The sequence below is a fragment of the Pseudorca crassidens genome, chromosome 15 (assembly GCF_039906515.1).
Source record: "Pseudorca crassidens isolate mPseCra1 chromosome 15, mPseCra1.hap1, whole genome shotgun sequence".
Taxonomy (NCBI): Eukaryota; Metazoa; Chordata; class Mammalia; order Artiodactyla; family Delphinidae; genus Pseudorca; species Pseudorca crassidens.
The window spans coordinates 38,308,382-38,525,759 of NC_090310.1; the positions used below are offsets into that span (position 1 = coordinate 38,308,382).

General features: G+C 54.8%; 5 protein-coding genes, 2 long non-coding RNA genes and 3 other non-coding genes across 23 annotated transcripts; 5 read left to right on the plus strand and 5 right to left on the minus strand.

The window, feature by feature from the left end:
• Positions 1–21,019: 21,019 nt before the first annotated feature.
• On the plus strand, positions 21,020–21,092 carry TRNAR-CCU (transfer RNA arginine (anticodon CCU)). The gene has a single exon. It is a non-coding gene; the product is annotated as a tRNA-Arg (tRNA).
• A 25,775-nt stretch (positions 21,093–46,867) lies between these two features.
• On the minus strand, positions 46,868–51,991 carry SOX8 (SRY-box transcription factor 8). The gene is made up of 3 exons (XM_067707159.1): positions 51,369–51,991; positions 49,815–50,044; positions 46,868–49,107 (listed from the first exon to the last, which is right to left on the minus strand). Exons 1-3 carry the CDS (start codon positions 51,788–51,790, stop codon positions 48,368–48,370), a joined length of 1,392 nt encoding a protein of 463 aa, XP_067563260.1. The 5' UTR covers positions 51,791–51,991; the 3' UTR covers positions 46,868–48,367.
• Positions 51,992–52,148: 157 nt separating this feature from the next.
• Positions 52,149–60,702, plus strand: LOC137207366 (uncharacterized). Of its 3 annotated transcripts, XR_010935056.1 has the most exons (4): positions 52,149–52,284; positions 52,472–52,598; positions 58,573–58,711; positions 59,192–60,702. It is a non-coding gene; the product is annotated as an uncharacterized lncRNA (long non-coding RNA). The 3 variants fall into 3 exon arrangements; XR_010935055.1 differs by having other exon boundaries at positions 52,158–52,598; positions 58,573–58,726; XR_010935053.1 differs by having other exon boundaries at positions 52,158–52,598.
• Positions 60,703–63,325: 2,623 nt separating this feature from the next.
• Positions 63,326–155,491, plus strand: LMF1 (lipase maturation factor 1). 3 transcript variants are annotated; one of them, XM_067707161.1, is made up of 11 exons: positions 63,326–63,524; positions 84,501–84,810; positions 96,869–96,879; positions 119,171–119,319; positions 137,379–137,444; positions 140,240–140,407; positions 153,118–153,301; positions 153,622–153,775; positions 153,928–154,111; positions 154,757–154,869; positions 155,272–155,491. In XM_067707161.1, exons 1-11 carry the CDS (start codon positions 63,332–63,334, stop codon positions 155,444–155,446), a joined length of 1,707 nt encoding a protein of 568 aa, XP_067563262.1. In that variant the 5' UTR covers positions 63,326–63,331; the 3' UTR covers positions 155,447–155,491. The 3 variants fall into 3 exon arrangements, with proteins under 3 accessions (XP_067563262.1, XP_067563261.1, XP_067563263.1); XM_067707160.1 differs by lacking the exon at positions 96,869–96,879 and having other exon boundaries at positions 137,335–137,444; XM_067707162.1 differs by lacking the exons at positions 63,326–63,524; positions 96,869–96,879 and having other exon boundaries at positions 84,505–84,810.
• On the minus strand, positions 148,674–196,269 carry LOC137207368 (uncharacterized). The gene is made up of 4 exons (XR_010935057.1): positions 195,493–196,269; positions 170,224–170,521; positions 157,379–157,488; positions 148,674–154,520 (listed from the first exon to the last, which is right to left on the minus strand). It is a non-coding gene; the product is annotated as an uncharacterized lncRNA (long non-coding RNA).
• Positions 167,016–167,088, minus strand: TRNAD-GUC (transfer RNA aspartic acid (anticodon GUC)). The gene has a single exon. It is a non-coding gene; the product is annotated as a tRNA-Asp (tRNA).
• Positions 185,842–185,945, minus strand: LOC137208280 (U6 spliceosomal RNA). Its single transcript, XR_010935592.1, has one exon. It is a non-coding gene; the product is annotated as a U6 spliceosomal RNA (small nuclear RNA).
• Positions 196,270–200,469: 4,200 nt separating the features above from the next.
• GNG13 (G protein subunit gamma 13) lies at positions 200,470–202,651 on the plus strand. Of its 2 annotated transcripts, none has more exons than XM_067707210.1 (3): positions 200,470–200,624; positions 202,143–202,274; positions 202,460–202,651. In XM_067707210.1, exons 2-3 carry the CDS (start codon positions 202,177–202,179, stop codon positions 202,563–202,565), a joined length of 204 nt encoding a protein of 67 aa, XP_067563311.1. In that variant the 5' UTR covers positions 200,470–200,624; positions 202,143–202,176; the 3' UTR covers positions 202,566–202,651. The 2 variants fall into 2 exon arrangements, with proteins under 2 accessions (XP_067563311.1, XP_067563312.1); XM_067707211.1 differs by lacking the exon at positions 200,470–200,624 and adding an exon at positions 200,871–200,955.
• CHTF18 (chromosome transmission fidelity factor 18) lies at positions 202,614–211,427 on the minus strand. 6 transcript variants are annotated; one of them, XM_067707164.1, is made up of 23 exons: positions 211,287–211,427; positions 211,024–211,161; positions 210,611–210,805; positions 210,378–210,528; positions 210,044–210,212; positions 209,581–209,673; positions 209,434–209,486; positions 209,157–209,301; positions 208,626–208,835; positions 208,026–208,123; positions 207,602–207,725; positions 207,371–207,522; positions 207,153–207,246; positions 206,808–206,906; positions 206,535–206,665; positions 206,121–206,292; positions 205,057–205,281; positions 204,826–204,975; positions 204,603–204,733; positions 203,810–203,954; positions 203,593–203,706; positions 203,125–203,182; positions 202,614–203,049 (listed from the first exon to the last, which is right to left on the minus strand). In XM_067707164.1, the coding sequence occupies exons 1-23, from the start codon at positions 211,321–211,323 to the stop codon at positions 202,913–202,915; spliced, it is 3,021 nt and encodes a 1,006-aa protein (XP_067563265.1). In that variant the 5' UTR covers positions 211,324–211,427; the 3' UTR covers positions 202,614–202,912. The 6 variants fall into 6 exon arrangements, with proteins under 6 accessions (XP_067563265.1, XP_067563264.1, XP_067563266.1 ...); XM_067707163.1 differs by having other exon boundaries at positions 204,826–205,281; XM_067707165.1 differs by lacking the exon at positions 208,626–208,835 and having other exon boundaries at positions 204,826–205,281.
• RPUSD1 (RNA pseudouridine synthase domain containing 1) lies at positions 211,394–214,570 on the plus strand. 4 transcript variants are annotated; one of them, XM_067707195.1, is made up of 6 exons: positions 211,394–211,532; positions 212,066–212,252; positions 212,326–212,449; positions 212,581–212,683; positions 212,837–212,938; positions 213,372–214,570. In XM_067707195.1, exons 2-6 carry the CDS (start codon positions 212,071–212,073, stop codon positions 213,797–213,799), a joined length of 939 nt encoding a protein of 312 aa, XP_067563296.1. In that variant the 5' UTR covers positions 211,394–211,532; positions 212,066–212,070; the 3' UTR covers positions 213,800–214,570. The 4 variants fall into 4 exon arrangements, with proteins under 4 accessions (XP_067563296.1, XP_067563295.1, XP_067563297.1 ...); XM_067707194.1 differs by lacking the exon at positions 211,394–211,532 and having other exon boundaries at positions 212,044–212,252; XM_067707196.1 differs by lacking the exon at positions 211,394–211,532 and having other exon boundaries at positions 212,044–212,252; positions 212,837–212,899.
• Positions 214,571–217,378: the final 2,808 nt, after the last annotated feature.

The window sequence follows — 217,378 nt, forward strand, 5'->3', positions numbered from 1 at the left end:
CAGCCAGAGCCCAATTACCCGCTCCCTCCCGTCACGCCCTGTGGCTCCGGGCAGGGGGCAGGCTCCGGGCAGGGGGCAGCCTGACGCTCCCAGAGGCCCCAGTGTGCCCCGCCTCCCACTCAGCTCCGTCTGCCCACTGCCCCCCCACCCCCACCCTGGCCAAGAGAGGAGGGAGCTGGGCCAGGTGGGGCCCGTGCTGTCCCACTGAGGACCCGGCTTGGCCCCTGCCCCTAGCGGGGCTGCTGCCAGCTGCCCAGAGCTGCCCCAGCCCATCAGCTCCAGGTGGACGGTGTGGCTGTCTGGACACTGTAAGTGTCCCCTGAAACGTGGGCTTCGTGGCTGCAGAGTGACACCAAATGGCCTGTCCCCAGTTCTTCCCACATTTTAAAATATGCTAACAAGTTCGGCTTTTGAATGAGTTGAATGAGTTGGGTGTCCCCGGCCAGGAGGGCAGCATGGGGAAACTGCATGTTGGCAGTTGGCAGACATGCAGTGGGTGGGCTGGGATTCGACCCAGGGGCCCAAGGACTGGGCTCAGGTGTTTGGGCTTCACAGGGCCACTGAGGGGGGTCACTGGAGGCATCTGTGCAAGGCAGTGGCTCAGCCTCCTTCCACTTGGGCCCCGTCTGTGAGGAGGGTGCTCTGGGTTACTGTGGCCACACGCAGGAAGGACCTGGTGACCAGGATGTCTCAGCAGCTTTGCTGCCCTCTCACTGCTCATGGGCCTCCTGCTTCCCAGGATCAACGCCTCTTGCTTCTCCGACAGCCCCTCCCTGCCTCCCTCCCTGCTTGATACACTGACCAGGTGATGTGAAGCCCCAGGGCCTTTGCACTTGCTCTTCCTGTAACGTCTCCACCCCAGAGCTTTGTACATGCACTCCATCTTGTCCATCAGATCCAGGCAAAGAGGCCATGTCTTAGTCCACTCAGGCTGCTATAACAAACAGCGCCAGCCTGGGTGCTTTAAACAGCAAAGCTTGATTTCTCACAGTCCCAAAGGCTGGAAGTCCCAGGTCAAGGTGCCGGCAGATTCTGTGTCTGGTGAGGACCTGCTCCCTGGTTCATAGATGGCCGACCTCTTGCTGTGTCCTCCTCAAGGAAGGGGCAAGGGCACCTTGGGGGTCTCTTTTAGAAGGACACTAGTCACCTCCTAGAGTCCTTACCTCATGACACCATGACCTAGGGGATAGGATTTAACACAAGAGTTTGGGGGACACGAGTATTTGGTCTAGAGCATCCCCTGAGAAGCCCTTCCTGACCAGCCACTGTGCCCACACTGTGTTGTCCTCTCCCAGCACTGACCCTCAGTGACCTCATGTGTCTGCCTCCCTGGTCATCTGTCTCCTCCTTTCAGACTGTCTGGACCTGAGCTCCATTCACTGCCACGGCCCCACAGCCTAGTCCAGCCCTGACCCTCGGGAGGCATTCAGCCCGTGATACTCCATGAATTGTTAATGAGTGACCATCAGAATCCCCGGCTAAACTGAAAATAGTGACCTAGCCATTTGGTTACATGATCTGCCTACATCTGGCATGTGATTCTTTTCACTGAATTAACCAGCTGTTTCGGAGTCACACATAACCAGGCTGATTAAATTCATTTTTGCGGGTTGATTTGAGTTGACGGATTGGAACAGAGGGTTCAGCAACAGATCTCACACACAGGGAACTTAGCCCATTGGGAATTGGTGAAGGAAGCATGGATTCTACAGCGACTGGTGTGGGGACAACTGTCTACCCATAAATACCCGTACACTCAGATCCCTACCTCACACCACACACAAAGTGAATGCCAAGGGGATGCAGGCTCTTAATACGGACAAGAAAATGAGCACTGACGTTGCAGTCAAGTTGCGGTGCCTGACGCCAAGGCCAGAACTCATGGAGGAGACTGACATAGGTGCTTCACTGACACGTCAAATACCTCGGGAGCAACCTGGCAACCTGCACAGGACAAGGTTTAAAATTAGTGACAGATGGTGGCCTGCCTCAGTTACGGAGAAGCCACCGGGAGAGGGGAGACAGTCTGAGCTCGGAAGATTCAGGGACAGGTGGTCCTGGGAGGTTGGCCCTTAGTGGGAACGTGAAAGGATGGGATTTCTTAGCTGTCACTGCTTTTGGGGAGCACAGGGCTCAGGAATGTTGATGGAGGGAAGCCTCTCTCAGGCCGGGATGTGGGAGCTCCTGGCAGTCACACGGGCACAGGACCCCTCAGAGCACGCAGGACCTCCGCAGCAGCCAGGCAGCCCCTCACACTGAGTCCAGCTCACGGGCCCCGGGGACCGTATTGTGGGGGGACCCAGGTGGTCAGGTGGGAGTTCATGGTGATGCTGGGTGATCGGGAAGGAGACAAATCAGGAACTTCGGTTGGGAGGATCGTAGCCACACAGTGAAGAGAATAGGAAGCAGCTTTAAGGTTGACAACTTGGGAGAGTTGACAGGATCCTGTCTGATGTACAGGTAGGCGCCCAACTGGTGCTCACACAGTGAGTCAGTGAGCTCGCCACCAGGCAAGACAGAGTTTACATGCCCTTCAATTCCTGGACTTACAAAGAGAAGTGGGGAGTGGGAGGGAGGGAGGGAGCCAGGAAGGAGGGGGAGAAGGAGGGAGCCAGGGGGAATGTGGGGGATGGGGGTCCTCAGGGACAAGGTGCAGGATGGGGGTCCTCGGGGAGAAGGTGGGGGGCAGTGGTTCTCAGGGGGCAGGTGGGGGCAGGGGTTCTCAGGGGGCAGGTGGGGGCGGGGTCCCCAGGACAGAGGAGGCTTCCCTAACCTGGGCAGGAGGCTCTGGCGTCACCCGCTGGCGGCCCCTGGGGGCCCCATCCTCAGGCACCCTGGCCGGAGCGGCCGCACACCCCCTCGCAGCACAGGGTGTCGGGTGGAAACACCCTCCGGGCTTGGCAGGCAGCTGCTGACTCGGCTTCGGCCTCGGACGCCAGGCTGGGGCTTCTGGCTGTTTGTCTCACCAGGGCTCCGCGGCCCCCCGCTGGAAGCCCACTTCCCTAATTACACGTTGGGGCCGCGGTGGGCCAGCCTGGCGGCAGTCTCGGGCTGGCTGTCATCTCAGAGGGAAATTTCCAGCCTCTGGGCCCCAGGGGACCCCAGACCCTGCTGGCTCCTGGCTGCCATGGAGCGGGACACATCCGCACCCTATGGAGTGGGAACGGCTATGCCCCAAGGTCCCACGCTGGCTCCCACGGCCGGGCCAGGCCTCCTCTCCCAAGAGCTGTTTCCTTACAGCCCAAAGACAGAGGCTCCTCCTTTTGCGGCTGCAGCTGGGCTTGGACGGGGGTCAACGTCCAGCGTAGCCACCAGCTGTGTGACATTGCCCAGGTTGCTTTACCTCTCTGAGCCCTGTCTTTGCATGTGAGGCAGGAATGATAATACTCGTAACTCCCGGGGTCTCTGTGGGGCTTGAGGGTGCATGTGCAGTCTTGGCCACAGCAGGTGTGGCTGCCCTGAGGCCCGTCCTACCCGAGCTGGGGAAGGAGCGGGGGTCTCTCCGGTCAGAAGGCCCTGATTCCACGTCGAGCAGCAGAGCTGCCGAGGGAGGTCCCTCCTCTGGACTCTCTTCAGCCTTTCCATAATCTGAGGGTAAAGTCAGGGACGGTGTAGGGAACCCAGCATTCTGTCACCTGTCCTACGGAGGGAGCCGAGGCCTCAGGCCCAGGAAACCAGGAGCTTAAGACCCCAGACTTGCCAGCGGCCTGGTTTGAATCCAGCTCTGCAGCTTCCTGGTTCTGATACCAGGCTCGTCACTGGGCCCCTCTGCCTCAGTTTCCCCACCTGGAAAGGGAGAGGCCAACAGTACAAGCCGTAGCGGGCTGTTGTGAGGAAACCTGGGCCAGGCCATGGGCTCCTTGGAGCTTTAGGTATCTGGAGCAGGCTGTCTGGAGAGTTCTGATAAGTTCAGGGACCCAGGGGAGCCAGAGTGTGGGCAGGAGGCGGGCAGGCAGGAGGACCAGATCAGGCCACACGTGAAGCAAGCTCTGGGAATGTTCACGGCGTGTCCCCAGGACTTGGGGCTGGGCTGGGCACACAGTGAGGACTCAGCAGGAGCTCTGCGAATGAGTGAACGACCTTGTGAGTGAATGAATGAATGTGTGAATGAACGACTGTGTGAATGAGGGAAGGAATGTGCCAGTGAGTCAGTGTGACTTATGCTGGCAGCCCTTCCAGCCCCAAGCGCCACAGGAGCTCCCTCTGGGAGGACAGCACTTCTCCAGAAAGTCCGCCGGCAGCCAATGCTTCTGTTGGACACCTGAGCAGGGGCGGGAGGGGCAGGGGATTCTACCAAGGGGCATGACCTCCAACCTCACCGGAAAACGGTCATCAAGTGACCAGTGACAAAAGAGGGATGTGAGAATAAGGCCTCCCTCCTACTCCCAGGAAGGCCATGTGGTGCAGCTTTGGAGCGAAAACCCAGAGATGCCCTCGCCCATTGCCAGAGCTCCCGCATTCCCAGGGACCGATTTGAAACAAGTCAAAAGAGGACAGGGGTGCAGGGATGTGGCCCGCCACCCAACAGTGGTCACAGTGCAGAAAAATAACCCAAATACCTATAGAGGGGAGGTACACCTCATCGGGCAAAATAACGTCTCAATAAGGCAAAGACCAGAATCAGGGCCAAAAAGTGTAGCGTGGTGTATTATCCACTGCTGTTGCTGTGGGCCGAGTGTGCCCCCCAGATTCCTATGTTGAAATACTAACCCCCACTTCCTCATGATGTGACCGTATTTGGAGATGAGGTCTTTGAAGAGGTGATGAAGGTAAAATGACGCCATATGGGTGGACCCTAATCCAATGTGACTGGTGCTCTTATACAAAGAAATCAGGACACACACACGCACAGAGGGACACCATGTGGGGACATGGGGAGAAAACAGTCGTCTGCAACCCAAGGAGAGAAGCTGCGGGAGGCATCAGCCCTGCTGACGCGTTGATCTCTGTCACTCGGGACTTCTGTGTTCTCTGGGACTGTGCGAGATACATTTCTGCTGTTTAAGCCACCTTGTCTGTGGGATTTTGTTAGGGAGGCCTTAGTGCACTAGGGCAGCTGTGTAAAAAATCGTCCCCAAACTTACCTGCTTAAAATAACTACAAACACTTGCTGTCCACGCAGGTTCTGAGTCTAGGATCTTGGGAGCAGCTTAGCTGGTGGGTTCTGGCTCGGGGTCCTCGTGAAGATGCGGTCAAGCTGTCGGCTGGGCTGTATCATCTGAGACGGGGCTGGAGGGTCCACTTCTAAGGGGGCCCACCTCTCGCTTCTGGGACTGGCAGGTCAGTGCTGCAGGCGGGCTGGAGGGTGAGCACCCCACGAGCATCCTTCCGGCACGGCGGCCGGCATCTCTCTGGGTGAGTACTCTAGAGAGGTTTTTAGGACCTGGCTTCAGAAGTCACGCTCTGTCACTCTGCAGTATCCCACCAGATACGCAGCCCAGCCCTCCTCAGTGCACGGGGACCACACTGAGTGGGAACGCCGGCGTCTGAGAACCATTGGGACCACCTTGGATGCTGGCTGTGCACACAGGATTACAGAGGCTGGATTCCATGCTGCTCTGCAAGATTTTACAACTAGTAAATGAATACATTCCACATGCATTTATAGGAAAGTCATCTGGAGAGACATGCACCCCAAAGTTCCCCAGAGTTATACTTGTGTGTTTGGGACTGCAGTAGAAATTTGGGGCTTCTCTCTGTTGTACTTGAGTTTTGTGATGAGCATGTCTTATTTGCATAATAATGTTTAAAGCTTTATGCAAAAGATAAAGAACGTGAGCAAGACCAGAAATTTCCAAGTCCCAACCTTAAAGCTGAAGGTTGTGCAGCGGGTCAGACCACCCTTCCCGGAGTCCAGCCTCCTGAGAAGGCAGGAAACAATTCAGTGCTCCGGTGCAAATGTTTTCATCACAAATGGTCATCGCTGCAGTCCGGCGCCCGGCCACTTCTTCCTTCATTGTTGAAGCATCAGGGTGTGTTTCTTCGGTGGGTTCTGCTGTCACCTGGGCTGAGTCGATACACGGAAGTACTGAAAGTCACGAACAGAAGGAAGGAGCTCTCAAGCCAGCCTCTTGGCTAAGATTCGACGTCTCCCACTGTGGGGACGTTGGTCTCCTCCCTGTGGCACAGAGCCACCCGGGGCTGCAGTGCGGGCGGGAAGGGAAGTCTGTCTCACTCAGGGGACCCTGGTGGGGTCAGATCCTCTGGTGACCACAACGGCAGCTCCAGAAAGAGGGCTGAGCACACTGGACACCCAGGACACATGCAGGGCGCCACTTCTCGTGGCTTAGCACCTATACTCCCCAGCGCCCCAACCTGACCCTGAACCCCAACACAGTGGCCAAGTTATGAGACGTGTCGCTACTGCTGCTGCCCCAGGGGCTCCCAGAACCTCCACCGGCTGATGGAGGACACATGACCCCATGGAGGTGCAGGGGCATGTTGGGGTCACCTGGCTGACCGGATGGGATGGGAGACCCAGCTCGCAGCAGAAACCACCTGTTGGGGGGGAAGCCCAGCCTGCACTGGGACCCTCCTGGCACCACCGGCCAGGTGCCGCCAGCCTCCAGCCCTCTGGCCTCAGTCCCTCTCAGTCACGGGCTGTAACCAGCAATTACCAGAGAAAACCACAAACGACTGCACAAAATTGTCCCAAATCCCCAAAGCAGTGAACACACAAACCTCCCAGGGACGAGGGGCGCCTTCAGGCAGATCCCGCCTCTCAGCAGTCCCCTCGGGGCCCCCAGGGTGGGCTACAGCGGCAGCCCCTCCCAAGGCGTCCTCCGGGCTGGCGCCCCTTCTGCCCCCTCCTCATTTCGGCGCCTCCGGGATTCCGGGCTCTCCCGCAGGAAGCCACGCGGTCCCCGCAGACGGCCAGGGCTTCCTTCGGAAGTTGTTCGGCTGGAGCCTGAGGTTGGCGCGGTGAGGGGAATGAGTCCTCCTAATTACAAGTGTGCAGAAATCGCCGGCCGTCGGAAACGGGGCGATTACATGCTCAGGGCTGGCAATGCTGCAGACGGCGATCTGAAATGAATTATGGCCACTGGGCGACTCCCCCTGGAAACTCAGCTCCAGGGGTCCCCTCTGTAGGGCAGCTGCTGGACATACAGCCCCCTTCCTGGCTGGGACCGTCTCCCTCAGCTTTAAGGTTCCCAGAGGTAGGGGGACACCCTGACAGAGCCCTGGGCTGTCAGGGGTGGTCTCTCACACCCCTCCCTGAACTTGGGGACCCACGGAAGGCAAAGCTTTCCAGCCCCCCTCCCACTCTGAGATCCCATGCAAACCAGCCACGTGCACGCGGGGGACTGTGGAGACCCCAGCTAGGCCCTGTGAGCCCCCGGGCGGGAGTCCCAGAGGTGGGCCTCATCCCCCACCCAGAGTCAGACCCCAGGCAAGGCCCCAGCTCCCGGAGCTGTGCAGGGCTGTGAGGAGGTGGAGAGGGAGCAGCAGCCAGCGAGGGGGCTCCTGGCTCCGTCTGCAGGGTGGGAACCCGGGATGTTTATGTGCCAACTCCTGGGGTCCTTCCAGTGTCCAGAGGGTCCCCAGACTGGCTGGCTGCGGAAGGAGTGGAGGGAAGCACCGCAGTGGGCCTGGCTGTGTCCTCTCTTGGTCCCCTGTGCAGGGCAGAGACCAGGGCTAGGGGACAATTCCTGAGCACCCAGGCATACAGGAGGTGCTTAATAAATGCAGATGCCCTCCTGGGAGGGAGAGGCAAAGCGAATGAGGGAACCCTGCTCCCTTTCCAGCCCCAGCACAGGCCTGCACTGCACACAGTAGGTGCTGAGCTAAGATCTGCCCCGGGAACCACTGTGTGCCCAGGAACTGGCCCACCCTTCCCTGGCTCGCAGCCAGGCCTTAAGGGGTTAATGGCGGGCTGGCAGGCAGCCTCCCCAATGCTGGTCCATCTCCGCCCTTTGGTCTCTTCCTCTCCCCCCATGCCCACTCATCCAGCTCCAAACAGGGCTCTGTTGTCCACCAAGGCACACGCCTGGAGGCGGGGGACATCAGGCCACTGCCCCGAGCACACATGGGCTTGGCAGGACCACAGGAGAGGCCGTTGCCCCACTCACCGAGCTCCTGGGGCTGGTGGCCGGCTTGACGGCCTCCAGGATGGAGCTCTTGATGGGACCCTGCCCCCTCACTGGCCTCTGTCCGCAGTGGCAACACAGGCGGCCGAGATGTGGGCCCTGCCACTTCCCACTTGCGTGGACCTGAGCCTTGGTTTCCACCCCTGCATCTCCCAGGGAAGTATGAAGAGGCCATGTGGGTGGCAAACGTCCTCTCCTCATGTCCCTCCAGAAACCAGTGTCTCATCTGAAGCCAAGGCACCGGACTCCTTGCAGCTGCCTGTAGCCAACCCTCCTCCCGAAGTTCCAGACCAGCCCTCCGGGCACCCCGAGGGTCACCTCCAAGGCCGGCAACCTTGGCTCATCCCTGCTGGCTTCAGGAGGCTGGTGGAGATGGTGTCAAGTCGGGGTCAGAGAGTGTCAGTCACTGCACCCCAGGCGGCGTCCACTCGGGTCCAGGCCCCTCCAGGCCTCTGTCCAGTCGCACTGGTGATGGATCCACACCGTGAAGCCAGCCCCATGCTGGGCCCAGCATCCCCCTCGCTGGGTTCCCAGGGCCCTGGCAGCCTGGCCACCCTGGCCAGCAGCTCCCCTCCCCAGCCAAGCCCACCCCCCCAGGCTGGCACTGCGCCCGCAGGCCCCAGCCAAGTCTAGACTGAAGGATGCTGGGAGCATGCAGGAGCCTCTCCCACCTGGAGCCCCTGCCCTTTCCCAGCCACCTCTTCACGCCCTTGCACTCCTGCCCAAAGCACCCTCGTCCAGCCTTTCTGTCCTCTCCTTGGTCTGAATCAGCTTGGCCCAGCAGACACATCTTCCCACCCTGAGTTTTCCTCAGTCCAAAGGAGGGTGAGTAATTACACTGCTATAAACTGGAAACAGTTCTCAGCTGCAGTGGCCGGGGCCAGCAGGTCCAGACTCCCACCCAGAGCCCGCAGCTGTGGCTGGGCTGTCTGCCTGGTGGCCGGTGGGAAAGCCAAGGCCCTGGGAGGAGGGTGGACTGCGAGACCTGTCTGGGGCTCCCCCCGCTGCCCATTCATCAGTCACCCAAGGTCAGACACACAGAGGGATGGACAGACAGAAAAACAGATGATTGGATGGGTTAATAGATGGACAGACGGATGGATGGATCGATGGATGGGTGAACAGGTAGACAGATGTATATTTGGATGGATGGATGAATGGATAAATGAGTAAAGTTAACTGGGCCTGGGAGGGCAAACAGAGCCTTCAGCTCCTTTCTCAGGGGCTCATAGAGGCAAAGCCACCAGCCTGGGGGCTGAGCCCAGGCTTGGCCCTCCCCTGAGGGACTCACGCACACCCCGAGTCATCCTTTCCCCGCCCTCTGAATCTGGTGGATGGTTCTGCAGGTGGGCACATTCCCAAAGTCTTGCCTGGGCTATTTCTTGCAAGGACTTAGATGTCAGGCAGCCACCTCTGTCCGGCAATGCTGAGGGGCACCAGGGACAGGAAGGGCGTGGGTGGATTCCAATCCCCATCCTCTCTGGACCCGTCTGTGCGCCTGGCTGCAGAGGGCTGAATGGTACCCACCCCCCAAAAAAATTTATGTCCACCAGAATCTGTGAATAGGATCATATTTGGAAAAAGGGTCTTTGCAGATGCAATTAGGATGCGGTTCTCTAGATGAGGTCAGCCTGGATTAGCCGGGTTGGCCCTAAACCCAATGCCGAGTCTTTATAAGAGACAGAAAAGACACATTGAAGAAGAGGCACAGATTGGAGTGATTTGGCCACTCGCCAAGGAACACCAAGGATTGCCAGCCACCACCCCAGGGAGCCACCTCCCTCCACGTGGGTGGGCTGTTCGTTTCCTGCCCACCAAGCCGGGGGTCCCCCAGCAACGGAGGCTAGGCACCTGGGTCACCTGGCTGCACGTCCGGCACCTGCCCAGCGCGTCTCCCCAGACTCTCTGAGCCCCAGGCCCATAGTGCAGAAGCTCCCTCCCTTCCCATCTCAGCACCCCAGTCCCTGGGGAGGTGGGCCTGGAGGGAGGCTGTGGGCTCCCCACCGTCTCTGCATACACTGTCTCACCAGCAGCACAGCCCTGGCCCCCTCTCCGTCCCTCCAGCCGAGGTGTGGCCATGGCGGCTGCTGCCCATCCCTGCATGCTTCACCCCTCCTCCACGCTCCCATCAAGAGTCACTCAGCTCCCTCTGGTGTAAAGGTCTTAGGAGGGGGTTCTCTTCCTTGGCAGGCCCCTGACTGAGGGACCATCCTGCTGTGAAGCCATGTGCTCCCACCCACAGCCCAGAGCTGCAACTTCTGACCTCCTCCCCACCTAGGTGGCCGCAGACAGCCCTGCTGGACACCCGAGCCCCGACTGAGCCCTCTCGCTCCGTGTGGCCAGCGCTCTGGTGTCCAGGTCATGGGAGTGCCGCCCACTTCAGCCCCCTTCCCACCTCCTCCCAGACAAGCCCTGGGTACAGGCTGACACGAACCAGGCTGAATGGCAAGGGGTCTTCTCAGGGGCTGTGAATGCAAGAGTCCCGCTTTACTGCAGAGCCCTGGGCTGCCGGTATGGTGCTCAGGGCAGGGCTCCTGCTGGGGGACCCCCAGCCCAGCCCCCAGGATGCCCTCTGAGCTCCACAGGCCTCCCCGGCCTCCCCACCCTCTGAGGTCATTTTCCGCTTGGCCCACACCCGCTGGAAAAAGAGACCAGGGCATCTCGTTGCCAAGCCAGGGGGGCCGCTGGGGAGCAGCGGGAACCCGACCAGGCAGCAATTTAAACCAGGAGGCGCAGCCCGTCAGCCGCCAAGGGAGGGGGCTGTCAGGGCCAGGCGGGGCACCCCTCAAGGAGAGGCCTCCTCTGGCACCGACGTCGGGTGACACCACACCCTCGGCCCCACATTCACCCCATCTTACAGATGCTCACAGGGCCCGGGGCAGCATGGCCATACTCAAACCCAGTGGCCCAGATCCGGGCTGGGTCTGGGAGCCCCGCCAGCCGCATGGACAGAACAGGGGTGAGTGGGGCAGCCACTCAGTCCTGGGGCATCGTAACAAAGGACCACAGGCTGGATGGCCTGAAACAACGAAAATTAATCTCAAAGTCTGGAGCCAGAAGTCTGAAATCAAGGTGTCGCAGGGCCCGGCCCCCTCTGAGGCTCCTGGGAGGCTCCCTCCGGCCTCGTCCAGCTTCTGGGGCTGCCAGTGTCCCTGGGTTTGTGGCCACGTCCCTCCTGTCTCTGCCTCGTCGTCACACAGCCGTCCTTCTGCGTCTGTGTTTAGGTTTTCTTTTCCGGCATGGACACCAGCCACCCTGCCTCCACCATGCCAGTCTGACCTCATCGTAACTCGATTAATCTGCAAAGACCCTATTTCCAAATAAAGTCACTTTCTGAGGTTGTGGGTGGACATGAATTTTGAGGGGACCTGTGGAGTGTCCCGGGATGTGAGCAGAGACCTTGCGTCAGGAAACCGTGTCTGACGAATGAGGAGCCGCTTACAGAGCATGGGCCATGCGGCATCAGGGCAGGCAGTACCGGGGTCCTGCAGCCAAAATGCAGCCGGGTGTCAGAGGAGCAGCTGGAGGCTTTGGGGCGGGCCTGGCTGGGGCGAGGGGAGCAGGGGAGGGAGAGGCACGGGACCCCGGGGCTGGGAGCCCTCCCGGGCCCTGCAGCTGGCTCACTGTGCATGCTGGCGGATGCAGTGGTCAGCAGATGCCCGTGGAGTGACCAGGAGTGAGGGGGCAGCAGGATTGTGGAAGGAAGAAGGCCCCGAGTCAGAGAAAATGAGTCGTCGGGGCCCAGGCAGTTTGGGGGGCATGTCGGGCCCCGGAGGGGAGGTGGAGAGAGTCTGAGGGAGAGACGGCTGTCCTCGGGGCAGACATGTGTCTGGGGCTTGGTGGCCACAGTCGGCCTTCCCAGGTGACAGACGTCCATGGTGCTGAGCAGAGAAGAGCTCGTACACCTCCCGGCAGCCAGTGAGGGGCGGGTGGGCTGTGGCTTCCCTGGGGGCAGGGTGAGGGTGCCGAGGCCTCTGGGGGCCTTGGCAGGGGTGGGGTAGGGGGTGGCTCACAGGGACAGTCAGCTGATAAGGTAGCTGTTGGCCACGGGGCGGCGGCTTGGCTGGCGGGAAGGCGTAAGGAGGCCAAGGAGCACGCAGACTTCCTTCCTGGGGCGGAAACTCCGCGCATCGGCCGTGATAGGAAGCAGTTGTGAGTCTTGGAATTTGGAGAGGGGGTCCCGGCCTCCCCGGACCTGCGCCAAGCATCTCCTGGGGCTCCTGGTCTGCAGGCTCCAGAGGAAGAGGGGCCATCTGCTTTGTGTCTGGCAGACAGTCTGGGGCTGCCCCTCTCCGGCCTGGGGGCCGCCTTCCCAGGTGGGGGCATCCTGCAAACCTGCCCCCACCCTCCACGTGTGGAAATAGGAGAATGATCACAGCAGCTGGGCCGCCTGTGCTGTGCGTAACGTGGGCTGTCCCTGTTGTCTTCGTTAAACCCCACTGGGCAAGGAGGCCGAGACTTCCAGAAGGTTCCAGGGTTCCCCCACCCCCATAACAGTCCACTGGCCCCTTGGCCCCTCGTCAGACCAGCCGGCTCATCCCTGGCCAGGGTCTTGCACGTGGGGCCTGGGGTCTCTCTCAGGGCCCCACGTGGTGGGGAGAGGGCGCCCCACGGAGCCTGAGAGGCTGGGCTTCCATCCAGGCAGGAGCCGCTGTGCCGCATACAGGGGTCCCTGCCCCCACCAGGGGAGCCCCTCGGCACGACACTTCCGGGTCACTGAGCTTCCAACCCCTAGGAAGGGGGCTGCCCTTCAGCCGGCAGTTGTCACTCAGATTCATCCTGAAGGCAGCGGGTGGAGGAACGTGGGCCCAGCTCCCTGTGTCACTGCAGGAGACCGGGCCCCCGGTGGGCCGAGAAAACAGGTAAGGACTTGTTCAGAGACATGACACCTGCGTGAGAACCTGGGGACAGAGAGCTGCGTGACTGGGTTTTTTCCACTTTCTTGTGGTAAAATACACATAACATAAAATTTACTGTTTTAACCATTTTTACATGCACAGTTCAGTGGTGTTAGGCACATTCACGTTGTTGTGCGACCGTCACCACCATCCATCTCAGAACGTCCTCATCTTCCCAAACTGAGATGACATCACCCAGTGTATCCAGAATATTATCATTGCCCCATGTAATTAATATCAAAATTATTAATGAGGTGGTTTACAGCTTTTTAAATTTTATTTTCATTTATTTATTTCTGGCTGTGTTGGGTCTTCGTTGCGGTGCACAGGCTTCTCATTGCAGTGGCTTCTCTTGTTGCAGAGCACGGGCTCTAGGCACACGGGCTTCGGTAGTTGTGGCATGCCATCTCAGTAGTTGTGGCTCGGAGGCTCTAGAGCACAGGCTCAGTAGTTGTGGCGCACGGGGTTAGTTGCTCCGCAGCATGTGGGCTCTTCCCGGACCAGAGCTCAAACCCATGTCCCCTGCATTGGCAGGCGGATTCTTAGCCACTGTGCCACCAGGGAAGCCCGGTTTACATTTTTAAAACCAGTTTTATTGACATATAATTCACACACCGTACAATTCACCCACTTAAAGTCTACACTTCAATGGCTTTTAATATATTCAGAGCTGTGCAGCCATCTCCACAGTCAATTTTAGAACATATTCATCCCCACAAAGAGAAGTCATTCCCAGTGTCCCCCTCCCCTCCCAGCCCCTGGCAACCACGGATCCACTCTCTGTCTGTGGATTTGCCTGTTCTTGATGCTTCACATAAATGGAATCACACACGATGTGGTCTTCTGTGTCTGGCTTCTCTCACTGAGCATCACATTTTTTTTTTTTTTTTTTTTTTGCGGTACGCGGGCCTCTCACTGCTGTGGCCTCTCCCGTTGCGGAGCACAGGCTCCGGACGTGCAGGCTCAGCGGCCATGGCTCATGAGCCCAGCCGCTCTGCGGCATGTGGTATCTTCCCGGACCGGGGCACGAACCCGCGTCCCCTGCATCGGCAGGCGGACTCTCAACCACTGCGCCACCAGGGAAGCCCCATGAGCATCACATTTTTAAGGTTCATCATGTGGTGGCCTGTGTCAGTGCTTCATTCTCTTTTATGGCTGCATATTATTCTGTTACATAGATCTACCGTGTACGTTCTTTTTTTAGGTCTTGGAAATCTGGCCAGTATTTTACACTGACGGCTCATCTCTACTTGGACTGGCCACATTTACGGTCAGCAGACTCAAGTAGCCCCTCTGAGCCCCGGTTGTCCGACAGCCGACCATGCTATACCTTAGGAAGGTCGCACCAAAACGAGGAAAAAGTTAATGGCTCTGACATTTCAGAAAGAAAGAAAAGGAGACTGTCCTCTGAAGATGTTTTCCAACTGGCTCCTTGCATTTGGTTTTCTATCGGAACAAGCTTGAATGTTTGGGGGAATGTAGGTGGGAAACCTGCCAAATCCTTTTGGGTGACGCGTCCTGACCACATTGTGCTGCTGCTCAAAGGGGTTGGGGCACAGAGACGGGCTCACCCTTGCCCAGCAGCCACCATCCTGCTCCCTGAGCGACACAGACACCCTGCCTGCACCGCTCCTCAGAGGGCGCCTCCTGGGCCCTCAGCCGTGTCCATGGCAACCCTGGCCTTCAATGCCCCAGGAAAGGTGGCCTTCTCAGGGGTGCCGGGCATCCCAGCCGGTGAGCTGCGCCCAGCCGAGCCCTCACCCATGGGATCAGTTTACCTGCCGATGCCATCGTGTCCTCCTGCTCCCTGCCTGGAAGCCAGGCCATGGGAGCTTCTGCATCTTTCTGTGACCTAGGGGTGGGCACAGAGGCCCTTTCTCCCACCAGGCCCCACGCCATCCCAGCACTCCAGTCTCCACTGAGTCTGGATCCCACGTCAACTGGGATGCTGGGTGCTGCCGCCCCCTTTTACAGATGGGGAAACAGGTTTCGTGTCAGGTCAGGGTCACCCCCGCTTGGTGGGGTGGGGCTGCAACTCAAACCCAGTGTTTCTGACTCCTGTCTCTTTTGCCTCCTAATTAATATTCATAGTGACCACTCCTCACGCACGGGGCACGGCGCTCTTTCTACACGGGATGCAGAGCCAAGCTCAGCAAGGCCGGAAGTAGGTGAGGCCACTTCACACATGTGAAGACTGAGGCTCCGAGACAGCCGGGATCGGCTGGGGGCACCAGCTGGGAGGCAGGTCCTGCCCACCTCCCCAGTGGCCTTCCTGGTCAGGGAGTGGAATCCCCGCACTGTGGTGGGGCAGGTCCGACAGGGAGGAAACCTGGGGAGGGCCCTGCAGCGCCCAGCCAGCCAGCCTGCCCGCTGCGTTGACTGAGCTGCTGCTCAGGACCATCCCCGCAGCTTCTCCACCAGGCTGGGTCCTCCGCAGCTGGGCCTCAACTTTGCCAGTCAACGTTCAGGGTCAGTAGCCTCCAGCCCCAGCTGCAGTCTCAGGGCTGAGGGACAAAAAGTGGTCTAATCTGAGCCACCTGCCCAACCCAGATGCCCTGAGGTAGGACTCGGGGTTCCCCAGCTGCACTGCGTCCCCCCAGGAAGCAGGAACCAGCGTCACTGGCCCAGTACGTCCTGATGAAGGGCCCTTGCCCACTGCGGGAAGCTGCCTGGCCACCAGCTCTGCATCCCTACCCCTAGCCCCGCAGAGCTGAGAGTTGCGCCATCACTTTGGGAGCCAGGCACCCATGATTCACCCCAGGGAATTCCACCCACACATCCAGCAGGGTGGGGCCCCCGGGCCCAGTTGCTCTCGCTAGAAGTGGAAGGAACGTCCTGCAGAGGTGCCTCGGCTGCTTGCCAAGTGGACTCCAGGGTGTTTTCCAGGCAGATCAGGAAGTGAAATCGCTCCTCATCCAGCCCTGGGGGCAGGGACCCTGGCTGGTCCCCAGGGAGGGAGAGCAGACCCTTCCCCATGGGCTCACCTTCACCAGGGCCCCTACAGCTGCACTCCCTGGACACCATCCCCATCATCCTGTGGCCAGGCGCCCTGCACTGGGCAGGCAGGAAGCCCGCCACGCCCGCTCCTGGGGGTGGTGGAGGGTGGGGGAGAAAGGACGCCTTCGAGGGCGTGGCCTGTCCCTGTGGAGCTAGCTGAGGCTGGAGTGAGGGCTGGGCAGGGTGAGTGGTAAGTCAGACCCCGAGGGACATGTGGAGACCCTGATTCTGGGGTTCTGACCAGCAAGCTCAGTCTGGGATGGAGGACCATACTGGAGCTTGAGCCCCTTGATCAGAGTCAGGGGGCTGGATGCAGTTCAACACAACGCCCGCTGCCCGTACCCCATTGCCAGTCAGCCACTCAGGGTGGCCTCGGCCACCAGAACCCCTGTCTGCACCCCGCATTCCAGCCAGGAAAACCCCGCTTCCCTCACTTTGCTAGGGATTCGCCCAGAAGCAGAAGTGTGTTCAGATCACCTGAAACCCCGGTGAGGGTCACTGCAGGGTGAGGGACATGCAACTTTCTGTGCCACGCCCCTAAACAGGCCTCTGGGCACAGAAGCCACTGGTGGAAGTTCGGAAAACCTCCAACAACGCGGCTTGGAAGCAAAACGTGGAGGTCTCGATGGTGTAGCCGTTTTCCTTCTGGATGGAGGGAACACTGGGTCACAGATGGAGTATTCCAGCCTGTGATCGAGGCCTCCGTGCCGTCCCCCCCCACCCCCCCGCTCCCACGTCAGCCGGCCCGCAAACCCCAGCTAACTGGGTACCTCTCCCAGCTTGCGGGCAACGTCTGCTGGGTCCGCCCTCTGCCCCCCTGGCGCCAGGCCGGCCTGCCGGGGAGGGGCTGCTGGCCACGTTAATCTATCAGTTCCTGGTGTGCCCTGGCTCCAAACAGCAGAGGGACCAGTAGACGCTCGCTTGGAGCCCCCGGGACTGCTGATAATGCAGCCCCTCCCAGCACGACCCCACCAGCAGGCTGGAGCCAGGGCCAGAGTTCAAACTCATTAGCACATGCAAAACGCAAAACGGGAGTCCAAGGATGTCCTCCTGCCCTGACCTCCCAACCTCCCATCTCTCACTGGTGAAGGATCCCTCCTCACCCGCCTCCAGTTGCTGTGATGTCACCAGGCCCTGGTCCCCTGCCACCAGGAGCAGCGTCCCCCGCTGGCTTTGTGTGGCCTCTGGAGGTGAGGCAAGAACCCGGCACCACAGGGTGCCCCGGGTCCCCCACTGCTCATTCCCCCTCCAGAGCACCCCCAGCCTTCATCCACCATGCCTGGAAAGCCCCCCGGAGATGGTGCCTTCAAGTCCCCGAGGGGGAGGGAGACATCTGCGTACAGATCCTCGGCCCACTGGCCCCCGACTCGGCGGCTCACGCATTCACACGCTCACAAACACGTGCACACGCCCTGCTCTGAGCACAGGGCGAGAGCAGAGCTGCAAAAGCCCTTAGACAAATGTACTTGCATCCGCCTTGCTAGTCCTGGTGCAGAGGCTGTTTTTCTGGCCAGGGGTTGCCCAGGACACAGTGGAGAGCCTGAGGGAACAGAGAAGCCATGGGCGGGCAGGCGTTTTCCTGGGAGGAGGGTCTGTGCTTTCAGAGGGTTTCTACCCCAGTCAGGACCCCTTCGGCAGGGTGGACACACGGCTGCCTGGGGTTCTCATACACGGAGCAGAATGATTTCCACACACCCGTGATGTGTCCAAGTGCAGTGCAGGGCAGGTGCCGACCACACCTTGGAGAGGGCCACTGCCCCCATTGACTTCCAGGACATGGGGAATAGTTGCCATGGCCCCCAGAGTCTGCCAGGAGGGCTGGTCCAGGACAGCTGCTCCGGCATCCCTTTGGCTGTGTCTGCACGGTGGTCCGGCCCCAACCTCACACACCTGGGTGACAGGTGACCTGAGGACCCACCCGACACGCCCTTGGGAAAGTGCTGGGCTCTGCTGCATCTCAGCCAAACCCTGGCCCCTCCAGACACCAGCCAAACAACCGTGAACATCTCAGTGGCCCAACAAAGAGTGACAGGGTCCCCGCAAACCCCAAAAATGCAGTTAAAGAGAAAGCAACAGACCAGCCAGTGCGTGATGTACTCCAGCAAAGCACAGCTGCAAAAGCCAGACCCAGTGCCGGGCAGTCTGCAGTGACCTCAGCCCCTCCTGCCCCTTCTGCCTGGGACTCAGATGGCTTTGCCATCCGTTTACACGGGTGCTAATGGCCAAGGGTTGTGGGCTGGGCAGCGGGAGAACCGAGGGGCCAGGCAGTGCCTGTGGGCACAGCCGTCTGCGCGGCCAGGGCTGGAGACGCCAGCCCAGTCGGGCCGTTGCCCTGTCTGTCGCCGGCCCTGCACGGCGTGCCTCGCTGGGTTTCAGCTGCCTTCCGAGAGCGGTCCCCTGCTTGCTGATTTGTGGCCGACTTAATCCCACACTAATTAGATTTCTGCGTTGGTGGCGAAAGGGCCCCGTGCCGTGCGTGCCAACCCCCTGGCAGCCCAGCCTGTGGCTTGTTTTGCACAGAATTTTAATTGTTTCCAAATTAATCCTCGGACTTGAGTGAGCTCAGCACAGATAAGCCGGTCGCCGGGAGGGGAGCAGCCGCGTTCCCATCTCCCCGGGCCGGGGCTGGCAGCCCTCCGGTGGGGCGGCGCGGGGAGGCCGAGCCTCGGACATGACGCGATCGCCCAGAAATGTCCAGGCCATCTCCCACCTCCTGCCTCTGAGAGCGCTGCTGGGCTGCCCGGCCCTGGGAGTTTTCCTTCTGTTTGCTCTTGGCTCAGCTTCCCTCCTAATCCTATTTTCGCCAGTTTCTATCCAATTTAATACAGCTTCTGTAAGTCAGAATTAATTACCCTGTGTGCTTCCAGCCCCGCGTCCTCTGCTCACTGTTCGAGGGCTGGGCTCAGAAAGGTGGGGCTCGGAAGGCAGGCAGGTGGAGGAGAGGAAGACAGCACCACACGTGGAGGAGGGTTTGGTGTCCCACTTCCACACCAGGGAACCCTGCCAGGCTGAAGAGGCTGGGTCCCAACACTGCAGCATGAAGGACCAGCCTCTTCCACCAGGAAGCCTTCCCTGATTGCCTCGGCCTCCCCGGGTTCTGCTGACAACCACAACGTGTACCCAACGCCAAGCCCGCCGTCCCCACCACCCTCAGGGAAAGACCCACGAAGGACTCGAGCACCTTGCAAAATGTGTCCAATACCTTCGGATAAAAAACCGAGAAAGATACCGTAGGCTACAGAAGAAACAAATAGATAAATGACTTCACCAAATTAAAAACTTTTGTGCTGCAAAGGCACCATCAGGAAAAGGAAAAGACAACCTACAGATCGAGAGATGTTTGCAAGTCATGTATCTGATAAAGGAGTAGTGTCTAGAATATAGGGAAAACTCGAACAACTCAGCAATAAGAAGACAAATCACCTACTTTAAAAAATGGGTAAAGGATTTTTTTTTTTTATGGCTGTGTTGGGTCTTCACTGCTGCATGAGGGCTTTCTCTAGTTGCAGCGAGCGAGGGCTACTCTTCGTTGCAGTGTGCAGGCTTCTCATTGCGGTGGCTTCTCTTGCTGCAGAGCACGGGCTCTAGGAGTGTGGGCTTCAGTAGTTGTGGCACGCGGACTCAGTAGTTGTGACTCATGGGCTCTAGAGCACAGGCTCAGTAGTTGTGGTGCACAGGCTTAGTTGCTCCGTGGCATGTGGGATCCTCCCGGACCAGGGCTCAAACCCATGTCCCCTGCATTGGCAGGTGGATTCTTAACCACTGCATCACCAGGGAAGTGCTGGGTAAAGGATTTGCATAGACATTTCTCCAAAGGAGATACACAAATGGCCAGTTAGTACATGAAAAGATGCTCGACATCATCACTCATCTGGGAAATGCAAACTAAAACCACTATGACATACCACCTCACGCCCACTAGGATGGCCAGGATCAAAAAACAAAACAAACAGGCTTCCCTGGTGTTGCAGTGGTTGAGAGTCCGCCTGCCGATGCAGGGGACACGGGTTCGTGCCCCGGTCCGGGAAGATCCCACATGCCACGGAGCGGCTGGGCCCGTGAGCCATGGCCGCTGAGCCCGCACGTCTGGAGCCTGTGCTCCGCAATGGGAGAGGCCACAACAGTGAGAGGCCCGCGTACCGCAAAAAACAAAACAAAACAAAACAAAAAAACCCCAGAAAATGACGAGTGTTGGGGAGAATGTGGTCATGGAAGCTTGTGCACTGCTGGTGGGAATGGAAATGGTGCAGCCACCAGGGAAAATAGTACGGCACTTCCTCCAAAGGTTAAACACAGGATTACCATGAGATCCAGCAATTCCACTTCCAGGTAGTCACCTGAGGTAATTGAAAACATATGTTCACACAAGAACTTGTGCACAAATGTTCATAGCGTGATTCACAGCAGCCCAAAGTGGAAACAACCCAAATGTCCAACAGAGGAATGGATGAGCATAATGTGGTCTATCCACACAATGGAATACGATTCAGCCATAAAAAGGAAGTACTGACGCACACTACAACACGGATGAACCTCAAAAACATCACGCTCAGTAAAATAAGTCAGATACAGAAAGACACACACCGTACGATTGTCCCTTTATGAAATGTCCGGAACAGGGAAATCCACTGGGACAGAAAGTAGATTAGTGGTTGTCTAGGGATGGGGGCTGAGGAGGCGATGGCCGAGGGGTTTGGGGTTTCCTTTAGGGTGTTTCAAAACGGATTGTGATCCTGGTTGCCCAACTCCAGTATCTGTAGTGAGTATCCTAAGAACAATTGAATCCTACACTTTATTTTTATTTTTTTGCGGTACACGGGCTTCTCACTGTTGTGGCCTCTCCCGTTGCGGAGCACAGGCTCCGGACACGCAGGCTCAGCGGCCATGGCTCACGGGCCCAGCCGCTCCGTGGCATGTGGGATCTTCCCGGACTGGGACACGAACCCGTGTCCCCTGCATCGGCAGGTGGACTCTCAACCACTGCACCACCAGGGAAGCCCATGAATCCTACACTTTAAAATGGCAAATCTTGGGACTTCCCTGGTGGTGCAGTGGATAAGACTCTGCACTCCTGATGCAGGGGGCCCGGGTTCGATCCCTGGTCAGGGACTAGATCCCACATGCATGACACAACTAGAGTTCACATGCCACAGCTAAGAAGCCTGCTTGCCGCAACTAAGGAGCCCACCAGCCACAACTAAGACCCGGAGCAGCCAAACAAACAAACAAATAAATGTTTCAAAAAATAATAAAGAAATTGTAAATATTACTGCAGGTTAAGTAATCTAAGAAAAGTGATTATAAAAAAATGAATAATGAGTGAAGAAAGGAAGAGGAAGTACCAAAAGAAACCAAGAAGTCCAGAGAGTTCCCAGAGCCCCCAAGGCAGTTGAGGTGGGTCACACCCTCTGCTTCGAGCTTCCCGGTAGGCAGAGCAAAGATGGAAATGCACTCACAATGATGCCCTTTGCCTCCGTGATCACATTCCAGGAACTTCTCACCTGTCAGCCAAGTTCATCCCCAGCAGAAACAGGCAGGAGGCTGGCTTTACAGATGAGAGCACCGAGGCAAGGCCAAGGTCACGAGCTGGTAAATGGCAGAGACCAGATAGGCACCCGGGCACTCCGCACACCCCACTGCCTCCCCACCTGCCCGTTTGTGTCCACAGAGATGTGAGCGGTCACCACCAGCAAGAGTGGCCTTTCCAAAGGAGGTTCTGTAACCTGTTCTTGAAGACGGGGGGGGGGTCACCGCCACAGGGTAACACACACCAGGACCAGCCAGGTGTCCCTTGCAGACAGAGGGCAGGATTGGGGGCAGCCGCAGGGAGCACATCCAGGGCTCATCACAGAAGGATGCTGGCCAGAGAGGCGGATCCTGGCCACCACCATGACTAAAGTTTAAAGAATGTTTGAAGCCTTGAGGATTTTATGAAAGGGCCCATTCCTGAGGGCATTTGGGAGCGTCTTGGTCCCTGGGCAGGGAGACCCTGCTTCCCGAGGTTGTCGGCCCGGCCCCCCACCCGATGCGCACACAGAAGCACGCACGCCCGTGGATTTGAGCAACGCTCCAGACATGCCTGTCTCTCCAAGGCCCCAGGCCCTGGGGGTTCCAGGCTTGTGGTCTCGGTGGTGTCTTCCTCTTCACCACTTTTCCCTGGGGCGACATTGGGCGGGGAGCAGGCGCCACAAGAACACAGTTCCCACGGCCAGCGGCCCCTCAGAAGCCCTGGCTGGGGCCCCAACAGAGGGGGAGGCCCGGGGGTCCCTGCAGCCTGCGCCTTGCTTGCTCTTTCCTGGGACCCTCCGCACTGGGCTCTGCCCGATTCTCAAGTGCCCAGCGTTGCAGTCCTGGGAGCGATGCACCAGTCTCGGGTCTCCTGCAGAGTTCGGCTCGGGGGCTGGGAGTCTCAACCCCTGCAAATCCTGAGGCCCTTTGCCAAAGAGAACCATGTCGCTGCCTGTGCCTCACTTCCCTCTACTGGACCTGGGGAAGAGGGGGCGCCCGGCCCCACAGTGACCCTGCCTGGAGTTTAGACAGGTGGTCGGGCCCTGCCTCGGATGTCAGAGTTCCAAAAGTGGCCCCTGGGGCGGACAGGAGTGCAGGGGCCTCCCCTGGGGGCACTGCAGGATCTGTCCCGGCCTCTATCCAGCTGCTGGCGGTTCCTGGGCGCCGGGCAATGAGTTGACAGTCTTCACAGGCGCTCTCCCTGAGTGCGCTGTGTCCACAACCTTCTCTGAAGGATTCCAGTCCCATTGGGTTAGGGTCCGCCCCACTTGGGAATGACCACATCTTACCTTCACTAACTATAGCTGCAATGACCCTGTTTCCAAATGAGGTCCCCCTTGGAGGTACTGGGGGTCAGCACTTCAACACAGGAATTTTAGAGGGTCACAATTCAACCCTTAACATCCCCAACAGAATTCCACCATCAATACGACTCGTGTGAGGCTGAAATGTGTGCTGGGGGGTGGACCGCACCCGACGACACTGTTGGCCTGGGTGCAGGTTCTGGGCGTGGGGACAGCTCTGCAGGGCCTGGTTGGGGGAAGGGTTGGTGGTTCCGAGGGGTGCCAAGGCCCAATGGGCTGCACTGGGAACAGAGAGCACAGAGGGTGGGGTCCCTGGGGTCCTGCCACGTGGGGCCCGGGGCCGTGTTACGAATTTGCCCACCAGCTGACCTGAGACGGGATTACCCTGGGTTATCTGGGTGGGCCCAGTGTCATCCCAGAGGTCTTCAGAAGTGGACGAGGAGGCCAAGGAGACGTGAGTGAACATGGAGGAGGGAGCTGAGCCAGGGACGTGGCACCTCCAGAAGCTGGAAAAGGCAGGAAACCATTCTGCCCTGGAGCCTCTGAGGAGCCGGCCCAGCAGACCCCGTGATTTCAGCCTGTGTGGGACTCCTGACCACCAGACTGCGAGAGAATAAAATGTCACTGTCTTAAGGCACTGAGTTCGTGCGATCTGTTACAGCAACCACAGGACACCAGTACGCCCCGTCCCCTCCCCCTCCTGGAACGGGGGCTCCAGGAATGAGGCCCAGAGCCCTGTGCTACCAGGTGGATCCAGCTAACCAGCCACAGAGGGTTTTGACTGAATGCTGGGCTAGTGCCACGGAGAGTCCCCCAGAAGGACGGGAAGGAACACAGTACGGCCACACCTGTGACGGACACTGCACACCTGATGCCACGAAAGGCCACGCCCTGTGAGCTCCACCTCGATGAAGGACAACTCACTTTGATGGGTGACCAGAGCTCTGAATGTGCCTGTCCTCGTGACCTAAGGCCTGGGGCATCCTTGGGGGTCCTGGAGCTCATGGGAGGCCTGAGGGACCCCGATAGGGCTATGTGCCCCCCTGTCCCACCCCAGGCCCAGGAGACCTCTGTCCTCTGCCAACCCGGCCCAAGCGGCCGGCCTGCCCAGCTGCTCCGAGCAGACGCAGCCACAGAGAGTGGGCCCAGCCCCAATACACACAGCCCAGAGCCCTGGCCGAGAGCAGCCTCCCCGTGGGAGCGGTCGCCAGCTGTCCAGAGCGCCGTCTCCGTCGCTGAGACTGGTGGGGTTGTGCCACCCCCAAACACTGTCCCTAAACTTGGACAGTGTGTACAGTGCTCCGTGCCACCCCACTGCTCAGACAGGGAGACTGAGGCTGAGAGGGCCAGGGGCCACCAGCTCTGAAGCCCACACCCAGATCCCCACCCTAAAGGGACAGCTCACCCATCCTATTCTGTGGACCGACCTGGGGAGGGGCCAGGAGGGGAATAAACACCCACTGGAGCTCAGGCTGCCACTGGGGTGGGGCATCTAGACCTCGGTCCCCACCTCTCCCGGAGCTGGGAATGGTAGCCCACGAGAACTGTCAGGCCCAGAGGAATCCCAAGCCCCTGGCCCATCTCTGCCCTCGGGCCACTGCATCCCCCTCCAAGAAGTGCAGCCTGGGTGGGTCTCCAGGACCCACACCTCATCAAGTAAGAAGGAGCTCCCTTGGGGGCCCTGCAGTGTGGGTGGGGTCCCTCAAGCCAGCCACTGGCCGTCCCTGCAGCCCTTGCCCATCTTGCTCACCCCAGGGTCCTCCGGGGTCACGGCACCTAGGACCTCACAGGTGCTCAGAGACAGAGCTTCACCCCAGACCCAGGGCCCCGCCTCTTGGCACAGCTGCTCAGAGCCCAGCGCACAGTAGAGTCTCCCTAAACACCCGTCAGATGCAGGTGGAGTAAGGGACTCCTGGCCAGCAGCATCTCCCCCTGCCCCCGGCCACTAGGACTCCAGTTACAGTTAGACCGCTGCCCTGGGCCAGGCTCAGCTCACCAGCCTCCACTCCCCAAGCATCCGGCCAGCTCCTCCTGCAGCTCTGTGTCCTCAGCGCAGTCAGGACTGCACTGGAGCCAGTGGAGGTTGGAACAGCCCACGAGGAGCCACTAGGGGTCCGGACACAGAGTGGATTCAGGAGAGGTGGGGCTTCCGAGCAGGAAGACCCCAGCACCTGCTTCACAGGCAGATGAGCGGGCAAAGAGGACATGTATGAACCTGTGCCTTCAACCTACATGTGTATGAGCACCACACATGTCCACGTGCACGTCCCTGTGTGTGTACGAGCACGACAGTTTGTGCACGTGTGTGCACGTCTGTACGTGTGCATCTACCTTGTGCGGTGCTCCTGTGAGCTTTGGGAGCCGTGAAGAGCCCAGCCCAGCCCCAGGATCCCTGTGGGCCACAGCCATCTGTCCTCCCTGGACACTGTTGGAGCTGGGCCCTGGGCCTGGGGTGGAGCTGAGCAGGCCCCTCGGCCCTTCCCACCTCAGATACCCACCCTCCACCCCCCACGCCCCACTCTGTGACTGTGGGGAGGGCCTGTCGGGCAGGACAACGGCATGGACAAAGGCAGGGAGGTGGGACTCCGCACAGCCTGTTCCCAGGACTGGGCAACATCGGTGGGACACCCCAAGGCCGAACGGCCAGGACCAGAACGGTGGCCTGAGCGCATGCGTCCCAGGACCCAGGGCAGCCCCTCCCAGCGCTCTGCAGTGACCCTGGGCTGCCTTCCCAAAAGTATGGATTCCAGAGCAGCTGTTCGGCTATCCAATCACCTTGGGAAATACAGACACACACTGCCTGGCAGTGCCGAGGTAATCCACGCCTTCCTGGGGACACGGTGACCACCGGGGAGCCCTGAAGACTGATTTTCCACCCGATTTAGCCAGCTCCCCTGTCCCTCCCAGCATGGCCCCCACCGTGCTCTGGGTGAGCTGAAGGGTGTGGCTCCCCCATCGCCCCCCAATGGGCCCCACACTGAGGATTCAGGGGCCTTGGGTGAGAACCCTTCTTGCCGGCAGGTCTGTGCTTCTTCCAGTGTGTGTGGACCGGAAAGAGAACTCCACCAGCATCACAGACCTGCCTCAGGAAACCTCCTTTCAAACAGGCTTGAAGCTCAAGTGGATTTATTTTGAAGAAAAGTAGGTCACTAGTGGCACAGGTGGCCATGGGTCCAGCAAGACAAACAGTGTTGACAACATCCTCCTTGAGTGCGCACACGTCTGAACAAGTATTGGGGAGATAAGTTGGGTTAACAGGTGTCTTTCAGCACCTACTATGCACCCAGCTCCACGCTACCCGCCAGTTGGTATATTTAAGCAGAGAGAAGTGCGTCATCCCTGAGGCCCAGGAGCTGTGATCCCCGCGGAGAGTGGGCCAGGGGCAGGGGCAGGACAAGCCCTGGGGTTTCCTGACCCACGGTGGGAGGAGAGTAAGGCCACTGGCCGGAGGGGGAAGGAGCCGTGTCCCTGGCCTCATGGACACCCAGCTGGTCAATCATGGAGATGGTTTCTTCCAGCTCCCCAGGCCCGCCAGGCACCACACTCCTGCTCTCTCCATTCACCAGCTTCTCTCTCCTCCCCAGGGGGTTGTGGTCCATCAGAATCAGGACAGAGTCAACCCCTACGGGAACCTCCTCTACTATGTGGGACAGTCAGGTAGCCGGTCATGGATGGAGAGACCAAAGGGATGCGGCCACTAGCCAGGAACACCACAGATTGCCGGCAACCAGGAGGCCGCAGGAAACCAGTGCAGACAAGGGTCCAGGAACCCAGGACCACAAATGGGTTAAAACAACAGGAACTTAATCTCTCACAGCTCTGGAGGCCAGGTCAAAAATCAATGTGTCAACAGGGTTGAATTCTTCCTGAGGCTCCAGGGGAGGATCCTTCCTGCCTCATCCAGCTCCTGGTGACTCTGGGCCGTCCTGGGCTCCTGGCCACGTGCCCCAGCCTCTGCCTCCGTCCTAACACAGCCGTCCTCTCCCCATGTCTTTTTTTTTTTTTTTTTTCTTTTTTAATGCAGTACGCGGGCCTCTCACTGTTGTGGCCTCTCCCGTTGCGGAGCACAGGCTCCGGATGCGCAGGCTCAGCGGCCATGGCTCACGGGCCCAGCCGCTCCGCGGCATGTGGGATCTTCCCGGACTGGGGCACGAACCCGTGCCCCCTGCATCGGCAGGCGGACTCTCAACCACTGCGCCACCAGGGAAGCCCACCCCATGTCTTCTTAATGTCTGCCAGGGTAGGGCAACTCCGGGCCATGCCCAGTCCTGCCCACGGGACGGAGCCCGGTGCCCATGGCGCTAACCTGCTTGCTTCCCAGCATTCCTGGAATCATGTCCTCCTGGAACCCTTGTCTGCGGACACGCTGGGCTCAGGCCATCTCCCTTGATACCCGGAGATCACTGAGGGGAAATGCTGGCTGCAAGACGCTTGCACAGAGAACACCTGCCCCACCTTTCTGCGTTTCTCCTCCTGTGGAAGTGAGGGTCTCCTGCCTGTGGATGGGCCACATGGACGCATAGCCGGTCACCCCGAGCAGAAGCAGCCTCGGCCTAGCAGTGTCATGGAAACCACCGCGCTCGCCCCCACATGCCTGGAGCCCCGTCCGTCCGCGGCACTGCCGAAGGCCCTCTGGTTTCCGTATCGTGGCTCAGGCTGCCCTGCTTGTTAACAGGCAGGTTTTAAATTCAGCGTTAATACCACGGTCCAGTACTCGGCACCTCAAATTTACAGCAGGAAGTCCTCCGAGGTCTCTCTGCACCCAGCCTTATTTATGGCCTCACACTCGAGATGCCGGACGCCCCCGTCCACCCCACCCCAGGGAGCCTGGACCTGGGCACAGGATGGGGTGCAGGATGGGGCGGCGGTCACCTAGAGAAGCGTGACTCGGGCCAGGCCTTGCCGGCCAGCAGCTGTGCCTGAAGCAGCTGCTGGCCAAGGCAGCCCGGTCGGGCCTGGAACAGGCAGGCCAGCCAGGTGCCCTGCAGCCAGGCCAGGGCCCCCACCTGTGCAGCCCCCACGTTCCTCTCTCCTGATGGACGAGGAGACCAGCTTGGTGGATGCTGTGCCCGCCTGTCCCTCTGTGGGTGCCCCCCAGGCTGGGTCCTTAATGTCCCAGCAGTAGGCACATAACCTGCAGGGTGTGCTAGGAGGACGGAGGCTCAGACAGCGGCCTCAAGTCTCCCTCTGCCAGCATCAAGATGGCATTTCTGCAAAGCGCTTTCCGTGGACGTTGTCTGAACACCTACTGTGCGTTCAGCCCACAGACCAGCCTCTGTGTTTAGCCTCGGCCCCAGAATGCCTCTGTGCTGCCCGCCGGTCTCCCGTCCCCAACAAGACCTGTGACCTCCCACCCTCATCCCCAGGGAAGCTCTGTTCTCAACTACCCCCCTTCCTCTATTAAAATCACAGGCCAAATCACACCTCAGAATGGGCTCTGGGGTTGCCTTTCTGCGTGGTCCATCAGGACCCACCAGCCGCCCCACCTCCCAGACCCCCCATTCCCCCAGGAGGCAGGTCCCTGGACGCCTCTTTCCCTGTCTGGCAGCTCCCTAGGCATCCATCTCCAACCAGCTCATTCCCCTCAGCGCCTGGGTGTTCCCCTCCCATCCACAGGCCCCTGTGCTCCCCAGAGCAGTCTCCCCACCACAGGAGTTGGCCTGGATCTGGGGGCTCCCCCACCTCTCTGGGCATCAACTGCTTGAGCTAAAGTAGGCGCTGCCCTGGGCGGGTAGCATCCCCAAAATTCACATCCGTCAGAACCTCAGAATGAGACCTTATTTGGAAATAGAGTCTTCACAGATGTAATTAAGTCAGAAGAGGTGGTCCTGGATTAGGGTGAGAGTTAATGCTCTGACACGTGCCCTTCTAAGCGGAGAGGACAGACAGAGGGAAGAGGGAGTCACACTGGGGTGAGGGGCTCTGACCTCAGGCTCTGGCCTCCAGAACCTGCAGGCAGTGTTTGCTGCTCTTCTAAGCTGCCCAGTTTGTGGGGGGTGGTTCCCATGCCCAGGACACTGACACAGGCACCTCATCCCTGCCCCTTCTCCCATGGGTATCAAGAGCCCATCAGCCCCATGGTCCCACCCTGAAGGACAGTCTGTGAGCAACGAGGTCCTGCCTTCCCTCGGGCGGGCTGGGTCGGGGGCAAGGACAGGACGCCAGCCATGAGGTCCCAGCCGTGGGTGGACACGGGAGCCCTGGGTGACGGGGTCTGCGGGAGCCAGGCTGGATGTCCCTGCCGAGAGTCTGCAGGCCCAAGTGGGGTGGCCTGGGAGACCCTTGGGCCTTTGGGGACCTGCAGGGCCTCAAGGATCCCAGGGCCCCGGGGAAGGGGGCAGTAGGGAGTTACAGGAAGTCCGGCAGAAGCTGGTCAGGTTCCCCGCCAGGGCCTGGCAGAGCCCGCAGGGGTGGGAGGAAGACGTGGAGCCTTATGGGGAGGAGTGGGGACAGCCAACCGCCCCCTGATGTTTGCACAGGGCCAGAGGGCTGTCCCAGGCCAGGCTCTGGTTACCTGGCCTGGCAGAGCCGCCCGAAGCTCTGGGCACATTCATCTTGCTGGGTATCCACACTCTCCTCCCTTGCTGGACGCCTCTAGGGCTATTTCAGGCGCCTGGTGAAGACACGATCCGTCTGGCCAGACAGGGGTATGGCCCCCGCCCACTGGGCCCTCCCTGCCCAGGCAGCCTGGCCCTGCATGCTGTGGTGACTCATGCCCACCATCAGGCCACCAGCCATCTCAGGGAAGGGTGGCCCGCAAGGATTCTGCTCTCCCAGCCTCCACTGCAGGGAGACCCCCATGTCGGGGACCACTGTGCTGGGGCCACCGGGCCTCTCCTTCCAGGTCCCAAGCCAGCCTTCTGCCAGCTACTTCCCCACCCGGAAGGGGGAAATCAGAGTTACACTGCCATCCTCACACTCCCTCGGGGTCCACACCACCCCCCGGCCTCACGCCGCACCATCCTGCTCTGGGCCACGTCTCAGAGCCCCACATTGCCAGGTGATTGAGCTGAGGGCCCACCACTGAGGTCCAAGGGGCGGGACAACCGTGGGTGACAGTTTCCCTGTGGATGGCAGCAGGAGTGACCAGCTCCCGGGCTGTGGCCACAGTGGGAGGGTCAGACGCTGAGACTGGCCTCAGTGCCGTGCCACAGGGGATGAGACCAAAGACTGTCTGAGTCTACGCCCACTGGGGCCAGGGTGAGTTCACACTGGTGGTACCAAGACCCCAGCCCTCACGGGCACCTGACTGGGTGCAGGGAGTGGGTTCTTGTCCTGAATCCAAAATGCCACTCCACATGCCAAGCCCTTCACACCGCATGTGCCTGCTCCCTGCAGAGCGACCCCAAACCTAACAGAAGCCCCATACATCATGTGCTGTGAGCACCAGCACCCCTGTTCCCGACAAGGGGGTTCAGCACACGGGGCAGAGCTGAACTTGGACCCCCCACTGCCACCTCCCCTTCATCCCCATCACATTTTCCAAAAATTCAAATATGCACAGAACCCAGAAAATGAAATTGCTTCTGTCCATTTCACGCTGCAGTTCCCATTCTACTCCCTATGTACCGGTTACTGGAAAGCAAGTTTCACAAACGGCTTTCTGTAAAGGACTTGTTTTTGGCGAGTTTATACAGCTACCTTTGTTCATATAAAAATCTGGAAGCTGCCTTCTGTGAGCTGGGCCCCTCCCCCTTGGACACTTAGGGAGGTATTTCTGCATGGAATATGGTCCCTGCTCTGAGGGAAATAACGAGCAGGCACAGTAAATTCTGAAGTGGAATTTGTTTAACCTATCACCCCCACCCCTACCCCCCCCCCGGCAGTAAGTGTGACACTGGGCGGCCTAGAGCACTGAGGTATTTTTATGACGCTTGGCAAGTCCGCTTGGGAGGCTGGAGGAGATCCGCCAATCGGAGCTGCTGCCGGGGTGGGCTCACTCCCCGGCTGACTCCTCTCTCAGCAAAGGTTCTGAAGCCTCACGGGTCTCTGCAGCAAACCATTTAATCGTAAGTTCATTCGTTCATTCGTTCATCCATTCACGGCCAACTTTGCTCTCTAGCCAGGCTGACTGCTGCTGGACAGGACCATGAAGATACTGCCCCCGGCCCCGGTCTGCCCTGACACGGTGGGACAGGCCATGGGGAGCGGGGAGTTTTGTAACACTCCCAGAAGGAAGGGCTGAAGGAAGAAGGAGGGTCCCAAGAAGCTTTGCTGCCCCTTGAGCAGCACATGCGGGTGGCCTTCACAGAGGGTGAGCCTCCCGGCTCTGGTCGTAAGCAAGGAGAGGCTGGGGAACCCCAGAGAGTGCGCTGGGCATCTCCAGGAACGCCCTATCTCCCTGCTCGCTCACACACAGCGTGCTCCATGGGCCTCGGTCTGCAGCCACAGGGCAGAGCTGCTTCTTCCTGCCGATGGCAAGGATTTGGAAGGAGGTGATGGGCAGACCAGGAAGGTGAGAACTTGATCCGATACACACGTCCACACTGGAGACACAGCCCCTCACCGAGAGAGGCCCAGCTCATCACCTCATGGCCCTGGGTTTTGTGAGACTCTGACTTTTCGGCCCCAAAGCGCGATTAGGGCCCCATGACCATCCCATGGAGAGACTGTCCCTCCATGGCCATCAGCCTCCAGGGGCTGCTATAGTGTCTGGGATCAGCAGGGCATTCAGGGAAATGGGGACAGTTTCACTGCTAGAACGCCCTCCTGAAATTGACGTTTTATCATTTGAGTCTTAATTGAAATAAGTTAGGAAAATTCTCCCCCACTTGGCTTTGCAAAGCAAAGGAATCGACCTATGTGAAATGGCGGGTGCCCATGCAGTTGCTGCAGCCCCAGCCCAGCTCACAGCCCCCATCTCTCCCCTCAGCCCCCACCTCTGCCCACAGTCCCCATCTCTGCCCACAGCCCCCTTCTCTGCCCAGCCTGAGGGCTCTGTCCAGCTCAGGCCCTGGGGCCTCGGGCAGCATCCCCACAGTCACCCTGCAGTCTCCCTCCACCCTGGAGGCGTGGCGGGTGCCACCTCTGCTCTGCATCAATATTGACCCAGCCTGGTGGGAGTGGGGGGCCCAGCGGCCCGCAGGGGGCTTGCAGAGTCATTCACGCCTGCCGTGCTTCCCAGGCCCCTGAAATGTTTGTGGAAAGTTGGAAACCACCCTGGGCTCCACATTTACATTGGGAAAAATAACAGGGTGTTTTGGGGTTTTTTTTCATGAAAAGTTCGTTAATGGCTTCTGGAGGGGAAAGAAACCTTGAAACCTTGGTATCAAACTTACCAGGAGTGTGAACCTCAGTGTTGTGCCTGCCACAAGGCCCGGCAGGCGTGGAGCCAGGGCGGAACATTCCGGGGCGGCTTCTCCTCAGAGCACTGATGCCAAGGTTTGGTTTGGGGGAGGGCCAGTGCGAGACTGGGCACTGTGTGTGTCCAGGCTGTGCTTCCTGCAAAGGGGGACCTGCACAGGTAGCATGGAACCCTGATGAGTAGACAAGATCACAGAAGCTTCTGGAACCTCTCCCAGGGTGTGGACACAGCTGCCTAAGTCACACTGCACTTGACCTGCAAGTATTTCAGTGGCTTTTGTCTGCTCAGGTGGCCAGAGAACAGAGCCCCACTGACAGGGGGGCTTAATAGCAGGAATGTGTCTCCTCCCAGTCCCGGTGCTGGACATGGAGATCAGGGTGTGGGCAGGGCTGGGTCCTCCGGAGGCCTCTGTCCTCGGCATGCACACGACTGCCTTCTCCCTGTGTCCTCCATGGTCTCCCCTGTGCGCGTCGTGTCCTGATCTCCTAAGGACACCAGGCATGTTGATTAGGACCCATCCTAACAACCCCATTTTTACCTTCACCACGTCTGTAAAGACCCCCTCTCCAAATACAGTCACATCCTGAGGAACTGGGGGCTGGGGCTTCAACACAGGAACTTGGGGGACACATTCTGCCCATGAGAACTTCAGTCTCTGACAATCGCCCTGGGGTGATGGTGAAAATAAAAATCACTGCCCGGACGCTCAGAGTTTTGTAGGTGCATCATCCCCCTTCAGCCCCACAGACAGGGGCATCGTGATCTCCCCATTCCCAGGCCCAGGGGTGGGGCATGGAGATGGGGACACACTCGCTGTCCAGGGGTCCCAGGCCTCTGCCATGGGAACCCCAAGGGACATGCAGGACCACAGGATTGGTGGAGAGGATGGAGATGACTTGTAACTCACTCTGAGCAGTCCCCAGGAGTCCTGAAGCCACACCTGCACTAGGCGCACCAACTCTCTGAGCCTCAGTATCCCCATCTATAAAGTGGGTACAACCAGAGTCCCCACCTGGAGGTCACGTGTGTCAGCACTTTGGCTGGCGCTGGAGGAGAAGATTTCCTTTCCGTGGCCACTCTCATTATCATCAACGACGCCACAGATTGGGAAATCACATCCAGGTGCAAAGGTGGGCAGAGGGCACACAGCTCCTGCCAGAGGCAGCACCCAGATGGGCCTGAGCGACCAGTGCCCTGGAAAGTTTCTCCTCCCCACCTCCCCCAGGAAGGCTGCTGCCTGTGCGTACCCCTGACACACGGGCCCGGCCCCCACACGCCCGCCCTAGCAAAGGTGGGGCCTGGCCATGGAGGAGCACGGCCTCCTGAGATGCCACGGCCTCTGGGGGCACCAGGGGCCACTGCCTGTGGCCAGCACTTCCTGGGGGACCAAGGCCTTCCCGCTCCCCATGGAGATGCACCAGCCTTCCACCTGACCGTTAATGGGGCCTGATAGCTAACAAATAATGAGAGGGGACAGTATGCAGGTGGATTTTCACTGGGGGGTTTGCCTCATGTGGATTTTCACTGGGGGGTTTGCCTCATGTGCTCTCTGGGGAGCAGGGTGAGTGGGACCCTGGGTGACCAACGGCCACTCCAGCCCCTTCTGGGGCGTGTCTGGGGTTCTAGCCCAGCTGGGCTGTGTGAGGGGCCCATCCCTGACTCCAGCCATGGGCAGCACTTTCCAGGAAGCCTGGAGAATCTCCTTGGGACCCGCCCCTTCCTCAGAGAGTGGTGGGTGACTTGGGGAGGCGGGTGAGCCCCTGGGCCCCACGGGGCCACGTGGACGGGTACAGGGTATGTGTGCATGCAACCTGTGGGGCCCGGACGAGGAGCACCAGCTCCTCACTCTGAGCCACGGTCCTTGGCTCTGGGTAGACCCCGTCCACACCCCCAGGGAGACCACATCCCCTCCTGCACCTCTGTAGTGTCTTCTCCATGCCAGCTTCTCCCAGGAATGCCAAAGGCTGTCCGGGATCCTGGGCCCACACCCCCGGCCTGGCCCAGGCCCCCCACCCCTCCTGCTGGGCCCAGCCCTGACAAGGACTTTCATTTCTCCAAACTCAAAGCCACTCCCCGACCTGGGAGGGCCAAGCCTGCATCCACTGCTTGTATGACATGGCACCTGAGCTTCAGTCCCCTCTTGCCTAGGAGGAAACCCAGCCACCTGGCCGGTGAAGCCTCTGCTCAGCCAGTGCGCCTCCGCCCTCCCTGGCCCGAGCGACCTCACTTTGGTCTTTCAGTTTTTGGAAAAGTTCAGATTTGTCTTTAAATGACCACAATACAAATGGTCTGGATGAGTCACCCCCAAACCTGGGTCATCTTGGCTGCCATGAATCTTTCTATTTTAATTTATTGAGTTGAGATTCACATAACATAAAATTAACCATTTTAAATGAACATTCTCAATTCGGTGCAGCCACCACTTCTCTGGAGTTCTGGAAATTTTCTACCCCCCGGAAGGAAACCCCGGCCCCATCGGTCACTCCCCATGCCCCTCCCCCAGCCCCTGGTGATCAGTGATCCATTTTCTGTCTCTGTGGATTTGCCCGTTCTGGACATTTCGCATACATGGAGTTACACATTATGTGGCCTTCTGTGTCTGGCTTCTCTCGCTAAGCATCGTGTTTTCAAGGTGCATCCATGTTGTAGCAAGTGTCCGTGCTTCATTTCTTTTCATGGCTGAGTGATACTCCGAGTGTGGACGGACCACACTTGGTTATCCCTTGGCCTGGCCCTTGTCACCAGTTGTCCCAGGGCCACGGGAGCAAGCACTGCCGAGCCTCCACACTTGGTCCCAGCCCACGTAGCTGGCCACCACGCACCAGGTTTCGGCTTTGCAGCGGTTTATTCTGGGGACAGGCTCTCCAAGGACAGGTTGGATTTCACTAATTTTTTTTTAAGTGAGCTTTTTTTTGGGGGGCTGCACCACATGACATATGGGATCTTAGTTTTTCCTGACCAGGGATCGAAACTGTGCCCCCTGCAGTGGAAGCACAGAGTCTTAACCACTGGACCATCAGGGAAGTCCCTGGATTTCACTCATTTTAATCAGCCCCGGTGTGGCGTATCAGGGCCTCAGGGCCGTCCCAGCTGCCCCTCTGTGCAGAGACACTAATTCCCTGTTCACAGAGGTCACTCACGTCTGCCGTCCCCACCAAAGGGCAGCCCCCATCATTTCAGAAGCAGGCTCTGAGGCTGGTGTAAAGGGGCCACCTGTGTTCAGTCACCTGATCACTGCAGAGCCCCCCACGTGAGGAGCAGTGCCCAGACAGGCTAAGAAGCATATCTCAGGCTGTGTGGCCATGGGCAGAGCGGGAGGCCAAGCCCCGCAGCCTGCCCAGGGTCCAGACCTTCCCTCTCCGCTCTCCTGAGCTCAGCTTCCAGCTGACTTTCCTGCTGGCATTCCGAGGAAAATCCAATCCTCCTGGGTGGAAACGGCATCTGTCCAAATGAGTTTTCCGAGTCTGGTTGAAAACACTCTGGGAAGCTCCAGGAGAGAAAATGTGGTTTTGATTTTCTGGGGCAGCCAGGCCCCCAAACTCAGCCCACGTGGCCCAAGCACGAGTCTCTCCGATTCTCAGCCAGATGCAGCGCATCACTGAGCAGGAGCTTGCTGACAGGTGGCCTCTCCCCAGGGCCTGGGGCTCCTGTCCTAGGGTGCTGCTCCCTCCGGCCTCACCTTGGACAAAGCCCGCGTCTGAGCTCTGACTGGTCACTTCTCAAGGTCACTAAGAAACTTGGGCAGGGAAAGAGCTGACCCCATGGGGCTTCCGGGACATCCCGACCAAGCCTGGGTTCACAGCTGCTGCCTCCTACCTGGGACTGTCCAGCTAGGTAGTGAGCTCCTCTGCACAAGAAGGTTGCCAGAGCAGCTGGGCACGTGGACAGAGGCGAGGTCCTCCCAAGCGCCCATGCCCATTCTTGTCTGAAGTCAGAGGTGTTGGTTGTGTCCACCTCTGGCTGGAGGATCCCAAGCCCGTAGGCAGCAGGGAGGGTCCGGCCACCCAGAGTCCATGGAGGGGGTCTGTGGGCGGCTCCTGCTTCCTCTCCCAGGCCAGACTCTTGGGAGCCCACAGGAGCACTTTGGGGGAAACCCGTGGCCTCTGGGGGCTGAGGTCATGGGGAAAAGGTCCTCCTGCTCCCAGGGGTCCCTGGGGTTCTACTCACTTCCCTGCACCCCACATCAGCTAGAGAGCAACTCAAGAGGCCTTACCAGTCTCTGATGCCTTGTAACACGGAGACCCCAGTTCCCCATCGGCAGAGCGGGGAGACCCCCGCCCAGGCAGGGAGTCTGAGCAGTATCATGAGGGGTGTCGGCAAGTTCCAGGGCTCAGCTGGGGGATGGGACTGGGAGGTACCCGAGCGCCCCCCACCCACCCAGACTCTGCCTCCGGAGCCCCTGTCCACCCCTGATGGTCAGCTCATGTGCCTGACATGAGGCGCTGGGGTCAGCAGTGACCACAGTGGGCCCGCCGCTGCCCTCTTGGGGCTCATGATGTGTGGGCAGGAGTCCCACCTGTTGCAATGACAGCTGACGGTGACCTGGGCTACTAGGGAAATAATCAGATAGGCTCACTATGTGGGGTAGTGCAGAAGGCTTCTCGGAGGAGGAGGCATCTGGGCCGAGGGTGACGGGGCCAGCAGGGGAGAGGCAGGGCAGGCACGTTTAGCGCTGAGGACACCACTCCCCACTTCTCCCAGGAGGGGAGATGTCCCCTTATGGCAGCAACTTGTAGGACGGTCTGGCTGGTGCGCCTTCCCCTTCCTCCCGACAGTGGAAGCAAACAGGTAACCCACTCAGTTCCCGTCAAGTCTCCTGGGAAGCAGCAATGCCCGTTCCGGCCTCTCTTTCTTCCCCCATCTCTCTCTCTTTAAGTCTGGTGCAGGGACGTTCTGGCCAGCCAGCCCGGCTCCCCTCGTTGAACCCTCCCTCCCTGCCCATCTCCTCCACCTCCCCTGCAGCCCCCACCCAGGGGCGGCTCCTTGGAGTACTCACCAGGCCAGGCTATTTGTATCCCCTCTTGACACCCACCCAGGAGCCAGGCGCTATACCTGGTTAATTGTTTCCTACCGCTGTTGGGAGCCCCCACCCACACACCTCCCACAGGCTGCCCCCTGCCTGCTCCAGAGCTCTCAGAGTCTGTGTGCACCCCTGATGACCCAAGGGCAAGGTCTCTGGGGCCGCTGGGCACGCATGTCTCCGTTTCGTGGGCCTCCTCCCCAGGGACCACCCAGCCTCGCAGCCTGGCCCCAGCACTCATGGTTCTGGCTTATCCACCCCATGGCTGCATAGGAATCTCCCAATTTAGTCCATTGCTCAGGTTCCGTGGGGCTCAAGCCTCTGCTCACTCAGGCTGACCTCCTGGCTGCCCATGGGGGAAGCTGTTCCTCTCTTTCCCCGTTGGCTCCCTCGCCGCTCTGAGGTGCCCAGGCAGGCGGACTTGGGTGCCCATTTCCCAGATGGGTAAACCAGATCTGAGCCTTCCCAATATGCCCAGCCCAGGGGAACCAGCAGGGACCGTGAAGCGGCGTCTTGCTGGGGTCCCAGCATCCATCTGGGTGGCAGGGGTAGGAGGGCATTTTGCAGACTGGAGCTTCAGGGGCTCAGTATCAAGGAGGATTTGGGTGGGGCCTCTCCGGGGCTTCATGCAAATGAGCCTGCGCTGGGGCTGTTTTGTAACAGCCTCGCCCACACTCCGGATCTGCCGCGCCCGCTGCCGCCCACGGACCCTGCGGAATTAGCTCGCAAATGGGAGGAACAGGTGACAGGGAGCCCGCGTGAGGGGAGTCAGCCCCGCCAATCTCACACCCGGGTGTGCGGAGCGGGAGGCAGGCGGGGGCGAGGGCCCGCGACCCCATCAACCCATCACAATCAAGATGTAGTTTGTCTCCTTTCCAAAGGCACCGAGCTGGCTGTGTCCCTGCTTTGCAAGAAAATGACTTTCCTGTCAGCTGGGAGCAGGACGCCCACCTCCCCAAAGCTCCAGCTCTGTCTTCCTCCACGACAGCGCCTGCTCCATCCACACTGCGGGCATTCCCTTCCCGAGGCGATGAAAACCCCCGCTCAGCCTGGCCTGTGACATCCATCTGCCCGGGGTGGGGCTGGGGCTGGTGTTTCATGGAAGGAAACACTCCAGCCAGCGCTTCCTGCTCAGGTTGCCTTCTGTCCCTGCCGCTCCCTCTGGGCCTGGCGGTCAGGTCAAGGAGGCAGGGCCGGGCCAGGCTCCGCGTCCAGCAGCCCCCAGTGTGCACCCCACCCCCACCCACCACTCAAGCCAGCTCCCAAGGGTGCCTGCGGGGCCTCCCTGGCCTCAGGGCCAGCCTGAACATCCAAATGTGCTGGCCGCCCTCCCGGGGTGTCCAGAGGGGTCCAGAACATTTTCTCAGCCTTAGATCGTCCTCTAACTAGGACACCCAAGAATGCTTCCCTCTGTGGGTGATGCCAGCGCATTCGGGTCCCCTGGCAGGCCAGCTTGGGGGCTGATGGGGCAGAGGCACCTCTGGCATGACCCACCGAGGCAGAGCCCAGGAGGAGCATCTGAGCCCACAAGCCCCTTCCATCCAGCTGACAGAGTGAAGGCCCTTCCCCTTCCCAGAGAGGAAGCCCACAGTGCTCAGAGGACAGACAGGTGTAGGGTGTCCTTTAGGGCAGCAGATCCTGGCACGTCCTGCCGCTGGGGCCTTGCCCCACTTTGCTTTTCTGCCCAGGGCTTGGCCTGCAGCCCTGGCCAGCAGAGTGACCACGGGGGAATCACAGACCCTTCAGGCCTTTGCTGAGATCACACTGGCTGAGCACAGGCCAGCCCAGTGCCCAGCACATACTGTACGGTCGCCACTGTCCTCACGCCCCCTACCCTCTTCTGCACACCCGCCTGCCCCCCCCAACCCCTTACGAATAGATGCCTCCCCAGGTCCTCACAGAGCATGTAGGTTTCCTCTTTTAACAGGACCATGCTCCCCACCCAGACATTCCTCTCCGGGGACCTGGGCAGCTGTGAGGGGCTCCCGCCTGCCTTGCCCTCCTCACCCTCAGCAGGAGAAAGGCGTTCTGGACTCCCTTTCACCATCGCTCTCTTCACCATCACTTACCTGTTTCAGGATATTTTCTTTCTGTCTGCTGAATAGAGTGGAACATTCCACAATGTGGAAACGTGGGGACATGGGTCCCCTGACTCTGGGAAGAAAAGTTCCAGAGACCCCACTTTCCATAGAGTGATCAGAAGAACTTTGGGTTGATTTTGGAAGAAATCCTCCTACATGTTTTTCTCACTGCCCTGCCTTAAAAAAACAACAACAAAACAAAACACAAAAACCCTTATCCTGGATGTGAATGGAATCTCCCGGGTGAATGGAATCTCACGGTGATCCCTGCCTTGGAAGGCTCCGTGATGCCTGGCTCCTTCTCCCAGCCGTGTTGGACCCCAATGTGTGTAAAGATCATAATTCACTTACTTACTCAAAGGGCACTTGGGAGGCTCCCAGTTTGCAGCCTACAGAGAACCTTCTAGTCCTGTGAGCACAAGAGCTTTTGGCTGTGTGTGCACACCCAGGAGCAGGACTGTGGGGTTGTAGGGCACCTATGTGTCACCTGCAGGTAGGACTAAAACCGTTTTGAGGGATGAGGCCCTGGTTCCCCACATCCTCTCCAGCACTTGGTGTTTTCCCTCCTCTTAATTTTGGCCTTTCTGGCAGGTGCCACCCCTTCTGGAGAAGGGAGTTCACACACGCTTCAGCTGTTTCTTGATAATTCAAGGTCTCAATCATCAGTGTTACTCACAGTTCCAGATTAAATAGCTCAGAGCAGACCAGCCCTCCCCATGTTGTGTGCTTAGCACCCCTCTCACAACAACTCACCATGCATAGACCACCAGACTGCCAACCAGAGTGCCCGGGGCTCCCAAGACCTCCTTTGTGCCCTGTCAGCCACCCCTTTTCACTCCCTGCCACTCCTGTACAAATATTGTCACTATCTGAGACATATTGGAAGAGAAAACAGTGAGTCCCTGGGCATCCTGCCATGCTGCTGCCCTGCCCTTCTGTGACCACTGGGCCTTCGTCCGACTTCAGGCTTTGGAAGAACTGAGACTCGCCTCATCTTCCTCTGTTCATTCATAGATTCATAGTCAGCAAATACTCCCTGAGCATCTGGTCTGTGTCCAGAACAGCCTATGTCATGGATGAAGCTCAAGCACAGCCACAGACCTGACCCTGTTGAGCTCGTAAGGCCACCCAGGGGCACACTACCCATGCTGGGATGGGGTTGCCCCCCCAACACTGCCCCCACCCACAACCCAAAGTGCATGTTTTCCACAGAGGGGCGTGGGCAGTGTGGGACCTCCCACACTTGTTTATTGGGTGACCACCGTCCTGGTTCTCCAGGGACAGAGGGCCTCCCAGGATACATGACAGTCAGTGCCAAAGCTGGAAATGTCTGGAGAAATTGGGGTGAGTATGGACCCAGAGTTGTGGGGGGCTGCACCTGGGTCCTGGCCCAGATACTCTGCCTGCCTTGGGCATGGCTCAGGTCTGCCCCTGTGTCTTCTCAGTGCTGTTGCCCACTCAGGTCCAGTGAGAAAAGAGCCAGCCAGGGCTGCCTAAATGGGCTTCTGAGGCTGAGTGAAGGAGCGAAGGATGATGCCATTTACCAGGATCTGTACTAGGCAAGGCTGAGGTCACAGATCCCTGCTCAGAGGCAAGACTCTGTGGAGGGGATTTCCCTGGTGGTGCAGTAGTTAAGACTCTGAACTCCCAATGCAGGGGGCCCAGGTTCTATCCTGGTCAAGGAACTAGGTCCCACAAGCATGCAGCAACTAGCAGTTTACATGCCACAACTGAGGAGTCCATGTGCCGCAACTAAGGAGCCTGCGAGCCGCAACTAAGGAGCCCACCTGCCGCAACTAAGACCTGGCGTAACCAAATAAATAAATAAATATTTTTAAAAAAAGACTCAGTGGAAACATCTCAGGGAGACGTTTCCATGACAACCCGCAGAGGAGGCTGGTCCCTGTGTAGGTTCCTACAGTCCCCTCCACTTGTCCTGTGTGACCCTTTCTTGATGCACTGAGAAGGGGGCAGGGCTAGGTTAGTCTCCTTCTCCTTTAAAGTCCTATACCTGGTGTCTGATGGTCATTGGATGGATGGAGGGATGGATGGGGAGAATGTCGGCCCTGTCCAGCAAGCAGGCCGACTCCTTGCTGAGGTGTGAGTCCTAACTTCAGCTCAATGACAACTTTGGGTGATGTGTATTTAGTGGCTGCTCCTAACCAAATCCTGTGCTAAGGACTCATCTCCCATGCTTCTGATCACCGTTCCTGGGGAGGTACACACCATCCTTCCCATTTTACAGAGGGACCTCAGAAGCCAGAGAGGCCTACCAGATGCCAGGCACCGTGACCCTGTCTTGATAACCCCCTCCTGTTTGGAAAAATGTAGAAGACTCAGGTTTCTAGAGCTAGGGTCATCCAGGCCCTCTGGCCACCTTCATCCCACCCCTCCCTCTCCCTTTAGTGAACAAGCTCCTCAGAAGACCCATGTGACCCCAGGAAATTGGGCAGAAGGAAGGGGAGACCCCCCTTTGGGGGTGATGCCCAGAGTGTCCAGGCCCATCTTAGTCCCACACTTGGGTGTGAGCGGGGACGCACACACAACCATCGGGGGTACAGGGTACAGAAGCGTAGACGATACTTCCCAGTGGTGTCCAGACGCCCTGCCACCGATGAGACACTTGTTATCTGGAAATGGATGTGGCCTCTCCTCCATGCAGCCCTGGCTTGATGGAGTTCCCTCCACCCAGGGACACCCAGCACTTGCCCTCTGCCTGCACTAGGGGCTGTCCTCTGGACAGAGCAGCCCCTCATCCTCCATCAGCCAGGATCTGGAGCTGGTCCAAGTGTCCCAGTGGTGGTGTCACCTGTCCCTTAACATCCAGCCCAGGAAGGGACATTGACTGCCTGGTCAGGTCACACACCCTGCTTATTCTCCCACATCCCCTGCTTATTCTCCCACATCCTCATCGCCCCACGGCAGGGGGACCCCTCTCCCAACTTGTCTGGCATTTCAGTCCCCTCCCTTCCACCCCCAAGATGACACCCAGGAGGCACAAGACATGCCGTGAAGGAGCAGGAAACCAGGGAGCCGGCACCAGATCCTCTAGGCAGTTTCCAAATCCAGCCCCCCAGGGGGTCGCAGGGAGGAGCCGGCTGATCCTCCCCCGCGATGCACTCCTAAGTCACAGGCTCAATTTTTCTGGTGGGAGAGCTAGATCTGTGGGTGGCACTTTTTTTCCTGGTGACGTCTAAATAACCATGACAGCAGCAGCAAAGGATGGCAGAGCCTGGCTCTCGGAAGAGTTTCTTCTGGGTCTTCCAGGCTCCCTCTACCCTCACCCCTCTCTTCCCCTCTTCTCTCTTTTTTTCTACCCTCCTCACCTCACCTGTCTCCTCTTTCCTCTCCTCTCAGTCTCTCTCCTCCCCCCTCCCCATCCCTGCCTTCTGCTTCTCACAATGCAGGGAGCACAGCCGCTGCTGGCCTCTGTCCCCTGAGCCAGGAAGTAGAGTCCAGGGGCCAGGATGCCCACCCGCCAAAGTCCCCTCTGTATCCAAATATTTACACTGTGTCTGCACACAAAAATTAATACATCGATTTTGTCAGCCGATTCCCACTGCCCGCTTGGCCTCTGGAGAGTCAGGCCGGTACTGGCCCGTCCTGCCCGCCACAACGGCAGCACCCACAATGCTGCCCAGAGGCCGGCTGGTAGCGCATACAAAGCACCCGTCCGGCCATTATCATTCCGGAGCCGAAATCCACCCCGGCGTGCATCTCATCGGTCATTCAGCAGCCCTTAATGACTTGTCAGTTCCTTGCCCTGCCATTTTCTGTCTAATTAATTCTTTTATTGTGCACCGGATAAAGCAAGACAAAGGCCTCCCCGGCAATAATGATTCATTAAAATGCAGCGCCTTCGCTGGCGCTCTTGGCCCTGCACCAGCCCGGCTGCTCTGCTCAGCCGCCTGCACTCCCGCCAGGCCTCCAGCACCTTAACCCTTTGCGGGGTCCTGCGGGTGGCACCCTGGCCCAGGGAGCCAGCGAGCAGGGCCGACCTGACCCGGTTAGGGACCTCTTGGAAAGGCCCAGCAGCAGCCTCAGCAGACCGAGCCCTGCATTCTGGCCCCAGCCCCCTGGGGACGGCAGGGGTTATGGAGAGCTTGGGGGGGCGGGGGCGAGGTATCCGCTGCACACAGGACCTTGCTGGGGACAGCCCAGCCTGGGCAGGGGAAGCAGGAAGGCTGTGCAGGCCTCCACCACCGGCCATTCTGGGGCTGAGCTGAGGAAGTCACTATGAGGCTGGGGGAGATGAGGGGAGGGAAGACCCCAGGGGTCCAGGGACAAGTCTGCCAGCAGGATGGGGCAGGAAGGTTCCTGTCCCATGTGTCCAAGTGCTGGCCTCAGGCTCACCAAGTAAATCCTCAAGGCACCTCAGTGAGACCATCATCACCCCATGGTCATGGGGGGAAACTGAGGCACAGAGGGGTTGACAGGAAAGTGGCAGAGCTTCTATCCACCGGCCCAGACTGCCTTACTGCAGGGAAGCTTGGAGGACACCTCGGTGCAGCAGGAGGGGTCCCAGAGGCAGAGGCTGGGACGGGGGCATCCCAGGCCCCTGGCCTTTGAGTGCACATTCTCTGCCCATTTCACTTTTACTTAATTTTCTTACCAGCAAATCCACCTTATTCTGCAGATGAGCAAGAAGCAGCATCATGTGATTGAAGGTGGTAATAATAGAACCAAGAGTTCTCTCAGGTATCTGTGCAAACGCTCCATCGCGGGCAGGTCCTATTCTCACTGAGTCCCCCCAGTATGTCAGGGGGTCTTTTCCATCTTTCCTCCCTCCCAGAGGGAGGCCAGGTATCCCAAAGCCAGCCTGAAGAAGCAGAAGACAGGACACCTCTCACAGCCTGGTTGCCCAGGCACGCAGCCAGGGGTGGGCAGTGCTGGGCTCTCAGGGCCAGTCCTCGGCCCCACTCTCTGCTCCAGGACGTTCCTCACATGAAGGGGGGGCTGGAGCCCCATGTGCATCTCCCTCTTTTGCTCCTTCCCTCCCTGACTTCCCCTTTGTAGCCTCCTGCAGCCCCATCCTTGGAGATATCTGTACAGCTGCTCCCTCCTGGAGGAGAAGTGCCCGGGCCAGGGGGCCCGAGTTTGGGGGCCGAGTGCGGCTACAAGTCTCCTTCCTCGAGAATGATTCCTTACCCCCAGTGCCTGGCAGAACAGCCCATCTCCCTTGTCTTGGGGTCTACACTGGCTCTGGGGTGAGACTGGGGGATTTGGCATCACGGGCTTTGTGGCCTCCAGACTAGGTCCTGGTCAGCACAGGTTTTCCATGAAGCCTGTTGGAATGTGTCCAAGGAGGCCGTCCACACAGGGTGTGAGGGCTTGCCTAGTGTCTGGTGGCCATCGAGTCATCACCTGGAAACACATCCTCCCAGCCCCACCTGATGCCATGGACCGCAGCCGCTGCAAACCTGATCAGCCAGAGATGGCATCCACAGAGACCCTAGAGCCCTCTGTCCTGGGCTGGACTGGAGACCCCAGCTACACACTGGGGAGGAAAGAGTTGGTTCCACACCAGGCCAGGACTCTAAGTCTGTGATGCCCATCCTGAGTGCTGTCCCCCTAAATGTGGGCCAAAGTTGCAGCAGGCTGGGTGGGTCCTGAATCTGACCCTTGGGATCGGCCGGGTGAGCAGGACTTTGGGCCTCTCCCAGGCAGCTGCTCAGAGGACACGGGCATTCCCTGAAGCTGACAGCCACACTGGCCATGAACTCCCATCCAAACAGAAAATCCACTTCTGAAAGCCGATATCATCCCAGGAAGAGTGATTGTGAACCAGAAGGGGCCTTTCCAACACATCAGAGCAGGGCTGGATCATAAATGCCATTTCCCCTTTCTCCCTGAACAGGGCACTCTGTTCATCTGAGATCAGAGAGGCAATGCTCTCTGTTCTGCATGAGGAAATGAAAAATGAGGAACTTTTCCTGCCAGCCTGGCCCTGGGATGGGCCAATGGAACAGTCTAAATGAGAACAGGAATCCGGACCAGCTTGAGCAGACACTCTCTTAGACTTGGGGCGAGGCGGGGCGAGGCCGACCTTGGGAGTAACCTCGTCAGCTGGGCTTTCCTCAAAAATCCTTCACCAGCCTGAGGACCAGGGTAGCCCAGGGAGCCCTCTCAGCAGCCCTGACCCCCAGGGGGCCGCCCCAGCTGGCTTCTCAGAGTGTCACTGAGGGATCCAGCATTTGGGGAGACAGAGACCCCACCACTTCTAGGGTCCTTGGCTGTGGGCTCGGCCTGCGATGTCTGCCTGAGAATGCTCCCAGCAGGGAAGCCACCAGCCCAGGCCCCAAAGACAGGAGGGGGCCCTGGAGGGGCAGGGACAAGGTGCAGGGCACTGGGTCTCCATGCCCTGGGCCAGGCAGGGTGTGGTTGCGCCAGGACCACATGGCTGTCCTTCCTCTCCCTGGAGCGTCACGAGCTCAAATGTAGGAAACCCATGGGAACCCTGCCCAGAACCCAGGGCCATGGGGGCTGTCACACAGGGTGGGTCAGCGGGAAAAGACCGGGACCTGGGGAGTTAATACGCAGGAGCCCCTCCAACTCCAAACAAAACTGGCAGAGCCTCCAGCCCTCGGGAACCTGGCAAGGCCTGAGCGATCCCAGAACAGCAAAGGGGAGGCCTTGCTCCCTCTGTCAGCAAGCTGGACGCTGGGGGCTTTCCTTGGTTTGGGGTGTCAATGCGAGGGCTTAGAGGGCCATATGGACCTGGACAGCCCTTCGCTGGATGCAGGGCAGGCTGGGCTGGCTCCTCGCAGGCGGCCGGCTGTGAAGGCAGCGGGCCTCTGTGAGCCTGGATGTCTACATCCCCCCACCTCAGACCCGCCTCACCCGGGAAGCTTGGCAAACACTGGTCTCACGAACCCTCATAAATCCGGGCAGCTCTTCCCAAACACTGCTCTTGGCAGGCCCTGGATGTGGCTCCCCAGCGCGGGGTGAGGGACGCGCCCTGGACTGCAGCCACGCGAGCGGCTGGGCAGGCGAGGGGAAGGGTGCGTGGCCCTATACCCAGGCCATCCATTAAAATTGCATAGGTTAACTGCCTTGCGTATCTGGGTTCTCTTGAGAAGCATAATCTTCCTCTCACCCCCAGATGCATCTGCACAGCTCAGAGGTGGGTGCCTCCAGGCCCGCGTGCTGGGGAGGCCCGGCCGGGGAGCGAGGCTGCCCCTCGCTTGCTGTTGCTCCCACAACCGTTTCTTCCTAGAAACCCTTTCTGCCAACCAGACAGTCCTGTCCGGGGCCTGCAGGGCAGCTTTTATCCAGCTCCCAGCCTGGCTCTGAGCCAGTGCCCGAAAAATGTCGTCAGCCACCCAGAAACCAGCTCTGGGATTCGCCTGGGAGGAAACCACGGCCCAAATCTGGCCCATCTGGACCCATTTTGCCTACTGAGAAGGTTCCCCCCACAACACACACCAGGAGGAAGATGCATCCCCCGCTTCCTGGAGGCTTCTGAGATCTATTCTTTTCAAATTCAGATGCAGCACCCAAGAGGGAGGGTGGTCTGGCCAGCCGGCCCCTCCCCCCGGGGAGCCTGGGGTTAACCCTCACAGAGCCCACTCCTGCCTTGGCCAAACTCCTTCAAAACAGGACCCCCATGGTCTCGGAGACCCACAGCCCCCACGCTTATGGAAAGCAACACACAAAATGCAGCCCACGTAGATAAAAAGCATTTTTTAATTTTATCAAATTGATCTGTACAAAAGTTAGCGTTGCTTGGTCAGAAAGTAGCGAAACACAGCAGGTAAGTGACAGCGAAAATCCAAACTTGACACCGAAAAATATATTGCATAAAAATGAGTTTGCTGTAGTTCCCTGCCCCCACCCCCAGGAAGAGATATGCAAAACAAAAAATTTTTTTCTAGAAAATGGTAGGAAAAAGTAGAAAAAGTAAAAAGAAGCAACATCTCAGATGTACTTAAATTTACAAAGTTTTAAAGGCACAATTTTCCATGAAGTAGGCGGTTATCATCGCTCAGCACACAGCAGAAGCAGGACAGGGAAATCAGGTATTATTCTTCTAAAACTAAGAATCTAAAAGCGCTTAGTGGAGAAGGTTTTAGTTTCACAGCTTGTAGGTGGCGCCTGGTTCCTAAGAGCCGAGATTAATGCATTTCTGGAGCCACCACGTCCCAGGAAATTCCCGCCTCCACCACTTGGCACGGTTGTGAGCAGGAATGAAATTCAGCGACACCCTGCCTTCTAAACCTTGACTTAATGCCAGGTGCCAGGGGCACCTCAACCTGATCAGAGACACCACAAGACAAATCCCTTCTCCTGCCTCGGGGTTCCGGCCACCTCTGGGGGCCCTGGAGCTGGGGCTCTGCCTGATGCCTCCCAAACAGCCAGGCTCGCAAATGCCTGGAGCAAGGGCCCCAGCCCATCTGCCCCCACCCCCAGCCCTCACCCTCAGCTCTGCGGCTTCCGTTTTGTCTTAAATTCTGCTCTCTGCACAGATTACTTCATTAATTAAAGATAAAATAATACAGAACATAAATACATTTTAACAGCTTTCAAAACAAATCAAACACATTGAAGCTTCAAAAATAAAAATTAAAAAAATAAAATAAAAAGAGAGAAGTGTTAATCACAGCCAAACCTTGCTCGGAAGAACCCTAACTACAAGGAACACCTCAGGTCTAATGAGCTGGTCCCAAGAGGTGCTCCCGCGGACACATCCCCGCCAGGCTGTGGGTGACGGGTGATGACCAGCCTCAGGAACGTCATCCATTGGTCTCGGGGAGTTCTCAGCGCCAAGGGTGGCCAGGACCTTGGAACACGGGCGGCCTGGAGACCCCACACCTCTTCCCTCCTTTTGTCCTTTGTGCTGTGGCTGCTGCTTTGCAGACACTGAGGTGCAAAACCCAGACGCTGGCGTCTGCTCGGAAGAGGGACCCAGTGACTGTCCGTCAGAGTCGCAGTCCCCGCAAAAAGAGAGCAAGAAGGGAAGGAGGGCTTTGTCCATGGACAGGAGTTTGGAAGTCTGGAAGCAGAGGGGACTCGTTTACAAAGCCTGGCTTCCCGCGGACCTCAGCAGGCACTTGACGGAGCCGCGGCTCCTCCCCACGTCACACACCTTCTGGAAGCCCTCGGAGGTCTATCTATCTTTGCCGAGATCAAGGTTGTCCTCGGCCGCAGCCCGTCCACGCGGCCGCACCCTCAGGGTCTGGTCAGGGTGGTGTACACGGGCTGCTCCCAGTTACTGGGGGGGCTGTGGGCGGGCGGCACGGAGAGGCCACCGAGCAGGGGCGAGGCGTAGGGTCGGCGGGGCGAGTGGAAGTAGGGGTACTGGTAGAGGCCGGACGGGTAGCCAGGGTATGGGCCATAGTAGTTGGGGGCCTGCAGGTCGGTGTAGTCGCACTGTGAGCTGGTGAAGGAGCTGGCGGCCGCGGCGGAGGCGGCCGTGGTGACACTGGCCTGAGCGCTATAGGAGCTGTAGTCGGTGTGCCCCGGAGAGCCGTGCGACTGGTCGCTGTAGTGGCCGGGGCTCAGCTGCTCCGTCTTGATGTGCGGCCTCGGGGGCCCTGCCTCAGTGGGCGACGCAGAGGCCGATGGGGCTCCCTTGTGGGCCCACACAGGGGACGCCCCGATGCCAGCCGCCCCGGAGTGCGAGTAGGTGGTGCCTCCGTAGGAGCTGGCGGCCGCGGGCTGGCCTGGCTCTGTGGGCAAGGCCGAGTGGCCGTTGAGGGGCAGGTACTGGTCGAACTCGTGGACGTCAAAGGTGTCCATGTTTCCGATGACCTCACTGCTCAGCTCAGAGATGTCCACGTTGCTGAAGTCGATGTTCTGGCGCCCGCTGTCCACCAGGCGGCGGCCTTCCAGCTTCAGCTCCTGCTTGCCCCCGTGGTGCAGGTCAGTCTTGGGGGTGGTGGGGGGGGTGGGCGGCCCATGGGTCTGCCCTGGGAACAGAGCACATTTCAGGGATGAATGCCCCTTCTGTAGGGGGCGGCCAGGCTGGTGACGTGCACACAGGAGGAAAACCAGCCCCGCTAACTGCCGCAGGTAGGAATCAACGGCTTTTTGTTCCTGTACATTTCCCAGAAATTCCAGCAAAGCCAGACCTAGACCTCACTCCTCGCCGAGGAAATTCCGTTAAGCACTGTTCTAGGGAAAGGCCTGGGGCCAGGGAGGCCCCATCGTGAAGAGCAAGCTGGGGGCAGGGGGGAGGAGAGGAAGTGCCCAGCCCCTCGCCCACGGCAACAACACAGTCCACACAAAACCTGTCTCCCCAGGCCCGTGGCTGTAGCCAGCATGACTAAGACTGCTCAGCTGGCCAGGATTCCACCCGGGTCAGTCTGATCCTGAAACTGGGCTGCTAACCACCAGGCCGGTGGCATGGGTGAATCCTAGGTCAGAACCAGCACAAAGGCCAGCGGAGCAGAAACGCTTTCGGGAAGGACAGAAAACACCCAGGTCACAGTGCGCTAGACCAGGGCAAGATATCAGGCCCTCAGTCTCAGAGGGGGCTAAGCAGGCCCCCGTGGGCATCGGAAACAGCTGCCTTTTGGGGCTATGGGGCCTTTTCCCAGGTACCCGGGGAAGGTTTGGTTCTCTTGAGGGTGCCTGCCCTGGGAGTGAGCCCCTGCTCCTACCCCCAGGAGCCCACCTGTGTGGTCACCGTGGTGGTGTGCGTCACCGAGGCCGGCGTCAGTCTTGTAGACAGCACCGCCCGGGTGGTGGCCCAGCTCGGCACCTGAGTCTGAGTCGCTCTGGCCAGTCTTCACGCTCTTCCTCCGGCGTGGCTGGTACTTGTAATCTGGGTGGTCCTTCTTGTGCTGGACCCGCAGCCTCTCTGCCTCCTCCACGAAGGGGCGCTTCTCACTCTCACTCAGCAAGCTGCAGGGCAAAGGGCAGGAACAAGATGACGAGGGGGCCGACACCACCCCAGGTGTTGGCCCGCGCATCAGGTGAGGCACTGGGTAGGACCAGGGAAGCCCGAGTGCATGCCCGCAACCTGGTGGGCCCCAGGCAGGTGCTCCCCTTCTCTGAGGACAGAAGGGATCAAGCCGGGGGTGAGGGCATTAGGTGAGGTCAGAGGAACAAGCCAGAATAAGACCCAAACCTTCCGGCTTCCATCTTCCTCCTCTGACTTCCCCCCTCCCTGAACCTGTCCCCTCCCTTTGGGACTTTCTATGGCAGGTGGGTGAAGAGGCCAGGACCCAGCTGAGAACACACTGTGGACAAAGGGAGGCTTCTGGGAACCAAGCCGGGACTTTGTGGGCAGCTGGGCTTCCCAGACTTCCAGAAACACTGGCAAAACCCAGTGGTCCTCGCTAAGGCTCAGAACACACACCGGCCCCCCATACCCTTCCAGAAGCTCATGTCTGCCTGCAGGACAGGGTCTAGGGATACAGAGGCACGGGGCTGCCATGGGTCCACAGCACCCTGACTGGACAGAGGCCGGAGCACAGAAGACATAAACACAAGCTTTGAGCTCCCACTCATGAGGTGAGGAGCAGGAAACGAGACCAGCACCCTGGATCCAGAGCTTTAAACCCCAGTAGAGAGCGTTTGGTGGGGATGGGCTGTCCCAAGCAGCAACCTTGTCACTGCTGCCCACTGCTTGCCGTCCTACTTTCTGCAAAACGGCCAGCCTCATCACACCAAAGTGCACACCAGTGCTGAATACCCCCTCCATCCCCTTCCTTCCCTGGTGAGGGTGCAGAGGTGGCAGAGCATTGGGAGAAGCTGCGGGGAAGGTGCCGAAGGTGCTGGTGGGGCAAACACACACCATTCCATCTGCCTTCTGGACTCCCTCCACAGGGTGGTCGGGGAGTCCTTTCCAAGGAGGGGGCACCTCCAGAGAGTTGTGTTCTGCTTCCAGAAAGAGGCCACTTTCCTCTGGGAGGGACAAGCTTCCAGGCTCTGCGGCCACTCACAGCTGGGGTCCCCAACTCGGCCTGCCATCCACTGCCTAGAGAAGGCTGTTTCTGGGCTCAGGGAATGTGCTAGGGGCTGCACACTGCTCCTGCTGCCCTCTGCGTGCCCAGGCCGTCCTGTACCCCGCGTCCCATCCGTCTGGCCAGATCGGGTTTTTCCACTACGACTCGCCCTGGGAACAGCCACTGGGAGCAGGGCCGAGGCCGGGCGCTGCGCCACCGCCCAGCTCCACGCACCCCAGAACCCGCTCCCCGCCCCGGCCTCGGGACAGTGCACTCACCGCCACAGCTTGCCCAGCGTCTTGCTGAGTTCCGCGTTGTGCAGGTGCGGGTACTGATCCGCCAGCTTGCGGCGCGCTGCTTGCGCCCACACCATGAAGGCGTTCATGGGCCGCTTCACGTGCGGCTTGGCCTTGAGCGCACCGCCGCCGCCGCCTCGCACCGGCATGGGCACCAGGCTCCAGTCGTAGCCCTTGAGCACCTGCGACACGGCGTCGCGGATGCAGGCGGGGAAGCGCTCGTCCGCCGCCTCGGCCGCGTCGGCCCGGCCGCCGCCCCCCGCGCCCGCCGCACGGCCCAGACCCTCGGAACCGGCAGGCGACGGCGGCGCGTCCGAGTCTGAGTCCTCCACGTGCGACATGGAGCTAGCAGTGCCAGATGGGCTGCAGGGCGGCTGGGCGCGGGTCTCGCTCATGTCCAGCATCGGGGCCGCGCGCGGAGAAGCGCGCACCAGGGAGGTGCACCGAGTCCGATGCCCGGCTGCGCTGCAGCCTCTCTGGGACCCGAGGTCGTCGCGCGGTGGCCCGACCCGCGTCCCGCAGCCTCCCAACCCCGGTCCTCTTGCCGCCGCCGCCGCCGCCGCCGCCGTTGCCGTCGCCGGAGCTCAGTCCCCGCTGGGCTACCCGCAACAAGTTTCTTTAAGCAGCGGCCACAAGGCTCCGCCCCCCGCCCGGCTCCCCATTGGCCGGCGCGCACCCCACTGCCACTGGGGGCGGAGCTTGGCCGCCCCCGCCCCCTCCCCCCACCTTAAAGAAAGCGCCGCAGTTCCCCCTGCGCCCCCGCCCACCCCGCCTGGCGCCGCACCACGTGGGGCCGGCGCGCCCGGCAGCCGAGGACCGGATCCCGGGCTGTGCAGCACGCCGAGGGCCCCCCTTCCAGGAGGGGCGGGAAGGAAAAAGGGGGCAGAGACGGGTAGAGGTGGGCGCTCCGGGGTGCCCTTTGCCTGCTGGGGTTCTCCGCTGCGCTCCCTCTGCTGGCTCATAGCTGCTCCTGTGCGTCCGGGCCCCGGTCCCATTACCCAGCCTCGGCCTCCCGCTGCGTAAGGAGGCGGGTCCTCAAGAGCCTCCCCCACAGCTTGCGTTGAGCCCCGATGTCTTGCCCACAGCCCAGAGGCGCCGGGGTCAACTGCTGCCAGCCTGCGGCCCAGGGCGGGGGGTCAGCTCCCCGCCCGCAGGGCCGGCGCGACGTGCAGGAGCCTCCCGCGCGCCAGTCTGCACGCCGCGCACGTCCAGGTAACGGCGCGCCCAGGGACCACGGCTCAGAGCTGGGCGATCCCAGGACCCCGATCCCGTCCGGGCGCGGAAAGTGCGGCAGGGGCGCTGCCGCAGAAGCCGCGGCCGCCGAAGGGGGCGGGAGCGCTGGGCGGGGCCTGGGCTGACCCTAGCTGAGTCCCTAGGGCGGCCCGGCGGATGGCGTGGCCGGACGCGGGGGCCCAGGGCCTTCCGGGCGTGACCCGGGGGTTGGGGGCACCGAGGCCGTCCGCCGGGGCGGTCCTGGGTGGTCTGGCGGAGGCGGAGGCCACTCCGGGCGCTTGGAGTGGAGGAGGTGGGCGCGCCAGCCAAGGAGAGAAGGGGGCGGGGTGTGCCGCCCTGTTGGGGGCGGCGGGGTCGGAGAGGGGACATTTACCCGGAGGCAAGCGCCGGGCCGCGGCTCAGAGTCCCCGCCCGAGGCCGCCCCCGCCAGTTGGCCGTGGGCCCGGCGGTCCCGGAGGGCGGCTCGGATTCTTTCGCCAAACCCGCCGAGAGGCGACGGCCCGGCCGCCCAGAGCTTCGCCAGACTACCCCCCACCCCCACCCAAGACAGCCAACACAGAACACGCGCGTCTCCGACCTTGCGACCCGGGTGACCCTAGTCAAGGGCGCCCAGTTCCCCAACCATGCACCTCCTTCCGAGTCATGGATTCCCGGGCGAGTGGCCACGGCAGCCTAAGGAGTAGAAGGGGCGGGTCTGTTAGCAGAAAACACCAAAGCTGAAGAGTCTCCCCTATGTGCTTTTACCAACCCAGGAGCTCCCTCCAAGGCTCTGACCTCGCAGGGAGAGCCTCCTGCCCTCACCCCGCCCCCACATGTAAGACAGGGCTCCAGCCAGTTTCCAACTGAGTGCGCCATTGCCTGGGCTGTGAACTCCTTAGTTAGGCCTTGGAGACAGTTTCTGCCAGACGTCTAGTGGGCTCTGGGAGATGCCGGGGATGCCCGGGACCCCCGCAGCCTTGCATCTGGAACAGCTGGCACAGGGCCTAAGAGGCAGGGGCCAGCGCCCAGGCTGCCCTGTTCCCCACCACCTTCAGGTGATGGAAGGGCTACCCCACTGGCCCAGGTCAGGGAACCCGACCTCCAATCTTCCAGGAAAGCACCATGAGGAGCCTCGCTGTAAGGCGAAACAGTGTGCTGGGAGGACGCCCTGATACCAGAGGGAGAGCTGGCCTCCAGAGTGGCCTGTCCCTTTGCCTCCCCTCCTGTCATCTGCCTGCCTTTGCAAGGTCACCTGCCAGGAACATCCTTCCCGCTGGTCTGCGGTGGCTTCCCTTCGGAGGTCCTGCCCTCCTCTTGGAGTCCCACCCTGCAGTCGGAGGACACCAGGGAGGCCCAAGTGAGGGCTTCCCCAGGGGCATCCACCGGACTTCCTGGCCCATAGGGATCCATGCAAATAAATGCAGGATTGAAGTGGGGGGAAGGAGGTACGGATGACAGACCCGGCCCAAACTGTCCTGCCTCCAACCCTGTCCTGGGGATCAGATCCCACCCCTCCCTGCACTGGGCATGCCGTTGGGCACCAGGTCTGTGTTTCCATGAAGAGCTTTGCTTTGCCAGGGAAAATGGAGCACGGTCTGCATTGGGTACACTGGGCAGGGCAACCTCTCCCCGCTCCCCACTGACCCATGGTGGGGCACTACACAGCTATGTCCCCTAGGACACAATCAGTTGACCACTGGGACCCTTGGGGGAAAAGAGGCTGAGCTAGGAGGGTCCAGTGCCAGATCCAGGTCACAGTGTGTGGCATGTGCAGTCCTAGGCCCCACCCTCAGCTCCACCGGGTTGCAGTGACCACCTCAGGGACTGGTGGGGTCCTGGTGGGCAGCTTCTGTCTTATATGTGCAGGCCACCATTCCCAGGGGATGGGCAGGCAGATCCCTGCCAGGGCTTTTCTCAGGCTGGCTGCTGACACAGAGGGTGGCACCCAGAAGTGCCCCAAAGCTCCCTCGTGGTCTTGAAGGCTGTAAAATTTGCCATGTGCTATCTGGCCCCACCCATTAGTGCTGACCTCGATTCATATCCTCATCTGCTAGGCAGCCCCTGAGTGGACACCAGGACGTAGCCTTCAGAGGAGGTGGTGGCCACAGTTAATTCCTGTGTTTACCAGTATTGATGAAGTGCCTGCTGTGTGCTGGGCTTTTCTGGGCAACACAGCACAGAACCACACTACACCGTCCTAGCCTAGAAGATGTGGCGTTTGAGGAGGGGACCAACAGTGAACACACCAAGGGGCTGAGACATTCACCATGGGCGGCAGGGGGGTAGTGGTGGTGGGGTGATCCAGGAAGGCAGCTTTGAGGAGGTGACAAGTTGGGGCCTGACACTTCTGACCAATCGAAGAGAGAGGAAAGAGCATGGTGGGATGGGGAGCATGTGCGAAGGTTCTGTGGCAGCAAAGAGCACAGGTTATCTGAGAACAGAGCCAGGCTGAGGGGCAGCTCTCAGTCCACCCCCGGCTCCCCTCTTCTCTGAGCTCTTCCTTTCTGTCCCCACCCACCCCAGTCCACATGCCTCTACCTTCATCTGTGGGCTCTGCGGTTTCAGGGAGACGATCTGATTGGCCAAGTTTGGACCAGGTACCTGCCCCGGGACTATCAGCCTGGGGCGTGGGAAAGCTGACGTAAGCAGGTTTCTAGACCCACACCCCTGGCAGAGGCTCCAAGGGGACCTGCAAAGAAGGAGGTGTGGGCTGCCAGGCACCCGCCGTGCCTATGAGACCTGGCCAGTGGAGGGCTGGAGAGCTCCAGGGAAACCTCTTCCAGGTGCAGAGACACCCCCCAGCCCATCCACTCGTTGGCTTCTAGGCCGGCTTGGGAAGTCCATGTGAAGGGGCTGCTGAGGGCCAGATCACCACGGAGAAGGACACCTGCCCATCCTCTGCCCGTCCCCTGCCTGGCTCTTCTCTCAGACAGTCAGGGCGGCCATGTGTGTAGTTGGTAGAGTCTTTAAGAGAAAGACCTTGGGGGCAGGTCATGTGGGCCCATGAACCCCAGGCCGATGTGTCCCCTGTGTGTCCGCAGCCCTGGCCTGGGCCTCTTGGCAAGCCAGCCTGAGGCAGTTGGCATTACATCCTGGGAACCCCGGCTCAACCTTGGGGATTAATTGGTACTTTTAATTACTGGCCGGTCTGCAGAACCAAACTTCCAGGCCAAAGATGAAGGGACAGCTCTGAGCAGAGGCCCCATAAAGGCAGCCTCGTCCTGGCCCACCAGGTCTCCAGAGAGAGAAGAGAGGGGGCTCCCAAGGGTGCCAGGGGTCCAGCATCCCCCAGTAACAGACTCTCGGGGCTCTGGGCCAAGCCTTTTGCTGAAACTCCCCTCCCCGACATAATTGCCAGCTGGTGTGGAAGTTCTGGTTTGGGTGGAAGCCGGCCCCTTGGTTGGGCTAATATCCCCTCGGGAGCTGGCCGTAGCTGTTCCTTGTCCTGTGCAGAGGACACTGGAAGATCACGCCCGCATTCCTCCCCTCTCTGCCCGCAGGGCCAGGGTGTTGGGGGCCAGCCCGTGGCAGGCGCTGGTCCCATGTAGCTTGCTCCTGAGCCCTGTTACTGCTTCCAGCAGACACCTCCTCAGGATGCCTCCCCACCTCCAGGTAGGGAGAACCTGCTCCAGGCTGTCCCTCTGCACCTTTTCATCAGCTCTAAGGCCTCCTGATAAGTAAACCCATACGGCCTGGGGGTGACTGCTGACTGCTGGTGGGACCCCCTGCTGTGGCTGTTCTTCTCTGGGGAGGGGGCAGTGCTTAACCCAAGGACCCCAAAGTACATTGTCTGCCCAGTGAGATGTGTGTGCACAGATGTGTCGGAACAGCTGTGGTCTCTGCTCTGGCCTCCACTCACCCCCTCCTGGTAGTGGTCCCCAAGCCTCCGGCTGTGCCCATCCATCTCTCTCTGGCCAGTGGGCCTGGAGCTGACTCCACCAGCAGCCATTAGGTCTCTTTGACTGCGGGAAGAGGGTGATTCTGCAGCCAAAAACGTCTCCAGGCAGGGTCCCGGGGGTAGAGGGAGCACAAAGGGGTCCAGGCCAGGCACCAGCAGCGTCTTCCACAGAGGAACTGAGTGCTGAGGCGTTAGCGTTTTGGCATCGGTGTGTGCCTTTCTCTGGACGTCTCCCCCGTCAGCCAGTAAATTCCATTCCTTGTCCCTGCAGAAGGGCTCTGCGTGCTACCAGACTCCTGGATCCCTGGACCCCAGCCCCATGCTGGGCCCTCACTCCCCTGGGCCCTGGACTCCACCCTCATGTTGGGCCCTCAGTCTCCTGAACTCCCAGACCCCACTCTCATTCTGGGCCTTTGCCCCCTGGACCCCAGCGATGGGGCCAGGAGAGACTTCCTCAGCCCCCCTGCAGGAGGGGACCCAGGACATTGAAGCTGACTCTCACTTCAGAAAATCAGCATTCTGAGCCCGAACAGGCTGCCAAGAGCTATGCTTGTCCTTCCAATCTTGGCTTTCAGATTTAATGAGGCCTCTTGTCCAAGTTGAACCCCTCAGAGTGTGACTGGGATGGGCCAACATGGCTGAAAGTAGACACGTCACAGAGAAAATCCCTTTCTGAGTAAGGGGCTCCGGCCAGCAGGGACCTGGCCGCCTCTGCCACGATGGAAGGTTCCAGAGACCCACTAGTGTCAAAGGCAAGTTAAAACACACCCTGTCAAAAGATTACCACCCAGGTCTCCCAGGTATTTGTTTTTCTGAACACAGAGTAGGAGGGTTTAATTAAGATGCTCTCAGGCGGGCACATTGGGGTTCTTCTGCAGTGAGGTGGGAGCCGGCCTGCAGGAGCTCAGATATGGGTGTGGCAAAGCTTTGCCTCTGGGGTTGTTGGGCTGGGGCAGAGGTGTAGGAAACTCCTGGTCTTCTCTTCATGGGTCCCTTGGTCCCTCTGGGCCTGGCACGAGGAGCTGGAGGGGCAGCCGCTGGCAAGAGAAAACCCAGCCTCCTCGGCTGCAAACCCCAACGTCTCCTTCCTCTTGGGACATGGCGTGTGTAGAACAGGACTGTCAGCCACCTGCTCCCGAGCCCCAGGACCTGAGGACTTCAAGATATGGGCCAACTTTGCCACTCAAACTGGTGATTCCCACCCAGTCACCTGGTGTTGGTTTGAGAAGGAATGGGCTCCTTGGCCAGGTGCAAGCAGGAGCCTGGCAGGTCATCAGAGGAGGTAGCTGGCACCCCGGGGGCGGGTATATTGGAGCCTCCTGAGGGCTGGTGGCCTGCTGCTCCCTCTCCATTCCTTTAGACAGGAGGGGCCCTGAGCTGGCTGTGTGGAGGTGGGTGCTGGAGTGGCCGGGATGAGCCAGCTCCGAAAGCTCTTGATCACGTGACCCCTGTGCGTTATCTGGAAGTACAGTAATGAATTAACCCGAGCGGTTAGAAGCAATTTCTGGCAGCTTTCAACATTTCCTGTGACCACGATGAGATGGAGAGCCCCCAGTGGCCGCTGTGCAGGTCCATTAGACTAGATCGGGATGGGGGAAGTAAGCGTTCTGTATTCTATAGCTCATTCTGAAAACACTTTTGGGGCTTCCAGGCCAGACCTGTGTTGGTGCTGGGACAGTGGGTGACGTTCACAGGGGCTCTGCCCTGTAGAAGCTTATGCCGGCAAAGCGTTCTAATAAAGTGTGGAAGGAGGTTTCCCAGCTGGTCTGTGAACTGGGGCTGCACAGTGGTCCCTGCGCCTGCCTCCTGCCTCCTGCCCTTGGGGTGTGGAAAGGGGCAGGAGGGAGTTGTGGTGATCCCCCGAGAAGGTGCTGGAGTTCTAGAAAGGAGGGCGTCTCCAGGTCATGGGTTCTGATGCCGTTCTCTGTGGCCTCTAGCTTTGGGCAAGTTACGGGGTTACTCTGGGCAGCAGAGTACCTGTCTGTCCCGGGGGCCCCACCAGACCTGCACAAGTTGATGTCCGTAGGATTCTGGGTGTGCTGTAGACAACACCTGATGTGTCCTGCATTTTCTCAGTGACCTCACCATCATGCGAAGCTGGCAGAGTTCCGAGCACATCTCCCACTGTCAGGCCCACTGGGCGTCCTGTAGGAGAACCTGTAACAGCAATGCTGCCCTCTCTTTCCAGAAATGAATCGTCTGCTTTAATCACGGGGTGAGTCTTAAGAAGGTAAGATCTGGTGATGCATGGCACTGGGCACAAGCTCCCCCAGCCCAGCCCTCAGCACCCCCCAGGTTTGGGCCAAATCACGGTCTTGGATGCCGGTGCCTTCAGGCAGGGAGGGGAATGTGGAAGCTGTTGAGGGCGAGGCTATAAGGAGTGGTGCGGCCTGTGGGTGGCCGGAGAGAGGCCCTAATGGCCAGCCAGGGCTCTGCTGCTACCCAGACCTCAGCTGACTGCAGAGGCATACCTGAGCCAGGCTGGATGGGAAGCACTGCCCAGCAACACAACAACTTGTGGCTTTGAGGCTGTTTGTTACGTGGCATTATCGTGGTGATTGGTAAATGATACAGTTCTGTGGGCCGAATTCACCTGCAGGCCTCCTGATTGTGACCTCAGCAGATTTCAAGACTTCTTCCAGTTCAGAATATGATTCCGTGAGAAAAACATAACTGTACACTCTTTCCCCTATAGGGCTCTACATCCAGAGAATGTCACTGCACTGGGATTATTTGCTTTCCACTCTGCCTGGCAGTCATGGCTCACCAGCTTGCAGGTCCACACAGGGTCACATCTCCTTCTGGGGATCAGGGGTAGGAGTGCTCGTGGCCCGGAACCGAGGTGTGGGGACAGGAGACGGGCAAGCCAAGCAGAACAGCCGTCCATGAGTCATGGTTCCAGAACAACCAGCAAATGGCCAGCACCTGCTCACCCACCCCCTCCCGCACCTGCCAGCCTCACCAGGGGGTTTTGGCCGCTGGACAGGCAGGGTGGGGCCGGCCCAAACTGACCACCCCTCCAGAAGAAAGTGACAGATGTTAGCACCAGCAGGTCCTGCCCTCCCCATCAACAGATGTCAAGACATGAAAAATTGGGGTAAATGAAGGGTGCACGATTAGATTTGGGCCCAAGCTGGGTTCTTGTGGGTGCCAGAGACAGCTGCAAAGGCACGTCAGGGACAATCACCCTGATGCGGTGGGGACTGCCAGGCCCGTGTGCCCAGGGACAGCTGGACGAGGTGCTGACATGGGGCTCCTTCCTCTGAAGCCGTCCCGCAGCTGCTGGGAGTGCCGCCAGCTGTGAGCTTGTGCGCCTCGGCTCCAGGGCCGTGCTGGGGGAGCTGCAGGCGGACCCACCTAGGGGTTCCTGGGACACTAGCCCATCTTGAGCTGAGAGCTCCTCTCAGGGGAGCTCCCTTTCTCCCCTCCCCTCCCCTTCTTGGCCCTTTCTGGCTCTGTCCAGGTGGGGCTCAGCTCCAGGTCTCTTGAAACCAGCCCGGAGGGTAGTCAGGCCTCCTCTCAGCACCTCTGGCCTCTCCTGTATCTTGGCTTGTTTTCATATAGTTTTTTCCTTGAAAATGTAGGTTCAGGAGCCTCCCCCAGGCTCCTGGCGTTGGTGAACAGCTGCTTCATAGAGACCCCAGCATGCAGGCGCTGAGTGGTGGGGCAAGAGGAAAGCATCTCAGTGCCCCGACCCAGCACCAGGCCCCGGCCCTCCGGCTTGGGGTTTGCAGAAGAGGTGTGTTTTAGAGTGGGGCATCTTCGCGGGGCACAAGATGTACCCATGTCTGAATATTATTTTAAAACTGTTAGTTGCTCTCTAGCATAGATGAAGATGTAAGTTTAAATGAAGATGTAAGTATAAATGACATGACTTATTCCAACAGGTAAAAGCAATGCCTTTTTAGGTGATTCTGAAACAAGGACCAGAGCAGATTTTTTTTTTTAATTTTGGTGAAATTCACATAGCATAAAATTAAGTTTTTTTAGGTGTACAATTCAGTAGCATTTAGTACATTCACCATGTTGTGCAAGCATCACCTCTATTTAGTTCTACAATATCTTCATCACCCTACAAGGAAACCCTGTCCCTGTTAGCAGTCACTCCTCATCCCCCTCCCCCAGCCCCTGGGAACCACTGATCTAATTTCTGTCTCTGTCGATTTGCTTATTCTGGATGTTTCATATAAATGGAATTGTACAATATGTGGCTTTGTGTGTCTGTCTGGCTTCACTCACTGAATATGTTTTCAAGGTTCATCTATGTTGTAGAATGTATCAATATGACTCTTTTTTATGTCTGAACAATACACCAGTGCACGTTTGATTAAATTCAGGCTGAAACGGCCACGAACTGAGCCACTGGCCAGCCTTTCCATGGCCAAGCCCTGCTCGATGGGGTTCATTCCCGTGAAGGTTCTAGACCCTCAGATGGACTGGACCTCTGCAGTCAGCTCAGAGGAGGACCCTGGAGGAGACATGAGAACATGAGCTCCCGGTGGACCCTCTGATGGCCTCGCCCACCCTGTGCAAACCCGGGGAGGGAGCCCAGAGCCCAGCGAGCTGGAGGCTGGACAAGGGGCCCCTTTCTGCTCTGCACAATGTCCCATTGTGCCCTTCTCAGGGGGGAACAATGCAGCCCCAGCCAGGGGAAGCTGAGGACAAAGGGCCCTTTGTGAAAACTGTCCCCACCTGAAAAGCAGCACCCGGGGTCACACCTGACAGCAGAGCCATCCTTCCTTGCCTCCATCCCCTGTGCAGCTCCCACATCCAGGCGGGGACCCAGGGAAGCTCGGGCAGGCTTGGGCTGGGGGCCCTGGACTCTCCCCACTCTTCCCAAGTGGCTGTGTGGGCTCATCCGAACGTGGCACCCGGACAACAGCGGGTATGGAGGGGAGGTGTGGGTTGTGGGTTCCTGTGGAAGGACCTGGAAGCAGGGCACGGCCAGGGCTCCCCAAGGCTTGAGCCCTCAGGATGAGGGCTCAAGGAGCTAGGGGCTCTCCAGGCTACAGAAGATGTTTGCACCCTCCGTTGAAAATCTCTTATAGGTCTTAGAGATGGGGTCCGAGGGAGGGTTTTTCATGGAAAAGAAAAGGGAGCTTTTAAAAAAAATCACACTATAATATACACGTAAATGCTATTACCCCAACAATGGGAGGGTGGGGTGGCAGCTGAGGGCTGGAGGGGGGGTTCCGGAAGTTCCTGGTCAAGCCTAATTTGGGAGAGCCTATGTCCAGAGGCAATCACTGCCCTCATGGGGCTTACACTACAGGTGAAGATATAATTAAACATGCCAGAAAAACTGATCATTTGACTACACAACTATTGATAATTTACATACCAAAGACTAGGAACAAGACGTAAAAACAAACAAAAAACCCAGAACATTTGCAATATACAGACAAGAAGATCTTTCTTGACAAAATTCACCACTCACTTGTCTGGGCTTGTTGTGTGTAGTGCATTTCACATTGTATGACTAGGTGGTTGTCTCTCCCCTACTAGACTGTGAATTCTTTCAGGATCAAAACTATTTCATATTTACCTTTGAATTCTCAGTGGCCAACACAAATGAAAATGGTATAGTTAAAATGAAAACTATACCTCATGGACTTTAATGTTTTTTTCTTTTAAACTATAAAGTGAGAATGTTGATCTACTTCCACTTTGAAATGGAAAGATATTTTAAGTAGATAAAATCCCAAGCAATATTAAAAAAAAGAGGATCTTTAATATGTAAAGAGCTCTAACAAATGAATAAGAAAAAAACACACCTACCTCAATCATTTCCTTCCAAGCTCCCCACAGTTTACCCAGTAACCCCTAAGGTCCACTCTCTCACACAGCTCTTCCTTCCTCTGAGGAATGCCTACCATTCCACCTGCTTAGAGACACCTCTCCTGTATCTTCAGAATGTAGAGTTGCTTGTGTCCTCACTGGGGTTATGCTTGGGTCATTGGTCAGTAAGCTCTTCCTTACTCTGAATCCTCAGCCCACCACTCTCCCCTGCAGCGGGAGGTCCAGTCTTGAGGGCCAATAGGAGCGCTGACCGTCTAAGGGGACTTTGCTGTCCTGTGCAGAGATGTTGTGGGGTTGGTGGGGGGTAAAGGGAAAGAAAGCTGGAGCGTCTGAACTTTAGGGCCCAGCCACTGCGTGCACTGTCCCTCACTAGCTGTGTGATCATCACCCCAGCACCCTCCTCAGACAGCAGAGATGGGGAGTTGGGAGGGGACACCTGTGAGGTACCGGTCCACACCACCCGTTCAGGCAGTGGCAGCCTGGAGCCCTGGGGTGAAGCTGCTGCTCTGGCCTTTCCTCTGCAGGAATGCAAGTCTACACACTGCCAGGGCGTGCAGCAGGAGCGCAGTACCCTCCAGGGTCCTTGGCTGCCCACATCTCAGCTGCCCTGGACGCGGAGAAGGCCTGTGGTCTGATACGTGCTTTCCAATAATCTCTTTCACATTGCATTTCTGCTTCTGAAGTGCCATCCGTCCCTCTCCAGTGTGAGGGTCCAGGAGGGGAGGCGCCTAGGTAGGGGAGTGCACTGGGGGCCTCTGCAACTTTGGCTAATTCAATGAATGAATGAGCGAGTGAATGAACGAGTGAGTGGGTCAAGCCCGCTCCAGGTGGGGCGACGAGCCGTTCTCCACGAACCCACCCCGTTACTCTCACGGCTGCAGCGCCCCGAGCGACCTGCGGGGAGCGCGAGCGGTATCGGGCCAAGTCCTCGCTCCCCGCGCATGGGCGTGGCTGGCCGGAGTTGGTCGGACCTCTAAGTGTGGGCGGGGTCTCTCGGCGTGGGCGGGGCATTTTCAGCGTGCGGCGCTCCTCGCGCATGCGCTCCGACGGCCCGGCGATGGCGACGCCGGAGGAGCCCTTGAGGAGGCGGAAGGCCGGGGTCGCGGGCCCGGCGCCTGAATCTTCGCCAGGGCCGGGGCGCGACCCTGCGGGCTGCCCAGCCCGCCTCCGCGCGGGCACCTTCTGGCTGACCAGAATCGTGCTCCTGAAGGCCCTCGCTTTCGTTTACTGTGAGTTCGCGGGGCCAGGCGCCCCAGTGTGGTCCCTCCGCTCGCGCCCTGCCCCCCACCCTCAGGCCCACCCCCAAGCGGGTTCGCGGCCGAGCCTCGGCCCTGCGCCCCCTCCGTCCTGCAGGTCCGGGGGGCCCCCATGCCGACCCCGCGCTGACCAGGAGCTCGTGAGGCGGTGACTCCCCTTTGCCGCCTACAGGTCCCACGAGCTGTGGCCCCGCCGCCTCCCCGCGGCTCCAAAGCTTTGAGGCCTGAGCAGCAGGTGCGGCCTCATCTGCGGGGTTCTGTGCGCGCCAGGTTTGATCAGGCGGAGAACCGCGTGGTCTGCCCCAGTCTCCCTCTCTCCCTCCCCTCGCCCCAGGCCGCCCCCCAGAACACCGCTGGACACCCGACGCCCCCCGTCCGCGCGCGCGGGGAGTGCACACCCCCCCAACCCCGATCCCCACGCCTGGAGGGGCACAAACGCCCTGGGTCGAGCATTGGTGCCTGAAGCCAAACTGGGCTTCTCAGACAAACGTGGCAGTGCGGGGGCCAGTGGGGTTGGGGCACAGCCCCCGGCTGAGATGGCCTGGGGCCAGTGGGCAGTCGCCCTTCTAGAGGGTTCCGGAGGGCGCTGGTACCCGGCGGGCCGGCCGGGATTGCACGCCGCGGGCACCGGCCGTCCCGGCGTCATTTCTGAGTTTTCAGAACATGCGTTCCAAGGGAGTGGAAATGCCACGCTTTGCACAGCGACCGTCATCACACACCGAGCGGGGCGCCGCGGGGACCAGGGCCGGGCGCGCGGTGAGGCTCGGTGTGCGGCGCTGGGGGATTCAGCTTCGACTCTCGTGCGCTCTAAGTTACTATAGAAAATACTTCTTGCCAGTATTGCTTTATTCTCCACGGGATTAGTCATTCTAAACGGTTGAGCTGTCACTTAGTAAAAGATGGAGTCAAGACAAAGTTAATCTCCGAGACTTTAACAGACCCTTAAACCGGCGCCATGACAGTAGAAAAACCCCGGTGGCTTAGCTCGCAGAGAGCACAGCTTATAAAAAACTCAGCTTGGCTTTCCAGTGTTAGGGGCTGCCTTTGATCTCCACAGGGATTCTCTGTTCGGTTCAGAAGGAAACCGTTTTGAACCAGTGGGTCAAGAAGATATTTTAAGGCCGGTACTGAGCACAGAATGATTTGCTTTGGCATATGCATTCCCCCCACCCCCATCTTTTCTCGCTATTTGGGGTAGAGTCAGTGCTTTTCAGCTGCACGAAGGAACCAGTTTACCATCTTCAGGGACGAGGGTCCCTGGCTGAGATGGCTCTGGCAAGTAGGCAGTCGCCCTGTATTGATTTCTTTCTGGAGGGTTCCAGATCTCCTGGGGACTGTGAGCTACCTCAGAGTCCCTTAAGTCCCAGGAATTTCCCACAATGCCACAGACTGTCCACAGCTTTCACTTGACGTTGAGTGTTACAGTTGCCCTCATGGACTGCTGACCCCACCAGGAGGCTGAATAATGGACCCCTAGCCTATGCTTCCTTCACCCTCTGAACATCTAACAGAGTTCTTAGTGTCATTAGTCTACCTGTCTGTGCGACTCCCTGGGAGCTCCTTGAAGCCAGGGTCGGTGTTTAATACCTCCGTCCTCTGTCTTCTAGGAGCAGCTCCTGCTCCATAAAATTTCCTTGACGTTTTGCAGCCTTTATCATTGCTCTGTGCCACCACAGGATACTTTTCCAACTGTGTCCTCCCTCCTCCCCAGCTCGGCACCCCAGGCCCTGGGTGTGACACTCAGGTCAGAGACTGCCCACCCGAGAGGCCCCTGGTTCTCTCTGAGTTGTAGTTGTAATTCCTCAGATCTCGTGTCTTGTTTGGGGGTTTATTCTCTCTCTTTACTGGAGCATATCCCAAAACAACATTCCAAGAAAAGATACAGGGAAGGTGAACTTTCTGTGTCCTTCCTTGCACACGTAGAAATTGGCCACTTGCCTGGGTCTGTGGCTCTCAGAGCAGTTTTCCTCAGAACTTTGTGATGTCAAGGGGTCTTTACACAGTCTGACTCCTACTCTTTTGCAGGTGACTAAAAGGAAACACTTTTATTTCTTCTGCTCACATGCTTGTGACACCAGATGTGGGTTTTTTCTCACAGCGAGTAATCGTCTGATTGTCCAGACACCACGTGAGTGTCCTGCAAGTCAGTGCGTTTTGACCCTAACTGCCCAGGGTCCCCACAGGCTGAGAGCTCAGTCCCACGAGACACCCCCCAACACCACAGACGCCAGTGAGAAGTCCAGGCCGTCACCTGTGCTTCTGACCAACCATATGTAAATTGGGGTTCCCACGACCCCCTCCTCGGGTTCCATAACTTGCCAGAACAGCTCACAGAACTCAGGGGAACACTTTGCTTATGTTACTGGTTTATCATAAAGGACATGACTCGGGAACAGCCAGATGGGAGAGATGCCCAGGGAAGGTGTGGGAAGGGGTGCAGAGCCCCCACGCCCTCCCAGGGAGCCACCCTCCCAGCACCTCCCTGAACCCCTCCATTTGGGGTTTGTGTGGAGGCTCCATTACACAGGCAGGACTGATTAAATCCCTGGCTGTTGGAGATCAGCTGCGTCTCCAGCCCCTCCCCGTCCCGTGAGGTTAGAGGTCAGGAGTGGGGCTGAAATTTCCTCTGGCAACCAGCCCCCATCCTCCAAGAATCACCTCATTGGTATAAACCCAGGTAAGGTTGAAAGGGGCTTGTTATGAATAACAGATGCTCCTCTCACCTCATCACTCAGGAAATCCCTGGGGTTTTAGGAGCTTTGTGCCAGGAACCTGGACGAAGACCAAATAAATATTTCTTATGATATGACAATACCACAGGGACCTTTTTTCCTCTCTGGGAGCTTTTCGAGTCTGCTGCCTTGCCATCCTGGCCCGGGTCCTTGTCATGTGATGGCGTGGCTCTGTGAGCTCCCTTCCTCGTTCCTTCGCAGGGCCCAGGTGAGCTCACTCAGACTTAAGACTCCTGCCCTAGTTCTGGACGAGCTTCTCTGGCCCTGCCCAGTCTGCTGACTCCAGGCCCCTGTCTGTTCAGACCCCCCAGTGGGTCCCAGATGTACCCCTTTGGGGACCACCAATGCACTGAGGCTCCCAGCTCAGACCAGAGCCTGAAGCTAAACGAGGATCTGTTGCAGAAGAAGGTGAGCTCCTCCCAGGCCTCGGGAATTGTGCCCTCATATGGGACCCGCCGTGATGGCCAGGACCGTATGAGTAACCATGTGTAGGTGACTGCCGCCATGGTGCTCTCCAAGGAACTGCAAGCACTGGAGCGAATGGAGGACTTTTTGACACATCAGCAAAATTATTTATCTCCCCAGTTTCATATGGTACCTTGGAGTCCCCGGGATAATATATCTTTTAAAATCCTACTTCAAAAAGATCTCACAACTAGTTTCAGCCCAACTCTGATTCCTGGCTTTGCCAGCTTACGGTACTGTCCTTTTGGTTCAGATTTGCTGTGCAGTGTCATGCTTGAGTCTTTCCTTGTTTACTTTACCTGTAGTAGAGTTTATTAGGTCTTTCCTCCCAGCTGCCAGTCACTGTTAGAGCGTCTGAGGTGAACCTAAACTGCACCCTCTAGCAGCGGCAGCTTGTCTCACTCATGGTCAAGAGGTCTCACCTGGGGTCTGGTAGCTTAGCCTTGCGGCCAGTCAGCGCCCAGGCCCAGCACTGGCGCAGCCCAGCAGAACCACACACACCTGCATTTGCTGAACTCTTAGGTGTTCTTTGGAAATTTTGAGGAAGAAAATGGAACCAAAAGAGTACTCGAATCTTGCTTCATTTTCTGTTGTTCTGAGCTTTCAGCGCTTCCAAGATTCATGGGAAGTTAGTTCTTCCCTCCAGTCCCCTTGATTGCTAATGAAATGCTCTGCTTGATTTCACAAGCTTCTCTGTAAAATGCTTCCAGTTTGTTTAAGAAATAAACCTGCCCTACGTCTGAGCTCTCTACAGCACACACCTTTAAAGAAAACCTTTAAAGAAAAAGTACTGGAGGTTATTTTTCTAAGGCCCAGAATGTAGCCACAGTCCATAAAACCACCCATCGGAGAGTGACATTTCGGAGATGATTCTGTTTTAATTTTATAGCACTTTATCTGAAAGGGAGAGAAAACTAAATTTTTTCTTTTTGATATTTTAAAGAAAATATTTGCAGACATCCTTGATAATGCATATTAGGTGACCTGGTAACCTCTCCTAGGTCAGTCTGTGGGTTACCCCACCAGGGAGCAGCTGAGAGTCTCATGCCTGGGCCCTGTCTCCTTCCTTCCTAGAGCTGGTCAGGGGCTGTCTCCTCCTTTCCTAGAGCTGTGGTGGTGGGGGGGTGTCCCCTTCCTTCCTAGAGCTGGGCAGAGGGCTGACTCTTTCCTAGAGCAGAGTGGGGGCTGACTGAGCCTTTCTAAGGTTGGTTGTTTGGTTTAGCTTTGAGATCCTATGATTTTTTGAAAACTTTTTTCTTTATTTAGGCATTTCTATAACAGGAGTGAAAAATGAATAGGTTCTTTTCATCTGAAATTTAAATCCATTCTATTATCATTTTTTCCTGTAAGGTAGGAAGTTTCCTATGATGCTTGCCTTAGATTTACTTTTTTTTTTTAAGTTAAGATGGTATGTTTTATGCTTTGTGTATTTTACCACAATTTAAAACTTTAAATTTTTTTAAATTAAAAATTGAAAATATCGTAAATGGATGTTGAACTTTGTCAAAAGTTCTTTCTCCATCTGTTGAGATGATCATATGGTTTTTATTCTTCGATTTGTTAATGTGGCATATCACATTGATTGATTTGCATATATTGAAGAATCCTTGCCTCCCTGGGATGAATCCCACTTGATCAGGGTGTATGATCCTTTTAATGTGTTGTTGGTAGATTTACTTTTTAACTAGTGAGACCAAATTTCGTTTTTCTTTCATGGCATTGGAGTGTGGTTGTGGGGAGGGAGGATGTCCAGCTGTTCAGCCATTGCTAATTAGGTCCCCACGTAGTCTGAGTCGGGAGAGACAGGCTCCACCTGGGTGCGTGTGTGTGGATGTGCACACACACGGCCAGGGCTGGGTGGGCACCACTGTGGGGGTGGCCTCCATGTTACCAGGAAAGTCGGTGGCATATGGACTTGGGCAGCTTTTGCCCAGTGATGGAGGCAGCAGGAGGGGTGCGAGGAGAAGACCAGGGGAGCCCTCCCTGCTGACCCTCTGGTGTCCAGTGTTCTGTCTTTATTCCTGACATCCTGGACATCTGCTGTCATGGGGGGGATCAGGTCTCAATTTTCTTCCTGCAGTTACAGTGAGCCGCACGTAGTATTCAAGAAACATTTGCCTTTAAAAACAAAACAAAACTATTAACCAAACTCCAGACCTTATTGGTTTTCCACCAGCACCCCTTCCCATCCGGTGTCCCCGCACTGCATTAGCCGTCATGGCTCCTCTGTCCCCTCTGGTCTGCAGCAGTCTCTGGACTTCCCTGCCTCTTCATGACCTTGACAGTTTTGAGCATGTCTGGTCATGTGTTTGGTAGAATGTCCCTCAAATTGGGCTTGTCTAATGTCTTCTCATGACTGGACAGGTTGTGGGGAGAATCTCACAGAGGAGAGGCACCCTTCGCATCACGGGTGATACTGACCTGGATCACCTGGTTGGGGTGTGTCTGCCAGGTGTCTCCTCTGTCAAGTTCTCCTTTTTCCGTCCGTCATGGGGTCCAGTCCATGCTCCAGGGACCCCCCGAGGTGGTATCTCCACATGTTATTTGGATATCCTCTGTAATGAATTTATTTGGCAATTGTCATATTTGTTTACACTGTGGGTTGTGGTCCAGCAGTGTTCCTCGTGGTATCAAATTGTCCAGCTCTGGTCAGTGGTGGTTCTTCCCAGTTGTCTCCCGTATCCCTGTGACATGCCTCCATTCTTTATTTTTCGAGAGCTTCCTTACTTTGTGGTACTACAGGATGCTGCAGGCTCCTCTCATTTCCCAGCCCTAAAACCAGCCATTTCTCCAGGAGCCCTCGTTCCTTTTATTTGAGAGTGGTGTTAGGAACCCAGATCTGGGTGCTGTGCTGAGAGTGCCCATTGCTACTGGGGTGTCACTGCTTCCAGACTCTCTTAGCAAACAGAGCTAGGTTACATATGTGGGTGTGCTCACTCACATATGGTCATTTCTCTGCATATCCATTTGAATGTATATTAGGGTAAACATGAATTCTCATTGGCATCTCCGATTCTCATCCAGTATGTGGGGTGTGTGTTGGCCTTCCCTTTTTGCTTATCTGGAACCTCCTTCTCCACTAGTGAGAAATCTTGCCCCACCATCCCCCATGGTTTATTTGCTTAACCCCAATGCACATGCAAAGCAGTCTTAGAATTGTTCGCCTACCCCCAATTAGACTCCGGTGTTTCTATACAGTTACTTTTGTCTTTGTGCTTAGTTTTTACTCAGAACAATTTCCAAAGTTTCTTAGGCCAGCCCTCCCTCTTTCCTTGCATTCAGTGTGGCCGAGTTATACATTTGTGATAGAGTTTGATTCATTTGTCACAGTCTGCATTCTATGCTGGCATCCCCTAACCTCCTGGCTAGGTTGTTTTGATAGTTTATATACATTAAAGTTCGTTTTTTATGATGTACAATTATGGGTTTTGACAAATGCATAGTTATCAGTCACTCTAGTACTGTACCAGAATAGTTACATCTCTTGAAAATTCCCCTGTCCACGTAATCGGCTTCCCCCCGCAGCCCCTGGCATGCTCTGGTATGTGTTCTGCCCCATGGTTTTGTCTTTTCCAGTGTGTCAGATGAATGGAATCCTACAGTGTGTAGCCTTTGGGTCTGGGTTCCTTTACTTAGTAAAATGTACTTGAGATCTTTCCATGCTGTTGAGTGAATCAACATTCCGTTGATATTCTCTCTGAATATCATACCGTTTTATGAACGCACCACAGTTTTTATCCATTCAAGCTCTGAGGGACATCTATGTTGTTTCCAGTTTTAGCAATTATGACCAAAGCTCCTGTAAACAGTTGCATGCAGGCTTTTTTGTAAATGTAAGTTTTCAGTTCACTTGAGTGAACACGTAAGAGTATAATTGCTGGGTCATATGGTAAATCTGTGTTTAACTTTATAAGAAACTGCCAAACTGTCCTCCAGAGTGACCGTACCAGTTTGCCTCCTACGAGCAATGAATGAGAGTTCCTCTTTTTCTGAATCCTCTGGAGCATTCGGTATTTTCAGTTTTTTGGATTTTGGCTGTTACGATAGGTGTGTGGTGATACTGCATTGCGTTGTTTTTTTTTTTTTAAGTTTTTTAAAATATTTATTTATTTAATTAATTTATTTTTGACTGCGTTGGGTCTTTGTTGCTGCACGTGGGCTTTCTCTAGTTGCGGTGAGCGGGGGCTACTCTTCATTGCGGTACGCAGGCTTCTCATTGCGGTGGCTTCTCTCGTTGCAGAGCACCATGGGCTCTAGGCACGTGGGCTTCAGTAGTTGTGGCTCGCGGGCTCTAGAGCGCAGGCTCAGTAGTTGGGGCTCCCGGGCTTAGTTGCTCTGCAGCATGTGGGATCTTCCCGGACCAGGGCACTAACCCGTGTCCCCTGCATTGGCAGGCGGATTCTTAACCACAGCACCACAAGGGAAGCCCCTGCATTGTGGTTTTAATTGGCGTGTCCCCACTAACAAATGATATTAAGCATCTTTTCATGTGCTCATTTGCCATCTGTGTATCTTCTTTGTGTGAAGCAGATGACTTTCAGTATCTGTTCAGATCTTTTGCCCTTTAAAAAACTGGGTTGTTTGTTTTCTTGTTGTTGAGTTTTAATGGTACTTTATTCTGGATGCAAGTCCTTTATCAGATATGTGATTTGCAGGTATTTTTCCCAGTCTATGGCTTGTCTTTTCGTTCTCTTAAAAATATCTTTTACAGGGCTTCCCTGGTGGCGCAGTGGTTGGGAGTCCGCCTGCCGATGCAGGGGACTCGGGTTCGTGCCCCGGTCTGGGAAGATCGCACATGCTGCGGAGCGGCTGGGCCCATGAGCCATGGCCGCTGGGCCTGCGCGTCTGAAGCCTGTGCTCCGCAACGGGAGAGGCCACGACAGTGAGAGGCCCACGTAGAGCAAAAAAAAAAAAAAAAAATCTTTTACAGAACAAAAGTTTTTCATTTGATAAAGTAGAATTTATCAGTGTTTTCTTTCATGGGTCATGCTTTGGGTGTTGTATCTAAAAACTCATTGCCAAACACAAGTCACATAGATTTTCTTCTATATTTTATTTTAGAAGTTCCATACTTTTATGTTTTACATTTAGGTCTCTGGTCCTTTTGAATAAATTTTTGTACAAAGTGTGAGTTATGTGTCAAGGTTCATTTTTTTTGCGTATGATGTCTAGTTGTTCCAGCACCGCTTGTTGAAAATACTGTCTTTGTCTGTAATTGTCTTTGCACCCTTGTCAGAAATCAGTTGACTGTCTTTGTGTAGGTCTACTTCTGGACTCTCTAGTCTCCCATTGATTTATGTGTCTGTACTTTTGCTAATACCACACTGTCTTGATTACTGTAGCTTTGTAGTAAGTCTTGAAATTGGATAAAATGAGTCCTCGAACTTTGTTCGTCATCGGAATTATTTTGGCTATCCTAGTTCCTTTGCTCTTACATATACATTTTAGAATCAGCTTGTCAATATCTATGGAAAAGCTTACCAGATGTTTTGATTGAGATTGCATTGACTCTATAGATCAAATTGGGGAGAACTGACCTCTTAATAATGCTGGCTCTTCTTCCAGTTCGTGAACACAATGAATCTTTCCATTTATTTTGATCTTCTTTGATTTCTCTCATCATGTTTTGTAGTTTCCCATGTACGGATTCTGCATATATTTTGTTAGTTTTTTATCTAGGCACTTTTTTTTTTTTTTTTTTGCGGTATGTGGACCTCTCACTGGTGTGGCCTCTCCCACTGCGGAGCACAGGCTCCGGACGCGCAGGCCCAGCAGCCATGGCTCACGGGCCCAGCCGCTCCGCGGCATGTGGGATTTTCCTGGACCGGGGCACGAACCCGTGTCCCCTGCATCGGCAGGCAGACTCTCAACCACTGCGCCACCAAGGAAGCCCTAGGCACTTTTTTTGGTGGCTATTGTAATATTTAAACATTCAGCTTACAGTTGTTCATTGCTGATATATAGGAATATAATTGACTTTTGTATATTGGTCTTGTATTCTGTGACCTTCTTAAACTCACTTATTAGTGCCATGAGGGCTTTTTCTTCTTCTTCTTTCTTTTTTGTCGATTCTTTGGGATTTTCTACATAGGCAGTCTATTAATAGAGATAGTTTCATTTCTTCCTTTCTAACCTATATACCTTTATTTCTTATACTTGCTTCATTGCACTAGCTAGGATTTCCTATACAGTGTTGAATATGAGTAATAAGAGAAGAGATAGTCTTGCTTTGTTCCAAATCTTCAGGGAAGAGTATTCAGTCATTAATCTTTAAGTATGATCTTGGCTGTAGGTTTTTCATAGTTACGTTTTATAGACTGATGAAGTACCCTTCTATTCCTAATTTGCTGAAAGTTTTTTTACCATGAATGGATGAATTCTTTCATGTACTTTTTTGTGGGTCTATTGATACTATCTTATGGTTTTCTGATTTAGTTTGTTAGTGTGGTGATTACATTGATTTTTTAAAAAATATTTATTTATTTATTTGTTTGGCTTCCTGGGTCTTAGTTGAGGCACTTGGGATGTTCCTTGCCGCGTGTGGGATATTTAGTTGCGGCATGCAGAATCTTTTAGTTGTGGCACGTGGGATCTTTTAGTTGCGATGTGCAGGATCTTTACTTGTGGCATGTGAACTCTTAGTTGCGGCATGTGGGATCTAGTTCCCCGACCAGGGACAGAACCCAGGCCCCCTGCATTGGGAGTGCAGAGACTTAGCCATTGGACCACCAGGGGAGTCCCCATGGATAGTTTTTTGTTTGTTTGTTTTGTTTTGTTTTGCGGTACGCGGGCTTCTCATTGTTGTGGCTTCTCCCGTTGCGGAGACAAGGCTCCGGACGCGCAGGCGCAGCGGCCATGGCTCACGGGCCCAACTGCTCCGCGGCATGTGGGATCTTCCAGGACCGGAGCACGAACCCGTGTCCCCTGCATCGGCAGGCGGACTCTCAACCACTGCGCCACCAGGGAAGCCCTTAAGTTATAAATAAAAGTAAAATAAGGTGTATATTATTTTTATTTTTTTTTTACATCTTTATTGGGGTATAATTGCCTTACAATGGTGTGTTAGTTTCTGCTTTATAACAAAGTGAATCAGTTAATACATATACATATGTTCCCATATCTCTGCCCTCTTGTGTCTCCCTCCCTCCCACCCTCCCTATCCCACCCCTCTAGGTGGTCACAAAGCACCGAGCTGATCTCCCTGTGCTATGCGGCTGCTTCCCACTAGCTATCTGTTTTACGCTTGGTAGTGTATATATGTCCATGCCACTCTCTCACTTTGTCACAGCTTACCCTTCCCCCTCCCCATATCCTTAAGTCCATTCTCTAGTAGGTCTGTGTCTTTATTCCCGTCTTAACCCTAGGTTCTTCATGACATTTTTTTTCTTAGATTCCATATATATGTGTTAGCATACAGTATTTGTCTTTCTCTTTCTGACTTACTTCACTCTGTATGACAGACTCTAGGTCCATCCACCTCACTACAAATAACTCAATTTCATTTCTTTTTATGGCTGAGTAATATTCCATTGTATATATTGCCACATCTTCTTTATCCATTCATCCGATGATGGGCACTTAGGTTGCTTCCATGTCCTGGCTATTGTAAATAGAGCTGCAATGAATATTTTGGTACAGGACTCTTTTTGAATTATGGTTTTCTCAGAGTATATGCCCAGTAGTGGGATTGCTGGGTCATATGGTAGTTTTATTTGTAGTTTTTTAAGGAACCTCCATACTGTTCTCCACAGTGGCTGTACCAATTCACATTCCCACCAGCAGTGCAAGAGTGATCGCTTTTCTCCACACCCTCTCCAGCATTTATTGTTTCTAGATTTTCTGATGATGGCCATTCTGACCGGCGTGAGATGATATTTCATTGTAGTTTTGATTTGCATTTCTCTAATGATTAAGGATGTTGAGCATTCTTTCATGTGTTTGTTGGCAATCTGTATATCTTCTTTGGAGAAATGTCTATTTAGGTCTTCGGCCCATTTTTGGATTGGGTTTTTTGTTTTTTTTGATATTGAGCTGCATGAGCTAATTGTAAATTTTGGAGATTAACCCTTTCTCAGTTGCTTCATTTGCAAATATTTTCTTCCATTCTGAGGGTTGTCTTTTCATCTTGTTTATGGTTTCCTTTGCTGTGCAAAAGCTTTGACGTTTCATTAGGTCCCATTTGTTTATTTTTGTTTTTATTTCCATTTCTCTAGGAGGTGGGTCAAAAAGGATCTTGCTGTGATTTATGTCATAGAGTGTTCTGCCTATGTTTTCCTCTAAGAGTTTGATCGTCTCTGGCCTTACATTTAGGTCTTTAATCCATTTTGAGCTTATTTTTGTGTATGGTGTTAGGGAGTATTCTAATCTCATACTTTTACATGTACCTGTCCAGTTTTCCCAGCACCACTTATTGAAGAGGCTGTCCTTTCTCCACTGTACATTCCTGCCACCTTTATCAAAGATAAGGTGACCATATGTGCGTGGGTTTATCTCTGGGCTTTCTATCCTGTTCCATTGATCTATCTTTCTGTTTTTGTGCCAGTACCATACTGTCTTGATTACTGTAGCTTTGTAGTATAGTCTGAAGTCAGGGAGCCTGATTCCTCCAGCTCCGTTTTTCGTTCTCAAGATTGCTTTGGCAATTCGGGGTCTTTTGTGTTTCCATACAAATTGTGAAATTTTTTGTTCTGGTTCTGTGAAAAATGCCAGTGGTAGTTTGTTAGGGATTGCATTGAATCTATAAATTGCTTTGGGTAGTAGAGTCATTTTCACAATGTTGATTCTTCCAATCCAAGAACATGGTATATCTCTCCATCTATTTGTATCATCTTTAATTTCTTTCATCAGTGTCTTATAATTTTCTGCATACAGGTCTTTTGTCTCCTTAGGTAGGTTTATTCCTAGATATTTTATTCTTTTTGTTGCGGTGGTAAATGGGAGTGTTTTCTTAATTTCACTTTCAGGTTTTTCATCACTAGTGTATAGGAATGCCAGAGATTTCTGTGCATTAATTTTGTAACCTGCTACTTTACCCAATTCATTGATTAGCTCTAGTAGTTTTCTGGTAGCATCTTTAGGATTCTCTATGTATAGTATCATGTCATCTGCAAACAGTGACAGCTTTACTTCTTCTTTTCTGATTTGGATTCCTTTTATTTCCTTTTCTTCTCAGATTGCTGTGGCTAAAACTTCCGAAACTATGTTGAATAAGAGTGGTGAGAGTGGGCAACCTTGTCTTGTTCCTGATCTTAGTGGAAATGGTGTCAGTTTTTCACCATTGAGGACGATGTTGGCTGGGGGTTTGTCATATATGGCCTTTATTATGTTGAGGAAAGTTCCCTCTACGCCTACTTTCTGCAGGGTTTTTATCATAAATGGGTGTTGAATTTTGTTGAAAGCTTTCTCTGACATCTATTGAGATGATCGTATGGTTTTTCACCTTCAGTTTGTTAATATGGTGTATCACGTTGATTGATTTGTGTATACTGAAGAATCCTTGCGTTCCTGGAATAAACCCCACTTGATCATGGTGTAGGATCCTTTTAATGTGCTGTTGGATTCTGTTTGCTAGTATTTTGTTGAGGATTTTTGCATCTATGTTCATCAGTGATATTGGCCTGTAGTTTTCTTTCTTTGTGACATCCTTGTCTGGTTTTGGTATCAGGGTGATGGTGGCCTCGTAGAATGAGTTTGGGAGAGTTCCTCCCTCTGCTATATTTTGAAAGAGTTTGAGAAGGATAGGTGTTAGCTCTTCTCTAAATGTTTGATAGAATTCGCCTGTGAAGCCATCTGGTCCTGGGCTTTTGTTTGTTGGAAGATTTTTTTTTTTAACATCTTTATTGGGGTATAATTGCTTTACAATGGTGTGTTAGTTTCTGCTTTATAACAAAGTGAATCAGTTATACATATGTTCCCATATCTCTGCCCTCTTGTGTCTCCCTCCCTCCCACCCTCCCTATCCCACCCCTCCAGGCGGTCACAAAGCACCGAGCCGATATCCGTGTGCCATGCGGCTGCTTCCCACTAGCTATCTACCTTACGTTTGTTAGTGTGTATATGTCCATGACTCTTTTTCGCCCTGTCACAGCTCACCCTTCCCCCTCCCCATATCCTCATTCCGTTCTCCAGGAGGTCTGTGTCTTTATTCCTGTCTTACCCTTGGGTTCTTCATGACATTTTTTTTTCTTCTTAAATTCCATATATATGTGTTAGCATACGGTATTTGTCTTTTTCTTTCTGACTTACTTCACTCTGTATGACAGACTCTAGGTCTATCCACCTCATTACAAATAGCTCAATTTCGTTTCTTTTTATGGCTGAGTAATATTCCATTGTATATATGTGCCACATCTTCTTTATCCATTCATCCGATGATGGGCACTTAGGTTGTTTCCATCTCTGGGCTATTGTAAATAGAGCTGCAATGAACATTTTGGTACATGACTCTTTTTGGATTTTGGTTTTCTCAGGGTATATGCCCAGTAGTGGGATTGCTGGGTCATGTGGTAGTTCTATTTGTAGTTTTTTAAGGGACCTCCATACTGTTCTCCATAGTGGCTGAACCAATTCACAGTCCCACCAGCAGTGCAAGGGTGTTCCCTTTTCTCCACACCCTCTCCAGCATTTATTGTTTCTAGATTTTTTGATGATGGCCATTCTGACTGGTGTGAGATGATATCTCATTGTAGTTCTGATTTGCATTTCTCTAATGATTAATGATGTTGAGCATCCTTTCATGTGTTTGTTGGCAGTCTGTATATCTTCTTTGGAGAAATGTCTATTTAGATCTTCTGCCCATTTTTGGATTGGGTTGTTTGTTTTTTTGTTATTGAGCTGCGTGAGCTGCTTGTAAATTCTGGAGATTAATCCTTTGTCAGTTGCTTCATTTGCAAATATTTTCTCCCATTCTGAGGGTTGTCTTTTGGTCTTGTTTATGGTTTCCTTTGCTGTGCAAAAGCTTTGACGTTTCATTAGGTCCCATTTGTTTATTTTTGTTTTTATTTCCATTACTCTAGGAGGTTGGTCAGAAAGGATCTTGCTGTGATTTATGTCATAGAGTGTTCTGCCTATGTTTTCCTCTAAGAGTTTGATAGTTTCTGGCCTTACATTTAGGTCTTTAATCCATTTTGAGCTTATTTTTGTGTATGATGTTAGGGAGTGATCTAATCTCATACTTTTACATGTATCTGTCCAGTTTTCCCAGCACCACTTATTGAAGAGGCTGTCCTTTCTCCACTGTACATTCCTGCCACCTTTATCAAAGATAAGGTGACCATATGTGCGTGGGTTTATCTCTGGGCTTTCTATCCTGTTCCATTGATCTATCTTTCTGTTTTTGTGCCAGTACCATACTGTCTTGATTACTGTCGCTTTGTAGTATAGTCTGAAGTCAGGGAGCCTGATTCCTCCAGCTCCTTTTTTCGTTCTCAAGATTGCTTTGGCTATTCGGGGTCTTTTGTGTTTCCATACAAATTGCGAAATTTTTTGTTCTAGTTCTGTGAAAAATGCCAGTGGTAGTTTGTTAGGGATTGCATTGAATCTATAGATTGCTTTGGGTAGTAGAGTCATTTTCACAATGTTGATTCTTCCAATCCAAGAACATGGTATATCTCTCCATCTATTTGTATCATCTTTAATTTCTTTCATCAGTGTCTTATAATTTTCTGCATACAGGTCTTTTGTCTCCTTAGGTAAGTTTATTCCTAGATATTTTATTTCTTTTGTTGCAATGGTAAATGGGAGTGTTTTCTTGATTTCCATTTCAGATTTTTCATCACTAGTGTATAGGAATGCCAGAGATTTCTGTGCATTAATTTTGTATCCTGCTACTTTACCAAATTCATTGATTAGCTCTAGTAGTTTTCTGGTATCATCTTTAGGATTCTCTATGTATAGTATCATGTCATCTGCAAACAGTGACAGCTTTACTTCTTCTTTTCCGATTTGGATTCCTTTTATTTCCTTTTCTTCTCTGATTGCTGTGGCTAAAACTTCCAAAACTATGTTGAATAAGAGTGGTGAGAGTGGGCAACCTTGTCTTGTTCCTGATCTTAGTGGAAATGGTGTCAGTTTTTCACCATTGAGGATGATGTTGGCTGTGGGCTTGTCATATATGGCCTTTGTTATGTTGGGGTAAGTTCCCTCTGTGCCTACTTTCTGCAGGGTTTTTATCATAAATGGGTGTTGAATTTTGTCAAAAGCTTTCTCTGCATCTATTGAGATGATCATATGGTTTTTCTCCTTCAATTTGTTAATATGGTTTATCACATTGATAGATTGCGTATATTGAAGAATCCTTGCATTCCTGGAATAAACCCCACTTGATCATGGTGTATGATCCTTTTAATGTGCTGTTGGATTCTGTTTGCTAGTATTTTGTTGAGGATTTTTGCATCTGTGTTCATCTGTGATATTGGCCTGTAGTTTTCTTTCTTTGTGACATCCTTGTCTGGTTTTGGTATCAAGGTGATGGTGGCCTCGTAGAAGGAATTTGGGAGAGTTCCTCCCTCTGCTATATTTTGGAAGAGTTTGAGAAGGATAGGTGTTAGCTCTTCTCTAAATGTTTGATAGAATTCGCCTGTGAAGCCATCTGGTCCTGGGCTTTTGTTAGTTGGAAGATTTTTAATCACAGTTTCAATTTCAGTGCTTGTGATTGGTCTGTTCATATTTTCTATTTCTTCCTGATTCAGTCTTGGCAGGCTGTGCATTTCTAAGAATTTGTCCATTTCTTCCAGGTTGTCCATTTAATTGGCTTAGAGTTGCTTGTAGTAATCTCTCATGATCTTTTGTATTTCTGCATTATCAGTTGTTACTTCTCCCTTTTCATTTTTAAGTCTATTGATTTGAGTCTTCTCCCTTTTTTTCTTGATGAGTCTGGCTAATGGTTTATCAATTTTGTTTATCTTCTCAAAGAACCAGCTTTTAATTTTATTGATCTTTGCTATCATTTCCTTCATTTCTTTTTCATTTATTTCTGATCTGATCTTTATGATTTCTTTCCTTCTCCTAACTTCCGGGTTTTTTGTTCTTTCTCTAATTGCTTTAGGTGCAAGGTTAGGTTGTTTATTCGAGATGTTTCCTGTTGCTTAAGGTAGGATTGTATTGCTATAAACTTCCCTCTTAGAACTGCTTTTGCTGCATCCCATAGGTTTTGGGTCATCGTGTCGCCATTGTCATTTGTTTCTAGGTATTTTTTGATTTCCTCTTTGATTTCTTCAGTGATCACTTCGTTATTAAGTAGTGTATTGTTTAGCCTCCATGTGTTTGTATTTTTTACAGATCTTTTCCTGTAATTGATATCTAGTCTCATAGCATTGTGGTCGGAAAAGATACTTGATACAATTTCAGTTTTCTTAAATTTACCAAGGCTTGTTTTGTGACCCAAGATATGATCTGTCCTGGAGAATGTTCCATGAGCACTTGAGAAAAATGTGTATTCTGTTGTTTTTGGATGGAATGTCCTATAAATATCAATTAAGTCCATCTTGTTTAATGTATCATTTAAAGCTTGTGTTTCCTTATTTATTTTCATTTTGGATGATCTGTCCATTGGTGAAAGTGAGGTGTTAAAGTCTCCTACTATGAATGTGTTACTGTCGATTTCCTCTTTTATGGCTGTTAGTATTTGCCTTATGTATTGAGGTGCTCCTATGTTGGGTGCATAAATATTTACAATTGTTATATCTTCTTCTTGGATCGATCCCTTGATCATTATGTAGTGTCCTTCTTTGTCTCTTCTAATAGTCTTTATTTTAAAGTCTATTTTGTCTGATATGAGAATTGCTACTCCAGCTTTCTTTTGGTTTCCATTTGCATGGAATATCTTTTTCCATCCCCTCACTTTCAGTCTGTATGTGTCCCTAGGTCTGAACTGGGACTCTTGTAAACAGCATATATATGGGTCTTGTTTTTGTATCCATTCAGCCAGTCTGTGTCTTTTGGTGGGAGCATTTAATCCATTTACATTTAAGGTAATTATCGATATGTATGTTCCTATTCCCATTTTCTTAATTGTTTTGGGTTTGTTATTGTAGGTCTTTTCCTTCTCTTGTGTTTCTTGCCTAGAGAAGATCCTTTAGCATTTGTTGTAAAGCTGGTTTGGTGGTGCTGAACTCTCTCAGCTTTTGCTTGTCTGTAAAGGTTTTAATTTCTCCATCAAATCTGAATGAGATCCTTGCTGGGTAGAGTAATCTTGGTTGTAGGTTTTTCTCCTTCATCACTTTAAATATGACCTCCCACTCCCTTCTGGGTTGCAGAGTTTCTGCTGAAAGATCAGCTGTTAACTTTATGGGGATTCCCTTGTGTGTTATTTGTTGTTTTTCCCTTGCTGCTTTTAATATGTTTTCTTTGTATTTAATTTTTGACAGTTTGATTAGTATGTGTCTTGGCGTGTTTCTCCTTGGATTTATCCTGTATGGGACTTTCTGTGCTTCCTGGACTTGATTAACTATTTCCTTTCCCAATTTAGGGAAGTTTTCAACTATAATCTCTTCAAATATTTTCTCAGTCCCTTTCTTTTTCTCTTTTTCTTCTGGGACCCCCTATAATTCAAATGTTGGTGTGTTTAATGTTGTCCCAGAGGTCTCTGGGACTGTCCTCAGTTCTTTTCATTCTTTTTTCTTTATTCTGCTCTGCAGTAGTTATTTCCACTATTTTATCTTCCAGGTCACTTATCCGTTCTTCTGCCTCAGTTATTCTGCTATTGATCCCTTCTAGAGTATTTCTAATTTCAGTTATTGTGTTGTTCATCGTTGCTTGTTTCCTCTTTAGTTCTTCTAGGTCCTTGTTCAATGTTTCTTGCATTTTCTCTATTCTATTTCCAAGATTTTGGATCATCTTTACTATCATTATTCTGAATTCTTTTTTAGGTAGACTGCCTATTTCCTCTTCATTTGTTAGGTCTGGTGGGTTTTTATCTTGCTCCTTCATCTGCTGTGTGTTTTTCTGTCTTCTCATTTTGCTTATCTTACTGTGTTTGGGGTCTCCTTTTTCCAGGCTGCAGGTTCGTAGTTCCCGTTGTTTTTGGTGTCTGTCCCCAGTGACTAAAGTTGGTTCAGTGGGTTGTGTAGGCTTCCTGGTGGAGGGGACTAGTGCCTGTGTTCTGGTGGATGAGGCTGGATCTTGTCTTTCTGGTGGGCAGGTCCACGTCTGGTGGTGTGTTTTGGGGTGTCTGTGGACTTATTATGATTTTAGGCAGCCTCTCTGCTAATGGGTGGGGTTGTGTTCCTGTCTTGCTAGTTGTTTGTCATAGGGTGTCCAGCACTGTAGCTTGCTGGTCGTTGAGTGAAGCTGGGCGTTGGTGTTGAGATGGAGATCTCTGGGAGATTTTTGCCATTTGATATTGCTGGGAGGTCTCTTGTGGACCAGTGTCCTGAAGTTGGCTCTCCCACCTCAGAGGCACAGCACTGACTCCTGGCTGCAGCACCAAGAGCCTTTCATCCACATGGCTCAGAATAGAAGGGAGAAAAAGTAGAAAGAAAGAGAGAGAGAGAGAGGGAGGGAAGGAGGGTGAGAGAGAGAGAGAGAGAGAGAGAAAGAAAGAAAAGAAGATAAAATGAAGTAAGATAAAATAAAGTTATTAAAATAAAAAATAATTATTAAGCAAAAAAAAATTTTTTAAGTAAAAAAAAAAAGAACGGATGGACAGAACCCTAGGACAAATGGTGAAAGGAAAACTATACAGACAAAATCTCACACAGAAGCATACACGTACACACTCACAAAAAGAGAAAAAAGGGAAAAAATAATAAATCTTGCTCTCAAAGTTCACCTCCTCAATTTTGGATGATTTGTTGTCTATTTAGGTATTCCACCGATGCAGGGTACATCAAGTTGCTTGTGGAGCTTTAATCCGCTGCTCCTGAGGCTGCTGGGAGAAATTTCCCTTTCTCTTCTTTGTTCGCACGGCTCCTGGGGCTCAGCTTTGGATTTGGCCTCGCCTCTGCGTGTATGTCGCCAGAGGGCGTCTGTTCTTCGCTCAGACAGGACGGGATTAAAGGAGCTGCTGATTCCGGAGCCTTGGCTCACTCAGGCTCGGGGGAGGGAGGGGCATGGAGTGCGGGACGAGCCTGCGGCGGCATAGGCCAGCAGGACGTTGCACCAGCCTGAGGCGTGCCGTGTGTTCTCCTGGGGAAGTTGTCCCTGGATCCCGGCACCCTGGCAGCAGCGGGCTGCACAGGCTCCCCGGACGGGAGGTGTGGATAGTGACCTGTGCTCGCACACAGGCTTCTTGGTGGCGGCAGCAGCAGCCTTAGCGTCTCATGACCGTCTCTGGGGTCCGCACTGTTAGCCGCGGCTCGCGCCCGTCTCTGGAGCTCCTTTAAGCAGCGCTCTTAATCCCCTCTCCTCGCGCGCCAGGAAACAAAGAGGGAAGAAAAAGTCTCTTGCCTCTTTGGCAGGTCCAGACTTTTCCCCGGACTCCCTCCCGGCTAGCGGTGGTGCACTAACCCCTTCAGGCTCTGTTCACGCCGACAGTCCTCTCCCTGCCATCCCCTCAGCTCCCAGCCCCTGCCCGCCCCGGCGGGTGAGCAGACAAGCCTCTCGGGCTGGTGAGTGCCAGTCGGCACTGATCCTTTGTGCGGGAATCTCTCCGCTTTGCCCTCTGCACCCCTGTTGCTGTGCTCTCCTCCGCGGCTCCGAAGCTTCCCCCCTCCGCCACCCACAGTCTCCGCCCGCAAAGGGGCTTCCTAGTGTGTGGAAACCTTTCCTCCTTCCCACTGGTGCAGGTCCCATCCCTATTCTTTTGTTTCTGTTTATTCTTTTTTCTTTTGCCCTACCCAGGTACTTGGGGGGTTTCTTGCCTTTTGGGAGGTCTGAGGTCTTCTGCCAGCGTTCAGTGGGTGTTCTGTAGGAGTTGTTCCACGTGTAGATGTATTTCTGATGTATCTGTGGGGAGGAAGGTGATCTCCGCCCATGGATAGTTTTTTGAGGGTTGAACCAGCCTTGCATTTCTGAGATGAAGTTGGCTGGTTGTGATGTATTATCTTTATTTCTTCTTTTGTGAGTTTTGGTAGTTTGCGTCCTTCAACTAATTCTCCTATTTCATCTAAGTTGTCAAACTCAAGATCTTAGAGAGATGTGTAGTATTCCTGTATTATCTTTTTACACCTGTGGGATCTGTAGCAGTGTTCTGTTTTGATCCCTGATATTGGTGTCTTCTTTCCTTGGTTAATCTGACTAGAGTTCTAACAGTTACATTGATTTTATCGAAGAACCAACTTTTGGTTTTATTGATTTTCTCTGTGTTTTTCCCTGTTCTCAATTTCATTGATTTCACCTCTTTTTAAAAATGTCTTTTGTGATGCTTGTTTTATATATAATTTACTCTTTTTTCTGATTTCTTAAAGTAGAAGTTTAGATTTGAGGCCTTTCTATTTTCTAACATGAGTGTTTTACTGTAAATTTTCTTTAAGCAAAGTTCATTCTGGGATAGTTAACTAACCATTTTATGTAATCAGGCACATATTTTATATAAATGTGTGTCTATTTTATATACACGTATACGTTGTGTATAAGTAGATACAACACACATAGCTATGTATACATATACACATACATTATGACTTCTCCAGGTTGGATCTTCTAATATCTCCCCCAAGATTTTGTGAAATACCCTTGAGTCCACGCTTTGATTCCAAACCACTGGTCAGACTCTGCCTCATCTTCTTGCCTAGCCGAGGCCCTGCACGTCTGAAAAGTATCTGCAGAGGGCTGTGTTCCTGTTCATGTTCCTTTTGTCTTCTTTTCCTTCCAGTTGTGGCATTCTTGGTGGCCTTCCATCAGAACAAGCAGCTGATTGGAGACAGGGGACTGCTGCCCTGCAGAGTGTACCTGAGGAGTGTGCAGCAGCACTTCCGTGGGCAAGTCAGCTGGGAGACCGTGAGCTATGCCCCCACCGTCCTCTGGCTGCTGGACTGGTCTCACATGGACTTCAACCTGGACGCGCTGGCTCTTCTCGGGCTGGGCATCTCCTCTTTCATCCTGGTCTCCGGCTGTGCCAATATGGTTCTCATGGCTGCTCTCTGGGTCCTCTACATGTCCCTGGTCAACGTGGGGCAGATCTGGTAAGAGGGAAGGATGGGGCACCTATAATGCAGGCACGTGATAACTCAGGGTTCTAGGGGTGTTACCCCTCAGAGCCCAACGAGGCCTCCTAGTAACAGGAGCAAGCAAATGAGCTTACTTCTTACGTTAATTTGGAAAATGTCACCCTTTTAATTAGGCTGTGGTAGACCCTGCTGGTCGCATTCAACCAAAATCCGGGAGCTTCCTTATTTGGGTGTAATTGGGATTCTGTTAGGAGTGTCATGGCCACACCTGAGATAGCATTGCCAGCCTCTTGTGCTGGGGGGCCATGAGATGGAGGTGGAAGCTGCTGGGTGGGCTGCTGGGAGCACTCTGGTGGTGGGGCTTGATTTGGAGGCTTACTCCTCTGCTCCTGCTCCCACCTGCTCCTTCCTTGTTTGAGAGGAACTGGTGCCAGTGGTCACAGTTCAGACCAGCCCTGCTGGGGGGAATAGGCTCCAGTGCCGGACAGGTCAGAGGCAGCGTTGGGCTCCATGGAGGGAGAGTCACATGGGAACACGACGGGGGCATCAGTGCAGCGTGTGGCTTGGATAGGCTTGGAGGAAAATTGAGGGCCATGAAGTGCTGGGCCATGTTTGACAGTGGAGGAGGGGGTACCGCTCTTCTTCAAGTTCTGGGCTCCGGCCCTGGGGAAGAATCACCTACCAGAGGAAGCACAGAGGACTCTGTAAGAGAAGGTGAAGCCTTGAGAGAAAGCTCTGGGGTCGGGGTGGGTGTCTGTGTAGACATGGAGGAAGTAGACAAGGGGGTGGTGTCTGCGTGGATGAGCAGGAAGTGGAGGAGGGGTGGTGTCTGTGTAGAGGAGCAGGAGGTTAAGCACCTGTGGGCCTCCTCCTGCCATGTTCCCACCAGAGCCTTTGTTTTCTGGGAGGAAAGGTTCATTCGGTGGCCTGACATTCTTGGCTGCTGGCCCAGGTCAAAGGGGCTGGCTAGGTCCTGGACCATGACATGAATGGGTTTTAACCCAGACGCCGGACTCCTTCAGTGTCACTCACTCAGCTCGTGAGCCATCAGAGGTCCCCTCCCAGCTCCTGTCGTCTGGCCCTGGTCCCCGAGCAAGTGTGAGTGACACTCAGTGTGTGAGCTGAAGACACCTCTCCCCATCCAGTCTACGGAAAAGAAGGCTGACATCTCAGTCACCCTGGCTCCCCTCCCTGCTCGCGGGGCCTTCATGTTGATATTGAACTATTGACCAGCTAACACCCTCGTAGTCAGAGCCAGAATTTATTCAGAGACTTTGGGAAACTTCAGTGCCCTGGTGTTGTGGCGTGGGCTGCGTGGATCAGAAGAAACAGTGATGGGCGTCGGCTACCAGGTTTTGCAGGGGTCACCAAGTGGGTGGCAACATCGTACTGTGGTGGTGCATCCTGTGTCCAGTTCCATACAGAAACTGTGTGGGTTCCTAGACAAATGATATTTACATCTGATTTATGGCATTTTCTTTTCTGAAGGCCCAAGCAGTGAGGGTAGAAATAGGGGCTGGCTCCCGGTAGGTGGAATGTGCCTCGTGCCCGTCAGGCAGCTGTGAGGCGAGGGAAGCGTCCTTCATTCCTGTCTGCTTCTCCCCACCTGGGATTCACGGGTGCTGCCACCTCGGGCTGTCTGACCTCCTCAGCGGCCACAGGCATTCACTGCCCGCCTCTAGTCTCTCTGGTCAGTGGATGTTTACAGCACAAGAGGACTCTGGCTGGGGTTGTCTGTGATGTCTAAAAGGCTGCTGTTTCTTGGCACGTGTGATTTAGCGCATGTCAGAGGAGGGAGAATTCTGGGTACGTTTGCCCCGTTTTAACAGCTGGAGTTACAGAGAGGGGGAGCGCAATGCCTGGCTCCAGTGTCCTGCTCAGAGGATGCACCTGTCTGTAACACGGGGCTCGGGCCATACTGTACCTCACCCAGCAACCGGGAAAATTGTATCCACTGTCAGTTTGGGGTTTTTTTCTTTTTTTTTTTCTTTGCGGTACGCAGGCCCGTCACTGTTGTGGCCTCTCCCGTTGCGGAGCACAGGCTCCGGACGCGCAGGCTCAGTGGCCATGGCTCACGGGCCCAGCCGCTCTGCGGCATGTGGGATCTTCCCGGACCAGGACACAAACCCGTGTCCCCTGCATCGCAGGCGGACTCTCAACCACTGCGCCACCAGGGAAGCCCTCTTTTCTCTTTTAATTTATTTTTGGCTGCATTGGGTCTTCGTTGCTGCTTATGGGCTTTCTCTAGTGGTGGCGAGCAGGGGCTACTCTTTGTTGCAGTGCACGGGCTTCTCATTGCAGTGGCTTTAGGCATGCGGGCTTCAGCAGTTGCGGCACGTGGGCTCTAGGGTGCATGGGCTTCAGTGGTTGTGGCACGCGGGCTCTGTAGTTGTGGCTCACGGGCTCTAGAGCGCAGGCTCAGTAGTTATGGCGCATGGGCTTAGTTGCTCTGCGGCATGTGGAATCCTCCCAGACCAGGGATTGAACCTGTGTACCATGCGTCGGCAGGCAGATTCTTAACCACCGTGCCACCAGGGAAGTCCCTCCACTGTCAGTTTTGTTTTGTTTTGTTTTTTAATAAATTTGTTTATTTTATTTTTGGCTGTGTTGGGTCTTTCTTGCTGTGCGTGGGTTTTCTTTAGTTGCGGCAAGTGTGGGCTACTCTTTGTTGTGGTGCATGGGCTTCTCACTGCAGTGGCTTCTCTTGTTGTGGAGCACGAGCTCTAGGCGTGCGAGCTTCAGTAGTTGTGCTCGTGTGCTCTAGAGCGCAGGCTCATTAGTTGTGGTACACGGGCTTACTTGCTCGGCAGCATGTGGGATCTTCCCAGACCAGGGCTCGAACCTGTGTCCCCTGCATTGGCATGCAGATTCTTAACCACCATGCCACCAGGGAAGTCCCTCCACTGTCAATTTTAAACAGTAATTTCTAGTCACATCTAGAATGTGTTGGTCAGGAAGATTTTTGAAAACTGGTCTGAGTACACATGGCCAAAAATAGAGTCTTGTATTTTTTCAGTGAAAAAGATGTTCTGCTCCCTTCCACTTGGATGTGTTTAAAAATGTGATTTGAATTAATTTAAGCTCACTCAAGGAAAATAAAATAAAACTGTTTTCTCAGAAATGACACATGAGGGCTTCCCTCATGGCGCAGTGGTTAAGAATCCACCTGCCAATTCAGAGGACATGGGTTCGAGCCCTGGTCTAGGAAGATCCCACATGCCGCGGAGCAGTTAAGCCCATGCGCCACAACTACTGAGCCTGCACTCTAGAGCCCACGAGCCACAACTACTGAAGCACACGCAGCTAGAGCCTCTGCTCCACAACAAGAGAAGCCACTGCAATGAGAAGCCCGCGCACTGCAATGAAGAGTAACCCCAACTCCCTGCAACTAGAGAAAGCCCGCATGCAGCAACAAAGACCCAACACAGCCAAAGATAAAATAAATTTATTTTAATAAAAAATGACACGAGATGTTTTAGGTGAAAAATGTAAAACAAAACAAAACAAAAACCTGTCAGTGGAGACCAGTGGATTATTTACCACATTCTTGATGCCGAACATCTGTGTTCCCAGCGGAACTGCAGGCTGCTTGCTGTGGCCCACGTGTGGGGCCCCAGGTGAGGCTGGGCAGGCCACTCTTTCTGGAAGGTGTCTCAGGTCACCTTGACTCGGGGCTCCTTAATGGATGATAGTTTCCAGGTTGTCAGAGTGATGCTGGAAACTTACTGGGAGAGTGAGGACCCCTTAAATGGAAATTGGGCTTTCCTTTTCTTGATGCCCCAGCATGAGAGTTAGACACACTCTGTTCTTTCACGTCCCATTTATTTTAAGTTGAGGGAGAAGGATATCTGTTTGGGGTGAGATCCTCAGATAATGGACACTGTTGATTGGATGTCTTTCAAGTGTCATCCAGCTGGTGGCCTGCAGTGGGGACAGGAAGCCCACATGGGGCAAGGAGACACCAGGCAGGTGCACGGGGCACATCTTGGCCGGCACCGAGGCCCCTGCCCTGGGGTCCCATGGTGGTGGCTCGGCGCCTGCCCAGTCTGGCTTGTGTGCACTATGGCCACTGCTTCACTTGAAGCCTTGCTCACTTCCTTCTCTTAAGTGGGTGTCCCCTCTGCTCCTGCTGACCCCAACTGGCATCTGTGATGAAGTCCCAGCGTTGGAAATGAACGTCCTCAGCAGACATGTGATGCAGCGTTGCTGCCAAGTGAGGCTGGTGGGGTCCCATGTCGATATCTTGGGCGGAGTCAGGCAGCCTTCCAGACAGCCTGCTCATTCTGGGATCCTGGGATCGTGCCCGCCCTTCTCCCGCCCTCCTGACATGGTCCTAGTACATGCGTGGTGAGGCTAGCAGGAACCTGATGAATCCAATTCATGGCGGCAATGGTCAGAGATCTTCATTTTGGGGAGAGTGGCTTTAGTCATGCAGTTAGTGCTTTGTAGGGTGATGACCCAGGTCCTCAGACTCGGGAAGCAATACTTTCAGAGGAGCCAGAAAAGACTGGTGTTATCAACTGCTTGTCTAGTGGTGGCAGGAGGGAGAGCAGGATCACAGTGTTCCCACCTTGCAGCAGAAACAAGGGAACCAAGACAGGGCCAGCTGGGGTGGTCTGCCCCTGGGTGAGGGTCCAGCTCTCTGGGGTCCTCTCCTGGAGCTGCACCCTGGAGGCAGCGCAGTGCATGGGTAGGCTTGGGGCCAGCCATGGCCATGCTGAGACCCAGCCCTGGCCCCATAGACACCTGGGCTGTGTTGTTGGCTTAGCTGTGTCCCTAGCTCCACAAATCAGCATGTCCACACTCAGCCTGTCCCCCAGGTGGGATCCTGGGGAGATCTGGGACTTGTTTGTGAGTCTTCCTGCTTCCCCCATGTTTCACCAACCTCCACATCCTCCTGATTTCACCTGCAGGGTATCTCCGAAACCTTCCTCTGCTGCCAGCACCAGTGTGGCCCTGAGTCCATAGTGGCTGTCAGCTCTGCTCCTCACACGCCCTGTGGTTTGTCAGGGACACGTGCCAGCTTCCTCTGGGTTTCTGCTGTTCCAGGCCCGGCAGTTAGAAGGCGATACTTTCACATGTGGGCAGATCTAAGGCGAGGACCACAACCGCCCTCCCCACCTGCCCCACCTCGTCTTGAAGAGCAGGGCAGGCATGGTTTTGGGTTTTCAGGCCTTGGAAGCTGGGCCCTGTTGCCTCTAGACCAGGGCTACTGTCAGGCTTCTTTCAGGGAATGGGAACGACTCCCAGGGCCCGAAGGGAACGACTCCCACGGCCCGTAGGAGGGGGCCCCATAGGGTCAAGGTGCCACAGACTCACAAAGCGGGCCAGGTGGGTCGGAGCTACGGGGTGGGTGAGGGAGTCCTTGGACTTTGCTGGCCAGAGGGAGGAGAAGGAGGAGCAGATGCACTGCCGTTGTGGTGTTTCCTTAGGCTGTGGTTCTGTTCTGTCTGGGTTGGTTGAGAAACTCTGAGAGAGGGTGCAGCAGGCAGCAGGGGTGCACCTTCCTGACACCTGTCGTGTCTTCTGGACATGGGAAGGAGACGACGCCAGACGGTTCTTCAAGACAGGAAGTGAGGCAGAGGCTTGGCGCCCAGGGGCTAGACATTTGGGGGCCTCCCTGAGGACAGTGCTGCCACCGAGAGCGGGCAGTAAGAAGCCCACCAGGCCAGCAGGTCCCTCAGGAGAGGTGCAAGGCCGGCCCGGGGGGCCCAGAGTTTCCAAGGACACAGGTGTGGCCGCGCCGCATGGCTTTGGGATCACACACCGCCCCCCAGAGTCTCAATCAAGCGTGGCAGGAGTAGGTTCTGATTTAATGGTGCCCAGGGACTGGGTGACAGCAGGAGTCATAGTCGTCCCCGAAGGGCAGACAGCCAGGGCCAGCTCCGTGACACTCTTGGTTCCATGTCTGGGTCTCATAGAGGAGGCCTTGCTGGCAGAGGGCGCAGCTCTGGCAGGCGGGACGGGGTGGGGGGTGGCCAGGCGCTGGGTCTGCAGCAAGGAGCTTTGGGCCAGGCACATCAGATGCAGGGCGAGTCTGTCCTGTTCTGGCCAGAACTTGAGTTCACCTCCCTTGGCCGTTGCCAGAGCCCCCGGGTGTTGCACTCACAGGAGGGGAGCTGGGCTGGCCTTGAGGTGACGGCCGTTCTGTGCGTTCTGTTTGCGGGGTTGGAGGCAGCTCTCCTGACAGGTGCAGATGTTGTTGCTGCCCAGCTACCTCGACTTTTCTTAATTTCACAGACTTCATTTTTAGAAGAGTTTGAGACCTACTGAATTACTGCAGAAGCAGTGCGGAGTTCCTGAGTGTCCCACTCCCAGTTTCCCGTTATTATCCTCTACATTAGACGGTGCATTTGTCACACTTAACAAGCCAGTGTTGACACTATTGTTCATTCACCTCTTCTCAGTCCTTCCCATCCCGGGACCCCATGCAGGTCCCACAGAAATCTTGTTTGCCACATCTCCTTGGGCCCCCTTGGGCTGGGACTGTGGCTCAGACACCCCTGTTCTGGACGCCTAGACGGTGTTGAGGAGGACCGATCAGGGGTTTTGTAGAATGTCCCTCCGGCGGGATTTGTCTGATGTTTTTCTCATTGTTGTCGTGGTGATGGGTTTGAGAGGAAGACCAGAGGTAAAGTGCTGTTGTCGACACGTCGGATCAGGAGTCCCTGCCCTCAGCATGACCTGTCTGCGGACGTTGCCCTGACCTCTGGCCGAGGTCATGCCTATCAGGCGTCTCCACTGTCCCAAGTCTCCACCGTGTCCTCATTGGAGGTCATCACAGCACAGCCCACACATGGAGGGGGTGGTGGTGTCAGCCCCTCCTCGAGGGGGGCACACACAGTGACGTGGGCTCTTCCCCACAGGTCTCTCTGGCATCCCCGTGTTTACTCAGTCATTGGCCAAGTCGCCGTGGACTGGAGCATGTTTATTGGTGCCCTGGGTGCCCGTCCTCTTGCTCTAGGCATTGAAACATCTTGGGGTCAGTGACACTGAAGAGAGACAGAGCCAGAGCTCAGTGACTGTTGTTGCGTGAAATGCGAGTGACCTCACGGAAGACGGACCAGCCCAGTGCTGTCCTGCTCAAATGGCATCGGAAGCCCGAGTTGTCCCTTCTTCTCCAGTTTCTTCAGTTAGTATCAACTTTCCCAAAAAGTTAGATTTCTGGTTCTGTTATCTGTGCTTTGCTTTGACAGGAATCCTAAAGGGCTTCTTTGTTGCTCTTAAGGATGGCCGTGTGGCCGTCCTTTCCTCTTCCCACCTTCCCGGCCCCCACAAAGAAGAAAGGATTATCTCTAGAAACTTGGAGCGAGGTCAGGGGCTCCGGAGGTCCCTTCCTGCAGAGGAAGCCGCCTTGGCACTTTCCTCTGGCAGAAGGGACAGAGTATCAACTTCAAAGAGTGCCGGCAGCAGATGCCTGAGGGCTGCAGAGGTGCAGAGGGGACCCCTGCATAGCGGCCGCCTTCAGACTGTTGAGGATGAAAACTTTATTTTGGCCTTAAACGCAGTTGATGTCCACGGCTGCCCCTGCCCCGTAGCCCCAGGTGCTTTTACGGGTGTAGATAGATTTGATGTGTAGAAATGAATTCCTGCTACGGTTTTGCAAGGTCCGGGCAGCAGCATGGTGCCATTTCTGCCGTGTGGCCATGCAGCAGGGCCCTGTTCCCTGGGGAAGCCCCATGTCCTTGTCGAAGGAGTGGCTCACCGCTGCCCACGGGCATCGGACACTGACACAGGCCTTCTCTGCTCTCTCAGACGGTGCCAAGATGTGGCGGGTCCCAAGACAGACCATGTTCCTGGACTGGGGGCGGGGTGGGGGCAGTCACCCATTGGCTGCATCGGTCGGGCCACTGCTTCACCCCCTCTGGCCTTTCTGTCCTGCCCTGCTTCTGTTCAGCCGTCTCCACGCAGCACTCACGGACACGGCTTGGAAGAACATGCTTTATCATGAATTCCCATCCACCTGCTTCCCGAGTGGGCCTTCGAGAAGCACTCTGTGCCAGGCAAGAAAGTGGGAGAATTCTACAAATTCACAGCTGCCCCTCCACAGCCAGGGGAGAGCAATCTAAAATATTTATCCAGGGCTTCCCTGGTGGCGCAGTGGTTAAGAATCCGCCTGCCACTGCAGGGGACACGGGTTCGTGCCCTGGTCCGGGAAGATCACACATGCTGCGGAACAACTAAGCCCGTGCGCCACAACTACTGAGCCTGCACTCCAGAGCCCGCGAGCCACAACTCCTGAAGCCCAGGCACCTAGAGCCTGTGCTCTGCAACAAGAGAAGCCACCGCAATGAGAAGCCCGTGCACCACAACGAAGAGTAGCCCCTGCTCACCGCAACTAGAGAAAGCCCGTGCACAGCAACAAAGACCCAACACAGCCAAAAATAAATAAATAAATCTTTTTTAAAAATTTATAAAATAAAAATAAAATATTTATCCATGATGCCTTCTTACAAAGTGAAAAATCGCTGGGAACTGCTTTAGTTTTCTAATCAGAGGCTTTCTGTAAAACAGGAGCCTTGCATAGAGGTCGCTGGGGTAGCTCAAGGCCGAGGGCTGCAGACATGGGCGCGAGGAGGCCTGGCACACACACCCCTCCCTTCTTGGTTCTCTGCTTCCTTGCCGTGGAGATGAGTGGTCGGTGGGCTGTGGGCCACCTCTGACGGGGGAAGGCCTGTCACTAACAGACAGTTGGAGGTAAGGCGTTAATACAGACCATTTGGGAGCAAAATCTGGAACTCTTAGACCAGGGAGGACTTGAGTTTCTTTAAAGAACAAAACAACAGACCATCCCCCAAAGTAGTTCCGTGGACAGCCATCTCTTCTAAAACAAGTTCCAGCTGTTAAAAATATAATAAAAGCTGTAAAAGTCTAATGAATACTTTTTAACTTTTCACGTAATTAGATATAACTGCCTATATTTAAAAATCTTATATCAAGCAGCCTTGAAATTTAAAATTCAAAACAGGTGAAGTTAGGAGAGAACGCATTTCCAAATGCCCTCAGCAAATTTGACAACAGTGATGCCACAAGCCCGTCGCCGGTGTCCACAGGGACACTGTTCTGGTGGCCAGGCTGTGGGTGGGAGCTAGGCCAGGCCTCCTCTGTCCTGTTAGCTTTCAGTCTCTTCCAGTTGGTTCTGATGAAAATGTAAAATGTCCATTGTTTGTGAGGTTTTAAAAGTCAGCCCCGGGCTTCCCTGGTGTCACAGTGGTTGAGAGTCCGCCTGCTGATGCAGGGGACTCGGGTTCGTGCCCCGGTGCGGGAAGATCCCACATGCCCCGGAGCGGCTGGGCCCGTGAGCCATGGCCACTGAGCCTGCGCGTCCGGAGCCTGTGCTCCGCAACGGGAGAGGCAACAACAGTGAGAGGCCCGTGTACCACACAAAAAAAAAAAAAGTCAGCCCCTTCCCTTTTCTCTGCTCACCAAGGTTGTTTATTGGGAGAATTTACTGGGTAAACTTATTTGTCGCATTAGCCAGTGTGTGCACTGGCTGTTTATAGGTTTTTATTATGGAAACTCAGAATCCTGCTCAGAAGCAGAAGGAGTAACGCAGAGCGCTCAGGCCCATGTTCTATGCTCGTTCTGTCCTCGCTCCTCCGTGCAGCTTTCCCTGTAGGAAGCCAGCATCTCTCTGGGTCGGATTGTTAAAACGCCCCTACTCTGAGGAAGGGCCCTGGCCTCACCATGTTCTTTATTGCCTGGCCTGCAGGGTCTGTGTCCTACCTTCTCAGGTGGGAAATTGCTTCGTGTGGGAAACAGGCAGTCAGGGCGCCCTCCTCGCGACCCCGCACCCTGCCCTTCCCTCCCCTTTGGGAGCTTCTAGCAAATCTCAGACTTCGTATTGTTTCATTCACACCTCCTTAATCAGACAACTTTTTTTTTTAACATCTTTATTTACGAACCATAAAATGTAACCATTTAACACGTGTAAGAACAATCACCATCTGCCTCTAAAACATTTCATCAGCCTGGGCCTGCGTCCTCACCCCCTGGCACCCGCTCTTGCTTCCTGTCTGTGCGGACATGCCTGCTCTGGCTGCTTCACACAGATGGAGTCACCCTATGCGGCCTCCCTGTGCAGCTGCCGTCACTGAGGAGGTGCTGCATGGCTCATCCACAGTGTAGCTGGGACCGCTGCCTTGCTCCTTTCACTCATGATCACTTGCAGAGTCAGTTAGAGACAGTTGTGTCCCTTTGTATTCTCGGGTCCTCCTGCTGGGTGTTGTGTTAACTTGGGCAGAGTGACGGGCAGAGGATTCACAGGTGTGAGGAATGTGTTCTGGAGCCACTGCGATCCCAGCCAGGGCCACTTGTGTTACATTGTGGGGTTCCTTTCCATGACCTGGGGTCCATACACGTTTGTGCTCCCCAGGGGTGCATCCTGGAAGCCCTTGTGGGCGAAGACCCCCAACTCCCTCAGATTCCACAGGGAAGGCATGTCTGACACATCCTCCATTTAGGGTTGCTTTTCTAATAACCTGTGCTCGTGGTAATGGGGTGTCCTTTGAAATTAAAGATTCTAGGGTAGGACATTTTCATGGTGTTTGAAGGAAATTATTAACTGCAGTAAAACCAAGTACAGTTGACCTCTGAATACATGGGTCAGAATTGCGTTGAGTTCACTTCTACACAGGTTTCTCACTAAAACCTATGAGGAAACCACTCAACCTGCAGTGAGAGGGCCGATCTAAAAAAAACCTCCACTGCAGAATAGCCTGCCTAAATGCCAAATTGTTCAAGGGTGAACAGTATTACATTTACTTTTCCAAACATGTTTATTGATACCCTGTTGTGGGCGTGGCCCTGTAGTGTGATTGTACATTGGGGCAAATAGGAAACACTACTGTCAATGACAGTTACCTGGGTACCTAAGGTGTGCACCCCAAGTTCAGTAAACTAGGACAGGTCTCCCCTCAGCTTCACCTCCACTCACACCTCAGAGCATGTCTCCCCTCAACTTCATCTTTGCTCAGACACTTCAGGGCAGGACTCCCTTCAGCTTCACCTCCACTCAGAGAGCTGATGGCTGGTCTCCCCTCATTTTTATCTCCACTCAGATGCCTGAGAGCAGGTGCCCCTTCAGTTTCACCTCCACTCAGAAACCTCAGTGCATCTCTCCCCTCTTCTTCACCTCTACACAGACACCTCAGGACAGGTCTCCACTTTAGCTTCACCTCCACTCAGACACCTGAGTGCAGGTCTTCCTTCACCTCATCTTTACTAAGAGACCTAGGACAGGTCTCCCTTGACATTTATCTTCACTCAGACACCTGAATGCAGGTCACCCCTCAGCTTTACCTCCTCTCAGGGACCTGAGGACAGGTCTTCCCTCAGCTTCACCTCCACTTGCACACCTCTGCACAGGTCTACCCTCATTTTCACATCCACTCAGACACCTGTAGGAGGTTCTCTGCTCACCTTTACCTCCACTTAGACCTTAGAGGGAAGGTCTCCGTCACCTTCACCTCCACCTGGAAACTTGAGGGTGTATCTCCCCTTAGCTTTCTCTCCACTGTGTCACCTGATGGCAGGTCTCCGCTCACCTTCATATCCACTCAGATACCTCAGGACAGGTCTCTTCTCACCCTCATCTCCACTCAGAAACCTCAGGTCAGGTCTCCCCTCACCTTCACCTTCACTCAGACACCTGAGGGCAGGTCTCCCTGCACCTTCATGTTACTCAAACATCTGAGACCAGGTCTCCCCTCAGCTTCATCTCCACTCAGACTCCTCAGGATAGGTCACCCCTTAGCTTCACCTCTACTCTTACACCTGAGGTGACTTTTCCCCTAACCTTCACCTCCACTCAGACACCCAAATACAGGTCTCCTCCACTCAGTCACCTGAGGGCAGGTATCCCCTCAGCTGCCGCTCTACTCTGTCACCTGAGTGCATGTCTCCCCTCACTTTTTCCTTGTACCTCAGTAATGTGGTGACCTCCGTAACTTGTCCCCGTTCTCTTTGGAGACACTGTGTTAATCTTTCTTTAGTGGGGTGAAATGATGCTTAAATTAGACGTTTTTGGTAAAGCCGTCCTAAATTAATGCATTCTTCCCCTTCTGTCTTTCAGGTATTCATTTGGTAAGTGGCAGACACTTAGGATAGCCTACCATGTTAGAGGTAATCTGGGGTATGTATCTTTGCACGTGTCCTGGCTTCTCGTGCTGGCGTCTCTCGTTCTCTGTGGTTGCACCGTCTCTCTCTGATAACCCGTTTGCCCTTGACCTGCATCCTCATCCACGGCCTTCCACCAGATGGGGGACTAATGCTACTGTCATGCCTCCATCTGTCATGCCCTCATATGCTGACATCTGTTTTCATACTGGTGATGGGCACCCAGCGGGGTGTCCCAGGACATTGTCATTGGTTGTACCCTTCTGGTGGTGGAGGGACTTGTGGCATGAGGACTGCAGTGTCCTGCAGGCCTGCTCTCCACTCCCAGGCGTCCCCGGGGACACCCCATGCAGCACAAGTTTCCTGGGTGCCCCACAGGCTCAGGTTTTGCTTGGTTCTCTGTGGGGAGACTTCAGGTCCCACCCGTGCTCTGTGAGCAGCGCAGCCCCAGAGGCTCCCGAGCCAGTAGAGGCGCAGGGCTCTGGGCACGTGGCCGGGAGTGATCAAGCAGGCTGAGCGCGCAGCTGGTCTCGACCCCGAGGCCTCTGGGCAGCCCTGGGGACATAGCGGGTTCAGCAGTTGACGCGTCTCAAGGGTCCTCCCAGGCTCAGGAAGCAGAAGCAGGGGTTCCCCGGGGCACCAAGATCCATGTCGGGTGGGATGGGAGCCCAGTGCCCTCCCGCCCCTCCTGCTCCCATGCTGACCTCTCCCTCCATGCACGGTAGGCAGTCGGGGTCCAGGGCTGCCCCCCTCACCGTCTCCGCCTGGCCTCTGAGGCGCATGCCCCCTGCATCAGAGGTCACTGTCTTTGCGCTTCATTCCTTAAAGGTCATTCCCTTACCAGCCGTACAGGGCCTCCTGTGACAAGTATGACGGGTGACTTGGAGCTTGTGGCCTAGACCAGGAGCTGGAGATGGGATTCCTTGACTGTCTCACAGTTATTACATCAACAAGAGGCAAAGCAGCGCATAGCATTTGTTTTCAGTTCTGTTCGAGGGGACTCTGGGTGAGGAGAGGCCGTGTGAACACAGGAGACCGTGGTGCCCACCACCATGCACTCTCTGCTGTGCACTTTGGAGGCCACTAGTGTTGCAACTTTTACTTCAAAAAATAGGTCTAAAATTCTGTGCCCTGTAAGTGCGGCCTGCTTCCTGCTCCCCTGCAGGAAGTGTGCTTTTTTGATATTTGCGAGCTTGGGGCTGGGAGCCTTTTTCGAACTTCATGCTGGTCCCTGTGCATTTGAAAACTATGCAGGAATCTGGCAGCCCTGGCTTAGCTGAGGCTTCCAGGAAGGGCTTTCTGGTCTTTTCCCCCAGGATGAGGCTGCTCTTGGCCCAAGGCTGAGTCCTGTGGGGCTCCAGGCGGGGCCATAGGGAGGGGGGCTCCAGGAAGGGACTCCCCTCTGCCCGCATGTGCTCAGGTCAGGGTGAGTGAAGGGTCACCTCAGTCGTTTTCTCCGGGCTGAACTGTGATTCCCTCCAAGTGCTTCTGCAGAGTCCACGCTCAGAGGCAGGCCCCTCCCAGGCCTGGGCAGGCGAGAGCGCCAGAGGGACAGGCCAACCCACTGGAGGATGGGTGATGCACGCTGGCCAAGCCCAGGTCGGGATCTCCTCGGCTCCGGCTCTTGGCCATCTACCAGGGTCCTCACGCCCAGGCAGACAGACAGACAGACAGACAGACATGGGGATGCTGGTGCTTTCCTGAGGCCTCACTCCTTCTTTCATGGCTCCTGAGGCCTTGGGAGTGAATGTTTTGTAACTTCTTTGATTTGATTTTATCTTGAGGGACCTCAGTGTGTGCAGATGGTGCCTCCAGGTGACCTCCTGGCAGGTGACCTTCAGGGATGACCTCCCAGCAGGTGACCTCCAGGCAAGTGACCTCCAGGCACCTTCATCCCTGTCTCCACTTTTCAGCACTGAGATTCATCTGTCAGGAGCCTTGCTGTCCTGACAGGCACAACATAAGTGCGTTTGATTCACTCCTTAGGAGTTTTCTCTTAAGGGACATATTTCCCTATTTCTCAACTCTGGTGGGGAGGGAGGGGGAAGAGGGAATTTTAAGGAAGGATTCCGAAAGGCTCCATGCCCAGGATGTTCCTTTTGAGGATAAGTGTTCACTGTTTTACTGTAGGCTCATCAGGCTAAGAATTGGACATTTAGGGATCCTTGGTTTTATTGAGAAGCTCAGTGGACGAATTTTTGATTTAGCCTAACGTGAAAACTGTGTCAGCTAGTGCACAGTCTTCCTTGGAACTGGGCAAGTGTTGGGGTCCCGCCTCGAACTGCAGGGTCAGGGAACAGGACCACAACAGAGACGGTGAGGGCTGACCACTCGAATTGTGTGTGCCACGTGAGCCGGGAGCACACCAGGTCCTCTCGGCAGGTGCACGGAGTGGATCGCAGCGTTTAAAATAAACACGCCCAGGCTGCGGAGGCCCATGCGGGTGAGGCCGGGGAGGCGGGGCAGGCGAGCAGCATCCTAGGCAGGTAGGTGTCTGGCAGCGGAGCTGCTGTGTAGTGGGGCCGTGCCTCCTGTGCGGGCCGTGGAGAGCCTGGGCTGCGGGCAGGACGCGAGCGGACAGGCCGTGTTTAGGTCTGTCACCTGCCGCCATACCTTTGGTGCCTTGCTCTGCTGTGCTCTTGCCGAGTGGGCCACCCTCACTCCTGTGTGTTGAGTCTGTTTCCAGGCAGGCCGAGGGCAGGTCAGATGTTTACGCGGCCTGCACCCCCAGACCCCACGTCCCCTGTCACAGCAGCACCTCCCGGCAGCCGTTGCAAATTAAATGCTCCCTGTGACCTTTACCTCTCTTAAATTCATGCTTTGAAAACAGCTTAATGAGGGGTTTACTGGCCCAATTGGAAGTTTTTATTAAAACCCATTGGTGCTGGAGTGGAGCCTGCCTGCAGGAAGCGATTAGCCAGCCTCGTAGCTCAGAGCTGCCTTGGCCACAGCAGGGCCACCAAACCGTTTCCAGACCCTCACCGGCCCCGGCTCCAAGATTCGCCTGGTTCTCATATCCTCCACTTTAATTCATGGTTCGTCTAGTTCTCCCTCCAGCCCCATGTCCAATGAAGCAGTTTCTTGTGATTAAATTATTCCCGTAATCAGAGGCAGCCGTGGCCGCCCTGTCCTGTGAGCTCACCAGGCTGCAGACCCTTCCGGGGAGCCTGTCCCTGCTGACCCCTTCCTGGCCCTCCAACCTACCCCCTGGAATGTGAGCTCTGCTAGGCAGTGTCGGTCTTGATCTCATGTCTTGTCGTGTCCTTCTTAGAAAGGACAGAGAGCCTGGATCAGGTGACTCTCAGGGCCGCCATGTGACCCAGCAAAGGTGGTCATTTCCAAAGTGAGGGAAACAGGCACCATTAGTATTCTCACTGTGAGTGGTGACACTCCCTGCTGGGGGCTCCCGGCACCCGCCTGCCCCCTCTGGTCTGAGTCTCCTCCTTAGTGTGGGCCAGTGTGGCCTTGCTCTTTCCTCTCCATCCCCCTCCCGGTCATGGGGAATGCAGTGCAGGAGACGTGCTGCCCAGAGGTCACTGTCCATTGCTGGAGGGGAAGGAGCAGCAGGTGAGGGGCTGGAGCCGGGGTAGACTGAAGGTGCCATCCCCACGGTAACCACCTACCTGGTCATGCCTTCCTTACCCTGGAGCCTGATTGGATCTGCACATAAGCACAGACCAGGCGGGCCATGGTATATGCATTTCTGCCCTTCTCTTTTTTTCACTTGGTAATATCCAGTGAAAATTACTTAGTGGAACCTAAAAGAAAATATATTTTAAAGACTTTTTTCTTGTTCACATGATTATTAACACTTTGCTTGTTCTAAATTTTTCCCATCTAGTACCCGTTTCTGCTTCTAAAACAGAATGTGCAGAATTCTAGAATACCAAAGAAGCATTTTGTGGCTGTGATTCATATTTCCAGTCCTGAATCCTTTTGGGGGTGTTTTGTCTGGAATATTCTAAATAGCCTTTTATTTTTATTAAATTGTGTAGATGTTGGACTCATATTGCCTGTTCAGTTCACAGTATAATTAATAATGACAGCATTGCAGTTGACTGTGGAGGCTCCTGGGTGCTGGCACCCTGGCCATTGAAGGCAGGTTCATCACCACCCATTTTCCAGAGACTTGCTGTTAGTCCTGCAGCCCAGGGTCTGCCTGCTGGCCATCCGCCCTCCTGTTCATGCCCTGGCCTCACCACTCCCCCACCCGTGGTGCTGCCTCGACTCTCCTGTGATGCCAAGTGCGTGTTTGGCTCCTCCCTCCCCCCACATCACAGTAGCCATATGGGTCCTTTCAAAGAACTGGCTTTATTTATCAGATTTTTTAAAAATGTGTTCTGGCTCATTAAATTTTACTTTTTACAGGTTGCTTCCTCCTTCTGGGAGGAAGGGGTTTAATATTTTCTAAGATCTTGAGTTGATTAACTCATTAATTGTCCATTCTTCTTACCTGCAAATGAAAATATGGAGAGGGGTGATCACTCCCCTCTGAATGTGTCCCTGGCCACCCTGGCAGCTGACCCCAGTGTCCCCGACAGTGGCAGACAGTGTAGTTTTATAACCTTCAGATGCTGATGCCTCTTTGTCCCAAGTGCTGTTTAGAGAAGAGTGTCAAATGCTTAAGGTTTTATAGGTTATCTTTTGTTAGTCAGTTTCTGATTTTATTACACTATGGCCAGATAACATGGCCTAAAGACTGTTCTTTTTTTTTAAATTTTATTTATTTATTTTTGGCTGCATTGGGTCTTCATTGCTGTGTACTGGCTTTCTCTAGTTGCAGCAAGCGGGGGCTACTCTTCGTTGCGGTGCGCAGGCTTCTCACCATGGTGGCTTCTCTTGTTGCAGAGCACGGGCTCTAGGCGCATGGGCTTCGTTAGTTGTGGCTCACGGGCTCTAGAGCTCAGGCTCAGTAGTTGTGGCACACAGGCTTAGTTGCTCCACAGCATGTGGGATCTTCCCGGACCAGGGCTCGAACCCATGTCCCCTGCATTGGCAGGCGGATTCTTAACCACTGTGCCAGCAGGGAAACCCGATTGTTCTTTTAATTATTATTTTTTTTAAGTTAGACATGAGAGTGGATTAGAAATTCAAGTTGTATTACACAGCTTCTAACAAAAACAGCTTACCTTCTTTTACCTGCACTCACCCCATCCTGTTCGCAGGGTAACTCCTTCATCTCCTCAAGCAGTTCTGACTAACATGTTTATATAGATTATTCTTACTGTATCACCTCTAGACATTATCCGTGTACTTCCTGTTATTACTCTCTCACACTTCTAATGCTCTTCGCCTATCTCAGTTCAGCTGTCACAAATGTAATTTTTATTAAATTAATATTCAGTCTACATTATTGCAACTATGTGATATTGTTGATTGCTGAGCTGGTAGAGACGTATAATGATTTTTTTCTAATAACTTTTTTTTTTTGGCTGCGTTGGGTCTTCGTTGCTGCGCACAGGCTTTTCTTTAGTTGCAGAGCACAGGCTGTAGGCACGCGGGCTTCAGTAGTTGTGGCACGTAGGCTCAGTAGTTGTGGCTCGCGGGCTCTAGAGCACAGGCTCAGTAGTTGCAGTGCACGGGCTTAGTTGCTCCGCAGCACGTGGGATCTTCCTGGACCAGGGCTTGAACCCGTGTCCCCTGCACTGGCAGGTGGATTCTTAACCACTGCGCCAGCAGGTAAGTCCCTCTAATAACTGTTTTTGGGGGAGATACGCAGTTTACGGGATCTTAGTTCCCCAACCAGGGATTGAACCTGGACCCCCTGCAGTGGAAGCACAGAGTCTTAACCACTGGACCACCAGGGAATTCCCTGATAACTCCTTGTTTTTCCTGGAGTTAATAGTTGCCTCTTCTTTTTTAAAAAAAACACATTTTTTCCTTCCTTTTTTTTTTTTTTGGCCATGCCACACGGCTTACAGGATCTCAGTTCCCCGACCAGGGATTAAACCCGGGCAGTGAAAGCATGGAATCCTAACCACTGGACCACCAGGGAATTCCCTAGTTGCCTCTTCTTTTTTTGGTTTGCTTTGTTTTTCATCTCTGATCATGTTTCATTCAGCAGTTTGTTCCAAATACAACAGCACAACTGCTTGACCCCTCCCGATAACTGTTTTTTTTTTTTTACTGAATCAGACACATTAGATAATCTATCAGTGCTTTCTCCCCCTTCATAGAGATTTCTCCTTGGGTGCTGTTACCACCTGGAGTGCATGCTTTTGAGGCCTTGGATTTGGAGATGGTGGGCAGGTTAACTCTGCCAGATTAGGTACCACTGACTGACTGGTCCCTCTCCCCATCTCTGGGATCCTTGTGGTTCACAGGGCAGGTGCCTTGTTGTGCTGGGGGTAAGGCCAGAGATGCATCCATGTCTCCACTGCCTTCCTCCCCATTGTGTTCTGGAGCAGTATTCTCAGGGAGGATCATTTTTAAGCCCTTTCCTTGATCACATTTATATAAAACAGCTAAAAGCATCTGGCGAGATGGGTCCTTCTCTTTACTTCTCCAGCATTAATAGTCACCTGTCTGAGGCAAGGTGAACAGGCTGATTTTATTCACCTTGCCCCAGTGCTGCTTCCTTTCCAGGTAAACACCTGTGTGTCCTGAATCCTGAAAAGCACTTAGGAGCCAGAGAAGGGCTCTTGGTCTCACTGGACACCATCGCAGCCACTGGCTGGCCTGGAACCTCCAGAGTCTGGTGCGTGTCCCTGGAGCTTCCTGGCTGCAATGCCCCATTGTCGGGTGCGGGAGGAACACAGCGTCGGCAAGCCTGACCTTTGGCAGCACAGTAACAGGGAGAGGCATTGTTAGGTTAGCTCTGGAGCAGCAGCTGTGTGCCAGTTTTTTTTGTAAATGCTTTGATATTTTAAAACAGAAATTTTAAACGAGGAAACCATGCTTTGTTGCTGTTACAATAGCAGCTCTTGTCCATGTGGGTTCATTGAATGGAGACAGACACCGATGCAGCTTTAGTACCATTAATGGCTCCCAAGTGTGTCAGACAGATCTCTTCTTGATGGCTGTGTCCTTCTCTTACCAAGAATGTTATACCTCTTTTAAAGAAGGATCCTGTACTTATTACGGACATGTTGGCTGATCTCAGATTAATGTCCATTTGACAGGGTTTTCCATTTGTTTGCAGCCTCAATGCCTGTCTTTTGAGCATTTAGAAGATTGACATACAAACAGGATTCAGGGGTAAAATTTGTGTGATGTCCACTGACCCTTATGGGCCTCCGTATGGGCTGTTCCTGCTGTGGGATGTGGCCCCTGGAGCTGCGTGCTCCCCTGCCGCCAGCATCCTGCACATCCCCGGGGGCTCCTCCAGCCGCTGCCCCGGCCTTGTCCTTCCCTGGCCCAGATCCCTGCCACTCCTGACGTGGATCTTCTTGTGCACTGGTGCCCCTCCCTGCAGTGTGCAGACCTAGTCCCAAGAGGAACTTGATCACGGCTTGGTGCCCGCATGTGGGATGGGGACTCTGGGTCCCCCAACTTGGCACGGGGGCGGGCAGGTGGTCAGCCCCCTGGAGGGAAGCCTCACGCCAGCTCCGGGCACCCACTCAGGAGGCCATGCTGGTGGTGCACACGCACATTGAGAAACCCGAGTCCTTGTTTCCTTTGATTGTCTGTGAAACAAGTGTGTGTGCGCCCTGGTGTCTGGGCGATTGCGGGTAGAGAGGCTCATGGGGCCTCCTCGGGCATCAGCCCATGCTCTTGGCCTTGGTGCGGACCCGGGAGAGCACTGAGCGGAACCTCCGCAGTCAGTTCCCCCCAGCAACGGCAGCTGCACAGCGAAGGCCATGGGCTGCCTGGCTCTGCTCTCCTTGTCCTGGGCCCGGGCAGCAGCAGGATGGGCAGCGGCCACGGCCATGCATTGTTCCCAGGTGGTCTGAGGCAGAGTCCCTGAGTCTGTCCTCTTCAGGCAGCTTGTCCTGGTGAAATGTGTCAACAGCACCTTGAAAAAGATCTCGACGTAGCTTCCAAGTCGGTTCAGAGCCCAGGGGCGCTTCGCCCAGCCCCTCATAGACATCTTACTGACCCAGCACTGGCCACCACAGCTGGACTGCAGACAAAATTGGGCTTGTCTGGTGTTTTCTCAAGACTGGACAGGTTGGGAGTTGGGGGCTGGGTACCACGGGGCAAGAGAGTTGCTGCGACCTCCCTGGAGCACAGTTATGCGCCTGCCAGCAGCCTGCTCCCCTCAGGGTTCCTACTGCAGGACCGGGAAGGTGCGGGCAGGCTGGGACAGGGCTCCTCACTGTGTTGGGGCTGGAAACGGAGGTGTGTCAGAGGCTTATGTGGGGAGCTGGTTAAGTAATGTGCATCTCTGCTCTGGGTTACTGCATGATAGAATTCAGTGACCACAGTGCTGTTTAATGAATGAAGCCGTGTTTATGATGTGTTAAGCAGTGTGTCCTGTATTCCATTTTGTCTCTAAAAAAATCTAGCAGATCTGTTTTGAAATCCATGACCAAGGGGTTAACCAGATTTACCTCTGGGTGAGCAGGTCACTTCCTTCTTCTCTCTGGTTCCGATTTATCTTCACTAAACATTTTTGCTTTCAATGAAGGATAAATACATTAGTTTTTTGGGGTTTTTTTTGTTTGTTTGTTTTTAATACGTTAGTTTTAACAAGTTAGTTTTAATAAAGGAAATCAAAGGTGAAGGGACGTGAGCTGGGCACGTGGAGCCTGTGTTCACGACAGGGCTCCTGAGGCTGTGGGACTTGCCTTGTGGGAAGGCGATTCCTTCCCTGGGATGAGGTCTCAGCTAGGCAGAAGCGGGTTGCAGGCAAGGTTCAGGCCCCGTCTGGGTTGGGGGCCGGGACCCAGCGTGCTGGGATTTGGGAGGGTGGAGGTTTTCGGGGCTGGGGGGATAGTAGGAGGTCAAGCCACCAAGTAGGGGCCTGTCTCTGGCCAGGCCCAAGGTTGACCTGCTCTCTGCACCGCTGCCCAGCAGGAGGCACTGGCCAGGGATGCCTGGATCCCACACATGGTCATGGAGACAGTCCTTAAAGGAGGGCCCATCTGTGAGGTGGTGTCGAGCAGGCAGGGTGGGACGTGACGGTCTGGAGGTCTGAGCTTCAAGGACACCCAGCTGCGGGCGTGGAGGCTGAGCAGGAGGAGGAGTGTGGGTGCAAAGAGCTTCTGACCTGACCTCTTCATCTTCTGTGCCGAGTGCTTGGGTGGGTCTGCAGAACGTGGGGCAGGGGTGTCACTGGGCCCTCGCCAGGCACTTGGCACTTCATCGGGGCCTGGCTAGTTCAATATCCTTCTACCCGTCGCCTTTGTGCTGTGTCTTGGGTTTTGTATTTTTTGATGGCAAGAAATCTCCTTTCATCTGAGGAAGAGCTCTTTGATCTGCCTCAAGAAAGGCAGGAGTCTTGAGGGATGAAAGCAGTGACACAGGAAACAAAACCTGATTCTCGTCACGCAGCGGACCTCTCCAGGCCTCGGACCTTCTGGACTCTCCGTGGCCCGGGCCCCTTCTTCCTGCATTCCGAGCGTGCGTGTGTGGTTTTGTTGAGAGGCTTACGTGAAGGTCTTACTACGTCAGCGCGTCCCAGGCTTTAATTTGGTGAAAAGCACTGTTCCAGGATGGAGAGAGTGGGTCTCACCCTGGTCTGTTTACACAGGACAGTGTGGTAAGCGTCAGCCTTTCAGCTTAAGCGCTGTTAAGCGGTTTTCACTGGTGAAACCTTGCCCCCGCCACCACCACTTGGTTCAGGACCCAGATTTGGGAAGTTGACACCATTGAACATTTGGCTCATCTTCAGTAACCGGACAGCTCTCTTCCTTTTTTCCCCTTTTGGATTGTGCCAAAATCAGCAATTTTGTCATAATCCCAATGAAAATAACAGTTGAGAAATGTCAGGGGATTTGCAGGTAGCCAGCAGGTGTGCTGTGGTTGGGGCATGGCCAGCTCTCTGGTTTGGGAACAGGAGGCCCTGGGTGGGTGCCCCTTCTTTCTTTCCTGAACACTGAACTGGAGCAAAGCCCTACAGTTTTCTTAGAGAACGTGGCCGTCTGCACAGAATCCTGGGTCCTAGTTTTCTTCCCTCAGGTTTTCATAAGGCCTCGCTCTGTGTGGGAAGAGCCCAGGGCATGAGCAGTTCAGCGTGCAGGGCACGTGGCTCTGCTTCCACCTTACTCCCACCTCGGGCTGCAATTGGACAACCTCGGAGTGGGAGGGAACACATTCAAAGAAGCTCCATCAGTCCCATTTCAGCCTCTAGCTCTTAGCCTCCTTGGGGAAATCAGTCACTCTGAAAAACACACCTCCTGTTTTGTTCTGGAAAAAAGTTTTGTTTTTAGAGTTACACCTGAATAATTTGATCAGACTCACTACTGCAGCTCCCAAGATGATGACTTGCAGCTGTTCTGTAAAGTGAGTGCTCATTCTGCTGGGAATTTTAAAGACTTATTCCCACACTCACTGTAAGTTTGGCTTCTAGAACAAATGGCAGTGTAAAAATAGCATTTCAGGGACTTTCCTGGTGGCGCAGTGGTTAAGAGTCTGCCTGCCAATGCGGGGGACTCGGGTTCAATCCCTGGTCCGGGAAGATCTCGCCTGCTGTGGAGCAACTAAGCCATGCACCACAACTACTGAGCCTGTGCTCTAGAGCCCACGAGCCACAACTACTGAGCCCACGCACCGCAACTACTGAAGCCCCTGCCCCCTAGTGCCTGCACGCTGCAACTGCTGAAGCCCACATGCCTAGAGCCCATGCTCCACAACAAGAGAAGCCACTGCAGTGAGAAGCCCACGTACCGCTACAAAGAGTAGCCCCTGCTTGCTGAAACTAGAGGAAGCCCGCATGCAGCAACAAAGACCCGACGCAGCCCATATGTATGTGTGTGTATATATATATATATATATATATATATATATAAAAAACATTTCCCAATTTGCGCTCAGAGAGAATGCCAGTGATCAGTTTTAAACGTTTCTTTAATTTTTGAATATGAAAAACATCAAACAAATCTGAAAGTAAACAGAGTGGCCTTGTGAGCCCCGGCAAGCGTCTCAGACGCTTCATTGCCCAAGACGTGCCTGTCTTCCATGTGCGGGTGACCCCTTCCACTCTGCTATTTAAAGTAAACTGTAGGCGTTGCGTTATTGCATTTAGAAATACTTTGTTGTACACCTCTGAGAGATGGGGTCTTTTAAAACAATGTGACTACAATACCAGCGTCACACCTGAAAGCTTAGGACGAGTTCTATCAAATGTGTAGTCAGCATTCCGATGTTCCTGGTTGTCTCCTAAATAATGTCCTTTCTACATTTTGTCCAAATAGGGATCTGACACATTTCATTGATGTGCCCTTATTGCCTCTCCAGAGGCTCCTCCTTTATGCTCCCAGACAAGGTGTTTCTCAGTCTGGGAGTGCCAGGCCCCCCGCCCTCACTGTGAGCTGGTAGGAGAGCTCCAGGCCGCATCAGTCAGCTTTGCTTCTGGCAAAGATGCTTCTTGGGTGCTGGGACTTTCTGTTGCCGCTAATCAGGAGGCACAGCCTGCCTTTCCCGTCTCTCTCTGCAATGATGAGATTGCTGAGGTCAGGCCTTCCCAGCCTGATCTGTCATTAGAAAGTTCTCCACCAGCCGCACTGCTGGGCCCCAGCAGCCTCGGTGTTCATTGCCTGGACTCATCCGCTAGGGCCTGCAAGCTGGCGATGTTCTAATTCTATTGTTCTGTTTGCATTTGTTATTGGGGATTTTTTTTAATCAAAGTAACTTTCCCTCATCAACTCTCTGGTTGCTCTAAATGCAGTTTCTCTGGGGATGTCAGAATAAACCCTTCACCCTTTCCTTTACTTAATTTTCAGAAGAACTTCGTTCCCAAGCACCCCAGAGGATTCCCTTTTTTCTTTTGGCTGTGTTGGGTCGTCGTTGCTGCGTGTGGGCTTTCTCTAGTTGCCGCAAGCAGGGGCTACTCTTTGTTGCAGTGCATGGGCTTCTTATTGCAGTGGCTTCTCTTGTTGCAGAGCACAGACTCTAGGTGCACGGTGTCTGGAGCGCAGGCTCAGTAGTTGTGGCGCACGGGCTTAGCTGCTCCGCGGCATGTGGGATCTTCCCGGACCAGGGATTGAATCTGTGTCCCCTGCATCGGCAGGCGGATTCTTAACCACTGTGTTACCGGGGAAGTCCAGCAGAGAATTCCTTTTAATGTCATTTCCAGTCAGTCTGTTACCACCACTCAGTAGTTGAGCTCGTTTCCTGTAGATTCTCTTGTTTTTTTTTGTTTTTTTATTTCTATGTAGGCAATCATATTTTTTTCCACTTCAGACCTTAAACTTTTATTTCTTTTTCTCATTTTTGCAGTGCCTAAGAACTCCACTACAGTGTTGAATAGACTTTTAAAATCATTTATGAAAAATTTCAAGCATACAAAAAAAGTTGAACTGTATAGTAAAAAACCCATCTATGGACCACCTAGATTCTACAGTTTATATTTTACTAGTTTTTGTTCTGGTGGTGGTGGTAGCTTATATGTTCATCTTTCTATCCACCACCAACCCTTCATGTATTTTGATGCAATCCAGAGTAAATGTCAGTTGTCAGTATCCTGCCCCTAAATACTAAAGACTCAGTGGGCAGGTCGTTAACAAGAGCTCAGCGCACCTTCAGGGTTTTGCCTTGATGAAGAATTCACACACAATGAAATGTGCAGATCATAGTGGACATTGTTAGTTCTGACAGATGCATACACCTGTGTAATCTAGACTCCCATCAAGATATAGAAAATTACCATCACCCCAGAAAGTTCCCTCATGCCCCCAACTAGTCACCACTCCCATTTAAGAAAAACACTGAATCTATTCTGTTCTAAGATTGAGTCCATGTGAGAACTTACAGGACTTTTTGTCTGTTTGCACCAGATGCTCCTCATGAGGAGGGAAGGTTTGCTTCATGCCAAGCTCCTCGCCTAACTTTCCAAAGGACCTCCTCAGTTAATATCTCTCTTCAAAACCCTCATGCCCTGTCCTTTCCACACAAGAGATCCTTGGTTTCAGTGGCCGGTGGGGAAGGGCATGGTTAGCTATGTGAATGACAGCTGGAGGATTCTGCATATCTGGCAAGTGAAATTAAAATTTCTGAAATGAAAGCATATCTTAGTTAATAGAGAAGTTTCACCTGCTTTCTCATTTATAGGCTATAATGTTTTTTTATAAGGATGGGTAGTATTTTTTCTGTTTATTGTTATTAATGTAAGGCACTTAAGTCACAATCTTACCTCTTTATGTCCTAGAGAGAACGGCCTGTTTTTACTGAGTGCCTTCTGAGCATAGTGTGTGAGGATGCATGGCTTTCCATCTCTCCTTGCTTGGACAGACGGCCTGATAGATCCTCCTGGAGGAGGTAGTGATTCCTCCCTCCACACCTATACTGCTTTATTTCCCCTTTAAATTTTTGATTATGCTCAACATTGTCCTCATGCAAGCAGTTTGAGTCTCTTGCTGTCTGAAAAGCTTCTGGATTCTTGGCTCTGATCTCGGAACAGACAGTTCCGTCAGGTGCAAGACTCTGCACTCAGTTCACCGTCTTCTCATCTCCGTTGTTGCTGACGAGAACTCGGCTGCTGTTCCTCTTGTCAGTTCTCTGAGCATAATGTCTTTCTTTTCTCTGACTGCTTTGGAGGTTTTGTCTTTGGTTTGCAGCAGTTTGACTACGACGTGCCTGCATGTGGCATTATCCTGCTTATGATTCCCTGAGGTTTTTGAGTCTGTAATTTATGTCTTTTACCAAACTTGGCTAATTTTTGCCAGTATTTTTTAAAAGTTTTTTATGCCCCATTTCTCTCTCCTCTTCTAAGATTCCAATTACATATATGTTAGAGCTTTTTTTTTTTTGCTGTACGCAGGCCTCTCACTGTTGTGGCCTCTCCCGTTGCGGAGCACAGGCTCCAGACACGCAGGCTCAGCGGCCATGGCTCACGGGCCCAGCCGCTCCACGGCATGTGGGATCTTCCCAGACCAGGGCACGAACCCGTGTCCCCCGCATCGGCAGGCGGACTCTCAACCACTGCGCCACCAGGGAAGTCCCTTCACCACCTTTTTATTCTCTGTCATCCAATCTGCTATTAAGCTCATCTAGTAAAATTTTAATTTCATATATTTTATTTTTCAGTTCTAGAATGTTTGTTCTTTTTTTATAGTTCTGTTTCTCTTCCAAGTTCTCTCGTCTGTTTATGTCTTATGATCGGTCATATTTTCATTTATGTTCTTAAGAATTCTTACTATGGTTGCTTTACTTTGTCTGCTTGGAGCTTGTGTTCTGGGTGCAGAATGAGTGGAGAATGGAAATAATTGAGATGAGCAGTGTGTGGTGGGGTGAGTGTTGCAGGCTAGGCAGTGCCGGGATGGACTGAGGCCTAGGTGTATGTTACATCCAGGGAAGGTGTATCTGAGCAGAGACCTGACCAAAGGGCCATAGGGATGGGCACTGGGGGCAGGGACTTGACGCGCCTGGGCCGCCAGCAAGGGAGGAGACCCCTGGGCAGAGCAGAGGAACAGGTGAGGCAGTCAGGGGGGCCCTGGTCAGCTTCATTCTCTCCCTGTGGGTCTCTCTGTGGGTCACCTATGGTGTTTTCCCATGATGACTTGCATCAGCTGACTTACCTGAAACCTGACCCTCTGCCGTACACTGATCCTTCTAGAAGAAAGGAAATCTCTTCTGATGGCATCGAGGACATGATGCTGGAAGCTGTCACTGCCCCTCCCCGAGTCCCTGAACCACCACCAGGCTCCCTTGCAAATGACCACTGAGCAAGATTGTGGCAGCTGGCGGAGTCCACTGGGTACTGGTTCTGTGGCCGAGACGCCCTCCCTCCCCTCCTCATTCCGTTGGTGTACGTGCCACCCAGAGAGGGTCTGTGAGGCTCCCTGCCCTCATCAGCCATCCCGGCCTCTGGGCCCAGGAGCTGCCCGTCACGCTGACCTCACAGAGGGCCAGAGACAGTGAGCATCCGAGAGTCATGGACAGGTAGAGGCAGGAAGAAGGCTGGTGTGTCCCCTGCCATGGCCCCAGCGGAGACGGTGTCCACGTGGGGCAGAGGCCTTGGGGCTGGCCCGACCTCTGCCCTGACCTCTACCCTGGGCGCCTGCCAGGTGGAGAAGTGTATGTGATTCCCTCCTTTCCAGAGGAGCTGACCCTCCCTGTTATTTCTGACGAGTGTGGACACACTGGCCTCTCCTCCCTCAGGTGACAGGGCCTGCCCATGGGCAGCGAGGAGGACGCCAGGAACCATGTCCATCAGTGTGGGGAAGCTCTTGAGAGCTGTGGGTGAGTGGGTCATCCTCCAGGATTATGTGGGTGAGGGTTACCCCAATTCCATGGCACAGGGGTAGGGGACAGGAGCTCGCCCTGCTGTGGTGCTGGGTGGGCGTGGCCGCTCCGCACAGGACCTGTGGACACACGTGCCTCCTGGGCTGACAGAGAGCAGGTCTGCCCAACCACCGCCAACCACGTTTCAAGCTCAGCAGCCCCACATGGCTAGTGGGCCTGGGCTGCACAGGCAGGAGGCAGGTCAGAACCTCCCCTCGTCTTGAGCAACCCCAAGAAAGCACTGCCCGGCATCTCGTGAGGGGTCTCACAAGGCACTTTGAGACGAGCTTCAGCTAATTTTCTTTACTTTTTTTTTTTTTTTAAGATTTATTTAGTTTGGCTGCGTTGGGTCTTAGTTGTAGCACGCAGGATCTTTCATTGTGGCATGCAGGATCTTCGTTGTGGTGCGCGGGCTTCTCTCTAGTTGTGGCGTGCAGGTTTTCTCTTTTCTAGTTGTGGCATGCAGGGTTTTTTTCCTCTTCTCTAGACATGGCGTGCAGGTTTTCTCTCTCTAGTTGTGGCGCACAGGCTCCAGGGTGCATGGGCTCTGTAGTTTGCAGCATGCAGGCTCTGAGGTACACAAGCTCAGCAGTTGTGGTGCGCGGGCTTAGTTTCCCCGTGGCGTGTGGGATCTTAGTTCCCTGACCAGGGATCGAACCCATGTCCCCTGCATTGTAAGGTGGATTCTTTACCACTGGACCACCAGGGAAGTCCCATCAGCTAGTTTTCATGCACAGGAAACAAAAGACAAAGAAATGGTAAGGCATTGTGCCCTTCATCCAGATATATATTAAATATTTTGAATATGTTAATCCTGAAAAATCTCTGTTGCCAAGTCTCATTTCCGTTGACAGGAAGCATTCTCATATTTATCCCAAACCAGTAAAGCCAGCTAAGGTCATTACTATGGATTTTGTTTTCAGGCTAGCTGGTGACACCTGTGTGGATCTGAGCAGCAGGGGACACCTGGGGCTATGAAGTCTGGTTGCCACAGCAACCAAGTATGAACCAGCACCGTGACAAAGTGCAGTGGGAGGAGGGTCGCTGTGCGGGTCACACAGGTCACTTCCCGTTCCCTGCAGCGCCCAAGGACATCCGTAAAACACAGACTGGCAATTTGCTAAGCGCTTCCTAATTGAGAGCGTGCAATTTAAAATGATTTTACTTAAAGCGTGAAGCATTTAACCAGGTCTTTCAAAAACGTCTTCTTGCTAGAAGACGTGTTCCATTTACCGTCTGATCTCTGGCTTAAATCCTCAAATATGTGAGAAGTGACCAGAAAGCCGGACAGACAGGGTCCTGTCCCAAGAGACCTGCCCAGCTCACGCCGGTTCTGGAGGATTCCTGGGCAGACGTGGCTCTGAGCGGGTCCTTGTAGGGGGCACGGGAGGCAGGCCCGGCACGAGGGGGGCTGAGGTTGGGGAGGTGAACAGGAGCATGGCTGCACCTCTGGGGCAGGGCAGCATTAGTACCTCCTGGGCCCTGGGGACAGGCCCCAGTCTGTCCCCTTAGGGCAAGGGCAGCTCTGCCAGGTGGTTCTTATGGCCGGAAGGGGTTGGTGCACCTGGGCAAGGCCCCGTGCACCGTGGTGACTGCAGGAGGGGGTGTGAGGTGGATGTAAGGTGCGAGCAGGCTGGGCGGGGCTCTTGACCTCGCTGGACAGGTGCACACAATCACCAGGTGCCCCGTCCAGATGGGGAACAGAGAGAGACGCATGTTCCCCGTGACGTGCTGGACAGCGGGCGGCTATTTCTAAACGCCAGCAAGAGTTTTCCTTCAAGTTTTGTTGTAGCCTCCCTTGTGTTTTTTACCTGATCTCATTTTATATTGTGTCTCAACAAAAGAGGAAAGTGTGTTAGCCAGTTATTGGGCAGGGCGTGCTGGTCTGGACTGCAGTGTTTGCAGCAGTCACCAGCAGCATGCAGCTCTCCCTAGTCCCTTCTGGGTGACGGGCGGGCAGACGGTTCAGGAACAGTGTCAGTGGAACCTCCCCCCGATTTCCCGGCTGCCATGCAGCCCCCACTCCCCAAGGCCCGACACCACACAGTGAGACCTGCCCTTTGCTCAATACCCCGTGGCTCCACTCTGGTGAGCATCGGGGCTCCAGCTGGCCCACAAGAGCCCATGCAACACAGGAGTTCCTCTGCCTGCACCTGGCTGGCACTCTGCCTCAAAACACCAAATCCCTCCAGTGGAGTCTGCGTCACACATGCCAAGCAGCCATGATAAAAACTCGCAAGCATGGCTTTGCAGATCAGAAATGTGGAGGAGAACACAGGAGTTCAGCCCCGGGCAGCCTGGACCCCTGGGCCGCCTCTGACACTCTGCTGAGAAGAGGGGCTTTTTCTCCACCTGCCGCTCAGGCCATTCCAGGGTTGCCCACTTCTGTGAAACTCGTACTTTGCAGGCGTTGAGCACGGAAGTCACCAGTCAAAGGCGCAGGGAGGAGTGGGGTCTGCAGACTGTGCTCCTGGACCACGCCAGCTGGACATGTCCCATGACTCAGGCCCCGTGTTTTGGACACAGGCCCGGGTGGCCCTCTAGCTTATTAGCCCCAGAGTCTGAGCACCTCTCCTGCTGCCTGAGGTCAGCGAGGGGGCCCAGGGCACGTGGCAAGCAGCAGCCAGTATCACAGCAAATGGATTCGGGGCTGCCCGCTTTGTCCTGCCACCTTTCCGACCATGGTCTCTGCCTGGGCCACCCCCCACCCAGGAGCCACTGTGCCTATCGCGAGGCCCCCAGTAGGGCTGTGAGCGAGACCCAGAGCTACCCCCACCAATGCCAAAGTGACATCCTTCCACCGGATGGGGCCAAGGACAATGGACCAGGCACTCCCCCAGCTGGCCCGTCACCCTATGTCTCGAGCTTTGGCCTCTGAACCCCACCTGCCCATCACAGTGGGCTCTGACTGCACTTGTAGGAGGCATGGGGCTCTGTGGCAGAGCGAGCATCGGCACCTGGGGGGACAGGGTGGCCCCAGAACCGTCCCCAAGGTGTAAAAACAGCCCTTCTTTGCCGTCAGAAGCTGCAGAACGGGCTACTGTGCCCGTGAAGACTGGGAGTGACTTACAGCTCCGAGTGCTCCCAGGGTGGGCGGCTCAGGCAGGAGTGACAGCCCGTCAGGAGGGAAGCGCTTTCCCCTTCTCCCGCTTTTAACCATGAAGCTAATGGGTTTCCTACTCATAACGTGGATGGTGCTGTCATCTTTGAAGGATCCATGCCTGCGACATTTAATTACTCTAAGTAACTGTAATAGTTTCGAGGAGGTTGTGAGGCCTCAGTTGCTTTCAGAGCCATCGGGTGGCCTCTGCCACTGAAACCTTGCTTTAGGCCACATTTCCTTTCTGGTTGGTGGCTTAGCCTGTGCCATCCTGACCTTGACTCTGGGTGACCACAGTGCCTGGCGAGCCCCCTCTGAGCCCCCTTGACGGTCAGCAAGAATCCTCCACGAGGAGCCGCCCGGCCCCATCCTCATCCATCCTGGAGTGCCATGCCCACTCTGCGGTGGCCGTGTGTTCTGCATCACCAGGCCCATGCCAGGCTGCCCAGTGGTGGATTATCCAGTCTTCGATAGAAGAGCATCTTTGCTCTTCACAGGCCCAAGAGGACAAAGCCAGAAGTCAGCACCACATCCACATCGGAGCTGTTTGGGGAGCAGGTGCCCCATGTGGCGAAGGAGTGAGGGACCCACGGGTCACAGGTCAGGCCAGGAGACTGAGGGGCCGGATTCAACATTTGTAGGCCTTCCTCAGACTCGTGTGCAGCTCTGGCAGACACGGGCTGGGTGATTCAGAAGCACAAGTCGGGAGGAGGGGAGCATGGAGAGCATCCACTTCCTCCGACCACCAGTCTGCTCGGCTGCAGCCAGTCCAGCCCACAGGCGCCCAGACTGCCCAGAGCCTGCAAGGCAAGGGGCTGTGTCTGCTCTCAGACCTGGAGGCCACCGACTACGGCTGGCCCTGAGCTCTGGTCAGGACAGGGCTGGACGACCCTGCAAGTCCCTGTCAGAGCCGTTCCCAGAGACAGTGGGCAAGCGGCTCCTTGGGAAGGCCACCGCCGCCACACCTCACCCAGCATGGCGGGTGGGCGCCGACCCTCAGTCTCACGAGGACGCCTCCCAAACGTAGCTGGACGCTGCGCCGCATTCCTGGAAACCAGCCAGTAGCTGCCGAGGTGAAAGTTCTAGCAGCAGGTGGTGCAGCCCACGGAGACTCCCCTGGTCACTTGCTCACTGTCACCCCAAAGCCACTGGTGGGATGTCCCATGCTGTGGGCGAAACCGTCCAGGCCCCCATGAAGGGGCTGTCGCCTTGCCCTCCTGAGGGGTCTGTGCATAGGCTGGGGTGCACGTCTGGGAGGAGGGCTTGTCTTTCTGGGGCCACGGAGAACAGTGGTGTTCCTTGTGCCAGCAGCATAGCTGCTGACCACCGGCGGGACCCCAGCAAAGGAAGCGGAGCATGTGGGTGTAGGCCACCCTCTCCTCCTAGCGGTGCCGGTGAGCACTAATGGCTGGAGTGGCGGCCAGCGAGCAGGCAGCCTCAGCTTCGGCCTGGAAAATGGCTATGCCGAGATGGGGGGCGGGGGTGGCCCCACGCACCCAGCAGGATGAGGGAGGTTCCGAGTTCAGGAGGAGGCAGGAGGGCCAGGTGACACGTACATCCCTAGGGTGATAGCGGGTCCCCGTCACCTGCTTCCTGGCACTTAGGAGGGTCTCTGGGCTCTGCCATTTGCATTTCGCTTTGATTGGTGTCACTCAAACTGCACATTAAAATTCCGTTCGTCGCGTCTGTGCAGAGCGAGGTGACAGAGAAGGCAGACCCGGGCTCTGGGGACCGCTCTGCCCGCCCACGTGAGGTCTGCAAGCTGCTGAGGGGCTTCCAGGGAGCATGAGCAAGGCCGGGTCCCCACTCCTGGGCGGGTACATGGGCTGTTCCAGCCTTGCTTCCTCTGGGGCCTGCCCAGGTCAGCCTGGAACACCGTGTCCGCCTGCCCTGCTTGCGGGGCCACATTGAGGAGGGGTGGGGACAGTGTCCTTTGAGGTCCCTTCTCAGATCTGAAGCGTCTGCAGATAAATCCTCCCAGAGCCGTGTCATCACTCCCATGTTCTGCCGTCATAAAACCACACGTTTTAAAATGCCCCCATGTGGAAGGAGTCCAAGCTTAATAAAAACGACTTCTCAAGATAAAACCAGAGAAGGTGTCGCATAAGGAACAGAGTCCGCTTCTTCCTGTTGAGACAAGAAGGGGGTTTGAAGCACATTGTGAAGCAGAGGTCGTCATGTCCACGAGCAGAAGGACGAGACCTGCACCCAAAATGAGCGACGCTCAGTGTCCGGAACCTCGTAGAGCAGATGAGCACGAGGGCTTCTTGCTTTCTTCCTTTGAGGCATCTGGGGGAAGCCGGGTGTGTGCCCTGGAGGCCAGCTCAGCCCACGTGGGCATCCCACACACTGGGTCCCCAGAGGAGGGTGGCACCGATGTCCCCATCTCGGCCTTGGCCAGAGCGCCCTGTGCTCTGCCTTCCTCTCCCGTCGGTGACAGCTGTGCCGACAAGCCCACCGTCTCCATTGGTCGTGGCCTGGCCACAGCCTGGTGGCGCTCTGGGCTCCAGTCGCCCGCCTCACTCGGCTCCCTCCCCCGGGCACCCCTCCCCAGCACTGTTCAGGCTTCTTTCTGCTTCTGGAATCATCTCCAGACAGTGCAGGGCGCATGCTGGTGGCCCCAGATCCCCCAGCACAGGTGGCTCAGCCGATGCAGTGAGCCCACAGAGACCCTAGGCAGTGACGGCCCACCCGTCGGTGCCGCCCTGGTGTTGGCACTGCTGCCTTTGGGCAAACTCACCTGTTTGTCTTCCAGAGAAGAACCGATGTGGAACTGAGCTTCAGAAATCCAGAGCATATGAGAGTCAGTGGGATTTCTCCCTCCACATTTTACTATGAAAAATTTCAAGCCACAGAAAGTTTCAAACAGTTGTACAGTAAAAACCCTCAAACCCACCACCTACATTTGGCCGTGGCTGGTCCTTGGCTCTATTGGCATCATCACACATCTGTTCATGCCTCATCTTAACGTTCAGTGTGTTTCAGAGTGGGGTTCAAAATTCATTTAGGTTTGTCTGTTTTTTTGAGAAGTTTACAAACATTGAAATGCACAGACCTTAAGGTGCTTTTGGTAAGTCTTGGCCAGTGCACCACCATGACCAGCACTCCCACCCCCAGGGCGCAGACCCCCCAGGCAGCCAGGTTCTAATTTCTCTCACCTGCATGGGGGCAGCTTGTTCTGGAACCTACATCAGTGGAACTGTAGAGTGTTTGCCCTTGTCTGAAGCGTCTCTGACGCAGCAGAATGTTTTTGAGGTTCATCAGTGTGGGGTGAAAGGGAAGTCGTGCAGCCCACAAAGCACAGCGCAGGCTCCTTTTGATGCAGCCCAAGACCAGCTCCATGTTGTGGGTGTCCCGGAGACGCAGTGTGAGGGGCCGTCTCCATGATAGGAGCGAGAACTCAGGTGTGCTGCTCACACCTGCATTTCTCACATGGGCTCCCCAGCAGGAAGAATGACTGATGCCCCCCATCCAGCGGTGCCAGGCTGAGCCACGCAGGGCCTGTACTTGCTACTCCCCTGGCTCCCTCCCTCACCTGGGCAGATGGGACCACAGTCTGCTCCGCATTTAGCAACTCACGTCCGGGTCGTCCAGCCTGCTCGGTGCCCGTGTCCACCCTGGTGACTGCTCAGGGGCTGCGCCGTGTCTGTGGGCACCCTGCGAAGGGCAGGAGCCATGGCCTGAGCAGCTAGGCTCAGCCAGGAGCTGTGTCTCGGTTGCTCTTTGTCCTGTTTGAAGGACTGTCTGGGTTAAGCCGGGTTTGGTGCAGTTGCTTCCTCGGAAAGTGTCCACTGCTGCTTACTCGTCCTTTGTGTTCTGTTGCCCTCATTTCAGGATGGGAGTCCCAGCTTCTGGAGACGGGCTTCCTGGGGATTTTCCTGTGCCCTCTCTGGACTCTGTCTCCATTGCCCAGGGGGACCCCCACGTCCCGGATCGTCCTGTGGGGCTATCGGTGGCTGATTTTCAGAATCATGCTCGGAGCGGTAAGTAGAACTTTTATTTGTTATACTTGGAAGGAAACGTACTAAAAACGAGTGGCTGCCTTGCTGCTTTCCCACCAGCCAGGCCAGCCGTGCCCCTTCCACCACTTTCCATGATGTCCGAGGCCTGTTTCTGAGCACTCGATGCTCCACTGGCCCCTCTGGCATGGCCATTTTCTATGGGAAACAACCAGGACTTGAGTCATTCCACGGGGACACTCAGGGGAGGGCCCCCTGGTCACCCCTTCCCCCCCAGTCCTCCTGGTGTGTATGGAGCATCTGAAATGTCGGGAAACGTGTTAGCGGGTCACACGACGTTGTGACCCCGGCCTCACGCCCTCCTGTCTCTCTGCCGGTGGAGACCCTTCTCCCAATGCCTCCCCGTGTGGTTGCGGTGGTGCTCAGCTATCCCGCTTCCCTGCCACGTCCTCTCCCCCTCACGCCCTCCTGCTGCGCCCTGGGACCAGGCTCCTCGACTCCCACCTGCCATGCAGCTGTGGAAAGTGCACGTCTCAGTTTTAATTACACCTTCGAGTTTTCAGAAACTTAAAATCAGGAGTAAGGTGGTTCACCAGGCAGAAGTCTGGGCGACTTCGTGTACTTTCCCTTCCACCTCTGCCCTGCTTGTTACGCTAAAATGTAAAATACCCATTTCTTTCACATCGTCCAGACAGTCTAGTGTCTGTTTGCTCTAAGTTGTTCCTTGTGGGGGAAAATACAAGCCTGCAGGGGGGTGGGGGCCGGCGCTGGTTCTCCTGCAAAGTCGCTGTCCTCCACTGCGCCATGCTGCCCCTTCCTTGTCAAATGTTCGGTTTACTCATGGGCTTCTTACGTGAGGGGGGCCACGTCCCCCAGGCAGCACAGCGCCACCTTGCCCTATGCGGCTCTCTGTATTTGAAGCCCCCGTCGCCCCACGTCCTGGCTGGTGCCACAGTCTGCTGGGAAGACTGAACTAGCAAGTGATGGCATCTGCTGTCGAGGGGGACGGGCCAGTCCTCAAGCAGGACCGTGGGTTCCCACTCCCACAGGCTCCCCTCCTGGACTCCCAGGGTGTTGGCCGTCACGCCGTGGTGGTTCAGGTAGCTGCCACGTCTGCACCGTCTGGCCAGGCTCCGGGGGCACTGCAGGCAGCTGGGTGCAGAGGGATGAGCTGTGGCAGCGGGGTGGGGGTGGGGGGTGGGAGACAGGCCAGGGTGGTTGGCCAGGTTCCCAACCCAGCGGGGTATGAGCAGCTACAGACACTTAGAAACACCATGTTGGGTGATTGTGTGGGTCCAGATTCCACGGCAAAGTGTGATGCTTTCCCTAAACTCATTTTTCCATTTAATTAGAAAGATGAGCATGGTTTTCATAGGTCCCTTTGATGAAACACGAAACAGTGAGCGGTCTCGCCACCGCACAGGTGTTCTTAGCCTCAAGGCTGCTGTTCCTTGTCCGTCTAGGACTCAATTGTAGATTCTCTCTCAGCTGGCTTTAAAAAGCATAAAAACATATGCATTGTTTCTAAGGACTTTATCAGGACCCTCCTGGGACAGTAGCTTCAGCTGCAGAGCTCTGGGTGGCAGAGCTGTCAGGTTGCTCTGAGCACGGTTCGCGGCTGCACAAACTCCCACGATGCCTCACAGGGGCGGCGAGTCATTAGCATGTTGTAAAGCACCTTTTATGGCATTTTGATTGACTGTTAGCACCAGCTAGATAAAAAATTATCAGGTGCACTAAAAGGTGTAATTACTTGATTCCGTCTGTACGTTGGATATTATTAACCTCCCTTCGTAGGAAAGCAGAACGACAGAGTTGACTTGATAAAAAGGAGTGACAGCAGCAAGTTGTCCAGTCCGTAGGAGCTGAGCAGACGCTGCCCGGGATGAGCCCGGCCCCGATTTTCTGCTGCTCGATCAGAACTGGCGACTGTCCCGGACGCTCAGACCTGCTTGTGGTTCTGTAGTCTGGCCATGCTTCACATGCCCCAGAGGACAGATTGGTCCTTTCAGAGCTCAGCCTCAGAGGGGTCCCCAGGTCGTGTGGGTGGGGGTGCCCGAGCAGAAGGAAGGAAACCTCTCTGCCCGCTGATGGCCTGGTCCCCCCAGGTGCCCGGGGTGCAGTCGGTGCGGCCACTCCATCCTTGGGTGTCTGGAGAGGTGGCACCAGGCTGCCCTTCTCTGGAAGCAGCTGGAAACTGGACACATGGTGACACAAATGTTTTCACACCCGACGATAGCCAGGTGGGCCGGGGTCCAGAGGGAAACTCTCGAGCCGAGCCCTTAACTGCCTGGCTCTTCGGGGAGGCCGGGGTCCTTGCCGCGGGGAGGCAGTGATGGCCGGAGGGCTTCCTGCTGGAGGCAGCGGCCAGGGCACAGAGGGGAGGAATCTGTGCAGAGGATGCAGCTCCAAGGACAAAGCATCAATTCTGTCCAAAATGCATCCTCTGATCTAACCATGAGGAAGCATCAGACATGCCCCAACTGTGGGACGTTCTGCACAGCTTCTGACCAGCATCTCAGGTATCCAAGTCATACCTTAATTAAAGTCTAAGGAGCCGTCAGCCAGGATGTTAGTGGGAAGCTGGTGAAACTCAAGTAGGGTTGAAGTAGTAGTGACACGTGTACAGAGTCTCCTTGTCATTTTTACAGCTTTTCTGAAGTCTAAGATTTTCTTCAAAATAAAAGGTTAAAGAGAAGTAGTATGGGCAACTTTATGCACGTGAAGTGGGCAGTTAGAGGACATAGAGGTAGGTAGGTTTCTGACACTGACACAAGAGGGTCAGCACAGCTGAATCACTTTATAAACTGAGTCATTAAACATACAAAAGGTACCTCCCACAGAAAACTCCAGGCCCAGACGACTCCACTGATGAGATTTATCAAATATTTAAGGAAGAAGTGATAGCAAATCTACACACACTCATTCAGAAAACGGGAGAGGGGACCCTTCCCAGCTCACTCTCCTGAGGCCGGTGAAGACAAGGACATTTCAAAAAGGGAAGTTACAGAATACTGTTCTTCAAGAGCACAAACAAAAATTATCAAGGAATTATTCGCAAATGAATCCAGAGTACATAAAGGTGTCAAGTCCACGTGGGATTTTCCCCAGAATGCAAGGCTGGTAGGACATGAATAAATAGATGTAATTCACCAGTTACCAGATATAAGGAAGAAAGAGATCAAATGATATGTTCATCTCATTCTAGGTACAAAAAGCATTAGACAATGTTAAACACTTATTCACAATAACCAAAAAAAATCTCAGCAAACTAGAAATAGAAGGAAACTTCTTCAACCTGATAAAAGATAACTATACAAACTACCTACAGCTAACATCATACTAAATGGTGAAAGACTGAACACTTTTCCTCTAAGACTGGGAACAGGGCAGTGGTGGCCAACCTCCTCATGGCTAGTCAACAGTGTGTTGAAGATCTTAGCTTGTGCATTAAAGCAAGAAAAAGTGGTGAAGGCCCTGAAGATTGGAACAGAGGAAGTAAAATTATCTCTGTTCATCACGTATGTGGAAGATCACAAGGGCCGTAGAACTAGGGATTGAAGTCGACCAGTGTGCAGGACTCAGGGCCAGTATTTCCATGAGCTGGCAAAAACTGTCAAAAACATGAAAGTTTAAAATATACCCCTAACATCCACAACCATAAAATACTTAGGAAGTTTTCACAGAAGTGCAACACTTGTGCTCTGAAAACCACCAAACGTCACTGAGAGGAGACTTGGGCAAGTAGGTCTTCCACGTTTGTGGTCAGAAGGCTCGTTACCAGCCAAGGGTCAGTTGTCCCCAAACTGATCGATAGATTTCGTGCAGCCCCAAACATAATCCTAGAAGGGTTTTCTTTTTAGAAATTAACGAACCAAGTCTTAGGTGTGCGTGGAAATGCGCAGGACCTAGTCTTGAATGAGAGCAAAGTTGTCGGCATCACACTGCTTGTGGGTTCAGGCCTTCCCAGAGGATGTGGCCCTCGAGGCGCCAGGGGAGGTGAGAGGCCAAGAGCCATATCGACGGGGTTGGTCAGTCTGGAAGCAGTCCCACACTGAAGTCACGGTCAAGTGACCTCTGGACAAGACAGCAAGTCAGTTCAGCTGAGAAAGAAAAGTGTCTCCCCCGCCAGTGCTGGGTATCCCCACGGGCACACAGACCCCACCCCCCACCACACCACACATGACAGTTCGAGGTGGACGCAAACGTAAAACCAAGACACTCCTCGCAGATAACTTAGAACGTTCGCAGTCTCGGAGAGGCAAAGATTGCTTACAGCACAGAAACCATTAACCATAAGAGAAAAAAATGGGTAAACTCTACATCAAAACGATGAAAATCTTGGGTTCTTCAAAAGACACCATGAAAAAACGGCAAGCCACAGGTTGCAGGGAGCACTCACAACACACACCTGGCAGAACCTCCGTGTGGAGTATGTGAAGAACTCATGCATGTCACTAACGGACAGTTCACTCTGAAAAAGGGAGAGGTCTCGGCAGGCACGCGCGTGGCCGTCCCAGCACTTGCACGAAACACACATGGATGGACACTGAGGTCCCACCCCCCCAAGAGGACAGAACTTAGCAGCTGACCAGACCAAATACTGGCTCACTCAAGTTGCTGTAACAAAACACCACAGCCCAGGTGGCTTAAACCACATTTATTTTCTCACAGTTCTGGAGGCTGGAAGTCCGGGGTCGGTGTTGCAGCCAATTCTGTTCCCGGCGAGGACTCTTCCTGGCTTGCAGATGCCACCCTCACACTGTGTCCTCACCTGTTGGGTCAGCTGCCCCCCCCCACATGACCTCCTTGACCCTGCGTGACTCCCTTGGTCCAGACGCAGCCACACTGGGGGTCAGGGCCTCGATATACGAATGTTGAGGGGCGCGAGCAAGAGGGACTCCCTGCGTGCTCTCCTGTGGGCGTGTAAAACAGTGCAGCCACTTGGGGAGGCAGTTTGGCATTTACTTTCTGAGTTGACCCCACGCCCACCCTGTCCCCCAGAGTTTCCACTCGATACGTAACCCAGGAGAAGTGGAAACGTGGTCACAGAGGCCTTTTACACAAACACTCGCGGCAGCATTATCCACACGCAGCAAGAACTGGAAACCAACCACAGTCCACCAGCAGGAGGATGGGGGCAGCCTGGCCCAAATCCCCCAAAGGCAAACCACCCAGCCGGACAGGGACCCAATGCCGAGCCCACAGGCATCATGTGGCTGAGAGCACTAGCCAGGAAGGGGTCCCGCGTGAGTCCTTGTGAAGGTTCTGGAATCGGCGGAGCCAGCAGGAGGCCACAGACCCAGAGGCTCTGTCACATCTGGGATGTGGGGTGGGGATTGATGGGCGTGCAGGAACTCTCGGGGCAATGGGGTGAGGCTTCACGGGCATGCACATCCACACAAGCCCCTCAGCTGCAGCTTCAGGACGGGACATAAGTCATTTCCTGCAACCTAACAAGAGGTCACCGTAAGGGGAGCCTCGGGAGGTGGTCCATCAGCCCCACAAAGAGCAGAGTTGTGCACATCCATCCGAGCAGGGTTTTCCTGGGCTGAGCACCAGTTGACACAACATGCCTTCAAGCCCTGGAAAGACCATCAGCCCCGCCAGGCACTGCAGCTCGAGACAGGCTCCGAGACGCTGCTTCCTACCTGTTGCCCAAGCCAACCGCGGGCCTGGCCTGTGCGGCGTGTGTTCTCGTCATTCATTCCCGCTGATACAGAGGTGACTTGACGGCCCCAAACTGTCGCCACACGGGCTGGGGGGGCAGGGTGGCCACCCCACATTGGTGTGATTGGAACTGGAATTCAGGCCGTCCCACGCTGGGGCTTCACAGCTGTGCGGCAGTTCTGTGCGTTGGCATCCTGGGGCCAGACCGAAGCAGCGAGGAGCTGCCAGTTCCTTACAGGAGAGGGCAGACCAGGCCCAGATGCACTCCTTCCTTTTCCGTCCTCAGAGCAAAGAGTGGAGACTCTCTCACCTGCAGGAAATGGTAGATGGTGTAGATGTTCAAGTCACTGTGGTTAAGCCCTTTAATTATGCTTTAAAGATAAAGGTTTTCACTTTTGGACTTCCCTGGTGGCACACTGGTTAAGAATCCACCTGCCAATGCAGGGGACACGGGTTTGAACCCTGGTCTGGGAAGATCCCACATGCCGCAGAGCAACTAAGCCCGTGTGCCACAACTAGTGAGCCTGTGCTCTAGAGTCCCAGAGCCACAACTACTGAAGCCCGCGTGCCTAGAGCCTGTGCTCCACAACAAGAGAAGTCACCGCAATGAGAAGCCCTCGCGCTGCAATGAAGAGTAGCCCCCACTCACCGCAACTAGAGAAAGCCGGCGCACAGCAACGAAGACCCAACAAGCCAAAAAATAAATAAGTAAACAAACAAAAAACCATTTAAAAAATTTTTTTTCACTTTTATCTCAATCTGTTTTTGTAGCTGAGTTCATACTGGCCGAAGTTTTCAGTTGGACCATGTTAAACACCTGTCGTGGAAGCCAGAGCCCTTGGCTCCTGGTCCCTGTGCTTATTCCATGGGGAGTGGGCGGGGATGTTCCACACGGGCGTCCTCAATGGTTCCAGCCCGTGCTGGGCCCGAGAACCGTGCTCACTCGATGGCTGACATTCTGGAAACTGAGCCAGTATCCGTGCTACTGGGAGTTCTCATACCTGGACAACGCCAAGGGGATACCAGTTGGGTCAGTCTGACCCCCGGGAAGTCGAACAATGAAACCTGTCTCTTTTCTGCACCTCCCCCCCTGCAGCCTGGCCCCCGGGGGTGTGTACACGTGGCCGTCGGGTGGCAGTGGCTGGCATCTCCCTCTTCCCATAGGAGGCTTGCTTGGTGTGAGGGCTGCCTCACAGGGGTGTCCTGGGCCCACGGGGAGAGTGGCATTGAGAAGAGGCGGTGCCCGGATGTTCAGAGTCATCAAACAAGGGAAGTAGGAACGTGTCCTGCTGCTAAATGTCTGGCAGTGGGGGGAACCCATCCTGCTGCTGGATGTCTGGAGTGGGTAAACCGGTCCGGCTGCTGGATGTCTAGGTGGGTGGGGAAGGCTGTCCTGCTACTGGATATCTGGAGCGCGGGTGGGGGGACCCGTCCTGCTGCTGGATGTCTGGAGTGGGTAAACCGGTCCGGCTGCTGGATGTCTAGGTGGGTGGGGAAGGCTGTCCTGCTACTGGATGTCTGGAGCGCGGGTGGGGGGACCCGTCCTGCTGCTGGATGTCTGGGGGTGGTGGGGGTAACTGTCTCCTGGACGGCTGCTTCCACTTGCATTAACTAGGCTGTTAGCGTGGCTTTTATTTTCCTGTATATTCTCTCTACAGTTCTTCCAATGTCTTTTACTACCTTTCTCCTGATACTAAATTGTTTTTATTTTATTGCTTCACATTTTGAGTTAAGAACTTAATTCCCTAAGATGACATGATACTATACATAGAGAATCCTAAAGACGCTACCAGAAAACTACTAGAGCTAATCAATGAATATGGTAAAGTAGCAGGATACAAAATTAATGCACAGAAATCTCTTGCATTCCTATACACTAGTGATGAAAAACCTGAAAGAGAAATTAAGGAAACACTCCCATTTACCATTGCAACAAAAAGAATAAAATACCTAGGAATAAACCTACCTAAGGAGACAAAAGACCTGTATGCAGAAAATTATAAGACACTGATGAAAGAAATTAAAGATGATACAAATAGATGGAGAGATATACCATGTTCTTGGATTGGAAGAATCAACATTGTGAAAATGACTCTAACTACCCAAAGCAATCTACAGATTCAATGCAATACCTAACAAACTACCACTGGCATTTTTCACAGAACTAGAACAAAAAATTTCACAATTTGTGTGGAAACACAAAAGACCCCGAATAGCCAAAGCAATCTTGAGAACGAAAAAAGGAGCTGGAGGAATCAGGCTCCCTGACTTCAGACTATACTACAAAGCTACGGTAATCAAGACAGTATGGTACTGGCATAAAAACAGAAATATAGATCAATGGAACAGGATAGAAAGCCCAGAGATAAACCCATGCACATATGGTCACCTTATTTTTGATAAAGGAGGCAAGAATATACAACAGAGAAAAGACAGCCTCTTCAATAAGTGGTGCTGGGAAAACGGGACAAGTACATGTAAAAGAATGAAATTAGAACACTCCCTAACACCATACACAAAAATAAACTCAAAATGGATTAAAGACCTAAATGTAAGGCCAGACACTATAAAACTCGTAGAGGAAAACATAGGCGGAACAGTATGACATAAATCACAGCAAGATTCTTTTGACCCACCTCCTAGAGAAATGGAAATAAAAACAAAAATAAACAAATGGGACCTAATGAAACGTCAAAGCTTTTGCACAGCAAAGGAAACCATAAACCAGACAAAAAGACAACCCTCAGAATGGGAGAAAATATTTGCAAACGAAGCAACAGACAAAGGATTCATCTCCAAAATTTACAAGCAGCTCATGCAGCTCAATATAAAAAAAAAAAAAAACCCAGTCCAAAAATGGGCAGAAGACATAAATAGACATTTCTCCAAAGAAGATATACAGACTGCCAACAAACACATGAAAGGATGCTCAACATCACTAATCATTAGAGAAATGCAAATCAGAACTACAATGAGGTATCACCTCACTCCAGTCAGAATGGCCATCATCAAGAAATCTACAAACAATAAATGCTGGAGAGGGTGTGGAGAAAAGGGAACCCTCTTGCACTGTTGGTGGGAATGTAAATTGATACAGCCACTATGGAGAACAGTATGGAGGTTCCTTAAAAAACTAAATATAGAACTACCATACAACCCAGCAATCCCACTACTGGGCATATACCCTGAGAAAACCATAAATCAAAAAGAGTCATGTACCACAATGTTCATTGCAGCTCTATTTACAATAGCCAGGACATGGAAGCAACCTAAGTGCTCATCCACAGATGAATGGACACAGAAGATGTGGCGCATATATACAATGGAATATTACTCAGCCATAAAAAGGAACAAAATTGAGTTATTTGTAGTGAGGTGGATGGACCTAGAGTCTGTCATACAGAGTGAAGTAAGTCAGAAAGAGAAAAACAAATACCGTATGCTAACACATATATATGGAATCTAAAGGAAAAAAAATGGTTCTGAAGAACCTAGGGGCAGGACAGGAATAAAGATGCAGACGTAGAGAATGGACTTGAGGACATGGGGATGGGGAAGGGTAAGCTGGGACGAAGTGAGAGAGTGGCATGGACATATATACACTACCAAATGTAAAATAGATAGCTAGTGGGAAGCAGCCGCATAGCACAGGAAGATCAGCTCGGTACTTTGTGACCACCTAGAGGGGTGGGATAGGAAGGGTGGGAGGGAGATGCAAGAGGGAGGAGATATGGGGATATATGTATATGTATAGCTGATTCACTTTGTTATAAAGCAGAAACTAACACACCATAGTAAAGCAGTTATACTCCAATAAAGATGTTTTAAAAAAAAGAAAACTTAATACTGTAACTTTTCATTGAGCAGAATTGCAGCTAAAATCAGCAGTTTTCATTGAGATTTGCATCTTGGCTATGGCTGGGGCAGGTCATTTTCACTTTTTTTTTTTTTTTGGCTGCTCCATGCAGCTTGTGGGATTTTAGCTCCCCAACCAGGGACTGAACCCAGGCCCTCAGCAGTGAAAGCACCAAGTCCTAACCACTGGACCACCAGGGAATTCCTTGGAGCAGGTTGTTTTTATGTGAAATGGAGGGGATGCAACATAAAAGGAGGCTCTGGAGAACCTGGGCATGAAGAGGAGCCTCTGGGCCCTCAGAGGCGGCACGAGGATGTGCTTTCCTGTCCGTACCTGGGCAACCGCCATGTAACTCGCAGGCTGCAGACAGCGGCCTCAAGTCCCTTCTCGCTATTCAGAAGGGGCTTGGTTGCTAACCACCTGTGCTGCCCACAGCTCTGTGCTCACACCTGCTGCACACCCCATGGGGCCCCGATGCTCCTTGTGTGCAGACTGTCCCTGTCTTGTTAACACAAAAAAAAGCTATATCTAAGATGGAGAAAATAGAGGCCCACAGGACCTACCGTTTCGGGGTCAGAATTCAGCAGGGCCAGGAGCCACAGCCATGCTGTGATTGAAGGACACCATGAGAAAACACTGTCTTCACCTAACTGGCAGTTTTGTCTGAGATCCTGCCGTAAAGTCACCTGGAATATTATGAAAGCTTCGGGCCAATAAATTTGACAACATAAGTGAAATGGAGAAATTCCTTGACAAGTGCAGCTTACCAAAACTGAGACAGAAGGAAACAGGAAATCGAAAGGGCTCCATATCTGGTAAATAAATTGAATCTGTAATCAAAAACCATTCCAGAAAGAAAGTAGGCACAGTGAAATCAAACATTTGAAATAAAACATTTGAAACACCAGTGAAATCAAACATTTAAAGAGGAAATAATAGCAATCCTACACAAACTCTTGGAAAATAGCAGAGGCAGGGACACTTCCCAAATTGTTTTCTGTGACCAGCATAAGAGTGATACCAAAACCTGATGAGGACAGGACAAAAAGGAAAATAGAAACCAGTGTCCCTCACAAAGACACAGAAACCCTTAGCAAAATATTGGCAAACCAAACTCGGCAATAAAAGAGGCATGGTTTATCTCAGGAATGCAAGATTGGTTTAATATTTGAAAATCAACTAATGAAATTCACTATACAACAGAATAAAACTGAAGAATGATTTTTTTCTCCTCAACAGATGTAAAAAGTACACGATACAATGCAGTACCCACTCAAGGGCGTGTTAGACGGGGCTTCCTCAGTGGTGATAGAATGAGAGCATTCATGTGTGATTAGAAACAGGCCTGTTGTCTGTTTTTGCTGCTGCTCTTCATCACTGTATTGGAAGTCCTAGTGCAATAAAACAAGAAAAAGAAAGCCATAAAGATTCCCAAAAAAGAAATGAAACTTATTCACAGACATGGTTGTACATGTACAAAACCCAGTGGAATCTTAAAAAGCAACTACTAAAGTGAATACATTAATTTAGCAAGGTTGCAGGATACAAGGTCAATGTGAAAAATAAACTGTACATCATATACTATTACAAAGTCATTAGAGGGGACTTCCCTGGTGACGCAGTGGTTAAGAATCCACCTGCCAATGCAGGGGACACGGGTTCGAGCCCTGGTCTGGGAAGATTCCGCATGCCACAGAGCAACTAAGCCAGCGTGCCACAACTACTGAGCCTGCTCTCTAGAGCCCGCGAGCCACAACTACTGAGCCCATGTGCCACAACTACTGAAGCCCGCGTGCCTAGAGCCTGCGCAGCAACGAAGAGTAGCCCCTGCTCGCCACAGGTAGAGAAGGCCCGTGCACAGCAACAAAGACCCAACACAGCCATAAATAAATAAATAAATAAATAAATACATCGTTTTTCACCCAGGTTTATATGTAGACTCAAGGTAATTCCTGTAAAATTCCCAGTGGGCTTTTTGGGAAAAGTGACATGTTGATTCTAAAACTTACATAGAAATAAAAAGAAATTTGAAAAAGAACAAAGTTGGAGGACTTATACTTCCTGATTTTAGAGCTTAATTTAAAACTGAAGTATGGGGACTTCCCTGGTGGTCCAGTGGATAAAACTCCGTGCTCCCAATGCAGGGGGCCCTGGTTCAATCCCTGGTCAGGGAACTAGATCCCACATGCTACAACTAAGGAGCCTGCGTGCCTCAACTAAGGATCTGGCGAGCCACAACTGAAGAGCCCACCTGCCACAAGTAAGACCTGTGCAACCAAATAAATATTAAAAATAAGTAAATAAAACTGGGCTTCCCTGGTGGCGCAGTGGTTGAGAGTCCGCCTGCCGATGCAGGGGACACGGGTTTGTGCCCCGGTCCAGGAAGATCCCACATGCCACAGAGCGGCTAGGCCCGTGAGCCATGGCTGCTGAGCCTGCGCACAGCCCGGAGCCTGTGCTCCACAACGGGAGAGGCCACAACAGTGAGAGGCCCGCGTACCACAAAAAAATAAATGAATGAATGAATGAAACTGAAGTATGGTATTGATCTAAACTGGAAAAATAGATCAGTAGAAGAGAAGAGAGTCCAGAGATAGTCCCACACCTCTGCTGTCAGCTGATATTCACCCAAGGTACCAAGTCAAGTCAATGGGAAAATGAAAATCATTTTTTACAAATAGTGCTAAAATAATTGGAAATCTGTATAGAAGAGTAAAATGAGCTTTGAGTACTCTTTCATCTGTACCAAACTCTAATTTGAAGTAAATCATGGACCTAAACATAAAAGCAAAACCAAAAAGTTCTTAGAAGAAAACATAAAAGAATATCTCCCAGAAACAGACCCACACAGATGCAGTTGATTTATTTTCAACCAAGGCAATAAGCCAAATCAGTGGGGCAAGAAAAAATAATTTTTTTTAACAAACATAAAAGGTAGAATCATAAAATTTTTTGAAGATAGCATAGACAGTTACCTTGGGGTACACAGAGATTTCTTGGACAGGGCACAAAAAGCACTAACCATTAAAGAAAAATATTGATAAATTATACTTCACTGATATTAAATTTCTCCATCTTCAAAATACACCATTACGAAAATGAATAGGCAAGCCCCGCCTGGGAAACACCTGCAGTGTACAAGTCCAGCTGAAATCTAACATTCGGAACCTGCAGATCACAGTAGGAAGGTGGGTGCAGGACCTGAACATACTTCACCCTCGAAGGGATGGGAACGGCGACGAGGACGTGAAAACTGTGCAGCGGCATTTTGCACCCAGGAGGGGCTGGGTGTAAAGCACTAGCAGCGCCCCAGGTCAGAGGGTCTGTGGGCCATGGGATTCCTGGTGGGAGCGTCACTTGGCTCGTAGGGGGTGCGGTGGTGCAGCCTTGCTCAGCAGCTGTAGGCCGGTTTCCTACAAGGCAAGACATGGCCCCGCCTGTGAGCCCACCTTCCGCTGCCGGGAAAGAAGACCTGTCCACACATGTCTACAGCAGCCCTGCTCATGACCGCAGACCTAGGCACCAGCCCAGTGTCCATCGACGGATGGGCAGCCTGTGGTGCATCCACACAAGGGACAGCGCTCAGCTGGGAGAGGGAACCAACCCCCCGAGGCAGTGATGCAGACAGACCCAAAGTCCCTGAAGGAGCTCGGCCAGCCTGAGCCCAGGGCCACGGGCCACCAGCCCCTATGAGTGTGAAACCCTGGGGGCAGGCGGAGGCGGAGGTGGCCCCCTGGCCAGTGCGTGTGGAATTGCCTGGAAAGTGGTCACGAAGAATGTTCTGTGGGATGGAAACCTGTGTCGTGTTTTGGGTGGATTCCTGATTGTGTACAATTGTCAGACACATTGAACTGGACATTTCATCTGTGTGCGTTCTGTTTCATGTGAATTGTAGCTCAACCCTTTGACTTAAGAATCCGTGTGAGTTTGCTTTTTCATGCAAGGATCCCTGTGAGATGCAACCCCATTAAAGCCACAGACCTTGGAGATTAGGGGGTCACAGCTTACTGCAGCCCTTGGGCCTCACCCCAGAACCCGCCATCGGGAGTGAGCCACGCCCCTTTCCATCCAGACGGCACACATTTCTGCCTGAGCTTGCTGGCAGCGATTCCAGGTGTGGTGACGGCCCTCTGTGTCCTCCTCCGAGCAACGCTGTCACTGCTGTAGCATCTGCGCTGGGCCCACAGCTCCCGCTTCCCTCGCTGGCTGGAGAAGGAGGATTCCTGGAACCCAGCAAGTCTGCACTTGGGTCTGTGCACTTTCCCTGGAGGCTGGAGGCCCAGGACTGCTCTGAGTGGGTGAAGCAGGTCATCTGAAGCAGTTTCCGCGTTGCCGTTTGGGGTCCCAGAGATGCTCCGGCCCCACAGTGGCAGCAGCGGCGCTGAAAGGTGAGCGAGCGAGACAAGACACCAGACCCGTTAGTAAATAAGAGCAGGAGCTCGGTAGGAAAGAGCCTTCAGGTCGGGGCCTCTCTGGGAGTCAGTTCCTACAGTAAAATCTTATTAACATAATGAAATAAACGTTGGAATGTGACTCACCCCCAAGACCAAGTCAAGCGGGTATCACTGCCACTTCCTTGACGAGCCTGCCGGGTCCTGGGATCACCACTCCAAAATGAGAGCGGTTATTCTAATTTGCTTTATTGCATCAGTGTGGGCTGCTCTGTCCTCCTTCCCATGGTGCCGTCGGTGGAGGCGTCCTGGGAACCTCTGGGGAGCGCCGTCCATGGGCTCTGACCTCTGCCCAGCTGCACGCCCCTCACATCAGCCCCCTGCCCAGTGGCTCAGTGCCCTCTTTGTGCTGTCTCTCTGCCACTTGTCTCAAACCAGCCTCGGCGGGAGGACGGTCATACCCAGCCCTGCAGTAGCTGTGAGGACCCGAGACTGTCCCCTCCACCCGCTCCACAGACCCTGCAGGTCTGGGCAGTTTTCACAAGCTCTCAGGGTTCAGGGAGGGGGCACAACAAGACCCCCCACCAACAGCATCCACGATTTCTCTCTCTCCCTGCACATTCGGCTCAGAGGTTCCCCTGTAGCTGATGCAGTGCACTGGTAAATTCAGAGGGTGGATTTCCATCTAATCATACCCTGGAGTCTGAAAGTGTAGACACTGCCCCAGACCTGGAGAGAAGGGGCTGGGTGGAAACCCTGTGTAGTCTGGGGCCCCTTCAGATGTGGAGACAGGTCAGTCCCGAGAGACCCCAGGCCAGCCTGTGCACACTCAGGTGAGATCTGGGCGCTAAGCCATGAGCCTCACGCTGCGGTCGTCCACCTGCTCACAGAGCATGTGGGGTCCCGTGGGTCCAGCTCAGCTCCCAGGGGAGATGCAGAGTGCTGCCGGGTCTGAGCAGAACCGAGGCGTCCCGACCCCCACCCCCCGTGGCTGTGAGCACGGCCCAGACCAGCAGGCCTGCTCCAGGGAGGGAACAGCCCCTCTTCCCGTACCTACAAACCCAGGTTGATGATGCTTCTCCTTTGTGGGAAAGGAGCAGGTGTAGGACTGATCACCCGTGTCTGCAGATGGAGAAAAGGATTTCCAGAGAGACAGACTCTGACGGTGAGAGAACGGGGTGCAGTGTACATGCAAAATGGGGGCACTGCCGAGGGAGCTCTCGGTGCTGGCTCGGACCCGAGGGCTGTCTCCCCTCCCCCAGCTGCAGGCCTGAGAGCCCCCCACCCAGTTAGGTGTGATGGGACTTGTGCAGCGTCACAGAAATTGATGTTCTTTCTGTGACAAAAGGCCTTGCTTTTTCCCATTTCCAAATGGGAGATTTTAAGGAGCATGTTCTTGGACCCGTGAGCTTTAGAGAGAAGCCCCTGTTCATCCCCCGGGCACCTGCCCCCACCCGCTGCCCATAAGGCCTGAGGTCTCCTCGGTCGCCCCAGAATATTCTAGCATCCTGGCACTCACCCTTTCCCCAGGGAGAGCAGAGGTTGTATGGACAGCTGGAGGTCACTCGGTGTGTTACTGGTCTGTCTGTGCCATTTTTTTGGAATTAATTTTGGGCTGAAAAAGGCTCAAAGAAGGCTTTGTTCCTTTGACACTTACTCTGGAAGAAAAAAAAATCCGTGGAAAATCTGACATCTGCATTGTAGAGAGAAATCAATAGATGGGGAGGAATATAATTATCCTCCACTCCCAAAAGAATGTTTCAGATTTTTAAGTGTCTCATACCAGCTTAGAATTTGAATGACATTTTAATTATTTTGTTTTTTTTCTTCTTTGCCTGGTTTGAATCTCCAAAGAGTGCCTCTTGGATTCCAAGGGATGTAGGGAGCAGAGCCTGCACTCACGGGGAGTGAAGTGTGACAGTGGCTGTGTTTTCCAGCCGAACGAGCAGGCACGTTGCCACAGAAACCAGCGGTTCATCCGCGCCGGCAGGACACGATAGGCTTTCTGTTTCTGTACAGATGCGACCATGTATGGCAGAGTTCACACTGGAAGTTGTCTCCGGCACTTCTGTGATCTAAGCAAACCCAGTTTCCAGAGACTTGACTAACCGCCTCTCAAGGTGACTAGTTCTGTGAGTCTGTAGACAGAGCAGGCGGGTCCTCGGAGTGCGGCTCCACGTCCGCTACACAAGCTCCCCTGACATGGGATTGGCCCCACTGCAGGGCGCCAGGCCCCAGAGAGGTGGGTACGGAACAGCCACCGGGTGTGAACGGCACCCAGGACAGCTGAGTATTGTGCCCTCTGTGGGACATATTTGTAAACTCTCTGCTGGGCCGCACAGCTAGCTCATGCCTGGCCCATGTGCTCGGCCAGGACACGGTCACTCAGTCTCACTGTGGAAGCTGCCAGCATGGCCGCCACATGGGCCCTAGCTTCCTTGTTGTTTCTTGTCCCTGCTCCTTCGGGTGTCGCTGCATCTGTGCCACCCACAGGGGCTCAGGCCAGGTGTCAGCTGCCCCCTCGGCCCATCCTGTGGGCTCCACGGTCCAGGCAAGTCCAGGGTGGGCAGTCTTACACCCTGGGCAGCCATCCTGCCTTGCTGGCAGTGTGGCCGTCAGAGGACCTGTCGACTCACACTGTCCTGCCCCCGGCTTAGAGCCCTCAACTGCCCCAAAGTTCTGCCCCTATGGGAAGGTCAGTTTTATGTGCGAGTCTGGCTGGGCTGCCACCCCAGGTATTCAACCAAACCCCAGTTCGACGTGGCTGCCAGGCTGTTTTGCAGACGTGATTGAAGTCCATGGTGGGTTGGCTCCAGTGAGGAAGGGTGCCCAGGACAGGCTGGGCAGGTGCGAGGATGGGCTGAGGAGACTCGCCCCCGAGCAGCTGCAGCTGCAGAGACCACCAGCCAAGAGAGCCAGGCCGCCATCCAGGCTGCTTTCTTGGCGACACAGTTTCTCACCTTCCAGACCAGCTGTCATGTGAGACAGACGTTAGGGCTGAATCTGTGCATCCAGCAACAGTTTTACTCCCGTTGGTGAGCAGTTTGCTTCTGACCGTGAAGGGATCGCGTGGAGCTGTGATTCCCAAGGGCAAGTGCGGCAGGCAGTGAGCTGACTGTCCTCCTGGCCACTGTGGACCGGCCATGCTGGCCACTGCCCGGCAGGGAGACTGGCAGGGCTGCAGACAAGCCCGCCCACAGGCTTCACAGTGGAGGCCCTCTCTCCACAGCCACTGTCCCGGTGGACTGGGCAGCACAGGAGTTCCCTGGAGCCCCTCCTGAGCCTGAGCACCGGGGTCTCCTACGTGCTGTGGCCTGAGCACTGGGGTCTCCCATGTGCTGTGGCCTGAGTACCGGGTTCTCCCTTGTACTGTGGCCTAAGCACAGGGTCTCCTGCATGCTGTGGTGGGTGGATATTCTCACTGAGGCCACCAGAGCTCCTGAATCATCATCACCTTAGCAGTTGGGACATCGTCCCTCCCACGTCTTCCTTGGCGTCTAAGTCAGGTTGTGCTCATATGCTTTGCGAATTTGCCCTTTTCTAAAGCCTCACAGGTGCATTACTATGGTGATGCTCAGAGTCTAAAAGCTGGGTTTTAAAGAAACACAGGAGGAACTGATTTTATAAAAAGGAAAGAGTGGGATTTCCCTGGTGGCGCAGTGATTAAGAATCCGCCTGCCAATGCAGGGGGACACGGGTTCGAGCCCTGGTCCAGGAAGATCCCACATGCCACAGAGCAACTAAGCCCGTGCACCACAGCTACTGAGCCTGCGCTCTAGAGCCCGCAAGCCACAGCTACTGAGCCCACATGCCACAACTACTGAAGCCCACGCACCTAGAGCCTGTTCTCCGCAACAAGAGAAGCCGCTACAATGAGAAGCCCGCGCACCACAATGAAGAGTAGCCCCTGCTCGCCACAACTAGAGAAAGCCCACTCACAGCAACAAAGGCCCAACACAGCCAAAAATAAATAATCAATCAATTTTTTTTTAAAGCGTTTCTTTTTCCCTGTGTTTGCTACTTTTAGTCCTCAGAAACCCTAAACATGTCTTTCCTGGACTTCGTTCAGATTTTCCCTTTCATGTTGCTTCAGGCATCACATGAGGTCCGTCACTCCCACAGGTCCATCCGGAGGTGGCTCACATTCCTCTCTGTCTCCTCGGCAGGGCCTGATCAAGATCCGGGGGGACCAGTGCTGGCGGAACCTCACCTGCATGGACTTCCACTACGAGGTGAGCGGTGCGGCTGTGCGGCGATGTGGGGGCACAGGTGCAGGCTGGGATCGTTTCCCTGTGAATCACCCCGAGGGTGTTTGGCGGCGTGGTGTCAGCTCATCCACATTTGCCCCGCGTGCCTGTCACTACCTGTTTTCCTCACGTGGGGCCCTGCGTTCCTGCTGGGTCTGGGGCACCACCTGTCAAGCAGGATGTCTTCCTCGTTTCCTTCCCCGGGGCAGCGGGCAGCAGTCTCCTCCCTCCTGGGATCTCACTTAGGCTCCTGGAGAGGCCCTGCGGGAAGGAGGGCCCCTTGCAGACACTTCTCTCCTACCTGTGTCCTAAACCCGCCGGGAGCCGGAGCGAGGAGGCCAACGCTGCACCCCGACAACTGCCTCAACCACCTCGTCACATCAGCACCAGGCAGCCCTGCCCCTTGCCTGCCTCATCCACTTGCCTGTGTCGGCCACTTCTGGGTCAAGGGTGGAGGTCTGGGGACTCAGCCCAGCAGAAATCCCAGGAGGGGCAAAACAAGGGCCAAAGGTCTCATGGGCAGGAGACCCCACCCATCCCTGGCCACTGGGGTCCCAACCCACTGGTGCCTGGCTCTTCCGCCTGGGCGTCTCCAGGACTGGGGGTCGGTGGGGGGGCAGGGGGACGAACAGGAGAGCCTTCAGGAGTGCTTCAGCTCTGAGTCTGCGTTCCCTGCTGGCTGCCAGCCAGGCCCTCTCAGCCCCAGGGGAGCGAAGAAGGTCCCCCGGTGGGTGGGGAACCTCAGCTGGTCTGTGAAGAGGTGGGAACAGAGAAGGAAGGTCTAGCTGGCTCGCCTCCCACGTGGAACGGCTGGTGGGCATGCAGTGGATGCAGTGGGCACACATCCCGCCTGCCTCTGGCGGGGGGCAGTGCAGGGGATCCCAGGCTCCCCTTTCCCTCTGTCTGGTGGGCGTAACCTGTGTTGATGAGAGGCAACGTCGGGGGCAGGCGGGGGTGGCTCCCCTTGAGGCCTCGCTCCCCCCAGCTGACTGTGGGTGTAGGTAACGTGGGGCCTTCAGCCCTGAAGAGCGTGCAGGGTCACATGTCCCTCTGCTGCCCGAGGCTGGGCCGCCTCCTGAGCTGGGTCCTGAGATGTGGCAGAGGGGCTGCTCCTGTGCTCCGTCACCGTTCCCAGTGCTGCCCACGGTGTGGCCCATCCACAGCACGCACCTGTCCAGGGGCCACGGCGCCTTCCGGCAGCCTCGCTCTCACGTGCACACATCCACATACAGTCGCATACACATGCGTGTACACACCGTATCCAGGAAACGCTCTGTTGTTTAAAAAAGCTGAAACATTTGGAACTGATTTGATGCTGCCTTTTTGTGTTGTTAGTGAAATTGCTGCTAACCACCAGAATATCTCCAGTTTTAGGACTATGGTGGTTTCATTCCACTCAGGCGTTAACCGTCATGTGGTGAATCTGGCGTCAGGAAACGCAGGCCTTTGAGCAGAAAGGGCCCCGACAGTTCTGCTCCCCCAACCCCGTGTCTCCCCAGGGCCCTGCCCCCACTGAGCCCCCCACCCCCCAGCCCTGCACGCCCTTCCCCAAAGGGGCTGCCTCTCTGTGTCTGATCCGCCCTCCACGTTCACAAGGGGGGAACCTCTGCAACCAAGACAGAGTGAGAAAACAGTTAAACGCAGTTTTATGAGCCAGGCCAGCAGGAATGCGGGGCAGGGAGACAGCAATGCCCAGACCGGGTTTCTAACACCCGTCTCCACCTAGAGGGACCAGGCTCCTGGAGAAGCGGCTGCCCCCGGGCTGGAGCAGGAAGGGGCTCAGGTGACCCTGAGCATCTTTAGAGCCGGATAACAGGGAGACGCTCAGGGTGGTTACAGCCCAGCGAGTACGACAGCCCACGTGTCCACACCCACGTGGGTGGGAGTGGAAAGGAGTGACCCTGTCCTCAACAGCAGACGCGGCGCCCTTCACGGACTCACTCTCCACAGACGGCAGAGGCACAGTTAGCCTTATGGTGGGTGCTGCGGGTCCACCGGGTCTGGGGCTGCCGCGGCCTGGTGTCCCACCCCAGCCAGCTCAGCATGGAGGGCCACCTGCACACAGTACCCATCACCGATGCTGGATGTCCACACCGGGGCCACCCCAACCCCACACAGTGTCAGCACAGCTGGCCCTTTTGAGCATGGACGGCCGCGTGAGCGGGGAGGACAGGGCCTGTGGTTGGAGGCGCAGGGCCCATCAGCTGGGCCCTAGGCGGCCAGCACCACGGCTGAGTCAACAAGTGGGCCTCGGGGACCTGCTATGCCCTCCCACCCCGCACACGTGTGGAGGCTGTTCCCAGGAACACACACGTGGGGCCAGGACCCTCTCCCCCAGCCTCCACTGTCCTCCAAGAGGAAATCCACCATGTGTGAGCATCCTACGGTCCTGCCTCTGCACCTGTGCCCTGTCCCCTCGCGGGGGGCATGCCGGTGCCCATGCTGCTCAGGGCTCTGACCACAGACTCTTCCCCAGCATCTGAGCTCCTGCGTTACCAGGGCCCTCAGGGTCCCCTTGAAGGGGTCAGTGTCAGAATTACAGGAAGCCAGGCGAATAGAGAAGGTCGGGACCCATGGCTCCCCACCATTCCCCATCCTGGTGACGTGTGAGCTGCTGGAGGGTGGGCCACGCCGCCGGTCTTCCCCGCACCTCTCCCGGCCAGGGCGGCCCCATGCACCCCACTTCCCCAAAAGGCCACCAGCGGGCACCACAGAGCAGGGCCAGGGAGGGCAGGTCCCCACCTCCAGGCACAGCTCACGGGCCTCCTTTCATCCCACAGACGCAGCCGGTGCCCAACCCCATGGCCTACTTCCTGCACCACTCCCCATGGTGGTTCCACCGCTTCGAGACCCTCAGCAACCACTTCCTGGAGCTCGTGGTGCCCTTCTTCGTCTTCCTCGGACGGCAGATGTGCATCCTCCATGGGGCCCTACAGATCCTGTTCCAGGTGAGCAGCCGCTTGTCAGTTCCCAAGGAAAACCTGAAATTTTCACGTCCTGTTCACCTCGTTTATGGAGGTTTGACCTACAGCGTATTCGTTGCTCTGCTAGTTTTGCCTCCATCTTTCTGTTCCTCGGTGTCCAGGGGGCCGTGTGCTGTGCCGCGCCAGATGATGGGTGCAGCAGCAGCAGGAGTCGGGTATCCCACACCTGGGGGAGCCACCTGTGGCTTGCTTGGTTGGTTGTTTATTGTGGCCATATCTACCAAGTTCTCTTGTTTCTTCTTTACTAGGAAGTTCTATGGGTTTTGTTTGGGGTACTTTTAGTCATGAATGGGTGTCGAAGTTTAGCAAATGGTTTTTTCTCCACCAGTTGTGAGAAGATCACTTTTTTGCCCTTAATTTGTTGGCATGAATTACATTACCACTGCTAAAATGGAACCAATTTTACCTTGCTAGGATAAATCAACTCAGTCGTGCTGTGTATACTGTAACATGTTAGTGGGTATAACTTGGTACCATTTTGTTTGGGTTTTTCATGTTGTCAGTGAGTGAAGTTTGTGGTTTTCCATCCACACTGGCCTTGTCTGATTCTGCTCCAGGTTTTACTCTCACCCTCGTAGACAAGACAGAGTTGGTTCTCCTACATCACTGCCTGGCCCAGGGGGAGGGGGGGTGGTCTTTGTGGACACTGACAACCCTTTTGTGGCTGCCAGACAGGCAGAGTCTCTGTTTTTTTCTGGAGGCAGTTGTGTTTTGTTTTGTTTAATATTTATTTATTTGTTTATTTTGGCTGTACCAGGTCTTAGTTGCAGCATGCGGGATCTTTTAGTTGCGGCATGCAGGCTTCTAAGTCACGGCATGCGGACTTCTTAGTTGTGGCTTGCGGACTCTTAGTTGTGGCATGCGGACTCTTAGTTGTGGCACGCAGACTTCTTAGTTGCGGCTTGCAGACTCTTAGTTGCGGCTTGTGGACTCTTAGTTGCGGCTTGCGGTCTTAGTTGCGGCATGCATGCAGGATCTAGTTCCCCGACCAGGGATCGAACCCGGGCCCCATGCATTGGGAGTGCAGAGTCTTACCCACTGGACCACCAGAGAAGTCCCTGGAGGCAATTTTAATGGCAGACATTTTCCTGGGAATTTGTCCATTTCATCAGTTTTCAAATGTGTTGGCCAAGGATCAAGTCATAGTAATCTCTTGTTTTGCAGAGTCTGGATTTGTGTCCTGTTCTTCGGTGTTGCCTCTGTGACAGCACGGAGCAGGATTCTTTTTCCAAAGAGGCTCATGCTCTTTAAGTATCACGTATCTCAGCTGGTACATCTGCATTTTATTTCCACATCTTTGTGTATTCTTTTTGCCCTTTTTAAAAAGCTTTCTTTTGAGGTTTTTCTCGTTCCATTAGTCCCCCTTTCCTAATTAGCAAGTTATACACTCTGTTTCTTTCAGGTAAGTACACAGTTAACTAACTGAAAGTCTAAATTTAATCCCCGTCCTTGCCGCCCTTAGGGCCCTGTGGCCTCGAAATGCTTTGATTGTCTCCCCCTACCTGCTCACCTGCTTTTTTTTTTTTTTGCGGTACGCGGGCCTCTCACTGTTGTGGCCTCTCCCGTTGCGGAGCACAGGCTCTGGACGCGCAGGCTCAGCGGCCATGGCTCACGGGCCCAGCCGCTCCGCGGCACGTGGGATCTTCCCAGACCGGGGCACGAACCCGTGTCTCCTGCAACGGCAGGCAGACTCTCAACCACTGCGCCACCAGGGAAGCCCTGCTCACCTGCTTTTGCTGCCAGTATTTTAAGTTGTATTTTGTTTTGTTTTTAATTAATAGACTTTTAAAGAACAATTTTAGATTCACAGAAAAACTAAGCAGAGAGAGTATAGAGTTCCCATATCCACCACCACCCCCACAGTTTCCCCATCAGGAACATCTTGCATTGGTTAGTGTGATACATTTATTACAACTAAGGAACCAATATTGATACTTTATTGTTAACTAAAGTCCACAGCTTACATTGGGGTTCACTCTTGGTGTTGGGCATTCTATGGGTTTGGACAAATGTAAAATTACATGTATCCATCATAATATCATACAGACTCATTTCACTACCCTAAAAATCCTCTGTGCTCCCTGGATTCATCCTTTTCCCGCCCCTAACCCCTGGCAACCACTGATCCTTTCACTGTCTCCATAGTTTTGCCTTTTCCAGAATGTCATATAGTTGGAATCATCCAGGATATAGCCTTTTCAGACTGGCTTTTTTCCTTAGTAATATGCATTTGAGGTTCCTCGTGTCGTTCCGTGGGTTGAGAGAGCGTTTTTTATTGCTGAATGATATTCCACTGTCTGGATGCACCACAGTTTATCCGTAAACTATCCGGACTTGGCTGGAGGGCAAAATCCTGGCTGGTGGGTGACCCTTGCTCCCAATAGTCTCCAGTGAGGGACACCCCCAGGAGACCAGGAGTGCTCTGCACTGTCCCTTCCCTGTGCATACTTCAGCCCAGTGGCTCCATCATCCTGAGCTGCAGGAGGAAGCTCCAAACAGAGGCTCAAGCATCCTTGTGAGTGTCCACTAGCATGGACACTGCCTCATGCTGGACCTTCCTCCATTGTCAAAGGATGCCCAGCCATAGGCTCCCACCTTCCTCTGCTGATGGAGAACATGGGTCCAGTCCCCAAGGCAACTTGGAGGACCTGCCTGGCATACAGTCTCAGCAGGAATCTGGGTCTGCTTAGGCTGTGTGGTCACCACGGTGACCAAGAATCACTCTCAAGGCTGCAGTGCGTTAATTAGTTGCTGCTTCAGCCACTTTTACAAGCCTGGGACCACTGGGACCCTTTCAGGGCTGTAAACTCTACTGAGCCTATAGAGACCCTCCAGACATCCCTCAGGCTGTACTGACCACCTACCACTTTCTGTCCAAATAATCTGAAGCCCACCTTTGGCAAGCAGTGAAGAAAAGCAAATTGTCATATCACTTAAAAAACACATTTGAAGGAAGTTTGATTTACTAGTCCAGGTGAAAGGGTTCAGCTACTTGAAAATAGGATTTGGGAAGATATTTACATTGACCTTTGACCCAGCAGCGTCGAAATGTTCTTGTTTATTCACTTGGCATGAGTCTCATGGTGCTTCAGGATGAGGACCCGCTAACTGGACCCAGCCCAGCTGAGTCTGTGTCCCAGCCTGGGGCACCGGCGCCTCCACCATGGGGGACTGTGCAGACCCGGGGCAGGTGGGGGGGACTCAGGTATAGACGGCTCCCAGCAGCTCAGGCCACATGACTGAGTCTCCACCTGATTCTGGGTCTGGTGCCCGGGTGGACAGCGGTGGCACAAGGACACTGGGCAGGGTAGGGCCAGAACAGGACCTTGAAAGGCCTTGCTGCCAACCTGCGGCCCTGGACGTTATTCCCAAAGGCAGGCCATGCACTCGCCTTCTGTCCCCCAAGGCCTTGGGAGCCTCAGTCCAGGTGTGTCCCGAGCATCATCCTCCCCCACCCACACCATGCCCAGGACAAGGTGGGACATGGCCCAGGGCTGTGGCTCTTCTCTGAGGCCTGGTCTGATGCCCCCCAGGGGCCGGACCTCAGCTGTCCAGAGCAAAGAAGACAAACGGCCCCCTGGCCCAGCTGCACGTGTCCAGCCTCGCAGGCAGCGTGGGGCATGCAGGGCAGTCTCATGGGGGCGCGTGGCCCTCTGCAGGCCACAGTGCTGGCCACCCCTGGACTTGAACGTTGCTCCCGTCTCCGTGCCTGCGATCCCGAGGGTCCCTGGTTCTGTTTGTTTCCGTTCGTTCCCCGGGAGAGGGTTGAGGATGTGAGCACACACGCACCTCCTCCCACTCTCAGTTTGCACAGCTGTTCCGGAAGGTTCTGCAAGGCCTCCAGAGACAGCCTGTTGTCTACTTGGAGAGGCGCACCACCCCCGCCTCAGACCCCCACTCTAATGCCAAGGAGAGATGCTGGAGGGGCAGTGCTCGGCTTCCACTGTAGGCCAGGCTGGACCTCCCATCCTGGCGTGGAGCGGGCACTCACCAGGCTAGTGGCTCCTAGTCAGTGCAAAGACGCATCTCAGATCCCAGACTCTCCTCCCCAACCTCCCACCATGTCCTGCTCTTTCTAATCTCTGTAATGTCGGCCACAGACCAGGGGACATCACTGTGGGGAACATCATTACGGCTTTGGGTGCAGAGAGCTGCCCCCACCAGCCCCTGAGTGACCCACCCGGAGCTGGGGTCACAGCATAACTGTCCTGGGGCTCCTGGCTGCAGAACATCATCTGCGAGCACACATGTCCTCTGCTAGGCCCTGGGACCCCAGAGCCCAACAGGGGAGTCCCAGACACCTAGCCCCTTCCTTCAGGGGCGTCTCCTGGGCCCGGGGTCCCACTTCCCAGCTCGTCTTCCCACCCGGCCCCCACCGTGGGGTCACAGCCAGTGTGTGCCAGACAAGGGCACGAAGACGGCATTATGAATCCTCAGGCCTCCTGCTGCTTTATTAGAAACAGGGTTCCATCTCCAAAACTGCTCTGGTGAACCCTAGTCTCTGAGTCAGAGCCCCCTAGCTGGTCTCAGGGTGGAGTGACTGGGGAGGGGTGTCTTTGGGCCCCAATGGACCAGGGTGGTGGAGGGAAGCCGGGCATCACTCAGAGGTCATAAGGACCCCACGGCCACTTGGTGGCCTTTAGACAAAGGCTCCTGAGTTCTCACCGGGATAGAGAATCCTGTTGTACCAGAACAATCCGGGTCATGGCGTGTGGACCAGGCATCAGGGGCTTCAGCCCCATCCCAATGTGAGCTCTTCCTGCCACATGCAGGGGTCAGGGCCGCTCGGGTGGCCGTGCCAGGAGGATGCGTCCTCAGCTCGAAAGTGGGGGAGCCCGAGCCAGGAGCTAGAGAACAGTGCCAAGGGCATCCTGGCTAGACGCTGACCCGCAGTGGGGGCAGCTCATGAGCCTGGCCCTCCTGTAGCTGTTTGGAGAAATGATTTTCCCTGGGGCTGGCCCCACGCTGCTCCTGCACCTGAATCTGCAGCCAGGGCTGAAGGTCACGGGGTCACTGGGCAAAAGGCTGAGGCCGCACCAGCACAGCCTCCTCAGGAAGCAGAACTCAAAGCCCCCGCCCGCCAAAGTCATCGTGCCAAGTGGACAGCATCGCGCCCGACCTCAGAAGGTTGACTCAGGCTGTGCCGTGTCCTCGCTCACGTGGCCCCAGGGCTACAGGGTGATGGTCTCTCTCCGGTGCTCACACGCGGGGCGGGGGCGGGTGCTGCTTTTTCCAGTTTTCCTTTACAGAGGTGGGGACGCTGCCCTCTCAGGAAGGCACAGGTCTCTGAGCTGACTGCGCAGCCCTGACAGTGCTGAGCCGCTGGGCTCCTCCCCTGGGGCTCTTCCTCGGCCCCCAGTGGCCCCATCAGGTCTGCCGCCCCGTTCGCTGTGGGTGGGTAGGCGGGATTGTGGTCCACCAGGGGTGGCCTGGGCGTCTGTCCCTCCAGGAGGGCTTGGACTACAGCCAGCAGGACGACAGGGTCCCAAACCAATGCCAGGGGAAGCCTGTGCAGCATCACCGCTGTGGGAGCCACGCTGGCCGAGGCCTTGCACCCGCACCCCTGGGGTGTGGCCCTCACGGGTCCAGAGGCACCAAGAGTCTCCCCAATGGCACTCATTTTGAATGGAAAATAACTATGGTTTGGAACAGAAACAAGGGAAGGAAAGGACCCCCACGGGTCCCTGCTGGTCACGTGTGGGGTCTTCCCTCCACGAGAGCATGTGCCCAGCCACAACCACGTATTCTCACTCACTGTTAAATCTTTGCAGCCATCATTCCAACAATTGCAACCACAACATGTGACTTTTCATTTAAACAGCTGGTTGTCTGTGTTTAAAAATCGCCCACGGGCTTACAATGTCCAGCCCCCTGCCCTCCTGTGTGTGCAACCTGGTTATTTTTCTTCTGCCTGAGGGATGTTTCATTTGGTTTTTTAATATTTCTTAGCAGAAGCTGCTGGTGGATGTCTTCCCTTCAGCTGTCCATGGTCTCTGCCCACAGCGTCTCTGCTGGGGAGTCTGCAGGACCCTTAGCCCCACTCCTCTGTCTGCGACTTTTCCCCTCTGACTGCTTCTACGATTCTTCCCTTTTTCACAGTTTTTCAGCAATTTGGTTTGATGTGCCTTAGGTGTGGCTTTCTTTGAGTTTATCCTCTTTGAGATTTCTTAGGCTTCTGTGACCTGTGCGTTTATAGTTCTCTTCAATGAGGAGAATTTTCTTCACGTTGTGTCTGCCCCCTTCCCTTCCTGGGGCTTAAATCACACGTCTGTCAGGCCAGTGGGTTCTGTCCCCTAGGCCCTGAGGGGCTGCCCAGGCTCTGCTCAGCTTTGCTTCTCCTTGTGCTTCACTTTGCAAAGTTCCTGTTGTTCTGGGCTCATATTCACTGACTTTTTCCTTTACAGTGTCAGTTTTGTCAAAAGCCTATCCAGTAAATTATCTGTTTTGTATTCAGTAAGTCCCCTACATACGAACAAGTTCCGTTTTAGGAGCACGTTCATAAGTCCAATTTGTAAGTCCAACAAAGTTAGCCTAGGTACACAACTACCACAATCGGCTATATAGTACTGTACTGTAATAGGTTTATAATACTTTTCACACAAATAATACTTAAAAAACAAACACAAAAAATAAAACAATTTTAATCTTACAGTACCTTGAAAAGTACAGTAGTACAGTACAACAGCTGGCATACAGGGGTTGGCATCTAGTGAACAGGCAAGAAGAGTTACTGACTGGAGGAGGGAGAGGAGGTGGGAGATGGTAGAGCTGAAGGATCATCAGCAATAGGAGACGAGGGCAAGCTGCAGTTTCACTCTCGCCTGACGTTATGGCACAGGTTCTGGTTCCTGGCTGGATTCAATTCTACCTACCCTCTTGAAAAAACGATCCCGTGATGTTTGGGTAGTAGCTCTTTTTTTCTCATCATAGATGACATGGTAGCACTGGATTGCATTCTGAACAGCTGCTGCAACCTTCATATACCATTCTACATTCAGGTCCTGTGCCTCAAAAACTAACAGTGTCTCCTCAAATAAAGAAAATCCCCTTGCCATTTTCTGCATCATCCGTGAATCTCTTCGGTTCTTCAGTTACTTCTTCTTCCTCTTGTCTCTCTTCATCCTTTCTTGGCGCTTGGTGCTTCTTAGCAGTACCAGCTACATCAACACTTTTACGCTTGCTTCCAGACATCCTGGGCTTGAAATAAAGCTACTGTAATACTGTACTCTATACAGCACTGTACAGTAAAGTACACAGAAGCATAATACTTGTAGAGGATGCACGCACATGACAGTGTATGCCAGACACGTGAACTAACTTATGTGATTGGACTTGTGAATACATGTTCGCATCTTTGAAAGTTCACAACTTGAAGGTTCATATGTAGGGGACTGACAGTATTACCTTTTTTTTTTTTTTTTTTTTTTTTTTAGCTGCGTTGGGTCTTCGTTGCTGCGCACGGGCTTTCTCTAGTTACAGTGAGCAGGGGCCATTCTTCGTTGCGGTGCACGGGCTTCTCATTGCAGTGGCTTCTTTTGTTGCGAAGCATGGGCTCTACATGCACGGGCTTCAGTAGTTGCAGCATGTGGGCTCAGTAGTTAAGGCATATGGGCCCTAGAGTGCACAGGCTTCAGTAGTTGTGGCTCTTGGGCTCTAGAGCGCAGGCTCAGTAGTTGTGGCGCACAGACTTAGTTGCTCCATGGCATGTGGGATCTTCCCAGACCGGGGATTGAACCTGTATCCCAGGCATTGGCAGGCGGATTCTTAACCACTGTACCACCAGGGAAGTCCCTGTATTACCTTTTAAACTCTCAAATTATCATCTGGTTATTCTTTGGCATTTTCATATTTCTCTTATGACTATGTTTTCTTTTAAACCCCTTAATTTTTTTTGTTGTTTTTGTTTTGCGGTACGTGGGCCTCTCACTGTTGTGGCCTCTCCCGTTGCGGAGCACAGGCTCCGGACGTGCAGGCTCAGCGGCCGTGGCTCACGGGCCCAGCCGCTCCGCGGCATGTGGGATCTTCCCGGACTGGGGCACGAACCCGTGTCCCCTGCATCGGCAGGTGGACTCTCAACCACTGCGCCACCAGGGAAGCCCTAAACCCCTTAATTTTTGACAGTAGCTGTTTTCACATTCTTATCTACTGGCTTCAGGCCATCTCTGGTTTCTGACTCTGCTCCCAGCCTGTTTTGTCTCTGCTAGTGCCTTGCAGGCTACTAACTACCAACTTGGAGTCTGTTAACTTTTGATTGCGTGCTGGACACTGGTGTTGTTGATTCTCTCCTGACAGCAGCTAATTGACTTGCAAATCAGTTTCAGAGCCTCCTGGGCAGGTCTGAATGTGCCTTCCCTGTAGGGCCAGCCTAGTTCCACAGGACAGGGCCTCGGCCTGGCTCTCCACGTCTCTCCACACGGGTTCGCAGGACTGGAAGGTCCTCTAGACCCACATGAGCTCAGCGTTGGCGACAGCCTTGGTCGTGTGCTTTCCTTGTCCTCACGGAATCTCCACCCTGCGAGCTCAGCAGCTGCGGGGACCCAGGCAGGACCCACAGCTCCTGGCTGCTGCACCCATGTGGCATGTGGCAAGCCAGCCCCTCGAGCTCCCCCAGCTTCAGGCTCTGCCCCCTGCCCTGCCCTCCCTCAGTGCCCAGGCCTGCATCTCAGACAGTCGCTTTGAGGGTCCAGCACCGCTACCTCCCTTTTGGCCTAAAGCAGGAGTTGCTGGTGGAGTTTTAGCCTTGAAGTCAACGTGAGGCCACTGAGCGATGAGGCAGGACGGACGTGGACCTGGGTTCCGAGGGGTAGCCCTGCTTCTCCAGGGTAAAGGAGGCGGCGGTGGGGGCAGGTTGGGTCTTGGGAAAGTCAGCTCAGTGGAGCAAGAGGAAGTGCACGCCTGGGAGGGGGAGACGCAGGAGGAAATGGGCGGCTGGCAGGTTGTCCTTGGGCCTTGTCCTCGGTCAGGGCAGTGGGTCCTAGGGTGACACCAGGCCTTGTGCTCAGCTCTCAGTTGGGGCCAGGCCCAGCAGCTGCATTCTGGTCGTCCTTTATGTTCCCACTGCTGCCCGCCTACTTCTCTTGTTCATGGAGGTGAGTGGCGACTACTTCAAGGGTCCCACCTCCTTGGGCCACCTTCCTCACTTTTCTTTCCTTTTCTTCTCATTGTTTATATTTTTCAGTCTAAATGCTTATACTGTTTTACTTATGATTCATCCTTGGAAACGAGAAATGGCCAGAACATGTGTGGGCCCAGGTCCTGCTCCGGTAACTGGTCCTGCACCCCTCATCCCCTGAGGCCCAGGCCTCCTTCCGCCTCGAGAGTGCCGAGTCTATTTTTACATCATTCTCATCCGGGAAAGTCAATTGTGTAGCCATTGACTCTGCTGAATCTGTAGTTTCCCTCAAAGGTTCTCCCATTTCTGCACCACATTCTGGAAGGATTTCTCAAATCAATCTTCTGAATCACTAATTCAGACTTCAGCGTCATTCATTCTGCTTTTCACCTGTTAGGGTTTTAACGTTGTGCGTGTTACACATGAGGGTGTAGACGAATAGATGCCGTTTACTGATCACGGTCCTTCAAATTAGCAGTGTCTTGTCTGGGTTTCTCTGGACGCCTCTGGGGTCTCGGGAGCCCCGAGTGGCCACAAAGCGAGGCTGTGCCTCAGCGAGGGTGTAGGCTGCACCAGCTACACCTGGAGAGGTTGGTGAGTAGGCCGTCTGGGGTGAACTCGGGCAGGTAGGCCCCCCAGGAAGCCCGCGGCTGCCCTGCTTTGCAGCATTATGGTGGCCATGTTTCCCAGCAGTTTGAGTGTCAGTGGAGAGGTGGGTGCTGATGGCTTGGGCTGGTGGCTGCAGAGGACACAGCTGCCCATCAGTTGCCTGCCAGGTTTGAGTGTGGACCAGCCCTGAGGGGTGGTGTGATGGGCGAACAAGGCGGGCTGTTCCCCGCATGCCTTCCCAAGGGCCGTGGGACATAGGCAGGAGCCCCCAGGCCAGGTGCTGGAGGCTGCCATGCGCCGGGTGCTTCTCCCAGCTTTGGCCGCCGTCTCATCCGAGAATTAGGCAGTAGAGGGCTCTTGTCACCCATGTGGCCCTGACAGCTGCACCAGGATGGCAGGCCCTCGGGGAAGCGGCCTGTTCTCACCCTTGATCACCACTCCTGGTGGCCTTAGCTGCACAGCTGAGCCATGGAGAAAAGGGGACCCCCATGCAGCTGACCATCCCACCCCAAAGCAAAACGCATTTGTCAGGAGGTGTCAGGAGGGGCACAGGGACCGTTCCCCTTAAGCCCCTTGCTGACGCAGTGGAGGAGCTAGTGGAGCATCTGAGGTCTCGCTGGTCTGGGAGATGAGAATTGAAGGTCGGGCCCCCCCAGTGCTGTCCACGGGGAAGCTGGGCCCAGGCCACGGGACCCCCGCAGTGGAAGAGGGCCTGGCGGCACCACACACCCAGACTGTCGGGAGCCAGCAGTTTTCAGGAAACTCCAGGGCGAAGCCCAGTCGGCCCGAAGCAGCTCGAGACCAGAGGCCCAGGGACCCCGACGGGCCAGGCAGGGCTGTAGGAGAGACCACCAGCCCAGGGCGGGCACACTTTGGGCACAGGGGTTTGTTAACATCCTAGACAGTGAAGAATAAGAAATAATTAGTTTGGGCCTCAGAACCAGGAAAACGGGTTTTCCAAATTAATCCAGGAAGAGCTGTGAATCCACACCATCTCCTGCCACACACTGTAAGACCCTATCGTGATCCATAAAACTGACCTATTGAAAGCCTAGCTCCTCTCTCTCCAGACCCTTTTGAGGCCGGCGTCTGTGACCTCACGTTCTCCCCAGTCACTAGGATCAAGACCCAGCTTTAATTACAAATCAGAAATTGGGGAGCTGGGTGTCAGCTGAGTCTCATCCGGCCGTGGGGCCCCCGGCCTGGGTCTTTGGTCTCACCTCCTTCCTCGATGCCCCCACGTGGCTCCGACCCATCGGCTCCTGTGCAGGGAGGCCCGCAGGGCCCCGGCAGATGCGCGTGAGTGACCTGGACAGGGACATGGCCGTTCTGCTACTCAGGGGCTGTCTGCTCGTTCAGGTCTTTTTTTTGCAGAAATGTGTCCATTTGGTTGGACAGTTGAAAATCTCCTTATTTCTCTTGTCACTGTGGCGACTGTACCATTTTCATTGTGGGTTTATTTGCTGGTGGTGCTGGTCCCCATTTCCTTCTACTTTGCTGACCTGTGGCTCCTAGTGTCTTGTTTCCCCTTTTCTGAGGCACATGCTTGAGGCAGTTTGTCTCCCTTTACACACGTCCGCCGTGGACCCGTGTGCTCTCACCTCCCAGCACCTAACACCCCGGTCATCCCAGAGGCCCTGGTCCCTCCCAAGTCTTACCCCCACCTCCCCAGCCAGGGGCAGAGCCTGGACCAGAGCAGAGCCGGCTGGTGTGAACCTTATATCACACCTTTCATAAAAAACTAATTCGAAATGGATCCAAGACCTAAACATAATAGCCAGACCTGTAAAACTTTTAGAAGATCTTTATATCTTTGGAGGAGGAAAAGATTTCTTAGATGGGACACAAAAAGCAGAATTGTAAAGTTTTTTTTAATTGATAACTTGGACTTCCTAAAAACGTAAACTTCGCCTCTTTGAAAACTGTGTAATGAAAAGGCCGCAGCTGGCAGTCATACATCTGACGGAGGACTGGCTCCGGGTTCTGCTAGGACTTCCAGCTTAGGGAGGCATGGGGGTGTCCTGGGCTGCACCCCAGAAGCCCTCGGCTCTGCCTCTTGCCCTCCCCAGCCTCCAGCCTGCCCTCCCACTGTGGTCACCTGGAATCTCCTCACCCGCGTTTGTGCAGCCCACAGGAAGCTCTGCGTGCAGCTGGCACTGGGGTCCCTGGGGCTCCACAATCAGAGGCGTCTGCCTGGGGGGCAAGCGGGGCTGCTCTGTTCCACCTTTGCTCTAGGAGAGCCTGGCACCTGGTAGGGAGGGCGGGATGTGAACCCTGCAGCCTCTCCTCCCCTCAAGTGAAGACCACCCACTCCCTATTCCCACCCGCATCTTCTCCTCCCCTCAAGTGAAGACCACCCACTCCCTATTCCCGCCCGCATCCTTGACGACAGGGTCAAAATCAGGCAGGAAAGTGCCATTTTCAAGTCACTAAAACAACTTACAAGCCTGTCCTAAGCACCCCCCACCCCTGTGAGGGGCACGTACCACAGGTGTGTGGGGCTGGTCCTGGCCCCGACACCTGGGTGGACCACTGAGCAGCCAGCTGGAGTCCTGGGGCTACCCAGGGCCTGTTGATTAACAGTCACGGTGACAGTTGCCACAAACACAAACTTGTCACCTCCCAGTTGTGTAACTTCAGTGGCCTCCAAGCAGGGTCAGAGGCCGGAATCACAGTGTTGGTAGGTGGGGTCCTCACCAGAGGCACTGGGTAGCGTCTGCCTCTGAGATCATTTAGGATGTAGACATTGTGGGGTTGGTCTGAGGGAGGCGGGGCAAGTGGCTTGTCGGGGGGCTTGGGGCCTGGGCCATGGCCTCCTGGGCACCTGGGGGTCAGCACATTGCTGCTGGGAAGGACAGGACCCCCAACCCCCATGCCTCTGGTGTGGACTCCATGCATCACCATGGAGCACATGAAATGCAGTGGCTGGAGGGATCTCTCTCTCCACCCCCAGATGGTCCTCATCATCAGCGGGAATCTGAGCTTCCTGAACTGGCTGACCATCGTGCCCAGCCTCGCCTGCTTCGATGATGCCACTCTGGGCTTCCTGTTTCCCTCGGGGCCCGGCTGCCTCAAGGACCAAGTCCTGAGGATGCAGGAGGAGGAAGCTCGAGGGGCCAGGGCCCCATGGACACACGGTGGGTGACACCTGAAGGCGGATGTGGCTGGGCAGCCCGGGTGGTCTCGAGTTGATGGCACCCAGCCCTGTGCCCACACCAGTGCCCTGGGAGACAGGGCAGCATCTCCATGCCTGGACAGGGTCACTCCTGTCTGCTTGGTATGGACATTGTGTCCTGGTCCTCAGGAAGGGAGGCCCAGTGACCTCAGCTGGGGGGGCCTAAGAGGGAGCTGCTGTGGTGGGGGCAGCAGCATCTCCTTCGGCTTCTGTGGGCCCAAGGGGCCGAACAGAGGCCAGGCCTGGGGGCAGGAGCCCACCCACTATTCCCCCTCCCGGCAGGCAGCGTGGCACGGCACACAGTCAACCTGGCGCTGGGCGTCCTGGTCGCCTGGCTCAGCATCCCTGTGGTCCTCAACTTGCTGAGCCCCCGGCAGGTCATGAACAGCTCCTTCAACCCTCTCCGGATCGTCAACACATATGGGGCCTTTGGCAGGTACCTCGGGGCCACCATGACCCCAGGGGGGAGATGTGAGGGTGAGGCCAGCCCTGACCTGCAGCCCCCCAGCCTCGCCCTCGTCTGGTCAGGTCAGGGGTTGGGGTCAGGGTGGGGAGGTGCAGCCCTGACTGGTCTCCCCCCCCACCCAGCATCACCAAGGAACGCACGGAGGTCATCCTGCAGGGCACCGCCAGCCCCAATGCCAGCGCGCCAGACGCCAAGTGGGAGGACTACGAGTTCAAGTGCAAGCCCGGTGACCTGAAGCAACGGCCATGCCTCATCTCCCCGTACCACCACCGCCTGGATTGGCTTATGTGGTTCGCCGCCTTCCAGGTGAGGCCCTCGGTGGGGAGGCCCCGCTGACACAGCGAGGCCCGGGAATCCTGTGCTGGGGCACAGCCCGTGGGGAACCTTCCCAGGCTCCTGGCACGGCCCTCGCATGAGGATCTGTGGGTGCCCAGGGCTGGGCCTCACAGCCGGCTTCTCAGAGCGCTTCCACCAGAGGGGCCGAGGCATGCGTGGCCAACGCTGGGGCAGCCAGTGTCCACAGAGGCTGCAGCACTGTCGCCATCCCTTCTTGCCCAGGAAGATAGCCTCCAGCGGGCTCGGTCACTTGCCCGAAATCCCTGGCCCGGCAGGTGACAAAGCTGACAGGTGAACTGGGAACAGCCCCGCTCCATCCAGGTCCCTGCGGACAGCACAGTGGCTGTGGTGCCCAGGAGAGCGAGCAGAACCGGGGGCCCTGCAAGAACAGGAAGGAGGTGGTCCCAAACCAAAGAACTGCAGCATAGGCCCCCAGGGCAGCCCCCCCCTCAAGAGAGGCTGGCCACCAGCCACACTGGAATCAGGTACCCCCAGGACAACAGACTGAAGGCCGGGTGACCGTCAAGAGGGAGCACACATCCACGGGGCTCTCCAAGGGCCCGGTGGCAGTGCAGGCACCCAGCTATCTGCGCCCTGTCCTCTTCTCACCCCCAGACCTACGAGCACAACGAGTGGATCATCCACCTGGCAGGCAAGCTCCTGGCCAACGACGCCCAGGCCCTATCCCTGCTGGCCCTTAACCCCTTCGCAGGCAGGGCACCACCCAGGTAAGATTCCCCTCCCAGACAGGAACACACACCCCACCCCACCCCCGCCAACTGCAGCCTCAGCTGCCTTTCAGGGCTTCTCCCCAAATGCAGGGTCTGCTCTGGGGGCTGGGCCCACCTCCTGGAAACATGCCCAGACACAATGGTCTGCGAACCTCAGATACCACTCACCTGCTGAAAGGATGCAGGGCTCAGCCCGATTGGCTCTGAGCACTCGGCCCTCCCGGTTCCAGAGCCCCGCCCGCCCCGCCCGCCCCGCCATCATCTAGTCAGGGGCCTGGTTGTGCCAGGGGCTCCAGGGGCTCCTTGGGGCTCTCTGGCTTCCCCTGGGTGGCCTCTCCCTCTGAGGACTCCAGGCCTGTCTTGGGGGCGGAGGCTGACTGTGCTGCCCTTGCTCTGCAGGTGGGTCCGGGGAGAGCACTACAGGTACAAGTTCAGCCGCCCCGGGGGCACACACGCCGCTGAGGGCAAGTGGTGGATCCGGAAGAGGCTCGGCCCCTACTTCCCCCCACTCAGCTTTCAGGACCTGAAGGGTTACTTCAGGTCACGGGAGTGGCCGTACCCCAAACCCGAATAGAGGTGGCCCAGGGCTTGTGCCCCAAGAAATAAAGTGGGAAGACCACGGGCTGGCTGCTCTGAGTGGGGTCTCCACAAGGACATCCAGGGAAGCTGACCCGGAGAGGAGGGGCTGCCAGGGTCCTGGGTGGTCGTCTGTGCTTTCTTATCTCCCCACAGTCAGTCCCTGTGGTTCCCAAGTCTCTTCACTTTGGGTTCGTCAGAGGAATCCCCAGAAAGCCCCCAGCCCCGCTCCACCCAGATCGCACCCCTTGTCACCAGGCACCCCCCGTCCCAGACACCAGCATCCCAATGTTGCACCCAGCTCTGGTCTGTCCCAGGACCACCTGCCCATGCGGCCAAGAAGAAAGCCTGCCTCTCCTCTCTGCTCCCCCAAGCGGGTCCCCACCACGTCCAGGAGGGTCCTGCACGAGGAAGTAGTCAGGGCTCCCTCTCAGAACCCACATGCGCCCACATGCGCTCTCCACAGTGACCAGCACCTGAAGGTGTGGACAGAGGGCCTCTGTCCTCCTTGGGTGGGCCACCCCCACCAGCCCTGAGTGATGTGCCTCCTCCCCTCCTTTGTGACCACGTTGCCCAGTCTCACACCTGGAGCCTCCGGCTCCCTGACCTAGGGTGGGAGGACGGGACAGCAGGGCGGTCAGCCCCAGCGCTGGGGTCCCCAGGGCAGCGATTCTGAGGCCCGGTCACTGCAGGTTGAACTGCATTAATGGTGTGTTGCTTGGCAACCCTACTGGTCTGTGGCCCAGAACCTCTACAGCCTGATGTCAGTGGTGAGTGGACACCCACCTGCCCCCCACCATCCGGGGCGCCTGCCGCACTGTGGAGGGTCCCAGCGGGAATGAGGTGGTTCAGGCTAGGAGGCCAGGCTGAGGTGGGCACAAGTGTGGATCTGTGTGGAGGCCTCCCGCCTGCCTGGGGGCCTGGCCGGCCCAGGTGCCAACAAGAGAGGCTGTGTTCCTGCTCGCAGGCAAACAGGCGCCCTGTGTCTGTCGCAGGACAGACAGGGCCTCAGACAAGGAGCCTGGAGCCAGCAAGTCTGCCTGCAGCAGCCGCGTAAAACTACCACCAGCCTGCTGGAATGGGCAGCCCTTACCGGGGGGCTGTCCTTGGGACCCTGCCAATGGGTAGGAGCACCAGGGGTGCCCCTGTGGGGCCCGGGGTGGGTAGGGGGCCTGAGGAGATGCTGTGTCTTGGCTCGGGGTGGCCCTGCAGCCCCAGAACCACAGGTGGCCTCCCTGCCAGGAGCCATGGTGGGTCCCTGCTCTGCCAGCCCTTCCCGCCACACTCTGGGCTCGCTGCCACCCAGGGCTCGGGCAGGGGAGGCCCCCAGCACTCCTTGGTGTGGGCTCCTCTCTGAGCCTTGGTCCAGCTGTGCCCCCCAAGGCTCCTGGGACAGCCCCCCAGACATACATAGGAGGCTGTGCTTAGACATGTGGGCTGGGTGGGGCCGGGGCTGGAGCCGGTGGCAGGAGTGACACAGGAGGCCCTGAGCCCATCCGGGGGGCGGTGGGGGGGGGGCAAGAACTAAGTGGCCCCACCCCTCCTGGGACAGGGCAGCATCCTCTCACCCCGGGGGACGTCCCAGGTGATCCCTGGTCAGGGTGGGCACATGGCCCTCTAACAAACCAAAGACTCTGCCAGACCTGCACACCCTTCCAGAGGCTCTGGTTCCCCCAGGGCCCACCCATCTGCCAGAAAGGGTGCCAGCCCCACCTTCAGAGCCTGTCCTGAGACCACACCCTCCCATCAAGGACAGCCAGACTGCACCTCTCCTCCACTCAGAGCCCTCCCAGGGCCCCCACCTCACTGAGCATGAACCTGGGGTCCCTGCCTATCACCTCCGCCCACTCCCCTGCATCCTCTCCATCCCACATGCCCACCAGCCGTGTTGGGCCCCAGGGCCTTTGCACTGGTAGCTCGTGGTGCTCACCTCTCCCAGGGCCTCCTCTCCTGCCTCTGCTGGACTCCAGGCTGCTCCTGGTCACACACGGGTTGGCGGGGGGCTCATCCTGGCCCCCCAGTGCTGGATACACTGTTGACCTGATGAAAGAGAAAGGCCCAGACACTTAACATCTGCTCCACCTGATGCTGCCTCAGTCCAGCTTCAGGACAGTCAGCTGTTTCGGGGGCGGGGGGGGGGGGTGCCGAGTGCAGGGCAGGGACACAAGGTGGGGCCTTGGCTCGCCCCTCCCGGCAGCTGTGTCCCCATGAATCATCCACCTGGCAGCAGGGGATGCTTGCAGGTGAGGGTCCGCCTTATTCAACAGGAGGCTCAGATGCATGTTGGAAACTGAATTTCACCTTCTAAAACCAGGAGTCAGCCTGAGGCTCCTGGGGAGGTGGCAGCAGGAGTCTTCTCAGACCACAGGAGGGGCGGCCTGCTTGCGGGAGGGGCTGCCCTGGAGAGGGGTGAGCAGGGCATGACCAGGGCACCCTGACTTCCAGAGGGACTGGGAATTTCAGATCTGTTCTTCCCACCTGCTCTCTTGAGCCGACGCCCCCTGGAAACCACTGCCTGACAAGCTGGCCCTTGCTGAGACCCCCACCCAATCTGAGGGTGTCTCCCCCTGCAGAGCACTCTGCCCCATGGCTCTCACACATCTGAATGGGGTCTGTCCAGTGCTGGCAGCAACGCCCAGGCCCAGCCGGGACCCTGTAGGCTGCAGAGTGTGCCCAGCCCCCCACCCACCCCCCAGCTCTCCAACTGGAGGGCGCTGTGCTCAGCCCTCTTGCTCCAGGATGGGATGTGGGACTCAGGACTCCAGTCACAGGGCAGTGGCTGAGCTCAGGTGATCCGCTGAACCTGGCTGTCGGCCCATCCAAAGCTGTGGGCTCAGCCAGGGGCCTGTCTCAGGGAGGACCCACTGTCTCCCTCTTGCTCCAGGACAGGGCGAGGGGTTCGGGTGCAGGTCCCGTCCCCACGAGGAGGGTGTGTACCAGCCTCCCTCTGTCAGAGGGCCTCTGGTTTTCACTCAGAGGTGATCAGTGCAACTTGGGTGCCTGCTGAGGCCAAGCCCACCCTCTGTGCAGCCTAGTTCAGATCAGAGCCCTCCCATGGGGCATCCCTGGGCAGGGTTCACAAGCCCTCCTCTCCCTGGGCTTCTGCATCTGCACGGGCATGGCCTGACGCTTTGCGCTCTTAGGCCACCAGCTCTGGAGGGACAGGGTCAGCAAACTCCCAGCCTGGTGGCTTTGTGGGAGCAGGAAGATCTCCACATCAATGCATGTTGAGTTCAAGCATGTTACCAGTTATTAGAACGGGCCCGTGAAGACGCAGAAAACCTGAGCTGTTGTGGAGCGCTTCGCTGCCTTCCTCCATTGTCTCCAGCGTCCCCCACAACCTCTGGGCCCCACGTGGAGTGAGGCTTCTCCCTCCTGATGTTCATCCAGGGCTTCTCTCTTGTCTCCTCGTCAGTCTTCTCACAGCTCCAGCTTTGGCTTCTTCAGTCAACTGTCCTCTTCCACTTTCTGTTTCACACACATACGTTGTTATTTCCTTCCACCTTTTTCAGGTTTGCCTTCCGTCATCTCCTCGAGTTGCAGACTTTATTTCTTTCTAACCCTCCTTCTGATTTCTAGGAAACACAGCTAAGGACCACACACACACAAGTGGCTGCACCCACAGGCTCTGTTGACCACTGTGGGCTTTGTCTGTGAATTCTAGAGACTGTGATGTCCTCTTAACACATCAAATAATAGAGGTGGGATTTAAATGTTCAAACGAATGGATTTGGGAGGCAGTCTTTTACCTTGAATTTTATCACCGTGTTTGCCACTCCCAGCACCCCTCACCCCCCCCATGCCTCCAGCACCCTGGATTAATGCCCCTTTCACAAGTGAACAAATTCTGGTGGAAAGGATACCTCCAATTCTGAGACAGCTACTTGCATCCCTCTGCTGAGGGGTTCCCTAGTTCAGTTAGCATCATGACAACCTGTCCCCTGGATCCATCCCTGCCCGGTATCCCACAGCCTGAGGATACCATGGACCTTTGTCCCCAGGGATTCAGTTCCAAAGCCACTGGGTAAGGTGGAACTCACATGTCAGCAAACTGACCTTTAAAGCTCCTAAAGTAATCAGCAAAATTGATAGAACTGTAGCTTGACTGACAAAAAGAAGATACAAATAACTAAAATCAAAGTTAAGTGGGGACATTACTACCAACATTACAGACATAAAAAGGATTACAAGAGAACAGTATGAATAACTGTAGGCAACAAATCAGGTAACCTAGACAGTGGACAAATTTCTAAAGACACACAAAATGCTAGAAGTGACTCAGGAAGAAATAGGAAATTTGAAGAGATCTATAGCAAGTAAGGAGATTGAATCAGTAATCAAAACCTCCAGCAGAGAAAATTACTGCATCAGATGGCTTTGTTACTGAATTCTCCCAAGAATTAAAGAAAAATTAACACCAATCCTTCCAAAACTTTTTCCAAAGAATTAGAAAAGGAGGTAGGACTTCCCTGGTGGTGCAGTACTTAAGAATCCACCTGCCAATGCAGGGGACACAGGTTTGAGCCCTGGTCCAGGAAGATCCACATGCCTCAGAGCAACTAAGCTTATGTGCCACAACTACTGAAGCCCGTGCTCTGCAACAAGAGAAGCCACCGCAACGAGAAGCCTGTGCACTGCAGCAAAAGATAGACCCTGCTCGCCGCAACTAGAGAAAGCCCATGCACAGCAACGAAGACCCAACACAGCCAAAATTTAATTAATTTTAAAAGAGGAGGGAACACTTCCTAACTCATCCTGTGGAGGCCAGTATGACCCCGGTAACAAGGCCAGACAAAGACACCAGTATCCTTCGTGAATAGAGATACAAAAATGCTCAACAAAATACTAGCAAAACAAATCTATCAGCATATTAAGAGGATTATATGCCATGACCAAGTGGTATTTATCCTAGGAATGCCAGAGTGGTTCAACATAAGAAAATCAATCAATGTAATACACCACATTAACAGAATACAGGAGCAGAAAGAAAAACATGATCATCTCAACTGATGCAGAAAAATCATTTGAAAAAAATCCAACGCACTCTCATGATACAAACCACTCAGGGGCTTCCCTGGTGGCGCAGTGGTTGAGAGTCTGCCTGCCAATGCAGGGGACACAAGTTCGTGCCCCGGTCCAGGAAGATCCCACATGCCATGGAGCGGCTGGGCCCATGAGCCATGGCCACTGAGCCTGCGCATCCAGAGCCTGTGCTCCGCAACGGGAGAGGCCACAACAGTGAGAGGCCCGCGTACCGCAAAAAAAAAAAAAAAAAAAAAAAAAAAAAACAGAAAACTAGGAATAGAAGGGAACTTCCTCAACATAATAAAAGGCATGTATGAAAACTCCACAGTTAATATCATACTCAATGGTGAAAGACTGAAAACTTTCCCTCTATGACCAAGACCAAGACAAGGATGCCCCTTTTCACCACTGCTATTCAACACTGTACTGGAGGTCTAGCCAGAGCAATTAGTCAAGAAAAATAATTAAAAGGCTTTGAATTGGAGAGGAAGAAGTAAAACTATATTAACAGATGATATAATCCTATAATATAGAAAATTCCAGCAATCCACAAAAATATTACGGGAGCTAATAAACTAATTCAGCAAAGTTGCAGGGTATAAGATCAACACACAAAAATCAGATGTGTTTCTATACCTGCAATGAACAGTCTGAAAAAGAAACTAAGGAAACAATACCACTTATAATAGCATCCAAAAGAATAAAATACCCAAGAATAAATTTAACCAAGGAGGTAAATGACTTGTACACTGAAAAGTACAAAACATTGCTGAAAGAAATCAAGGAAAACATAAATACAGTGAAAGGCATCCATATCCATGGATTGATGACTTAATACTGTTAAGATGACAATACTAACAAAGTGTCTACAGAGTTGAAAAAATTCCAATGGCCTTTTTTATAAAAATATAAAGACCAATCCTCGAATCCATATGGAATTGTAAGAGGCCCTAAATAATGAAAACAATCTTGAAAAAAGAATAAAGCTGACAAACTCACACTTCTGATTTTAAAACAGTACAAAGTAATCAAAACTGCTCATGGCACAAGGATAGACACACAGACCAACAGAATAGAATGCTGAGCCTAGAGAAAAACCCTTGCATGTATGGCCAAATGGCCTTTGACAAGGGTGCCAAGACCATTCAATGGAAAAAGGATAGTCTTTTCAACTGATGCTGGGAAAAATGGATCTACATGCTAAAGAGTGAGCTTGGGTCCTTACCTCACACCATATTCAAAAATTAACTCAAAATGGATGAAATACCTAAATGTAAGAGCTAACACTATTACAACTCTTGAAAGAAAACATGGTTACTCTTCATGACCTTGGAGTTGGCAGTGGATTCTTAGGTATGATGCCAAAAGCAAGAGCAACAATAACCCAAGATAAATTGGACTTCATCAAATTTAAAACTTTTATCTATCTAAAGACACTGTCAAGATGTGGGACATATATACAATGGAATATTATTCAGCTATAAAAAGAAACGAAATTGAGCTTTTGTAGTGAGGTGGGTGGACCTAGAGTCTGTCATACAGAGTGAAGTAAGTCAAAGAGAAAAACAAATACCATATGCTACCAAATATATATGGAATCTTTAAAAAAAATGGTTATGAAGAACCTAGGGGCAGGACGGGAATAAAGACACAGACCTACTAGAGAATGGACTTGAGGACACGGGGAGGGGGAAGGGTAAGCTGGGACAAAGAGAGTGGCATGGACATATGTACACTACCAAATGTAAAATAGATAGCTAGTGGGAAGCAGCCTCATAGCACAGGGAGATCAGCTTGGTGCTCTGTGACCACCTAGAGGGGTGGGATAGGGAGGGTGGGAGGGAAGGAGACGCAAGAGGGAAGAGATCTGGGGATATATGTATATGTATAGCTGATTCACTTTGTTATAAAGCAGAAACCAACACACCATTGTAAAGCAATTATACTCCAATAAAGATGTTTAAAAAATAAAGACATTATCAAGTTTGGGGTTAGCAGATGCAAACTATTACATATAGAATGGATAAACAATAAAGTCCTTCTGTATAGCACAGGGAACTATTTTCAATATCCTGAGATAAACCATAATGGAAAAGAATATTAAAAAAGAACATATATATGTATAAATGAATCACTTTGCTGTACAGCAGAAACACAGCATTGTAAATCAACTATACTTCAATTAAAAAAAATAAAAACAAAGACGCCATAGAGTGAAAAGATGACCCACAGAATGAGAGAAAATATTTTCAAGTCGTATATCTCATAGGACTCTACTATCCAGAATATATAAATAACTCTGACAACTAAGCAACAAAAAGACAAACATCCCAATTCAAAATTATTTGAATGGACATTTCTCCAAGGAAGACATACAAATGGCCAACAAGCACATGAAAAGATGCTCAAAATCCTTAATCATAGAAATGCACATGAAAATGCACACAATGAGATACCACTTCACACCCATGAGGGTGGCTATGATTTTTTTTTAATGGAAAAAAACAAGTGTTGGCAAGGATGTAGAAAAATTGGAAACTTCGTACATTGCAATTGGTAATGCAAAATGGTGCAGCTGCTATGGAAAAGTCTAACAGTTCCTCAAAAAGTTAAACGTTGGGTCAATTACCATACGAACCAGCAATTCTACTTCTAGGTATATATCCAAAAGAACTGAAATCAGGGACTTAAACAGATACTTGTATGCCAATGTTCACAGCATCATTATCCACAATAGCCAAAGGTGGAAACAACACAAATGTCCACCAACAGGTGAATGGATAAACAAAGCATACAAGGGAATACTATTCAGCCACAAAAAGGAATAAAGTATCAGCACACACTACAGTGTGGATAAATCTTGAAAACATTATGCCCAGTAAAATAAGCCAGACACAAAAGGTCACCTGTAATATGATTCCATTTATAGAAATATCTAAAACAGGTAAATCTATAAAAATAGAGAGCTGACTAGTGGTTGCCAGAGGCTGGGGGGAGGGGAGAATGGGGAGTGACTGCTAATGGTACAGGGTTTCCTTTTGAGATGATAAAATATTTTGGAACTAGATAGAGGTGATAATTGCACAACACTGTGATATATTAAATGCCACTGACTGTTTACTGTAAAATGGTTAATGTCAATTTCTTCTCAGTTTTTAAAAATAAGCCTTCTGAGTGTCCTGAGACCCTGCCCCAGGGGGCTGGGAGACCTCACACTGCCAAGATCTAGTGAGAACAGTTGGGGTGGGGGAGGGGTGGTGAGACAGATAAAGTGCTTCATCCCTTTTTTGCTAAGTGGATAGGGCTGGATTCACTTAAGGCTAAAACATGAGGCTCTGATTAGCCAGTGGGATGGAAGGTGGGCTTCCAGAGCCAGCATGTGACACATGGGCATTCTTTTAACTGATGGTCTTGGAAAGAGAGTCACACATGCAACTACCAATTAGACGAGGAAAACTCGAGCAAGTGAAAGGGCAGCCGTGGGTGATTCTTTTTTTTTTTTTTTTTTTTTTTTGCGGTACGCGGGCCTCTCACTGTTGTGGCCTCTCCCGTTGTGGAGCACAGGCTCCGGATGCGCAGGCTCAGTGGCCATGGCCCACGGGCCCAGCTGCTCCGCAGCACATGGGATCTTCCCAGACCGGGGCACGAACCTGTGTCCCCCACATCGGCAGGTGGACTCTCAACCACTGCGCCACCAGGGAAGCCCAGTGTGGGTGATTCTTAAACCCACATCTGGAGGGCTTTCTGTCTGAGGCCGCCTGCCCCACCCTCACCCAGATCAGCTTCTTAGCAAGGCCCTGGGACATAGTTGGGGTCCTGACCCCTCTCCCCACAGGTGTGTGACCACCTCATCCACCAGGACTGACCTCACTGGGTGGACAGCAGCTGACCCTGCCTCTGGGCAGTGTGGCTCACTGTTCTAGGGGTCATACCTGTCTAGCTGTTCCGCATGGTCCACACTGTTACAGCTTTATCATCGATCCCGGTACCTCACGGTCTCAGCCCCCACTTCTCATAACTGCCTTGACTATCTCTGGCCCATTGCTCAAAACAAGCTGAAGTTTCTTGTTAGTTCTAATACAGGCAGACCTCATTTTATTGCACTTCACAGAAATCAGTGTTTTTTACAAATTGAAGCAACCCTGCATCAAGTCTGTGGTGCCATTTTTCAACAGCATTTTCTAACTTCAGGTCTCTGTGTCACATTCTAGTAATTCTCTTAAAAATAATGAAAATGTTTGAAATATTGCGTTTGTGATGGTGCTATGTGATCAGTGATCTTTGATGCCACTATTGTAATTGTTTTGGGCACCATGAACTGTACCCATGTAAGACCATGAACTGAATGGATAAATGTGTGTGTTCTGACTGCTCTACCAACCAGCCGTTCCCCCCATCTGTCTCCCTCTCCTCAGGCCTCCCTGTTCCCTAAGACACAGCAAGATTGAAATTAGGCCAATTAATAACCCTACAGGGGCCTCTAAGTGTTCAAGTGAAAGGAAGAGTTGCATGTCTCTCGCTTTAAATCAAAAGCTGAAGATGATTAAATTTAGTGAGGAAGGCATGTCAAAAGTCAAGGTAGGCCAAAAGCCAGGCCTCTTGCACCAAACAGCCAAGCTGTGAATGCAAAGGAAAAGTTCTTGAAAGAAATTAAAAGTGCCACTCCAGTGAACACATGAATGATAAAGTGAAACAGCCTTATTGCTGATATGGAGAAAGTTTTAGTCTAGCTTGAAGATCTAACTAGCCACAACATTCCCTTAAACCAAAGTCTAATTCAGAACAAGGGTAACTCTCTTCAATTCTGTGAAGGCTGAGAGAGACAAGGAAGCTGCAGAAGAAAAGCCTGAAGCTGGCAGAGGTTGGTTCGTGAGGCTGAAGGAAAGAAGCCATCTCCATAAAATAAAAGTTCAAGGTGAAGCAGCAAATGCTGATGTAGAAGCTGCAGCAAGTTATCCAGAAGATCTAGCTGAGATCATTAATGAAGGTGGCTGCACCAAACAACGTATTCAATGTAGACGAGACAGCCTTCTATCAGAACAAGAGGCCATCTAGGACTTTCACAGCTAGAGAGGAGAAGTCAGTGCCTGGCTTCAAAGCATCAAAGGACAAGCTGACTCTCTTGTTAGGGGCTAATGCAGCTGGTGACTTTAAGTTGAAGCCAATGCTTATTTACCATTCTGAAAATCCTAGAGTCCTTAAGAATTATGTTAAATCTACTCTCCTATGCTCAATAAATGGAACCACAAAACCTGGATGACACATCTGTTTACAACATGGCTTACTGAATATTATAAGCCCACTGTTGACACCTACTGCTCAGAAAAAAAAAGATTCAAAATATCACTACTCATTGACAATGCACCTGGTCACCCAAGAGGTCTGGTGGAGGTGTACAATGAGATTAATGCTATTTCCCTGTCTGCTAGCACAGCATCCATTCTGTAGCCCATGGATCAAAGAGTAATTTTTTATTTTGAAGCCTTATTATTTAAGAAATGCATATCATAAGGCTATAGCTGCCATAGATAGTGATTCCTCTGATGGATCTGGGCAATGTCAACTGAAAATCTTCTGAAAAGGATTCACCATCCTAGATGCCATTATGAACTTTTATGATTCATGGGAAGAGGTCAAATTATCAACATTAACAGGAGTTTGGAAGAAGTTGACTCAAACCTTCATGGATGACTTTGAGGGGTTCAAGACTTCCGTGGAGGAAGTAATTGCAGATGTAGTAGAAATAGCAAGAGAACTAGAATTAGAAGTGGAGCCTAAAGATGTAACTGAGTTGCTTCAATCTCATGACAAAACTTTTAATGAATGAGGAGTTGCCTCTCACGGATGAGCAATAAAGTGGTTTCTTGAGATGGAATCAACTTCAGTGAAGGTGCTGTGAAGACTGTTGAAATGGCAACAAAGAATTTTAAATATTACATGAACTTAGTTGATAAAGCAGCAGCAGGGTTTGAGAGGATTGACTCCAATTTTGAAAGAAGTTCTACTATGGGTACAATGCTATCAAACAGCATTGCATGCTACAGAGAAAACATTCATGAAAGGAAGAGTCAATCAATGTGGCGAACTTCATTATCTTATTTTAAGAAATTGTCACAGCCACCTCAACCTTCAGTAACCACCACCCTGATCAGTTAGCAGATATCAACATCAAGGCAGGACTCTCTACCAGGAAAAAGACTACAACTCACTAAGGCTCAGATGATGATTAGCATTTTTAAATTAAGGTATGTATGTAACATTACTCTTTTAGACATAATGCTATTGCACACTTAATAGACAACACTACAGTGTAAAGGTAACTTTTATATGCTCTGGGAAACCAAAAAATCATGTGATTTGCTTTATTGGGATGTTCTGGAACCAAAACCCATGGCATCTCCGAGTCGTGCCTGTAGTTTATGTGCAAATAGTGGACAGTATCATTTCTCTTCTTCCTACCTGAGGCTCTTTGCCTTTTTGGTTTTTTGGGGGTTTGGGTTTTTTTTTTTTTCGGCCACACCACATGGCTTGCAGGATTTTAGTTCCCTGACCAGGGATCGAACCTGGGCCCTCAGCAGTGACAGCACAGAATCCTAACCACTGGACCACCAAGGAATTCCCTCTTTCTTGTCTTCTTGTGCTAGCTTCCAGGTTGAGGCCCACCATCTCTTACGACGTCTTGTCTTTTTTCTAACCTAGAAGTTGTCCCTTTAAAAAATCGCACCACAGTGAGCTAGTCTACTGCAAAAACCCTTTGGCTGAAACCATGTAAAAATGCTGGGGAAAAAAATAAATTTTGTTTCTGAACTCACAAAAAATATATAATGCAGTGCAAGAAGAGAAGCTGAAAGCCAGAACAGTGCACCGCAGGCTGCAGGAAGAGGCACCTTGTCCTGATGACATGGGGACTCCCAACAAAGACCTTTCCATAAAACTAGAACCCTTTCAGGGCCAAAACATTAGACAACAAAATCAATGAAACCCAATTTGGTTCTTTGAAAATATCAGTAAAAGGGATAAACTAGCTACAATGATCAGACAAAAAGGAGACAGAACACAAATTACAACATCAAGAAGGAAAAAGGGGACATCACTACAGATCCTATAGACATTGAAAGGACAATAAGAGAATATTGTGGACATTATTCTAATAGACTTGACATCCTAGTTGAAGTGAAAAAGAATTCCATGAAATATACACATTACTAAAAGTGACTCACAAAGAAAGAGAAAACCCAAACAGCCCCATCACAATTAAAGAAATTGAATTCATAATTTAAAATCTCACAAAGAAAACTTCAGACCGAGATGGCCTGATTGGTAAGTTCTATCAACATTTAATGAAGAAATGATGGCATTCTATACAAACTTTCAGAAAATAGAGGAGGAGGAAGCGCACACTACTGATCAGAATATAAAAAGGTATGGGACTTCCCTGGTGGCTCAGTGGATAAGACTCCGTGCTCCCAATGCAGGGGGGCCAGGTTCAATCCCTGGTCAGGGAGCTAGATCCCACATGCATGCTGCAACTAAGAGTTCGCATACCACAACTAAGGAGCCCACGTCCCACAACTAAGGAACTAGCGCAACCAAAGAAAGAAAGACTATAAAAAGGTACAATCACATGAAAAACAGTTTGGCATTTTGAAAACATTAAACATGTACTACCATATGACCCAGCCATTCCTCTCCTAGGTATGAAAACACAGAGACCTTTTTTTTTTTTTTTTTTTGCGGTACACGGGCCTCTCACTGTTGTGGCCTCTCCCGTTGCGGAGCACAGGCTCCGGACGCGCAGGCTCAGCGGCCATGGCTCACGGGCCCAGCCGCTCTGCAGCATATGGGATCTTCCCGGACCGGGGCACGAACCCGTGTCCCCTGCATCGGCAGGCGGACTCTCAACCACTGCGCCACCAGGGAAGCCCCAAACACAGAGACCTTTAAGCACTGTTCTTAGCCGACCTATTCATAATAACCAAAGAGCTGGGACCAGCCCAGGGGTCCATCAGTAGGCGAGTGGATGAACCCATTGTGTTGTAAACATGCATGTAAACATGCAAATATTTGCATGTAAACATGCAAATAATTCTTAGCAATAAACAGATCAAATTATTGCTACACATTTGAACCTCAAAAACATGCTGAGCTAACAAATCCAGGAACAAAAGAATATACACCATATGATTCCATTTATATAGGACTCTAGGGAGGAAAAAAGTCCCAGTCAATCCCTCCCCAACTCCGCCCCGGCTAACCATTGACCTGTTCTCTGTCCCTGGGAAGTGGAACAAGGGAATATCTGCGGGGGCTGGAAATGTTCCATATCTTAATTGTGTGGTAGGTACCTCAGTGTACACATTTGTCAAAAACCATCACGCTGTACACTTAAAATAGGTGCATTTTGTTTCATGTAAAGTACGACTGACTCTCTGCATAAAGCCCTGATTTGTAGTATTTTTTAATTTCCATGATCTAGACACTCCCACCACATCACTCAGCCCAGAGCTGGGAAGGGGTGTGCATGGTCAGTCTTGTGCAGCAGTACAAGCCAGCTCTGGCACAATACCACTTGTCCCTCAGTCAAGTTGGTCTTGAAAAGAAAACAAAGAAACCCTGAAATATCATTACGGCAGGCTAAAATAAATAAGACTTTCAATATCAAGTGTTGATGAAGACACAGAGCAGTGGAAATGCTGGTAAAAGCATAGATTGGCGATATCTATTAAAAGTAGACACTTGGGCTTCCCTGGTGGCACAGTGGTTGAGAGTCCGCCCGCCGATGCAGGGGACATGGGTTCGTGCCCCGGTCCGGGAAGATCCCACATGCCGCGGAGCGGCTGGGCCCGTGAGCCATGGCCGCTGAGCCTGCGCATCCGGAGCCTGTGCTCCGCAACGGGAGAGGCCACAACAGTGAGAGGCCCACGTACAGAAAAAAAAAAAAAAAAAAGTTGACGCTGTACATACCCAGGACCCAGCTGCGCCATGCCTGGGGCGTCCACAACAGAAGTGTGCACTACAGGTCACAGCAGCACTGTTCACTAAAGACCAAACACCCATCAGGAGTGAAGAGGTGGACGGGGGTCGTGCACTCACACAACGGGACACTTTACTGCACTCGGATACACGCCTCGTGACTTCACTTACAGTACGACGCTCACAGGCAAGCGGTGCTAAGTGCAGGGTTGTGGTCACGTTGGGGGACACCGACCTTCAGCCTCTGAACATTTTCTGAGCTCACATTTTGTGGACTTCTGTATGTGTTCCAATCCACAATTAAAACGTTTTTGACAGAAAAATCTGTTTTCATCGTTGAGTGTCAGACCCTTTACACCGAATTTATTATATGAGCCCAGAGCTGGGTGTTTGTCTTTTCATAGACATGCGTAAGAAGGTGCTGTGCCCACTTGGCTCCGGGTGGGGTTCCTGCGCATCTTGTCTTGTGCTGTGACTGACACACTTTCCCTTTGCTGGTTGCCCATCGTGGAAGGGCTTTCTGTTCCCTGAGTTTGTAAACCTGCTGGATGAGACTCAAAAGCTTCAGACAGCCCTCCCTCCCGCCCAGGGCAGTTTGGTTCTTTTCTAAAGTCAACGCTTGAACGCTGAGGGACCAGAGCAAGTTCACAAAGCCTCCCAAGATAGAGCTGGCGGCGCCCGGTTGGCCCACGTCTACCTGCAAGGACACCTTGCTCTGGGGCTGAAAGTCAGGAAAGCGGTGACGTGAAGCCGGCAGAACCAGATGACTCCTCTTACCTGCCTTTCCTCCTGCACGGGGTCCACGGTTCCATTTGTCCTGGGAGGGTCATCTGCGTCGCTGCCCCCGCTGGCGCTGGCTCGGTAGGGCTGCACCTGGGGCGAGGGCCTCAGCGCCAGCCAGCAGCTGCGCTCCCCGCGGGCACACATTTGCATCTCAATAACCGGGGCTGAAGCTGAAGGAGCCAGCTGTCAGAGCCTCGGGAGAAACGCGCCTTGTTCCTTTAAGGGGTGGGCTCAAGGCTCTTCATCAAGTGGCCTCCATCTCCCCGCTGGTCTTCACACTCACACAATTCTTCTAGACGAAAAAAATATGAAGCACCATTAGCGAGCGAGTTATCAGGGGCCAACTGTGTCCCCATCAATGCCCCTCAGTCCATTGTGGCCGTCGTGCAGCTGCAGGGCTGGCGCCGAGCAAGCCGCCGGCTGGGCTGTCCCTCCATCCCGTCTGACCATCCCCACTGGGCACTGAGGCCATCAAGCCCTTTCACTGTCGTGTCCAGTGGAAGTGGATGGCACGTTCAGAGCTCAGGCACTGTCCTGGGGGGACCAGGCCCAGCCAACGCCCCCCAGACGATGGCTCAGCCCCAGTGGATCCCATCCTCCCCTCACCCGCCGGCTGTTTTTGTCGACCCAGTGCCATGAGCCCACCCCCTTGCTGACCAATGCCCCTGGCTGCCCACTGACCCAGGGTCTCGGCACACAGGTCTGCCCCAGAGGCCTTCCCTGGCCCACCCCAACACGTCCCTCACTAGGAGTCTCGGAACAGGTGTCCCTGGGCCTAGTGTTCCATACTCCTCAGTCCCCACACAAGGGCATCACCTCCACCGGTGAGGGCCTGCAGGTCAGCGGTGGTGGGTTGAATAGTGTCCCCCAGAGTTCACATCCACCCAGAACCGCAGAACATGACCTTAGAAATAGGGTATTTACAGATGTGATCAGTTAAGAGGAGGTGATGCTAGGTTAGGCTGGGACTAAACCAATGTCCAGCGTCCTCACACCAGGAAGAGACACAGACACAGGGAGGCCATGTGACCGCAGAGGCAGAGACAGTGATGCGGCCACAACCCAGGGATGCCAGAGCCCCCAGAAGCAGGACGAGGCAGGAAGGATCTTCCCCTGGAGCCTCGGACTTCTGGCCTCAGACCGGGAGATGGGACATTCCTTTCTTCCTAAACCCCCCAGGTTATGCCCCTGTGCTGCAAGGACCCCCAGAGACCCACACACTGGAGGAGGAGACAGCGCCTCTGGACTCAGGAGAGCCTCGCATGCCCAGATCTGGCCGTGCAGAGCATGGGGCCCAGGGTAGCCCCCACAGCCACCCTCCTCGATGACCTGGGGGCAGGTGGGCAACCACCTCCCCGGGCAGCAGCCCCACCCAAAAGGGTCCGGGATGCAGGGCAGTGAGATGGACGGTTCTGCTCTGGGGACTGGCTCCACCCCATCAGCTCATGCAGGGCCCCCCACGCATCTGTGCCCTTGACCCCACCTGCCCCTCTGAGCCCTTCGCACCCAGCCAGGAGCCACTGGGACCCCTCGCCCCTGCCCAGGGGGCACACTGCCCTGGATACAGGCAAATTTTGGTATGAGTTCCTAGGGGAGCGGGACACTGGGCATTCACGGGCGACACCTAGGGAGGACAGGGGCCAAATTCCTCCCTAGATGGTGAGGCAGGTGCCCAGGTGGCCATGCCGGGAGGTACCAGCAGGTCCGCAGCCCAGGGCGGGGCTCTTTGAGCTCCTCCTGCCCAACACAGAGGGGAGGCGCTGTGGGTGGCACCCACTTTCCATCACTAGCAGCTCTAGGCAGGAATACACTGGGAACTGACATAACAGGCACCATGGAACCACAGGCCCCTTGCTGGGAAGAAGAACCATAAGGACAGGCCAGGGGGAAACAGACCAAGAGGCTCCCTTCTGCTCTGAAGGGGAAGAGCCCCACCTGGGAGGGGACCCACCCCAACGCTCTGCCCTTCCCTAAGGGTGCCAACCTTGTCTGTCAACCTCCCCTGGGGTGCTGGATGGGCCAACCCCATGAGGAGCCGAGGACACGGGTCACCTGGTCCCTCATCTGTGACCCTCAGGGCCAGCTTGGGGGTTCAGAGGGAATCAGGTGCGGCCACAGGGCCTGAACAGTCTAGGCATCAACATCAACACTCCAGGTTTCCACAGGGACCGGGAGAACCAGACAGAAACAGGGCAGGTGGACCGACCGCAGGTTCTTGCCAAACATCTAAGAGACATTTGGGGTTTGGAATCACAGATCAGGGCTGTGGGCGGCATCCTATTCCATAGACTTTTCTGGGGAGGAGAGACTCGCACCCTAAGAGAGAAAGAGGGGCCAGCAGAGTCAGCAAGGCCTACCTCAGATGCTGGTGGAGCCCCCGCACACACGTGTGCACACAGGCAGGACCACATATGTACACGTGCAGGCACACTGGCACAGGGGTGCATCTTAAGTACACAGTTGTGTATATGACATTTCATACTAATATCACAGTTACGTAAATTGTGTGACTAGCTAGATATTTTGGAAATAGGAGTGACCACCAGACCTGACCCTCCACCCTGTGGGCCACAGCAGAGGCGGCCACGCTGGGCCTGCCTGGACTGACCTCCAAGCAGGTGGAAATAAGCTCCTGGCAAGCGCAGAACACACGGGTTCAGATGCCTCTTCCAAAGGAAGGTCCAGCATCCCGGGGGTGGGGGCACCTCGGCTGTCTGGCGCCCACACGTGCGGTCTCGCTTGCCTGTCCCCACCCCCTCCCCGAGGACACCCAGCAGTACGGCTGCTCTGAGGAGCCAAGATGACACCAGGAGGACACCATCTGGCTGCAGGACCCCCGGCCCCCTGCCCAGAGCTGTGGCGGGTCCTGCCGGAGCCCCCAGCCCAGTCTGGGGCTGCACTGACTGACCCACCCAGGGCAGCTGTGGCAGCAATGAGCCAGGGTACGAGCCCCCAGTGCACACAGCCAACCAGCTCCTTCCACGTTTGCTGGTGTCACAGGGTCTTGGCTGGTGGGACACAGTTATCAAGGGGGTTCCCTTCTATCATCCCTGAGTGCTGGGGCAGGAATGGCTGCAAAGCCCAGGGGGGGCTTCCAGGTGGAGGAAGCTAGAGGCCCTGACGTGGCTCTGCCCGCTGACCCCACCGAGACTCAGCACCTAATTACTCCTGCTCCCGTCCCAGGGCTGGCAGAGGATGCCCTGGAGGGGCTACCAGCCAGGCCATGCTCTAAGGGTCAGGGGGACAGCTGCCCGGAGAGGAGGGGACGACACCTGAGACCACAGGCACCTCCTCTGCCTCAAAAAGGAAGACGCCAGGATCCCTGGACGCAGAGGCATCTGTCTTCCCCGGGTCAGGTTAGCAGGGAGATGGCAGAGCCAGGAAAACCCGGCACGCAGACGCCTCTTCACAGGATGAGAGGGGCAATGCCCAACCCGAGGCTGGGGGGACAGCTGGCCCGCCACTGTTGGGGCTCAGGCACCACAGCTGCACAGGCAGCCGAACCCCACTCAGACCCAGGAAGCAGAGTGCACACTGCCCGGAACTCCTATCTGTGCCGCGCAGCTGGCAAGGGCCAGAGGCAGCTCACAGCGGGAGGGGGGGGTTGGGGCTGGCATCGTCCACCCTTGGTCAGGGTGCCCACAGGTCCCTAAACAAGGTGGGGCGCTGAGCCCAGGTCCCTGCAAGCAGCACAGGGTACAGCGGCCCATCCCTTCCCGGACGGGCGCCCAGGGCCAGTGCTGAGCCATCCTTACCAGCCTACAAGGTGGGAACCCACGTGCACCTCACAGCTCAGGGACAGAAGCTGAGGGGCTTTGTGGAAAGACTTGCCCACCCTGATGATCCCGCAGCCCCAGCCTCTGAGCTGAAACCGGCGAGTCTCTCGCAGCCTTCTCAGGACCAGTGGGTCCAAGCTGGGGCCAGGAAAGGAAGGCACCCTTGCACCGACAGGAGCGGGGCACACCCCACACCTGGGGCCACACCAGAGAGCAGCCCACAGGGCCGGGCAGCAGGGGAGGCCACTGCCAGGGCCCCATCATCCTGCCTTACCGGGATAGGCCCCAAATCCAATGACAGTGTCCTTACAGGAGACAGAAGAGGACAGACACAGACTGAGAAGAAGTCACGTGAAGATGGAGATGGGAGCCCCCAGAAGCTGGAAGAGGCTGGAAGGATCCTCCCATGGAGCCTCTGTCTTGGTCTGACTTCTGGCCTCCAGACTGTGAGAGGATGAGGGTCTGCTGTTTTCACCACCCAGGTTGTGGTGATTTGATCTGGCAGCCCCAGGACACTAGCACACCTACCATCCCGCTCTAGTGTGGATGTGATGGGGGCAGCCTCCTCCCCAGGCTTCTTCCGACTTCTCTGGTCAGCCCTGGGGGCACACCCTTGGCCCCGGCTTCAATGGACACACCCAAGTCAGAAGCAGAAACGCCCCTCCTTTGATAACTTAGATGAAATGGACCAATTCCCCCCAAATCACAAACAACCAAACTCACCCAAAATGTAATAGATACTGAATAGTACTATAATTGTCAAAGACGTTGAATTTGCAGTTAAAACTATGGAAGAGAAATGTCCAGGCCCAGGTGGTTTTACTGGTGAATTCTACCAAACATTTAAAGAAAAAGTAACACCAATTCTACCCGATCCCTTCCAGAAAGTAGAAAAGGAGGGAACACTTCCGAGGTCAGCATTACCCAAATCAAAGCCCAAAGAAAGGACAAACAAGAAAACCACAGACCAACATCACTCATGAAATAGAAAATGAGCCAGCAACCAAGTGGGCTCAGCTTCAAAATTTGAAAATCAAAAGACCAAATAAGAAACACCATATAATCATATCAACAGATGAAGAAAAAACATTAGACAAAATTCAATATCTATTCATGATAAACAACAACCACCACCTCTCAGCCAATCAGAACAAGAACTTCCTGAACCTGACAAAGGGTATCTACACACCCACAGCCGCCCCTCTCCCCCATGCCCCTCCTCAGTGGAGAAAACCATACAGCGGTCTGGCTGAGAACCGACCCCTCTGTTCTGAGGAGCTGGGCAAGAGCGGGGAGGGGGCAGACAGTCCAGAAAAGGCAGGACGCCACCACTGTCAGATGGGAGAAGCTGGCAGACAAGCTCCATGTCTCAGCCAGAGCATCACACAAAGGCCACCTCCCCCAGGGCAGGGGCCCCGGCCCAGGAGACACCCCTGTGTCCCAGGGTCTAGTGCTGAACCATGGTCAGGCCCAGGGTGGGCCTGCAGACGCCCCCGCCCCCTGGGGTCCTCAGAGGCTGGGTCTGAAAGGGCTGCACCCCTGGTGTGGTCGCCCTCAGGTCCAGGCTCAGCCCAGGTGTGCCCTCCCAGCGGCTCTCAGGTGGGGGACCCTGAAGGGGCGTCAACACATCAGCAGGACCCCTAGGGACTGTCATAGGCGACAGCTGGAGGTGAGAGGCTGGAGCTAGGCCTCGAACTTGCAGGTTCACAGCTCACAGCGTCTAGGCCAAGCGGCCTCCCCACGCATCATTCCAACATGTCAATAACTTCATGGGGATTTTCGTCCTCCTGAGGTGAGAGCTTGACAAGGCCTGTGTATCGGCCGCAGGGCATCCCCCAGAGCCAGGCCCTCCAAGAAGGGCCTTGACTGGCCTGTGGCTTCGGACCCTGGCCTCACTCGGACTGACGTCCAGTGCCCGCGGGCAGCGCTCAAGGACAGAGCTGGGCCGAGGGACGCCGGCCTCCCAGCTCACAGCCCAACGTAGTGTAAACATTTGGTAAAATCGCAGTGAAGCGGCCTGGGCGTTCCTCCAGGGAGGTTTTTAAACCACTAACCTAATCTATTTCTTACAGGTCTTAGCTTCTGACAGTGACAAAAGGCAAAGGGAAAAATAACAAATAACGAAAAGCACACAGATGTGAGTCTCCTGGTCTTCCTCACACAGGAGAGAAGGAACCCGCCTCCTTCCTGGCTGTTTCCCAACCAAATGTGATTCAAACATCACCTCTCCTGATGACGCCGTTCCTGACAGATGTGGCAGCGGGGACCCTTGTCTCCAGGTCTCTGTCCTGTGGAGACGCCTCCAAACAGGAAAGCGGCAAATCCCCTGACGGTCCCGCGGTCAGGATTCGGCCCCTGCAGGTGACCCGGCCTGCTCGGAGTCTGCACCTGGCGCCAGCCTGACCCCACACAAATGACCGAGGAGACCCCAGACACATCCAGGCCCCCTACCCGGGCACATCAAACTGACGAGGACCCCCGCACGTCACGTCCAACACCTGACCCTCACCCTGCTTCCCTGCCCCCTGCCCCCTACCCCAGCCCCACACCTTCCCCCCACAGCCCCCCTCCCTGCCATTGCCTCCACCCCACCCAAAGCACGCTCCCCACCACAGCTCCACCTGCCCAGCCTGAGCCCCTCCCCCATCCACTCACAAGCCCCCACCTCCCCATGGCCCCACATACGCTGTCATCCCCGGGGGACCAGCCCGACAGCGGGTCAGCGCAGCGCAAATCAACCCGGACCCCGTCCCTTGAACGTACCCACCAGCTCACTCGATTTCTCTTCCCTCATCTCTGAACGGACGCTGGAGACCTCGTGCACAATCAGCAGGAAAGCAAGCCCACCACCTGCGGACAATCATACTCAGGCCTCCGCCTCCGAACCGCTCACCTTTCTGCTCAGGGCGCACGCAGGTGGGGAGGGGGCGCAGGGTGGGGGTCCCAGCGGAGAGAGGACGAGCCCCACTGACCACAGCCCAGGCCCAAGCAGGGCCCAGACCCTACTGTGACCAGGGCCCTGAATGCGGGTGGGGCCTGCCACAGGACTTGAAAAAGGTGCTGGGACTCCTGTGATTACCCTCGCCAAGGGCTTCATGCCACCCACCTGAGCCTCGTTGAGACGCCCACACACAAAGACTGCAGCCTCCACCTGTACTGCCCTAGTGGGGCTAGCTGGGCGGGGCCTCACACCCACGGACCTGAGAGATGATGGTAAACAAGTGTGGCTCAAGCCGTGGAATTGTGGAAATCTGTTACACAGCCACAGAAATCTAATTCAGTCACAAAGGAAGCATCAGCGAGTTCCATGAAGTAGAAATGTTATAGAATTGATCATGATGCAATAAGACCACAAGTTGTTAACAGTGTCAAAAAGCAGACAGAAAAAGACTTTCATGTGGAAAAATTTTTTTAAACTATTAACTCTTGGATGAGTGGGGAAATACAACCGAAAGTATAGAATTTCTAAAAAAAATAATGACATGAAAACACTACACATCAGAATCTATGAAATACATTTAAAGCACTAATCATAGAGCAATTCACAATATTAAACATTTTTATTTAAAAAGATGAAAACAAGTTAAATTCCCAACTCAAACAAAGCTTAGAAAAAGAACTAAGTAAATCAATAGAGAGCATAAGAGAGGAAATAATAAAACTGAGAAGAGGCATTACAGGGTAAAGAACAGAAAAAACACAATTATGATTAGTAAACCAAAATCCTAATTTTTAAATTAACAGAATAGGTCATCCATTAGTTAACTTAATTGAGAAAATAGAAGAAAACCAAAAAAAATAATAATAATAATAAGAGGAGGACTTCCTTGGTGGCACAGTGGTTAAGAATCCACCTTCCAGGGCTTCCCTGGTGGCGCAGTGGTTGAGAGTCCACCTGCCAATGCAGGGGACACAGGTTCGTGCCCTGGTCCGGGAAGATCCCACATGCCGCAGAGCGGCTGGGCCCGTGAGCCATGGCCGCTGAGCCTGCGCGTCCGGAGCCTGTGCGCCACAACGGGAGAGGCCGCAACAGTGAGAGGCCCGTGTACCGCAAAAAAAAAAAAAAAAAGAATCCACCTGCCAATGCAGGGGACACAGGTTCGAGCCCTGGTCCGGGAAGATCCCACCTGCCGTGGAGCAACTAAGCCTGTGTGCCACAACTACTGAGCCTGCACTCTAAAGCCCGCGAGCCACAACTACTGAACCCACATGCCACAACTACTGAAGCCCACGCACCTAGAGCTCATGCTCCATAGCAAGAGAAGCCACTGCAATGAAAAGCCCACACACCGCAATGAAGAGTAGCCCCCGCTCACCGCAACTAGAGAAAGCCTGCACAAAGCAATGAAGACCCAACGCAGACAAAAATAAAAATAAAAATTAATTAATTAATTAATTTTTAAAAAACTGGCCCTGTTAGAGATGGAAAACTTAGACCCATTTCCATGGAAGAAATAAAGTTACCAGGAAACACTCAGCCCCCTGTCCCCACAAAAAGGCAATAGGCACAGGTAATTTCATAGATAAATTCTACCAAATCTTTAAGGACCAGATGGTCTTTTTTTTTTTTATTTGGAGTACAGTTGCTTTACAATGTTGTGTTAGTTTCTGCTGTACAGCAAAGTGAATCAGCTATACATATACATATATCCCCTCTTTTTTGGATTTCCTTCCTATTTAGGTCACCACAGAGCAAGGGACCAGATGGTTTTAAAGCTTTACAAATTATCCCACAGCATTGAAGATGAGGGGGAAACTTTTATATTCTTTTTCTAAAGCAAGAAGAACATTGGTAACCTAACTATAATAAAGACAGTATGAAAGAAGACATTTACAAGCCAATATCACTTATGAATATTGATGCAAAAGCACCAACTAAAACATTGCCCATCAGAATACAACCCCATACAAGGAAAATAAGACACCACAGCCAAGGGGGATTTATCCCAAGACTCCAAAGTTGCTTCACTATCAGACATTCCAGACATAAAATTCACTGTATTGACAGATTTCAGGTGAAAAATCATGATTCTCTCCAAAGGTGCAAAAAAAGCCCTGACAAAATTTAATGCCCATTGCTGATAAAAATATAAACAGTAAGGAAAATAGATATTGATAGATAGATACTTTCTTCACAAAACAAAATATATATACCATTTCCTAAACCCATCACCCCCCTGAACAAGAGATGCTACTGTCAGCACTGTACAGAGGCATTAGTCATTGTTATCAGACAAGAAAAATCAGTGAGGATCATAAGAACTGGAAAAGAAATGAAACTTTCTCTATTTGCAGAGGCTATGATCGTCTACCTGGAAAACCTTAGAGCAATGCTGTGCAATTAAACTTTTTGTGATGATGGAATGTTCCACATCCTCCATGTCCAAAACAGGACCCACCAGCCACATGCAGCTATTGAGCTTCGAAATAGGGCTCCTGTGACTGAGGAACCGAGTGTTTGGTTTCATTTCATTTTATTTTATGTGCATACATACATTTATTTATTTATTTATTTATCTTGGTTGCGTTGGGTCTTCGTTGCTGTTCGCGGGCTTCCTCTAGTTGCAGCGAGCGGGGGTTACTCTTCACTGTGGTGCATGGACTTCTCACTGCAGTGGTTTCTCTTGTTGTGGAGCATGGGCTCTAGGCGCGTGGGCTTCAGTAGTTGTGGCATGTGGGCTCAGTAGTTGTGGCTCGCGGGCTCTAGAGCACAGGCTCAGTAGTTGTGGCGCACGGCCTTAGTTGCTCCACAGCATGTGGGATCTTCCCGGACCAGGGCTCAAACCTGTGTCCCCTGCATTGGCAGGTGGGTTCTTAACCACTGTGCCACCAGGGAAGTCCCTGCACATATATTTTTATCAGCAATGGGCATTAAATTTTGTCAGGGCTTTTTTTGCACCTATGGAGAGAATCATGTGATTTTTCTCCTGAAATCTGTCTATATAGTGAATTTTATGTATAGAATTTCTGATAGTGAAGCAACTTCGGAGTCTTGGGATAAATCCCCCTTGGTTGTGGTGCTTTATTTTCCTTATATAGGGTTGTATTCTGATGGCCAATGTTTTGGTTAGTGCTTTTGCATCAGTATTCAACGGCTACAAGTGACTATCACATTGGACAGCAGGTCTGGCCATAGAGAATCAATGGGGAAAATTGACTCAAACAATAAGCGAGTTCACAAAGGCATGAAATTATCACACAGAAATCCAGAGCTTCATGTCCACACAAAATAACTCCCATCAACATCAGACACCAAGAAGATGAAACACTTTGGAATTAACCTAACAAGTGTGCAAAAGTCATTATTGGTACAATTAAAGAAATGTGAGTACAAATTGCAGATTAGAGCACACCTAGTATTGTATCCAGGTTAACATCCCGATTTTGACTTATGCTTCAGTCATAGGAGAATGAACGCCCATGTTTAGGAAACACACCCCTGGAATATTTAGGGTTGAGGGGGCCATTATGCAACTTAATCTCTGAAGACAAACATAGGAAACATTGACTTTTGGGTGATCTGGGAGAAAGGAATGCAGGATTCACTGACCTATTTTTGCAACTTTTCTCTAAATGTGAGATCATTTCACAATAAAAAGTTAAAGAACGGAATTATAAATGCCACGCTCTATGACCTGGCACTTCCTTGCAGGAACTTGGGTCACACTTGTGCCTGTGAGAACAGCTTCTACGAAGAGCTTCTCTGTTATGTCCAATACTTTCTACTACATTCTAACATCACTAAATTATGTGCGTCCTAACACGGCGGCTCCTTACATCCACCAAAGAAGGGCCGGGCAGATGGAGACAACCCCACACACACAGACCACAGAAGGTGCAGACGGGTGTGTGTGTGGAGGGCTGTGGAGGGCTCTGTGCACACAGAATGTCCCCAGGACACCGAGAAACGCGGGGTGCCATCTCTCGGGGAGGAACTCGGAGCACTGGGGTGGGGAAAAAATTCATGTTTCAGTACATATCCCTAAAAATTAAATATTTTAAAACTTAAATAATTTTGATACTGTCAAATACAAGATGGTACAGCCGGAACCCTGCTATGGGCTGAATTGTGTCCCCAAAAATAGATGTTGACATCCTGACCCACAACATCTCAGAATGGGACCTTGTCTGGAAACAGGGTCTTTGCAGATGTAGTTAGTTAAGATGAGGTCTTACTGGAGCAGGGCGGCCCTAATCCGCTAAGACTGGTGGCCTTCTAGGAGGAGGAGGCAAGACACAGCCATATGAAGACGGAGACGGATGGGGGATACGTCCAAAGGCCAGGACGCCAAGGGTTGCAGGCAGCACTAGAAGCTGGAAGAGGCAGGAGAAGCCTCCCCTGGAGCCTCAGAGGGAGCGGCCTGATCTGACTTCTGGCCTCCAGACAGTTAGGGGACGCACTTCTGTGGTTTGAAGCCCCAGCCTGTGTGTTAGGCAGCCCTGGGAAAAGTAACACAGACCCTGAAAGCAAACAGGCCTGAGCCCAAGGTGCAAACATCAGCCCATCAGCCAGCCTGCAAGCTCCGGCCCAGGAGCAAGGACACCCCCTCCCTGGTCGGTCCCTGTCACAGGATGTAGACTTGGCCCCACTGCTGTAGCCAGAAACCACCTCCGGTTTGTCAAGTCCAAACGTGGGCTCTTTCAAATGCTAATTGGGATGCATAGGGGGCTCCCCAAAGGAAAAGAAATAATGGGCAAAGCAGGGCCCTAAAGGAGCTGTGAGGGGAGAGAAGGGACGGGAGGCAGACAAGAAGCAAGGACACGCAGACAGGGAGTCTGCACACACTGTGCCACGTCTGTGCGCTGCCCGAGGGGTGGGGTCCAGACCAGAGAGCGGCGGGGACGGCGACAAAGAGCCCAGCAGAAAGTCTAGTGACGGCAGTGTCCAGCACAGGTAGGAACTCAGCCGCACCGACGTTTGCAGGGCGACCCCAGGTGACCAGCCCTGCTAAGCAGAGTTGTGTCCACCAAGAGAGGACTTTGTCAGCCCCGGGTGTCACTGGGGTCGTCCACTCACCGGAGGAGCCAGGCAGGGCCCCGCTTCACACGCAGATGCAGGAGCAGGTGCCGCAGCCAACATGCCTCACCCTGGTTCCACACATTAGTGTCTTAGCTGTGCCGACATGCTCACACACATACACACATGTGCACACGCACACCCCAGCTTTGAGGAGCCCTTCTGCCTCCTTATTCACTTACTCCCAGACCAGCTTTGCCCTTTCTAGATGGGTCAGAACAAGGCAGGCATCCTTACCAGGGACAGGAGCCACAGAGCAGGCGTCCACAGCCGCAGGGCTGTGAGTGGTTACGCCGGAGGACCGAGAACAGAGACAAGTGCTCTGACCAGCAGGACTAGGGTTCCGCTGTTGAGGTAGCGAGTCACTCACACACACAGGCAGAAATTCGAGGGAGGCTGTGGAGTTGGGTGGAATCGGGAGGCATATGGGTGTGAACTCAGTTTCAATCCAAGTGGCTACAGACCAAAGTGCACAAACGTGTGTGTGCACGTTCACGTGTTCCTTAGCTCCGTCCAAGAGCATCTAGAGTACTTTCCAAATCCTACCTCTCACTGAAGGCACCAGGCTCTGCAGAGTGGCCACGTCCAGGGCTGGGCGGGGACAGAAGAGCCTGAACACCTTCAGTCCAGAGTAAGGATAGACCCACAAAGAGGGGCTCCCACCGGCCAAGGCCCAGACTCTGGGGCAGGAGCATGAAATAGGACATTGAATGAATGAATGAATGAATGGAGAGTCCAACAAGGAGCAAGACCTTTGGAGTTCTAAGGTTACGGCGGGGGAAAGAGGCATGGCGGACACGGTGCTGATGGACCATCACAGTGAACACTGCCAGAAACAAGCCACATGGAAATCACGCCCTCCCAATCCTGCTTAGGTGAACACGCGTGAACCCCCTGTCCTGAAGCAACATTAGACACACCCAAACTGAGGTCCCCACGAGGCCATAGTCCCCGCTCTTCAAAAGCTTAAGGTCACCAAGTCCAGACAGAGGGGACGGAGATGTTCGCATGCTGGCCTGTCCTCCAGGCCCACCATGCATCATGACTGACACAGGGTCCACCCAGGTGGGCTTGGGGCGTGCTGACTTGTCAAAGCGCCTTCCCTTCCCAAAAGACCCTACAGCACAGATTAGCTTTTATGTTGAATTTGCTTTGGCTTTTCCCTAAGAACTTGGTGACCCTCCCTCAGCACAGAGACCTCCCAGAATCCAGGGGGCAGGACCCAGAGGGAAGACCTCAAGGATATTTTGCTCCAGGCAAGACCTCTGCTCTCAGAGGGCGGGCGCGGGAGGTCTGCCTTCGGAGCAAGTTCCTCCCTCCCAGGGGTGCAGGCAGAGCCACAGCTCTGGGCCAGGGCCAGTGTCAGCTCTGGGCCAGGGCCAGGGTCAGCTCTCAGAGAGAAGACCCTTCCTTTCTTCCCAGCCATCTGACCTACCCCAAATGGGCACCCCTCACAGTGTTTTCTAGGAAGCCATTTCTCCATCCTCTGGTCCCCTGCGGCATCGAATGGGACCCCTGAGGCACTGTCACCCTCACTATGGCCAGGGCGGCGGCGCGGCGGGGGGGTGGGGGGGACAAGGAACCTGGTGTGTTTTCCGGGCCGGTTGCAATGAAAGCAGACCTCCCCTAAACCCGACAGCCCGCTCGGCCCCTCTGCCTGTGGGGACTCACCCCGCGGCCCAGGCTGGGGCTCCAGGCAGCAGCGCCAGCTGGTGGAGCCACAGCTCCTCCTCCAGAGTGTGCCCCCCAGGCCCATCCTGCCTGCTCCCCACAGCTGCCTGGGGCAAGCTCGCTGCTTCTCTTCTCTGTGTGTATTTTCTCTGGAGCCCGACCCATGGGCTTTTCTGCATTCTCTTTGAGATAAAAATCAAAAACAAATCTTTAAAGACCATCTCCAAAAACCACAGAATGGCTGGAATTAAATAAAAATAAAGCTTGTGGTTTTCCTTTCAGGAACTTCCTGCTTATCTGAAATGCACAGAGTCAGCAGCACCTCGGAGCCCGGATGGAGGTTCCCGGGGTCTCAGCCTTGGGATGGGGGTCATCCCAGCAGGTGACTGGCCACCCTGTCCCGGTGTGCATCACAGGAGGGGGACAGTGGCCAGACCTGCTGGCCTAATGCCAATGTACACGTGTGTGCAGTCCACGTGGGGGCTGACGAGTGTCCCCAAATATCCACATCCACCCTGATCTGTGCCCAGACTGTTCTGTGTTCTTATGAGACGGTCGGACATGTGTGGGCACAGAAGAATAGCTCGGGAAGACAAAGTTTATTAGACTCAGGGGTCCTAGAGATGAGGCCACACATGCAGGGCCATGGGGAAACACCCGAGCGGAAGCAGGAGTCAGGGGGAGGCCTAGGAGAGCCTTTATCAGTTCCGGGGGCGCTGGGGTTGTCCCCAGCTGTCTGGTCCCTCTTCCTGGGTGATTAAGGGCAAGGGGGAATGTTGGCACCGTGTGTGAGAGGTGGATAAAGAGGTGGTGTGGGGTCTGGAAGCAAAAGGTTTCTTAAGATGTCAAGACATCACAAGGTACAGAAAATTGTAAAACATGATGAATACAACCTGAATATCAGGTTATGACATTATTTGGAAACGGGGTCCTTGCAGACGTAATAAAGTGAAGGATCTTTAAGATGAGATCATCCTGGATCAGGGCGGCCCTCAATCCAACGACTGGAGTCCTGACAGAGGAGAAACCACGCAAAGATGGAGGTAGAGGCTGGAGTGACATGGCCACAGCCCAGGGACACCTGGTGCCCCAGAGGCTGGACCCTCCCGCTTCCAGCCCCCGAGAGCCTCCACAGGCAGCGCAGCCCTGAGACACCTGAATCTCTGATTCAGGCTCCAGACTGCAAGAGAACCAGTGTTGTCTCGGGCCCCCAGTTGGTGGTGATTTGTTGTTCCCTGAATCCGCGGTCCCAGAAACATTCCAAGGGATTTCGGCATCATCTTGAAACAGCCTTGAGAAACCAATAAAACTGTCCATTAAACTTTCCTTTCAGCTGCCATGAGAGCACCTTTGGGACGACATTAAAATTTGGGGGCAGGAGGACGGAAAGGATGCTTTTTGGTGGGTGCTGTTAGTCTGCCAAAACTGGCACCACAGAAGGATAATCGGGAGGTTTTCACCTGGAAAGCCTGTCGTTTATGACCAGGTCCTTCTGACCGCGTTCCGGACCACAGGTTCCTCCCAGGCGCCAGGTAACACATACTGGGATCCGCCCACGTCTGAATACAGCACAAAAATCTCCCTTGTTGCAAGTGGAGAGCTTTCCCACACGATTAATTTAAGATGCCGAGACACATGGGGGCGAGGCATCTGAAACCTGCTCAAGATCTCTGCTGAATTCCACGTGGAATTTATGCGTATCTACGGATTGCCAGGAATAGATCTATCATACTAACGACTGCAGTCCTTAACAGCACTCACACACATCTAGTGGCAAGTAACAGAACTGCAGGAACAAAGGGGAAAAGGAGAATCTGGCAGCTTTAGAAGCAGTCTTGTGCTCATCACAAAATTCCCACCTGTTCTTGTCTCTCCCTACCCTGAAGATCACTCTCTTAGAATGTATATTCCACGCAGCCTTATCAGCCAGGAAGACTTTGTCATACTTTCTGATCCACGTTAGTACTGTGAAATAAAAATGAGTTTTATTTTTAGAAAATTTTCCAAATGCAAACCATAACATAAAATTTAATGCGATTTTTCTTTCAGGCCATATTGTCTCAAAATCCTGACAGAGCCTCCTAGAGGTGGGGGCCGGGTACCCATCTGAAAATCACTCTTCTGGGAAAACTGACTTAATGATCATGAAAAGATATGGACTGCTTCACACACTTGCGTGTCATCCTTGCACAGGGGCCGTGCTAATCTCTGTATCGTTCCAGTTTTAGTGCACGTGGTGCTGAAGCCAACACCATGTGGAATTTAAACCAACACTCGCATGAATAACGCCGATGTCCGCGCCCCCTGTAAACAACAACCGCCTTAGGGGGCTTCCCCAATGTGTTTCATCAGCTCCTCCAGACCAATCTAAGTCTTAGTTTTTGTGCAGAATAATCTTTCTTCCTTGTATTGATGCGGGAAGAAATAATAGTTGTTTTCACAATTCACCATCCATACACGGTAACAGAAGACAGTCGCCTATCAGAACACAGCTTTGCTAAAAGTGGCTGGTTGGGAGGCAAACTCCTAATTGTACTTGGATGGGACAGTGGGTTAACTTTGCCAAGAAGGAGAGTTTGGAAGAGAAAAGAAGATACAGACAAGGAATCAGATTAATTTCTTTTGTGCAGCAAAATATTCTATCAGCTTATGGCTATAAAGTTCTAACAACTAACAAGCTTTACTGAAGAGAAGAAAGAAACCACACACTGGCCAACATGGAGCCCAAGGCCCAAAGCTGTCTTCGACTTGAAGAGATTGGAGCAAAAGCAAAGTCACTCGTGAAACAAAAGCAGAGAGGCTCGAAGGGAGCTGCACACATCAGTATTTTCAACGAATAAACATCCGCAGGCACCTGTTTGCTGGGAACCAAGAAAGAAGAGCAAAGACTTTAGAAAAAAGCAGGGAGTGAGGCGCGGGCCATGGGGACTAAAAGTCATCTAATTTTATCTGGCTTCTTTCCAACGGCAAAATCTAATCCATCATTTTCTCTGGGTGAAAGCTCTTAATGAGAATTTAGAAAGTGCAACTGAAATTCAGAATTCTCTGGGGATTCTGCTGGGAAGATATCTAACAGCCACACAAAACTCACCGCAGCCAAACCTGTCAAGAGAACAGACCACGTGGGAAGCCGTGGGGCTGTACCATGGCTCCCGGACCTCCGTGCCCCTCGCCACCACAGGAAACATCCTCCTCCTGCTGGGGAGGAGGGGTTGGCTCCTCTAAGACCCCAGCTTACAGCTCTCAGCTCGTGAAACCCTATGGGAAGGGCCGGATGGAGAGAGGCGGCCTCTCAGCACCACACACTTGCACCCTTGACACCATCCCCTGTCCTCACTCGGACAGATGGGGAAGGAGTCTCGCTGGTCTCCCTCGTGCAACCATCACACCTGTCTAGTTCCGGACTTTTCCATCACCCAAAATGAAACCCCACACCCATTAGCAGTCACTCCCCACCCCCTCCCCCAGCCCCTGGCACCCGCTGATCTGTTTTCTGTCTCTCGATTTACCTGTCCTGGATGTTTCACACACAAGTGAACTCATGTCATGTATGTGGCCCTTTCTGTCTGGGCTCTTTCACTTAGAATAATGGTTTCAAGGTTCATCCACATTGTAGTGTGTCAGCACTTCATTCCTTTTTACAGCGGGATGATGCCCCCTTGTACGGATGACCACGTCTGTTTATCCATCGTTCGTCAATGGACACGGGCTCTTTCCACCTTACGGCTGCAGTGACTGTGCAGGAATGACCGTGGGCAGGCAGGTATGTGCTCAGGTGCCTCTTTTCAATTCTCGGGTGTGCACCCAGGAGTGGAGTTGCTGGGTCACCTGGTAACTCTGTGCTTAACCTTCTGAGGAACCTCCAGACTGTTTCCCACCAGCCATGCACGAGGGTTCCAATTTCTCCACATCTACGCCAGCACTTGTCATTTTGCATTTTTATTATAACCACCAGAGAGGGGGCAAATGGTATCTCGTGGTGGTTCTGATTTGCATTTTGCCAAGTATCTTTTCAGGTGCTTGGTGGCCATCTACCTATCTTCTCTGGGGAAGTGCATTTGAATAGTCTTTCTCCTGTTTCCACTCGCCTTTCTGTAGCCCTGTATGTAGGAGGCTTGGGCGTGCAGGGTCCCAGTGCTCACGTGAGGCTCGCAGGGTCGTCCAGCACGCCCTCCAGTACACAGGCTGTGACCTTTGGTCAATGTTTGGAAACAGGGGGAGGGGTGATCTCAGCCTTTTAATGATCTCCTGGGTGTTCCCTTGTTAAGGATCTTTGATCAAAGGACATTATCATCCAGTATATTTTATATTTTATTTTCTCCTGGGAAGAAATGGACCCCAGTAATCCCAGAGCATAAGGAATGACCCAGAGGTCAGGTTGACACCTCAAGCCGAGTAATGTAAGACAGCAGCCAGGGCTTCCACACCATTGAAACCTGAGCCCACTGCCACCTCCAATCCCGGAGAGGGTTTGAAGAACCAAAATTCAACTGAAAAAGCCAGAAAACACGTAGTGATACCAGATGTCACCATTAAGCTTATAATAGTGACAAATAATTTTTCTACCACTTCCAAGTTGTGCCACCACGTCCATTCCCTGCACCACGAGCTCAGTATCTCCTTAATTTTCCGCCTTTGATAAACAGGCAATTCGGATTTGTTTCCACAAAAGCAGGGCCCACGCAAAATTCTCAACAGATGTACTCCAAGCACACACGATGCTAGAGAGCCGTGTTAAAGCATTTTGCATCTTAACTCTCTTACGTTCTGGAGTGTCTCGCCCTGAAAAACCAGCATGATTTAAGGGAGCTCCCCAAAATTCAGAAAATATGTTCTTCTGTATCTACGTGAAAATACGGGTATGACCTCTCACACTTGCAACCTGAACATTAGGTTTCCAATGATAAACATTCTAAATCATCTCAGCAAACCTCCGCCCAGCACATCTGCACCTGGTTAGGGTGTGGCTTCCAGAAGGAGGGGCAGACGTCCTGCACGCAGGTTGCTCCCAGCTCCTCCTGAGGGCAGAGGTCACCAGAGCTGGCTGAGGCCCAGTGGCTCCTGTTGGCTCAGGTGATGGAGCCGATGGACTCACTGTTCTCTCTGAGCACCAAGGAGATGACAAGTTCAGGGTGCAGTGGGAGCACACAGCAAATTCCCCTTTTGTTTCCTATGTGGGACATTTTGAACCGAATTTAAACCAAACACAGGAAAAAGCTAAAATTTTTTTCAGTTTTCTGACACGTGTAGCCCCCAAGACGATGACGCATCGTCCGCCCCTCCCTTCTCTACAACCCTTACCTGCCTTCGCTGGGACCTCTCTTCTCACTCACCTTCCTGCCTGACAATGTTTTGTTTCTGATGAAAAGCCATCTTTTGTCTGCCTAGGGGATCAATCTCCATCTTCCCACTCATTCTGGTGAGTTTTTGAGCGTGATGTCACACATAAGGGGAGGAGGGGCAGTCCCGGCTCCTGCCCTCACATCCCCACGCCCCCTCCACCCGCATCGCCTCACCCCACCTCCATGTCTGGCCAAGTTACGGAGCCTCTGTGGTGAAGGAAGCTGTAGGGTAGGAAATACCTTTTCCTTTACACTCTCACGTTCAGTAACTGACGTGTGTGGACTAAACTGACAACAGATTTAACAGAAGAAAAAAGTTCATTCATATGCACATGGGAGCCAAGAAAAGTAGCTGGCTCAGTAAATGGTTTCAATTAGATGCTTATATACCTAATTTAATAGGGGAAAGGGAGCCGGGAGAAAAGCCTTCCTACAGGAAAAACAAGTCTCTTTAGGAAAGACAAACGGGTTTTAAGAGAACAATTGAAACATAAAAAGGTATGTGATAATGTCTCCGAGAAGGAACTTGGGATAGGATTTATTCACAGTATCGCCCCGACAGAAATTTACAGCAGCCTTATTTCCCAGAAGTTGCTCTTATTCAGATGAGGGACGCTCCAGAAAGGCCTCTTTCTGCATCTATTGATTCTCGAATGCCTTCAGCTCAAAATAAACCTCACGCCAAGGTGCTATATTTTGGCTCGGCATATCCTGATCCCCTTCACGGCCCTTAACCACACGTTTGCCCTGTCACCCAGCACTGGCCAAGTCCCCGGGGTCTGCAGGACTCGCTGCTGCACGGGCTCCATCTGCTCTTTCCTCCAAGACCAGGCCCAGCAGATCTTTTAAGGGCCACTCAATCTCCCACATGATTAGAACACCCAGTGAAGAAGGAACCAACAAGGGAGTGTGGCCCCCACGGCAGCCTGGGAGCCCACTGTGGAGCAGAGGAGAGGAACCGTGTCAGGTCCTCACTCCAGGAAGCCGGTGACAGAGGTGAGGAAGCGGGGGGCCAGACATGCCAGAGCCTCCCCCAACCCAGGCCGAGCCGGTGGCCCACGGTCCATGATACCCTAAGTACTGGTCACAAGAACACCCTCTGACAGAGACCCTTCAGCTGGCTGCTTCCTGGAACCCTGGCTATACCGATGCTGCTGAGCGGCTTGGATAAGCATCCTGCTCACATGTGCTGCCTCCCCATCACCTCCAGCATCCCGTCGCTCCAGGGTTTACTCTTCCAGTGAAACCATGGTTGTGTTTAGAGCCTCTGATAAAGTTTTGCGACAATAACAAAAGACAAGATTTCTGTCCTGATACATCAGATATTCTTCCACTTGGAATAAGATGAATAAATTCCCCTCCCCTTCCAAAATAAATAAAGACACAAGCATTCTTAAATTCCTATACAAGACATGTGCTTGGAAATGCCTGAGGCCTAAATATTTTGTCAATTCAGTACGTACTGGGGCACCAAAAAAGACCAAGCAGCGAGTCCTTTTATGATCCTCTAAATTATGTTTTGACTTTTGAGTTTATACACATCTTGTTTGTTTTTACACGGGACCCATTATATTCCTTCATATGTGTTTCTTTTCTAATATGAGAAAAACTAAGGAGATGAAATGGAATGTTATTACATTACAGTCCCACATGTTTCCACAGTCAAAGTCAGGTGGTTGGAAAGAATGGAGCTAGGACTGGGTCTATGGGATGGCGGTCTGGCATCCTCTAAATGAGTCCCGGCAGTTAGGAGTAGCTCCAGGACCTGGTTCAGTCAAGGCTGAAAAGTCCATCATCAACATCACCAACATCATCATCACCATCATCAAAATCATTGTCACCATAATCATCACCAATATCATCATCACCACTATCAGCACCACCATCATCACCATCACCATCATGATCATCATCACCATCACCACCATCATCATCATCACCACCATCATCATCATCACCACCATCATCACCAGCACCACCATCATCACCACCATCATCACCACCATCATCATCATCGTCATCACCACCATCATCAAAATCACCTTGGGGGCTTCCCTGGTGGCGCAGTGGTTGAGAGTCCGCCTGCCGATGCAGGGGACACGTGTTCGTGCCCCAGTCTGGGAAGATCCCACATGCCGCAGAGCGGCTGGGCCCGTGAGCCATGGCCGCTGAGCCTGCACGTCCGGAGCCTGTGCTCCGCAACGGGAGAGGCCACAACAGTGAGAGGCCCGCGTACCGCAAAAAAAAAAAAAAAAAAAATCACCTTGGGGTGACACTTACACAGCACTGACCATTAGCCCCTTCCATGATTTAATTTATCTAATCCTCACACCCTGTGGGGTTAACCCCAGTCCACAAGTGAGGAAACGAGGGCACAGAGAAGTTGAAGCCACACAGCCAGGAGGAGACAACACCAGAATGTGAACCCCAGCAGTCTGGCTCCAAAATAAGGCCCATCCCTGAAACACCAGACCATTTGTGAGCCCAGCTCCCAGGGCACAGAAGGCTCCTGGGAGCATGATCAGCAGGGGCCATCCTGCTTTCCTTTCTCTTACCTCCCTCTGTTTCTTACACAGCGAGCTCTGAGCTCTCCAGCAGTGAAATGGGGTAGCCTGTGTCATGCACAACCAAAGCACCTCTGACCCTCACTAGGGAGGGAGAAATGAGGCGTGTGGATATTGAAATGGGAAGGTCTGGCTGTTCACCCATGGCTGAAGCAATCCAGATGAGCCCAACTCAACACCTGGTTTGCTTTTCTGAAGACAAACAACAAAAAGTTCAATTTCTGGGGGGCAGGGCTGGTTCTGTTTCTGCTTTAAATGCTAAGCAGATTCCTCGGCTGGGCAGCCACGGGGCGAAGAGATGCACACAGGTGGAGGGTCTGGGAGAAGCCATGAGCCAACAGAAAAGAAGGGTCCGGAGACCGTCTCTCAAAGGCAGCAAGAACCTCTGCGACCACATCCTGCTGCCCGGGGGGTGGGGGGGCTGCCTCGGCGGGTCCTGCAGATGGGAAGACTGCCCATCAGCTGTGCCTGAGAGACAACAAGAAACAGAGGCTCATTAAGAACATTTATGAAAAGCCAGGAGCCTCGATCCTCACTCAGCATCCTCACTCATTAAGGACATGTCAGTGGAGAGTGGAGCCAAACATTCTTTTTCTAGGAAGGAAACAGGCTTTTCCACAAACCAGTTGTCACCAGGACAATGAGGGGTAAGGCCCAGATTGCCATACGGTTCCAGGCTGCTCCCACCCCAAGTGCTGGGAAGGTGACAGGGACAGCCTGGAGTGGGGCCCCCACCTCCCAATCCAGCCCAGAGTATCCACCAGCCCCTACAGTCACCACCTCGTCAGTGCACACACCCATGCTCCCCAACACCCCTCCTGCCTGCTCCCTGTGGAGCCTGGCCCTCAGCAGGAGCTGGTCACCCATGACTAGCACCATCGGGGGCCTCAGAGCCTCATGGGGATCCTGAGGGGCAAAGCAGGTGAAAGCAGTGGCTCAAGGCCCTGAGGCCAGAGTGAGGCCTCCCAGAAAAGCCAAAGGGGGAGTCTGAGGAGACGACAGCCTGAACTCACAATCCCATTAGCTCACCTGAGAGCAAGCCCAGCGGGGAGACAGCAGGCTGGTTGCCCACTGGATCCAGGGAACATGGACTGAGCTGGGAGGACATGTGCTCCCCGGACAGAGCTCAGCCACCAGGACCAAGGAGTCCCTCACCAAAGCAGAGCCTCGGCTCCCCCTGAGATGAGGCCTCAGACCGGAGGGGCTGCAGGGCTCCTCACCAGGTGCTCCCACCAGATGCTCCACCAGATGCTCAAGGGTATTGGGCCTCCATCTCCCTCAGCCCTGCTTTGCTGTTGCTGCTTCTATGACACCACATGCTCTCCTGGCCCCGGGCTGCCATCCCCTCAGGCTCTCGCCCCTTCCCTCTCTCTTTCTCCCTTTGAGGAGGACAGGAAGGACCCTGTTCAGTACCTCTAGCCCCTCTCAATCTTAGGGGAGGGAAGCAGGACATACAGAAAGGTCGTGGTCCGAGCAGCAGTCACCATCTCTCTGCCTAACCATGAGAAAAACATCTGACAAACGCCAGTTGAGGGGCACCCTACGAAATCCCTGACCAGCACACCTCAGAATGGTCAAGGCCATCAAAACTAAGCCAGAGACCCTATCCCAGAGGAGCCCAGGAGATGTGAGGACCACACATCACGGGGGCCTGGCACAGGAAGAGGATGCTACTTAACACTGTGTTGGCGTTGGTTCATAACCATGATGAGCGCACCTCACAAGCGCAGAGGTTAGTGACGGGGGGTGCGCAGGGCAGGGGACACACAGGGACTCTGTCTTTCCTGCTCAGTTTTTCTGTAAACCTAAATCTGCTCTAAGAAAGTTTTAATTAAGTCTACACTTAATTTTTTTAAGTAGCAAGATGTCCCCACAATCACAGCAGCCCAGTCTCTCCATAGACCCCAAAAGGTGAAAGGACCAAGACCCTCACAATCACCCAGTCTCTGACACAGACGGTGTCCTCTGGGAATCTCAAATATCTGGGCCTCAGCAAGACCAACAGGCAGAGTAACCTTGATTACAAATCAGATTTCCACAAGCTCATTTCTCCTCATAAAATTATACTAAATATTTTATGACTGACCCCCCTTATCTTCAACAAAAGGAATCAAAAAGCAGCAAATTTGGGCTTCCCTGGTGGCGCAGTGGTTGAGAGTCCTCCTGCCGATGCAGGGGACACAGGTTCGTGCCCCGGTCCGGGAAGATCCCACATGCTGCGGAGCAGGCTAGGCCCGTGAGCCATGGCCGCTGAGCCCGCGCGTCCGGAGCCTGTGCTCCGCAACAGGAGAGGCCACAGCAGTGAGAGGCCTGCGTACCGCAAAAAAAAAAAAAAAAAAAAAAAGCAGCAAATCAATGGGGACAGAACACCAGAAAGGGCATGAGTCAACCATACGTGGTTCACGAGGTGGGTCCAGGGTCATAGGGCTGCGAAGAACTATATGTTCTCACCCCTGACCTCTTGAAAGGGTACAGTGGGATATTCCAGAGGCTATGTACCTGACAGGCAAAGTCGGAACCGACTCAGCAGAAGCAGAGCCAAGAATGCAGCTCCTTTAAGAGATCTGCACAAACATAAAACGATGGGAAAATAATGCTGTTTTTCTTTAAAACGTGATGTTTACATGTAGTGGATTTATTAAGGAGAGTTAAGGGGTCCTGAGACCGAATTTGAAAGCTAGGTCCAGCGTTTGCAACGTAGGGAGGTGATTGCATGGGCCTGTGGCTCCACCTAGTGCCAGGCAGGGGACACGGGTGGCCCAGCCAGCCGAGGATGGAGCCACCTGACACCACCATACAAAGTCGTGGAGATTCAAGAGGTATCTTTTTGGGATTCGGGTGAATGTAACATGAAACTCTGTCCTGGCAGGGCTGCTGGGACCCTCCTCCGAGATGCAGCTCCACAGACCTCGGCACAAGACCGGCTCAGAGTCTCCAGACACCGCGGGGAGCACTCTCACCCTGCCATTGACGCATTTGCCCGTTAGAGATGGGCCCCCCAGAAGGTGGGACTTGGCTACCTGCACAACCCAGGCCCTGCCCAGGACCAGGCCAGGGGGCTTAAGGAGGGAGGGGCTGTGGAGGAACAAGGAGAGGCGGCCTCCAAGTTAGAACTCAGGGACTCACCAAGATAGGGTGGCAGTGGGGCCCCCTGTGGGTGTTGAGCAGCACCCCTAGCCTCCACCCCCCAGACGCCACAACTACTCCCAGTGGGAGCCGCCATCTACACCCTAGCAGACGGTGGTGGGGCAAGACTGGATGTGGATCCCAGGAGACCAGCTTCACAGGTGTGCAAAAGGTCACGGCTCCTTTGCTGTGCCTTGATTCACCAAATTTTGTTTCCAACACGTCCCTCTCCCTCCCTGCAAGCCTGCTCTACTTGCTGTCCAAGCCACAGGCCACCGGGACAGCGCCCCAAGTCCTTAACTGACTCATGCTGGAATACAAGCTTTGTCCACCGTCACCTATCTTCCCAGCCTGTAAGTTTTACACAAAACTGCCTGGTGTCCACTCCATGACACACCTCAAAACGCACCTGGAACAATAATTAAGTGGCTAGCTCAGGTTTCCAGAACAGCCCTTTAGGAGGGAGGGAGGGTGTCCCTCGAAAGGGGCAACGTGGGGAGGGGAGACTTGAGAGGGAGGACCTGAGGAAGGGTCCTGAGAGGGGGGGACCTGCGAGGGGGGACATGGGTGGGGGGACCTGAGAGGGAGGACCTGAGAGGAGGGACCTGAGGCAGGGGACCTGAGAGGGGGGACATGGGTCAGGCAGAGGCACCCTGCCGGCTCTGTCGCCTGACTCTAACATCGCCCCTTTTTTCACGGAGTCCCGCGGCCGTTCACGCTCACCAATGCTGCCGTGAGGGTGTCCGGCCCCCTCAAAGGTCACCTACCATAACTTGACAAGAGCCTGGGAAGCCAGATCAAGGGAACACCTGAGAGTCACAGACGTGACAACACCGGCTCCCACCACGCCACACTTCCGCCCTGAGGACGCCATCGCCCGGCTCCAAGATGGCTGCGCCACGCACGACGTCATACCACAGAGGCCCCGCCCATCAGCCGGAGGGCGGGCCCTCTGAGCGCTCCGCCCCCTCCGCGCTTCGACCCGGAAGGGATCTCCCAAGCCGGCAGCGAGCTTCCAGTGCTACAGGCAGTTGAAAAAAGGGCAGCGGCGGGGATCGTGGACCTGCCCAGAGTTTGGCGGCCCGGAACCTCCTGCAGGGCCTTCCCTCGCGGAGCCGTACAGTACTTTCTTCATGATAAACACCCCACGTTAACACCAGTAAGACCGCCGGAAACCTTTGTTTGGCTCAAGCTTTCTAGATAAATGGGCCGTCAGCCTCCGTGCTAGGAGTCCTCATCCAGTAAGGACTTTTGATAACGACATCTGTCGCGCGGGGTTTCCTGCCGAAATCCTGGCCTTGAGTGGAAGCCCACTGACCCTGTTTTACGGTCCCGGCGGCCGAGCGGCCAGGGCCCCGCGGTGCGTGGGCTCCTCCCGAAGCCGAGTCCCAAGAGCAGATTTGTCCTGGGTGAACCCGAGCAGCGAGCCTGGCACATCCTGGGGCCGTGAGCGTGGGGAGGGCCCGGCAGGTGTGCACTCGGTGCCGCTCCCGCCCGTCTCCACCCCGCGAGCTTCGCTGCCCAGGGCGCGCTCCTTGCGTGGACTCCCGTTGGCTTCGTCCTCTCCCGTGTCACATGACAGACGCTCCGCCCCCCTCCCCGGGAGATTTAATTCCGGGGGTGGGAGGGGTGTCTAGATTCCTGTAACTCTAGTGTCTGCCTCTGAGGCTTCAAGTTCTGCACCCCATCTGGCCAGAGCAGTCTGCACAAACTGCATCTCCAGGTGGCAGACACGACCCAGGGGAGGGAGCCCCACGCTGGACCTGGGAGGGGTGAACGTCCACAGTCCCCATGGAGACCTCACCCCCTGGCACAGGACAGGGGTCCTTTCTGGGAAGAGAGCTTTGTGATAGTTGAGGGTGCCCATTCACTCACTTGCACTGTGCAGTCACCAGAGCTTCTGCAGCTTCTGATGAAATGAGCAGATGGCCAGGGATTCCAGGTGTTTGAGGGAAGTCACTAAATGAATGACACAACACCCACAGAAGAGGGTGGGACCTGGGCAAGCCCCAGAGCCTCAGTTTCCTGCTCAGCACAGGGGCCAGTTCATCAGACTACCCTAGACGGCGAGTAATGCTGGACATTGTCCTTGCCTTGGGAGGCGGCCCCTGCCTGACAGAGGTGTCTCCTCCCTTTGCTTTTGTGGAAAACCTCTGGGGACTGAAATTGTTTCTAGGAGGCCTCTTTCATCCACCCCCACGTGGTGGTCGTATTGCTTGGGACTAGAAGCACACGTGCTGAAGGTGCAAGTCCCACTGTGCTTGGCCACTGGCCCAAGGGCAGCAGGGGGGCGGGGGAGGGTGGCTGATAGGCTGGTCTGCACCTGTTTCCTCTGTGAGGCAGCAGAGGTGAACTGCTCCTGGAAGTGGCCCACTGCGCTGGGCCAGCCTTGCTCCACCTCATCAGGGGGTGCATGTGTGGGGTCAGCTGTGAGACAGAGTGCGGGGGGCCCTCCACACGCCCCCAGCCCCACTCGCGTAGCTGCACGCTGCCGCTGCCCCATGCTCAGGCAGAACTCTCTGCAGTGCTGCACAGACCTGGGGGGTGCAAGTCAAGAGGGAAGGCTGAGAGCCACGCCCAGGCCTTTGTAAGGACGCACTGGTGGCCCGATGTATGCGTCTGCCCCACTCACCCACCTTTGTGGTGCATGGCCCTTTGGGGGTGCAGACCGGTAGACTCACCAGCAATGCACAGGACCACTGAGTGGCATCGGCCTCATCAGGAGGGGACCCCCATGGCCTGTGGGCACTGGAGTGTTCGGTGCCTCGGAGTCCCGAGATACAGACCATGCGCGTCTTCCTGTTCCACATGCTGGCAGGAGCCAGCATCACAGGAGGACTGGAGCGGGTGAGGAAGGAGATGGAGTCACCTGTGGACCGCAGAGCCGTTAGAATAAACCACTTAACCAGAGTCACTTTCCTGAGACTTTATGACTCAGAGCTTGTGCCAACTAGAGCCCATGGTTCCCTGGAATCATTTGTTGTATATTTTGCACACATGAGTCTAACAGCTTAAATTATTTTTGAAAATCGTTTTCAAAGATTATCCAAGAACTACCTAGTTTTTTGTGAGCTCTGTTTAACTGGGTGAAATAAAGCTTCTTTGGTATCTTCCAGTCCCTGTGTTCGCCTCTGCTGGTTTTGTTTCCAGGGACAGGAAACAAGTAGGCACATCCCCCGGGGCCACTGTTACTGTGCCTCAGGAGCGTGTCAGCCTGTTGTAACACCAAGGGTCCCACGCCCACCCTGGGACGGAGTGCTGTCAGGCTGGGCCCCCGCCAGGCCTGGGTCCTGCAGCATGGAACACTTGTCTTTTAGTTTCCTCACTGGAGGCCAGTTGTATGTAGGGTCTGACCTCCCCAAGGTCTGAAGCGAAGCTGCAGACACGGGGGAGGTGGTCTCACTCAGGCCTCATCATGCCTGCATGTGGGGCTGGATCTGCCCAGGCAGGGCACTCCATTGCTGGGGCACCATGTGGAAGAGAGCCCTGGTCTCAGGAGGACCCTGAGCAGGGAGCTGACAACAGCCTGGGTGGCACTGGGTCGCCAGCATGCCCAGAAGGGACCAGGTGAGAGGCCGGCCTCAGCTCTGGCCCCGCCCAGCAAGGCCATGGGTTGGAGTGGCATTGGGACAGCACCAGGCTGCAGGTCCCATCTGGTGGGGGCGTTTCCTGCCCCTGCTCCCTGAGCCCTCCTTGGGGACCCTGCCCAGAATGGGTCAGAGCACCCCATACACACCACTGTCTGATTCTTCCTGAGCACTAAACCTAGCACAACCTAGACCCTGCCTCAGGGTCTCACTGCACCTCCCCCCATGCCCACCCTGTCCCCAGGAGCCCAGCCCACACCCCCGCCCCAGTCAGGAGCCCTGCAGGTGTGGGGCCTGGAGCAGCCGTTTCTAGGCCAGTCAGGAGCCCTGTTGGTTCTCACCAGCAGCCCAGTTAGTGGAGATAATTTCAGAAAAGCTGCTGGTCTCCCGGGATCTGCTCTGGGCAACTGCAAGGTGGCGTCAGCTGGAGCACAAGCCGTCACTGCTTCTGGAGCATCCTCCTCCCACCGCAAATCACTGGGCCTTTGCTCATTCCAGACCCACCCGTTACCCCTGGGGTTCACAAGTCCAGCCTCCCAGGAAAGTGAGAAATAGGAGTTGCTGGGTCCCCCAACTCTCACCAAGGACGGGAGCTTCACAGGCTCATATGAGCAGGCATGCGTCAGCTCGACCACCGCGTGGAGTTTTGGCCTCTGCCACATGAGGCCACCAGGGTCAGCACAGGGACCACTTCTGAACCCTGAGGGTCCACAGGGCAGCGGGTGTGACCAGCACTCATAGACAGGAAACAGTACCTCAGAGCAGGAGTGCAGACCCTGTGCCCCACACAGCTCCCTCCTGCAGGCCAAGCTCCCGCCATCCTGATGACTTGACGATGCCCAGGTATGTTCAAGTGTCATCACTAAGGCCTGTGTGCAGCTCTAAGGCTGATTTCAGCTGTGGTTACAGTGGAGCTCTCTGATCCACGGAGGAGAGATCAAACAGCGCCTGCAATGCAGGCCCCGGAGCAGACCACAGGGGCCATGCCCTGCCGGGTCACACCAGGGCATCTTCCAGAGGACTCTCAGGGCACTGTTGTGCCAGAACCTGGTCCTGGGTTCCCTGTTCTGCCCACACCCTCAAGGGAAAGGCATGGGTGGTGGCAGGCCCTGGCTGGCCTGGGTCTCAGTCTAAATCTTGAGCCAGTTCTGGGGGCTGACTCGACACCCTGCCCCGAGCCCCCACCCCTTGTGAGCTGGGCCCACAGCCACAGGAGAGCCCCAGGTAGCCCAAGCAACACAGTGCACGCCCAGTCACAGGGCACCCAAGGGGCCAGGCAGGGGGGTGGAGTGAGGCCAGCATTGCCAGCCATCTGCCCTGAGGAGGATGCTGGCACCCTTGGCTCTAAGCTCTCCAACTCCCATAAATCCATAATAAAAATAATCCCTACTTTTCCTAACATGGCCCAGTTCATGAAGTGCCTCCTGATCCGTCATCACACTGATGTGCCAGAGGGGCCGGGGAGGCGCAGCTGACCTTGTTTTATGCGGTCACAACAGGGAGGGCCCAGGAGCCCAAGGCAGGCAGGGAACACCCCCTACCCTGTCCTGCCTTCTGAGTGGACGCAGAGTCAGCCAGGGGAGGCTGCAGGAGCACCTGCCGAGGGTCTGGCCCCGGCTGCCCTGAGGAGCTGTGGGGTCTGGCCTCTGAAGGGATTGGTTGGTGAGCTGGGCCCTGCCACCCACTATAGCTGCCCAGTCTGCCTGCCTCTGGCCTGGGAATGCAGGGCAGGGGCCAGAGCAGGAAGCAACTCCACCCAGGCCCAGGTGGCCTGGCCAGAACAGGCTCACACTGTGGTGGGTCAGCTCTGGGCCTATCAGTGGACACTGCTGAAGCCCCAGGGGGATGTAGCATCTTGACCCCATCCTTGCTATTCCCACCTGGCCTGGTGACTCCAGCCCATGAGAGGCAGCAGCGGCTGAGATACAACCTAACAGCTGATGGTCTTTGGTGCTGCACAACGTGACAGCCCAGCCCATCCAGCCCAGTGGGAGGACATGTCACCCAGGGCCAGGGCTAACCCCACACTGCTCCCGGATGCATCTGCCACCCCCAGCTGGTGCCCCAGCAATGGAGTGCCCTGCCTGGGGCTGGCAGAGTGTGCCTGATGAAGCCAGATTCCCAGGGGCAACCCAGCCCTGAGGAAGGAGGGCAGAGAGTGGGGGCGGTGCTAGGGCCTGGCCCAGGTGGCAGGAGTGGGCGGGGCACCTGCCTGGGCTCTGCCCGCCTGTGTGCCCGGCTCACTCGTCCATCACTTCGCCCTCGCCATCACTTGGCCCTTGTCATCTTTGCCCTAGCGGTCACCGTCCAAGGTAGGTCTGGTGAACTGGCTCCTTGCGCTGAGCAGGAAACCGAGGCCTGGGGCTCTGGGGCTTGCCCAGGTCCCATTGGGCTGACCTGGACCACCCTAACCCCCGAGGCACCCTTGCCTGTCCGTCTGCGGGCGAGGGCAGCGGCCCTGCGTGTCGCAACGGGCCGGCCTGACCGGTGGAGAGGACCCCTCCGTCCGCGGGCTGGCTGCGTGGGGAGCCGCGTCCGTGCGCCGTGCGCGCCGCCCGCGCCGCCCGCAGTGCCCGCCGAGCGCCGAAGCCGGGGGCGCGCAGGGCGGGCGGCGGCGGCTGCGGCTGCGGCGGCTGCGCGCAGGTAAGGCTGGCGGAGACGGGGGAGGGGGCTGCGGACCGGGCTGCCACCGCCCCCAGCCTGGGAAGCCCCCGCCCACGTGACTCTCTGAGAACCTGAGCCGCCGGGTGGGGTGCTGGAACTCGGGGTCTCTAGGAGGGAGCCCCTGCTCGCCCCCCTGGCTGCCCCTGAAAAGTCCCCCTACTCCCCCGGCTCTCACCCTCACTCCTGGCTGACCCTCCCAGGAGCTCCCTCCACGGCCTGAGGCAGGCGAGGTCACACTCCTGGCAGGACCTGCCCACACTTCCCAGGTCAAGGAAGTCGGTTCTCTGGCTCCCAGCCTCAGTGATGAGGGCAGGGGATGGAGGACAGCAAGGGGCTCCCTGGACCCCTTGAGTGGGCTGCAGCAAGGGAGACAGGAGCAACCTGCCCTCACTTGGCCGCAGCTGGCCGGGTTTCCTGAGAGGTCTGAACCTGTGGCTGTGACGGGCGGGCCCACCCTCAGAGACGGGGCCAGGGGCTTGTAGGCAGGTCAGAGAAGACACTGGGCAGTGGGAGGCTGCAGGGGTTCCAAGTCTTGGACCAGCTGCTCAGCCTGGGACCCCAAAATCCCCAGCACTTGCCCCCAGCCCCCTGGCCAGAGATGCAAATAGCAGCCTCACTCTCCTGGCCCCTGGATTAACCTGCCCTCGGGGTGGGCTTTGCCCATGCAAAGCAGGGGGAGGCACGTGTGGGTGTGGGTATGGGTGTGTGTGTCAGGGTCCCACCCCTGACACGATAGGTTTCTGCTACCGGGAGTGGAAAGTGGGTCTTGCAGGTGGAGGGTCAGGGGACCTGTCCTGTTCTGCTATCCCCCAGCACCGGGACATTACCCCACCTTCTCCAACCCACAGGCCCAGCCTTGGTGAGGCTTTGCTGGTGGGTAGGGGTGGAAAGTTTTCTCTGCAGTTAATTAGCCCCATGGGAGGTGGGGGGCAGGCACACAGGGTCTCATTAGTGGGGCCTCAGCTCCAGCCCTGTACCCTGGTGAGTGGCATGGGCTGTGGGGGCCTCCCTAGGCAGTGAGCTGGTGTCAGTGTGATAGGGTGGGGGCTCCCTCCCTCCTTTTGTTGGGGGGGTGGGAGGGGGCTCACCAGTGGGGATGGAGCATCTGGAGGGTGATCGTAGGCTGGCAGCCCCCTGGCTCTGTTGATTCCTCCCATACCTTCTAGCCCCAGGCTGGCCACTTCCGAAGCCCCGGATGCCATGGAGGAGTGGGACGTGCCCCAGATGAAGAAAGAGGTGGAGAGCCTCAAGTACCAGCTGGCCTTCAAGAGGGAGATGTCATCCAAGACTATCCCTGAGTGAGTCCCCAGGACCCCATGGAGCCCCAGCCACACCCCACCCAAGGCCAGCCATGATCTGCATCTCGTTTCCCTGCTCTGTGCTCATTTGTATGAGCCAAAACCACACCCCCACACACTGCCATCAGGCAGCACTTGAGGGAGGGCAGGTGCCCTCGTGCTCACCCTCCCCTCCCCACCCACAGGCTCCTCAAGTGGATTGAGGACGGGATCCCCAAGGACCCCTTCCTGAACCCCGACCTGATGAAGAACAACCCGTGGGTGGAGAAGGGCAAGTGTGCCATCCTGTGAGGCCCCCACACCCCAGACTCACGCCTCCCTGTGAAGAGAACGACTCTGTAAAAGTGTGACTTTTATAAAGAGTTTTCAAGCATGTACATGCTTTTGTACATTTTCTAGGAGAGAGAAAGCAACACCCAGGCACCCAGTGTGTATCTGGGGACATCTGGTGTGGCTCCAGGGTGGCCGGTGTGGATCCAGGGTGTCTGGCACAACCCCAGAGTGTCCGGCATGGACAGGGGGGTCTGGCACGGCCCCCACAGTGTCCAGCATAGATCCTGGGGACGTCAAGTGTGGGTCAGAGTATCTAGCACAGCCAAGGTGGCAGCATGGATCCTGGGGGCTTGGTGTGGCCCAGGCTACAGCAGGTCCCTGATGTACAGGCTGCGCCGCACGGCGTTGGAGACGCCCTCCTTGAAGCGGAACCAGACGTCGCTCCTGCCCACCGCGGTGCCCATGCGCTGCTCGGCCGTGTCAGTCTCAGGGGCTGCGTGCTCTGCAGGGGCCACACAGTCGTTCCTCCACCCGACCCTGACCCCAGTCCCTCAACCACCCCCACCTCCCCACACACCTGTGCTCGGGGCTGCCGCTCTCTTGACAACCACACGACCGAAGAAGTCCCTCTCGGGCTAAAGGAGATAGGCTGGTCAGGTTCACGGGGGCTGACCCACAGCGGATAGTCCCCTACCTGGTGGGAGGGCCCAGAGGCCATCTCCCAGGGAGGAGGGATCTCGTGGCACCTCTGGGCAATGGCCCCCTACCCTCACCCCAGCGCGGACCCTCTCTGCAAGTGTTCCCTCCACCCTTCACCACCCTCACAGTCGCCTGCTCCCTGCCAAGGTCAGGTCCAGGGTGGGAGGTGCCAGCATCCTGCCCAGATGAGAAACTGAAGCCAGGTGGAACCATCATGCTGAACAGCAGGGAGCTGGACCTCCAGGACTTAGAACCATAGGACTCCAAGGTCACCCACCCAGGCCCACGTGGCCCCACCCTCTGGCCACCTAGCCCCGCCCCCCCATTAGGGTTAGGGTTACCACACCTGCTCCTCCAGGGCAGCTCTCTTCAGGATGCACTCCAGCCGCTGCTCGTGGCTGCATGGGGCAGATGGCTGCGCCCCTTTCTCCCCAGTGCCCCCCAGGGGACCCCCGTCCACCTACAAGAAGTCACGTACAGTGAGAGCTGACTAGGCAGAATCATACCAGGGACGGTGTCCACTCTGAGGGCCCTGCTCTGCTCAAAGCCTGGGGTGGGCTCACCTGGGGGCCGACCCTAGCCCGGGCCAAGGCCTCCACCCGCCGCATCTTCTCCACTTCAATCTCACGGGCAATGAGCTGCTTGGCCTGGTAGGTGAGGGGCTTGCGGGTGGGCAGCTCGCGAAAGCGGCAGACATCCTCCACGTTCCTGCTCTCGGGGTGAGCAGGGCAGGGCAGGACACCAGGGCACTCAGTCAGCAGAGACGGGGCAGGAGCTACTCACTAGCACCGACCCCAACTGCCAGAATGCAACAATGCAGGACCGGGTCCAGTCCTGTCCCTGCTGCACCCAGCTCTGTGGCAGCAGGGGTGTTATCCACTCTGAGCCTCTGTTTCCCCAGCTGTATGTGGGCTTGAAGAAGGCTGCAAGGGAGGAACTGACACAACGTGGCATGGCCTGGATTCAGGCCTGGGGCTGGGTGCTTGGGAACCAGCATCATTACTGCCTCAAGGATCTGCATCTGGACACCACTGCTGCCGGTCCTCCATCCCCACGACCCTCTCAGGACAGAGAAACAGGGCCCTGGGGAGCTCAAGGGCCCTCTGGGGGTAGCTCCTGGGGGCACTGAGAGGCTCTGCAGTTAACCTCAGGTCCCAGGGCTGTGCCCACCCCCCAGTCACATCCGGGCAAGGAATGAGCTAGGACTGACTCTCCCGCCCTCCAGTGGGGAAGCGGACTCACACCTCCACAGCCATGCATTTAGACTCACGCCGAGCAATCACCATGGCACTTGGAGCCCAGCCCCCCAGCCTCCTGCCCCCAGGCACCCCCACCCCAGGTGCTGCACAGACTCACGGCTCCAGCCTGTAGACATACTGCCCATCGGGCGTGCGCTCCTGGCAGTAGGTGAGGCTATAGGCGAGCATGGTGCCCACGAGGCTGGCCAGCTGCTGTTTCTCTCGGGCGCTGTACAGCTGTGTGCTCACCTGTGGGATGGTGGGCAGCAGGCAGGGGTGCTAAGCGTGGCCAGGGGCCTGCCCCCACCAGGAGCCACAGCCCTTCCAGGCAAGGCACTCACAGGGCGCAGCTTGGGTGCGAGGATGTCCAGGAGCAGGCAGAGGGTGTCCAGGATGAGCGCCTGCGGTGCAGCCCGGCTGCGGGTGGCTGGCGTGATGCCCGACACCAGCGTCTGCATCAGGTTGTGTGTCCGGCTCATCCGATTCTGGGCCTGGGGTGGAGGGCGGACGAGGACCAAGTCACCCAGGGCCCCGGTGTTAGACCCTGGGTATGGGCAGGGCGTGGGGCGCACCTCCTGCTGGCTGGTGGGAAAGGTGATCCTCGGCACATGGCTGGAGGCAAAGAGCAGGTGGAACGCCGGGGGCAGGAAGGGCAGGTAGCGCAGCAGCTGGAAGCTCTGGCCGTGGTGGGCGGCCCGGCTCAGCAGGTCGTCGAAGGCCAGCCAGTCAAGTGCTATGCACACGGCTGCCAAGCTGGAGTCCCGCAGCCTCAGCCGCAAGAAGTTGTCGAAAAGGCCCTGCGGGCAGGTGGACGGGCCAGTTCCCTGAGCCCCTCCAGCCTCACGCCCCCCCAGCCCACAGCACAAGCACCACACAGTGGGACCCTTCCCCTCCCACCTGCCTGCAAGGCCCAGGGTCTCAGGCACAGCTGCAGACACCAGCAAGTAGCCACAGGGCCCTGCGGATGGGGGTGGCCAGGAAGGCCCACCCTGCCACCCCAACTCTGGTTTGACCAAGACCCTGAGACATGTGAGAAAGAAGCCCCCAACCCCTCCCTAAAGGAAGTTCTGTTCACCAGAATCAAGGACACAGAGCCCCCACTCTTGTTCCATGTGGGAATCCCTCCCCTCCAGCCACCACACTGCCCTCCACACAGTGGATTTCCAGATTTGCAAGGATCCCCAGCTGCTAATCCAAAGCTGCTTAGCCAGGGAGGCAACTTACATCAGGCTTCCCAGGGGATGGGGGGCATCCACCACCTGCTCTCCACCCCACGTGCACCCACGTCCCTGTTCCCACAGCTCACATCCAGAATCCAGCCCCTTCCAGCTACTGCCGGGGCCCTTCAGATAGTTCCCCAAGAGCAGCCAGAGTGACCCCATCATACGACCCCACGCTGGCCATCCCCCTCCTGCCAGGGTCAGTCCTTCCTCCCAGCCTGTCCCTGCTCCCACCCCTTCTCAGAAGCCTCCCGATGCCCCGTGTCCACTCCCCGCCCTCCCACCCGCCTGTTTCTCCTCGGGCTCAGCACCATCTGAAGCGTGTCCCACTCACTGTCTGGGGATGAGAAACACTGCCAGATGCTGGCCTCTTGCCCCTCAGCCCCCCGCAAAGGTTTGAGGTAGAGCATGGTTACCTGGACCACCTTTTCGTGCTCACCCGCAGAAGCGGCCACATGCAAGATGTGGTAGAACCGCTGAGAGGCCGCGGTCAGGGGCACCTTGGTAGCGAGGGGCCCTGAACCCACGTGCCCATCACCGAGCAGGAGTGTGTGGGAGGGCAGGGTCGGGTCCTGACCCATGCGGTGCCTGCAGAGAGGGCCCTGAGGCTGGAGTGGAGCCCCCGCCCCATCACCCTGGACCCAGCCCTGCCCACCCTTTCCCTCCCGGCGGCACCAGCTTGTATACGTTTACGATACCCTGAGGTCCCCGAGAAGGGACAGTGAGGGAGGCCGAGGCAGAGCCAAGCAGCCCCCAGGGCCGTGCAGCCTCACACCCCGTCAGCAAAGGCAGAGCTGGCTGGCATCCCAGACTGGGGCTGGCCTACCTACCTCCGGGCCTGGGGCAGCTGGAAGACCTCCTGCCACACGGAGAAGAGGCCCTTGCGCTGGTCCTTGAGGCCAATGCGTGTGGTCTGCACAGCCTGAACGCTCAGCTCCCGCTGGCCCCGCCCATGCAGGAACTGGACATGGGGTGGGGGGTGGGGCGGTGAGAGTGGCTGACCCCCCACCCGTGTAGAAACTAGACACGGCGGTGGTGCGGGGATGGGGGAGTGCCAGCTGCTGGCTGCCCCTGCCCCACCCCCGCCACGGCCACCTGCCCACCTGTAGGGCATTGATGCAGGCGCGGATGTCGTTGTCTGTCTTCTCGCAGAGGGCCGCCAGCGCGCCAGGGTCAGGCCGCATGCCCCGCCGCAGGGAGATCTGCAGGGAAGTGAGAGGGTGAGTGTCCCCCCGACCCCCACCCTAAAGCCACCTCCTCCCTAGAAACAGGGGTCAGCTCCTATCCTATGGGGAGCAAAGGCCGAAAATCCCTGAGGAAGGACCTCGGTCGCTGCTTGGAACCACCCACCACCAGAGACCAAACTGTCCCAGCACCTCCACCCCATATCCTGGGACCAGCTGGGAGGCTGGGGGCCTGACGGCAGAGGGAGGGCAGCCCTCACGGACCTCCTGGAGCCGCTGTGTGAGCCTGGAGGGCAGCGTGGGCGGGAAGTGGAGCAGGAGTGCCTGCTGCTTCAGCTGCCGAAGGGAGGGCACGAACCTGTGGGATGAGCGGTTTGCACAGCGAGCCCACCTGGCCAGGGCCGCCAGGGTGCGTGCCACAGCCCAGCAGGCGTGGGGCACGCCCACCCAGCGGAGACCCCGTCCTGCCCCGCCCCACTCACTGGTCATTGCAGATGCAGATGATGGGCCTCATCAGGATCCCCCCTTCTGCCCGGCGCCGCCGCCCCCCGCCCGTGGGCACAGCGGGGCCCCCTGGCTCTGCCTCCTGTCGGCCCTGGCGATCCAAGACGCTCAGGAGAACATTGATGGCAGCCTGAGGGGACATGCAGACGGAGGTGAGTCACAGCCCCCACTGCCTGCCCACCCGGCCGCAGCACACCCAGGAGGCCCACCGTGGGGGCCCCGTCGATCTCATCGATAACCAGGCAGTTGGGCCTCCCACCAGTGCCCAACACCGACTCCATCTGCGTGGCTGCCTCGATGCGCGTTCGGAAGGCCTCAGGGCTGCGGTCATCACTGGAACCAAGAGGCCAGGGAGGGGCTGTCAGGGCAGCCATGCCTCAGCCAGTGCAGCAGCCATGGCCTCAGCCAGGGCAGCAGCCAGTGTCCCCAGCAGGACAGTTTCCCAGGGCAGAGCCACCACGTGTACAACTCACGGATACTACACAAGGCCACCCCATGACACTGTGGCCAAATCCCAGTGAGCCCTGAGGATGGACAACTCCACAGCCCACCACCCCGAGGCTTTCAGGGTTGTATCCCAGGCTCGACCAGACATGCCAGGACAAAAGGAGACCTGGCCCTCCCCCAACTCACCTCGCGTTCATTTCCACCACAGAGTACCCAGCATGCCGCGCAATCACATGGGCCAGGGTGGTCTTGCCCAGCCCTGGGGGCCCACACAGCAGCGCCACCTGCAGCCGAGGCAGGAGAAAACGTGCTGTAACCCACACCACCTCACGGACTCTGGGAGACCCTGACCCAACCGCCAGAGACTGAAAATCCTATCCCGTGAAGCTCAGTGCTAAGAGATGTTCTCCTGCCCTGCCCCAGTCACCAAAGGAAAACAAGCCCCTGCCTGCTGGTCATGCAGAGCGAGAATAAAGCCTTGCCTGAAGTGAGTTACGTTTGTACCTGACAAGGACACAGCTGTTACTGACGTGACTAACAGCCAGAACCCACCCACAGTCCAGCATAATCACTGTGGGGAGGTGCAGGGCCCTGCAAGGAGTGCTAGTCTTATCTAAGTCATTAGAAGAAAGGACTCAATTCCCAGCTCACGTTGCTGACACTCCTCACCTAGACCCTGACATCGTTCCACCTACACCCTCGGGGGCAGTAAATGTGCCTCATGGCCCCCAGAGGCTGCAATGGTGCCAGCCATCCAGAGAACAGCCCACAGCCAGGTGGGCTCACCTTCTGCCGGGGCCGCCCGCTTGGATCCAGCTCAGCCTCCAGCATCTCCTCTAGCACCTGTCCGTGGCTTTTCCACTTGCTGGAGGCTGTGGCCTCCTTGCCACCACGGGCCGGTTCCACACTGGGTCTGGGCTTCCGGGTGGGCCGCTCTCGGCCAAACACCACCAAGTCCCACAGCTTCAGCCACTTGAGGAGGCAGCGGTTGGTGAACTGCAAGAAGAGAGGCCCAGCCTGGGGGGGCGGCCACCAGCACCAAGGACTCCTAGTGCCTGCCCCTCATGTCACCCTACTGTCATGAGCCCAAAGACACACACAGTGATGCTGAGGCTGAATGACAAGTGATGACCAGTGAAAGGCTCTGTACTGGCCTCAGTTTCCCCACCTACAATTCAACGAGGCTGGTCAAATCCCTTCTCCAAATCCTGACCCCTCTGTGGGCTGGCAAAATAAAGACCTGCTAGGCCCTAAGTACTTTTCTCTCGGCAACAAAGAAGCCAGTCACACTTCACTTAAGCAAAAACAGGACCTCACGTCGTCACTGAGCAGCTCCGTATAGCGTTGGGGTGCGAACTCATCCACCCAGAGGCAATGCTGGGAAGCATCTTGGCTGTCAGCCGGCTCCTCCTCAGAGGCCCCCGAGGGCTGGGGCCCCTCCTCCACGTCCTCTGACCTAAGACTGGAGAGCATTGTGCCCTGAGCCACTGGGCCTTAACCCCATGCAGGGATCACACCCCCCAGAATACATGCTGGGGGTCAGCAATCCAAGGACCGGTGAGGACCTCAGAGGTGGAGGGGCCCACTGTGTCACCTGCACAGTGTGTCCGAGAGCCGCTGGGCCTCTTCCAGCAGTCGCTGCCGCCGCTGTGCAGACAATGGGGTTGGAATCAGGATGGCTCAGCCAGCCATTCACCCCTGAGCTACCTCTCCCTTCCCAGCAAACCCCAGTAGACCCTACCTCACTGTCGATCTTCTCCTTCAGGGAGGCAAAGGACACACCCAGCAGATCCAGCTGGCCACGGCCACGCCACCGGATGTCAAGAAGAGGGCTCTGCAGGGAAGGGAGAGCATCAGTCACCCTCCTCTAGGTTATGGGATTTCTACAACCCCCCTCCCAACAGTGCTCAGGGACCTAGATGGCATTTCCTAGCATCAACGGGCCACAAGGAGCCCCTTCTCACCAGGGACCCCAAGGGATCATTGGAATGGCAGCAGATCTAAGGTGGAGGAAAAGAGAAAAGAAGAAAACAAGTAAAAAGAAGGAGAAGAAGAAAAAAGAAGAGAAAGAGGAGGAAAGTGAAGGAGAAAGATGGCTCTCCCGAGTGGAAGACTAGAGGCCAGATGGACCTCTAGAGGGGTTCCCAGGTTCAGGGTAGGGGATGTGATGTCCAGGCCCCCGCTCGTGTCTGCACAGCACCCACCTGGACCCCAGTGCCCACTGGGTCAGCCTGAAGCACTAGAAAGGCCCGGTTGCCGTCAGTGGAGGTCACATTGATGTAGTCCTCCAAGACAGGGGGCCGCCTCAGGACAGGATTGCGGGCGGCTGGCGAGGCCTTAGTGAGACCCACATCAGCCCCAGTATCCAAGGGCCTGGGAAGGGACCATGACCATCTTGGGGATTCCTGGGGAAGGGACTTGGATCCACTGCTGGCTACCCAGCCCTCCCACAGACCCCCAATCCCCAGCCCTCAAGACGTTGTCGAAGAAACCAGATCCTTCCAAGATACTGAGATACCTGTACCCCAAGCTACACACCCCTTGCCCCATAGTTCAGCAGGGACCTCAGGACTCGGTGGGGGGGTGATGTCCTGAGTCGGGGAGTCAGGAGGCAGCGGCTCTTCCATCTCATCGGACCTGAAGTTCAGTCTCCTGGCAGCCTCCAGCCTGGACCGTTTGACTTTGGGGGCTGGGGAGACACATGGAAGGAACAGAGGTCCTTCTCCAGCCTCGAACCCCACCCCTATGCTCTGGGCCCCCGGAAAACATACTAGGGGGCAGGGGTCTGTCCCCGTGGATGTCAGCGGCCAGCTGCCTCTTCCTGGCACCGCCCTTGCTGTTCCTTGGAGGTCCGCCTGGAGAGCAGTGAGTGGCAGCGTTCCCTCCAGCAATGGTCTCCTCGAACGTCAGGCGGGGCCGGCCCACGGTGGGCCAGGGGTCCCTGGAAGGTGACATGGCGGTTGTCCCTGCGGAGAGAAAACTCACAGCAGTCATGCAGAGCATTTCGTCTGCACACAGTCACAGCCCCCGAGGTCGGCGGCGCTGCAGGGCCCTGCTCTCTCTCAGGTTGTTGCTGCCTCCCGGCCTTCGCGCCTCCCCTCCGAGCAGCCCTCCTGGAATCCCCGGGTGGGCCAGACCCCTGTCGAGCTACGGGGGACGAGGCCACGGCAGTGCCCACGCCTACCTTCCAGCTCGGCCAGCACCTCGAGCTCGGCCGCGAACTGGCTGTGGAAGTCATCCTCGACGCCGTACAGCTCCTGCTCGTAGTCCTCCATGGCCGCCCGCCGCCGGCTGCGAACCTCCCGCGCCCAGCGCGCAGCTCCTGCCCAAAGCGACCCGGCGCCGCCAATCAACGGCCGGCGTATCCGGACGCTCGCCATTGGTCAGCGGGAGGGGCGGGGCGTGGGCGGGGCTGCGCGCGCAGGCCGGGCGGGGCTGAGTCCGTACGTTGGAGCTGGAGCGGCGGGATCCGGGCGCTCTCCATTGGTCAGCACGGCCGCCCGTCTGCGCCGTGGGCGGGACGTGGGCGGGACGTGGGCGGGACTGAGCGCCCAGGCTGGGCCCGGCGAGGCGCACCTCTGTGGTCCAAGTGACTGCTCCGGGGCTGCTGGGCCACGAGGCAGGGAGACGCGAGGGCAGGAGCCAGGGCCGGGCAGCAGCATCGGGGGCCCAGACGGCGCAGCTCAGCTGCAGGTCGATCTCGGAATGGGCAGGGGCGCGGGAAGTGTTCGCAGTGGAGTCCGCCGGGCACCTCTCCGCCTGTGCCCATCAGACGCGGGAGGCGAGGGTTCCTCGGAGGGGAGGCAGGGCAGGGGACGTCTACGCGGGAGAGGGAGAGCCCCATCCCCTGCCCTGCACCCCACCCCACTCAGGAAAAGGCTCCTATCGCGCGTCCGTGGCCCGTCCGGGAAGGGTCCGTGGGAGCAGGCTGGAGGGCAAGACTGCTTCTCCCCAGGCCCGGGTCTGGCAGGACTAACCCACAGCCAGAGCCTAGGGCAACACTAGCTCCCCTGATATTGGCCAGACCCCTGCTACTTGACACCCTGCTACTTGACTCAGAGGTGGGAGTGCAGGCACACAGTAGGTCTGCAAGCTTGCCTGACACAGCCTCGGTGGCTTCAGACCCAGGGCCCTGGGGAGCAGGGGTGTCCACGCCAGGTGGGCAGGACCCTGATGTGGGCTGGGCACCCCATGACCCCGCTCCATGCACTTGCCCTGCACTGCAGCCACCATGGAGCCAGGCAGCGTGGAGAACCTGTGTGTCGTGTACCGGAGCCGTGACTTCCTGGTGGTGAACAAGCACTGGGATGTGCGCATCGACAGCAAGTCCTGGTGGGAGACGCTGACCCTCCAGAAGCAGCTGCGGCACCGCTTCCCAGAGCTGGCCGACCCTGACACCTGCTACGGGTTCAGGTACCCACAGCAGCCTCCGTCGGTGGGAAGCGGCCCACAGCCCAGCCACCACTGATCCTCTGCCCCATGCCAGGTTCTGCCACCAACTGGACTTCTCCACCAGCGGGGCACTCTGTGTGGCCCTGAACAAGGCAGCCGCAGGCAGTGCCTACAGGTGCTTCAAGGACCGGAGAGTCACCAAGGCTTATCTGGCTCTGGTAAGGCCCAGCTGGTCCTTGGAGCAGGAGACTCCAACACTCAATCCACTTTGATAGCCTCTGGCTGTCAGATGGGTTTCCCAGCAGTGGTGGGTGACCCCGTGAGCAGCGTGTGACCCCCTTCCTGGCAGGTGCGGGGGCACGTCCAGGAGAGCCGAATGACCATCAGCTATGCTATTGGCAAGAACAGCACAGAAGGCCGGACCCACACCATGTGCATTGAGGGCACACAGGGTACGGAGGGCAGGGGGTGGGGGCCAGGGGCACAGTCGTCCAGTGGGGACCCTGGGTAGGCTGGGGCAACCCGGGCAGGCGACCTGGGATTGGGGTGGACTCAGCCATGGAGCTGGCCCAGCCAACTCTCTGGGTTTTCCTTGCTCCCTTCAGGCTGTGAGAACCCAAAACCAAGCCTCACTGAGCTGGTGGTCCTGGAACACGGACTGTATGCAGGTGATCCTGTCTCCAAAGTGCTGTTGCAGCCTCTCACGGGTGTGTCCAGGGCGCGTGTGCCCAGGTCTCCTTGCTATCTGCTGATGGTGTCCTGCCTTGGGCATCTCCTGGCACAGGGCACCGAAGTGTCCCCATCACACAGGAAAGGAACCTGCCCAGGGTCTCCCAGCATTGCTGGCCAGGCTGACTCCTCCCCCACACTCAGCCTCACAGCCTGCAGCCTCTTGCCCTGTACGAGGTCGCTGTGGCCTGGGTTCTCTAGTTGATCGAGCATCGCCCTGGCCTCACCAGGGGCAACCCCAGAAGTCGCTTCTGTTCTGAGTTCTGACGTCTTTGTGGCATGAAACAGGGAGGTCTGCTGCCCCCAGGGGTTGTGTGAGGCTTCAAGGACGGTGCTGGGCATGATGTGAATGGGTAGGGGGTGGGCATGGGGTGGCGCCCCCGCCTGACTGGCCCCCTCTCCTCCCCAAAGGACGGACGCACCAGCTGCGCGTGCACTGCAGCGCCCTGGGCCACCCCATCGTGGGGGACCAGACCTATGGCCAGGCCTCGAACCAGGAGGACCAGCCCTTCCGCATGATGCTCCACGCCTTCTACCTGCGCATCCCCACATGCACCGAGTGCGTGGAGGCCTGCACGCCCGACCCCTTCGTGCCCACCCTCGATGCCTGCTGGAGCCCCCACACCCTGGTGCAGCCACTGGACGAGCTCGTCCAGGTCCTGCGGGCTGCCCCAGACCCTGACCCCACAGAAGGGGGCCCCAGGCCCTGCAGCCCCTCCACGCCCCTGCCCGGGCCGGGCCGGCCCCCACCGCCCCCTGCCAAGCTCCCTGAGACAGAAGCACAGCGGGCCTCCTGCCTGAAGTGGCTGTCGGAGTGGACGCTGGAGCCGGACAACTGAGAGCATCATGCTGGGGTGGGGATGGCAGGCTGGGACTCCAACGGTTGGGGGCTGCAGGTCAGAGTCCTGGACACATCCCTGCAATGGCCAGGCCTGGCCAGCAGGGGGAGCCAGGCAGCTGCAATTCCAGAGGATTAAGCTCTTGGGCTGTGGGACCCAAATGGGCCTCCCTCCCAACACCCCAACCCCCACAAACTGCCCCAGAGCACCTCCCTGGTTCTAGAGCCTCAACCCCAGGAACTTATTTGTAGACTTGATCGGGGTCACTCTGGAAGAGGCAGAGCCAGGACCTGGGCCACCCTCAAGGTGGGCTCCTCCTGGGCCCCCAGCCAACACCCCAGAGCACCGTGCTCCACGCTGCTTTGCTTGGACCCTCTGTGGCCATCACCCCAGCCTGGCTGGGTTCTCCATCTGCAGACCTCAACCCTCCTTGCTAGGCCCGTCTGACCTTGTGCCTTTGCTTCTGCTAGACTCTGCCCCCTCCACCTGCATCCTGAGCGTCTCACATGGAGGTGGGTGTGGGCCACACTCCTCAGCCCCCACCTCACGTGCCATCCCTCCAGGCCTGCCCTGAGCGCTGCTCCATGGGGTCTTCCGGGCCCCTAATTGCGGCTGCTGCCTCCGTCACCTGCCTGGCAATTTCCAGGCAGGACCTCAGCCTGAGAGCAAGGGCAGCCCACCAGCCCCCCCCTCCTCCATCCCCACAACACGGCCACGCCTCCCCAGCCATAGCTGAGCTCTGAGAACTGGGAATAAACGCTCAATGACTGACCCTGCAAGTGACCATGAATGTGCCTGATGTGGGGATTTCAGGGGGCTCACACCCCCACCCCATCCCTTCACTGGACAGACCTTTGCCCTAGACCCCAACAGGAGCCAGGACGGACCTTATAATCCTAGCTGCTGACCTGCCCACCCCCCATTCAGTGAACACCCTGCAGCCCTGGTGTGGGGGCTGGGCTCTGAGTAGGGGACAGAGCTGGGTCAGCTGCATCCCTGGAGGACCCCAAGACCCACAGTCAAAACCATCAGAGCATCCACCTGGTCCCACCAGTGTTCTCCGTAGAGCTGCTGCCCTCACAGTGCAAACCTTGGGGCCCTCCAACACCTCAGAATGCCACGGGAGGGCTGGCGCCTAGGCCTCCAGCCAGTTTGAGGTCACACACCATGTCCCTGTGCCCAACTAGGCTAGGCCCCTCCTCTTGGCCGGCCAAGGCAGACAGGCCCTATTGTGGGGCTCCTGGGCTCACCCCACCTGTAACCACAGCAAGCTCTCAGCCCAGGTGGAGCCAGAGGCAGCCCCCCACCCCACCCCCACCCCGCATGGGGCCTCTGCAGAGACCCAGGTCCCAGCCTCTGCTCCCCCGTCTCCTCATCTGTAACAGGATCGGAGGGACCCACGGGGCAGCAGCCCGGACAGATGGATGGCTACTGTGATGTGCCCAGCACAACCCTTTCTCGTCAGATGGGGGCGGGGTGGGAGAGCATCACCTTCCTGGCACTCCCAGCACCTCACCTCCTTGCTGAGGACTGCCCCACCTCTCCCCCCACCACCCTCCGCTCCACCTCCTTCCCACTACCTTCAACCTCTGCCCTCCTCTCCCCGCCACCATCTGCCCCCCCACACCCTAATGCCCTCCTCTGCCATCAACTCTTACCTGTTTCACCCCCTTCTCAGCATTTCACCACTGTCTCCTCCTTAGGTCCCTGCGGAGCATCAGCCCCTCACCCACAGCGTGGCCCGGCCCACAGACCCTGCTCAGTGAGTGTGTATAGAGAATGAAAGAATGGTCCCCAAAGGACTCAGGGCCGTGAGCCCACTTTGTGCAGGCTTCCCGCCTCTCCCCACGCCCCCTCCTCACGGCCCCACCCCCTACACCTCTGGGCGGTGCTCAGCCACTGTCATGCCTGCTGTTGCCACACGGGGTCACTGCTGACCCCGGCCCCTCATAGCCCTGTCCTCTTGAGACTGCGGTGACCTTTGGAAGTTCCATTTCCCATGGACACACCCAGGTGCTTCCCAACTGCTGGCACCTGCCAGAGGGTCTGGACCTACAGGGGCTGTGGCCAAGCCAGGACCACCCTGACAGCCCTTCCTTCCAGGGGCCCCCAGGGGCCCCTCCCCACCCAGCTCAGGCAGGGCTACCCCACAACACCCCAAAGGGTGGCCAGGTCTTCCTCTCTGTGCCCCAGCGACTGGCCACATGTTGGGGCCCTCCCTGGGGCACAGGTCCTGAACTCTGGAGGGCGTTTCTCATGCCAGGACAGAGAGAATCATTTTTCTTCAGCTGGCTGGCATCATTGCTGTCCCCCCGCTCAGGTCCCAGGAAGCTGCTGGTGAGGCCAGGGAGCCAAGGGTCACCCCCATCCCCACCCTTCTGTAGCCAGAAGTCTCGGCTGGGCCAGGAACCAGCCTCCAGGGCCCCCACCCCCGACCCCAGCCACAGGGACGGGAGCACACAGCCGACGCCACCACGTGGCCCTGGGGCTCCAGCCCCTGCTTACTGCCAAATGGCCTGAGGAGGTCAGCCAGGTTGGGGCCTTGGGACGACCCTGACTGATGGTCTGCAGGGTAGGACCAGTTGGCTGAGGAGGGGCCTAGGGGAGAGCGGAGGGCAGGCGTGACCCGCCGCAGAGCACTGACCTGGGCATGACAGCCTGGCTCAGGGCCCATGGGCTGAGCCTGCAGAGCAAGCGACAAGACAGACAGGAAGAGGGGTAGACTGGACAGACAGACAGGCAGCCACGGAGGGAGGGAAGGCAGGATGGAAGGGCAACAGGGGCCCATGGGTAGGAACTGCCCTGGGGATGTTCCATGTATATTTCCTCTCTCCCCACAGCCTGGCTCCTCCCCCTGAAGAGCCCTGTCAGCCCCTCTGAGAACCCCCAGGACCACAGATCCCGACCTTGCTCCCTACAGGTATGCTGCCTCTCCCGTTGGCCCCAGGACATGGGGTCCACCCAGTCCATCTGCCCCCCACAGCCTACTGTGGGGCAGCCCGTGAGCGGTCATGCTCCAGGGGGCACAATGCCGGCAGGTCAGGAGCACACCCAAGTGCCCAACCCTGCCCCTGCTCACTCTGTGTGGACAGGGACAAGCCGTCAGCCAGCGTGGGCCTCAGTCTCCTCGTGTGTACGGCAAGCATTGTGCCGTGCTGCTGGCGGGAGCCGGATTCCACGAGCAGTACAGGACAGAGCTGGGGATGGGTGTGACTCTCTACAGCCCAGCACTTGCTCTGTTGCTGTGGTCATTTGTCCACCCGGGGCCTTGGGCTTCCCTAGAGGCCAAACCCAAAAGGGGCAGCCAGCATCTGGCCTCCTGCACTCACTGGCCTATGGGGAGTGTCCTTCAGCCAGGCCTGGACCCTGAGGTGGGTGGAGACCCCACCACCAAGTGACATCCCACCCCCACAGACCCCTCAGCACCCAGAGCTCCAGCAAGCCCTCAGCCAAAACTGACTGCTCCAGAGCTGACCAGCCAGCCTCAGGGGGTCAGTGCTAGAGCCCAGGGTGAGCCTGCCCACCTCCAGCGGGACCTGCTCCCTGGACCCCGCCCCCCTCCAGACCCTGGGGGTCACT

Coding starts and splice junctions, on each gene's coding strand:
- CHTF18 (XM_067707163.1), bottom strand. CDS start 211,323: ATGGAGAGCGCCCGGATCCCGCCGCTCCAGCTCCAAC. Junction 211,162..211,286: donor CCCGCCGCTCCAGCTCCAAC/GTACGGACTCAG, acceptor CGCTTTGGGCAG/GAGCTGCGCGCTGGGCGCGG. Junction 207,726..208,025: donor GTGGTGGAAATGAACGCGAG/GTGAGTTGGGGG, acceptor TCTTGGTTCCAG/TGATGACCGCAGCCCTGAGG.
- LMF1 (XM_067707160.1), top strand. CDS start 63,332: ATGCGCTCCGACGGCCCGGCGATGGCGACGCCGGAGGAGCCCTTGAGG. Junction 137,445..140,239: donor GCATGGACTTCCACTACGAG/GTGAGCGGTGCG, acceptor TTCATCCCACAG/ACGCAGCCGGTGCCCAACCC. Junction 154,112..154,756: donor TGTGGTTCGCCGCCTTCCAG/GTGAGGCCCTCG, acceptor TCTCACCCCCAG/ACCTACGAGCACAACGAGTG.
- RPUSD1 (XM_067707194.1), top strand. CDS start 212,044: ATGCACTTGCCCTGCACTGCAGCCACCATGGAGCCAGGCAGCGTGGAG. Junction 212,450..212,580: donor CCAAGGCTTATCTGGCTCTG/GTAAGGCCCAGC, acceptor CCTTCCTGGCAG/GTGCGGGGGCACGTCCAGGA. Junction 212,684..212,836: donor GTGCATTGAGGGCACACAGG/GTACGGAGGGCA, acceptor TGCTCCCTTCAG/GCTGTGAGAACCCAAAACCA.
- GNG13 (XM_067707210.1), top strand. CDS start 202,177: ATGGAGGAGTGGGACGTGCCCCAGATGAAGAAAGAGGTGGAGAGCCTC. Junction 202,275..202,459: donor TCATCCAAGACTATCCCTGA/GTGAGTCCCCAG, acceptor CCCCACCCACAG/GCTCCTCAAGTGGATTGAGG.
- SOX8 (XM_067707159.1), bottom strand. CDS start 51,790: ATGCTGGACATGAGCGAGACCCGCGCCCAGCCGCCCTGCAGCCCATCT. Junction 50,045..51,368: donor ACGCTGGGCAAGCTGTGGCG/GTGAGTGCACTG, acceptor TTTGCCCTGCAG/CTTGCTGAGTGAGAGTGAGA. Junction 49,108..49,814: donor CCACCACGGTGACCACACAG/GTGGGCTCCTGG, acceptor CTCTGTTCCCAG/GGCAGACCCATGGGCCGCCC.